Source organism: Ammospiza caudacuta, chromosome 7 (genome assembly GCF_027887145.1).
Source record: "Ammospiza caudacuta isolate bAmmCau1 chromosome 7, bAmmCau1.pri, whole genome shotgun sequence".
NCBI classification, from domain to species: domain Eukaryota; kingdom Metazoa; phylum Chordata; class Aves; order Passeriformes; family Passerellidae; genus Ammospiza; species Ammospiza caudacuta.
In genome coordinates, this window is record NC_080599.1 from 29,849,657 (window position 1) to 30,137,233 (window position 287,577).

Genomic DNA, 287,577 nt, shown 5'->3' on the forward strand with positions numbered 1-287,577 from the left:
TTTCTTGAAGTTGTTAGTTGCTCAGAATAAATCAACAATTATTTATTACAATAAAGTTAATTTCTTGGAAATACCAGGAGTGCATTAGAAATATACAGCCCTCTAATGGGGTGTTGTATAGGCTCTTCATTGACATGGCATTTTACAGTGTACTAATTTGAAGAGAAGATCAGAAGTTCAGATGATTATTATGAATATGTTTATACTGCAATAGTCGCTTGAAAATCACTCTTCTGCCATAAAAATTAGTTTCTGGTAAAATAGTGTGTTTAACATCCTTGGAAGGTCCCAAATGAATCATGTTTATTTCAATCATCTGTAAATATATGCTGCTGTATTCCATTGCAAATCACAGGAGAAATTCCCAGTGCTGGCTCAGTGTTCAGAGACACCCAGAGTCAGCTGCCCTGATTCAGGTACACAGTGTCTCCCAGGCTGTCTGCTGAGGAAGGCAGCTGGAGCACAGAGTAAGAGCTGAGCCTGAAAGACCATTTTTCTCCTTGCCTCAGTTTGGGATTAAGACCCAAACCTGTGACTGCATTTGCAGAGTCAGCCTGTGGAAAGACACGCATCCTCCTTCTCATCTCCTGTTGCAGCTGTTGATATTGCTGTGATAGTTTATGTGGGGTGGCCCTGTCTGCCTGCCCGCCCAGGGACTGAATGCAGCTTCCCCAAAGTTCCTCACCCACGAGCTGCAGCCTTCCTTCTGGAACCCAGGGGTGGGGGGAAGGACAGAGATTCCCACTTGCCCCTCACCCTTTTTTTGCTTTTTTTCTCTCTGCTTTCTCTCTGAGTAGTACTGAAGTTCTAAGCTGCAGTGTTTTTGTTATCAGCAGTAATGTCTAAAAGCCACTTGCTCCAGTATAGTAGATATTTTTGCTCCCAACAAAGGAGAGGAATGAAGAGGAGGACTCCATCTTATCAGAAGGCTAATTAATTACTTTATTATACTATATTATTCTATACTATATTACACTATATTACATTACATTTAAACTGAATCTGCCAAGCACTCAACTGCACTGAGTTGCACAGAATCTTGTGACTGTCAGCCAATAGTCCCAACAGACACACACAGGCCAAGGAAACAAAACACCACCACTTTGGGTAAACAATCTCCATATTGCATTCTGCTTTGGCACAACACAGGCACAGCAATGAGATAAGAATTGTTTTTCCTTTCTCTGAGGTTCAGAGAATGTCATCTCAGAAATATTCCTGGGAAGTTGTGCCTTGCTTTTCTCTGTGAAGAGAAATGTGGCCACACTGCAGCACAGGAGAGGACAAAGAAGAAGAAGATGAGAACGTTCATAACCGGTGTAACAAGCCAGAGGAAAGAGCCTCGCCTCTCTGTGCCTGCTCTGGATGCAGCATTTGCTTGAAGCAGGAGTTAGTTTGACCACATACATTCCTTTCCTTTTTCCTTCAGTTCTAGTTAAGTCTTGCGAAATACAAGAGTTATTCCAGCATAAGTTAAAGAAAGAAAGGACTAATATCTATCAGAGATTAAGTTTTTGCTGAGAAAGAATAGTTATAAGCAGGAAATTCTGGTACCATAAGGGCCCCTACAGATCCTCCCAAGATATCCAGAATGCAAGATTTTTACATATTCATAAGCATTGAACTCCATCCATGACTATGATAATAATTTTATATAAAATATTTTGAAGTAATAATGGATGTGAAGGGGATTTCCATTCCCTCCTTTTTATAAGGGTATTTCCACAGATTTCAAATCCTCATGAAACAGTGTTTGCTCTAGTACATATGAACAAAACATGTTCAGATGTGATTGCTGAACAGATGTGATTGCTGTAGTAAAAGTTTGTTAGAGATTTTTTACACAAAACCTGTGAGCCTCTGGGTTCATTGCTGAATGATCTGCCAACTGCAAGGATGGTTTCTTGCATTTTTTATACCTTCATTCTTATTTAATGACAGTAAGGATTCTTTTAGCAAAACGTTTAAGCATATATGAGGCTTCTTTTACATAGTTAACTGGGACTAATACCCTCTACTGATGGTATGTATATATTTCAGTATTTTGCACAACTAATAATCAGAAATACATACCTATGAAATAACATCTTTTTTTTTCAGTTTTGATATTGTGAGATGTTCTGAGAGCCTGCACTGAACTTAGTATTAAGAGTATTAAATCCTATCTTGTTTTATTTCGTTTCACAAATACTACGTTTTGTCCATTTCTTTTTTTTTTTTTCCTTTATTCCCCTGGAATAGGTTTCAGTTTCGATAGTTCAGAAAATTTTTTCCAAGTACTAAGTAGGTGGGGGCATTCCAACAGATAACTGAAAGAAAGAATAGTAGGAAATCTTAATTAATTGTACTGATTTTGTACAAATGAAGTAATTGAGTGACGCAGCAGGAACTAGGTGGGAAAAGAACAATAGTATGAGCACACAATACAAAGTATTTGGAAGCAAGGAGTTTGAGAATTTAGCTACTATTGGAAGCCATAGGACATGCCTGCAAATATGCCTGCTATAAAATATCTTACAGTTCTGCTAGTTTTAATTATCAGGGCAACTGCAGACTACACTCAGTAGTGCCTGGAAGCATTAATGGCTTGTGAAAATGTAGTCACTGCGTGATCTGCTAACTTTTTCCAGATGCTGGTGAGGAAATATTTGCAAAGGCATAAGAGAGGCGTTCAGCATACTGAATGGGAGATTGGCTGTAATTCAAAGTGTAAGAAACTGACTTTTGGAAAGGCATATTGCAAAGGAAATGAGAATATTTATCATGTGATTTTGAGAGGACTGGAAAAAGTCCCAAGAGCAATTATGGTGATAGGAAATGTGAGACCTGTCAGTGTAGAAGAAAGTCTTTATAGAAAATAAAAGCAGTTTTAAAGTTACCCTCTGACTGACAGGGAAGACAAAATAAATATGCAAAGGAAAAATGAGTGTGCTGAAACTAGTATATACAGGTGCAGGTGATTTCATAATTAAGAAGAAAGATAGTCAAACCGAACTACTGAAAATAAGATGAAAAACCAATTACCAGAAAGAAGAATTTCTAAATAACTCCTAATTTGCTGATAGCTGAAAGGAAGTTGAAAGAGGAGAGCGCAGGTACTTAAGAGATGATACTGCAAGAAACGTTCAGAAGTTTTACATACCTGCTGTGACTTTAAATGCTAGCACTTGTAATTGTTCTATCATGGGAGAGTAATCAGTGTTTTATATTTTACATATTTGTAAAGACAGAATGTCAGAACGAGTTACCTTATTCAGCACACTGTCTTCATCGTTCTAGGTTATTGTTGTTTGCATGGACAAAAGTACCCAACAGTTGCAGAGAACCAGAGAATGCTGGGCCCTTAATAGACAAGAAGGAAGTATAGACATGTGATAGTCAGGGAGGAAATATTTTAAGTTCCTTTGAGTCTGAGAAAAATTTTGCCCATCCATCTGGAGACCTAGAGCGTTGTGCAGATTCTTTTCAAACAGTAGCATGTAAATTGTTTCAGTGTTTGCACAGCTGGGCTTCTCCAGTTTTGACCTCACCAAAGTAATTTGGGGCATTTGCAGTACTGCAAAACTTCTTGGCAGTGAGGGAGCTTGCCAAGGGTGCTTTTCTCTTTGTAGCTGTCTTCTCATAAGGTACAGGGTTTTTACATGTTTGTGCTCATTAGATATTTATACTGTGACTTCCTGTTCTCCACTGCATCAGCGGAGACCACTGCCATACTTGGAAGGCATTTGCACAACATCAGATTATCCAAAAAGGAGAAGAACAAAATGAAATTATTGTACATAAAATTATGTATGTTGTAAACATACAAAAAAGGCAAGCTCTTATCTTTGCCTTTGTATAACATAACCTATTCTTTATGGGATGCCTAGCTGGCAATGACTTGTACCACAACTAGTTGCAGACAGTCTAATGTAAGTTGCAGAATGGTCTAATGTGAGTAAAGTTATGCCTCATAGCATAGGTTCATCTGGGGTTGAACATGGAGATAATAGTAGCCACAGAATCATTAAGGTTGGAAAATATCTCCAAGATGAAATCTAACCTTTGAATATTCTGAAGTTTTTGAAACCTCCAGAGCATATACTTTTGTGTATTTATTGTAATCCTTTTATTGTAAAAAATATAAAGTTATCTGATATTAAACAGGCCAAATTTCAGTACTTTTTCCCTGTTGTAACTCCATACTACAAGTGTTACATCACACCAAATCCTCCACAGCTAGGAATCACTGTTACATCTAAATTCTACACGAGGTTTTTCTCTCCATAGTCCAACTGATGGAGCCCAGAGGAGCCTGTGCTGTGGAGTGGCTCACAGCAGGCACTGCTGGGTTCTCCACAGGTGCTGGCTGTTATCTGTGAGTCCCTCCTCATCCAATCTTCATTCATCTCAGATTTATTGGTTTATAAGATGGTCTGTAACAGAAGAGTTCTTTATCAGGCCCATTTCTAAAAAATAAGTGCTTTCTTTGTGTAGCCAAAGGACTCCCCAGGTGCTGTTCCAGTCACAGTCTCTGCTCAGGGGTGTCATTTCCCTTGAGCTGTCTGGAATTTAGGTTCACTTAATATAGCAAAACATGGGAACTACTGTCAAGGGAAATTGCTGTGAGGATCTAGGTCTGCCTTGTAGAAGTGGTTATGGATGTAGGAAATGGGACAAAATGAGTGTTATTTCTCATGTAAAAAAGGTTAGGAGCTGGATATGGCCTAAAGCTGTTTTTTTTTCTGTAGCCCTGTTATTATGTCTTCTTTTTTTAGTCTGTAATCTCAAAGCATTTCCTCATAATCATGAGGATATTACAGCAATTCCTATTAGTAACAGGATTTAAAAACCTTCTCCTCCCTTGCAGCTTATTCAGAATATAATAGATGTACTGAAATCAATGTGTGTGTTTATATTGTACCTAGGCCAACATGCTTGATCACCAAAACATGAAAGACAACTGCCACTGATTATTTATTGATATTTTCTACCCACTTCTCTGGAGCACTTCAACTCTATTAACTTAGACTGCCTAAGTTAAGCACCTGAATTTTCAGAGTAATGAACATTCCTTACTAGTTTAATTAGGCAAATGACAGTGTTCAGTAACTTTAATTGTGGCTAAATGAGAAAAAGTGCAGGAACAAAGAGTCTGCTTTATAGTCTAACCCCTCACTTGTTACCACAATCCATTAATCTCTTCTAATATAGAAACAGAAGGTTTCCTGGGGGGAAAAAACATATGTGGGAACATACAAACTTCAATTATCTTCTTTCCCATTTTGTAGAATGTGGATTTGCAACCTTAATAGCAATTTTAAATAAAATATCTCATTGCAAAAATTCCTTCATAGCATGTCATACTGCCAGAGACCATGGGAGTGCAGCTCCAGCAGCCCAGCTGTGCTAATGCAGGTGCATTTAGGACTATCCTGGGCATGTGCAAGCAGGAGCTGAGACTGAGGTTTATTTGCTCTAAAGGATTCATGGGGGGTGTGTATGGTATATGCACCATACTTGGATAATAATTCCATTTGGAAATAACTGAAGTTTTTGGTAAAAAAAAAGAATTAAAAGTAAAAATTCACAGAGTTGTGTTTTAAGGAACTTCTTAAAATAAGGCCTGTCAACTATACGTTTTTGGATGCAAGATATTAAAAATTATTTTATAGGGGTAGCATTTATACCATGACACCTGCTGGGGACTTTGCTGTGACTAGTCTGTTTTCCATGAGATTTGCTAAAATACCGGTGAAATAGTTTTAAACTCCATTATGGTTAAATGAACAAGAACTGTAAAACACATTTTCTGCTGCATTTGTAAAATATGGATGTACACAGGCATTAATGTGTGTAGTAAATGATCATGATTCAAAGCTTAACAGATTGAAAAAAAATTAAAAATATCAAAAGGGACATCAAGTATTTGCAATTTTATCTAGGACATGATTCTGTAGTGATTTTTAGGGATGTTGGTAGTATAGAAAATTTACACAATCAAGTGGAGTTAAGAGTGTAGACAATTTCAAAATAATCTAAATTTCCAGAAGTTATCTCAAAGCCAAAAAGCATTTATAGGAAAAATACAGTAATTCCCATCAATGTGCTTTATCTCCTGAACTGTAAGGATAATGAGTGAAGACTGGTGAGGCTTTGTATTTTCTGATCAATTTTTTTTTTTTTTTTTTTTTTAAAGAATGTGGAGGTTTCATTAAAGTCTGAAAATCAGATCAGTGCAGTAATGCAGGAGTGCAGGTCTAAGTGGATTTCATGCTGTTGCAGCCTGGACTTTGAAAACTATTGCTTGAGATGTCAAGGAAAAACAATATGCTAAGCAAATTAGGAGATTCTTGAGAAATTCTTATTTTACATCTTTATTTAGAGAATTAATATTTTACAAGATAAAAAAATCTGAGGTAATTTGAAAGTCTTTTAAGATTTTTGGCATGACCTGGAAGGGCAGCACTTCCTAAACACCCGTTCTCCAGCTTTCTTAGAATTAAGTCTGAATGACTTAAGAAATGAATTTCTTAATTCAGTCTCTTTTTATCCAAGAGAGAAAATGGGCTAGAACAGAGATATGCCTTGGAAGGGACCCTGAGAAGGATTTTGTTTAATCAAATGATGTCAATACAGATTTGACTATGTAATTTTTTTTTTGTTTCTACATATAGCTATTGATGTGGGAGTTTCTAAGAAAGTATTTTGATCAATAGTCATCTTCACTAGAACAAGTTTGGAAGTACAAAGCACTTCCATTTTATTAACAGTATTTGATCTGTGACTAATTGCTTTTATCCTGTGAAGCTGTGTTTCTGTAAATGTATCTTTATGGTTTTAATGAGTGTTTCTAAAGTCTATAACTAACCCTATAGCTGTATGAAGAAATTCTTCAAAAACTAGAAGATGAGTTTAGTTCAGTGGTTCACTTTTCCTTTTTTTGTGTGTGCTTTTAAGGCTTTTAATTATTCCCGTAGGATCTCAGACACATGAGGTGTCCCACAGTGAAAATGAGAAGACAGGCTCTTATCTCAAGAAAGTTGACACCAGGTTCTAGTTTGGCATGTAGCAGTGGTCAGTTTGGACAGACTTCACAGCTGGATGACAGCTTAATTTCAGTGACAGATTTACAAACAGGATGTAGGGGCAGTAATGAGATGAGCTGCATTAAAGCAAGTCTTTTAGCATTTAGCATCAGTAGCTAGGTTTTAAAAAACAGGAAACCATTTCAGGGTGGATACTGCTTAACTTAAAAGCACCTAATGTTCTTTAACATAATTGTGTGAATGCCTGTGTTTCTGTAACCAGGTTTCTGTAACATAGTTGGGGCTTATTATTTCAGATGGAAGGCCCTCCCTCCCTTTGCTCCCTAAAAGGCTGCAGGTAAAAAAATTCAGCAGGGAACTTCCACTGACCAATTGCATTGTATTGTTTCTTCCTAGCAAAGGCTGCTTTTCTCGGCAGTCATTCATAATTTTGAAGTCCTTCCAAAGGAAGACAAGGCTCACTGAATTGGTCCAAAAGAATCAAAATTCAATGGCTAGTGCTAATCCTTGCCAACAATTTTCTGAAGTGATTGCAAATTATGAACTTTCAATACCTCATTGGTGGTACAATTTACAGGGCCCTCATTAGGAAAGACTCATGGATGTTTATGTCACCATATCATTCTGGTCACTTATTTCTCCATAGAGAAACATAAAAATCTTCCTGCCTCTCAACTGTCTTGATTTCCCCCTCATATTATTACTACTACTACTACTACTACTACTACTACTACTACTACTACTACTACTATTATTATTATTATTATTATTATTATTATTATCTCTGATGCTTTACTATGTGACAGCGGTGATAGACATTTATAAAAATATGACTAGAATATAAACTAAAAAACCCCAACTATAATAATATGATAAGAAATAGAATGTTTTACACAAGGAGAAGTCAGCCAGGGTACTGGAAGCAATTGAGTACCTGCCTCAGGGAGATGAATTCTGTGTTCTGTTGGAGAGCACACATGACAGTTACATCAAAATCAAAAGAAGAGATGGGTGAATATTTATTGGTTTTCAATTTAAAATGTCTTTCAGCCATTTTTTAAAGAGACTGAAATTGAGAATGACTTTCCTAATTGCTTGTATATGGATTTTATGTGCCCTGTGGGGAATACAGTACTTTTGAAGATTGATGTAATTCAGGATATAGATACATTGGTTCAACATTTGAGTTGCCTAGAAGGAGTCCAATAGAACTTGGAATACAGAGGCATTTTGCTAATGCAGTTAAGTCTTCTCTCCTTTTGCTACTACAGATAAGTCTTAAACTTTCCTGTGTGGTCCATTCACAGTGTTTTCCATTTCCTTTGAGCTTATTAAACAAGTCAAATGAAAGTTTCCATCAGAAAGAGTAATCCTTGGCCTCTGCTTTTATGCATGCAGACAACTTGGTGATATTGGTATTCACCCGCAAATTGAGAAAAACATTTTTAAATTAACTGAGATTTACATATATCTAACATGATTTAAGCTATAAATTCCCTGTTGTGTAGAGACTAGGACTAATAAATTCATTGTTAAAATGAGTCTTAATCCTGACAAAATAGATGCAGATACAGCATTTTTGTGGCACCAGAAAACAAATTCGTGTTTACGTACCTTTAATAAAGGTAGCATACAGAAGACATTTTCATGACTAATCTGCAGTATATATATAAATCACTAAATAAACCTTAAACTTTTTTTTAAAAAGTCTTTTTATCTGCCTTTCTATAACTTCTTTCAATTAAAGGTCAAATGTAAAGGTCACAGACTAAATATAGGCTGTTTGAATGTTATAAATATCACAGCATGGATGAAATGAGGAAGATTACTTTCTTAATCCAAAGATTAGCATCAACTGTGATTTAATAAGAGAGAATTCTTCTCATTTCCAGTTAATGTTTTGTGTTTCCTTGATTTAAGTATGTTGTGATTCCTGAAACTGATCTGATTACATGATAATTTGTAGGTGGGAAACTTTTGGGAAGTTTCTTCCTGTCTTCAGAGATAAAATGCTCAAATTAGACAAATTTATATGCACCAGTATTTACCAGTGTTTGTATGCATTGTTCATTCTGAATGGGATTTGACTTTTAAAACAATTTTGTGGTTTTTTGCTGTTGAAGGAATAATTGCAGTAAAGTGAGTCAAGCTAAAGAAGGAAGTCATACCTCAAATAAGGAGACATAATCTCAGCAAATAAGGACATTATTTAAAGAACTGTGCAGTGAACTTTGCCAGTTATGAGCAGCCTTCATCTTCTGCTGAAGCCACTGGTGTTGACTATTGCTGTAAGTTAGACATTGGACTTACAGTAAAGGCAAATGTGGGAAATGATCTGTTCCTCAGACAGATTTTGCCAGAGCACATTCTAGCATTCTTGCATTTCTGTTCTGAGAATGATGGGTGTCTGTCCAGGTGGCCAACTTTGGCAGGATAATAAATTGATGTTCTTTCTTCTGTGTACCAGAGGAAGCGTGGAGGAGGGAAAATGTCTTCCTTCCAGAGGATATTTGCCTTTGCCATAGTGATAGAAAAAGCTGATGAATAAATCAGCCAGAAAAAAAAAACAAAAACAAAACAAAAAACCAGAAGGGTCAGAAAACTTATGGCAAAGGAAAAAACAGTGAGAATACTGTATATGTCAGGACTCTGGTTGCCATTTCATAAACAACCTTCTTCCTATTTTTGTGTAATTTACTTTAACATCCTGTTTCTTTCTTTATCCCATGTGCAACTTTGGGATTTTGAAAAGGGCTGAAGCCTTAGACAGGTTTTGTTTATTGTGTATTGGGAGAAGGTGGAGTCTTCTCTGCTAAAATTGGGAAATGTTTAAAGAGAGATAATAGATGCTGTTGCAATGAAAAATGCCAACTTCCTCCCAAGAGGAGAGACACCACAGAAAGAAAAGTGATTTTTATTATATTTATTAGAGATTTACTATTTGATATATTTCATTTGAAACAACTTTGCACTTTGAGATCAGTTTTGACATGATTTTCAAGCTGTTGTATAAAGCCAACTTCCACTCTTCAAGTAAAATATGTATTCTTGTGATCAAATTTGCAAATTTTTGTGCTGTGGCAAAGACAGCCTTCTGAACTACATCCATGTTTTGCCCTTGAGCCCTTGCCTGAGCAGCCCAGCATAGCAGGAGCTCTATAAATTATCATGTTCCTTGTGACTTCAGTTATACCAATCTGGGCTTGCAAAGAAGCAGAGCAGCTCCCTAGCCTTTCAGTCATTCCAGTTTGCAGTGTTAGTAAATGTGGGTTTAAAAAATCATTTGGTAAGTCATTACACAGCTGAAGAGGACAATGCAAAGTCTGAAAGTGTATCTTGAAGAATCTCTGTTTGAGTCCCTTGGGCTTTAGACTAAGCCAGAATGCAAACCTAAGTAAGAGGTGATGTGGTTAATTTGGGAGAACCTTATGTTCACAGGTGGGTGCCCACAGGCAGCTCTGTGACACTTGTAGTGCAAAGTCAGCAGATGGTGACACAGGCAAACTGTGCTAGCAGGGCTGAGACAGCCTCAGAGCAGTGCACTGGCAGGCAGCAACAGCTGTGGGACAGCTCAAAACTTTGACAGAGGCTCTGTGCAATGCTGGGATGCTAAGAAGAGCTCAGTTGATAAAGTTCAGTGGCATTCTAGATTCGAAAAAGGCAGAGGTTATTTTAAAGTTGCAGGAGAAAAAGGTTTTGCAGTAGTGCAAGAGGAGAGTAAAGCAGCAGAGCTGGTTTAAGAGTGGCAGAACAGAGCAGGTTCTAATTGCAATAGTGTTAGTTAATACTATTAATTTCTATTTTTCTATTCTGTTTAGGATAAGTTTTAAAAGGCTGCAAGCATTAGAAATACATCTGTAAACTTGTATTTCCAAATCTCTTAGATATTTCTCAAATTTCGTTTGCTCATAGGATTTTTCTTGTATTGAATTATGTTCCCAAAACCACGGACTCAATGCAGACCATTTTTCTCTGAGTCAATGTGTAAGCAACTGTATCACTTGTGCTTCTATCATTCTCAAAATTTTATATTTTAATCTGCTTTTGGCCTGTGTTAGGGGTAAGATTCTGTCTTGAAAAATTCTGACTCATCCACTGTAGGTACATTCTGTCCATCTCCATCTCCTTGTAACAACTACACTCATGAGCATATCCAAACAGGATTTCAGTCCCAAAATACTGAAAATGGGGGAATAGGAGTTAGATCTCAGGTACTAGGCAGCTTCTGGACTACTTTCCATTATTCTTACCAAGTTTTAGAGGAATATTGAATTAAATAGAAAAACAGTCTTTCCCCTGCAAAAGCAGACCTGTCAAATGCTTTGGTGTACAGTTGTGTTTCTTTTAATATATGCTGGAAAAGATAATAAACAAATAGTTCTAAATGTGAGGGAGAAACAGCAGCAGCACTTAATTATGAAAAAGTTTCCTTTTGGCAAAAGAAGTCAGAAAGTATAGCCTCCAATGCAAAACATGCAGTGAGTTTTGTAATATGTTGAAATAATAATAAGGGAATAGGAATATTGTTTATAATATTTTTTATCTTAACTCTATGTGCTAGCACCATTTTTCCTTTCATTTGAGCTACTTCACAAGAAAAAAATTTTCCTGAAATATATGAGATACTGAAGCAAGACTATTCAATAATATTTTCAGAATTTTCCTCTATACCTACTTCCCATTTACCATTTTTCCAGTTTTTGTTCTTTTATCTATTTACATTATTTATTGTGTTTTGTGGAGCAATTGTAAGTGATTCCTGGTTTTTCGAGAAAGATTTTAAGTTTTAGCATAGAAAGAACTCATGATATTTAAAAGAAATTGTTTTAACACTCTTTCAAATAGCCTCCTATTATGTGGGCCCTGGAAATTTTACAAATGTATTTGTGACAGAGTCTGGCATTCATTCATACCTTGACTAGCAATTTTCTCAGAGAAGAACCTGTGAAATTTATCTCTGTGTAAAGCAGTGTTAGACTGGCAGGAATGGCAGATTTCATTTCTCTTTAACAGCAAGATTTGAAAGCTGCCTTGGGCTCCTGGGTAGTTCCTGCATGTTCCCATGGGAAGCACCAAGCTGCTCTCACTGTTACTGAACACTTGTGTGTGTTGTAAACCCAGTTGTGACAATCCAGACCACACTCACTTTCCCTGCAGGCTCTTGACATTCCATGAGCTCCAGAGAGCTCTCTGAATCATGATTCAGAGGCCTTGCTTTGAGACACAGCCAGCAATTACAGCCAAGGTGAACCTGAAGTTCCAAGCCCATTTCAAGTTAGGCTTGCACTGTGTTTAACCCTCAGTGACTTTAAGGAGTTACTATGAAATTGTTGCAAGTGATGTCACTCCATAATCATGAGATTACCAAGAAGTCACAGACAACTTCTCACTTGTTTTTTTGCCCTATTTCTTCTAATTAGATCCTGACAGGATTTCCAGTTATTCACAATGGTTTGCTTTACAGCTATGTGCCAGAAAAGTGCTATTAGTACTCAAGTCCCATAGGTAATTGTGTTTGCCAGTCAAAACATTAATGTGGTTGTCTGAGTTTTTGCTTTAATTTTCTGTCTAAAACAGCCTTGGAAGGATAAACTGAATCTTAAATGGCACATTATAGAAATCCTTATAAAAATGGCTTAGTGCCATGATATGAAATGCATTATTTGAAACATTAGATTTTGTCAGAAAGAGTAAGAAAATAAAAGGTCAAGGTAAGTTTACAGGTGATTCACAGACCCAAAACTAACTTCACAAGGAATGTTGTGCAGGATTGTCATCTTCTCATTTATTTATCTTTATAACCATCTGCAGCTTTAGACTAAATTAGTAGCATTTATCAACTGTATAATCCCTTAAAAATTAGAAAACAGTTGTTTCTTTTATTAAAAAAGGAATATGGTGAGCTAGTAGGAACTAGTAAAGAGTGCAGATTAATTTAGTAATTGCTTTATTCCTGGGTAGATATGGAGTTTTGAACATATACACTGCTTACTTTTCAATCTTGTGATAAATTTCTCTTCATTCTTGTAATCATTCTGTACTATAGACTTGACCTGAAAATTTGTCCTCCTTTAAGTTAAGTGTGCAAATCTTGTAGTAACCTTTAAATATAATTTTTATTTATTAATTTTGCAATTAATGAATTAGAAAAATAAATTTAAAATAAATATTCCCATTAATAAATACAACATGTGGGATAAAGTGAAACAATTTTTCTTAAATTGTCTAAGATCCTAAATTGCTGATAGACTGTATTTGCTATGTAACAGCACATTTTGTGAAATGTACACTAGGATCCATATGCTGACCTTAGAGGTAGAATGAAAATCTCTTCATGCCACAAAAATTCAATAGTCATGGCAGAAGACACCCGAGAGTGCAAGAAAAGCAAAAGTCAGCAGCTGTATCTTAGTGCCATAGCAGGTGAATCAGTATCATAGAATGTAATAATAAATCACTTATAGGCTGATGGGTTTATATCAAACACTTTAAATCAATAATAGAGAATTCCTAGAATGCATTTCTTTTTAGTGTGAGATGTTTGTATTACATTCATTCAAACAATCTTGGAGACTCGGTGTTAGATGATTTGCTCAACATCTTAATGAATTCACCCTCATACATCTCGGGAAGTTCCTGTGCCTGGAGCCTGATGGTGTTGCAGATCCAAGTCACCATGCTGCTGATATCCTGGGTACTGAAAGGCACTCCTGAGGTAAGATTCATCTCAGGCTTATGAGCCTATGAGAACTTAACTGGTTGATCCTTGATCCACAAAAGGATTCAACGCTGCTTATGAAACATTTATGTCTTCTTTATCTGTTGCAAACCGTGGGTTGCACAGAATTGTTCCCTTTCCCATTAGGATGTCCCAGTATCTAAGTGAAAGCCCTGGCAGTAGGTGCATGGTCATCTTACTTAGTCAATGGTTATTTCATTCAGCTGCAAGTGAACCTTCTAGATTTGCCTGGAGCTGAGCTGTTGAAAGAGGGCTGCCAATATCCATTCCTCATGGTGTGGAGCTAACTATAGTAAGAAATTAAGTCAAACAATGCAAAATTTTTTAAACCAAGAGGGTCATTAAACCATCTGTTACTTATTATTTGATATTCACATGCAGTTCTTGGGAAATTTCAGGAGAGATCCTTGGCTAAGAGGTATCAGAATGTTCTAAGTCAGGTTTTTCTCATACTAATTCAATACAGAGTTTCATCCTGCCTGAGAGCAATTTCAAACATGTGACACATTTCTCAAGTTGCCTCTCTTATCACTAGAGTGTAACATGGTCTGTGATAAAAGGTGACACAACTATGAAAGTCATTCTTGCTCAGTTGTCTATATCAGACTACAAGGGCTGGGGCTTTGATGCCTAGCCAAGTAATTGTCTGGGAAGGGGAAATAAATTCCATTAACTCTCATCTTTCTTACCCTTGTCTGTCGAGAAAAATTCAGCTGCTTATGGTTTTTATCACTTAGCCACTCCTACTTTGCTATATTCCTTTTGTGGAAGTGTTAACAAACAAAGCAGTTAAGATGATACCTAACTGTCTGGGGGAAAGAAAGGAGATAGAGAAATAGTCCAAGTGACAAAACAGCATGTTTTTTATTTAGGGTAGAGCACATTCCAGAGACAAAAGCAGGGTGCCAGTCCTTTAATAGAGTTGCAGCTGGTTTCAAGCATTATTTGATTTATCAGTATGTGTACAGACACACAAACATACATATTTTGCTACTGCAAAATCCTTTCTCTTGCATACTTGTCATTTTGGCTTGATGGAAGTAAAAATTGATTCATTCCCAGTTGCTTCTATTTGGAAGGTCAGTTTCTTCAGGACTTTCAGTCCATTTCCAGAGAGGGGAGGGTAACAAAATCTAGGTAAAAAAGAGATTTAATTTCTGTGTATCTTTACAAAAAAATCAATAAAATAAACTGAGAAATCTCTGTAATTCTTACTAATATGGAAGATTTAAAAATTATGAATCTTGAATTCTGCAAAGTTAAGTAATTTAATTACTTTCTGACATCTGTGTAGTATTTCTACCTGTTAGTGAGCCAGTCCACTGTGGGACAACAAAGATAACATTTCTATAACACAAGGCAGCAAAAATACCCAGCCAAGCACAGTACTTCAGAATATGAACCATTGTAAAAGAATAAAAAAGAATATATTCTGGAAGATAAGTTGAAGGATAATCCATTAGTAGCAGTGCACTTTTCAGTAGCCTGTGTAGGAGAATCCAAGTTCTGCATTTCTTGCAGGTGGAATGGTCTGTTATAGATCTTGCTGTCATTATTCCCCCTTTTCTTTCTTGGTCCATAGGGACATGCATGTACCTCATGACTGAAGAGCAGGAAGGATGTGGCAAACAGGGAAGTGACTCATGAACAAGGGTACTACAGAGCTGCTGCTGGTGAGTAATAAGAAATCTTGGTCAAAAAGTTCTGCATCACTGTCTTGAAAAAATTCTTCTGACCTTATGAAACACTGGCCTTAATAAAGTACACAACAAGATTTAATGGTATTTGAATTTCCTATGGAATGTTGGGGGAATTAAGAAACTTGCTCATATTCCTTCTTAAATGTTTTCATCTGACTTTACCTTGCCATATCCTAAGTTCTGGCTGTCATCTGCATGTTGACCCAAAGCCCACTCTATTTTTTCACTCTGTCCATTTTGAACGAGTTTTGTCGGGGGTTTTTTTTTTGTAGTTTTCTCCAGTGAGAACAAATTATTTTTATATGCCTTGCTATATTCAGATCAAAATAAAAGTGAATCTGAAGTCTTACTTCAGAATTCCCAAAGAGATTTTGAATACTCCAAGGGTCATAGTTGAATTTAATTCTTGTTATAGCCTAGGTAATATTTCAGGAGGGAAACTTATTTTTAACTATGCCACTGTGAAGACAACAGGAGCACAGCTATCCAAACTAATGAAGTTTGGCTTGGATTACAGCATTTGGCACTTAAAGTATGTGGATTTCAACACTATCCAACAGTTTCATTTTTAGATCCAGCACCACTAAAATCATACTTTCAGTTTTTTAGAAATAAAGTTTGGAATTTCCAAAGCATGTATTTTTTTCCAGTAACAGAAGACTAGGATAAAAAATAGGGACTTTTTCCTCTAGTGGCTTTTTTGTTCTTTCTGTGAAGTGGACAATGCCTCTGAATAGAAGAAAATAAGAAATTAGCTAATCTGTAGTCTATGCATCTTATCACTCTTCTGTATTATTTTATTTGGCACCTTTGTGGATTCTGGTTGCCTTCAGACTAACCAGACAGGAAGTGTCCTAACTGAGAAGCTGGTGCCTGAGAAAGATAATGGAGGAAGTAGATGCATTTATTTTTACATATGGTACTTAAGAAATTCCAGAAAAGGGAAAGAAGCAGATAATAAAACTTTCTTAAGATTTTCTTTTTCTTTTTCTTCTTGCAATAGATGACAAGTTAGATGTAGAGTACAATTGTGAGGTGTGATGTGGGTTACAGGGTAATGCGTTGGTGTTCTTTTTGTAGTTAGGTACAAAGTTACAATTCCTGAAACAGACACAACCCTTTAAATAGATATGCATGTAGATCTCATCCTTCCCATCCGGAGATGAAAATTATAGGGAGTCAGTGATGCTCTCCTCCCCCTCTTGGGGCTATACAGAGATTGTATTATTGTCAGGTGTTGAGAAAGCAGGTGGAGAGAGTCAGGAGAAGCAAAGAGAGTCAGGGGCAGCTTTGGGAACCAAAAGTCCGGGTGCTGAGGAAGGAGACAGTGTATAACCCATAGAGCAGGCTATTGAAGTTACTGAGAACTGAAAATGTTGAGACTGGCAGATCATTTCCTGCTCTATTAGCCATGTAATCAGCAGTCTTCATACATGTCCTCCAGCTTCATGTTTTTTCAGTTACTTTATCAAGATATGACCATATTAAAGGTACTGCCTTGCATGTGGTGCCTGAAGGGCATTCCTTCTTTGCTGATGTGAGTTTTGTCTCTGAGGTTAGTTCTCATTTGAGTTACAGCACAGTCCTTTGGCTCTTTTTCTTCAGGCACAATCATCCTGCAGAGGTATCAGACACTCTGTGCGTGGGGTGGAAGCTTTTCATCCCAGCTGCTTCTGTAAAGCATCTGAAGCTCTGAGGCTTTCTTTACTCAGACCCCCAGTGCACATCCCAAGAATATTTCCTGAGATGTGTGAGGGCTGCAGTTTGAACAGGGGACCTAGCTATGGAGTTGCTGTAACACCTTTTTGATATGGGGCTAAAGAACTGTTGAGTCAGACTTTTCTGCATCCTTTCACCAGAATGTCAGGTCAGATGAGTTTCCTTCTACCTTCTTTTTTCTTAAATTTCCTCTGTCAAAAGGACAGAGGAAATTTCTCTCTCTCTTCACCATAGGTCCTTGTCCATTAATCACAAAAGCACTGGTGAAGGTTTTAAGAGTCCAGATTCTGCAAAAGGTTGGCTTTTCAGTTTTCCCCTAATAGCCTCCATAAGGCAGGAGGAAAAAATGCTGGAAAAGGTGTATAAACATTGGATAACTAACACGTTGGATAATGTGCATTTTGTTCAAATAATTCATTAAGATTTCAAGAACTTGTTATCTCTTTTGCTTAGAGGAAGCTAATAAATGCATCATATAGGTATTTAATAGAATTGCAGAAGTAGGAGTTAAAGGAAATGATTAGCACAGTTCTGAAATGGTTTCTTTTCTTAAATTTCAGATAAATCTGATGTGAATTTTAGTTTCCTGAAGGACACTTGTGTTTTCTTATGCCGGGCCAAAAATTGTGTTCAGTGTTTTCCAAACTCTGTTTTGCAACACATAATTGTTTATCTTAGTTTGTCCCTCAAAGCCTTAGAAGTCTGTTTTGATTACTAGATGTATTGAAAAACATGTAGTTGCATCCCAGTGCTTAATTCTTTTAATCTTTTTTTGCCTTTAGTAATATTCTTGTAATTCTTGTTTCATTCCAGTCCTCATTACACTCCGCATGTGTCGAGAGTTCTTCCAATTGGTACTATAATACTTATCTCACTGTGGATATAGATGCATCCTCTATTTTACTACCCCCAGCATCCTCCTCTGTGCTGTTTGAATAAAAAACTAGATTATTTGAACTTTCAAGGTCAAGTGCTAAAACTTGTCAGCTAATCTCTGTTTGTTTACAGCCAGAACAGAGAATTCTGAAAATTCTTGGTGCCCATCTTCCTATTTTGAGGTTGATGCTGAGGGTAGTAGGAGCAACAGTAATGTGCATATTTTAAATACATAGAAGGTTTACATTTGAAGTTGTGTAAAGAGAAAGTTTTTAAAAACTTTTTAAAATTTTGGCAGATTTGTAGTTCCTCTAGTAATATTTGTTGGCTAACTGTGCTCTTACCCAAACTGTCTGAGTTGAATTTGTCTGAATACTCAGGAGAGTAATCCCTCTGGTAAGGATCCAGCTCCAGTAAAGTTAATGGCGCTGTACAGTTTAATTTACTGAGACCAGGATCAGAGTTATTTCCTATTTCATGTCATCTGATGAAGGACTTGATTAAGACCTTTCCAGTATGCAGCTATGTCCTCCTATGTTTAATTTTTTTTTTTTCCCGTCTAGAAACTGATTTCCCAGAAACAAGGAAATATTGCCCTTTCTCTTTCAGCTTAGCTTCTGATGATTATTTAAGCAGTCCAAGCAGAACAGTTTCATTTCTTGCTTTTCTCTAACTATGATTTTAAAGTAATTATTTGCAACTTAACTGAGAGAGTGCACTCTCCTTCAACAAGACCCCTTTCTCTGCAGTAAAATCACACTGTGTAGAAGTGTTATTTCCTGTCCTGGATAGCTCTTGGATTTTTGGATTTGATAGTAGTACTTCTAGAACAGTACACTGCTTGCATTTTGTGACACTTAGGAGTGTTTTATTCTTCCTCCTCCTTCTCCACCTCCTTCTCTGCCTTCTCCTCATCCTCCTCCTCGTCCTCCTCCTCCTCCTCCTCTAACAAAAAAAAAAAAAAAGATGGTGATAATAAAAATAAAATATTATGGTAGAATCCACTGTAGCAATTTCATTGAATTTTAGTTTTAGTGACTTTTGGTTAGGCATTTCCAGATGCTTCAGATTTCCCTGTTTTATTGCCTTCTGGGTAATTCTTGGATTGTCTTGGAGTGGATTTTTCATTTGTTGTTATTATTATTATTGCCAGCTCCCTCAGCTGCTCCTCCTCAGCCCTGTGCTCCAGCCCCTTTCCCAGCCCTGCTGCCCCTCTCCAGGCTGGCCCCAGCCCCTGAGTGTCTCCCCCGAGGTGATGGGCCCACAGCTGGGCACGGCTCTCCAGCTGTGCCCTCACCAGTGCCCAGTACAGGGGCACAATCCCTGCTCCTGCTGCCACACTGCTCCTGATAGAGGCCAGGATGCCCCTGGGCACACCTAGCTCATGTTCAGCTGCTGTCAGTCAGCATCCCCAGGTCCTTCTGCCCTGGGCAGCTTTCCAGCCTCTCTTCCCCAAGCCTGTAGTGCTGTATGGGTTTTGTGAGCTAAGAGCAGGACCTGGCTCTTCACTGTATTGAACCTCATCCAATTGGCCTCAGCCAATTTATCCAGCCTGTCCAGATCCCTCTGTAATACCTCAATTACTTAAGCAGTTGAATAAATAAACAACTGAGATTTAGTAACCTTTATCCATTCTTTGCATTCACAGCATTTCCAACTGAAAATTAAACACCGAAAGTATTATTTTACTTTTTTTCCTAACATTGCTGCCATATTAGCCAGTAAGTGTTGTCCTCAGAAATATTCCAAACTGGATTTGTATATCCACTGCAAAGTGGCATTGGGTATATTAATTAATTCCATTAGTTTGAAGAGTATAAGCCTGATTCAAGCTGATTAAGTCAGATCTCCAGACTTCTGCTATCTGATGTATTTCTTTATTTTTAGAGATCAAAAATACTTAGGAACATAAGTAACAACACCTTTGAAACTGGTAGCACAGTTTTCAAGGGAAATACTGAGTCATGTAATGTTGTTTACAGAGCTGAGCATTGTTAGAACTGTTCTGAAAACTCAATCCCACAAAAATATTTTCATTAAAAACAAATTTGAATAGCTTTTTATCTGAGATATAGTTGCATTCAATTACTTTGACTTACGCACATTCTTTCATTTTCTCTGTCGTTTGCAAGATCAGATCTGAAACAGATTTTTCCAAATGTAGTAGGCACTGTATTTACAAGCTTTACTGTTTATTTTCCTGGGCTGCCACAAAAGCAGCAGAGGGCGCTGAGCCAATGGACACCGCCCGACTGGTTCTCTGCCTCCCTGCTCTGGATTTTCCCGTCCAGGGATTTCCCACTCTGCCCCAAGGAGGGAGAGCCTTTATAAAGAGCCAGCTGGAACTCTTGTAACAAACCGTTGCACAGCAGCAAGATCTCACTGTGCTTCTTCACAGAAAACAGAAAGCAAACTTTTGAATTTACTTTCTTTATCCAGCAACAGCAATTACAAATGTTTAAGGAGATGGGAAGAGCAAACCAGGCTGTGCTATTAATTTTGTGCGTGTTAAGGACTGGTAAGTTGGGGAAGGTGAGGGTTGGTGGTGCTGGTTTCATTTTTTTAAACTTTGTTAAGTCTAAAGTGACCTAAAATTTGCTGTTTGATCTTTATTTCTCTTTTCTCCAGTTACCTTTTCATTTCAGTGAATACAACTGTCAATTAAGTAGTCCTGTCAAAATGTCAGGAAGCTTTTTTGACATTTACTTTGAGCTTTTCTGTGCTCTGCAATTACTCAGTCGTTTTCCTATTGAGTTTGCTAAAAGATAGTCTAGGAGACAACTGCAGTACATCACTGGATGCTTGACTTTTTATTGTCATTCCTGACAGTAGCAAGCAACTTTGGTACTAAATGTCCTGTTGAAAGTGTTTCTGCTGTTGTCTTTGCTATCTACCTGCTACCTCTCTCCTCAATTGTTACAAAGTTTTAGAATCAGATCCACCTGACAAAAAAGATAAGTTGTGCCAATGCATTTATTTAAATTTGGTTGATGCCATTTTATACATGAGAACTGTCAGTCATCTGAGTCTGTTTTGTCTTTGACAAAAATAGCAATGTTTATGGGATGTTTTGAATATGTAAACCACTGTATGAGCTTTATTAGTTTAACTTCCACACAACCATAAAGTAAAGAAATGAAGCATAAAGACCTCATGTAACAGTAGAACATGAGAAGAAACAGGGAAATAAAAGCTGAGAAATCTGCTGAATTGATGTATGTTTTCCCTTTTGTAGTTAAAGCTTTTGAAATGGAAATTATACCTGCTGAGAGAATTGTGGCACAGATTGGAGGCACACTCATATTCACATGCAATACTACTGGCTGTGCATCACCAAGTTTTTCCTGGAGAACCCAGATGGACAGCCCCCTTGGAGGAAAAGTCAGAAACCACAGGACATATTCTACATTGACTATGAATCCAGTTGGTGTTGTGAATTCTCATTCTTATCTTTGTACTGTCATATGTGGTGAGAGAGGGAAAAAGGAGAAGAGTGTCAAAGTTGAACTTTACTGTAAGTAAAAATGTAAAATTCTCTTTAAATAGTACATGTTGATAGAAAACTCTATAATTGTTTTAGATATTGTGGTTACCAGTTAACTTTTAATTCTAGGATAATGAGTGTTATAGCTCAACATATACTTCCTTCTGAGATTCCTTTATATGTCTGTTCAGGACACTTTCTTAGCCCTTTTCTGCTTTCGCATTGAAGATTGTATGTACTAATATTATTTAGTCTTGTTTCTGGTAATTCTTAAAATCCAAAATGTGCATTGCTTGAATGCATTCCTAGAGCTGGGAAAATAAAAATCAATGCCTTTGTAGTTTGCAGGAGAATAATTCAGATGTCCAAACCTACCAGCACAGAAAACAGGATCGCACTAGTGCATGGATTGCTCTCAATGCCTATAGTTAAGCAGCTGTATCACTGCCTAGGTGCCATGCTAATCTTACTAATCTTTTGTGATCATGTTTCAACAGTTGTACAAATAAACTTCCTGTTAGTATATGTACTGCTGATAAAGGACCTGTAGGTCTTCAGATCAAGTTATGTCTCGTAATAATGTTGATAGAATGTCATGTTCTGAGCACCTATAAAATCAAGGTATTTGGTGTCTGGATCTTGCTCTTATGTTGACCCTACTATTCTTCTCTGCTAGTCTAAAAAAATTGATTTTGTTCTTTTAGCTTTCCCCAGTGATCCTATCATTGACATCAGCCCATCCTTAGTTGCTGGAGAACCAGCCCCTGTCATCTGTAAAATTCCGGATGTATATCCTTCTCATCACCTGGAAGTTCTCCTAAAGAAAGATGGACAGGTTCTTCATGAGGAATATTTTTTGGACGATGACAGCACCAATACAGAGACCAAAACTGTGACATATACATTTCATCCCATGGCTGAAGATGCTGGGAAAGAGATTACCTGTGTGGCCAGGTTACCAATTGTTGATATGGATTTTGAACCCAAAGAAAGAACATCTTCTCAGAAACTTAATGTAAATTGTAAGTATTTTTGTACAAGGGCTTTGGCTAGTTCAGCTTTCAAAGCTGCAAGTAAAACATCTTACTAATTCTGGAAAAATGATCCCACTGTGCTACTGGGATACATATTTTTTTTTTCTTGGTATTCTGTGACATGTACCTCTAGAAAAGCTAGTGTTAGAGATGTGCATATCATTCTTCATTTACCACTGATCTTGTCTTCCTTTTGTTTTATTACAGTTGGTCCACAAAATACTGTCATTACTGCATCTCCAAGCAACTCACCAATGGAAGGAGACTCTCTGAACCTCACTTGTGTGACTCAGAGTGACCCACCAGCACAAATAGTTTGGAGTAAATATTTGGCTGAAGAAAGCATTCAGCATCTGATAAAAAACAATGTTCTTTTTATTCCCCGTGTCCATTTCAATGATTCAGGACGGTACATCTGTGAAGTAATTAATCTGGTAACTAATAAAACAGAGGAAGCAACTGTGAACATTGTTATACAAGGTACAAGTCTGTTTGAGTTTCACTTGTATTATCCAGTACCTAACTGGCTGATCTCTGTTAGCTTGGAGGATGCTGAAACACTGAAAATTAGGGAAATACGGGGCTTTCCTTTTTACGTATTCAGGACTCAGCTTCAATTTAAGGCTGGTTCTCATGTGCTGTAGTTTTTCTTTCTATATTTAATTTTCAGCTAATTCTCTCAGTACTGCTGTTGTGCATGCACAGTTCAGTACATTTCCCACAATGCAACACTATAAGTCACAAAAGAGTCTGAGAAAGTGGTGGGGACACACACACTTATTTCTGTGAAATGTAATGTGCATACCAGTTTCACAGGGACATCACAGTCTCCTTCTTCGAACTAGTAGTTTTAGTCATTAGCATTAAATTTAATAGGCATTTAATGGTAAAACTGTTTTGGACTTAATAATATTGTTGTGATATTTTGTGATTGATTGATTGATTGATTGATTGGCTGCTACTGTTTTGACAGAGCTAAAAGTCTTAGATTGAGTCTGGGGTCAAAACCAAAATAAACAGATTCTTGAGCAAGCAATTCATGCTTTCTTAAAACCTTCTCCATCTTTAGAACATTTGCATTACTCTAACAGCTTTTTCTTTTGTCATGCAGGTGCTCCAGTCATCACAGAACTCTCCATTGAACCTTCTACAACAGTTCAGGAAGGACAAAATGTCTCCATACAATGTTCTGCTGAAAGCAACCCTCCTCCCAAGATAATTCTAAGGAGAAAATCTGACAATGCAGACATAGGGACTTCTAGTGCCAGAAGTATTTTTCTTCCATCTGTGATGTTCCAAAATGGAGGAGACTATGAATGTGTAGCAGAAAATAAGTATGGGAACAGTAAAAGTGAAATCACACTTAATGTGAAATGTAAGTATGTGTAAAGTTTTCCCAGTCATTTAAAAATAGTTAGTTCTTCAGTGATAAATATAATCATCAAATTAAATGAAGAGAGAGCAAAGAATCATCACATTCCTCTGCTTTTCCCTGAGAAAGGAGCAGTGCTGATGAACAAAACAAAGTCATGAAATCATTAATGTGATGACAGTCTTTAGTAGAGATCTGAATGAGTGAGAAACTGATCTACATGGTTAGAGGTATTTGGTTGGAATGTCTGGGCTATGGAGGGTTTGTACAGAAACTCTGATACCATGTCCTTTACTTTTGTTTTGGGAATGAAAAAGAAATTAGCTTTGGGAGGGTGACAGTCTAGTGTCCAATAGGACATGTTGGATCCATCTCTAAATAATCCAGTGATGATTAACTGTAGGCCTCTTCCTTTCAGATGGACCAAAGAATACAATGATCACTGTTTTCCCTGCTGCTCTTAAAGAAGGGGAAACTGTGACAATGAAATGTACTAGTTCTGGTAATCCAGCTCCTGTGATCTCCTGGAAGAAAAAGAAGGCCACCGGGGAGTCTGAGGAAATTTCTAAAAATGCAACTATAACTATACACAACTTGAAAAGTCAAGATCTGGGGCTTTATGAATGTGAAGCTTATAATCAATTTGGCAAGGAAGAAAAAGCTGTGGAATTATATGTTCAAGGTTTGTAGAACAAGATGGAAAACAAGTTTTTTTGGTTTATGTATTTTAGGTCCAGATCTTCTTGAAGAATGAAGTAATTGTGTCTTTGATGTCAGTGGAGTTAAAAGGTGGTCCTAATATCACTAAGTGATTTAGGAAGCTTTAAACAATGAAGTATGAAGTCTGCCTTAATACAGATAGATTATGAAAAGTTCTTAAGTCGGTGGGGCATCCATCAGTCATCCCAACTGCCAAGTGTAAGCATGAAGTAAAGAGGACATGCAGTGCCTGCAAGGAAATATCCTTCCATGCAGGCCTTTCAGTGGATTTTTGCATAACAAAGACTCAAGGAGACTACATGCTGAAGCTGCTCTATGGAAGCGCTGTATTCCAGCTCTTTGCTTCTTCCCTAAGCTGCTACAAGAAATGCTGATTCCTCAACTTAGTTGGAATGATAGCGAAGTTTCATTTTCAATAATAATCAGACTTCTCTGCTTTAGCTCTGCTGCTTCTGCCTATTGCATAGCAACAGTGTCTTGCTTAGGGATCACTTCTGCCACCAATTCAGCTCTCTTCCCTGTTCTTTACTATTTTTATAGCTGCACGAAAAAATACACTTTTGATTTCTCCTTCAAGCAAAGTGAAACAAGGACAAAGTGTTACTATTCCTTGCACATCTGCAGATGTTACATCTCTTAGGACTAGTCTGTAAAAGAAAGTTGGTGATGGGTTCACAACCCTTGAAACAGTAGATAGCAAATATAGCACAGACAAGGCTCAGCTAAGGGATGCAGGAAAATACACATGCATACAGTTAATGAACTGGGGGAGCAGTCTCAGCACATAGTACTTGTGTCAAAGGTTAGTTAATATAACTGCTGTGCAGAGTTCATACTAGGATTTGTTTTACACAGAGTGACATCTTAAGTTTCATTAAGAATGAATTGTCTTTAAAAAATCTGACATGAGTTGCACAGGTTCTTGTCATAAGTGATGGGGTCTTAATGCTAATGAAAACTTGTGCCAAAATAGCAGATGCATAAAATAATTGCTGCTTCAAATTTTTTTGTATTTCCACTTCATCTTTTGAAAACAGGATATAAAATTGCAGAGCCTTGTGAAAAAAAAATAGAAATACAGTTCTAGGACTCCTTCCTTTGCCTTTTCTATTTCTCTTCTGTTGAAAGAGGGCATTAGCCTCTGGGTTTGTTGGTCTGTGCCCTTTCATGAACTCAAACAAACAAACATTGATTTTGAAATAAGAGAACAAGAGGCTCCATATAATGTAAAAGTTATGCAACATACTCTGTCTGTTGATAAAATGTTCTTTTTGCCAGCTGCTGTTGGCTTCAGTGGGGAAGGATAGCTGGTGTCAGAGCAGAGTCTAAAGCTATGGACTCAACTACTACAGTGGCTCCATTAACTGGATTCGTATTTTGCATGTAAAAGTTGCTGATGCCTCATCAGTTCTGCTTCTGTTTGTTGCTAAATCCTGCCTTGAATTTCTTTTCAGTTCCTCTCCAAAATATTAATGTGTTAGTATATCCATCAGAAAATGTTAAAAAAGTAGAAAATATCTCTGTTACATGTAGCACATATAGCCTCAGAGACAGTCCTGAAAAAAAGCCCATCAGGAGAAATTATTCTGCCACCAGTGAATGGAAACTTTATACTCTGCAGTGTCATCAAAAATTATACAAGCATATACTCCTCCATATTTTCAGTAAGGTTGGAACAACATTACAGAGATTGAGATAGCTGTTGTGGGTAGCTGGGTCTATTGCCTTAAACCTATTTTTTTTGTATGTTTTGGTGAAATTTGTATCAAGGTGGGCACAACTAGTTCATAGCTGATCCTTGCATGGCAGTTCTGTGGTTAACCTGAAAAAAAACCCTCACCCAAAATCACACCAAACAGCCTAGTCAGAGCAAGCTGTATTTTAACCTCCTTTCAGTGGGGCTGTCATTGTCTTGCTTAGTTGAGTTGGTGTGGTAGCTTTAAGGATAGGGCCAAAAAAAGGTGATTCCTGGCTGCATTTCTGTTCACATGCTTGGACAATGAGGCTAATCCAGAGAAGATTGTGTTTCACAAAAAATCTAAATATTGAGCTTTTAAAACATGGTCTTCCCCTTAAAGAATGAATTTCAGGAGGTTGAAATGTACCCAAATGTTTCCTGGGTAAAATATGTGGTATTCCTCTTGTGTTCTTTGTGAATTTCATGGTACTCTTCATTATAGATGATATCAGAGATAGGTTTGAACTTGCATAGCAAATTCAAGACCAAGATAGTGGCTAGGAATTAAAGTATGTAATATGAAGAAAGAAAAAAATAATTAAGGAAAACTCAAAAAGTATGCTTTGTGCATGAAAACAGAAATATGTTCCAAATGAAAGTCATTAATAAGACTGCTTTTACACTGATACACATGTATCTGTTTCAACCAATATTTACACTTTTTTTTCTCCTTTTGTCTCCATTTTCAGCAAGATTGGAAGAACCAGATCAGATGATCCCATTCATTATTGCATTCTCATCTGTAGCAGCAGTAGCAGTTCCTGCAGCTGCCATTTTGATCTACGTGTCAAGACAAGCAAAGATCAATGGATCCTACAGTCTTGTAAAAGCACTCAGGTTGAAAGTTTGATCATGTGAATATAAGTGTTTAGTTGATAATAAGCACTTTTATTTATTGCTGTGACTGGTTCTACCCTTCAGTAGCAAATGAGTGACTTAAGAACAGCGCCATGTGATAGCAAATGGGCTTATTTTCATGTTCTCATAAGTGTTTTGGTATTTAAATTAAAGGAAGAGCTAGAATCCTGACCTAGAAATTGGTAAATCATTTCTGTGTTGAAGCATTCTGAACAAAGAGTTCTGTGAAGAACTAGGTTTGTACATAGTGTATAATTTGTGTTATAAATATGTTCAACTAAATATCAGTTTGTAAAACTTTTCTTATTGCAACTGTACAGAGAAATTTTGTTAATTCAAAGACATAAATCAATATTGCTTGAGCTGATCAGGTGATTTTTATTTTGTATTACTCTGCAGCATGAATGTTTTTTAATATAATTTGTCTGGTTGTGGTAATGTTTGGAAAATATTCTCTTTTCACTGATATTGCCATAAACTATACCTTCAATGACATTACACAATGGGCTATGCATTTCTAACAAATTTAAACTAATTTTAGCCTTTGAGTCTTTGGGTCATTTGCAAAACATTTTATTTTAAATATTATTCAAAATCTGCGGTTATAATCCTGGAAGTTCTAGCAATGCTAAGGTATTCTTGCTGGCTTCAATCATTCTCAGATCAATGTCAGAATTCCGTTATTTTGTGATGAGCCATATCAGACCTTTCTTGTAAAATATAAGGGCACTGTAAATATGCTTTACAGATTTCCACTGCAAAATAAAACTACCAGCAGATTTCTTTGTCTAAATCCCCCTAGTGATGCTTGTTTAAGATTATGCCAGAACACACATTTCTGTGGAAGGAAATTGTCCCTGGCAGCAGCAGTTGTGGATGTCATGGGAAAGACACAAACAAGGCCGGAAGTCTCGAGGCATAGGCAGGGGCACAGGCAAAATCTGTGCACCTCAGCAATGGTGGGTGAGTTGTTGCCTGAAGAAATGCCCTTCCCAAGCTCCTCACTGTGAAAATCTAAACCACATGCTTGACAATTTCCCTTTTAACAGAGAACTGTCTGCATGCTTCCCTCGGGTTGGCGCTTCTTTCACCACACACTTTCCAGAGCTGGCAAAATGGCTGTGAAAATGGTGAACTTCCAGTGCAGAGGCAAAGATGGAGGGAAGGGGAGGTGGAATTTGATAGTATTCCTCCTTTCCTCCCTTCTCCTGACTAGCAGTGGTGCTTTGACTGATCTGGGTGCTGATGTTCAGCACCAAAGGCAAAGCTGTGGGAGGTGCAGGCGCTGTGGCTGAGAGGTTGAAATGCGTCCTGATGCACTGTGGCCTGATCCACTGTGCTAGGCAAGGAAGGTTTGGGGGCCTGGCACCTCCAAACTTGCACACAAGAAGCTCAAGCAGAGATATGTGAAAAGAATATGTCTACATTATACACATGGTGACAACTGCTGCCAACAGCAATGCAAATGTGAGTGCTGGCTCTGGCATGTGGCAGTGGTGCACATCTCCCATGTTTTTTCATAGTGTGTTCAGCAGTGTTTTGTGCACAGAAAATTAGTTCATGCAGGATGTCTATCTAGATTGGAAAGGGAGGCTTGGAAAGTGGGGGTGTACCAGAAAAATGGGAGAGCAGTGTGGACTTGGCTTGGAGGAATGTGAGCATGCAGTAGGAGGGTGAAGAAAAGATTGAAGACAGAGGAGGAGGAGAGCTTTGACAGGCCCATGACATAAATTTCTTGGAGGTGGTGCCAGGCATATTTATTCAGAATAATGTCAGGCCTGTCTCAGTGCTGTCTTGTGAATAAACCAGAAAGCATGATTTTTTGCTCTGTGCAAAACTTTGGTGCACACACATTTGCCTAATCAGTGAGGTTCTGGTGTCTGTATTGCAGGAAGGATAGCTAGGAAAGAGACAGAGAAGGAGGACTGGAAAACAGGGCAAATAAAAATGCCTGGGACTTTCCAGTTTGGAGAGAGAATGCTGAAGGAGGAGGCGTTCTGATTGATGTTTTCCAAATTGTGAAAGCAGTTGATAGCAAACAACAGATGCAAAACTATTTGCTAAATCATGCAGTTCTGGAACTACAGGATGTGCACACTAAGGAGGAAGTGTTTTAACAAAAATAATAGAACAGTATTTTTTCCCAGGGTGAATGTCAATCTACTGGAAGCTGCTGCAGAAGGGTCAGGGGGATAACAGTATCAATTGGTTCAAAAGCAGAATGGAAAAAATAATGGGCTAAAGGTCCATAAAAAACCCAAAAGGGAGTAGACAGAAATGCACTGTACAACGTCCCTTATTCAGTGGCCGTTGATGCTGAGCAATCCTCAGGATACATACCAGAGAAAGGGGCCAGTGTATGACATCCTGAAATAGTGTCTTTCACTGCTGTAGAGATCCTGGGGTTCGGGGGTTACTGGTGAGACCCACCAAGGTATGCCTTGCCTTCTTACTCCTCCTCTGAGCAGCCTTGGGCCAGATCTTGCAGAAGGGGCATAAAAGTTCCTGTGCTGTTTTTCCCCCTCCTGTGGACTGAAAAGATGAAAGATGGGTGGGAGAGAAATAGGAGCCATCTTACAACAGTGCTTTAGTGCTTGAGTAGTCTTTACTGGAAATTCCTCCACTAGTTTCCAGAATTTTTTCAGCTGTTGGTTTTGTCAGTATTTCTGATACAGATATGTCCTTGTGGCTTGTCTGCCCTCTCAGGACCTCAATTGAGGTGATAAGTGATTTAAGTCAATAGAAGTTGCCCCTGGACTTCAACAGGGCCAGCTTTCCTCCCAGAAACGTTAAGTGAATAGAAAGAATTTCTAGTGTCCATTTTAGGAGAGGTTGCTCTTGTGTTGGCAGTGAGTTCCTAGCAGTGAAATCACAAAGAAGGGTCTTGCCAGGGGATTTCCTGTCCTGCTGTCTCGGTGTTTTCCAGGGAACTTAATGCTATCAGTACAAGCTTGTCTTATGAAGGTTTAAAGTTCACAGTCAAATAACTTCTCTTTTTTATTTAAAACTACAGAAGGAATATTGCTTCTCCTTACACAGTTTCTCATCAAGCAACTTGCAGAGCCTCTGCCCTGGCAAAAAGCCATGAACAGCAGCTCCAGCCCAGCAAGTCTAAGGCTGGAGGTCTAGGTAAGAATCCCTGTCACAGGGCCTGCCTTTATGATCAAGAAAGTGGTCTGTAAAGTAAAGAGCTGACAGATCCTATCAGGTTTTCTCTATAAAGTCACCTCACAAGTTATAGATTTGCATTTTCCCCTGTCTGATCTTTGCTCAAGCATAGCTTTGTCTTTTCCTCTTCAGGAGTTTAGCCCAAAAATACCACTGGGCAATATTTGTATGAGTCTGGATTTTAAAGAGTGATTGCAAATTCTCACTCCCTGAAGTCAGTTTAGGATATATTCTTTCATGAAAGGCTCAAACTGGAAAAGATACATATTTTAAATGTCTCCAAGAATGCTTTCAAATAATTTTTAAAGTATACTGAGGGGGACAGTTAATATCCCATGAGAGAGGTGCTGTTATAGGCTGGAGATAACACTGGTGGCTTGTATTTGAAGGGGCAGGCTGCTGCTGTTTTCAGGGACTAGCAGGCTGATCAGGATATTTATTTAAGGCCAAGTGATGATCTGGTATCTATGAACAGGGCAGGCCATTCAGCTCCATGGACTTGCTGCTGTGCTGGACCACATAACTTCTTTAAGGAGATATGTTCCCCTATAAGGGATCTGATCTGGAAATTCCTCACAGAGAGTTTGCAAATGTCCTTGGTTATCAGTGGTGCCCTGCCTGTGATATATACATGGCCTACTTCCTTATCCAATTTTTCTGTCCTTTTGCACAGTTCTATCCAAATGATCATTGCATGCTGTAATCAATCTCTTGTTTCTTTGATAAAATAAACACAGAGGACTGTTGGAAGCCTACATTTATCAGGTCTTTTCTACAGCAGTAAATAATCCTTGTAGTTTTTTCTAAATCCCTTCCAGCACTACACATATCTTTTAACATGAGACAAAAAACTTTGTCAAACCAACCAGTCTGAATTTTACCTAGACCATGCAGTTTAGCAATCAAAACCTGACAGAATTTTTGACATTATACTCAGTTTGAAGGCCACTTCACATTTAAGAAAGAAGTGAGAGGAGTGGTTATATCAGGGGAACTCACTTTCATGTTCCATTGTCTGTTGTGAAGCTCAACAGTTTTTAAGCCTCGCAATCTTTTGGGATCCACATGCTACGTATCCTGCCACCAAAGTAGTGCAAGTTATGTTACCAGAAATATGGAAATTCTTGTGAAAAGAGTAATGTGCTTTGCTGTTAGCTGCCAGGCATCTCAGCATAGCAGTGTTTTGTTCCAAGTACCTGGGTACCTGCCAGGTACAAAAGCAGGGGATCTCCTGCCTTCCCTCTGCCCTTCTCACCTGAAGGGTCCTTCTGGTGCTGCTGAAGTGCACAGAATGGCCAAACATGTGACTATGAGATGCAGGGCTGAGAAGTTCCCCTTGTTTATGAGGTCCTTGGTTCCTCTCAGTGGTTCTGCTATGTTTAAGGTTCATTGCAAATTGAACAAGAGAAACATTTTTTTGACAGGTTGAAAATTTACCCTTTGAAGGCACCTATTACTTTTTGCAATGGAAAGAAATTGGGACATTTAAATCTGAAGATTTATTTTTTCAAAACAAAAAATTATATTTTATAAATAGATGTGATAGGGGGTCTGGGACTTGGTGCTTATGTGACTCGAAGGAGGACAATAATTACTTATTTTTTAATTGCAGTAATAAATGCTATATCCATGTGTTAAAAGAGACAGGAGCATATGAAGAAAGTCAAAGTAATATCATTTTACTGTAATCCTCTTTGCTGTGTGTGATTGCAAAAACTAAAATGTTCTGTCCTAATGCTGCTGGTTTTTTCTCTTAAATATTTTTCCTTTCCTTTTGAATGAGAGGCAGATATGGGACATCTGCTCTCAGAAGCTGAAAGAAATGGTGGCATATGATGTTCCAACACAGATGTCATGTCTTGAACACTCCCACATACTTCCAACTGTTATACTTCATGTTGTTCTTTCATATTTATTGGAGATTTCCAGTGATGGAGACTATCAGTTTTACAGTGATGTAACTTTGAGACACTGTTACCAGTTGAGCCACAGAACCTCTTTGCTAGTCAGAGCTGGTGGATTAAACTAGATTTTTACATTTCCAGGCACTTGGTGTACAGGGCAGCAAACAGCACTTGACCCTTTGGCACCACTGCTAACATGCAGCTGAATATAGAACTTCAGAGCATGGGGCTGTGATATTTACTTGGCTTTCAACTAATGTGCTCAAACAACAAAATATTACCACAAATGGTGCATTCATTTGCTTGTTTCAATATCAGGAACACATATAAAATAGAATTAAAACACAATTGCATTCAGTTTTTAAAATGACATTGAAAATATATCTGCCATTTTTCTGTTGATTTCCTGTTCAACTAAAATTGGATAGTCTGTCCCTTCATTTATATCCAAGCATCTAAACAGTTGAGTGAGATAAGAAAGCATGACTCTTCACTGTTGAATAATCATTTAGGCACTCATATCTCAAAACCATGCAGAAATAAATATTTTAGTGAGCTAATTTAGGTTTTGTAGATAAGCTCTGGGAAAAAGGAAAGAAAATTTCCTCCTTACAAAGAAAATGAAGTTCCAGCACCACACTATTGTTGAGGCTTTTGTTCTAGTTCATAATCACAATTGTCTGGGTGCTGATAACAGAGCAGGGATGGAGCAAATAGCAAGATTTTGTTTGTATTGATTAAAAATCACCTCTTTTGGGAAATCGTGACAATGTTGGCATAAGTCACTTTTCCCAAGTTGCCTGAAGGGAAGTAAAGAGCAGGAACATGGCAGAATCAGGCTCTGCTTGCTTTGTCTGACAGCTGAAAGAATGGTATATCTGTAGAAGCAGATAAAGAAATTAAAAGAATGCAGGAGAATGTATTTCCACATCTAAAGGTAATATCCTAGGCTAAAATTCCGTGTTCAAAACTCAAATGTACTGAAATATCCCATTTATTTTTTTGTATGTATAAACTTTTCATCAGAACTTAATTCTTCCCTCTGTTTTCCTTTTAGTAGTGTCTGTATGTCAAGCTGAGGCTTTTAACTAGCAGCAGGTAAAATGGAATGCCTAAAAATGCTGTAAAATCAACAAGCATGGTAATATGCTCTCTAAATGCACTCCCAGCCTCCAGCTCCTTTGAAGCTCAGGAGTTTCCTGAGTCAGAGGTTTCTTCACTGCACTTAGCAACTTGCAAGGGGGTTGGTTTTTGTCACTTGAAATTATGTAAATCCACAGCATGCACAACATCTTTGTTTTCAAGAGAAGAAGCACTGCTTTGCTGAGTTTGAGATCTTATGGTGGTATGTTTGGGAGCTTTTGAAATTCCTGCGTTACACTGTTTTAGTTTGTGTTCTTTCCAAAATGGAAGAAAGTGAGAGAAGGCTTGAGCCATCTTTCAACACTGAGCTATCTAGATTTCTAGATAATGTCTGGGACACCAGAGAATGTAGTGTGAAGAACTCTGCACAGCATTGCCACAAGCTGTCAACAGCAGGAGAGAAGGATTTGGCAGGGATCCCACAACCTAGCTGGAGAGCTGAATGTTCAAGACCTATTAAGAGGTAATTCTGCATACAATTTATATTGCCAATTACTGCATTTAACATGGTACAGGTGAGTAATCAATTAATTTCATATTTGAAGAACTGTCACTTAGATATTCAATATTCAAATACAATGGAGCAGGGGATGTCTGTGACAGTTATGTTCAAGACTAGCAGGAGCAAGACCAGCCTGCTCTTGTTCTTTGCAAACAAAATGAAAGCCTTTCCAATCCTTTCCACAAAAACTCTGGGAAAAAATTTGTGGTGAGTTACTGAGATTAGAGGAGAGACTAATGTTTTTGGTATGTAGAAATCTGGAGACCAGAGAGTATTAATGAATAGCTGATGCATTGTTAATTGTCCTACTCTTATTTAAATAAGAGTAATAATAAAACATGGTAAAGACTAAAACAGGTAAGAGAGAAATATGTGCAATCTTACTGAATTGGTAGAACATTTTAAAAAACTTCTAGAATTTTGTAAAAGATTGTTTACATAGGTATTGTTTCCACTGTTAATGACAAAAATTTAATTTCAAGGTAGCATTTTGTACGATTTATCAAAATGAATATGCGAAACAATAGGCCAATAGCATGAAACACAGATGAAACAAGAGATTCTTTTGTTGGAGCCTCTGAAGAGTGTGTAATCAGAGCTCAAGTCTATGACACTTGAAAAGAAAAACTGTCAGTTCTGAACCACCAGATTAACATCCTTGCCTGTACTTAAAAGATGAATACCTCTTTTCATTTATCTTTCCTGCAGTTGAACTGTCAAGAACAGACATCTTGAAAGCCTGTTTTTTGAGTGTCTTAAAAGAGCCATCCTGGGGCTGGAAAGAGACAGAAGTCTGCAGTCTAAAGGAATGTAGTGCAGTGCACCTTCTAGGTCACCCTGAGATTATGGCCCAAACAAATTGTACAAAGAAGTATCTTAAATTTTATTTTATCTGCTTGGCCAACCTAATTCTTGATAATTTGATTTCCAAACATTCAAGAGGTCACAATTAGACTGAGTTAAAGCAAGACTTTTTCAAAAAATACACTCATGACAGGTTTAAAAGACAAAGTATGAGAAATTTTGGGGCAAATGCAGTCCTACTTTTCTGTGCCATTTAATCTGTTTTGCAGTTTGAAGTTTTTAAGATGCAGATATATCTAAGTACTGATGCTAGGTAAAAAAAATGCATCTTAGAAGCGAGAAGTGTGTTTCTGGACTGATAGAAGCCTTTCAATATTCCTGCAGTCATCAGAGATTAGGGAGAACACAGAGCCAGTTCCTTCTCAGAGGTGAACAGTAAAAAGACAAGGGGATATGGCCAAAACATGTGACAAGGGAAGTTCCAGTTGTGTGTGAGCAACAAATGCATGCTGAGGGTGGTTCAGCAGCCAGAGCAGGACCTCTGCAGCTGTAGGACCTCTGCCCTTGGGGGTTTTTACAATTCAGGTGAAAAAGACTATGATCAGTGTAATCTAACTGTAAAGTTTGCCCTGCTTTCAGTGAAACACTGGACTTGATTGTCTCCTGTGATCATCCCTGCCTAAATTTTTCTGTAACTATGCATGACAGAGACTTCCATGAGATACCATTGTGTTTTTGATAAGGAGCAGTCTAATTCCCATACAAGGTCAGATGAAAGCTATTCAAGCAGACACTGATAATAAGCAATAAGCAGCAACCAAAGTTTCACAGGAGGATGTAAGAAAAATCCCTGAAGACAGATTTAGGACCAGCTGCTTCTATAGTATTAAGGTGGGGTTTTTTTCACCTGATACATATTGCCTAAATGCAGGCATAGGACTCAGTCTGTCCTCCAAATAATGGCATAGTTATAAGTCTAAAAGTCCAGTCATTTCATGACTCCTTTTTAAGTGCTCTCCCAATTACTTCCTGTGGAAAAGAGTTGCACAGTTTAATAAGACGCTTTGTGAAGGGTATTTCCTTTGATAGGTTTAAAATGTTTCTCCTTTTTGTCCTCTTGTTTCTGAATAATCTGTCATGCTTTCTAAAACCTCTAGTGCAGTGTCACCTTTCATAAACACGTCAGTGTGATACTTTCTATTCCAAAGGAAGCTTCATCATTTACTTACCTTAAAGGAGCTATAATATTTCTTGGATTATTCTGCATCTCATTCCTCACATTGCAATATTTTTGGGATACTGTTGTCTTAAGCTGACATGGTCTGGCTGATATCCATAGTTTCCACTCCCAATCACCCATAGTAAGCCAAAAAAGGGGTCTACTCCTTACAGAAAACTAATTTCTCATCCAGCCCTCCCTTTTTTCTTTTTTTCGGGTCAGTTTTGATTGGATCAGATCCTGAATTAATCCAATTGCTATATCACCCTGTGTTTAGTTAGGTTGGTGCAGCCAAGGGAGAGGTGGTGACTATCATGATGAAGACAGAGCCATCTCTTCTGCTCTTGCATCAGTTGAAAGTGTCTGTGACTCCTGCTAGCTGATTTTTTTTAACCTGCTAGCTGATTTTTTTTAACCTTCTCTGCTGAGAAGCACACTCAGCAGAGACTTTTACTGCACCTAGAACAGTGATTTTTAATTGCCTATTTATTAATAACTTCATCTAAATGGTCATTGTTCAACATGTCAGCAAAAATTTCCTGTGGAAAGGAAGTGGAAAGCAGTTGGCTGGTCTCTGGAAGTCTTTGGTATTTACAAAGCCTGACCTGGATTTTCCAAGTAAGTTGACTGAAAAATATTTTCCATTTCCCAGAGGAGTTTCAGTGTATTTGATAACCACATTTAGGACTTCCCGTAGAGTATCCTTGATTGAAAAGCATATGCAAGTAAATCTGTATCCCCAGAAAGAGTTTAAGATTGCCTTAACATTCTTTTAAGTGCAAAGACCTGTACTAAAGGTTAATGAGACCATCAGATCACACAGGATACAGAATTCAGCCTCTACAAAGGAAGATGTGATGATGGACTATATCTCTGCTACAACTGCCCTGCAGTGCTTTGCAGCCATATCCTTTTCCACCTTGTTGCAAATGGCAATTTAGGATCAGCCATGCATAAATCACCAATATCAGCAAAAGCCCATGAAAACATAGATTTGCTCATCATGGAAAGTTCTAAGAAGCTTTGCTGTAAGGCAAAGTAAAATATTCTGGTTTTAATAAATAAGCATTGAGTAAAAGAGAAATTTTCACTTCTTGTTCAGTATTAGTTACAGAAAGTACCTCTTCTGCTCCTTTCCTGTTTGAAAATTCTCACTTGTGCATCTGCTCTAGATTGAAGGTGTGTGACTGTTTCAGTCACATCCCATGAACTCCAGTGCTTCCCTGTGTTATTGGTGTAACACCTCTTCAGTGGCTTCCACCTCATCAACTCTCTTAACCAAGAGTCCAGCTGGGTGAAACAAGAGGACAGCAGCACAAACCCAGGGCTTGTGCACCATCCATCATGGTGTCCTCTGCCCCTGGAGAAAGCTGCAGTCTGGAACTAGGACCTCTTGCTAAGGAACCCAGGGAGCACATACAGTGCTGTAGGTGAATGGGTGCTCTGAGTTGCTCTCAGCAGTTTTGCTGTACAAATGATACATATTGGTATGTCAGCATCTTCCCAGCATTGTTTTGAAACAGCAAGTTGGTTAAGAACACATTTTGTTCCTGTTGTCTTGTATTATCACTCTCTTGCTCCTGTTGTCTTGTATTATCACTCTCTTGCTCAACAATAAAAAATGCGAAAACCCCCAAAACTTTATGTCAAAATCCATGAGTTGAGCACATAAATCTGCAAATAGTTGCTGTTTGTATTCCTACTCTCTTGTCATAAAGAAATTGCTTAGGAAATAAATTTCCATGATAACCTAGAGTCAGCTGCTTTACACACATATATGTGTAACATATATATATATATATGTATGTGTGTAACATTCATGGCAACCAGCAGCAGTTCCTTTTTAGAGGAGCATAACTCCAGTGTGATCTACCAGCCATCCTTGCAGCTATTTCATCCCCTGACCTAAATTTGGGAGTTTGTCATCACCACAAACACTACTACTCTTTGCTTCTAAGATTAAAGGGGGAAATAATGTCTCTATCTGCATGCAGTTGTAAAGCTGTGCCAGAGTAAGTTTTTCTCTGTTTATTACTTCTGCTGAGGAAGAAGAGTGCTCTTCCTCACATGGTGGTAATTTTAGTGCAGGCTAGATAAAGCATACATAGAAGTAAAATGCTGTGAAAGAGACTATTCTGAAATTTGAACACATTTTCTTTAATCTCTTTTTTTTTGGGCTTTTTGTGACTATTGCGTATCTTGGTTTAACTGAAGGTCAGTCTTACATTTATGTGAGAAAAATCAGTCTTGTTCTTTTCCTGGATGAAGTTGGGAAACCTCAGGAATCTCATGCAAGTAATTTTGTGAAATTTCCATCCCAGCTTCCCAGCAGTTTAGATGCAGTCTTAGTCATACTCTGAAGAATATTCTGCCACTTAAACAAGGAGTACTAAAAGATAAACACACTTCTTTCAAAAATGTCTGTTGTCTATGGGCAGTAACTTCTTTTGCTAAGGACTGAAAGGTAATTGCAAGCCCTCAAAAATGTCCGTGTATACAATGGGGATCCATTTTTGCTAGAATGGTATTTGACTGACTTTACTTCATAGCTTCCTTGAGCCAGAACTCCCAGATAATTCATGCTGCCTACACATTAAATCTCACTTTGTCCAAGATTTGAGCCAAGAACTTGCCAGGAGGAGTGACTCAGCCATGGGGATAGCCTGGTTCCCATGAAAGTCTATCCCTCTAGGCTCTGTGGGTGCAGCTGGCTCCAGGAACCTGACCATAAACATAGGCTCAGCTACAGCACTACATGCACGAGCTTAATTTCCTCAGTTTCATGTGGTTTAAATAACAAATTGTCTGATGCAGAAAACCCCAACCCAGCTCTGTAGGAGGATGTGTCTCTCTTCTATTTATGCAGAAAAAACATGAATCCCATAATCCAGCATTCCTTCCATTTGATAAGATGTCATGAACTGCCATTTCTGCAGCTGTCTCTGCAGGCAGAGGCTGGTGCTTCATTTACGGGAACTGAGCCTCTGCTCATTTACACTTTAGGAGGGGCTTCCACAGACATGTCCTTGGATGTTTTCTGCACCTCCAATTGTGGTTCTCAGGAAGTAAAGTGGTTTCACAAGGACCAAGGTTAGCTGGAGCCAGACTGTGATTCTAATTCTGTAGTTTAACAATATTTTAATATTGTAATGCTTCTCTAAGTAGATGTGAATGTGAGAGGAAGGGGGAGAAGGGAAATGAGGGAAATGGAAAGCTGGAGAGAAGGTGAGAAATGTGCATAAAACAGGAAAGAAGTGAACTTGAAAGCAGAACATGGAAAATAAAAATAGAAGCAGAAAGGGAAATTAAAAAAAAAAAGAAGTAAAAAAGACAATTTAAAAAAAAAGTGATTCTATTTGTCATAAGCACTTGGCTCAGCTGCAACAGAGTCTGCAAGATGGAGACACTGATAGCCTGCAGTGCAGGAAATGGGCATTGCTCACTTCTTCACAGGCTCACATGCTACAGCGGATAACGGATGAATGAAAGAAAGAAAGAGAAGCTTAGATAAATGTAAAGGGTAATTTAAACCTGCTAGGTGTCAGAAATGTTGTAATATGTCATGAGATCCTATGGAAACTTGTGCACTTTTTGCTGAGGTTTTCTTGTTTTCTTCTACTGAATTTTGTCCTTATTTCTCTTACCCGTATTACATATCTAGGGAAGTAGTGGATCTTGGAAATAGCTTGCCTATGATTTACTGGAAACTTGAATTTCATGCTCTCACATGTGGGAGAAGAAGCTTTAAGTAAAAAATGTTAGATTGTGGTGGCTGGCTCTGACACAATTTCCTGGGCAGTGGGAGCCTTGGTTTGTGCTCCCAGGCTTACTGTGCAGCCCATGAGTAGTGGAGCAGGGAACCATCCAAACCCTTGGTTGCTACTGAGCCCAAATGGTATGTGGGCAAGTTCAAACCTCAGTTCACCCTTCAGGAATACAATTCCTTTCATTTGTGGTCTTGTATTGTGGGGGACCAGCAGCCTTTTGAGCAGAACACCACAGTCGTCAATAACAGTCAGAACAAGAGGTGGTAGGGTTTCCTTCTTCCACAATATGTGCGTTAAAGCATCTCCCAGGAAGTAAAATACCTTCATGTTAAATTCTTCCTCTGCCAGAACAGATTTAACTACCTTTCCCTCCTAAGTGCAACAATCACTGCTGTCCAATTTGCTGTGGGACAGAGCCTCTCCTTTTCTCCTGCAGGATAACCAGGATGACTGCAGTGTTCATATGAAAGTTTCATTGGTTCTGTTTCAGGATCATTAAATAATCATTGGATAAAACACCTACTTTCTGTCTAAATATGGGTTTGAGCTTGACTCTTGACTGAATGGCAAAGCATTTGAATTGTGCTTATTTTACAGAGCACATATTAAATAATAAACAGGATACAGGAATCTGGCCTGCAGTCAGAGGACATAAATCTTGTCCTGGAGGTCACCATCCTATGAGACGGAAGCAAACAAATCTATCTAAAAGCACAGTTTAAAAACTCTTTTTTGCTGACTGACCAAACTGTGTTAAAAGGAAGTTAGTTCACCATCACACTGACCTTTTCCTCTGTGAAGGTGGCTATCACTAATTCTATTACATTCATTTCTCACTGCAAGCACTAAGGGTTAATATAGAAAGTATTTTAGTTTAGTATATTATATATTATCTTAACCCACTCTAAATAGTCTATTTCATTTTTACTAATTAAAGCTGTCTTTATCTACATAGGTTTTAAAACTGATGAAAAAAAAAAAGACAAGAAAATTTAAATGTATCCTCAATTTCAGAGGAGCTGAGCACATTGCAACAATTGTAAACTTCAGTGGGAACACAAAGAGCCACTTCTGGAATCAGGACTTCATACAGGTATGTAAATATTCTCAACTTTACCTGGCAGCAGGCTCTGTCTTATTGAAAGAGATAAATTTCTAAACCAGTTAACTGTTTTTCTCCAGAAGTCCATCAAGTTCGAAAATATTTTTCCAGTTGTAACTAATAAGGTGAAAGAAATCAGTACATTTAAATGTTTCTATGACATGGCTGCATAGGTATTTTTCTTTCCCTTCAACAAAATGAGCAGCTTAGATGGATTTTTGGTAGTTGTTTTATGAAATAATTCCATTTTAGAACTGAAAAATAGATAAAGAAAAAAAAACAGAATTAAGAAGTATTTTAAATGCTTTTGAGAGTAGAGACTTCTATATTATGCAATGGAAAGAGGAAAAAAACCCCAGCAAAGGTAATATTGTTCCAGCTGAGAACTCAACAGTGTGTAGCAAGATCACTGGTAAAACTGAGGAGCTGAAGTTCAAAGCCCAGAGCTATGACGTGGGGAATATGTGGGGATAAAAAGATGAAAGCTTTCAATAGATAGAATGCCCAAGATTTGCCAGTCTTTACGAAATGTAATTAATTTTTAAGTCCTATTTTGAGTTCATACAGTTCAGCTTAGTTTAAAGAATCTTTCTTTATAGTTTTACATCTGATAATTTGATTATGAAAATGAACTCTCCCACATAGCAGAGAATGCTAGCAATCCTGTTCTGATAAGAGATATTTATACAGCACCACCAAATCACTTTAACATAAGGGGGCCATGTGCTTATCCTCATTTCTGATGACGAGTCCTCTGTAGCTATCTAAGATTTGTCAGCACTTGTTGATATTCCCTGTTCAGTCAGGGTCAGTGCTTTCCAGTGCTACTTCAGAGCAACTGCTTTGACTTACTTGGATATTCTGTGAATTGAGACTCTTTCTTTGTGCTTGCAGCTTAGAATAGAGAGGTGCTGGTAGAGAACCTAACTTTTAACTTACCTTTGATCAGGGAGAAAAGAAAAACCTAAGGAATCTTGAGAAACAGAGCAGGGGAAGAAAGGACTAATTTTTGTAAAAAGCAATATAATTGGTAAATTTTCATAGCTGAAAGGGATATTGAGTGAGCATAAAACATTTGCTGTAAAGTATTTCTTAGCAAGCCATTTCAGCAAAGCAGAATTCAAAATCATAGTTGTCTATGGAGAATTTGGGGGAGATGATGGTAGAACAAAAGTTATGGAAATCATGTTTAGACTCACTGCTTACTCTTCCTTCCTTTCTTTCCAAATGATATAATCTAATAACCATTTTAATTTGTGTCAATAGCCCAAGTTCCATCTTCATTTTAAAAAATGTAAATTCCCAGTCATGGTTTCATCATATTAAAAGCAAATATTTGCTATTATATTACAAAGAAGCTATGACTGCTGTTTCTAAAACACAGTATATTGGAACTTGTCTTAGTCTGCGCAGGCATTTTCTGTAAGACCCATTCTGTTCAAAAGTGAATGCTTTATTCATCAGTTTTTTTAATGGAATGCAGTATTAATATAAGAAAGAAGTAACAGAAGCCTGAGTTTGTTCTGATGCTACAAAGATTAATAGCTGAGAAAGCATATGATCTACTAGAGCATTTCTGGATTACAGGAATTGGATAAACTTCAAGTCAGTTGGCGTTGTATAAACTAGAAAAGTGCAATGCATGTAAAATTCTGTTTATGCAGTGGTTTCCATATGAAAAAAAAATCATTAAACCCTGTAACAAATTGTCTTTTTATATAGGAATCATTTATTTGGTAATGAAAGTCAAAATAGATAGAAAAATATCTCTGGAAGGAGAAAAAGAAAAATAACATTAGATGTTTTCTGAGCTGATATTTTTTCTTGCAATGGATCTTTGAAAACTTGTATGCTGTGACATAAAAAGTCTAAAATTTAATCCTAAAAAGTTTTATGGGAAGAAAAAGATTCAGTTATTATTTGAAAGTGTGATTTTCCAATAAGTGTTCCTTGTTCTAGCAGATGTCCTATCATTATGGGATCCCAGATACTTTGGATTTGGAAAGCATTGCACAGAAAGCCTCCTGGGCAGAGGAAAGACAGTTGGGTGGGACAAAAATTCAAAATCACTCAGCTCGCACTGGGACGTTCCCCATATGCACACTCCACAAGAGCTTTTTGCTTTTAAGTGCACTTATCAGTAGGTTTCCTAAGCCTTGAACTTTGGCCTTCAAGGCAATAGAAAATCTGGGATTAAAAGAAAAAATCTGGTTCTGCCCAAGTTTACACAGGACTATGTTCTCACTTGTTTTACCTGCCTTTACTGACCTTTCTGCAGTCAAATATTAGGGAAGCACTTTTCAGCTGACCTATTTTACTTGATTATTAGATATTGATATTATTTCCTATTCTCTCTGATCACCAACGGATTTGATATCTGTGTTTGTAGTCACTTCTTTTGAATTAAAGATGTAGCTCTAATTCTAAAATTTCTTAATTGTTTCCATTCTAAAGAATTTGTGTTGACAATTTTTTTCCTATATGCACCTTTGTTTAGTGAAGTGTTTTATTTAACCTATGGTTGATTTCAGCATCATCACTTCTAGATAATGTGTGCTGGAATATCTTAGAGAATTCTTCCACACTATGTTGGGATAACCATTACTTGCTGGATAGGGATTTCAGGCTCATAGGATGAGGTGGGAAAGGATCACAGGTGGGCTCTGGTCAAAACTGCTGCACAATGCAGGGTGAGCCCTGAGCTCAAGCTGGGTCAGTCAGGGCTCTGGTCAGCCTGAGCATCTCTCATTTCTGTTTCTCACCCTCTGCCATGCTCCATGGGCCTGACTCCATCTCCTCCCTCACCCTGTGCAGGCACTGGCCATTTGCTGGTAGCTCTGAGCCCATTCCCTCCCCTTCCCCCAGTCCCTCCTCACAGAGCTCCAGCCCCAGACCAGCTTCACCCCTGGTGTTTTCCTTGGATGGAGGGGCCCAAAACTGGATGCAGCGGTCCCAAAATGGGCTAGAAAATAGTGAACGTGTCACTAACATGTCAGTGACCAGAATGAAACACCCAGGCTCAGAAGAGGAACAGTCACCAGACAATCTAGGGGCATGAAAGGAGAAAAGGTTCAAAAATATCCTTTTTGAGAGGAACAGAGTTCAGACAGAACCAGAGTGCAGTATTTCCTGGAGAAAGTTTTCTAACTGGCTGCAAATAATGCCCGTTTTATTTGTCTTGCAGCTCCAGTCCCCACATACCTGAGTGCAGTGCCTCTGATCACTGCATTCATCCAAACACAATTCTTTCATGCAAGTGCACCAGAGACACACAGTTGGAGAGGATTTATCCCATTTCCTTGGTACATAGAACTTCTGAGTCATTGCCACTACTTGTTTGAGCAGCACTAAATGTAAGCATCTTAGTTGTATCTGTACACCCACACTGAAGTTTTTATATAAGATTCAAATGTGCCTGATTAACATAAGAAAACCCAGTGCATATTTGTGGAGCAGGTGCAAGCAATGTCTCATCTCTTCCTGAACAAAAGGTTAATACATTCTCACCAGTGACTTAATCCAACCTTATAGTTAAAAGATTTGTGATTGCAAATGGATAAAAATGAAAGTTAAAAAGCTTCCAGTAATGCCCTGTAAATATCAGTTAATATTCAAAGAGGACAGGGTGTTTAAAAAAAAAAAAGTTACACCACTAACTACCAACAACTAATTTGCACACACTGCATTAATTTAAAGAATTATTTATGCTCTAAAATTTAAGCCCAAATGCATACAACATGTGCAATGTAGGAGTGTGAAGTAACAAGGTCTGCAGCTCGTGTTTTGACTCATAGATTTAAAATCAAGTGAATTGAAAGTAAATGTAAGCCCAGAGGATTTAAGTTTTATGGTGAAGAACTCCATTGAAAAGAGAAGCTAGCAACCTGACAGAACATGAATGACAGCAGTAATCCCAAATCCATTTAATGGTTTTTATAATTTCAGTTAAAATTTGTTTAAGTATACATGTAATGAAGAGTAATTATGATACGTAGAAAAAGAAGAGGAATTACAATAAACATTTCCTGGTAAGAGGTTACCATGAAGTGACAGGATGTGAATTGGGCCTGGGTAACAGGATTCTGTATGTGTGTATATGTGTGCTATATATGTGTGTGTGTGTGTGTGTGTGTGTGTGTGTGTGTGTAGCAGGGGGTAACAATTATTTGGAGAATTTAATCCCATTGAGGAGTAAAACCTGTTGTGGATGACTCCCATCTAAAGCTTTTCCAATCCCAAGGAGAAAAAGGTTGCATGTAAATCCTTGTCAAACCAGCTCCAGCTTCCTCCAGTGCAGGAAGCCCAGCAGGGATGGCACTAGGGGACAGCCCTCACAATGACAAGGCAAGCAAAGAAGGGGCAGCTCTGCAGCCTCTCCCCTGCCCACTGCTGGCCTCAAGGTCGGGGCACAAGGAGCAAGGGCTGGGTGCTTGACCAGGCAAGCAAGGACTGCTAGTTAGGAATGACAGTGCTCTGTGGAACACACTTTCATATTTAGCTTTCATATTCTCCAGATTCTGTACTGCATTAGTATATGACTCTGAACTTCATATAAAGTATCAGCAAGTTCTCATCACAGTTCAATTAGACAAAACAATCCTGTTGCAGCTTCAGGCCCAAAAAGTGCAAACCACAGTGAGTTGAGGAGTGCCGTCTGGGAGGATGGGACTTCATAACCTGGAGCTGTAAGTGGACAATTAACCCCAATAAGTTTATAAGTTTTGTAAATGGACCAAAACTTAGAAAAGTTTGAAAACTCATGACCCAGAGTCCATCTTGGGTGGGGCCACAGCCAGGCTCTTGTACTGCCCAAGATGTATCTTTTGAAGAGTTTTTTTAAAAAACACCTACTTTATTCCTTTATTTCTGTCTAGCCTTTATTCTAGGTATCCTCTCAAGGCATCACTGGTAACCTGGGTTTGTTAATCTTTCTTAAATGTGCTGGCTGAGCATTTACATGTTTTTCTATGTCTGGAAGACAAAAATTGCACTTCAATTTTTCAATGGGATTTTTTTGTTCAACTGAATTTTGTTTTATTTAGTGATTTTAAAAAAATATTTTTTAAAACTTTCATTGATAACAAAATCTGTACATTCAAAAACCAAGTCAAGTATATTAATCTTTTGAATAATGAAAATGGGTAAAGATCCAATCAAATTTGGTTTTAAGAGCTTGTTTTCTTAAGCACAGACAGCAACTTCTTTGGTATTTTCTTTCAAGTTATTTTTTTAATACATTCAGAATTCTTCAAAAAAGGGAACACAGATAATCATTAACAGCATGGCTGAGTAACTCAAGTGTTCTTCAAAGGATGTCGAGTCTGTGTCCCAAAACTACTTCAGCAGGTGACTATTGCCCCCTTCAGACTACTCCCAGTACTAGAGAAAAATAATTAGTTGGAAATTAATAGCATTCCTTTGCAATACAGGGAAAACCCTAAGACGAACGATACTGTTAAGTAGATAGTTGGTGAACTTTTTTGGATATTAGCAAGGGATTTTCCTGGTATTAGAAATGTACAGTAATGCATTAAGTAAGTAATTATGTCAATTAGTACAGCAAACAATACCTCCAAGTTGCATCTTCAGCAGTTAGATTCAATAGTCCCAACTGAGGAAAAAAAACTTAGAACAACGGCTGCAGGATGGGCTGGGGAACTTGAAAATCAGTTCAAGCTTCCAGAGTGCATTTATACAGTTTTGGTTAAGTGATTCCAACTCCTTGATTGGGGTCTTCATATGCAAAACCAGTTGTGCCCTATTTCTCATTTCACCTTCCTTCTACTTCAGAGAAAGTTTTTGTAGCATGATCAACACCTCAACACCAGCCTGGTAGAAGCTCTTCTTTACTTAATGCCCAGATAGGGGATAACACACCTGGATTTTATATGCCTACACAATTTGTATGCATTTACAGTACTCCATGTCCACACACATGGGTACTGTGTGTGTATGTGTGTTCAACAGCACCCTAATCTCAGCTGAAATTAAGTACTCCCTTCAAAAAGAGCACCACCTCAGTGAAAATGTAGCCTCAGTTAGTATGCTAAGTGACAAGGGCAACTGCAGCTAGAAAATAAAATCATATCATGGAGTCAATTCTTGGTGTCTGGGCTGTAATGTGGTATATTGATTTAGCTTGCCTGAGCATCTATCATAAAATAGATTAAAAAAAAGATTTAAAAGAGTATCTTATGCATTGACTCTTCTTTCCACAGGGAGAAAAAGAAACTATGCTTCTGAAAATTTATTTTATATCCACCTTTCCCAAGCACAACCTGCTGAGATACCAGCAAATATAAGTATCAGCCTGTTATAGGGTGCTACTGCTTTATTATTTAGCAAATGGCTAAGGAAGAACAGCAATACAGATTTGATGGTGCATTTAATTCCATGTACCTCATAACATAAAGGTTTCCAGAGAACAGAACTTGCAGTTTTTAAAAGTGAAAGAAATACTGAACTAAAATAGCTATTTTCTATAGTTATTTTCTACTCAGGTAAAGTTCAAAGCCTCCAGCTGAAGCTCTTGCATACATACAGTATATGCTATTTGCTGTCCTGTTGCTACTCATTTTGCTGCTAATAGTAAAAAAAAACAAAGTAAAGTTTTCATTTTCACATGACAGATTTTCATCATACCAAGGAAAAACTTGATGTCAACCTTCAAGTTAAATGACTCAGATGTGACAGAAGGCTCCTCCTCTTCAGGCAGATCATACATCCAATGAAGTGTAGTGCAATACATCACTGAGGTATGTTGAATGTTGCTTTTGGCAGCTTGCTGCCTTTCTTTTTTTCTTTTTTTTTTTAGCATTTTAAGTTTGAATTTATCATCCCCATTCCTTGGCACTCAATGATATAGGTATCATTACCAGGGTCTTCCTCTTCTGACTTTGTCACAGTAAATTTGGCCTAGAAGAGGATTAGAAATGCATCACTGATTAAGTTATCACATACACAATATTGAGTATCTGATGTCAAATAATTGTATTGCCACATGTTTATGTATATTATAGCTTTGACAGATTTAATTCAAAAAAACATTTAAATAAATATGGTAAAAGTATCTAACCATTCTAAAAGCCTTTAAATCTAGAGTAGGCTCACTTTGTACAGGAAAACTCCCAGGTAAATACTACAGCAATTGTTTCATCAATGCTTCTCCTCCATGATCAAGTTCAGCTCACACTGCCTGATGAACTGTACACTGCCAAGCTACTGGAAGAAAATGAAAGGTAAAACTTCCTGAATGTTTGGACTCACCTTTGTTAGCTGCTCTGCAAAGTGTATAGCTGTTTGAGTATGCAGTGTAATTGGTCCACTTTTCACTTTAGACACTCCTTTTGCTAATGCCATAAAAATGATCAGCTGAAATTGAGGGAAAGGTAATTATTAAGCCATTCTTCAGATTCAAGGAATTTACTGATTAAAAAACCCCAACTAAAACATGCAAAATTTGTGTAAATATAAAAATTTTCTCTTCTAAGTTTGATAAAAGTTCATGAAGCTGAGTTTGAAGAGTGATCCACGGCTCCAGAAGTTTGGAGATTGCTACTGTAATACCTATTACAGAAGGGGTATTTTTCCACAGTAGCCCCTGAATTCCTATTACTGAATTCCTGGCCCTGAATCCCTGTTATTACAATTAACTTTGCTCTCCCCCACTGTATTGCCCCAAAATTTCCCCAAGCCACATCAAACTCCAGATTAGTAGTTTACTTCTATGGAGAGAATCTCAGGAAGAGGTACTTTCAATTCCAACACTTCCTGATCACATATTCACCAGAGAGACACCCCAAACACTTTGATTTGACTTAAAACCATCACCATGACAAGAATACTGCCAGGTGTGATTAACTCTGTGCAGTTCCCATACACAGTGACTCTGGCTGTGGCTTGTTCCCATCAACAGTACTTGCATGCTTTGAAAAAAGTAGGCTGAGTCCAAGACCCAAATATTTATTATACTACATAATATTCATGTGTGCCCAGGTGTTTACAGCTAAGAGCTAGCATCATCCTAGCTAAACCAGACCAAGATTCTTATCAGGCTAAGATAAGGCAGTGGAGGGCCTTCATTCTCAAATGAAATTAGGGGAGTAAGATAATTGGGAGCATGTTCTAGATATTCCCTAGTACCTTCCCTGAGTATCATTCTATATATGTAAGGAGGGAGCTATTATCACTGCACCACATGGAATGCCAAATAGAAGCAAGTTCCTGCCTCTGTCTTCCATACTTACGGAGGGTTACAGAAAGGCAAAATTTGAGGGTGTTGGTACAATGCTAAAAGCATTTGTGGTTCCTAAAAACTGTATGTAATTTGCTAATCCTAGTGATCTTGTGACTACACATCTCTGAGAGTACTAACATCTTGTCCCTTCCCTATTCAGATCTATATTGTTTTCAAATAGTGCATGCATGTTCTTGCTACTTCAACTTCATGTGAACACATGTAGGAACCTTACTTGGTCTTGCAGAGAATCATCCACAGTTCCACCATGTTTAAGATTCTGAAGCAGCATCTCTGCTGCTTCAATGCCAACTTTGTCAGCATTCTTTCCTAAGAGAGGAATCAGAAAGCTGAAAATTACTATTTAAAGTTTTAAAAGTACAAAAGAAAAAAACACCCAGAAAACAACCCAAGAAATTGTCAACTTTTTAGATCTTATCTTCTTTAAAACTAATGCTCTTGCCTCAAGTGTCTGCTTTAAAAAAAAAAATCCCATCTTCCCATCTTATGCTTATATATAGTTTATATTTCCTAAGCAGCGGAAAAAAAGCAGCTTCATTTAGTCAGAAAAACATATGTTAAAACAAAGTCTATGCTCCTGAAGTTCAGAAATATTTCCAGTGATTCTCCATTCTGATACAAGGTAAACTTAACAGTTCTGTAATTTTTGTAAATTTCCATTTACTGTGTTTTAAATCTGCTGATTTCTGTTGTCCTTTATTTCTAAAAGCATATATTTCACAGAATCACAGAAATTCTAGGTTGGAAGAGACCTTTAAGATTATCGAGTCAACCCATGTTCTAACACCTCAACTAGATCATGGCACCAAGTGCCACATCCAGTCTTTTTTTAAACTCTTCGAGGGATGGTGACTCTACCACCTCCCTTGGTAGATGATTCCAGTATTTGACCACTCTTTCTGTAAAATACTTCCTCCTTAATTCTAGCCTGTATCTCCCTTGGCGCAGCTTGAGACTGTGTCCTCTTGTTCTGTCTGTTGTTGCCCGGAGAAAGAGACTGACCCCCAGCTCACCACAGCCACCCTTCAGGAAGCTGAAGAGAGTGATAAGGTCACCCCTGAGTCTCCTTTTCTCCAGGCTGAACAACCCCAGCTCCCTCAGTCGTTCTTCATATGGCTTGTGCTCCAAGCCCCTCACCAGTCTCATTGCTCTCCTCTGGACACGCTCAAGCATCTCAACGTCCCTCCTAAAGTGAGGGGCCCAGAACTGGACGCAATACTCCAGGTGAGGCCTCACCAGTGCTGAGTACAGGGGAAGAATGACCTCCCTGCTCCTGCTGGCCACACTGTTCCTGATACTGGCCAGGATGCCATTGGCCTTCTTGGCCACCTGGATACACTGCTGGCTCATGTTCAGCCGACTGTCAACCAGCACCCCCAGGTCCCTTTCCACCTGAGCACTGTCCAGCCACACTGTCCCCAGCTTATATCGGTGCAGGGGGTTATTGTGGCCAAAGTGCAGGACTCGGCACTTGGACTTATTGAACCTCATCCCATTAGATTCTGCCCATCCATCCAACCGTTCCAAGTCCCTCTGCAAAGCCCTCTGTCCCTCTAACAGATCAACACACGTTCCCAGCTTAGTGTCATCTGCAAATTTGCTAATAAAGGACTCTAAACCCTCATCCATGTCATCAATAAAAATATTAAACAGAACTGGCCCCAGCACAGACCCCTGAGGGACACCACTGAAACATTCAGAGCATCAGATTTTTAAACGGGTGATACTTCAGATTCCTATTTGTTATTGGTATATTGAGTCTCAAAGAATTCACAGAAGTCTTACCTCTCTTGCCAAGTGATGACCCAGCTAACAAACAACCCGTTGAGGTCTCTGCAACAATACTAAGCAGAAAATCAAAAATAATTAAAATCAAAATCACTCATATTACAGTTTATTTATCAGATATGTAATCAGGTCCTAGCTAATTAACCAACAAGATCAGAGATAACAATAGAAAGCTTGGACTCACATTATTCCACTTCCAGTCCCAACAGCTTGATCATCAGGTTCTCTGACAGGCTGAATGTTAATGTAGAGGTCTCTGATTTCTTTTCTGATGCACCTCACTGCTGCTGCTGACATGTCTTTTGCCAGCTAACAAGACAAGATATAAATCCAGTAGTTAAATTATGTAATATAGCAATGCTTTTTCCTCATAAATTCAACTATTACAGTCAATCCCTGAATAAAGGGGCTACTTTATTAACTAGAAAAACAAAGGATTGTTATACACCCCTATAAGCAGGATCTGAACATGATCTTTTTCCTGAAAGTTTTTCTACCATATTAGAATATTAGATCCTATAAAAATGACAGTTATAGAAATGTATGTAGAAATCAGTATCAATAGAAATTAATGAACTTTTCTTCATTCATAGAGAAAAAAAAAATTATTTTAGTCTTCTCACAAAACTTTCAATTCTAAAAATAACTCATCCCAAAACCAAGTGCAAAAACTCCACCCCACAATTGTACAGAATATACTCTGTATGACAGAATACACAAAACAACAATTTTACATTGCAAGCAAATGGGGACATAGGGAGCTTATCCCATTCCTGTGATCTAATCACAGCTATATTCACAGGTTTGGAGATTTTAAGACCAAAACCAGCAGTCCATAGCTTTTCAAAAAGTAACTCAGCTTCTCTTCCTTCCTCTATTAATTCCTAGCCTTTATGTGAGAAGGAACCTCAAGGAGATCCCAGCACTCAAGACAGAAGAATAGAAAAGAGGAGATATAAAGGAGCAAATTTATCTCCTTTTATTTTTGGTTAAACCTACCCTTAACCTGTTCTAATACCCTTAGCAATGGTTGTTGTAGACTGGCCTCCACCTATTACAGTGCTCATAAATTTATGCACAAGGGCCCTAATTTCAGATTTAAAATAATGCACATGAATATGAAGAATACATAAATCATAAGACATCCCTCAATACATGCCAAAGACTTGTGAATAGTCCTATGAAGGATGAGGATACTGCTCTCATTTCCCATTTTAGCTTTACACTGCCGTACAATTAATAAATTTTAGGTATGTCCAATATAATATTCTGCAGCCTGAATAATTGAAACCATTTAATAAGGTTGCTTAGCTTGTGGCAGGAAACCAGAGGAATGTTGAGCAGATTGCATACAATTTTATATAGCTATATAAAGTTGGATGCCACCAGAGCCATGATAAGCACTTACTTTGATAGGCAGTGCTCCAGCAACAAATGCCCTTCCATAAATCTTTGTCACTGTGCCACGTTCTGTTAAGTTTATTGGGCTCAGCTCTTTGACTGGAGACATCTGGACTACAACTTCACCACCTCCTTGAGGATAGTAGCCCCTATTTAGAAACAGTAATTGGACATAATTAAATGCAATGATCACAAGGAAACCAAGAAAAAGGCCAGGAGGCTCTTCATACATTTTACTATACATTTTTATGTTCCCTGTTACTGTACATACCAATTTTCTTGATGTGTGCCTTAGAAACCCTTATAATGGAATTAGGCTCTCTAACAGTAATCCTCTGTAATGAACATCTTATTAACTTCCTAACACCAACCCAACTGCTCCTTGGAAAAAGCTCAGTAATGCACTGCCTGGTCAGCATGTGCTCCCCTCAGGGGAGCCAACAGGCAACATTACACAGCAGCTGTAGACTCAGCAATGAAAAGAAAAGACAGCCAAGAACCCTGTCCATTCATCATGTGGTGACAGTACACACAGGGGCAGCTAATGCAGATTAGTTCATGTATTATAAATTCACCCCTCAGCTTGACTGAGAGCCCCTTGTGTGCCTCTGCTCACACATGGGTTCAGTAAGGCCCAGCTCTGCTGCACTGCTCCGCAACTCACCTCCTCTTTATGTCACAATTAAATGTGAAATTGAACTTTTCAACTATTGGCTTGAAAACCTGAAAAAGAAACATATAAGAGTGAATTTATTTTGCATTGATAATTTCCCACTATGTTATACAATCTTAGAAGAAAAAAAAAAGAGCTCAACACAAAAATTTCAGTTGCATTATCAAAAAAAAAGTTAGTCTCATCCATATAGCTTATTTGACATTCCTCATACTTCATTTTCAATGTCACTTTGTGTAAAAGGATTTCCTTATGGAAAAAAGAAGAGTAATTCACAGCACTTCTAGAAAAAAGAATAAATTTTAAGTGAAATTTTCTGTAATAATTGAAACCAAAGAGACTATTTGCCATTTCAGGAAATTCTATGAAACACTGATTGCTCTCTACAGCCAGTACACTAACGGTGTTATGTTCCATGCCTAATTCCATAACCACAAATAGATTTGCAGTAAGAGTAACAGAGGAACAGCAGTGACATTGCACACATACTCAGGGAAGATGCACCAAGGCAAAGGAATTTCTCCCTACCATGACTGTGTAGTCTATCTGGGGAGCCATCTCCGCATTAGTCCCACCTTTTAAATGAAGCTCTGATGGGGAAGCAGCAAACAGCACACAGGGCATTGCTACCTGCATCAGTAGGCACACACTCCTGAAAGCAATAATAACACACTCAAATGTCATACACTCATAATCCATACAGTTCCATAGAATCATTATACATCAAGGAACATTTTACTAGAACATTTACTTTTGCATTTTATTTTTAAAATTATCTATAAACTTATCAGTCTTAAAATATACTACTTTAAAACTTCATGTCCTTACCAAGCCTAAATATGAAAGTTTTCATTTCACATTAATTGCATCTTTAATAGTTCTGTTTGAAATAAAGTTATGTATCTTCCTTAGTATAGTGATGGGACTATGAAAACTGTGGGTTTAGGTAGTAGAAAAGGCTTAGGCAGCACTAACAATGTAATACATGGATGGAATATGTCCCATTTCCAAAAGAGCAATATGACATACTGTGCTACTTATGAGCATAAGTAAAATGTCAAAATTTACTTTATTATATGGTGATTATTTCAGACTTCATGGATGTGAGATACTCATTTAATTTAATGCACTTGGTCTGGTATGTAGCACACTAACATGAGGAAATTACACCTGAAGTTTTAAAGCTGCTTTTTCCATGACATGAACCAAGAATTCAGCTTTTATATCAATCATACTTTTAAACTTCACATGTACTTCCTGCATATCCTACCTATACTACAGGTTCTTTGCTCACATAAATCTGGCTCAGGCAGCACATATCCTGGGGTCATTACCAAAGCATAAATGTTCTTTTTTCCCCCACCCCATCTATTGTGACAATTTTAAAGTTATCAGAAGCTAGTGTACAAAGACATACCCTGCTGTTTTTGTATCTGCTATGTGGGTTCCACCTTTGATCTTCCCAGGAGTGAAGGTTATTTCTGTTGAGCCAATTTCTCCACCATTCAGCTTCCCATCACACAAATCTCGAATCATCTCCAATCCAGACAGATGCTGAGGTCTTAGAGTGACAATACACAGTTAAAGACACATACAAGTAGACCACGTGCTTCTGTTACATTAAAATAACCACTAAACACACTAAAAAACTACAACTGCAAATTTTGAATCAGACAAGGATCAGAAATTCACTCTGGTTGCTGCAGTACTTCTGAGTCCTCAGGAGCAAAAGAGTGGCATTCAGGCCATACTGGGATATGCAGGATTCTGGATCTTTTCCACTAGCATGGGCCCAAGACACATAGATGAGATGCAAGAGCAGCCACTTGTCCTAATGTGATAAATGCTTGGACAGAAATGCAGTGGGATAATGATGGCAATACTGGCTGAGCCAGAACCAGCTGCAGGGCTACAAGACAGTTAACAGGCTTGCTATGTACTTGTCTTGTGCTTGTTTCCATTTGTTAGGATAATCTAAATAGGAAATACACCAACTGTTTTTAACACTGGAAATACGCTAACTGTATCAGCATTAGGATATGCCCTATCTGTTCTTAGCACTGTAGGCTCGGTAAGCTGTGTTTTGCTCAGCATTACATCAGTGTGTTCCCCGTTTCAAAGCGTGTTCCGCTCAGCACCTGTGGAACCATTCCCCGGGCCGCGCCCTCACCTGCCCCGCCTGCGGCCCGGGCGGGACCGAGCTGAGGGCACCGGCAAGAGAACCGAGCGCGCTTCATGCCGCAGCGTTCCCCCTCACTCCTTGAGAGCCACAGACAGGATATTTTAGTAAAAAGGCTCTTTTAAAGCAATGGAAACGCAAACGTTTCAGACGAGAGCAGCCGAGGCCTTGCGTGGCCGTGCCCCAGCCCGGGAGGGCCCCACACGCCGTAAGTGACCGGCTGAGCGCCCCGGGACCGCCCGGGGAGGGTCTCACCTGAGGCCGGGCTGGCTGCGCCCGGCGCGGATCCGGCGCACCCGCAGCGGCAGCCCCAGCAGGCAGCTCAGCGCCGTGGACACCCGCAGGATCTGCCCGCCCTGCACGGAGAAATGGGCTCGTCAGGCGCTACGGCGCATCCCGCACACCCGGCCGGCCCGTACCGCTGCCCGGGGCCAGGTAAGCCGCGGCCCGCTGGCGCTCACCCCCTCCATGATCCCGCCGTCTATCTCCACCCTGTCCCCGTCCATGGCTGGCGATGAGCGGTGTATCTCGCAGAGGCCGCGCCGATGGGATCCCGGCGGGGCCCTAAACACGGCGAGCCCTCGGCGAAACAGCCCCGGGCTAAGAGTGTTTGACGGCGGCGGCGGGCCCGGGATGCTGCAGTACCGGGGCGGGCGGCGGTGCCGGGCAGGCGCAGAGCGGAGGTGCCTCCCTGCCCGCCCGCCCTCCGCGGGTTGGTCGGGGCGGCTCCGCCGCGGGGAGGAGCAGCCGGCGGGCCCGGCTATCCGGCGGGGGCTGGGACTAGCTCCATTGTCCTCGCGGTACTGACCGAGTCCCGCAGGAGGCAGTGCCTCTCCCTTGTCCTGAGGGCCGGAGCGGTGACAACCGCGGCTCCTGGGAGATCAGAGCCGTGGGTACAGCGCTGCCGCCGGAGGAGAGCAGCCGGACTGTTGCTCTCCTCGTTTCACGCTACTTTTCCTCAGAATCACAGAATGAATTAGGTTGTAAAAGACCTCTGAGATTATCAAGTCCAGCCTATAAATGAATACCACCATGTCAATCAGATCGTGGCACTAAGTTCCACGTCCAGTCTTTTCCTTAAACTCTTCTGGGGTTCTATCTCCACCTCCTTCCTGGGCAGCCCGTTCCAATGTCTAATCACCCTTTCTGTGAAGAGATTTTTCCTAATGTTCAACGTAAACCTCCCCTGGCGCATCTTAAGACTATGCCCTGTCGCTCGTCACCTGTGCGAAGAGGTCGATCCCCACCTGGTTACAATCACCCTGCACGCAGAACCACAGACACGGGCGTGTTGTTCTGGCAGGCTCACTCGGGACTTTATTACACGTGTACAGGGAATGGCCAGGCTTTTCGCGCTGCCGTTTCCGCTACCGCGGCCCGGAGAAGCTGCACGCCGTGCACGGCCACCCGCGGCTCTGGCCCGCACGCGAACCCTCTCGCGGTCCCTCCCGTGGGCGTGTGCGGGCCGGGCCCCACCGCTGCTGGTTGGCTGTCGAGGCGCGGCCGCCGCCGGTTGGCTGTGCCGGGGGTGTGTGCGGGGCCGTTCCGCCCGGGGTAAGATGGCGGCCGTGACCGCGCTGAGGAGCAGCTGCCGAGCCGCGGGGCGCCTGGTAAGGGGAACGGGGACCCCGCGGGCTGCGGCGCTCCCGGCCGGCCGGGGGGGAGAGATAACTCGCGGCATCCCCGAGCCCCGTTCCTGCCGTCCGGCGGGCGCACGGCGCGCTCCGCGCCTCTGCAAACACGGCGCGCTCGCGGAGCTGCTGCCTCGGCGGCGTCCGGGGCCGGGCAGCGCCTCTGCTCCCTCCCGGCTGTGCGCTCCCGCTGCTCCGCGCAGGTGACGGGACCCCGGCAGTGCCTGAGACCGCCCCCCGCGCTGCACGGGGACCCCCAGAGCTGGCACCCTCTCCCCCCGCGCTGCCCTTGCCCATGCTCCCTGGGAAAGAAACGTGTGCCTTTCTGTAATAAGACAGTGACATCCTCCTCTTCTGTTACTTCTAAGTCATCCCATTATTGCTTTGCCTATGCCTTGCTCTGCCATCACCGCTTCTCCGCCCGCGCATCAGCTCCCTTTGCATACCGCATCTGCCCGGAGACGGTGTGGATACACCTACAAAAAAGGGAAACGTGTTTCTTTGAATCCCAGGAGCCTTGATAGTTGAAAAGTAGTTGAGATACCTTACCACAAGAAGTGAATCTACTTGGTTGCCTTTTTGACGTACTTAAAATTTCGTGAACATAGACTTAGTTCATGCTTTCTTCTGTCTTCTTGTATCACAGTCTTCTTGCTATTGTGAAGAGCGTTGTTTTCTGATTATGTCATCCCTATTTTGTGGGATGTCCGAGAAATTTTTGAAATTTAGAAACAAAATTAGGATCCATTCCAGCTTCTAGTATGTTTTTTCTCTAATAATTCATTTTGTAATTTTAAAGCATAATGATGAGGAATTTTTAAATGACACTTTTGTATTCCAGTTTTCAGCCAGTAACTTATAAGTATTTATAAACAATTTTACTAATTAAGAGCATTAAAAATAGCACTTTCTTTTAAGTGGTATTTCTAACCTTCTACTCTTAATCTTATCTTTCTTCTGATAAGATGAAAACACTCATCTTATCTGTGTGCATGCTGAACTATAGAACTAGCTCGTTTATAGTGTGTGTTTCCTGCAAGAACATTTTGAATCTGAGCCAGGGAGCCGTTGTGTGAAGTGGTAGGGAAATGGCAATTACCTGGACACTGGGACATGTGCCAGGTATTTGGATGAGGGATGATATCTGATTAAAACACATTACCAGGGATGTTGCTTTAGTATATAGGAAGCTATAGACTTGGAAATATAGAATATGTATGCAAAACCCATCCAGTGTGAGGAAATGTTCTAAAATGACTCAGTGGGACAGAAGTCAAGAAAGTTCAGCAGGGCAATATCCTTTAATGCAAAGTCATTGCCTGTGAGCATGAACTGTTCAATTTGACTTGGAAATTTAGTGTTACTCCATCGGGTAATCAGTCCTCTGCAGCTGCTTAAAACTATTTTGGTCTGAGGCCAGCATACATTTTCAGGATCAGTGGTAACTTAGACAGCTGGAGTGGGCTTGTTTTTAAGGAAACAAGCAAAGCTGAACCTGAGAGGCAAAGCAGCTCCCGTGAGTGCCCTCAGCTGCCCCCTTGGCTGCCTCAGTCCCAGTGAGGACTCAGTGGCCTTCAGCTCCTTTTTGCCAGAGTCACTGCACATCCCAGGCTTGCACAGGGAAGGTGTTACCGTGCTGTGGCAGTGTTGCTTTAAGTTGCTGTTTAGTGTAATAGGAGCCACGTTAACAAGCTTAGTACTAGCAGTTATCTTTGGGGTTAACTGATAGATTTTTCCAGACATCAAACTGTATAGGTGGTATGCTATGGATATTAGAGCTAATTTTGTCTTTTATGTGCCGTTTTTATTTCCTTGCTTGGCATTACACCAATATTATGGTGATTAAATGCTGAAATTTTAAGCACAGTCTCATTGTTTTATGGATTTTCATTTTTTCTTTATTTGTAAGGAACACTGCTCTATGAAGAGATTGTGTCCTGTGTTATTACTTTAACATACTAGCACAGCAATTTTTTGGTAGAGAATGCGCAAAACTGAAAAGCAGAAAGATTTCAGTTTTAAAAATGCAGTAGTTTTGAATTTTTCCTACAGATATAATATGAAACAGCATGGTGACTCATCAATAACAACACCAGTCTCTTTTTTGGGAGTGACATTACTAATTCTCTACCTGCATTGGTAACCAAAGGTTAAAAATCACATGGAAATCATTGTGAAACTTCACATTTAGAAATAGTTCAGAGATTTGATGTGCTCCTTGTGATCATCTTCGCAGGTAAATACTGAATGTTTTTCATTTAAGATCATGTAAAGGGAAAAGAGAGTTTTTGCAAGTTTGTGACAAAAAGATCTAGTTGAACAACTTTTTTGGTAACATTTTTATGTAAACATGTAATTTTCAAGTGGGAAGAAACCCAGAATTAAAGAGAGCAGAAAAAATAGGATTGTGAAGATGTACATTGTATACCAGTTTTGCAATTTAATGTGAACTTAAATGTATTCCTAGAGTATGATTTTTCATAGCTTGAAATTGCCGTGTTACCTGATTATTGAATATGGAAAGTTGTTTGGAGGACTAATGAAATTTGCTTGTTATCGGAATTAGAAAAATACTCATTCTAAATCAGTAGGTACCATCTTAGTGTCAGGCAACTGAAAGGTAACACAAATGATAGAACTTTGTTGTGTCCATCATGATAGACTGTGTTGTATAAATGTTTTTTCTTTAAAGAAAGAGAATATTAAATATAACTCGCAGTGCTGGGTTAAATAATACAGAAAATGAGTACATTGTCAGTTCAGAATTGTATGGCCTGCTGAATAATGTACTTTTTAAACACTGAAAACTGATAGCAAATAGTTAAACAGTTTGGGGTGTGGGGAGGGAAACAAGAAGTTTCATATGCTATGTCATTACTGAAAGGATTTTTTAAACAAGAAGTTAAAATGAACTTTCCCATGCAGATATGCTGTTTTCTGGCTTCTCTAAGAAGATAATTTTAAATTTTACAGTTTTGAGCTACTTGAGGTACATTGTAGCACCTGAATTTTTTTCATATCTCTAAATTAGTTAGAGATAGAATCTACAGAGAAATTGTTATTTTTATAAATTATACAGCACTCTTAAGACAACATAACACCAAAATTACATGAAATTTAATAAATTTTACTGGATAAGATTGTGTCTGAACTAACTTGTGTTGAGCTTAATAAAATACCTGTTTATGTCGATGCAAGCACTACCAACTTTGCTTGATCGCAATCATGACTGATTAGAAGAGGCTTTAAAACATAAAGTTTTGTCTGAAAAATCTTCCAGAAAATTCTTTAGAGTTGATTTCTGGTTATAATTATAACCATAAAAGAAAACCATCTCATAGCTAGTTATTACAAAATATCATTGAAGCTGATTTAAGGTGATGTTTACTTGAAGATGATTGCTTCCTATATAGGAACAAAAATGAAAGGGCAACTCTCTGGGCCCTGTGGTGTGAATTTCCTTTCTGATTAGTACTTCTGATTAACCTCTGATGGGACAAATATGCTGGTTTTCTGTGTAGTCTAGGGAAACCTTCCAGCATTCATCCTGGATAGGAGTATTTCAGCTGTCTGCTGTGGTTGATAGTGTGTGTGCTTTTTGTGTGCCTGTCCTGATTAAGCTAATTCCTGAGAGAAACAATGGCAATGAATCACTCACCAAATGCTGTCATGATTTTTGTTAATTGGTTATGTCACTGTGATTTGATCTCCCCATGTGTTGTGTTAGTGAAAGCAGCTAAAACCTGGTGAAGCTTTTGCTAATGTAAAGCTTACTGTATGTTCAGGAATGTATTCAGTGTAATTGTGTTCCATAAGAACTTCTCTTCCATAGACTAGAATGAAACTATTTTAGTCTGACTGTTAGATGGGGAATATTAAATGGGCTCTACCTCCACTGTATTAACCCTTGAGATTTTCTCCCCAGGTTTGCATTCATCGCGTTAGATCGTGCAGCAGCATTCGCTTTATAAAATCAAAATATGTGTGCGTGTTTGACAAATCTGCCTTCAAGTTTAGTCATCAACAGCGATTATTCAGAACATCTGCTGGTAATCTTTTTCATAATAAAATAATTTCTTTTATTTTGCTATTTTATGAGTGTTATGTTAGAGGTTTGCATATGGCTGGTATGTGGATTATTTCTGATGCATTCAGATTTTTCTGTCTGGTAGCTTGTATTTAATATTAAACATGCTATATTTTCTTCTTCTCTGTTTCAAGTTTCATGTGGCCAAATTGTCCAGTTTAAGCTTTCTGACATTGGAGAAGGAATTACAGAGGTGACTGTAAAAGAATGGTAAGCTCTGCTTTCCTGAAAATACACTAAGAAATCGGCAGATAGTTTAGCAGCTTTAGCTGTGTGATCAATGACTTATGTGAGAATATTTTTTTGGTTATTAGTGAAGTTTTTCAGTTTTCATTTTGCACATTTTAGAACCTTGTACATACTGAGCTTTTTATTTTGTTTGTTTTCAGTCTCATATATTTGTGAGCGGAAAAATTGGAAGGAAAGGGATGCATCTGTATGTAGGCTTTTCCTTCAGTGGTTGATGTTTTTTGTGTTCAGGTAGCCTGTCTTTTGTTGTGTTTACTTAGCTTTAGAAACAAATGGTTAGTCTAAAGAATTAACATAACTTTATCCTGTACCCCTCCTCTATTGCTTTTAGTAAAAGACTTGAACTTCTAAATTGTTTGCAAAAAGCCAGTGATAAATGGATTAAACAAAATCAAAGTGTACAGTGAAGGAAGGCAGTGTTGAAAGGCCTTGTTCTTTGTACAAATGCCTCTCTTTGCATGAAGACAGTGCTCCCTACTATCCATTTCCTTTCTAAAATTGATTGTATATTGACAAGTTGGAACCAACAACTTCCTTGCATTCAGATTAAACTGGGCTCATTCTTGTTTTTAGATGCCTTATAATCTGACAGGAAAACTCTGCTTTACTAAAGTAAATGTACTATGTGTGTAATATGTATGTATTCATAATCATTTTGTCATTTCACCCAACAAAGAGTTCTGTGACAGTCAGACAAAATGCATGTAGCAAACATATCCAGTATGTAGAATTTGTTTTCTCATCTGGAATGCACTTCCATGTTGTAGGATGTATGTTATTGAACTTACCAAAGGAATGCACAGAACAGGTTTTTACACTGCCTGTGTTTCCCAGTAGCCTGTCTTTCCTCCCAGGTACGTAAAGGAAGGTGACAGTGTGTCTCAGTTTGACAGCATCTGTGAGGTGCAGAGTGACAAAGCCTCTGTTACTATCACCAGTCGTTACGATGGCATCATCAGAAAACTCCATTACAGCATAGATGATACTGCTTTTGTTGGAAAACCACTGGTGGACATTGAAATTGATGCTTCAAAAGGTATTGTAAGCCATTCTTTTTCTCATGCATATTTTATGTTTACTGTCATAAAACAGTGGCAGAGAAGCTTACTTTTACCTCCTGAAAATCTTCAAAGATTTTTTTCCCTTTATAAAGTCAAGAAATTTGCATAATTTGTGATATTTATTAAAGTTTAAAATCTCCTAGCCATTTCCTCTTGAATATTTAGCTTAAGCAGCAGCCTTTAGCAAGCTGTGTTCCCATCCACATTAACTCAAAGTAAATCGTAAAAACCTCAGCTGTCACAGAATGGTTGAGTTTGGAATTTAACAAATGCTTACAATGTAGTAAAGTTAATTTTTTCTTTTTGTTTGCAGGTGTTGCCTCAGAAGAAGATGTTGTTGAAACACCTCCTATGTCTCATGAAGAGCACACTCACCAAGAGATAAAAGGTCACAAAACATTAGCAACCCCTGCAGTTCGTCGCCTGGCCATGGAGAACAATGTAGGTTTGCTGAATAAGGTCCTGCTGCATTTTACTGCTTTTACATGGCAGTTTGACTGACTAGAAGAGTACTGATCTAGAGGAAACACTTGTTTTCAAATACATTTTACAGTGTGAAAATTATTGTAGAAATGAAGAGGATTGTGCTTGAAGTATGCAGTCAAATACCTACTGCGACTTTTGGATGATTTGAACTATGTTGAATACCTAATAAACCACAGAAAGGAACAGAAGACTGCAAATATGTTGGATCAGAAATGGGAATAATTTTTAACCATAACTCATAATATAAGATATTTTTATGTTGCTGTAAAACTAAACTGTCACTGCTTGTTATGTACTTTTCAGATTAAATTGAGTGAAGTTGTTGGGACAGGAAAGGATAACAGAATCCTTAAAGAAGATATACTCAACTACTTGGCCAAACAAACAGGAGCTATTTTGCCTCCATCGCCAAAGGCTGAAATTGTCCCACCTCAGCGGAGAGCAGAGGCTGTGCCAGCTGCTCCAAAGGACAAAGCACGCAAAATCCCCGTACCTGTTTCCAGACCCATTGCATTTGCAGGAAAAGATAAAACTGAACCTGTAACAGGTAAATCATGGAATACAGTCTTGGGGCCATGGTCATGGTAGACCTGTTGCTCTGTGAGTAGCTGATTCCTTTTGATGGGAGTGTGTTTCATGTGGTTGTTATGCAAGTGAGCATTCAGGAGAACATTCTCTGTAAGAAGCATCTCTGCTGAAATTATTTTATTAAATATTTGTTCATGTTTTGTTTGGATGGAGTTGGGCTGCAAGTTGTACTTGCTCATTCTTCAAGTATGTTGAAACAGGTAGGAATTCTAAACATGGATTTGTCATGCTAGGAATCATTACGCAATTAGTGGCAAAGTGCAGTAAACTTAAGTGATTATCAGTGTTTAGTAAAAGCATACTGCAGTATTATGTGAGTTGCATTCACACCTGTTCTGGAGAGCAGTGCCATAAAAGACACTAAGGTAACAAAAAATCACATTGAAAGGGGAAGATTAAAAATTTTTGCTTGCCTTTCAAGCATTGTTTATTTGGAGAGGCTGGAAAGCATAATCCAGAATATCATATTATGATTTCAAATTTATACATACATAGGAGAGAGATGCAGTAATATAATCTGAAATATTACAGTCATCAAAATTGAGTTCTATGAACTCAATAACTCAGTAAGTGCTCTTTATGCTGTTCTTCTTTGGTTATGCTTTGGCTTTGGATTGGTTTTTGTAAGTTGTGTAATTTGGTTAATAGAAACAGATGAAATTTCACCATAACTTCACAGAAGCTCATTTTTTTTGTTTAAGAAGACAATGAATATTTTCCAGGTTTTCAGAAGGCCATGGTAAAGACTATGAGTGCAGCCCTGAAGATCCCCCACTTTGGTTATTCTGATGAGATTGATTTGACTCAGCTTGTTCAGCTGAGAGAAGAGCTGAAGCCTGTAGCTGAAATGCGTGGAGTTAAGCTTTCCTTTATGCCTTTCTTCATAAAGGTGAGGCCTGCAGCAGAGCCCTCTGGAGTACTTATACACGGGTTTTGCCAAAATCTGTTCAATGATTGTTGTAGATGTATCTATCATCTGAGTTATGGCAGATCACAGGAAAACTGTTTTTTTGTATAGTGAGCCACTTATCAATTTACAGTTGGAATTGCAGCTAGAGTTATGTGGTGTCATTGAAGTTTTTTGAAATAGTAATGGCAAAGGATAGAGAGCCTTCAGCATAATTTAATATAGAGATAAGCATCACCAGGTGTTTGAATAACACAAAACAATTTTTTGAAATTGTCAGTATTTTTTGACCTCATGTGAAAGGCATCATCGTTCTTTGCTACCAAAACACTTATTCCATATTGTTATTAATCTACATTTTCTCCTACCATTACTTCTTTTCCATGGAGCTCTCTGCTTATAAACTATAAAAATCAGTTTTGTTTTCTTTTGTTATATTTAATAGGCAGCCTCTCTGGGATTGCTGCAGTATCCCATTCTTAATGCTTCTTTGGATGAGAACTGTCAAAATGTCACATATAAGGTTTGTAAACTATGGATAAATATTGTAAGCAAAAAGTGAAAAGTAATGTCTAACAGGGGCCTTTAAGAATGTCTGAGCTAATTACAAGAACCAAAATTATGGTGTTGTGCAGGAAAATAATTTGTGTGTTCAGATTCTGAGATCTAAATTTGATTTATTGTTGGCCTTATTTCAGTAGTTTGTTAGGTAAGAGTCATTTTGTTATTCAGACTTGCCTCAAAAATGCATATTAATATATTAATTTCCTATTTTTCACCTGAATATGGGCCAAGCTTTTAAAATAAGAAATATAATACAACAATTTGGGGGTTTTTTTTTGTGCATGGTAGTTCAACTGTTCCAACACTCAACCCTTACATATTAAAGTACAGTCTTGATAAAAGTTGTATATTTTTATACAAGCTGCTGGATTGAGACTTCTGGGAAGCAAGTATCTATTTTCTTAAGTGATGTGTACTTGCACCTTGCAGTACAAACTTTTTTGGGGCTGTTTTATAAATATCTCTAAGCATCCTTATGTTCCTTCCAAAACATGAGAAGAGAGTTAGCTAAGGTCATCTGTAATGGAAATGGAACATGGAGTCTCCCTTTGTTGCAGAGAAACTACATAGCTCATGATTGAAAAGTTTATGAAAAGTTTTTAGATGACTATGAACACACCAAATTTCTTTTTTTCTTCTTTTCAATTTTAGTGTTCTCTTTAAAATATGCTATTTAAGTTTTGTTGCACATATGACCATCCTAAAGTGCAATGTTTTCAGTGTGAAGTTGATTCAAGCACTATGTATTCTCTGAAGTTGGAATTGTCAACATCAATTTACAGTTTGCAGATGTGAGGCTAATTAAAAAAAATTATATCCTTTTCTCCCCTCAAAGTTGTATGCAGGAGTTGCTTCCTAACTACAACGCTTTCCAGGTTCAAAGGATCGATAAGGAAAACGTGATTGAAGTGGTTTTTTTACTTAAAATACATTTTATGTTGACAGCTTATATTAATGTCTGGTTAATGGCACTTGCTGCAGGCTTCACACAACATTGGAGTTGCAATGGACACAGAGCAAGGTTTAATTGTCCCAAACGTGAAAAATGTTCAGGTCTGCAGTGTGTTTGACATTGCTGTGGAATTAAATCGCCTCCAGTCCTTGGGCTCTGCAGGCCAGCTGGGAACAAGTGACCTCACTGGGGGAACATTCACCCTTTCAAATATTGGCACAGTAAGTATGGGGAAAATGAGAGCTTCTTCTGAAATGCAGCTTTACTGAAGTTAAATATGCTAAGAACAAAATCTGTAGCAATTAATTCAAGGGGCAATCTGCTTTAAAAAAGCTGTTAAATAATACCCCCATCTTTTTCTTTTCTAGATTGGTGGCACTTATGCCAAACCAGTGATACTGCCTCCTGAAGTAGCTATTGGAGCATTTGGAAAGATACAGGTATATTCACTTTGTCTCAGTGGTGAGAGTGTTAGCTAAAGTCATCTTAATGAAAATGGAACATGGAGCCTGTCTTTGTTGCAGAGAAAACACATAGCTCATGACTGAAAAGTTTGTGGTGTTTTTAAATGACTATGCATACACCAAATGTTTAATTAGAAGTCTCTTACACCAAAGATTCATATTTATTTTCCAAAATCCTCTCGTATTTCTCTTACATCTTTGTTTAGCCTTCGGATTAGCAAGAAACAATATAAATACAGTTTTGCAAGTTTTGCAACATGGCAATAGCAGTTTTGCTATCAGCCCAGGGAAAATTTGAGAAGTATTCTGAAAATGAAGTTCAATTTCATAAGCCAGGTAGCTGAATCCATACAGAATTTTGGATGTGAAGCCAGTTTTATATTTTCTGAATCTCAGGCTTTAATTCCTTAATACAGACATTGGAGTTTAGTGCTGGAAATGAAATTAGTATTAACTGAAATTACTTCTATGTTCTTCCTTTGAGCATTTTTTTAGAGGTGCTTTAAGGAAACTGCCACTTTGAGAACTAACAGTGCAATAAACTATTCAGGAAGAAACTTTGGAGTCAGGAAAAGCTTTTACTACCTCAGTATTTCCATGATGGTGGAAAAAGGCTGTGACTGTTTATTATGCAGGCTTGCAATTTATTCTAATGCACAGCACAAAGAGTGATGGAAAGGTCTTGGTTTTTAGCATGGTGCTACTGCTGTCTGTCTAATTCAGCAAAATGTTGTAATTTAGGTCAACAAATTAGCGAAACCAAGGAAAAGCAGATTTGCTAATGAAAGTATTTAATTTAATAATTCTGGTTTTGTCCTTCCTCTGATTTTTAGGTTCTTCCTCGGTTTAATAGCAAAGGTGAAGTAGTTAAAGCACAAATAATGAATGTGAGTTGGTCAGCTGATCACCGCATCATTGATGGAGCTACCATGGCCCGGTTTTCTAACTTGTGGAAATCTTACTTGGAGAACCCTACTTCAATGCTGCTGGACCTTAAATAAAGGAAACCATGGCTAAAATATGCCTTTAGACTCTGTGGATTAGACTGAATAGTTACACAAGCTGTCTCTGCTAACATGTGCCCTTTGCTACGTGCATTATATAATGTTATGTGGTTGAAAGTTCTCAACAGCTGATATCAGTCTCAATTAGTTGTTGCTTCTTTCATTTTGTATTGCTGTAATTTCATCTACAGCAGACTGTAAAACTGAGTAGGTCACAATTTCTGAATATGGTGGTGGAATATCTTTATTTTGCCTTTTATAATAATGATTGTCAGGCTGGTGTGACTGAGTGCCACTGCTCTACACCTGCAGTATTTAGAATCTGAAGGGAAATTTTGGAGGGGAGTACTCATAGTTCTTCTATTTTGGACACATAAATTTATTATAACAAATAATATCTGAATTCCTAAAAGGGATTATGCAAAAATCATATACAAATAAAATGCCTTTAATGCTTCTGCGTAAGATGTCCAGAGAGCTTTTTGTTGTTTAACTGAGTTAACCTCTTAAATCTTTTGCTAGTCCACTTTTTCTGGCAATTACTTGCACAGGTACTCTTTATCAAACTGTAAATGAAGAGGCCATATTTATTCAAATGCTTACTGACAACACTGATTTATAACTATCAAGCCTTAATACTCTAAAATATCCTATGTTTTTAAAGGCTGAAAGTAGTTTCAGCCCTTAATGCTTTCCAGTTATTTTTGATTCTTATAGAAAGCATCTGTCTGGTAAAATGAAATGAGAAAGAGAAAACAAAATAAAAAAAGAAGGATCTTGTTTTATTATTCTCTCATTAGGTAAGCCTGACAGTAAGCTGATCATGATCTTGCATTCTGTTATTGATATTCAGATACTAGAATCTGATAGATTAATCAGATTCAACAAAGAATAGATATTAAAAAATACTGTGAGATATAAGGACTTCTTAAACTCAGACACGAGGCACATAATGAATAGGTTCAAGTTAATGACTTCAGAACAGAAAACTTATGTGGCTTTAAGGTAAAATAAACAGGTCATGAAGATTGCACTGCTGATTTAATGGGAGATATGAAGAAAATTGTTGGATATAAATACCTTCTAAACACATAAGTTTCACACAGACACAAGGAAAGATAGTTACATAGCCTTAAAAATGAATTTGTAACGCACAAAACGGACATTTTCTCCTTTTTTTAGATATCAAAAACAGGAGCATTCTTCAAAGTTATAGACCAAAGTTGTCTATTGCATTTAGCTGTGAAGATGTGAGACAGGCTACCAGAGGTAGAGTCCCTGCTATCCATGATGCTGAGACTGAATAAGAGAAAAGCTGGTAATGTATGGAGTGTGGCACGTCCATGTTAGGTGCTATTAATATTTCTATTGTGCTATAAGGGTCTTTTATATAAAGGTCATTTCTTGCAAGGTTTGACTGTTATGTCATGCTTATCACCCATTTCATTTTTATCAGATTTATTTATTCCTAATAAAAAATGTAAAGCCACAAAATATTGTTTTTATTTGTGCATTTTATGCAGGCAATCCTGTATGGGTGACTCAAACTCTTTCTTCTTGCCTTAAAGAACATACTGTACTCAAGGCTACCAGAAGAACACAGCCTAATGTCTACTTTTCTACAAGTATATTGTTGTGGTCAGGGCTTAGTGTGAAGGCTTAGGATATTTTTTAATCTGATGATCACTGAGAAAATAAATTGAGGAAATAGAAGTGTATGAAAGAAAGCAATGAAATTACTTTGAAATACTTAAGACAGAGTAATTTTACTTACACAAGGAGGAGATTGAAAGCTAAAGTACTTAGTGTCTTTTTAAGTAGGTAATGGTATTCATGTATTTAGTTGTTTGTGGGCTGGAGAGGGTTGGGGTTTTTTGTTATAAAGTTCTGTATGATAGAGTTATAGCCAAATTAATGATACTTTTAAAATTTCATCTTCACATTTTATACTCCAGCTTATGGCTTCTGCCTCAAATAGTGACCTCATAGTCATTGTTGTCTCTCTTCCCATTTGATTGAAGTAAAAGATTCTGACAGACTTGTTCTCCTTTTATCTTCTCCAAGGGCTATTTGAAGAAATAGAATGTTAAATATTTTTCATGATTGGAACCATGAAAAGGGATGAGTAATAACCCCTCTGCACATCCTGGTAAAGATTACTTTTCTGTCTGGACTTTGAAAATTTGCAGTAAAATTCTTCAGCAAGAGAATTCTTCCACACTGGGAAAAGTAATGAGTAAAATACTTAGTGATGTAATACCTTTTCTCATGTGTTTAGTCAATGTTGCTGTTTAATAGCACTTCGAAGCTCAGTTACCTTGCAGAGAAATATTACTAAAGAAAGTAGTCATTTTTAATTCAATACTGGCCTTTTTATTTCTAATTGTAATTTTTAATTCAAAACAAACTTATTGTATAGCATAAGAATGTTCCTTTGTTTTCCTTTGTTCACAATTTCTGTTAATGGGAGTCCAGTTTAGGGGAGCCCAGTCACACTCAGCAAACTGGGAAGGCTTCAACAGTGGTAAATGCTTGGGGGGGTTGCAAAATGCCTCATGTGATGCCTTCTATTCTCAGCATAGGTTAAAATTAGAACTAGACTGACATTGCATTGGAGTCTGAGTGAGAGTTTTAAATGGCTTTGGTAATGCAGACAAGATTCATAATTTGTCTCTGCTCTTGTCCAGAAAGAAATGAGTCACAGAAAATCCTTGAAAACACCAAATAATTAAGGTGAGTTGTTGTTAAACTCTTTCTGATGCTTGGAGGTGAAGTTGTTGGGAGATCTGATAATTTGGGAGTGAATTTGCAGTTGTTTTACAGCCACACTTGGGAATTCACTTCTGAATTGTTGACTGTGATGGCAAGATTATTATTTATTTTCTTGATGAATGATAAGGTCTAAGAACAAGACCTTTTTGATGGAATCCTGTTACATGATGAAATCATCCTGAAAATAGTCATATACTTAGGTCCTTTGATATTTCATGGTTCTAATTTAGGCAGTAAGGGAGTATTTGTTGAATGATATGCAAAAGAGAGTTGCCCAGAGTAAGCTTTACTAGAAATAAGTATTGGTTTGACTGTATAGTATGTTACTGGGTTTGGTAGTACAACTATTAATAAATGTCTCTTTTCTGCACAATTATATGAAAAGATTTCTAGTTTTCTATCTAAAAGGTCTTGTAGTTCAAAAAATGTCTTTAAACAACAAGAAATGATATATTAGTTTATCACTTGATCTCAATAGAAATTTAATCTTGAAAAAATCAGGCAATTTGAATTGTTACCACTGACTGGAGCAAAAACTTCATGCATACATAGCATTTCTGTGCATGTTGGGATGGGGACTGGGAAGGGTAGTTACTCTGATTGCTGAAAAAGAAGCTAATCCTTCAAACTAGCAAATGTGATCACATTTATGTGGGGAAGGGAAAAAATAAACAGTCTTCTCTTTACAGGAAAAAATCCAATCCCTCTATAGGAACCCAAAGTGCAGACTGCACTGCCATGCTGGAGTTGCCATTTGCGTCACTTGTCAAATCCTGCCATTTTTCCTTAACAAAAAGAGAACACATAAGAATCATAAATATTAGTGCATTAGACCAGGTTCTTCTGTATTCAAGCTGTATAATTTGATTTTGTGCTGTCTTTATAACAGGAAGCAATCCTGACATTTTACATTTTATTTGCTTACACATTTTAACCTAATTTCAGACTTTACAAGTAAATATGTTAGGAAAGGACATGTAAACTTAAAATAGAATGATTGCCAATTTGAGCACAAAAACATATATAGGACATTTCTCTTACTTGCCACTACAAGTATCAATAAAAAGTTAGAAAGTGAGGGTTCAGATCATCAGTGTTCAGAGTACACTGCTGCTGGCATGAAGTTTAGCCCTGCAAGCTTGTCTGAATATCAGCATCTTGGCTCCAGTAATGGCAATAAGAATGGTTTTTAGAGGGATGCAGTGATTAGGATGAGTGAATATCCAATTTTGCTGCTCTTCAGGACAATATATATTAATTATCTCACTAAAGGATACATCATTTCAGAACTTTAGACTTGGTTTCATTTTAAATGGGAATTCTTACACTCAGTGGGGATACACAAACATTCAAAGAGAAATCAGAAGGATTTAAATGCATTTTCGTAAAGGTAATGCATTACTAACTATAAAATGCACTGTACTGAGTTAAGCTATGAAGAAAATAAATGCAAATAAAGAATACTAATTAATTTCCAGGAACACTTCAGTTTCTGTGAAGTGCAAAACTCCTTTAGTGACAAGTATCTATATCAGGTAGGTGTCAGAATGCAGCTATCACAATTGAACTGCCTTAGATTGCAGGTAACAGTTTAATGTCTTCCTGGCATGCGAATGAATGCTCAAATCTGCATTTAATAATTATGGTCAACACTTATCCTTCCATTGAAGGAATGAGAGAAGCAGTTGTTCACTGACTAGGAATGCAGAGATTCCGAAAATACCATTTCTTATTTTAATAAAATGTAACTAGGTGCAATTATCTATTTTTATACAGAGAAAGCAGTTGATAAAATCCTGTCAGTTCTTTATATTAACTCATTTGATAACATAAAGAAGTGGGTATTGCAGTATTTTAGTTTTCATGTCACTGTCCCCATCTGGTAACCCATACCTGAAGTGGTGCATTGAGCCTGAAATTCAGTCAGATTCCTGCAAGCAAATCTGAACATGTAGAGGATCATGGCTGAAACTGCAGTTTGCCTGGGAACATTCTCTGCTGTGAAGACACTCTGGGAAGTGAGAATACACAAGATAAATGAAGAATTACAGAGAGAAAAGGAGTTCAGGCAGAGGTCTGCAGGAAGGTAGGTAAATTGTAACTCTAAGTATATGAAAAGCTAGAACATATGTTACATTTCAGGAGACTGTAATTGGTTTCTTCAAACTCATGCAGACTCTAATTCCTTAGTTGTTACTCCAACAGGATTCCCAGTGATTAGAATTTATCTAGTGTCTGTGATAAAAATATTAGTTTATAGATTAAATTCCCTGGACTCAGATACTAAAATCCTCTGCTCTGTAATTATTCTAACCAGTGAAGATGCGTTATGTTTTCTTCTCCATTGAGGTATTAGAAGAGTTGCTTGGTCTTCTGTTTGGCCAGCAATTTTATGAGATTTAGGATACTATTTCTGGTACTCCTCATTTACCAGATATGTTTGAAGTGGAACAACAAATTCAAAAGTTACTCATGGAGAATACAAGCAGAAAGACAGAGAATGACCTTGTCATAACTCTTGTGAAGATACCCTTGGAAATCAAGCTGAAAGAAGCTGATTGACCAATTTTCTTGCACTTATATGTGGTGGACAGGAAGGCTTTCATTTTAGGAGTCTGCTTCAAAATGTGCTTCAGAACATAATTCCACATGACTTTATATTCTGTGGTCCTTCTGCAACATGTTGAAAGTGAATTAGAAGTCCTCCTTATGAATGTAGATTTAAAGAACTGTAAAATAGAATCCCTATAAATTGCCTCAGCCAAACATTAAGGGCTTTTCTTCTCTCCAACTGATAGTATATTAACATTCAGATAAAATTAATGCTATTTGACAATAAGGTGCTTGTGTATTTTTCCAGAAAATAGATAGGATATAGTATATAATTATTGTCTGTATTCATTGTGGCACCACTGGCAGATCTTTTTTCCCTTGTAGGCTACTGCTTGTCTGGGAGGAGAGAGCTGCTTTAGCAAAGCTCAAAGAAAAAGTTATTAATGAAGGTGGAAGAGCAATTTTAAGGATAGAGGAGGAAGAATGGAAGGTAGGGTTGATAGGAATGAATGCTGCTTGTGTTGAATGACTCATGCGTTAGAAAACTACTATTTACAACTTTACACTTACAGTGGTACTGTTTGTGTTCTATTGACTGCTCACTGTGCTTTGCTAACAGTGAATTGGGACACACTGTTGTGAGTGTAAAAGCAAGCTGGGTGGTTTTTAGTCCTGAATGTTAAGCATTACTCTGCAAAAACAAAGCCCAAAAGACTTTCTGCATTAGAAATTATTTTCACTGCAGAGTATGATTTTCATTATGTAAATTCTTATCTAACATTCACACACCAGAACTACTGAAAGGTATCAAGATGAAAACTCCCTGTGTTTGGGTGCATTACAATATTTCTTATTGTTTGTTTTCTCTTTCTAAGAGTAAAAATGGGCCAGTAGATTCCCAGAACACTATTACTGTTATTTCTCATGTGCAGAGCTAATCTGCTGTTAATGTTGCCAGAGTGAAAGCTGTCAGTGCTCTGAGCCATGCAGAAATGCACTGACCAGCTCCTAGAAAGTCATGAGAATTAGTTTGTGTGGAGGCCAGTGAACACATGACAGACAGACCCAGCCTTCTGTGCAAAAATCTATTTAGAGCAGTTTCATCTTCAGTTATATTGATTTAAAAAAAAATAAACAAACAAACAAATACAAGCCTGAAGCCTGAAACTTGTCAATGACAGTAGTGCAGGTATGTAAATCCTGGGAGCCAAAAGAGGGCAGGTTCCATCTATGATCAGAATAACAACCCACACTGGTGTTCACTTTGGGATCATGGAATCAAGGAACATGCTGAGTTCATTGAGTTGAACACCTGGCTTTGCACAGCACCATCTCCAAGAGTCACACCCAGTGCCTGAGAGCATTGTCCAAACCCTTCTTGAACTCTGTCAGGTTTGGTGCTATGACCACTGCCCTGGAGAGCCTGCTCCAGTGCCCAACCATCCCCTGGGGGAAGAAGCCTTTCCCAATATATTGATGTAAACCTTTATAAAATGTAAACCTTTTCCTAATATGTATGATAGTAAAATCATATCAGTTATGCTTGCTATTTCTATCTTATTTTAGTTATCAGGATTCATTTTGTAACCTCAATGTTACAGTATAGCTTAAAAAACAGGAAAGGCTGTTAGTGCCTTTCCTGTTAAAATAAAACTTCTGCCTCAGCCTGTATTCTAAGCTGATTTTCTCCTGGTTTGTATTTCTTGTTGTAGACATTACCTTCGTGCTTATTGAAACTAATCCATCTCCAGGAATGGCAGCTTCACAGAACTAGTTTGCAGAAAATTCCTCAGTTTATTGGAAGATTTCACAGCCTTGTTGTTCTGGATCTATCCCGGAACTCAATTGAAAGTGTACCTAAAGAAATTGGTGAGCTGTGCTTTCTTTTATTTTAAGCTGCTTTTCTAAGAAAATTGGTCTCACACAAATGTACCATTTTTGTGCCCTTTGCTTGTTGAATAATCCTATTGGGTAGTAAGAAAACAGATTATTTAAATCTGACAGTGAGATAGAGATCTCCAAACCATAAATTCCCTATAAGCTAAAGATGGGCCCAGATGGAAGAGACATATCACCATGAAAGCTCCCCATGGCAAAAAAAGGACCTGTTTGCAGAGCAGGGACTACACATGAGAATGCAGCAAAGTGATACTGAAAAACAGACTGCATGCTCTGAGTCCATGGCAGGAGTAGCCTAGTTACAATTTTTTGGTTTTGGGTTTTTTCTTGACGCACTCTACTACATTGCAGTCCTGTACTAAAGAGTCCTGAGGTGATATTTGCAGTTTGGTGATTTTTTTTTTTGTTTGCTTTGTTTCGTGAGAAAACAGAGCATTTTTATAACAGTAAAAGGATAAAGCAAAACAAATAATAGTGCTTCAAATAGAATAAAGATTAACATTTCTCATTTGTGCTCTCTGCAGGCCAGCTGACCAGCCTCCAAGAGTTGCTTCTCAGTTACAACAGAATAAAATCTGTTCCTAAGGAAATAAGTAACTGCATCAGTCTGGAAAGATTGGAACTGGCTGTCAACAGAAGTATCTGTGATCTTCCTCCTCAGGTTTTGAAAGACTTTTTAGTTTTGCTTGATGCATATTTTGAATTTATCCAAAGCCAATTATCAGTATATGCTGCATTTCTGTTTTCAGATTTCACAGCTGTGAAGCTGTGATTTCACAGTACTCCACACTGATGTGAACAACCTTCCCATGACTGGTCAAACTGAAGCCACATGAGGAGCACATACACACACCTGAGTAGCTGAAGGAGCCAGTCTTTATTTTGGCCGGATAAATGACTTGGCAGTGCACAGAGGGTAGTGACACACTCCATATCAATTTGTTTAGGCTGGATGTCATCACTGATTTACCCCACTAAGAATTTGATGCCTTAGCACAGAGAAGTTCTCTTTTATGGTTGAGAGTACAAATTCATAGCACATGCCAGGAGACAGCTGTAAGCATCTTTACCAGAACAGATCTGAAAAGGGGTTGTGTGATTTATACAACTGCATATGCAGAGGTGAACAATTGTTGTTCTCAAATGTTGAAAACGATTATGAGAGAATGAAAACAACTACTCACCTACTATTAAACTTTAATTTGAACAGACCAAAATGTGAGAGACCTGCATCTGTAACTATCAGTCTCTTAGACAGGGATGACAAGTATGTAACCATATTTACTTGTTTTAATTTATTTTAAAAAACCAGTCATGGCAATAGTTGACACCAATCAGTGCCTTGCAAAATTGAATGAGTCGAAATAGCAATAGCACAGAATCTTTTAATAGAAATATCCACTATTAACGAAAATCCAGAATTTACAAAATCTATGTGGATACAGATTGCAGGGTATAATGTAGAAAATCCATAGTTCTGTCTGATAGAGACTGCAGTGATGTGAACACTGGGAAGCTTTGATTATGAATACTTGAGTGGCATTCAGTGTTCAGGAAACTGCACCAGATCTGCTAGAAAACATCTTTGTACCACTTGAACACTGCAAAAGCACCTGAAGGCATCATTCACCAAAGGACTTGGGTGCTGTGATACTAGATTGCATTTTTAGAATGTAGTAGACTTCACAGCATGGAAGGTGTCATGGTTCATTCTAAAACACAGTCCATGCAATTCGATACATAAAAATCTAAATATTTGACTAACAAAAAATGGCATATTGCATTGAGTATGAAATTCTAAGGACAAGGCTGTCTTTAACATTCTTTTTCTTGAGGCTTGGGGCATATCTGCATTGTAGTCAGCAGTTATGGCACTCACTACTGGGTGGGAGATAAAGTTCTGCTGCCTTATCAGTTCCCAACCTATCTACCTTCCAGGCAAAACTGTTATTGTCAGGTACTATCAGCTATTGGAACTCAAAACCATTCTGGTGTTTACAAGCTCCAAAATGTGTTGTAATGTTTCTTAACACTACTAGATTACTGCTGTACTGCTGCAGCAGCTACACAAAATTGCATTAAATCTCCCCTTCTTTTCAGCTCAGTGATTTAAAGAAGCTGTCACACGTTGATTTGTGCATGAATCAGTTTACTGCCATCCCTTCAGCTCTCCTCAACATGCCAAATCTAGAATGGTTAGATATGGGGGGAAACAAACTCCAGGAGCTTCCTGATGCAATTGACAGGTAAATACAGCTCAAAGCTCATCTTAGTCTCAATTCCACTGCATTGAAATTCTAATTAATAAACACTACTTCTAAAGATAATTTTTATGTTAACCTCACTCCAAAGTCAACATTTTATCAGCCCTAATGTGCTGTTTGGATAAGCTGGAATAATTAATTCAATTAACAATAAATTCAGTATCAACTATAAGGTTAAATATGTATTGTCAATCACATTGTTGAACAGAGGTGATTATCTTGCATATGGGGTTTCCTTTGAGACTTGTTGCACTATGAGTCCTTTATGTGGCTGAAAAATTAATTTTATGGTAATGACTGAGAGGAATAATTCTATGAATCTTGATTTATTGCACCAATGCCTATTTTTCAGAATGGAAAACCTCCACACCTTATGGCTCCAAAGGAATGAAATAAACTCTTTGCCAGAAACCATTGCTAATATGAAAAATCTTAGTACTCTTGTTCTTAGCAACAACAAACTTAAGGATATTCCAGCTTGTATGAAGGACATGACAAATCTGAGGTAAGAAAAAGCACCAGTAATATACATGAAAATAACTAGAAAATACTTTTTAAAGTCCCCCTTGAGTTGTAGATCACAGAGTGATACTAAGGGAGAGGAAAAGGCATTTCACAGTTGTACAGATGAATGCAATAAATCAGCATAATTACACAGATTCACAATTAAGGATCTGGTGAAGTAAGCTCTGTGTAGTGAAACTTAAAGATGTAAATTATGATAGTTACAGTCTCACATGGAAGGTAGACTATACTACATTTTCTCATTTCGTAGCTCTCCCACTATAATTGCCCTTTGATATCACTCTCTAAAAGCAAGAGCTTGTGGAAAAATGTGGCAGGCATTAAAATGACAAAAAGTAGAACTTGCCATTGAGAATTCAAGCATTCAGAATTAAACAAAATTTATTAGGTTTAAGGACATAGATGAAACTATCATGTACTTGACATGAAAAATAAAAAATAATGTAAATTCTTAATTGGTAGAATTTGAACTACTCCTTAGTGTACTGTGACAGAAACTTTCCTGTTGTTAGCATTCTCATTTGGATTACTGGATGCTGACTGTTTTAGAGAAAGAATGCTGGTCTGCATAAACCATACCTAACTCAGGAAGACAATTCCTGTCCTCAGCTCTTTTGGAAGAACATCCTTAACTAAATATATACAAGCATAGGCCCAAGGATGGAACAGGAGTAGAGACAGGACTGGATTCTGCCTTGCAAAGCTGGGAGGAGCACTTGCACAGTTCTCATTCACTCACCTGTTTGTGAAAGCTCAATACACCTGACAGTGGGGTCAGAAACTGAAGACAAAATGATGAAGACCACAATGTTTTTTTTTCCCACCACAATCAGTTACTGTTATAAAGCATCTTCTTAGCTTACCTAATACTAGTGATAGAGTGGTGATTTTAGTAGAACAAGAACTTAATTTCCTTTTGCTTAAAATAGTGTTTGAGAAATCTTAATTCAGTTTCAAAAGAATTATTTTCTCTGGAAAAAACTTACTGCAAGATTAACCTTTTCTGGTGATTCCTAGATTTGTCAACTTCAGAGACAACCCACTGGAGCTGGAGGTAACACTCCCTCCATGTGAGAACACAGACGAGGAGCAGCAACAGGAAATGTTTGGCATTGACTTCATGCACATGTATATCCAGGAATCACTCAAAAAACCAGGTATGGCTTTTTATTAATTCTGATCTCTCCACAGCACAGTGAGGAAGAGAGGGAGAAACTGGATAAATAAAATCTAGGATGCATATAAAAATTAAACATGAATAACCTTCTTAATAAATGAGTAATGTTTTCCAAAAAAAATCTGTAAACAGGCTTTTACTGAGGACAGGGGCACTTTTAACAGGAGTTGGGACTGCAGGTCTCCAACAAACAGCAGAGATTCTGGTAGGAACATACTGGAACCATGGAGCACTGTAATAAATGTGTCTGAGTTACCTACACCATGGATAAAGAGAAGCTGATGACTTTGTTTCATATCTGCAGTTTAATCAGTTTACATAGTGAAGGTCTTCTAACATCCTTTAATTCATGAAGTTCAACTTTTCCTATTTTTGGATGTTGTCCAGATGATACTTCCAGAGGAAGATAAGAAGTGTCTATGTTCCCAAGGTACATCTTTTAGCAATGAACTATCAACACCTGATAAACAGATGTTTCTCACAACTTGCTTTCCCTGACACAAAATACAGTCACTTAAACACCCCCAGTTTCATCCCATTTCAAAAACATGACAGAAATTTTCTGTTCATTGTCTCTGGGGTAACAGCTTTATGCTGCAGTAAGAGACCCAAATAAGCACTTTGGAACAGATATTCAGTTGGTAGCTGTTACTTGCAGCAAGCACTTCACTGCAGATACAAAATGATCTCTGATCTTCATTTTGTGTTTTGTGAAGGCTTAAAAAAGTGAATGTAATCTCTTGTTTTAGAACACTAAGCCAGCTTTTTTCTTATCAATATTTCATGAATGAATTATCAAATTAGCAAAAATATCCCAAGATGACACTTCAGACATAAGTTTTCTTTCTGAACAGATTCTCTAGCAGCACAGGCTGATCAAAGTACTTAGGCCTACTTAAATATTTTAAGAGGAAATACAAAGCTATTCTGAACTTCAAAGTGAGAATAAAGTATGTCAACTTATTTTAATCTATTGTCTTTCAGGAAATGTGGAAAGTTGTACTTCTGGTTCTCCTCCTGTCATGAATGCTAATGAATAAAGAATGTAACTGTGAATGGAAAATATCAAGCACACTTCTTCACAGCAAAGAGGCTACAACAGGTTTCAAATATTCTTAGGGATTTTATTTTTCCATTGATGAAAATTGGTTTGCATATTTGTAATTCCCAGTGAAACTGGAAAATATAAGACCTTTTCTTGGGTACAGGAAAAATTATAAAGGTTTCTTTCTGTAAGAAATGAAATAGTTTTTATAAAATCCCAGATGAGTTTTATAGGGTTTGTTTTTTTTCCCTACCAATTCCAAATGTATCTTCTGTCATATAGTTGGCTCTGGTATCACAGAAGGATTTGGGACAGCTGTCAACAGGACATTCTCCAAGGACACAGCAGCCTCTGTGTAATACTGCAGTGCAGCCTTGTACCCTTGCTGTTGTAGATACTCAATCCGCCCGTGATCAATCAGCCGTTTGCAGAGGCAGCCCAGCTCCTTCCTCTCCTCAACACTCAGTGTCCTGTTCCACATAAAGGAAGGAAGGAAATAGTTTTGGTAATTAACATTCATAGTTAAGCTTAGAAAAACTACTGAAATCATTGTAAGTTCATTTCAGTCAGGTAAGCATGACAGTTGAAATATTTTGAAATGTACATCCATGAAAATATTTTTACAGTAAAATATGTCTATTTAGTTTAGTAATGAAATGTTTCTGCAAAATTAGTCCTTTTGAGGACACAAAACAATTTAATGTGCCACTATACATAGCTTTTCTGCTGGAGTCCATTTGCTAGGAAAAAAATGCACATACCCTTGTAAAGTATCAGAACCACTTGCTGTACTGCTGAGTGTGTGCTCGTGTTCTTCTGTGTCATTAGTATGATCTTCACTGTCTTCACTTGTAGAAGCTTTGCCTGTGGTTTCTTGCATGCCACAAGTGGCCCAACTGCTCATTCTCTGAAAATAATGGAATTCTACTGGTCCCAGTCCTACTGATTTAAAGAACTCTCTGCCTACATAATGTGTCCAGTCACACTTGTGATGGCAACACAGAGCAATAACAATTCCAGCTACAGGCTTATGGTCTTCTGTGGTGCTTTCATTACCAGCTGATTTGTGAGGAGCCACCTCTGTCTGAGCAGCCCTGCAGCGTTTTGGTGCAGGCTCTTCATCTTTTCCATCACAGCAAGTGGTGTAACTTTCTACCAAGCATCTCAAAGCAAGATCTGGGAATGAACAAATATATCCCCCCCAACAAAAAATATCCATAAGTACCATGCCATTATTTATACAGGCTGTATCATGGTTGGGAATGTGCTTCTCACAAAGAAAAATGAAATTACACATCACAAACTAAGCCAAAAAGCAAGTCCAATAATAACTAAAAAACATGAAAACCCTAAATGTTGTTTCTCTGGAGCTTCTAAGAGCTTACCCTCTGGAATATTTGTTCTGCAAAAGCGAATATAAAACAGTTTGGTTAAAAAATTGGCATATTGTAGGAGAATCTCCTCCCTGTAAAACACACGAGTATTTGCTCTAAAAGTTTGATATCTAGGACACAGTATATTAAATATGCACATGTACTTCTCAAATGTTTAACTGTGTCACCTTTGTCACACTACCTATAAAGGTGTTATATTTGAGATGTCTTTCTCTACGTAGTAGCCATATAACATTAGAAAAACTGTATTAGGTTAAAGTTATCAGGAGAGAAACACAATCTTATTTGTGTTTTAGCATTCAGACTGGCAATAATATTTTAGAAAGAAAATTGTTTTAAAGAAGAGGCAACTGTGCTAAAAAAGTAATCTCAAATACATGACCCATGCCACCACACACTGTTCTCTGTTCTAATCTATTAAAGCCAAGAAGGACTTCACTTCTCCCTGAAGTATCCTTTTACTATTCCACTGGAGTCAAGAAATATTTAGAATATAATTACTGTGTTCACCAAAAAAGGTTTAGAGGGCAAGAACAGCTTGAAAGGACAGTTTGGAAGATCAGTGTATTCAGAGTGTAAGGTTTATTATTCTGACTTTCTGCAGTTCACACAACTGTAATTCATACCTGTTGCAGCACCACACAAATGCTTCCCAATTCCTACCACTGGTAGTTTTTTCTTCTCCAAAATAGGGACCTTATCTGGAGGGAAAACAAAAACAACCAACAAACCCCCATCCAATCCATAACTACCCCAGCACCTCTGGTTTTTCTGAATAATATCATTTCAGCACACTTAGAAATCAATGTTTGCCACTACAAAAAATACATTATTTGGCACATTTTGTTAAGACAAATTAAAAGAGTAGGATGCAGTGGCTGGGAAGCACATTTAACCATTTCAGCCTTTCTCTACTGCCTATGAAAGGTTAATTTGACATTAATGCATCTCCTTTTTTTTTTTGAAGGTGCTCCCACAAATTCTGTAGCATTGATGGTGCATCACTTGCTTCATTCTACACATAAACAACGCAAACATGTTTAATTCTGCAAGTGCTAAAAAACCTTTGAAATGTATTTGTTTTGGTACTTTCTCACATATAACGATGTCCTATGGATGTATAAAAAGTAGAAAACTTTAAAACTCCATTTAAAATATATGTATATGTCTATCTATGTATATTCACACATGCCTGTGTGTACATAGGTGTATACATACATACAGCATCAACATGTCCAAGCAACCACTGAGAATAATCTTCAGAACCAACACTTAAGCATGTTACACACAAACTGACTGGAACCCCAATTCAAAATTTAAAAATAAGCCTCTACTTCAGAATGACCCAGGCCAAGAAGGAACTTACTTAAACATAAGTGCTGAATGTCTACTTGAAGCCTCTCAAATATAGAATCTCTCCTTTTGTGTTTTCCATCCACCTGTTTAAAGAGAACAAGAGATTGCATAGGGCTGGCCACTAATAACTATAATTTTGCTCCAGGTATTAATGAATTTTTAAAAAGTCAGACTTTTTTCTTGTCAAGTCAACATTTGAATTTCCAACATTAAACATCAGGATTTTTTTCTAATAAATTTGCTATTGGTGAAGTATGGAATGTATAACTTGTAAAATTTAAATGTACTGAGGATAAAAAATGAATACTAACAGCTTCAATGGCAATGGTTTAAAAATTATACTTGACTAATGGAACAATATCCTCTTACCTTGAATCTTGTGGTTGCCCTTTCCACAAGCAAAAACTGAACACTTTCAACGTTCTCTAAGGCAATATCAACCCAATGAGACAGCTTTCCTCTCCCAGCTCCAAACTCAACAAAACACCTTCCTGGACCAAGTAAATGCAATCTTTCCATGTTACCTAAAATAGAAGCCTACAAACGTCAAAACATTATTTGTCAACCAAGAAAATATAAACCCTGTGTTTTGTAATGCCTTATAGAAAAATTATTCTTCACCAAACAGCAGAAGACTTTTTTAAGCCTTACTTTCAGTACGGGATTAGAGAAAAGATGATGTGTGTACAGAGGAAAGGGATTATATCTTCTGTTTTACAGTATCAGATTTCCTCTGTGGGAAGCAACTGGATTTATGCACCCAGTCTCTCAAATTTACAGCAGCACAATTCCATGTCCAAACTTCTCTATAGTTATTAGTAAATCAGAACAAACCTGTTGTTTCAGGTGTTTGAAAGCAGATTCCCCATTTTTTGGGTCACTTAAGGCTTCTTGTAAAGCCTGGTGGGACAGTATTTGTTCCTTAAGATGGAGTTCCAGGCCTGGAGGCAAATGCAAAACTTTTAGGTACAGCTTTTCCAGAGTTTCCAAGGGTTCCCAGTTTGTTTCCCACATTATTACAATTGTGACAAGAGCTCAGTTTGTAGCACTAATAAAACAGTCTGCTGGGAGTGTAAAGCTATCATCATATGTTTAAACAGAGCTGTATTGTTATCTGTAGTGACATCTGAGTGAGAAAAAAAAAAAAAAACCAAAAGGAACACAGATTGGAGTTTTATCATTCTTTTAATCTAGTTTACTTTTTGGAGTAAAATTTAGCTATTGGAGGTCTGCCTGATAATTATTTCAGATGTGTTTTATGACAGCTATCTCATATTTTTACAGGTATCTAACAACAAAAATAACAATGAAATATTTAATCAATTCAATTTAAAACAACTTATATTTAGTATTAAGCTCACCATTACTTGCTTTTTTCAACCTGGTAATTAAATTCTGCAGCTCTTCAATAGATAGAGAAGATAGAGGAACCTTTTTAGGGAAAGAAAGTGACACCAATAAGACCTTTGAAATTTTCTGTATCTTTGTAAAATTTATGACTTGTAAAAGTCATAAATTGCAACATGCAATGTAAGGACTGAACCAAAAACCAAATAATGTACTCACTTGTTTTTCTGGAATTTCTGAGACATCTTTTAAACCAGCATTAATATCTTGAACAAAGTAGACCTTAAAAAAAAATTGATTCAGTTAATTACCAGGAAGCAAACAGCTAAATTCTTCAGTGTTCTTATGGTAAGGTATGTAGCAATAGGAATCTAATGCAAAGATTTTCCAAGTAATTTTCCTTCCTATAGTCTGATCCTGAATCCCAGCCAGAAATTACTCTTCTGACACAGTTTTACAAGACTGAACATGCTCATAAGAGTTAAGCAGTCAGGGCTTACTAGACAGATTCCAGAGACCATTTTCAGGTTTCCCAGGAAATACTAATGGTGTAATTCTAATCAGGCAGCAAGGCAGGCAATAAAGAAGTCATCCTCTGCTTCCTTGAAAGAGCATTTAAAACACATGTTTAAAATGTGTTGTAAATGTCCTGTTGCTTCCCTCAGCAGGTGTCAGCCAAGCTCTCCATGGCTCCGTGCCAGCCTGGCTGGAGTGGGCAGCTGGCTGGGATACCCAGAGCTTCTCTGCAGGTTCTGCTTTCCCAGGACAGCCTCTCCCCCAGCCTCTGAAATGAATGGCATTGGAAGAGCCTCCTCCCTGCATGTGTTTCTGAGAAAAATGAATTCAACATTTTTATTTGTAACCAGGAACTGAAAAAGTGTACCAAATTACAGTGAGAAGGGCAGAGAATATGAGGGGACTGGAATGTGAGATGCATTCCAGCAAGTGCTTATAGAGCTTCCATCCTGCCTCACATCAGCGCTTTGCTAGACCTGCTGCCCTGCAGCTCACAGCTGCGGTCAGCACAGAAATTTCTCTGCAGGACTGTAATGTTTAAGGTCTTAAATCCGAGAGGAAGTGCTGAAATCACACTGCACTTACAGGCTTTGGCTTGTCTCTTGAGTTACATTTTTTTAAATGCTTTTGTAGTTGGTCTTCATATACAGTGCTAAAAGCAAAATGGAGAGAAAAGTAAGTATCATGTGAATACTGACAAAGAACGGGAAAAGCATTTACATATACTCACTGTTTTGGATCAAGAGGGCACGGAATTCTTTTTCTGTCATTTTGTTCCTAGTTAGAAAAGTTTTAGAAAACACTTCAGCATGCATTCAGTGTTGCGTTTTAAAGAAGCTGTTGAGGGGCATCAGCTTCATAAAACATTTATTTAGAAAAAACGAGTTAACCGGTACGGAGAAACGGAGACGAGAACTAAATATTTTACTGGATCCTAAACGAATAAACCCCTAATGCAAGGTGAGGACTAGCGCTGGGCTGGGGCGAGCGCCCGGCACACCGAGGCTCAAGGGAAACACAGGCGCTGCCTCTCCAGCCGTGCCACGACAGCGGGGCCACCCCGAGCCCGCCCGCCCGCCCGGCCCGAGAGGGGTCCCTGCACCTCCTCGTGCCCGTGCTCCCCGCAGAAGCGCCTGCCGGGCGCGGGGATCATCCGGCAGAAGCGCTTCTTCCTCAGCACGAAGTGAGCGCAGCGCCCCGGCTGCGGCTCCGGCGCCGCCATCGCCATCGCCGCTCCCGGCGGCCCCTGCGCCGCCATCTTGAGGCCCCTCCCCGCGGGCGGGAGCAAGATGGCGGCGGAGCGGATCTTCGACCGGGCGGTGTCGGTGCGAGTGCGGGGCTGCGGCTGCGAGGAGCGGTGAGTGCGGGCCGGCTGTGCGGGAGCTTCTTTGTGCTCCTCAGAGGGGCTGTGAGCAACAGGCGCTTTCATCCTGCCTGCTCTCAGAGCCGCTGGGCAGGTGCTGCACTCTGCGGGCACCCGCGGGGTGAGGGAGGGAGCGGTCGGGCGACGCCGGGGGCAGCCGGCGAGGGCCGGGCGGTCGCCGTGGGCGCCTCGCCAAGGGAGTGAAGCCGGCGGGGCGCCGGCAGCGGAGCGAGCTCGCAGTGGCTCGGTGGAAGCGCCGCTGTGCCCGGGGCTGAGGCGACCCGAGGCCCGGGGCCGTTGGCGTTTCCCGCGGGCTCCCCCGCCGCTCCCCCGCCGCTCCCCCGCCGCTCCCCCGCGCTCCGCGGCCTCCTGAGGCGCGGCTCCTCCTCAGCGCCCCGCGGCCCAGCGAGCCGCGGGTTGGGCCACCTGTGTGAGGCGGTGGCGCCTGGGAAAGCCCCGATATTCCGTATGTGAAGCGTCCTTTCAAAATAGGATGAATTTCGGTACTGTGGGTCCTGCTGGGGCTGGGCAGTGTGAGAAGGCACGGAAAGGCTGATGTGTGTGGTGTGCGTGGTGATATAGGTGACTTAGTACTCGATAAGAAGTCATTGAAGACAATATAGCACTGTATAAATGATTAATTTGAGCAATCGTTAATAAATTTCAACAGGCTTTTACAAAAGTTCTAGTTTCTGGACAAAGTTTCAAAACTTCTGCCTTGCTATTTAAAGTCTGTTGCAAGCAGCAAAAAACCCAGCTCTGACTGAGGAGCTGCAGTGAGTGAAACTCTTGTATTTTAAGTGTAGTCATCAGTGGAAACTTAATGTTTCTGCCTAAATTTTTATTTTTGAGATGCCATTGATTTCTTTAATGCAGCTATGGACACATCTTATTTGGAGAATGTTTTCTTGATTTATTACTGAGTTTCATCTTTTTGTACACAGGAGATTAAATGTTCGAGTGAATATTGAACTACTGTCAATTTCTAATCCTGTTCAGAAAAAGGTTTGTAAATTAATAATTTCTGTCATTCATTAGGTATTATCTGAATTTCATTTTATGGAAGTAGAAAAAGGAAAATCAAAGTGGGATTTTAGTGTTTGCTGTTTGACCTTACTTTATTTTGTATACAATTTTTTGAGTAACTTAGTTGGTTTGGTATTGTGTTTTTCCACCCTTTCCCCCCATCCCCCCAGCCTTTTTTAGCCCTCTGTTTTACTTTGGCCGTTGATGGGTCTTAGCAAGCTTGCATATTGAAAGTGTTTGGAGATGCTCAGGGGAATATGAATTAGAGCCTAGGAGTACCTTTGGTTCAAGGTTCTAAATTGGGATTAAAAAAATAATCTTTCTCAGGGAAAATCACAATGAGACCACTAGTGGAGACTTTGTTATCTCTTCTCTTGTATGTCTGGTTTGTCCCTAAAGTGTTCACCCCCCAGCATGATGTTAAGGTTGTTTATGGTGTTGTTGGGTAGAGGTTTGTTTGTATAGGAGCGCAGCAGGTTTTGGTCAGATTGTGCAGTGATGGTGGTGCTTCCCTCTGAGCAGAAGCAGCTCAGTTAGAGGGATGTGCTGAGCTGCAGCCTGGGCCAGGAGGAGCCTGGGAACTGGAAGTGCAGTGGAGTCCATCAGGGAGTGTTCAGTCTAAAGGGGAACTTCAGTGCCTAATCAGCTAATGGGGCATCAGCCCGAGCAGGCATTTTATCCCACCCATCAATCCCCCCCAGCTGGCTTGGGTGGCACTGATTTTAGCTGTGTGTGTGTGTAAATCCCTCAGTTTGTTTATGCATCCCCAGCTGAGAGTTTTGTTGGTTTTCCTGGCACCTGAATTACTGAATAAAGTTTCGGTTCTGTGTGTGTACAGTGCTGTGTCACATTTCATTATGCTGGAGCAGCTGACAGGTTTCTGCTTTACTTCTGTACCTCTGCTGGGGAATATCCCTGCCACAGGGGCGAGCCTTGTTCCAGGGGGCAGCTGCCTGAGCTAAGAACTGAATAACCCCATCCCTGGAATTCCAGCCTTAAGGCTTCTGGAGAGGGCAGCTTTTCCAAAACACTGTGGAGGCCTCCAGAGAACAAATGAGTGTCTGTTTCAAAGCTAAGCAGCATAATCCTGCAGTTTGCCATATGGGATCCCTGGGTTCAGCTGTATCCAATCTCAGAGCTCTGTATTCCAGTGTATAAAAGCAGCTGGTGGTTCCATAAACTTCAGGAGCAGAGTGCTCTGAAAGGCTTCCAGTTATGGGAGGGATGTATTAGTAAAGCATGACAGTGGACTGCTAGTGCTGCACTTATTTCATGAGGGGGAAAAAAGGAGGAAATAGCTTTTTCTCTGAAAAATTAAGGATACATAATGAATTTCAAAACCTTTGCTGCTCAAAGTTTAAGGTTTTGACTTGGTTTGTTTTTATGAAAGTTTTCCTTGTTTTCCTGCTGTAACATTTGAAGTTGTGTTAAATGGTAATGTTTTACAGGTTCTGAATCAGTTGCCACAATTCTCTTGTATCTTTTACTAAACAATGAAAACATTCAATACTGTTTGCAATGCTGGTTTAAAATATTTATAGTATTTTAATCTTATTTAAATGTACATCTTTCCAGGACTTAGCTGTTCGATTGACTGATGATACTGATCCTTTTTTCCTTTATAACCTTGTCATATCAGAGGAAGATTTTCAAAGGTAAGTGGAATGACAGTACTTTCTCTGTGAAACATTTCTAAATGGCATAAAAGAAAAAGGGAATATTTTTAGCTTGGAGTGGTCTGTGTTAGAGTTCAGGTTTTGGCAGTTTTCACTTGTGGAGTTTTGTCAGTGTTTTGCCAGTATTGTTCTCTGACCAGTGAGTGAAACAGCCAGGTTCAGGGGGGTGACTAGCTCAGGTTACACAGAGGAGTACTGCTGGTATCTTCTGTTTATCCTGACTGCTTCTTACAGACTATTGTGTGTGAACTAGTTCGGGAAATGATTACAAGAAGAAAGTCTGTTTGCATGGACATGGTTTTACAGACCTGTGCCTCTATCTTAGGAGTTTCTTGCAGAATTGTACTGTTGGGTCTCATTTACTTGCTCAGAATTTGAGCAAATCGTCAAATTTGGATTCCAGGCACAAACAGATGAACAGTTCAGTTTTCTGAACTGTTTCTTTGGGTATTTATTTATTTTATTTCTGCTTTGTTTTGTTGTGTTTTTTTTTGGTGTGGTTCTTTTTGTTTGTTAGGGGTTTTGGTGGGGGAGTGGCTTTGGTGTTGTTTTGAAAAAGGGAGGTGTGGTCAGCGTGTGGATCCAAAGGCAAAAGCAAGGCAGTGTGTGCAGGAGGGATGTGCAGGAGTGTTTTGTTGCAGGGGGCACAGCTTTGTGTGTGCACTGGGGGTGTTTGTCTGGGTTTGCTGTGGCTGTGCAGGAGGGGGCACCGAGGGAATGCCTGAGGCTCCCTCCTTGTCCTGTGCTTGTTTCCTGTGCCTGTCCCATCCCTGCTCCACACTGTGCTGTGGGGGTGATGCCTACTCAAAGGAACGTTTGTTCACCACAGCAACTTCTGGTTTTTAATTAGTGCAGCCCCTTTGCAAGAACTCTTGTGGTCAGAAGTGTCCTCTGGGGATTGTTATCCAAGATGTGCTCCAGGATGCCCCTGCTCAAGCAGGAAGGTTGGACCAGCTGTCCCACTCTGGTCCCTTCCAGCCTGAGCACTTCTGTGATTTTGTGATATGTGCACACACTTCTGGTTGAAAAAGACATGCCTGTAAACTTTAATGATCAGAACTGGTTCTTTATAATGTTGTAAACAAAATACTTTATAGGAAATAAATTACAGTTCTCTATATCATTAACATTTTTTTCCTGTCTGTTCTGTAGTTTGAAATCCCAGCAAGGTCTCTTGGTGGACTTCTCTGCTTTCCCACAGAAATTTATAGATCTGCTTCAGCAATGCATTCAGGAGCAGAACAAAGATATCCCAAGGTGGGTCACAAGTGTGTGCCACGTTACTCTGTGTGCACCTGTTGAGTTCTTAAAGCACCTCTCAGTCACTCAGACTGAGTCAGTAGAAAAGGATAATCTGACCTGCCCTGACCTGAATGTCTTGGTGGATGTGGCAAAACCTGAGTCTTTCTCTGAGAATTCTTTCTTGAGCAAAAACTGGACAGCCTTTTACTGCACAAATAAAATGTATTTTATTGGGAAATAGATTAGGATCTACAGGTAGTTCCAGGGGAAAAAAATGCTAAACATTTGATTATCTTGGTTTTTCCCTAGGTTTTTGCTGCAGTTAGTTTCTTCAGCACCTGCTCTAGATCACACACCTGTCTCTCTAAATGTAGTGGAGACCAACCCTTTCAAACACCTTACCCATCTCTCTCTAAAATTCCTGCCAGGAACTGATGCAGAAATAAAGAAGTTTTTAGCCAACTGTTTGAAATGCCTTAAGGTAAAATGAAAGTTTATCGTAACTGCACTAAGCCTCAGTGCTGTGTGTACTTAAGCATTTTTTCATTCTGAGTCATTCAGAGGTATGTACCAAGTTGTGTGCTCTGGTTTCTTTTTCCTTTTAGCCCAAATATGTAATTGAATGCAGCTGCTTGGGTGCATGCTGTAAAATCTGAATTGCTGCCATCCCCCTGCAGTGAAAATGCATTTCCAGGCAGGCAGTGCCATTTGAAGCACAGGAGGGAGGTGCTTCACACACAGTGCAGGTGCTGTGCAGCTGCTGAGTGGCCTGGCTGCTGCACTGCCCTGCTCACTGCCTGTGAGCAGCTGCAGCACCCACTGCAACCTTCAGTCTCTGTTCTGCTCTTGGCTGTGGAGAGCACAGGCTGCTGGTAATTGGGAGCCTTGGTGGGCTGCAAAGGACTAACAGCTATAAAAAGCTAATTAAATTGGAATGTTGATGCAGTTTGGTAGCATGCTAGGTTTGAGTTGGTGTAAAACTAAAGGTCTCATCGTTTGACTGTTGTCTGTTTCAGTTTCATAGCCTGGGATTTGTCTCTCCTGTTGTGCTGTCATGTTTCCAGGCACTTAATAAGCCAATTTAATAACATAGATTTACAGCATTTCAGCTGATCTCTTGTTTGGGTAACTCCTTTGTAAACATATCTTGTAAATAAGATACTATTTCGTGGTTGAAATTTGGTAAGAATTTAATTTGGGTTTTTACATTGTGGGCTAATACCTTTTCTTTTGAATTTACTAATTATATCTTATTCAGTATGACAGTATGACACTTAATTAACAAGGTGCTCTTTTCACAAATACAGTGAGTATCTGGTGCTTAGGCAGGCTGTGCTGATTGAGTGGGAGCTAAATGCTACCTCTGCTTTGGGAGCTAAGGATTTGACTTGATGTCAATTTGTTCATAGGAGGATAAAATGATGTTGGAAGAAAAGCTTAAGAGAACTGAAGAGGATCTTACCAGACAACTGAGCTACACTCAACAGGTAACATAAATGTTTAACTTTTGTGTGTTGCAGCTTTTTTGATTTATGGAAAATGTCCCTTTTTGTTGGCTGGTTGGTTAGCCACTACCTAGCCAAGATAATTGACTTGAGACTGAGTGAAGAGAATTGTCTACTGGAGCTTTTCTAGAGAGTGAAAAGCCAGCAGCTGAATTAACAATTAAATTGAGCTCTTGCACTACTCAAGCAGAATTTTATTTTGTGCAGAGGTCTGTGTGTGCACACACAAATTGAATACTAAATATATGGTCATGTGAAGATAAATGATAAATATATTTCATATATTCCATGAATCATGGAAATTGTTCTATTTGGAAAGTTATGAAACTGCAGTAAATAAGTTGGAAGTCGTGGACTTTAATTACTCCATTTTGGTTTTTGCAGTCAGCATAGTAATTCTGTATTTCAAGAGAATGATTTGGGTCAGATTCTGCAATTATCAAGGTGACTTTTGTGACCATAATGAAACAGAACAATTCCATTAAAACTGTTAAGAATTATTTTTTGAATGGAATATTTCTTTGCCTCATGTCTGCAGCTTCAGTTTGAGTTTCTGGAATGTATTTGCTGAATTGGGATGCAGATTTACAAATAAAAAAAGAAAAAGATGCCACTGAAGAACTTAGGTTTTTCTCCCCGTTTTAACCCCTGACTGCTCTGTGTTACAAGGATAGAGAGCATCAGCAGGCTGATTTTTCACTCTTGAATAGTGGTTGGAAAAAATGCAATTGGAAATTAAGATTATTTTATCCACAGCATTAGAGCAGTGCTCTTCAGCTTCTCAGTGCCTCACTTTTCCTGGTTACAAAATTAACATATTTCAGCATCTGGTGCTGAAATTCAGACTTTTTAAAAAATAATTCCATGTCTTTTTAGTAAGTAACAGTAAAGAGTCAGTATTGGCTGAAATGCTTACATTTTTAAACTTTATGTGCTTTGTCAAACTGAAACAGAGCTTGTCAGAGAAGAGCCGGGAACTTGAGAAACTGAAAAATGAATGGACATCCTACACCACAGCTCTGAGCAACAAACACTCCCAGGAGCTGACAAGTGAGAAGGAAAGAGCTCTCCAGGTACAACAGCTGAAAGGAATGAACAAGATTCTTGTGTGGGAATAGTCAGAGCCATCCAGTAACTGCTTTTCTTTGCCTCTCACAGGCACAAACTCAGTACCAACAGCAGCATGAACAACAGAAAAAGGAATTGGAAAATTTGCATCAGAAAAGTATTCAGCAGTTGCAGAACAGGCTCTCAGAACTCGAGGTCATCAATAAAGACCTAACAGAGAGGAGATACAAAGGAGACTCCACAGTCAGAGAACTGAAAGCAAAGCTTTCTGGATTAGAAGATGTACGGCTTCCCAATATCCAAAATTAAATTTACTACTGCTAGAGCATTAGCAGTGCCTGCCTGGGCACGTCATAGGAAATACAGCATATTAAGTCCATTTATTTCCTCTTTATTCCATATTATGCTTACTATTTAAATATGTCTCTTTAAATTACTGTTACAGGTTTTCTTGAAGAATAAAATTCACTTCCTTTCCAACATTTAGGAATGTCAAAGAGCAAAGCAGGAGGTGCTGTCCCTGCGCCGGGAGAACACAACTCTGGATGCTGAATGTCATGAAAAAGAGAAACTCATTAATCAGCTGCAGACACGAGTTGCTGTCTTGGAACAAGAGATCAAAGACAAAGATCAGCTTGTCACCAGAACAAAAGAAGTCCTAGATGTGACACAGGAGCAAAAGGTTTCTTCATTAATTTTTTTTAACCTTCCTAACTGTGCTTTCCATAGAATAGCTGCTGACCAGTTCTTATGAATACAGCCAGTCAGCTTTCAAATGTAGTTCAGCTTCTAAATTATGGCATCAAAAGTATACTGGGTTCAAATTTAATCCTGTGCTACTAGAGTAATAGTTTATGGGATTTTGGGTAATCCAGATCCTGTAAGATTTGACTGAAAAGCACTGGCTGGTTCCTTGTAAGGACAGTACTCAAAGAATTATGAACAATTAAATCTATATGAAATCATAAACAATGTGGATCACAGCCTTACTACATTTTGTAACATTCTTTTCAAGGTGATCCTGGAAGAGAGTACAGAAGAAAAACTCAGGCATATTGAAAAACTCGAGACAACAATTAAATCACTGTCAGCTGAGCTCCTTAAGGTTTGCTTGAACATGGCACTTCCCTTGTGCAACATCTCCCTTATTCTTAGGTGTTTATTTTTGTAATACATGGCTTGGGTTTTTTTAATAGGCTAATGAAATTATCAAGAAATTACAAGGAGATTTGAAAACTCTAATGAGTAAATTAAAATTGAAAAATACAGTAACAATTCAGCAAGAAAAACTATTAGCAGAAAAAGAAGAGAAGCTTCAGAAGGAGCAGAAGGAATCGCAGGAGATGGGCCAATCCCTTCGCATGAAAGAGCAGGAGGTACTGATGGGTTACCCTTGTGCTGGAAATGCTATTGTATGGACTCTGGGGTTTGACTTGGTTACAGAAATAAGGTCTGAAATCTTTCCATGCAATACAATATACTCTTTTGCTTATTAACATATTTATTTAAATGTGTTAGCAACTTTCAGAATTTTTAATGTTAACCTGATTTGTAAAAGCCATCCATTTATATGGAAGGCAACCAAAAGTGTGTGAAGAGAACAAAGCAATGTAATGGATGAATCAGCACCCTTTAGGAGGCACATTGATGTGTAAGTTGGTGAAGGGAATAAGAACAAGGACAGAGTGAACCTTTTTCTTCCAGTAAACAGGACATTCCCCTGTTTAGACTCCTTGCACTATTTACTCACAGAAAAATAAAGGTCAGAAAGGATTCTGGCTGTCACCTTGTCAAAATCCTAGCTGAAAGTAGGGCTTCCTTTAAAAGAACTACCATGTTGCTTTTGTGACAAACTGAGTTCAAAGTTCTTTCATTTCAGAATAACTTCATAAATGCTTTTTTTGTTGTTGTTTGTAGCTAGTAGTATAACACTAGTACTATAACACTCCTGATAGTGTTACAATTATTATGGCAATTACAGGTTTGCAAGCTACAAGAGCAGCTAGAAAATACAATACAAAAACTCGAAGAAAGTAAGCAGTTGCTGAAAACCAATGAAAATGGTAGGTTTGTACAGCTTGATTTCTCCCTCTGTAAAAATGACCCAGTGTTCTCACTGGTACTGAAATTGATAGGAGCAGTTTTTGGGGTTTTTGTGAAGAGCTGCCATGATTGTCATGTGTGGAAAACAAGCCTCTGGCTGTGCAATAGCCAAGGGCTGCTCGTAGGGATTCCCTTGGGGCTGGTGCCTGGGGCTGTGGGGCACGTGCTCTGAGGCCTGGAGGGGAGAGGGACCTTCAACAAATGGCTTTGCTTGGTACTAGGGAGGAAAAACACCCAGTGAGCTGTCACTGTTTGTGAGGAAGGCCTAGTGGCCATTTCAGCTTGTAAATGGAACAAATGGACTTGAACTTTTTCTTCCTCTTTGCAGTTATCACGTGGCTGAACAGACAGCTGAGTGAAGTTCAGATGGCAAAGAAGCTGGACAGCCCTGCCAGTGCCCATGCTGGTGGGAGGGCAGCTGTTTCACCTCTCAGCATGGTAAGGCAGAGCTGTAAATAACAGGCTGGTGAGGTGGGCATCAGTTCCTAAAATGCAGGGCCTTCAAAGAGGAAAAATAAAGTGCTTTCATCTTTTTCTGGCCTTACGGTTTTGGGTGGGTGAGGTTTGGCTTTGTGAGTTTGTTTTTTGATAATATAAAACTCTGTTGTGTGCTTCTTGATGCCCTGGGCCTTGTAGGTGAGACTCTTCTAAGCTCTTGTTTACACAAAATACACAAGGCAATAACAGAATTAGTTTGGAAAAGATGAAGTGCAGAGTGAAGGCAAAAAAAAGGCTTTTCTGTGTTGAGAGGTTAACTTACTAATTCTCTTTGTAAAGGTTAAAACCCAGAGTGTACTGTTTCAATACTCTAATGATTTTTAGAAAAAGCACAGTCAGGGGCTAAGGAATGCAGCCTGCAGTCATTGTTGAACAGTGTGACTTGCTGCTTCTCACCCTGTGTTGTACAGAGCTCTGCTGTCACACTGACAACAGGAATTGATGAGCTGCTTGTTCATACAGAGAGGACTGGATTTGTAGCTGGATACATTAATTGCTTTCATCAATGACAGGGTGTGTAGCTTATTACTAGCTGAGAATGCTTATCACATCTAGCTTTTTTAAAGTTAGGTTTTCCTTAAGTGTGTGAAGCTTGGAAAAATGATGTTTTCTTCCCATTGGAAGACTCACATAAGTGTTGGCTTTGTAATGGCAGTTAGTTGTTAATTTTGGAATTTTTAATCTCTACAGTTACTTGTAAAATTGTTTCTCATTTATGGATGAGCTTCTATTTGTTTTACAGCCTGACCGACCATCCTTTCATAGCTCAGGACTCAGTCATCCCATTTCGCCTCTCTATGCCTTCCAGAACTTTCTGGAACCGATACACAGCAAAAATGGAAATTCCCAATGTCCAGTATCAAAGGTAGGCACTTCAGCTTTTTTGTTTGCTTAAGAATGTATTAAATTGTATTTATTTATTATTTATTTAATATAAAATTTTATTTAAATTGTATGAGATGTCAAAGCACAACATCTTGACTATTTCTCAAAGTGCTATTTACTGTATTTACTCTTAGACTCTGCCTTGAGCATTATGCCTGTTATTCATAGCTGATGCTTGTCTTTAGGCTGTTTCTCACAGGCTTTGCTGCACAGCAGGGCCAGTGAGGTGTAGAAACAGGAATCTCTGGGAATTTGGCTCTGTGAATGCCCTTGGGGGAGGGAACTCAGATCTGGAGTAACTCTTAACCTGCAGCTCTTTGTCTCTGCAGGTGCAGTTGAACTCACAGCTTTTGAAAGCCACTCGGTGTTCGGATGCTCGCACAGAGCCTGCAGCTGGCCATGCAGCAAACAAGGAGAAGTGAGTGTCTAAACTGCAATTTAGTATTTTTGTTATTTCAGTTTATCACTTGGTGTGTTTGGAGCTGACTAAAGGTTCTAGTGTTAGCCTGGTTCTGTGATCTACCATTCTTCATTACCATGCTCACCAATTTTGTGTTGGTTTGTTGAAGAGCTGTGCTTGCAGGAGTGGGGCCCAAGGAACAGCAGTTCAGTGTTGCTCCTGCTGACAGATCTAAGCCAAAGTTGCTGGGTCACTGAAAAAAGTTAGTTCTAGGCTGTTCTTAACCTGCTCAGTGATGGTTTAACTTTACATGGTAAAGGTCATGAAGTGCAGTAGTTGCACTTCTAGTGCAGGTTTTCCTGACCAAGTCTGTAGCTGCCCTTGTTATAATGCACTGATGACAAACTGCATTTGCTTTAAATTTTAATTTGCCTTTCTGTTTCTAGTGGTGAGCAGCTGGGCCTGGAATCAAAGTATTTGAAGAAAAAAGATGACAGCATTCCTTTACGAGGGCTCAGTCAAAACACACTTAACTCGGGTAAGTAGGAAACAGAAGGTGGTGTTTGAGATGTACCTGGAGGGCAGTGACAGCCATGGTTCAGTGCAGTGTCCTGTGCTGTTCTGCAGAGTACCTGAGGCCCTACTTGCCAGCCAAAGCACAGCCATCGCCCAGAGCTGCTGGGACACCTGCCTCAGCCTATTTTCCTGGATCATAGATGGGGTTCTTACTGTAAGAGTTCTCTTTTAACCATTGGGGGATTTTGAAATGTCCTGCAATAGTGTGTTAGTAAAGTATCAGTGTGAACTGACATAATGTTATGAGCCAGTTTTCTTTGAGGAAGGGATCTTGACTGACTTGGATGATGCTTCAGGGTGCTTGAGCCTGAGGAGAGGAAGATGAAGCCTTAAGGAGCCTTAGTGGGAACAACACTGACCTCACCAGGGCTGTGCAGAATTTTTGTCGTATATTGTTGACCCTGTAAATCCTCCTAAAAACTCACCAAAGTGCTCTTTTTTATAAAAAACAGGTGCAATGTACAATCCCTGAGCGAGAACAATGACCTGAATTTCTATTTCTTGACTCCTTTCAGAGAATGGAGCACAGAACTGTGCTATGCTGTCCACTTTAGTAATGGTCAAGCTCATATGGGGGCATGACTGCCTCACTAATCTTCCCTGAAAGTTTAGTTTTAAAAACTTGCTTAATTTTGGAACCAGCTTATTTGAATTGCATACAGACTTACAAAAAATCTCATACTAAAAAAGCTAAATTATTTCACTGAAGATAGAAAATTAAAACTTAAAATTCTCAGTCTTGGTTCCCCTAACTTTTCTGTTAATCTCTCAGTATTACATTCCGCAGGCCACCATGCATAAAACATTAAAAGGTGAAGTAGCCAAATAGTTAACTGTTGACAAGTGTTAACATCTTAAAGTTATTTAATTTTTATAAATCAGACTTTTAACAACTTGTAAGACTATACAGAAATTTTAGATACTCTTACATCTCTGTGGCTTGTTCTACTGTCTGGGTTCAAATGCTGGGATAGCCCTTGGGACTTGGTGTCCCCTGCAGAAGGAGCATGCGTGGACTTATGCCAGGCAGAGTGCCCTTACAATGACAATTCCTTTTGGTAAAGATACATCATTCCTTTTACCTTAGTTACTCAGGTGCACCCAGAGGATTGTACATTTCAGTGGTTTGTTTTGCTGTGTGAAATGTGTACATTTGTTTATAAATTAGCACCATGTTCATGTATAGTGTTTGGTTTTGTCATGTGTACATTTTAATGGAAATATTAAATGGTTTTTATCAAAAGCTCTGATTAGTAACTGTTTCAGGAGTAGTACTAACCAACATCTCCACGGTACTGGGATTCCCAGCTGAGGTAAGCACCAGAACAGCTCTATTTTATTTACCTTTTCCTGCAGTTTTCCATGTGCTCATTGCTCCCCAGGCCCAGCCCGCAGAGCTGCTCTCCTGCAGTCCTCGGGTGCCTGAGCCTGTGTCCATCCTGCCGTGCAGAGGAGCTGCTGGCACAGGAGAGTGGCAGCCCCTCCCAGGCCACTGCAATCCTAAGGGAGCCCTGGCCAGGCTGGCTCTGAGTCTGACTGCTTCCTTGGATCTGTGCTGGTCCTGGTCCACTGGGTCCCCAGGACACAAGGAGCAGCTGCAGGCACTGTGCTGTTATTCAGCAGGGACCCTTCCACTGTGCTCAGGGCTGCTTTAGCTAATACATACAGCTCCAGGCTGGATCACTACTCCAGATGACTTTTTCCACCTGCTGAAGTACAACACACGTGCAACTACTGAACTTCACTTAAGGTTTGAAGAGACATTCACATTATTTAAAAATTCATTAAAATATTCAACTTTATTAACAGTATATTTACATTATTTTTCCTGCTCTTGGTCAACCATGGTGAATGTTCAAAGGTAAAAAAGCATTAAGCAATAACCACAAGATGAAAACATTTTAAACCTATACAATACTTTATACACAAATTTATACAAAGGAACACTTAAATAATACAACTGGACACAAAAATATACACTTTTAGAGAAATTCACATCAGTAATTGTATAAAGCTCTCTTCTGTACTAAGGGTCCTGAAAATTTAGGACTAAAACTTTAGCTCTGTAATGCAAAAGGGTTCTTGTGACAGTCCTCAAAGGCCACTATATAGCACACGACAGATTCAAGGCTATCAGCTTATAGAGTTCAGTCTGTGTATTCAAGTTTTGAGGTCCTTGATGATTACGCAAACATCAGAAATAGAGTGGTTCAATAAACGGTACAGAGGAAAGCAGAGCTTTGGAGCCAGTAATAAAATCTGTAGGCCCAAAACACCCACTTTGTATTTCAACAAGTGTTTGATACGACCGTTTCTTCAAAAATAGAAAGAGTAAATGCACTTACATAAAAATAACTTTTACTGTTCAGCAAGCGTGCTCATGTGATTTTTATATTAGTACAAACTTAAAAAAAACCTGCCATGTGACTTTTAAAAGAAATGATACCAATTCACCTCCCTACTTAAGTACATTTACATTAAGGCTTTGAATCAGCTGACCCAAGATTTTACAACATTAAAACGAATGGGTCCACATGGATGCCAGTCTGTCTCATTGAGACGTAGCATGACTAGAATTAAAGCTCACCACCGTAAGAAAACAGAAGGACACATGCTCATGCCTTGACTATTGTTTGTCTCTGAACTAAGAATGGAAAGTTTAGCAGTAACAGTATTTCCTGGCAAGAGACAAGTATGTAACAGTTTGTTTATAAAAGCAAGTAAGATTTTAGTTCATGGCAACATCTTTGGAGAAAGCTCCTGTTTCAGTTCCTACAGATTTCATGCAGAGAGATGCTTCTTAAGATTACCTTAAGAAATTACATTTTGATGGAGTCGGAATGTGTATCCCAGACTGCTGATGAAAGAAGAGTCCAAACGGTCTTCCTGGATTTCTGTCATACATTTGTATCTTGCAGTAATGGTTCTTTAGCTTCACCAGGAGCTTGTGGGCTGTGGGGATGGCCGTGGCTGCCACAGTGTTTCTTCCAGTTGCTGGATCTTACATTTAGGTTGGTATGTTCAGGAATAAACAAGGCAACAAGTAGTGCCAACAGCACAGAGCACGCTCCAAATAAGAATGGGGGTCCAGGAATTATGGAGTTCTGAAACCAACAACGAAGTGTTAACAAGCCTTTCCACGCACCTTAACAGCCTACAATTGCTAATTACCCACTTTCAAGCCCTGTTGCCTGACACAGCAGTGAATACAGTGCAGGCTTTGAGAAGGAATGTGACAGAACATTACATCCTAAGATTTAGGACAAGGGAGCACATGATTCTTACTAATGCTTGCTAACTTCCTTGTCTAGTGCAAGGTCTTCCTGCTGAGTTTCCCCAAAAACTCAATTAAAAAAAAAAACCTCAGCAGAAGGACAACAAAAACCAGAAACATTCAGCACTGCTATCTGTCCATCCTTCCCTCAAGGTATTTTCCTCACAAGGGTCACAGTTGTCTATGACTGTCAGCTGTAGCTATTACACTAAACTGGTGCATGCAATTAGATCAGCGAAGCAGCCCTCCCCTAGAGGGACTTAGGAACCTCTTTCTACACCCTCCATTGAAGAAAATGTACCACAGCATCAAACTGGAGAACTGATGAGCACAGGAGCCCTTCCTAACTTCTTTTGGAAGCAGTAAGTACAAAAGAAACATACCTGTTGTAAATGGTATTGTGTAACCATGCTACCCCCTGACGATGATTCGGGCATGGGCAGTTCATTCAATTCAACGTGAAATATATAGAATATAAATCCATAAAGCGCTGGTCCCAAACCATTACACAGACCTCGGATTCCTGTAATCATCCCTTGAACAACACCTGGGAAAAGTAAAATACATGTTCTCCTCTATCTGTAGTTATACATATATAATTATTTCTAATGCTTTAATTGACTTGAAACTAATGCAAGCAGGAAAGCTCTAAATGGTGTTGCACTATGGGTAGCAGTAAACAAGGGGCACAAAGAGCCTGTCATTATCATATATTTGAGTGGCAGTGCCTGCCATGCCAAGCTGGTTCAGAGGCCAGGATATGCACACTGTCTCACACAGGAGAGAGAGCACTGCATGCAACAGTGAAGAACAGTGCACTGAGTTTGCTGAATGTTTTGCAGCTGTAAGGCTTTGTTGAGTTTTCCCTCCGCAGCAGAAGTAGGTGGTACACACACAGTGCACCTTCCAAGCAGCTTGGATTTAATGTGGTGCCCTAAGCTCAGGTATCTGGGCTGCCCTGCCAAGACTCAGCCTGGCTGATGAGCACTAAGGCCAGCCCCCATTATGTCTGTCTAAACAGTATTCCTCAGCTAGAATTCCAAGAAGCAGGAGCAAACCTACCCTGCTGGTCGGCATCAGCAGTTCGTGAGACCAGGGCGCTGACCGCTGGGAAAGTGATGCTGGACATGGCAGCCACAGCGCCCGCTGCCCACATCATCCTGCAAAACACAGCCTGCAGTCACTGCTCTGGCTGAGCTCTGCCCTGGCAGTGCAGGCATGCTGGGCTGGCTCTGCTGCACTCGCACCCTTGGAGAAGGGATGCAGTGCACACCAGCCCTGCATCGGTCCAAGCAAAGGGAAATGTGCATACCATGGCTCTGACCCGAAGCCGTACCAGGCCAGCTGCAGTATTTGGAACCCCAGGCCCAGCAGGATGGTGTTCTTATTTCCAATGGACCGCATCAGCAAACTCAACACTATTGTCTAACAGAGAGGGCAAAAGTAAAATGTCAGAAATACAACATTCTTAAAGGTTAAACACAAGTAAGCTGATGAGTTAATGAATTAAAAAAACAACACTTGGAAACATTTTATTCTCAAAGTCAAATACATGCAGAAATATTATTTTAAAGTAGTGTTCTTCAAAAGCAGTATTTGCATTTAGCAAGTTACATGATTAAACCATCATCCCTCTTTGATGCACAAAGGATTTAGTTTTCCCTTAATGAACCAAACACTTGTTGTCAAGTGTTTTCATCTAAGTTAGAGTCTTAACCAATTTCTAGAGATCTAGAAAAAAACAAACACAGAAAAGCTGAGTTACATTTATGGAAGGAACCACAGTGTTCTCCATTCTCCACAGTGCTTCCTTCTTTTCAGCTTGCCAAGTCAGTGACACACAGAGCAATAACTCACCTGTGCAATAATGGAAAGAATCCCAAGAACTGCTATAAATGCTGCAACACTTTCAGATGAAAATCCCATTATCTATATTAAAAAAAAGGCAATTTGATTATTAACCATAAACCATGTATCATGATGTCACAAGCCCCAGTGAGGGAACACACAATGCAGAAGACCAGTATTATTCAGTTCCTTGTCTTTTCCATTACATCAAACAAATAAATAAAAATAAAGGGGCATAAATAGAAAACAATTAAATTGTTCCTTCAAAAAATAACACCAGTTTAACATTTTGAACCTCATAGTCCAAGAATAATGCAAATAATTGCAAAATACAGGAAATTGCTTTATAACTCATTCATCACTTTCCTCTCTTTTTGCATGTCTAAAAGAAACAGAACAACAACTTACATCAGTTGCTGGGAGCTTCTAAATTACATGAGTTATCTTTATTTTCCATATTAGTTCAGTAATACTGAAAACTTTCTTAAGTCTTGTAAATTTACTTTGGTTCGAATTCATACCAAAATGTTACATTACCTGTCTGAGGTATAGGAAGAAGCTGGAATATTGTCCTGCCTCTGGGAGGTAGGAAAGAAAGACTGTTATGCAGATTAGCAGCACAATGGAGTCCTGGCCGACTTTCTTCAGGGACTACGGCAAGAAAAAAGAATTACTAAACATTCCACCTTTATTTCCAGAAAGCATCCCTAGCTGGGCTCTGAAAAGCCTGACAATTAATGAAGTTGTTATGCAGCATCACCAGAGATCTTTCTGTATGTTTAGCAAGATTGTCAGCAAAAGGGTCAGCAGTGAAGCAAGGTCAAGCTTGAAGGAATTGAAGGCTTTCTGTTGCAAGCCTGAACTATTGTAAATTCCATCTCTTGCCTGGGTCCAAAGCTCAGTATCTACAAATAAAATCTTCCCAATTTAAGTAGCTTACTGCAAAGGGGTCAGCCTGTTCCCATGAAATGGGTGCTCCCCAGGACGCTGGCCTCATCTTCTCTGGCAGCGATTCCGGCACAGCCACCAGGATGAAGCAAATGTCCAGCAAGGCGATTGCTGTAGCCAGCACCACCACCAGGCTGTCACCATACGCTCGGCCAAGGTAGGCACCGATAGCAGGGCTGGTGACCAGACTTGCTGCAAAAGTTGCTGAAACCTGAAATAAATAACAGCTGGTAAGATTTGCAGTGAGACAAGTCAGTAGTGTTATTACCCACATTTCCTCCTTATCAGAAGCGTAACCATTAGTATCACACAGTGATTAAAAGTAACCTTTTCCCTATGCCTATGTGGGAGCAGCTGTGCATTTCAGACAATCACAATTTTTTAAGAAAGATTTTCTGATAACTGGACAGCAATGTGAAGCTCACAGCACTCTTGCATGTACTGACATCATTAGGTTTAATTAACTGTAGATTCTGCTGATACCTCTGGGAAGCAATGAGCTGTATTTAATGTTCATATTAGTGAAATAGGCAATGCCTGTTAAACAAAAAAAAAAGCACGTGTATAAAGGGTATATTAAATGCAATATGCTGGTTAATCCAACTCAGTAGTTGTCAGTTAATTGGCTGGCCTTGTGAAAGATATTAACTTAGAAACTGAAAGAACTTTCTCAACATCTCAATCCCTGATGTGTACAGGCACCAATAAACTATTTCATTCTATATCCATTGCTTTCAGCTTTTCCTGCTGAATGGTAATGGATTCTGTAACTTAAACACAACAAATGATTTTGTTAATCCATAATAACATGAGGCTGTCAAGGCTCCTAGGACTCGGCAGGTTGTCAGGAGATAAGAGACAAACAGAGATAACAGAGTTGTAAGAACTTCAACCAGACAAGTAACTCAGCTATGTTTGTTCTGAACTGCAGCTCAGAAGGGGAGACACAGGCAGGGGCAGTCCAGTATCACACAATGGCAGTTCCAGAACAAAAGGTGAGACTTCTGAAACAATGACAGAGTAGTAGCAGAGTGGGCAACAATACAAAAAGAACTAAAGCTCCTCAAATTACACTGTTAAGGCTGATAGCAGCCCTTAAAACAGGCATGACAGTTTTTGACAAGGCCACATTTTGTTTCATTTAGAAGCAGAATATTCAAGAGATAGAGACTGGATGACAGGAACAATTAAACAGGAAAAACTGACTCCAAATTAAAATCAACTTGCCACAGAAGAAACAAAGCCACAGCTTTGAAAAGCATTACAAACTGAAGGGCTTACTACTGAATATCATAGGAAAAGAGCCCAAACAATACATACCAAACCATAGGCCATGCTCCTCTCATGTTCTTGGGTTATGTCTGCTACATATGCAAAAACTACAGAAAATGTCACTGCAAAAACTCCAGACACAGAGATTACAGCGAAGTACCACCTAAGAACATGATAAAAAAAAATTAGAACAACTAAACAGAAACAAACAGTCTATTCAATCCAAGTGCAGTTAAACAGTAAATCACCTTGTCCAACCTATCTTGACAATTTATTGAGATAATCTTGGATAAAGCCAATGTCACTGTGTCTTGATAGAATTGTGTAACACGTGCACCAAGTACAAGCAGCACGATTTTGTAACATCTACAAAAAGTTGCTGTGATTAAGTGCTACTGAGAAACAAGGGGCTCAGCTAATAAACTTAACTGGTCTAGGACGCAAAGCAAATTAAAAACCTCAGTGTTTTGAGAACTTGGTCATTGAAAGGCCTCCACATTAGCCATATCTGTATGCTGTAGACACTAGCACTGGGCATTGGAAACCTTAGTGAACACTTAGAAAACAAGCTCCTTCTGAAGAGGGATGAGCAGCCTGTGTGACAGAGAGCAAACGGGAAAGGCTGATGGAGGTGCCTGGTGCCCGTGTCAGTGCAGGCTCCACCCTCAGGAAAGCATGGCTCAGGAGCAAGCCCAGGGCTCTGACTCCTGCCCTACCTGGGCAGTGTTCCAGCCAGTTACCAGGTCAGCAGGGTGCACACAGCATGAAGCTGGTCGATTTTAGAACTTGAGAAACGAAAGTGTAAAAGTGCTGCAACACTGTACCTTACAAATGGTTACCCCATGCACCCACATTGGGTAAGGTTTTGATTTCAGTGTCGCTGGCTGGCAGCTGAGTGAGAACTATGGCCACCATCCAGACCCACACAGTTCACTGGACAGTGCTCTCCAGCTCTGGCAGCTGTGCTGGGTGTAGGGCTTACAGCACACAGATCCAAATCAGCAGCTACTGAAATTCTGACCAAGGCCTTTGGCCTTATGGCAGCTGCTTCAGGTTGACTGTACTCCCAAGCTTTGCACAGACATAATACAAAAGCCTCAACCTTCCTTGATGCACAAAAGAACATTTTATCACAATGCTACACACACAAGCACTGATAGCAACCTTGAAAAACAACAGCCAATCTGGCATGAAACAATTTACTAACCACGGGCTGATCTTCATGAGTGGTATTGGTGCACAGGTGAAAAACACTGTTAGCAGCAAGAAGGACTTCCGTCCCCACACATCAGACAGGGCACCTATGAGTGGGGCACTGAGGAACGACAGCAAGCCCTGATGGAACAAAACATGTGAAGTCAACTGAGAGCTCAGACTTGGGGTAGCTGACCACAGCACAGCCTGAGAGCAGCCTGGGCTCTGGTTCCATTCAAGCCAATGGCTACAGTGCAATGCACCAGAGGCAATGTGGCCTCACTGATCTTCTATCCCACGTCTGACCACATAAAACTCAAGATCTGTCATCTCAGAGCTACACAAAATTCAAAATGCAGATGATCCAGTCATACAAGCAGTTTCATGAGCTGTGCTTTATAGTCTACTGGAGCAAACTCCAAGTGAAAAATTACCCACTTTCAGCACCACATGCATCATTTGGGATTAAGGAACCACCTTTTTATTTGCTGAACCCAAACAGTAGATACAGACCAGGCAATACCCTACTAAAAGTAAAAAGAGGCACATTTGCACTTTCAGCAGTTATTTATTCCCATTTTATTCATGCTGTGAAAGCCATATTGAAAAACCTCTTGACTGTTTCTCTCAGTTGGCATTTATTTCTACATTCCTCCCACCATTCACTTTAAATTGTACTTGTGATTAACTTCTGTCAACTTACCTTTACTCCTTGAATTAGACCATTCATTAGAAATGTATGTTTTGGGAAGGTTTCATGCAAAACCTGGAGAGGAAACATGAATACAGTCATTTACACAATATGAACTACAAATATTGCTCATGATACATCCAACTTTATGATGCACAGCAGTTTTTTTTTTATTTTTCATAGAATACAGAGGAAAAATAGAAGAAAAAAGGGCAAACCACAAATAATGTGACTAGTTTTTAATTTGCATGGAAGCCATTTTGATATTTCAGCGCCTGAAATATAAATAAACACAGAGAACCTAGAAAATGATCTCTGACCAGATTCTCCAAATGCTACTGTGTCATCTGTTGAGCACGGAGGAAAAACAGAGGAGAGATGTCCTCATCCTGAAGTGGCTCTCAGTTTGGTAAGCAGAATCCAGAAATGCAGCTGTCTCAGTCTGATTTGTGTTTAGATGAGAGGGATTCTATTCAGTGATGATGTGCAGTTCATACCCCAGACACTGCTGATGGGTAACATCAGCTCTCAGAGCAGCACCAAGACTGCTTTTAAAGTGGAGCTGGCTTGGGAGATTTTTAAGCCTTCACTCCTTTCAATCTGTCATCGTTTATCACTCATAAATTAAATCCAAATTAAAAGCAACCAACTAGATGAGAAAGTACCTTGATACAAACACATTGGTATGGCTGTTTCACTCATCATGGGGATGCTTTGACTGATGTAACAGACTGGTGTAACTGGTTACCACATTTCAAGTATATTTTTGTCCTTACATTTGTAATATGCCAATATTTTATGGTATCTTGAAAGGAAAGATAATTTCATTACCACCTTACTGGTTTCAATCAGAAACTATTTACATGTAAGCTTGAGTGTTAGCAGACTTGCATGTAAATAGCTGTGCTACACCATTACTCTGCTATAATGAAATAAATGAAATTTCTGATACCATCTAAAAATACAGAACTTTTAACTTGCACTACAGAGCAGCTCAGTGATATGTAATTTTCATTTCACGCAATTTAGAAGATGCTCAGTGCCTTTGCAGTAATTGTCCCACCTCCCAAACAGTGAGAAAAAGCTCCTAAGGATCACCTACCACTAAAGTGGGAGCTGTCAGGAGTCCCCAGGCAAAAAACTCCAAGAAGATCACGATAACAGCATGGTAGACACTGGGTGAACCTATTCCTTGAGGCTGAAATAAGAGAAAAGACAGGTGATTAAAACATCTGATCATCTATTAAGAGTCATGAGAAATGCATTTGAACACTATAAACAGAACAATTAACAATGAAACAGGATTCAAAACTTGGGAATAGTTACCCAACTAACTGGTATGGAATAAGCCTCCTTTTTTTAACCCTTTGAGGCGAATGGCCTGAAGTGTCCTACTCTTACTGTGCAGAATCCTTCAGTGCCATCTCAAAAATATAAACCACTTACACTGCCAGTTCAGGAAACAAGGATGTTACAGGGAAGAGACTCTTCTTCAGACAACTAGTTAGTTTTCCTTAGAAGTGCTTAAGTGTACACATGGACACAAAGCCACATGGAATCCAGTTTCAGTGCTCACACTCAGCTATCCCAAGTCTCACCACCCAGCCTATCAAACAGCTCTTCTGTTACTGAAAGGCACCACTGCTCCATACAAAACATAGCTCTAAACCAGGAGAGAAACTAAAATCATCAACACCAGAAGCAAATCTGAGGAACAGCACTGATCACTTCCCAAATACTGAGTGCAGGCCTATCAGTTACAGTGTGCTTCAAATGCAGGAAGAGATGCAGATAAAAGATTTGACAAAAGAAACTTGAAATTCTCAGTGATTAGGTAGAATCAGAAGCAGCTTTTGAAGAGAACAAAAAGAGAATGGGTGGGAAAACCTGCTCATCTTGTAGACTCTGTAAATGCTGTCAAACAACATGCCACAGTTCAACATTTGCAAATTAAGGATAGGGTTCACTAATTATTCTCATATGAAAGCAGCATGAATAACTCCTCAGAAATTTCATACATGTTCTTTCACTTGGAAGCGCTGCCTTAACATCTGCTTTGCTGCTTTTGTGCAAAGGTGAGTTACTAACAGCGTGGCCCTGATGTGATCAGACCTGGCATTTACACTGAGCACACACACAGGCTAAGGACCTCAGCTGCCTCCCAAGAAGGCTCACTGGGATTTTACCAATCCCAGTGTGTAAGTAGCTCATGGAGAAGTAAATACAAGAGCCAGACTCTTCTCAGAAGTGTCAGTGACAGGACTGCAGGCATATACTGAAATACAAGGAATTATACTTGAACCTCAGAAAAGCAACCCTTCCTGAAAAAGGCTAATCAGTGAAGTGTGGAGCTGCCAACCTCCAAACCCCACCAGACACAGCCCTGAGCAAACTGCTCCAGCTGACCCTATCTGGGGTAAGAGACTGGGGCAGTTGGATTAGTGATGTTGGAGGTGCCTTCCAGCCTCAAATACTACACAATTTTAAGTTGCAGTTAGGTAATACTTCCAATATTTCCAACATAGAAAAATGTAGGAAATAAATACAGAGAACCTCACTGCCTACTCACTCCTATTGCTAAATAAGATCATAAGATAATTTTTAATTAATCAATATGATAATTTTCAAAAGTAACCATAACAGTCTGTAAAAGGTGAAATACAAAAGCAGCTCAGCACTGTGCTATTTTTCTTTCCCAAGGCCTCTTCAGTAAATAGAGATACACCATACCGATATTTCTGCTGTTTTTTCTGCCCACTCTCCCAAGGATGTAAATTAACAGTCTTTGTAGGTATAGAGAGTGGCTATAATTATCCTCTCTTCCCACAATTCCTCTCCCTTTCCACCCACAATCCTTATTTTAGCTTTGGGTTAAAAATTCATCCAGCTCTGCACAAACTGCAGTATCAATGTTAGCTGTTTGACTCAGTCTCATGAAATCAGGTTCACTCTGATAGATCCCTGTCATGTTGCTGGCTGGTGACCCCCCAGGCCTGGCAGACAGTGAGGGAGGTGTCCCAAACCGTCCCAGCCCTCCCAGCGTGGGGGTCAGGGCACCCCATTCCCAGCAAACACCAGTGACTCCATCTGTGCCCAGCTCCGGGCAGCTCCAAGAGCACCGGCACCAAGGCAAACAGCAGCACAAAGGCAGTGGCTGCTGCTGCCCTGAGAGCCTCAGCTGGCTCACTGCTGCCCCTGCCATGGCACCCAGCTGGGAGCAATCCCACAGAGCTTCCCAACACGCTGACAGTAACAAGCACAAGTGACACTTAGATCACTATGGTGCAACTTCCCCGCTTTCCTGTTGCTAGTGCTCACTTATCTCAGGTACTGTTATTTGTTCTTATCTATTAAAAAAGATAAGAAGTCATTCAGTCCCATTGAGATCCCCACCTCTACATTCATTTTTAAAGGTGGTGGCAACTATCAGCAGCAGGGGTGCTTCTGAGGCGAGAGGGCACAGGGAGGATAAGCAGTTACAGTGCAGTGTATCAAGATCCATTGCAAGCACTCAGTCCCCAAGGTCTCAGTGGCAGCCTGAGGCTCTCAGAGCCCACGGTGCAGTGCAGCTGCTGGGTGCCCAGCCCTGCTGTACCCCTCAAACCTCCCCTGTACTCTCCTAACGGGCCAGCACAGTGCAGTGCAATGGCACAAGTGCAACCGAAGCAGAAGGCCCCAGACTGGAAAGAAAAGATGCAGAGTCCTTGTGAGAACAAGCTGGAACTGAGATGTTCCCATCACAGTAACAGCAACCCTCCTGTGTCACCTGCAGCCAGAGCAGAGCACATCTGTGCCTGGCTAACCCTGCTGCACAAACAGGGCTCCAAGAACGCCTCTTCCTCTGGTTAGAGAGGAGATGCCTTTAATCAAACACTTTGTACTGTCACTCATGCCACTGATAAAAAGTGTACATGCCAGGCAAGCCCCAGAACACACATCTGACAACAACAGAATAACCATAAAAGCAACAGAGGTATTGTGCGTAAGACCACAGCTGCTGCTCCTCTGCTGGAAAGGAAAAAAGTACCAAATGAAGTCCTAATCTCTAGTTCATTTCATGCCTGCTTCAAAAATGCATCATTGTACACAAGATGAATACATAAAGGAAGGAAAAATTTAAATTGTTGGGGAAAAAGAAGTGTTGAAACAGAAGTTGTGGCTGCCCCACCCCTGGAAGTGCTCAGTGGCAGGCCAGGTGGGATTTTGAGCAGCCTGGTCTATGGGAGGTGTCCTTGCCCATGGCAGGGGGTTGGAAATAGATGATCCTTAAAAGTCTCTTCCAACCCAAACCATTTGTGATTCCATGAAACCACATCACTGGTGTTACTGCCTCTCCTTTGGTGAAATCTGACAACACACACTTGAGTACAACACACCATTACACATTCTTTCTGTGACACAGCTACTAAAGCTGCAAACAGAAAAACACAAAAATATCACCAAGCAGCAACCCAAGCTCCTGCACCACCCACTCTTTTGTCACGGAGACCCAGCAGAAACTGCAGTGGGAAGAGAGGCTTTGCAGAAACAATGGGTGGGTTTTCCTTTCTGCTTGTTTGGGGGTTTTTTTGGTTTCCAATCAGAAACTCTTTCTGCCTGTGCCACTGCCTCATTAACCATCTGTACATTACCCATTCTGGCTCACACAATTTGGTCTGATGTCAAACAGCTCCAAAACAAACCAATCAGGCTGGAAAGTTTGCACCACGATGCTTGATTAATGACTGGTTTGCCAGTGGCAAACACTGAAGACATGGGGGCCATTTCCAGGAACCTGTTTCCCACAATGTCACACACCACACTGGGTAACAAATGAAGCAGCTGAGGACACTGAAGTCCAGCTTAACATTCCAGCAAATATTAAAAAATTCCACACACTAAGTTTCTGCTGTCGCTATAAAGAACACTCTTATATCAAACATCATAACTTAAAAATATGTATTTAAGACAAATATTTTCCCAAACATTTATTTGAAGGCAGAAAGTATCACAAGTGGAAGATTTTGTTGCCTAACAACAATCTACATACCTTCATGTAATGTTTATGGCTCATTTTTACGTGATTTCCAAAAATTAGATTAGTACAGAACTCATGGGAGTTGGCACTCAGCTTTTGAAACTGGAGGCACTGAATGATGTACTGAAAGTATCACGGAATGCAGTTATTGTAACATACTTTCTCCTCTCTGGGCAAAAGGAAATTAAAGTTGAGCGGTTAGGGACGCTTGGAACCACACTGTATCTTAATCAATGATACTCCCAGAGAAATTATGGAGCACCATGTGCACTGAGTGACATTTACTCTGCTTGTACTACTCAACATAAAAAATACTTGCATTTAACCTCTGTACAAGGTAATCTCATACATTTCTATCTTTAAAAACAGCAGAAACACATCCAGGAAAACACCAACAACCAATACCAGAATTAATTTTGACTTCAGTAATCCAGCCAGTTGGCCACTTCGATGAACAAGTACAGTGACTCTCACACCTATCTCTTCTCCATTATTGTTCCAAAAAGACAAACTGAAGTCTGTGAAGACGTCTCTTGATTTGAAATAAAGCCAATGTATTTAGAACAGGCACATCGAAGCTACATAGTGTTACAAAGTGGAAAAAATCCAGGGGCAATGATACATTGGAAGTAATGGCACCCATCAATGCAAAAAAAAACAAACCTACAAAAAACCTACAAAAAAACCAAAAAACACACCCAAACCAGCTCCAAGCTCCAGCAGCCAAAACACTTAACAACTTCCTTTCTTCTTCGAATTTATGTATTTACGAGGAAGCAAAACAGTGGTAAGAACCACAAAGCCTCTCTCCCAGGCGCCCTTTGCGGAACCGCTCAGGCGCTGGTGTCAGTCCCGCTCTCGGTTCTGTCTGCCAGGGGCACCGCGGGCACAGCGCTCCGTGCCCCGCAGCCGCCGCTCAGGGGAGCCGCGCTCGGCGCGGGTGGGCTCGGCCATGCCCCGCTCACCTCGGCCGGCCCTAACGACCCGCCGTGCCCCGGGCCCGGCGCCTGAGGCCGCAGTCGCTCCCAGACCCCAAACCCGGCCCACACGAGGCACGAACTGCGCTTACGGGCGGAGCAAAGCGGCCCGACGCGCTCACAGGTGTTCTGGGGCAGCCGCCCCGCGAACACCGGCCCGAGCTGCCGTGCGCGGCCATCGGGGCTGCGGCGGCCGTGAGGGCACCGCCGTCGACACAGGCGCGGCCGCCCGAGGCCCGCGGGCCCACCGACCCCCGCCGGACCGGGCCCTGCCCGTCCGGGGCCGGCCCCGCACCGCCACGGAGCCCGGGGCCCGCCGCCGCCGCCAGCCGTCCCCCGGGCCGTCCCGCGCCCCCGGCCTCACCGTCCCGCCGTCTTTAATGATGATCTTCTTGGCCAGCATGATGCTGCGGTTCACGGCGCGCTTCTTCTTCTTCCCCGCCTGGGTCATTTTACCATCGCACCCCGGGGGCGGCACCAGCGGCCCCTCCCGGCTCCCTTCGGGCCTCGGCTCCCTCCGTCCCTCCGGCGCGGCCGCCGCCACCCCTCACGCGCCCGCCGCCATCTTGCGCAGCCCCACCGCGCGCGCAGCTGGCGCTGCGCATCACGCGATCGCGCCATTGGCCGCGCGCCGGTCACGTGTGCGGGGCGCTCCCCCCGCCCTGGGAAGTGCGGGCGGAGCCGGGACAGCGGGGCCACCGCCGGGAAGTGCGGGCCGAGCCGGGAGAGCAGCGCCAGGAAGTGTGGGCCGAGCCGGGACAGCGGGGCCACCGCCGGGAAGTGCGGGGCTGAGCCGGGACAGCGGGGCCACCGCCGGGAAGTGCGGGCCGAGCCGGGAGAGCAGCGCCGGGAAGTGCGGGCCGAGCCGGGAGAGCGGGGCCACCGCCGGGAAGTGCGGGCTGAGCCGGGAGAGCAGCGCCAGGAAGTGCGGGCCGAGCCGGGCAGCGGCGCCGCTGGGCGGCCCCCACAGCCTCCGCCACTCGGCACCCCCAGCCTGACAACGCCACGGGCTAAAGCACCGAGCGCGGCCCCGCGGGAACCTCAGGTTCTCATCCGGTCCCCCCAAGCATCACCCGTCCCTCCCGAATCGAAACACCCGGCCCCGCTTCCTCCCTCCTGGAGCTGCTGAGGCGCCCGGGAAAAAGGACCAAAGGAAGGCAGTTAGTACGGGATATACCTGACAGTTCTAGAGCCAGAGTACACAAACAGAGATCATCCACAATAATGATCCAGCTTGGAGACAGATACTCTTCTTTCTTACTATCAAGCTTTAAACTTAGCTTATGAAAGCTCTAACACCTTCAAAAGGGCAGGTCATCCCAGTTCTGCTTCACCACAGCGCCTGCAAGTAACAAGATAACAGGATCAGCTTCCCCATAGCAGCGTGCCCATTAGTGGAGAGAATCTTTTAGAAACATGTTGCTGGCATTATTGGGTTTTCTGTGGCTTATAAATTCATCCGCTGTTGATGACTGGCATCACTAAGGAGCTACAACTGTCCATTACATACCATTACATTCATGATACAGACACAAGTTTCCATGGCTGTATCCATGTATCAGTCTGTTCTCTGTGCTCTTACTCCTCCATCTTTCAGTCCTCTTGCTGCTTATCTCCATCTCCCCAGCTCCTGTGACATCCCTCTTTCCCCCAAAACCTCAGCTGCGCAGGAACAGCTTTTTGTCCCTACCAACAGTGGAACTTATCCCTGAGGTAGAGCGGCACCGCAGCTCCCACCACGTTAGCAAACGGGTGTCAATCACTCACCACTTAGGATCGTGGGGACTTGGGTTAAACCCTTAGCCTTAAGCACCCCTTATCTCATCATAATGCACCTTTTAAGGAATTTAGAACTCACCGATGCACAGCCCGACTCAGACCAATGGATCTAGACAAAGACAAGCCAACTCCAGCTCACGAAACCTAGTGTGTCCAGAGGGTCTGGGATGTTTGCTATTATCAGTCATTTGTTACAAGTATCAGGGTGTCACATGAAGTATTTGACAATTCTGTCCCACTTCTACTTGAAAAGGAGAGGGGTCCGAAGATGCTGGCATAGTTTCAAGTCCATTCCTCAGAGGGCTGTTTGATTTTGGTGGGAAAGTCACACACAGACATGGAGGTGACATGTAAGGGATTCACCTCAAAAGTCAACACAACTACAACATCAGCAAAGTAATTTGGTAACTAGGCTGACAAGATGGTTTTCTATCCACACCTTCATATTAGACCAACACCTGTTATTGATGTCAAAATGCATTTAAGTATCAAGTTTGCTCATGTAGACAGAGCAGATGATTCAAATAATGAGAATGTAAATAAACTCAAATAATGAGAATGTAGAATACATTTACTGTTGCTGCCATGAAATTCAGCCAGCTACATGTCTTCAAATATTAAACTCCACTCACCTACAAAAGTCCCAACATAATCTGCTCTAACATTATTTAATTTATATATTAACATAACATTAACCTTCATATTTAACATTATTAACACAGACTCCTGAGTAAGAGAAACAAGAACTGTCTGTAATGTCTAAACACCCACAGTGTTCAACCCTCTCTACTAAGTAAATACTACTACCTGCTAGCTGTAGAAGTCATTACCATCATTTTGGAAGAGGGATGAAAAAGGACAGAGTACTTATCTCCCTAAGGGTATTCCAAGGCACAGGCAGATGATGGTTTCACTAATTTCAGGTAAGATTCCTCAGGGAGTGCCTTTACACCAAGCTTGAAGAACAATGTCCCTAGATAAGGAATCATTAATTTGTTACCTAATAGCATAAAACTTTCAATTTAAATCGTGTTGCATGTTAACATTCAGAGCAGGGCAAAATTGGCAAAAGAAACTGATAGAAATGAGGTGTCCTGAAAACTGCTTGTGAAATGACCCAGTTTTATTATATGAATCTGCAGAACAGGCAGAGAAACGTTATCCATCATCTACAGAAACTGCTTGTGAACTCTGTTCAGGTCTTTGACATATTGTAAATTACAGCTATTCATGGCTCTTACAGTGTTACAGTGTTTTACAGCCACACCCCACACTATAACTTGGTACTGATACTCAGGTGCTCCCTACCACCCCTGGTTCAGGGCACATCTGGGGTTTCAGACCAGAAGAGCATCACAAGAACACTGCAAGAAATCATGACACAATGGTCAAAAAGAAGCACGTGCATAAGGCAAGTCTCTCCTTTTAACAAAGCTCTCAAACAGTTTTTAATCATATTCCTAATAAAGCCAATGCTTAATTTCAACCACTTTATTACTATAGTGGCATTATCTACTCATATAGAAGAAAAAAAATACAGTATTTTATCTTAATATGGATTAAAAGAAGGACTGTGTTAGGTCCTGTAAGATGCATTCCAGTGCTCAGCAGTGTTAGACCAAAAAAAAATAACCTTTTCCAAATTGCCTGGAAACACCATACATTAGAACTGTATTCAGTGTAATCACACACGAATATCAACGTGTAAAAAACTAAGACTACCTTAAAATTTTTGCTACAATGTTTGAATACTATATTTGGGCTCATATATTGACAACAAGGACAAAGTTTTAAAAAAATCTAAAAAAATCATGGCAGCAAATACAAACATATGCTTAGCATATAAGCAATTCTTACTGAGCTATAAATCACTAATGAAATTAATATTTCTAATTACAGTCAGAATGATGACGGGAGGTTGCAGACAAGTTAATGTGCCATGTCTACTCTTGGATGCAAATGTGCAGCAGACATTCAAGAGCAAGAACAAGCACTGAATGGCAAGTCAGGACACTATTTCTTGTTCTAGAAAGAGTTAGAAATTCAGCTGAGAAATACTTATAAAAAGCTAAGAATTCAACTGAACAGAACTTTGGACAGTAACTGAAGCAGAAGATATGATCTAATCAATTTCACATATTTTGTTGCATTTTGCCCCAAATTTTTCTTTATAGAATGTCTTAATTCTAGATACCTAAAAACATACAATGAGCTTACCTGGAAAGAACAGGACTCTCTTCCTCTGGAAATTAATCAGCATTAAAAATGAAAAGAACAATTAAAACAAAGGCAAGGAAACAATATTTGGACTTTCTTACAGTAATGCACCATCTTAGGTAATGACAAATTACACATATATGCTATAATACCATCTTATACATAACTGTTACCTTTCTAATACACAAAAAACCCCTTTTACTGGTTTTTAATAACTCATTCTCACAAATATAGAGAACATAGATTTCAGATATGAAAGGAATGCATAATCCTCCTCAACATAATATCCAGCAAGAAACATTGTCACCAGGAGGAAACAAGCAACAAATTCAAATTTGGAAAATGCCAATTGCTTAAATACAACAGAACATGCAGGGCTGATCAGGAAATACATTCAAATATGAAAGTTACTGACAACAAAAAACAGAAGAAATGCAATGTTTCATTTATCAATTAAAAAAAATAAACAAAGTCTATTACAGTATTTTGAATTACAGCCACAAAAATAAGTTAAAAACACATACAAAAGAATTATGTACTACTAAGAGCCTGTGAGAGGCCTGTATGCACATGAAACACAAGCAAAATGAGATTGTTTTGGCTTTTTGAGGAAAAATAACATAATAGTTACTAAAACATTGTAGTAAATAACCAAAGGTGTTACACTATAGAAGTTTAATCTAGAACAATTATCTACCCTTTACTGAAACAAATAGAAAGGGAGGTTTTCTTAAAGTTTATCTAAAACAATGAAGTTGAATAAAACTATACAATTACCTGAACTCTTTGAGAATTATCTGAATTCTTTGAGAATACATTTTTGGGCACTTGTGGATTGCTTAGAAATACAATATTGAAAGAAAAGTTTATCTTACTTTATTACACTCAATTTTTTTTCACCATTGAATTGATATCTTTTGCTTTGAAGATAGTCCTAAGTTTATTGTTATTTGACCATTTACCATGTATCCCAGAGATTCTCAAATAAAACTACCAAATATCCAAGCATTCAATAAATACTAGTACACCCAACATATAAGTCCAGAAAGAAAAATCACATAATTCAAGTTATTGCAAATAAATAGCTAGCTATAACTTCTATAACTTTATAAATATTTAAACAAAATTCTGCTATGTATAGGTTAGCCTCCTAAATATACAACTAAACTAACAAAACCATTGTCTAAAAGTCAGAAAATAGTTCAGAAAGACAAGTTTATTTTTGGGAAGTTAGACTCCTACACCATTTGCTTTTAGGGCAAACTCAAAGTACATTATCCACTACCTCCCAAAACTCTGTGCTAGCTATTACTCTTTGGTTAGTTAATGAGTTATAGACTTAAAGCTACTTAAAAAAAATAAAAATCCAAATACAGAAGTATCTCAGTGAGAAAATGTGCACATGCTCCCCAATGCAAAGGTCACAGAAATCAGTAAGCCCTCCTGAAATCCTTTCTGTTCTCACAAAGCAAGTGCTGCCTCCCCTTGCCCAGAGTCACACCTCAGAGAAGAGCCTTTCCTCTCTGTGAGGAAACACAGCTAAAAATGCAAAATCACTTTTCAGCAACAAGTCTGTGAGGATATCTATCCTTCTGCTGGAAAACAGAATTGGGCTGTCAAGTGAAAGCATGGAAGTCATGGATTTACAGGCAGGAGCGACTGTTCCTTTACAGAAAGGAGCTACTGTTCCTTAGTACAGCAGGCAGTTTTCCAAAGCTGCATGGCATTCTATTCCAAAGCAAAGAGGGAAAAGGAAAGACCAGGACATATGCCTGGTCCTTCCTTTAAACATCCTGGCAAATATTGACAGGTGTACCAGAAATATTAAAACCAGGCTACATGTCACAGAGCTCCAGCCACGTGGTAATTATTTGGCTTTTTTGGTCCCTTCCAGTACAACCGGCTTTAAAGTGTTCTCAACCTGCTTTTTATGTTTTTTGGAGACTTTTTTAAAGAAAGTTACCAATTATATCACTTGAACACTCCCACTACTGTGATTCACGAAATCAAAAGTATTCCTGTGTAGGACCAAACTCCAGTTGAGAGATTGGCACCAACACCTCCCACCTCATTTCAGAGCTGTGCAGGTCCCATTCTGTGCTTGGCACTGCCGTGAGCAGGGTGCACTGCAGGGGGGCATGGCTAAATGTGACTTTTCAAAGATTGTGCCACATTGAATGTTACGTGTAAAAGATTTAATATTAACCCAGAATGCCCATTTAGATAGCTTTGATTGCCAAGTAGCAAAGCTACTGCAATTACAACATGCTGGGACAGATTCAAAGTTCACAAAGCTTAACAAGCTCTAGGCAGAGCTCTGATATTTCTTTAATGTCTTGCTCTGATAAGACAAACAAACAAAATGTTGATAAAACATGTAATTGCCAACAGAAGAAAGAAACCATTTTTACTTGATTGACATCAGTGGAATTCTTCCTTTCCCATTTACAATACTTCACTAAGACATCTCAGAGCACTCCTACAGAATCTCCTGGTCAATCAGATGAGGTACTTCGGTAAACATTTTAAAACACCTTTCTATTACACATTTCCTTTAGTACAAGACAGATGTGAGAAAGAGAATGGAGGGAGTGGTGGCAGGGAAGAAAGGAATAAAGACATTTTTACCACTTGCCATTCTACTGGTAAGGGACTCCCAAAATGCTTTTATATAAATGCACCATCACAGGTGTCACATGAGTCACTTGACATTAACATCCATTGTGAACCTGAAAACCAATGATTTTTAAGACAGTTTTTTTTTTGTTTATTAGTTGCAGATTTTTTTAGTGTTTCTGACTATATGCAAGTGTTCATAACAGTCTAATTAATCTAATTGCAGCAAGGGTTCTTTGTGAAGTGTTTTTTTTTGTTTTTTTGGTTTTTTTTGCTTTAAACAGAATAACAGCATGCTTTTATATTTACCTATTGCACAATTAATTGCTTTTTAATTATACTTCCTATTACAGTAATTCTACTATTAGAACAAATAGGTCCAGAGAACCCATTTTAATCTGTTGGCTCAAGGACTCTCAGAACAAAATAATAATAATTTAAAAAACCCCACCAAAACTCCAATTAAACCATTACATAGAAATATACAGAAAAAGCCTGGAAGAGTTCATGAGTAAACAACACTTGTTTAAAAAACACCTCTGTAATAAAGTACAGTACAGTATACAGATGCCATACCATAATATCTCCAGATGGAGCTGTTACAGACAATGATAATGCCTTTAAAATGCTTATTATGAGCTCTTTGTCTTTTGAAATCATGGTTTAAAAAAAATCTTCAGAGGCGATTTAAAGCACAAAAACTACTTTTAAGATTCTACCAAAAAGTTGATTTATAATCAGTAAAAAAAAAAAAGAATGAACATCACATCTGAGCAAGCAGCCATCACATCCCTACTGCTGCTCCCAGGTTAGCACAGTAACCTCCAGCCTGTGTTCCCAGAGTTATTCCATCTGCTCCAACACTACAGGCTGATGAAGGCTGGAGTATTCCTCCCTTTGTATTTCAGTGAGAATGTTAACATTCCTACAACAGTTTTATAGAAGCAACAGAATTAAAATACTATCATTTAATAACAGATTTCTGTTATTAAATCAGCCTTCTAAAAATATAAAAATATTTGATATTGTGAAAGTGTCTTTCAATCATACTTCAATTTTCAGTTTTAATAAGGAGTACCTAATTAGAACCATCACTTTAGAACTATGACTTTCTGCTCATTTCACGTAAATAGACAAACAGTTAAAAACATATTTACTAAGATTAAATAGAATTGAATAGCAAAAACATACAATCTGACAATGTTGTCATGTGCTCTTTTAAAGAGTGCATAGGACATATTTCTGCAGCAGTCAATACAGTAATTCTTGTGATGCAATCTCAGTCAAAGGTGTAAACATTCCTAATTGTAGTTTCTTGGAAACTTTTGGTTCTTTCAAGTTTTTATTAGCAAGTTGCACTGGGCATTCCCCTGACATTTCCCCCCCCATCAGTTGCAGACAGCATCACCCTCCACCTGTAACCCCTCTGGCTGTTCAGAACTACTCTTCAGCATTTCTTCAATAGATGCAGGGCAGTCATCCTTCCCTGGCAGTGCACAGTGACACTTCCCACATGCCAGTGCTAGCAAGGCCCCCAGTGCATGATCTCGAGAAGCAGGTTGATGAGGAAGTCTGCTATGCCTTAATGGGATTTCCTGCAGGTTTGGGATCATAACCATATAGAAAAGTAGCTGCTATTACAAGGATGGCTCCGAGGAAAAAGACACTGAATAGAACAGGGATGAAAAAAAAAGTTTGTTTTAGTTGATGCAAATTTATTTATGCAATACAATCAAAAGAAAGAACATTTTTCCACGAGGAAAACAGAAAGATAAATTATATTTGTCCAATTGATAAAGACCAAAATAATTTGTATGCATTTCTTTTAGGGGGATGCACAAAGCTTTTGAGGTAAGAAACTTGTAACTGCAAATTCGTGTATCATTATACTAACATATTCTGAAAATTAAAACTACACTTTCATGGAATTTCCAAAAGCAATCAGATCAATCCTTTTCCCCTTAAACTTTTACCTAAAGATTTATGCAAAATGGAATCAGGGGCTGAAGAAAAGCAGTTTCTGTGGTTACCCACCCATTCTTATACTACATACATCATGTTGTTGGAGCTGTGTTTGCTTTGAAGTCCAAAGCTTATGTCAAAATAAATTACTGCTGCCCAAGAACCAGTTTGCAAGTCAGTATAATCTAATTTTTGTCAGATACAGAAAGATCTGTCTTATGACAACACAATAAAGGCATCTTTTCTATTGTGACATTTTGGTCTTTCAAGTTTTTTTGATAGTTAAAGTCTGATACCAAATAACCAAAGCTAGGAGACAATCAGTACATATTTTAGAAAAGAATCTCCTCACAGACATGACATCATCAACAATTTCATCTTCTGAAGCAAATGCTAAAAAAACTGTGGCATATGATATGATAATCCTTCAGAGAATACATTCAACCTGTTTTGAGACATGGCCCCTTGCAATACATTCAAGCATTTAAGTACTTTACATCGATTACCCCATCAAAACTGTTGATGTGACAGAAAAAATTGCAGTTTCAGTTCAAATGCATTGTTAGCATAAGCAAGGTACTAAAGATTAAGTTTGATTAACTCAAGTTAGTCAAGTTTTATTAAATAGGATCGCCTCAAGTTCTACCTACTGCTACTTGGCTGTATTTAATTTTCAACATGTTTGCAGAAGCTGTTAAGTTACTTATTAATTTTCCATTTGAGTACACAGAAATTCTTAAAGCACTTTCTACATTTGTTTTAATTGGAAAATATAATCTACTTATAATTTAAGTTCAATGTCCTCCACTTTTTAAGACTAAACAGCTATTCAATTTCCTTTTTTGAATGCTTAAGTCCTGATAATACAGAATCACAGAATGGGTAAGGATAAAAGGGACCGCAGTATTGCAAATATATATTTTTAGATAAAAAGATGTTTCTTTGTACCAGATACAAAAGTCATAAATATTATTCAAAATATTCTTGTGTTATGAGTACATGTAACATATGCAAGGAGTGTTGGTCAGTCATAAGTAAAATCCTATTCCTACACCTGGAAGTGGGATTATTAATTCTACACTCCATATAGGAACATGCACTGCCAAGACAAGCGGTGTTCTCAACCTACCCATGTACAAAGCCTGTGGCACACAGAGCCACCAGTGTCCGATCCCCAAAGCATCAGGACAGTGTACAGGGCCTAGAAAAATGGAGCAAGGATTTCTTTTTCTTTCTTGGCTGTTCTAACTACAAGATATTGCATTGCCTTTAGAAAAGGCTTTGCCTTTGGGCTTCTGCTTGCCCTTGGGCAACTCAGTGCTGCAGCGTCACTTCCATGGGTGCGTGACTGCAGTCACCTGTGTTAGAGCCTGTGCTGCGGGCGATGAAAGGCAGCACAGAGGCGATGCCCCTGTGCCGGCCCCGCAGCGCGGGACACGGAGCAGCCGCAGCCCCTGGTCCCGGGCCCGCAGCGCGGGACACGGAGCAGCCGCAGCCCGGGCCAGGGGCGCGGTGCCCGCAGGGGGCGCGCCCGGCCCGAAGAGCGGCCCCGGGCAGCGGCAGCAGCCGCAGGGAGCGCGGCCCCCGAGCCGCGGGGCCCCGGGCCAGCGGCTGCTCACCCGCCTGAGAAGCTCACTGTTAGCTACGGGATGAGGCTAAACCTTGATGTGCAAGACATTCCGAAGTGCGGCTTGGATGGGATTTCTCTTTTATTTATTTTCGCAGTTATATCTGGTAAGCAGTAAATTTTCAACTGTTTTTTTTTTTTTTTTTTTTTTTTTTAGTAAACATGGAAAATAATTCTTACCTTGTAGGGACAAAATCTTGCAGCCAGAAATAGGAGATCAATGTTGACAGTATAATGGAGAGAGAAGTTGCAAATCCCTTTAAAATGTTGTCGGCGTATTTTATAACAGCAGCAATCACCAACCCTCCAAGTGCCTGGAAAAACAGCAAGGTTTGGATTCACAAACTGATAATTTGACTGAGAGCATCTGTTTTGACACCATGCACCTACTTTAGGAAAAGCTTTTGTCTGTGTTGAGGAGCAATACATTTATTTTATATTAGGAATATATACAGTTGACAATAAATATTGGAGGAGTAGTTCTTTCCCCATTAAAGAAATTGTTGATCACATTACCACAATTAAATGAGTGGAAATGCTTGTACTGTACATTTTTAGTCACATGGGGAAGGGCATATAGAGAGATAAATTTAAACATCACAAAATAAATAATGCTTACATGCTTTTAATTTGCACAATACTTAATCACATACTTGCTACATACTTCCAGATTTTCATTCAGAGTATGATAATAATGATAAATCAGACTTTCAACTGTAGAATTCTCAGCACCTTCAAGGACACCCATTAGTTTCCACAGTTATTTATAAAAGAGTAAATCCCTGAGTGCCTTCACAGAAACATGGAACACGAGGTCTCACCTGTAGAACAACCACCACCCAAGTAAGTTTATTGTATCCTTGAAAAAATCCATTCTTTGACAGTTGTTCTCCATCATAAATGTAAACACCCATCAGTCCAAATATGCTACCAAAAAACCCTGAAAGTACAAGATTGGTTTAAAAGCTTCAGGTGAAAAACATGCAAACAGGTTCCTTGTCCTTAAAGGCTGCTCATGCATTTCAGATTTTAAAATTGGACCGTCACTTGCAATACCATCACATCCAAATGCAATCAGCTTGCTGTTCTCTTTTAAAAGCTATTCTCCACATCTGAAAAAAGTTTTGATTGTTTCCATAAAGATATCCTTATATACTTATCTTCCATTGCTTTCTACTGGAATGGAGAGATTTTTGTTTATGGCATATAGCAAAATTCACTTAAATGCAATTTCAGTTTTCCTGAAACTAGTAATGACTGAAGGCTGAAGTCACCCTGTATGACCTGGAGAGAAAAACAGGGAAAACTCTCAGTGGAATAGAAGGTCTCTGGCACAGCAGGAGCAGCAATTAGCAGTTTGCCAATTCAGACAAGGATCTTTGAAATGGGATTCTCCTGAGCCAGTCTCAAACACAATGAATTTTTACTAGTAAAGACATAATGTCAAAAGCTGAATCTGAGGTGAGACTGTGGAGTTTTTAATTTGGTGAGTCCATTGTTCTTCTATCAAATGGGAAGCTTTTCCTAATTCCTCGAGCATGACAGCAGCTACTCTGTGATTATGTCTGCTATAGTCCTGAGCATGAAAGGGGCAACACTTTTTTCTATTCCTTCTCTGAGAAAAGGTTATTTTCATCATATTTCTCAGCATCTGAAAAAGCCAGAATTGTTTTGAACAAAATAACAACTTCTGTTTGACAAGAAATAATTCTTTTTGTAGGCAAAACTAAAAACATAGTTATCATTCAGATTAAACCATTTACTTGTCATTTCCAATTAATCTGTTAAGATAAAGAAGTATAATAAACTATTCATACATCCTTATTATAGTATTGGTGTGCATTAAAAACTGATTTTTAAAACAATCCTAATTTATTTTCCCATTATTTTCTACACTTTTATAATTCTCTATGGATAGGAAAATGAAAACCTGGTTGGACATGCAGGTTTTTTGCTTGTGTTTTAAGAAAAGCTCTACTTCAGAGCTCTTGCTTATGAATGTCTGGCTAACACTTATGATCATATAAAAATGTTTGAATGTATTCAAAATTAACTTCTGCTTTTTTAACTGAAACCATTTATAATTAAAATACAGTAGTAAGAAAGTAAAGGAAAAAAAAGATGGCTTATTGACCAACTAACTAATTACAAAAGAAGCCACACCATCTCCTGTTCTTACAGTACTGTGCTACATTCTACCACTCTCCACACAGCTCTGATCCACCAAATCATCTCATGACTTAACTTTACACTGTGGATTTGATCCCTAGTCCATCCTAAGGCACTGGGAAGGTCAAATTCTGCTCAGTGCACTCATTCAAATGTGCCATAAATAGATTTTGCCTACAAAAGGTAGGTGAAGACTAGAGTGGTTAATGTATGTTAATATAGGTGATGTGAATATAATGTGATGCATGCTGATAGGTGCACTGTAGGTACAGCTGTACAAATAGTTAAGATGAACTGGTATTTTCCATATGCCTCTCCTCAATGATTATGCACACAAAAGAAAATTACCTTTGCTACTGAAATAACAGTAAATAATTACCTCCACTTTGTTCACAAACAAAGCAGATTTTATAGCTTGCACTTTTAATACAAAAAGCTGCCTACCCAGACATGAGAGGAAAAAATACATTAATCTTAAAACATCTCAAAACACTAACTTGGAAATGTATTTCGTTTTAATATTCCTACATTCTCTAAAAAATAGTAAAAAAAAATTCAATTAACAGTTTCTGCACAAATGTACAGTTATTATATTAACAAAGTAAATCAAGAACTAGACTGAAATCAGAAAGAAATGCCTATAATTCCCTCTAGCAGAGTTTGAATTTTGATTTTAAAATAACTTATATGTAGCATACTAAAATGTTGGTGGTATTTTTTATTTATACATTTATTTTGCACAATTGTCTTAATGCTTCAGAATGCAGTATCTCTAACAGATGATTAAAATTAAACTTACCAAGCTGAATGTTTCTGATCCACACAGACTGCTTAGTTTCTTTTAAAATTTTCTCAAAATAAACTCCAGCAAATCCACTAGAAAAGCATGCTATGAGAACTGCAATCAGGCCTACAAACTGTGATCCTGCTGAGTGCTCCTTAGCAGGTGTTGCTTGAGAGTCTGAAGGCCACTGGATTTAAAAATAAATACATAAAACTCACTGATGAAATCAAGTCATGAGTATCTACAAAATGCAAATTTGTTTTCCACAGACAGTAACAGTTACTAAATACAGACAATCACATACTTGAAAAATTTTGTATTTTGCACTACAAATACCTTTAAAAGACTGCAAAGCTGTAATTATTTTCCTATGTATTTGTAAGGAGTAAAATTGTGCCTGAACTGGGAGAATATTCATCAATTTAAACAGCTGCAGGATTTATATTTTATAAGCAAGAACTGTTTGTGAATCCCAGTATGACTTATCATGGTCATTCTCTGCCACCAACTTGTGCCACCCAACAGTTGTTCACCTTACAAATATAAGCACAGTTAGGAAATGACTTACATCAATTGTCTTTAAGATAGGATGAATTGTGTTTTTCATGTGCCCCTCTTTGGTGATTGTGCAGACCAGTTAAATCTTGCAATGTGTCTAACTAATAAAATGCAATGCCATGGACAAAAACTTTCTGAGGAGTCTGTTAAATACTGTCAGAGTATTTTGTTATCATTTTTCATTACTGCATTTAATCACTGTATCTTTTTCCAAATTCTTAAATTTTAGAATAAAGTATTTCCAGGTATACTAAAATCTGCTAAAAATTCTTAGAATTTTTATCCTCTTATCCTACGAACCTGCCCTCTGAAAACTATCAACTCTGATACCTGCACTATTGAGAACTGGGGCCAATTTAGCTTTTTAAAATAAGTCTAAAGTAAATTTGCCATGCTGAATCCATATGACAAAGTGAACACAGCCTGCACTGGTAGACACGATCTCTGAATTCCTAATGCCTGAAGAAACGTGCTAATAAAATTGCTATCATTATTACTTGCAGGTTGCTCCAGAGGCCCTGTCACATTCTATAGTAGAGCACTGGGTTGCAAAAGAGGTGTTATCTTCTGCCTTTGAACCACTTCTGGTGTCCTCCAGACCTGGCCAGCTGTGATTCGTAGCTCCTGACTATACTCTGGGGCTCGTGTGCAGCTGGTAGAATCAGAAAGCTGGATAATCAGTATAGAAATTCATGCTTCTTGAATAAACACATTAAAACTCCACAAATCACCTGCAAATATTTACCTGCACAAATGCCACTCCTGTCATCAATATTACTAGTGACAGCCACTGGTATACACCCAGTTTCTTGCTCAACATGGACACAGAAAACAATGCTGTGGTGAGAATTTTCAGTTGATATGTAACCTAGAAGAACCAGAACAGTTACTGCTACTATGCCACAATTCATGGGTTTTCTTGTTTCTTCTTTTTTTTTTAAACTTACAGAGAAATCCAAATATGCAATACCTGGTATGTGGCTGCATCTAGGTTTGACAATGCTACATATAGCAAGTTGTTCTGAAGAGTGTAAATTCCTGAAGGAATAGCAAGTTTAAGGGTTTCCATGGGTTTGTTAAGGATTTCATCATGTAGCACTCTGTTCAGAGTCCGTAAATTGCATTCTACCCAAAGAAACAGTAAAAGAAATAGACATTCACTAAAAGGAAAGGAGTGGAAAAAAGACAAACAGCAATGTTCTGTTCTTAAATTGTTGCCTCTTTTTATAGCTATCACTACACCAAGACCTGAAAATACCATCTATGTTTGTTTCACTTTCATAGGCCTTGTATATTTCCTTATGGAAATATGGCTGCAAGTGTCTTCCTGCAGCCTGGAATATCAGAATGAAAACAATTATTCAAAATACTTTGAGTTAAACTTATTCAAATTCTATCAAACACTTAAGATAATACATCAAAGAGTACCACCTAAAAAGTGCACATTTAGAATCCTACAGAGTCATCAATATTTATGAACAGGCAATGACATTTTTAAGCTGTTGAAAATCAAACAGAAACCAGATACATTCAGTTTTAAATATACAAAATAAAAACTAGAGTAAATGTGAATATAGTTTTCTTTTTTTAGGCTTAAACTATGATTCTTCCTGTAACAATGAAATTGCTTCTTCCCTTCTGCATCTGCTGTTTATCACTGGTTTCTAAATTATCATTCATCCTTTGGACACACTTAAAGCTTTTCATTTTTTCCTACTTTTACATACAGATTTCTTAAAATGCCTGAGAAAACACAAACTTTGAGATGTTAACATAAAATTCATTCCTGCCCTCCTCAGTATCCATTCTCTCAAGCAAATATGCAGTATGATTATTGTCTTTCCAAGACTATTTCTTACACAAGAAGGGAAATGCTTTGTTGTATGCCTGTACTCACATGGCTGCTTTGCAGTTGCCACTACAATACAGCACATTGATTAGGAAAATTACTTGGTGCAAAATTTGACACATACTGCTGTCTTTGTAGACTAATAGAACACAGGCCAAAATCTTCAGAAGTTCAGCAATAACTACTGCAGTAGAGGACAAGTAACGCGGTCCTTCTTCTTTCAGCGTCCGAGAATAGCGCATGGTCAGCACTAAACTTGTGGTCTGAAAAACCAGGATGCCCAAGGAAAGGTACTTCAAATTGGCAGACATTTCTTGACCTTTTCCTTTCTGAAACAGAAAAAAAGAAACAAACCCAAAGGTAATATTGCAGATATTGGGAATCACTGGTTTGTTTATGTAGGTGAAGGCTCAGAAGGTATTTTCAGGGTGATGGTGTTTTCTGCTGGGGTACAGCAGAATGCCCTGTGCTCCTGCTGCAGTGAGCTGTTCCCACACTGAAGAGATTTTCCCACTCTTCCAGCTCTCCCAAGGCTGTCAGGTTGCAGCCTCTGCCTTGCCAGGTGGCACCGGGCCTGCAAAAGAAGGGTGAGGTTGGGCTGCTTTAAATGAGAATGAGAGGTATGCCTGACTGAAGGGAGAGTTGTGGGAAAGCAGAGTTGGAGAGGAAGACATGGGATGGAGAAGCTTTAGGGGAGGCAGCACTAAACCTGTCCTGCTGATCATCCTGCCCAGAAAAAAATTCATTGAATATAGATGACTAGGTCACTGTAACTGCTTTCTCAGGCTGCGCTGACTACCACAAACTTCATGTTGGTACAGCTGTACCATCCTCATCTCTACCAGGAACTTTCACCACGTTGATGCAGTTTTCTTTGCAATGTGTCACCAGTTTAAAGGATTAACTTATTGCAGAAGACTAATAGAGACAGTATTTTTCATTTTGCAACCACAATATATGACAAGGTGATTTAAAAAAAGCTTGCTGCTACTCAGACTATGACATGATTTTTGCTATGCTTCATATAAAGAAATTTCATACACAGAAACTAATGCTTTCTATAAAAGATTATCTTCTACTCCCTTCATTGCCCATTTACTCAAAAACAGAGCCATTTTTAATAATGTCAAATTAAATCAAATCAATAACTAGAAGTTTACAACTATGTTTACAAGCAAAAGAAGAGTAACAAGCCAAGATAATGTATGTGGTTCTCAATTTCAGAAGTCAAGACGCAGCCCAGCTGCTGGGTGCATATGGCAGAGCTGTCCTCGTGTTTTACACCTGCAGGCACACAACTTCTGACTCATTAACTACACAGCTTTGTCCACACTGCTCAAGGATGTGCTGGTACCTCTAAGTATTTATGGCTAGAACTGAAGCAGTTTCTTGCTAACTGCATTTCTCTAGCTCAAGATGCATTTCATTGCTGGTTTTGTAGACATTTGGAGAGCTAAACTCTTCAAATATTTCTGATTATTTTATATTTATAAATATAAATATAAATAAATATAAATATATATTTATATTTATAATATTTTGTCCTTACCTTGTCTCTAAGCATTTATAGATTTTCTCCAGTCAAATATTCAAAGTTAAATTATTACCTGTACAACGCTGACACTTAAAAGACATTGCAGTAACCTGCACACAGGAGTGAATTATCAACAGCCACAAAGATATGAAGTACACATTTGTATCCTATGCAATAAAATTATTTGTCTTAAAAAATCATGCCTTTGTAAAAATATTTGTAAAAGCATACTGGCAAATAACGAGGAAAAAGATGCCAGGATGCTGAAACAAAGGAAGAAACACACAAGGTTTCATTAAGGAATCTTAATAAGAGATACTTTTACATGAACTATAATCTCATTTAACAAATACTAAAGATGCAACTGCACTGGAGCAGTATGAATCAAACAGAAATATAAACTATGAAGGAGAAGAAAGCTGCAGACAATACTCAAGATTTGCTGTTTTCCACTGGTTCTGGTGAAATAATCCATTACATGAGGGTGTTAACTGTGGAATTATGCATCCTAAACAACAAAACTGAGATGATCTGATAGTTGAAGAACAACAACCCTGATGCGTAAATTTGCTACAGCTGAGAACAAGTAGGAGAAAAAGAGCAGTTCCTGCAAAGTGATGAAGGAGTGACATGCACATTCAGAGACCATGCTTTCTGGAGAAGTACCAGCAACACAGACACAGGAAAAAGAAGGTAAAGAAAAAAAAAAACAACTGAGAGAAAATACAGAACTGAATGTCACTAAAAGGCTTGCCTATGATACGAGAGAAAACTGACATTTATGTGAGCCAACTTGAACAAACAATTTCTTTCACTGTTCCCATCTACCTCATTTTTTAGTATTCAGACTTGAAAAACTGGAAATAGAGCAATATATTGTTAAGACAAAAATTTCATGAAAGCACACATACAGATAAGTCCTTAGAACTTTAAACTGTAGGTTTTTAAACTTGTTTTTGGTTGGTTTTGTTTGTTTGTTTTTAGTTTTCAAAATGCTTCTAAACACACATATCCCTCCTGACTCAAACCCAAATTTCTGCATTCTGTCAGCCTGTGAAATGACAAAGGGGTTTACAAATGTTAAAAATCATCAGATATCAATTCTGGAACCTTCAAAACAGGCAGTAATATTAAAAATGATGTTCACATTAATTTCTTTGTAAAATACAACCACCTATTTATGAAGCAGCTTAAAATGTAATTTTAAAAGTAAATCACAAGTATGCTAATGAGCAAGTAGCAGAGCATTCAGCATGAAAATACACCAAGAAGCACAAGCACAACACTTTGATAAGCCCATAAACAAAGCCATAAGAATCCATACCACATCATTATATTTAACTTCTGTCTTCTCTTCCTTGGAAGTCATGATAGAAAAAGGGAACTTTCCCCAGTGAATCTCAAAAAGGCACCAGCAGCAGGAAATACTTCCTGCTAATGCAAGGAAATCACTAATGCATCTCAGAGTTCCAAAAGTGCACATGGAAGGGAACCTAAGTGTCCAGCATGAGATAGCTGAAATAAGGGTACTTTTAAAAAGTTGTCCTGTCAGTGGTGAACAAGACAGGCTTGTAGACAGCAAGTGTGTGAAGTTTCATGCTGTACTTACAAGCTGGTTCACCGAGCAGGAACTAGAGTTCTGAAATGTACACATGCCAATAATATAATCACTCCTAAGCACACAGAACACCTCACCAGCTCTCCTGGTCCCTTCTCTTTAAAAAGAGAAGCTTATTAGCTCACAGACCTCTCCTGCAAACTGAATAATCCACAAAAGGAGCAAGATATTGAACTTTAAAGAGTTGGGCTGTCTTCAACTGCAGTCTCATAGCACCTTTAGATTTACAGGTGACTATCAGAGGTGTAAGAGCTCATTTGTAGCCATGAGCTCCTGCTACCCTCACAGCAGCAGCCCTCACAGAACAAATGAACTTTTGCCTTCAGTAACAGCCCACACCTGGATTATCTTAAACCAACAATCATATCAAAGTTCCCACTGCATTTCCTGTACAGAGTTACAGCTCAGGTTCCTCACTGGGCTCTGGATGCGCTGCTCAGTACTCTGCAGGATAAATCTGTGTAAAAACTCAGATTTAGGTTTGCTCATTCAAAGACTGGAAGTTGAGTGGTGACATGAACTCTGCCTTCTGAACTGTACCTTACACTGGGGTGTGCCAAGGACCTGCACTTCCCTGACTATAATACTAAACAACTCCTCTCAGGGACTGGGCTCGGTACCTTCTCCTCTGTTATGGTAAAAACATCAGTTCCCTCTGCGTCATCCCTCAGGTGTGCCAGGGACACACCCTGCAGCCACAAGGAAGGCAGCCCACACAGGAGCCAATACACAGGGAGCCAAGGTGGCATTTACAGCCATGCAACATTTGGATTCAATACCCACAGCTGCATAAAATTTGGATACTATGTGAAGAGTTGTTCTCCTTGAAAGGAAAAAGGAGAAGGATGTTGGAAAGGTTCTCAGAACACAAACCAAAGCAAAGCAATCTATACAGGAAGTAATACTGTCAGCTCAAAGTACCATACTGCCCAAAGTCTGAAGAATAACTCTTCAAAAGAAGCAGATTTTTTGAAGAGGAAAATCACATATTTCCAGCTCATAATAATAATTCAAAACTGAATACATTTCTGACTTACAGATTTTCATCTCTCTTTGTAATACCTCCAACTCAGGCTAAAACTTAATATTTTACGTTTTATTTTTAGTTCATCCCTACACTTTCCCTACTCAAATACTGGTAAATTCTAATATTTGCAGATGAAATTAGGCCCTAATCAATTTGACTTAATGAACAGCACACCAAAACTCCTTGATACTAATCAGTGCTTACTACAGAGCAGTAAGATTATGGGACTTTTCTTAACCTTAAGATTTTGTCTTTTAAAGATCTGATGGTATAAACTCCTGAAGTTTTCAGCTGTACAAGTATCTACTGTGGCAAAATCCTGTGCAAAATTAAGGATTAGTCTATGAACCGATTCTATTCTTAACTTTGTAGAAGGACTCAGAATTACAGGGAGTATCAGAGAAACTTATAGGAAAAACTCCAAGCACCCAACATTATCTGAAAAGTAGATGAAAGTCAAGAAAAAAATTAACAGTAAATTCCAGCAAGTCTCACAACAAAAAAGTAAGTTAAATTCACCAAAATATTTGACAAAAATAACCTCTATTGGCAACTATTTCTTTACTCCTCCATACTCCATCACAAGTAACGTTTAATTTAAAAAAAGAAAAATAAACTAACTAGTATCATGCTACAAAACTTCACAGTGATGTCATTACATGAATTAAATTCCTTCCAGCCTAGCTGTGAAATGTTTTTACTGCAGACAGTTTTTTAGAGTAAAAAAGCCAAGTTACAGGAGTTATTTTTCTTAGGTCTTATTCCATTTTATGACTAATCAGTTTAACATTGCACAACCAACAAAAGACATTTGTGTATCAGTTAATACGCAAAGCCCAACACAGAACTAGACAACCAGCCTCTCAAAACTGCCAAAGGCAAAGTTTAAATTTTCTGTGCTACTACACCAAATTCTCCATATGGGTTCTGCTGGAAAACAAACACTGATTGAATCTGCCTCTGTGTCATTCCAGTGGTACATGTATGGACACACTTCCTGAGCGTTTGCTTTGAAGTTAGGATAGGAGAGTAAAGAAGCAGGATGGTGTTCTCATATTTCTCCAATGAAATATGAACCTAGTGCTGACGCCACACCTATACAAATACAATAAGCTGTCAACAAAGGAGAAGCCCAACTGGAAGAGAGAACTCACAGAACCTGAAAAAACTATCTTTATAAAACTTCTTTCTATGCTTTACTTACTTTCTACATGCATTGCCCTCTTCCCTGTGCTGGATAACACAGAACTGACATGTCATTTTCTGCAACACAACTACATTCCTCAGAGAAACTTCTATTCCAAAAATATTCTTTTCTTTTTTTTTTTTTAGTAAATATAGCTTTGTATTTATCAAAAGTGGTGTAAAATACAACATATACTTTAAGTATAGAAATAAATGGAAGAAAGGAACCTCATGAAATGCAGTAAGGCCAAGAACAATGGCCTGGGTGTGGGCTGGGCTAATTCAGGAACAGGCTGCCCAGAGAACTGGAGAAACTCCATTACTCCATAAGTGTTCAAGGCCAGGTTGGATGGGCTTTGAGCCACATGGTCCATGGAAGGTGTCCCTGCTCAGGGCAGGGAGTCAAAAACAGATGACCTTAAAGTTCTCTTCCAACCCAAACCACTCTGTGATTTTATGACAAATATTCCACATGGTACAGAGGCTGCATAGACCTCTCCAAATCTAGTTAAGTGCTGCTGAACTGCATTCTGAAGTAGATTTACAGACACACAAATAATTTAACTGCCATATTTGGACTGCTAAAATTTGACAATACATTTCTTTCTCCCCTCACCACCACAAGATGAAATCTGTCATGTCACTGTAATTATAGTAATGCATGTCCTAAATATTTTGTATACCTCACTTTAAAATGTCACTACTACGTTTTCCATTTTCCTCATACTGTGAACAAGTTTCTTATTTGTTCCCTCCCATAAGCTATCTAAAATTGTCAGCTGTTCCTCCCCAAAAACCTGGCACTTTGCACTAAATCACTGCAAATAACTTCATCATTTTAAAACTTACCTTACTCTTTCTTTTGTTTTCCAGTTTGTTATTCATTTTTCTTGCTGGAGACATAAAGTGCACTAAGTACACTATGAAAAAAAACAAAACTGTGCTTCTCTTGGAGTTTGTACAATTTTTCAGAAGTGTGGCAAAAAGCAAATCCTCTAGCAAAGTCTGTTCCTCACTCTTCAAGCAGAAACTGAGGAACAAAGTTTTTTTTTTATATGAAAGTTTCCTTCAGGCAGTATTTCCAATTTCTCAATTTACATTAAAAAAAAAATCTTTACTGAAAAGAAGTGAAAACAGAACTGCATTCAAATGGTATTTTTGATCACAAGGTGATCAAGTAGAGCACAGTAGATCACTGCAGGACCTTGTTCCTGCAACATCACCTTGCTCCCTAGGCACAAGCGTATCTTGTGTGCTGGTGTTGGCTGGGGTAGAGTTCACTTTCTCCACAGTAGCTGGCAGGGAGATGTGTTTGGGATTTGTGCTGAAAAGTGCTGACAACACAGGGATGTTTTCACTGTTGTTGAGCAGGAATTACACTTTTCTGCCTCCCAGCCCACCAGTGAGGAGGCTGGGAATGCACAAGAAGTTGGGAGGAGCACAGCCAGGAAAGCTGACCTCAAGAGACCACGGGGACATATCCCAGACCATATGGAGTCATGCTCAGTACATAAAGCTGGGAGAAGAAAGGAGGGACGAGGTTCAAAATATGCTGTTTGTCTTCCCATGTCACTGCTCCACATGCTGGAGCCCTGCTTCCCTGGAGATGGCTGAACACCTGCTTTCCCATGGAATGTGGTAAAAGAATTCTTTGGTTTGCTTTGCTTGCATGTGCAGCTTTTGCTTTACCTACTAAACTGCCTATGTCTCAACTCACAGGTTTTCTCGCTTTTACCTTCCTGATTGTCTGCCCCATCCCACCAGGGGCAGTGAGCAAGTGTCTGTGTGGTGCTTAGCTGCCAGCCGGGGTCAAACCACAATGCTTGGCCATTTTAAAACCATGCAGATTGTTTTCAAAACTGGCAAGTGCACCTAGGTTCAGAGCAGTTACACATTAAATGGTAACTGTTAAAGATCAACCAATGATTTCTTCTCAACTTTGCTCCAAAACCTTGGCTTCTGCCAAAGATAGTGGAGAATGTATCAGTAATTCACTGGCCATATATATCACTCAACCAGGAAATTCCACCACTGCCAAGTTGAACAAAGGGAATGCAATTCCATATTAACTATTAACTAAAGTCTCAATTCAGAGAAAGCTATAAACTCCTTGGGACTCAGGCAAGGTTTTCTTACATGACAGAAAACCGTGCAGAAAGGGAACCTGGGTGAGTTGTTTTATGAGCTCCCAAAGGTTTTCCATTTGTTTGTTTCTTTTGTGGGGGAAAAAAATAGCATTCTAATCTATGTATCAGGCAGGAGGATTAAAGCATTGTGAATCTTAAAATGTGGGATCTGTGGCTAAGTGCTCTTTAAGCCCACCACCCTTATCCTTAACGCCAGACCTAAGAATCTAGAGATTATATTTTTTTGGCTGATGAAAATTTGGTTTGATGAATATTATACAAATCACATATTGAGTATAAATATTCTGCATTCTGGAAATTCAGGCCCTCATTAAGCTAAATGTTAACACCAGCATTTTTTTATAAGATGAAGACTTCAACTCTGCCCAGTAGTGTAATAGTTTTATATTGACATAACAGTCATTAAGCCACACTCTGCCTGCCAGCACAGAAATTTGATACAAGCTGCCTGAACTGCATCTCGTTTTCACACAGTACATACACTGTGCTCATTATATAGATCACAGCACAGATAGATCCCAGCAGCCACATCAGCCTCTGCAAGCAAGGAGCCATTCAGGTCTCAGTTTCAGTTCAGACGCCCACCCCTCCTCAAGCTCACGGAGTGCCATGCCATGAACCAAGGGACTGCTGGAATGCAGCTCCTGCAGATGTATCAAGCCAGTGAAGGAGCTTGATTAAAGGTGCTGAAAGACTGAACATTGAATCTAGCAGGGGTTCAGCTGCAGCTTACACTTCTGCTATTTGTGAATTACAAATCAAGTCTGGGTGCTCAAGGCAACACAGTGTGTCAAACACCTCAGTCAAGGTGACCTACTTGGAGTAGAATAACACAAACTAGATCCTCCAGGGAAAATCAATCTGTAGGCATTGCAGCATGCTAGTGATTACAAATAAAATGAGACAACTGAACTGCACTGAACAGATATAAATGTAAGACAAGATTCAGAAATCCAGTGGCAAAATCCTGAACTCCTAACCATCTGACATTATCATGCCAGATCCTGAGAAGCAGAGATGTTAAGGATCTCTCCTCCCCTCCTGAGACACCCTCCATTGATGTGATCCAGCTGTGCAGCCTCCTGAGCTCCAGCAAAGGCACACAGCCTGCACAGGAGCTTCAATACGGTGGGAACTGAAGTAACCAGTGAAGAAGAAGCCCAGGTAGCAAGCGGTTCAAGAACAGTCTGGGAGGAACTGTTTCTAGCAAGCCTGTCCCAAAGATAAGTATGTGTTGTGCTCCCTGAACACTGCCAAAACCAGAACTGGTTTAAGGGGACAAGTGACTTGAATTCCACAGGCAATTGGCACAGATGATCCCTGCTTTTTACTCCTTGTTGCAAACAATAGCATCACCTGAATAAGTAATTAGGCTGTGTAGGCAGCCTGGGGATTGTTGGAGGCAGAGTTACTCCTAATAATACATTGCTCTAAAGAAAGCAAATTTATACTTACTAGAAACAGTCTTGCCCCAAACCAGTATTTTTGCTACACATACTACTTCTACCAACCAGAACATCACGCATCCCGAACCAATGGATACTTATTGCTCAGAACTGTGATTTTCAACCACAAGTTCTTCTCACAATGCCTAACAATGTACAAGGGAATAATGAAGTACAGCTTCCAAAGGGAGAGATTATTGTAAATCTCTTTCTCCACAACTGTTACCTCCCTCAAACTCACCCTGCAGCCTGTAGCTCAACTCAGTGAACACACTGGTAAGTCAAGTGCAGTGCCTATGGAAAGAAGTAACCCCACAGATTTCAAGAAAAGCAGTCCATCACCTAATGTTAATTCCAAGGCCCACTTTGTCATTCTGCACATGAGGTCTTTAAAAAGCAAAGGTTGTCTTAGATACCAATTCTCCTGTGTAGAGACCCAATGAAAAATAAAACTTCCCACTGTGGTGCTCACTCAGATTTAGAAGTGTTTGTTGCATACCTTCTTTATGTCCCAAATAACACACTCCTCTTTGCTCAAAGCTATGTCAGTCTTCTTCACCCAATCATTACCTTAAAATATTTTATCTGGAATCCAAGCCTTCCTTCCTCTGGTTTAAAACACAGTTTATAGTATTTAATAAAACGAAACAACTTTGGGTACCTTCTGATATTTATCTTTTATCTTTCAGTTTATTCCATAATATGCATTATTACATTTGTTATCTCTCTATCCTCTGAATTTCGCTTAATCCATAAGTGTTGAACCTTTAGAGCGTTTCTCATTTCAAAAACTTGGTATAAAATTATGATAACCATGCAAGTACTTGTAAAATGTGCGTTTCTGTGAACTTTACATGCAGCACCACATCACGCATAGTGAGCATCTCCTCAGCACAGCACCAGCAAGGCAGTCACAACCTCAGCAGCACTGACACAGCTCTGGGCAGACCCTGCCCCTTCCCAACTTCACACACGGCCGCTTCCCCACAGCAACTTCAACATCACCCTCTTCTCCCTCTTGCCCAAACCGCTCCATTTCCAGCCATTTCTCTCGGTGTCCCTTAATCCCACGCTTTCTCTCCCCAGCCCTGCTCCCCGCCCCATCCACTAGCCCCAAAGGTTCCCCCCCCGGCCTCCCTCAGGCTCCCCCTCACGGCCAGCCCCGCACCGCTCCGCGGGGGCGGCCCGGCCGGGCTCCGCTCCCACCTGCGCGCCTGCCAGGCGGCCCCGCTCGCCGCTCACCGCCGGCCCAGCTCGGCCCGCTCCGGCTCCCGGTGCTTCCGGGAGCGGCGGTCCCGTCCCGCAAAGGCTCCGGCTGCAGCCGAGCCCCGCCCGCTCGGTTCCCAGGGCCGCGGCTGCAGCGAGAGCCGGGAGCGGCCGGGCGGGCGCGGGGCCGGGGCCCGGCCGTGTGAGGGCAGCGGAGCGGGGCACGGGCGGCTCCCGGACCCCGCGGTCCCCAGAGGGCAGCGGCACGGGCCGGGATGCGCCCAACCGTGAGCGGGGCGCTTCGGCAGCCACTGACACCAGCGTTTTGTATGAAACCCATCACAAATTTATTAGAGAATGGTAGGGCTGGTTCGAATTAAGGTACGGGCCTCTCAAACAGAACATTTCTGTGTTGTCCAAGAAACAAATTGTCCACCGAATTTTCAAGATTGTAAACAGGCATAACTTTGTGCGTCAATTGCAGGTTGATTTACCGATGGCTGGCAAAGGGTAGTGCTGCACATCAAACAGGGTGAAATCCTGGCCCCGCGGAAGCTGGTAGGAGAACTTGGATCGAAACCTCTTTCCACCAATTACAATTGTAAACCGTGACAGAAGAGCACACTACTAACAATGGACATTTTAATAGCAGGCACATGTTCAATAGATAACACATTCGTTAGAAGTATGCTTTAGGTGAATGCGCTTCGTTAACACCAAACAGAAGGTGGCTCTGAGAGCTCCAGAAGAGTTTGCTGCAAGGTGAGGAACTGCTGCTGAACTCAAAAACGGGCCCTGGTGTTTCAGCAAGCACACTGATGGACCTGTTTGTAGATGCACTCACGAAATTAACCTTTCAGATACATAAGGTATCACAGGTTAAACTAAATACTTGAGAAAGGGAGCCAAGATGGTATTAGTTTTATGAATTTAATTATTTCTCTACTCCTTCAAGGAAAAAGGCTTTATTTTTCCGCAGATTTTAGTTCATCAGCCTGATCTGGAGTACATATGCCTCATATGCTTCTTTATAGAACTCTAGGTATTTGCAGTTGGTTTGAATGGAGTACATGATGTCTTTGACTGTTTCATTTTTCTAATGGATAAACTTTTATTAACCAAAAAAAAATCAGTCCTGTGAAGTTTTTTTTTTTTGATTTGCAATCTCCATATTGAATTTGCATTTGATTACAAAATACTAAAACAAATACTCTGATACTACTTCAGTATCTTTTCTTCTGTCCCATGGAGAACTGCTTAAGAAGTATACATTAGCCTTACCTTATGCCATGATTAACAGGCACAGTGCTCAGTTTGCATATACAACAATTTATTTCACCTTGTCCACTTTGGCTAATAACCAAATATTTCCCTAAGTATTCATTTGTCACACCAATCATTTCATGTAGGTGTTCATAGCATTCCCTATTGGAAATAAAAACATATCCTATAGGTAGGGTACCATATGCTCTCTTAAAATGATGCCTAAAACACTGACACAACTAATGAGAACTACTAATGACTAAAACCAGAGGCAAACTAATGAGGGACATGACATACCAGCTAGACATGCAACATAACAGCCAAGTAGCATCTGCCAATTTGACTTAATGGTATTTTTTTATACATTAAGTAATTAATAATACAGATTATAATCAGTGTTTAGGATGTCAAGTAACGCCATAGAAGTTCATATAGACCATTTTGATGCAGCAGCAGAGAGAGCAAAGGCACTCAAAACACTGAATAACATCAGGAGTTGGGGAGTTGAGTGTTTCCCAGCAGAGCTCTATAAAAACAAAAAAAAGAGAGAAATTTGATAAACCCATTATTAAATAGTTCTCTTTATTGTTATTATAAAAGCATGGACATTTTTAGAGAAATCTTTTTCTATTAGCCCTGTCTATTACATGGACACTTCTGATGTCAAAAGATCAAGTGCCACATTTCTATCAACACCTATTTTTCAGTGATAGGGTCAAAAGTATAAAGCACCTATGTGGTCCCACTTTTCTTCATTTTTGTTAAGACTATTTAATTTATTATGTTGCACATATGGTCTCCAACATTTATTCAGATGTAGGAAATTTGACAGCTTTCAGTTTTCTGTGACATTTATAGGAAGAGACCAGTAGAAACTACAGAGGAAAAGCTCTTACCACTTGACTGCCGCCTGAGTAAGGTGATTGCTGAAAACAAACAAACAAACAAATTTATAGGAATGTTCCCAGCCAATGGTTTCTAACACAGTTTTTTCCTGTGATCAACAAGATTTTAATAGCTTAACCCACAGCGTGGTTTTAAGTTGTTCTAGAGGAAGCTTGAACTAATATTAACAGAGAATGTTCTCTTCAGACCAAATCATCCCAAAATTTCTCTGCACACCACCCAGGTTCTTTGTTTACTGAGAAAAGATGAAAGTATTCTTACCGGTTTCCCAGAGTAAGTGCTTCCTGAGCCAGAGCCACCCTGTAAAATAATTATGAACCTTTTAATTTTGTCCTACAAGGCTGCAGTGGACTTTGTCCAAAGAGCACACAGCAGTCTTGAAAATGCCCTGGACATAAGAGGGTCTTTACTATTTTCACTGCACTTTTCCCCCCTATTTGAATTTAATGGTCTCAAATAAGCACAGCTATGTCCTTTTTATTGCAGGAAGAGTTTCAGAGGAATGGGTCAAAGCAATGTGTCTTGTCCAAACTACAGAGTTGGAAACTGAAACAATTACCCTGATATTTAAATGTATCATTCTTATCAGAATGACCCAACCATGTTCCTATGAATAAAAAACTTTGCTGTGGGAGGAATAAATGCTGCCTCATCCTAAGGTTCAAGCTTGAGCAAAATATTCCAATTTTCATTGATCATTTTTCTCATACATTTACTATTGAAACATAATTTAAAATTTTACTCTCGTTGTTACCTATCTTAAAACCCAATATCCCCATTTCTAATTTGGTTGCAGAATACTGAAAGAAGAATATCCTTACTGGCTTTCCTTGCTGACTGTATCCTGAGGAAGAGGAACCCTGAAAAAAGATAACTGTTTTTGCCTCTAAGTCTATTTGTGCTTAAATACTCTTGCTATCTGTAATTAAAGACCAGAGAAGAATGAACACTGTTTTGTATCCAGTCATCCAAAAATCCCAGGCAAAATCTAATCTGAAATAGATATATTTAACATTTTCTGTGATGTGTGTTCTTTCAAATGTTGTATTGGAAAATTTTATGCAAAATTCTCAAGAAAAAAGAACTGGTTTATAGTTGTGTTTAATATATGGAATAGAAAAAATAATAAGGTCCAATTAAACCATAATTCTCCTGGTACCAGTCTATGGTTACATTTGGGTAAAAAAAAGACAGCACCAACAAAAAAAAGTAAAATTATAGGAGGCCTTTACTATATAGCCCCTACTTAAAGGAAACTCTAATAAGAAAGGTAGTTGAAAATAAAAGTAGGTACAGAAAAATTAGATGTTCTGAAAGCATCTTATTCAGTTTTTTCATGAAGTGGCTCTGCTTATTTGAATGGCATTGCCAACAGGAAATTTTACAATCATTAAGTCTTTAAGAAATGCCATCAAATACATACATACGAAAATGTCTCCCCTTTAGGATTCATGTATTAGAAAATGTAACATTTACGATCACTTTTTAATAACAAATACATCTTTTCTATAAGAGATAAGCTAAAACATTTGTATGAACTGCCATTGAATGGCAGGAGTGAGGTCCAAATTACACAGTAAAAAGAGTAGTCTGAAATGGTAGAAGTTGAAAATATGCATAGTTAAATGGCAACTATTATTTCCTTTGACAAGAGAAAGTGTTTTCTTCAAAGCACAACAGAAATACTTAAGATAAATGCATACAAAATCAATGGAAAACTGAGCTCTGAGCACAAAGTGTATTATTATTATGAATTTAAACAGAAATAGCTGTTCAGAAGTTCCTTACACACACACACACAAAAATCCAGTGGTTTCCTTCTGTGATTACTAGTTCAGCTACACAGTAAAGTGCTGCCTCAAAATTGTGTGAAAATAAATATTGTGTTAGCATTTGTTGAGAGTATCCCAGATAAGTAAATCATGTACCACTCTTTGCATATTAAAGTAATTCTCTGTCTAGTCCATAACTAACTTGATACCTTTTTTTTTCAGCAGGTGTATAAGAAAAGTGAAAGGTAAATTTGAATGCTTTGTACTTACTGGTTTACCATGTTGTTTGCCTCCAGAAGGATATGAGCCCTGTAACAAGTAAATCAAACTTATATTAATTAATGGAAAATAATTTTCACTGTCTTGAGACAATTTCTGTAGTACTTAGGACAAGCTTATTTGGGTGTTCTTTGAACAAAAAAATGTTAATGGGATGCTTAAAATTTGCACTCTGTACTACATACCACAAGAATCAAGAAAGCAGTGTTATAAAATAGAGCCTGGCAACTATAGTATGTTCAAGGAATATTTTACACAGAACAGTAACTCATTGTAACCAAATCTTTTATTCACCTTACTGAAACAGTTTCAATCCATATTACCTCCACTGTTTAAATTTAATAAAATGGCCAAATTAAAGTATCAGTTAGCATCAAGTAACTGACCCAATCTATAAAGTGTGTTAGGAAAGAGATGAAGTGATGGGATGGAAAGGGAATACTCACCTGCCCACCATACTGGCTGCCTCTTGAGGGGTAAGATCCCTATTTAAATAAAAAGGTGAAGAAAATTAACAGCGGTTACTTTTCATTATTCTGCGCAAAGTGAAACATCACAGGACTTCTAACAGGAGATCTCAGTCATAATCTGGAAAGTATATTAATCTAAAAAGATACAGTAAAAGACTTCTGATCTAATGCCTCGAAGTTTTTCAACAACTGAAAGTAATAAATTGGGCAAACAGTCACAAAACACCTGCTGAGACTGTTCTGTTCCACAAATAAATGGATCAAAAGTGTCTTACATATGGCTCTATTGAAGAGAAAAAAAAATAGACTTTATTTGTGATTTTCTATTATGTCAGGCATGTTTAGAGAGCACCATGTGTATTATTGTAGAAACATTGTTGATATTACCAATTAGGTAGTTTGGGGGGAAAAATATTTGCAGTGTTAAGAATCCTCTCCATTCTACGTGAGATTATCTTTTAAATAGAGTGATACTGAACACCAATGCTTGCCAGTGGAATAAAAAGCAATTAATTTTTTTACCATGGTAGAGTGAGACATTGCAAACACAGTAATACTAATGAAAATAGGCTCCATCTTTTGAGTTAGTCATGCATTTAACTTGTCAGCTATTTGCACTAGTAACATTTCTGAATCAGTGGCAAACAGTCTGCATAAGGTACATGCTTAATGGCAAGAGTCTTGAAGTGATCTGAAGAGGAAAGTAGTGTTATTGTGTGCAACACACCTGAATTTATATTTTTTAAGCAGTATCTATTGGCTTATTCTGTACCAAATTTTCCAAGTATTTAGTGTAAATATTAAAATAATCACTTAAGATAAGAGGCATTCTGAGGTAAAACAACTAAAATTATGATCTATGGAATTTCTTTGCATGGAAATTTGTTTGTCCTACTCTATTTTGAGTATTCTCCAGCTACTGACAGTCCCTGTTTTCAAATATTTATTAGGAGTAAAATAACCCTAAAAAACTGGCAGTAAATGTACTGCATATTTTTTCAGCTGATAAATTGCAAATAGAAGTAAGATCTTGAAAACAAAGAAAATTTGCTTGCCTGTCCACCATACTGATTACTTCCAGGATATGAACCCTATAAAAAGAATGCAATTTTTTTATAAACAATTCTTTTAATAGCAACAAATTTTTAAATGGCAAAAAAAGATCCTGGACCTAATATAATATAAACAATACTCATCACACTGATTAACTGGCAGAATTTTACACAGTTACTAATGCAATGGCAAATGACTAATTATGCACACATCATATTGTTGATTTATGCAGTGAGATGAACCCTGTGAATGATTCTTCAGTAATTTTTTAAGGTAAGAAAGCTTCTATAACTACAAAGTAACTACAAACCTTGGCTCTTGTATATAGAAGGACATAATTGAAATGTCAACTGTGATTGAATAAAAGCCCCTGCACTCTCTGGAATTATTTTACCTATCTCTGTGACTAAACTGAGCTCAGTATTTAATGGCTGCTGGCACAGATGAAAACTGAGCCATGTTTATTCCTGAGGAACTTGTCTGTGTAAATGCTAGAGACAAACTGCCTACCTGTCCACCATGGTAGTTGGTTCCTGAGAAAGAGCCCTGCATTCAATAGAAACAGCAATGTTTACTCTGTGATAACTTCAGTGTCACACAGAGGAAATCCAAGAGAACAAACTGACCTATTGCAGTGATCAAGTCATTTACACTGCTTACTATTATTCTGATTTGTCTTGATTTATATGCCAAGAAATATATGTACATATATATATATATATATATATATATATATATATATATATATATATATAATGTGTATATAAGTGAGTATTATTATTATTATATAACTTCTACTTATATAAACTCTAATTTATATGTTGTTTTCAACACTTTTGATTCTCAGAACTGGCATATATACCATGGGTTATATACTTGGGCATGTCATTTTGCTTCATTACACAGACCAGTAAAGAGAAGTTGTGATCCAAGCAATTTTTGACTACACTGGAAGAAAAGCAGGTAACTGAGCCTCCTTCAGAAGTAAATTAACTTGATCTCAGCAAAATGGGGGGGGTGGGGGATGGGGGATGTTTTTTATATTTTTGGGGTTTTTTGGCTTTTTTTCCAGGAATTTACAAAGAAATAGGAAACATACTAGTTAGACAGAAAAATGGAAATAGCTTTAATTTTCCCAAATGTGTTTCTCTACCCCATTCTGAAAGCATTTGAAGCCAAGATTTTAATCTAAGTTTCACTAGTTCAATCATATTGTTAATAACTATCATAAGAGCAAAGTCCAAAACCCAACAGGTACACTATGAGATATTTGTGAAACAGATTCTTAGAAAAGTCCCAGGCCTCTCTTACAAACTGAGTAGCTCATTTTGAATACAATGCTGTGGTTCCAAGTCAATTATTATTTTTGCCTTTAGCAGGTTCAAAATTAATTGCTCATTTTAGCATAATGTGGAAAAAGATTTCATCATACATAGAACTTGACAGACAGAATTATTTCAAGAAGTGTAGCTCCTTGGGAATTTTCCAATACTATGAATAATATATAAAGACAAAAAATACTTACTGAACCTCCACCGGGGCACACACACCCACCCTGTACAAAACACAACCAAACTTACTTTCCTGGGTCTATGATTGGAATAGGCCTCTGAATTAGTAAATCAAACTCATATTCTGCTACTCTAAAAAAATGAATTATGAAACACTACTCATCAACTTATCAAGCTCTATTTAAAAAGGAAGGTTTTTTATCTCTTCCCTGCCCTTTTAGGCTAGATGTGCACTTACTAATTGAATTTTAAAATAGAATCTTCTAACTTCTCATTTAAAATTTACAGTAAAAACCTACTCACAAAAGGATAAGTAAAACATTCTGAATAGTAATACTGCTTATGTTTTATTTTTCCTTGAGGATACCAGAGCAATTAGAATTTCCCCAGGGAAGTGATCACAGCACCAGGCCTGTCAGAATTCAAGAAGTATTTGGACAGTGCTCTCAGGGACATGGTGTCATTCTTGGGGTGTCCTGCACAGGGCCAGGAGTTGGACTGGCTGATCCTGATGGATCCTTCCAATTCTGTATACTCTATGATCTTATGGATACATGCAGTGCTCTTTGGATGACTTCCAGTGGAGGCCTATTAGGTAACTTCTACATTGGTAAAACTCAGAGGTGGCCAGGTGTTCACTATTCAGTGTCTCACTTTCCACATTCAGTCTGGATTAAATGTGTGACTGGAAACAGTTTTTGTGAAGGGAAGTTACACAAAGCAATTTGGGAATATATGACACTAGCAGAACCATACAGTGCAGAGAAAGAAAACATACCTGTCCACCAGACTGCCTGACCCCTGAAGAAAAGCCCTGGAAGAAATAAGTAACTTAATTACTTGTGTGTTACTGAGTAACATTTTCATTTCTCTGTGGTTCTCAGAATTTCAAATTGCTTCCATTTAAACATAACACAAAAAATTATCTTAAACCATGATATGTTGAAGAAACATTTCCATGCTGTGACATTTCCCGTGTCACAGGCCCCTGTGTCATTTGGTCTTAATGTGATCTGATATTCCAAACTCATACTTAGCAATCCAGCTTCAGTCTGGCTTAAAGCTATTCTATTTCAGAATGTTCCTTTTCTGCAAAAAATACCAGTCTGTTTTCCTGATGAGCTGTGTACCCAAACTGCAAGTACCATGAAAGTAGATGTTTTACCTGTCCACTATACTGGCTGCTTCCTGAAGAAGCTATACCCTAAAGAAATGAAGAAGCATTTGTATTTGTTGCACATTCTTTAGCTCATGACCTGTCACAGAAAACCACATTTTTGTCTTCCTTGGATTTAAGTGCCACAGAGACATGAACATGTACTTTATAACCGTACTGAAATCCACTGACAGCCTTTACAGTGGCTGCTGTTTAAACAGAACAATGAAGTTTGAATCAAAGTCAGCTTCAGGCAGGTGTGGGTAGTGCTGCTGCCCTGGACTGTGTGCTCACAGTAGCCTTCCATACCTTGCTTATGTGGTCTGACACAGCAGAGCCAGATATTCAGCTATTCTGCCTAAACACTGTTTTGCTGTAAGACACTCCTTTAAAAAATATTCTGATTTTCACAAAAAAAAAAAAAAAAAAAAAAAAAAGAAAAAGAAAAAGAAAAAGAAAAAAAAAAGAAAAGGCAAACAATGGAGAAAACAGCCCATAAACAGAAAAATAATTCTCACCTGTCCTCCATAAGGTCTGCCACCTGAGAAAGATGGACCCTGTAGCAAAGGTGCCAATTATTTCTCAAATCAAAAAGCTTTTTAAAGAGCTTTTTAAAGAAGCACTATTTTTTTTCTCTGTTGCACAATGAAAAATGTCAGGAAGATAAACACTCAGCCTATTGCTTTATGTGTCACTGCATATTAGAGGCTATACCTCCAGGCAGCACCAGGAACTCTATCTGTCATCTTTCATTTCACAGGGGCATGAGGAGTCTTACTAAGTCCTCACCTTCTCCCCTCTTCCTATTTTTAACCATACTGCTTTTCAGATATCAACTCTGATACTGCATTTTTCTGAAGGAAATGGTGTGGAGGAGGGAGGAATCTTCTTCCTTACTGTTAGAGATAAGAAACCTTGACAGCAACAGGGCAGGTTGGAGGGTAGAACAAGGCCAGAACTGCATTTAAGACAACAGAGGCAGCAGATCCCCACAGTTTTGGTATTGCTTCAAAGCATATATCTTTAGATACCTATCTTTTATTAGATAAACAGATTTTTTCACAAAGTAATTTTCAGTCAATATAAAAGTACTAGGTTTTGGTGTAGAATGAGAAGAGATTCTCACCTGTCCTCCATACTGGCTGCCTCCTGAAGAAGGTGAACCCTGAACAAAAAAGAATTGAATAATCTCTATATCCATATCACTGAACTCCTTTAAACCATGCTCCATGTGAAGGAGTACCCAGTTTCCTTCCCTCCAGAACTGTCAGTGGACTGAACCAGACTTGCCAAAATGGCTGAGGCTCATCTGCATTTACCATGGTGCATCAGAAATTCCATCTTAAAAACTCTGCTGTGGCTCGGGACCCCATACATTTATAGCCATTATATACTTAGCAACAAATTAGAGAAAAATGGACAGAACCCCCCAAACCAAACCCCAATCGCCTTAAAATATTCTTGTACTCAGAGGACTGCCAAATCTCTTTGATAAAGTAGTAAATGCTACAAAGGAAGAATATTTACCTGTCCACCATATTGGCTGCCTCCTGGGGAACGTGAACCCTGAAAATAAACAAAAAATGGAAACTGAAACCTTTTTACACCTGCTTCATAAATGCATAGAATCATCTCAGGAGGCTTTAAAAATTATGGTTAGCTTCATAAAGTACTGATTTATTTCAGAGAGACATGATATCTAGTCCTGCAAATTTCAAGAGTCAGTTGAGTCAGCCAAGTATCTCACATCCTATTTTTTCTTAGTCTTAGATAATGATCTTCATCTGAACTTGTTTTGTTTAATTACAGTAGCATCAGAAGACTACAGAGAAAGATTTATTGAAGAGATTTTAGATTAAATTAAAGCTAAGACAGAGTCAGTCAGGTGGACAGTAAATAAACTACAAAAATGGGGACTATTAATGCTTACTTGTCCACCATACTGGCTGCCTCCATAAGAAGATGACTCCTGGAAAAAAATTGATAATTAGTTATTTCTGAATATCTAATTCATGGAAAGAAGTGGCAAAGGCACCTATATTTTGGTAGAGTGTTTGTGTGTAATTATCCCAAAATAAACTCTGTTTTTTTGTCTTCCTTGAATTCACAATATCACCACAGAGTATAGACCACTGCCAACTTTCTTGATATATTAAATTGAGGTCCTTAATATGAGTCAACTATTTATTTAAAAATATAATATAAAATATTAAAAGTAAGAACTTACATGTCCTCCATACTGGCTAGCTCCAGAGGAATATGAATCCTGTAAAGAATATCAGCTGAGTGAATTACCTGCAGTAGGATTTCCTTAAATAAAAACATGACTCTGCCAGGATGACAGGAGCAAGAGAGCAAGGTAAGAGGGAAGACAGGTGAGCAGGGCTTTCAGAATGTTTTAATAACTAGGATTTCAGTTGAGCAAGCTAATTTGGGAAAATAATTGAGATCCTTAGCAAGGGTGGAAGGCGAAGACGTAGTGCTTTGTTTGTGTGAGATGTTGGAATGGTTAAAGTGAAATTCTGTCCTGTTCTTTCTCTGCTCACTCTGGAGAATGAAGTTTTTAATTTGGAAAGCTGAATGCTGGGGCAGAGCTAGCAGTAAAATATTACCTACCAACAGGACTCTGAAAACCAAACTAAGAAAATTTGCTGAAACCTCATACAACAAAAGGTCTCTTTAAAGAGGGGAGATAGGATTTTTTTTCATTTGTAATGGAATTAGATCAAATAGGAATTCAAAATGATGCACTTTGATTCATTCTTTCCCCACACTTGTTTGGTTGGTTTTTGTTTTGGTTTTTTGTGGGTTTTTTTGTTGTTGTTGTTTTTTTGTTTTGTTTTGTATTTTGTTTTTTTTTTTTAAAGCTTCATTTTGCAAGTTTCACAAAGGACACTTCTGGCTAAAAAATCCATTGTTATAATTTTTAGGACATATCTAACTCAATGATGAATTTCACTTGGTGGGCTTCTGTTCTTTTTACCCAGTTCCTATATAAAAATTGAATTTAACTGAATGAATTAACAATCATTTTCAGCAGTGGTAAATAATTCTTTTTGGAATGAATGCTTACCTGGCTGTTGTAGTGGCTGCCTCCAGAAGAAGATGTGCCCTGGGGAAAAAAGAGCAGTAAAATCACATAAATCCATATCCTTGGGGGATTTTTTAATATAATTCCAAGGAAGCCAATAGAATTGACTCCCAAAGTAAATATTTGCACAGTTATCTACCTGTGTTTGTAACAACATTTTTCATTGTAAGACTTCTCTTTGAGTGAAAACTATTTCAAATGGAAAGGAAAACTGGGAGTGCTGCATGAAAGTTCTGTGTGCATTTTTTGTTACAATTAAAAAGAATGTACTGTGTGTATTTTTAATTGTAACCAAAGTAGGTTATTTTCACAAGTGTATGACTCCTATTAGGCACTGACTCTTTTTATCCTCTCTAGCCATTACATTGATAAAGCAAACAGAGAACACTCTTAAAAGCTGATGAACATTTCTTACATTTGCAGAGGAATCACTTCTGACTAAAGTAGGGGATCCACCCTATAAAGGAAAACAAGAAAAGAAAAATTAGTCTTTGTCTTTGGTCATAAACTATAAATGAAACAAAACCTTAGAATGTCTGTTTCATGGCATTTCAAAGGAAGAATATCACAGCCTGAAATCAGTTATACTTCACTTACTTTATCAATTTGCCAATAGATAAAATAGCCCTTTTTTGGTCCAGAAGACCATAAATCATGAAGTATCATATTGTATCTACCTATAATTTATTGCTTAGGAAATAAGAGTATTTCCAAGGTGCAGGAATGTCCTTTACATGCTACATGTTGATTGTCCACATATGAATTGCTTTGAAAACAGGGATTACCCTATTGCATAGTCCTTAAATAATTTCATATGGACTTAAAAGCACAAGTGAGAAGTCGCTCCATTTTTTGTTTTGTTTACATATTAAATTTTATAAGGTTGATTTTTGATACAAATTTTTATGATTGGCAATTTTATAGACTGGATATTATTTTAAGTTTCATGATAGGTCTTTTGTCAATTAATTCTGCTATTTAATGCAATCTTTTTTGGGCTTTTTGAGAAGAAATACACATCTTTGTAAATACTGTATAGCAACTGACATCACTGCTCAGAGATGCAGCTCACTGCCAGCTTTGGAGCTTCCTGGCTTTTATTAGAAATAATGTGGCCATCAAGCAGCCCTAGGGAAGGGATTGTCCCCCTACACTGATTGGGCACTGATGAAGCTGCCACTTTGAATCCTTGCTCACTTTTGGGCCTCTCAAAGAAGGGCCTTGAGGTGTGGGATTGTGTCCAAAAATGGGAAAGGGGCTGGGGAAGGGTCTGGAGCACAAGCTTTAAGAGGGGCAGATGAAGGTGCTGGGGTTGTTTAGCCTGGACAAAAGGAGGCTCAGGTGGGTCCTTATTGCTCTCTATGACTCCCTGAAAGGAGGTTGTAGCCACATGGGGACTGGGCCCTTCTTTCAAGCTACAAGAACCAGAGGAAATGGCCTCTGGCTGCTCCAGGAGAGGCTCACATTGGATTTTAGGAAACAATTTCTTCACTGAAAGGATTATCAAGTACTGGAGAGGTTGCTGGGGAAGGGGCTGAGTCACCAGCCCCAGAGGTATTGAAAAGACCTGTACAAGGGGCACCTAGGGATAAGGCTATGTGGTGATCTTGGCAGTGCTGTGTTACTGGTTGGACCTGAGGCATTCTCCAACCTAAATGATTCAATGATTCTGTAACGCTGAATCTTGGCATGATAAGAAATAACTTCTACCATATCAGAACCATCTAACTCACCAAAGGAACAATTAATGTAAATTTTAGAGTACATTAAAATAATTAAGTTGGAAATAAATAGGATCTCACATATTTTTTCAGTTAAATAGTTTAGTAAAAGAAAATGTATAATGAACAAGTAGCACTTACAGAATTTGTCCCAGAACAATCACATCCACCCTGTAAAGAATGCAGAAAGTGTTTAAGATGTCAAGAGCACAGGACTGAAATGGGTCCTAGCTACAACTCAAATTACTTCTACCATCCCAGGCACGCAAACCATAAAGCCACATTTTAACTGCCCAGCTTCTAGCACTGAGTCTGTTTCATCCCATGCAACTGTTCCTGCACTTATTGCTCTGATGGGGAAACAAAATGCTCATTTTTATCTTCAAATTTTCTTACCTACAATTTTTACCATAAAAATAATATAATACTTTTTACCATAAAAATAATACTCAGCAAAAGGATGAATACAAAATTCTGAGTAATACCATAGAAAGCATTTTTTTTTTCTAAACAGGCCAGAGCACCTGGAGTACATGCAGTAGTTTCATGTTACAGATGATACAAAAAACAGGTGATTTCTCCTCAGATAAAACTAACTGAGAAGTGGCCAGGAGTTCACCATTCAGTGTCTCACTCTACACTTTCAATATGCATGAACTTTAGTACCAAAGCAGGTAGAGAAGCTGACATGCATATGCCAAACAATTACTGCTGGATGCTCTGGCTTGCTGGATGTCCAAATAACAAATGGCAAAAGAAAACTATGTGTTGCTGAGGCTTTGGGCAAGAAGGACAGTTCTGTTTTCCTGGTGAAGGAAAACAGTTCTTGTAAAGGAAAGATAAGAGAAATAAATTAGAGTCCCTGACACAAGCCTAGCTGAAGACTGTGGAGAAAGAAGTTCGTACCTGTCCACCAGACTGGCTGCCTCCTGAGGAGGATGAACCCTGAAAACATTACATTCTTGTTTAAGAATGTTTCTGTGACCCATGCATTTAAATACAAAGTAATGTCTTTTACACTTTTAACTGTTTAAAAAGTTGATATTAGTTGAGAACATAATTTTATCTATAGAAAGATCAATGAGGATAAAATAAACCACAGAGTAGTCCAGAAACTTAGGTATTGCTAATCTGGTAATATTTTCTTGAAATATGAACATTGGGGGAAAACCCCTCACAATAACAGCAAAGAAGAAAAATTTCCCACCTGCCCACCATACTGGCTGCTTCCAGATGAGTATGAGTCCTGAAAAAATAAAAATCACTTGCTTTATATTTAAAATATATGAAGTAATGCCAAATATTTATTACTTTCATTTTTCCTGATGTTAAAACATCAGTTAATACAGTAATTGTATTTTGATTACTCTATTTGCATTTGGAATTTTACATAGAGCTATGTAAGGAAGAATGAATAAGTCTTTTTCATTCACAGATTAAAAATTGCTGTAATACAACATGAGGCCTCAAACTTTTGTTTGATTAATACTTCAGGTCAAAAATACAAAGATTTAGTATTTACCTGTCCACTGGAGTAGCTGCCACTTTGAGAAGATGACCCCTGCAAAAAGAAGACACAATTTATTTTTGTTTGAAATGGCTTATGGAGAACAAGACTGTTCTACGCACACAATTTTTAATTTTTTTATTCAAACAGTTTTCAATTTGATTTCACAAGACATGATTCCAGTTGTCATGAGAATTTCTAGGAAATTAATGGATTGGTGTCATTTACTCATTGGGATAATTTTTAAATGGTACAGCCATTTTGAAAGAGAACTGCAAATAATAAATAAAATAGATGCTTACATGTCCACCTGACTGGTTGCCTCCTGGGGAATAAAAATCCTGGAAAAATGTATTTAAAATGAAATTACATCGAAAAACCAAACCCCAAAAACTGGAAAGATCAGAGTGGAAGAAAAACACTCCTCCTTTCTTCTCCACATGCCTTAATTTTCTGTCATGGATTATTCAAGAAAAATTTTAAAAATATACTGTCTTTATATATAAAAGAGCACATGCCTTTCATTATTATTGATAATTGCTCTTTTGGTGGAAGATATCTTTAGGATACAACAGTTGAAAGAGTTAAATCTCCAACAAAATAATTTCTCAGTCTGTGTCATTAGAATAAATACATTATGTGCCATATAAAAATGATAGGAAAATGGAAGCCTTCAAAGTAAGTCATACAGCACAACAAGCAAAGGGTTGCATTTAGAATAAGTGCCGGAAAAATCATGGTATTGAAGCTCTTTGCAGTCAATCAATTATTTAAAAAGTACAAGGACCTGAACAAGTGAATTGTGCTATCACATTTGTGATGTGAGCTTGAGATTCAGGAGCAGACCTCAGCATCAGCTGGGATTTCTAGCAGTACTTAAACTCTTTAACCATATCCTCATTCCTGATGGGCTTGAGGGCTTTCTGTCCCACGCTGGAACTGCCTCAGGCTTTCCACAGGAAATGTAGTTCAGGTTTGGCACTGGGCTGGCACCTGGCACTACATAAAGGAGGGATTTCTTACCCGTTCACTCTGGCGGCCACCAGACGCTGAGGAGGAATCCTAAAAAAGACCAGAATCTGGTTATTGCCATGGAAAATATTACTGCTTCTTTCTAAGCAAGGGGGGGAAGCAAAGGGAGGTACTGCTTGTGGGAAGGTTGAAGATGTAGGCTGTAGGATAAGCAGTCTGCAAATTCTTTCTCAGCTCATTTCTGGAGAATGGCATTTCTTTCTTTTGAAAGCTGAATCCTGATATAGTGAAATAAAGGAATGAGGTCACATCTCAATCTGTTTTATGTCCTCCAGAATGTTTCAGGGGAAAACATCAGCATTTGCAAAGCTGTCTTGATTTTTCAAAGACCAAAATGTGGTACACATCTATTTTTACACTTTAGGTTTTTTTTCAGAGGGCTTCTTGGACCCTCTGTAGTATCATATTTTAGCTTTCTTGAATATCCATAAGAAGATTTGGTTCAGAAACTGCATTGAAGCTATTGACACAGTATACTTGTGACTAAAGTGCACAGCTGAATTTGTAATTATTTGCAGAGAGCAATTTCCTACTAACCAGGACCCTGGAAAAGACTTAAAAATTGTGAAGTCTTATAACAGACTTTAGCAGAGTTAATAGAGTATATACTTTAGTCAGTAGAAAAGGCATCTTTTAAAGAAAAGCAGGCAGTTTTCACCACACTACATGAAAACAGACCATTCCTATGCAATATGTAGTTGAAGGAACTTGAATCATGTGTCTGGAATTGGAAAAACAAACAAAATGTAGTGCTAATTTGGGATGGAAAGAGAAGTAGTCATATAAAAATATTGAGTTTTGATAGAAATCGTGAAATAAAAAGAGCTTTCTTTGTAATTGCTACTTTTAACAGCAAATTAAAAAAATGTTTGATTGTTAGAAGTTGGAACTGTTGTAACTGCAATTTTAATTTGTGAAGTTCTTATCATGTATAGCACAATCACGTGACATCAGATAAGGTAAAGGTCCATGTAAGCACCTAGATACTTTAGAAGGTAGTGAATGAAGATACTGATATTTTTGAGAAGAAATGCTTACACTATCTTCAGTTTCACTGGCTCCCATGGCAGGTGAATCCTGTAAAATAATGGAAAAGCATTTATTTTCATGTAAAAAATTCTCTTACATGTTCTTAATTGTGGGGTATATAAAATAGAAGAATAAAACTAGCTAAGTGCTTAGAATCTCAAATTTTACCTAAACTAGGGAATGTGCAAGAAAAGAAAAAATATTTAACTTTACCAGAAAAGAGGCTTAAGCAGAAGAGGCTGGGAAAAACCCCTCCTTGCAAACATGCATTTTTATAGGGGAGAAACTTTTCAATGAAGTTAAATTGCAAAGTTATCATTCTTAATATTAAAAAATCCCATTATTTAAACTTTCAACAGCTTCTGCATAAGTAAGGTATGTAAAGTAAATGCATGAAGTATTTTCCTTTTGAATGAGCTAACATATGAGCAATAAAGTTGTTAAAGCACTGAACAGTCACAGGGCTAGTCACAGCGAAAAACAGCATGCATAGTGCATCATGTTCTCTGCATTATGGAAACATTTTGAGTTGTTGCAAAGGTAAAGAGAAAAAAAGTTAAAATGGCATTTTCATGGTCATGGTCACTTAAAAATAACTGAAGCATAGAACCCAGTACACATAAAAACCAACACAGCAGGTTTAAGCTTTTGATGTAGGAGACAAATAACATTTACCTGGCCGTAAGCCTCAGAACCACTATATACAGAAGATCCACCCTGTTCAGAAAACATAAATAATTTTCATATTGCAAACAGGTGCTGCCTTTTTTTTTTTCTCTCTCCTTGCTGTAGGGATCTTCTCGCAGATTAAAAAAATATTATTATTTACTTGCTTATCAGAACTGTTAAGCAACTGAGTTATGTGCCTGTACAATACTAATGTTACATGTTTTTAAACGCAAATTCTAATTCCACTTTTAAAGAGACCTCCATCTTGCAGGTAACTCAAAGCTAGCATTTTTGAGAAGAATAACCCATAAAGGTTGGAGGCACCCCACCTTTTATTGCCCTATAAACTTTCCTAGGCTACCTAGGTAAAAGTACATACAATTCACTCATTCCTCAAATAAAAGATCACTTTCATTAGTATAGTGAGAGCTGAAGTACAGATATAGCTGTATATTTACTTCACCCAGGGTATTGGCCCTCAGCAACATTTACACAAAGTGGAAAAAAAGAGTATTTACCTGACCATAGGATTCACTGTTGCCATCATAAGAAGACCCTCCCTGCAAAGAAAATTTTTAAAAGCTGATTAATTCGGTTCTTCCAAGAAAGTGTTTTCCATCTTTCAAGTACAGAACAGGCGGAAAATAAAAGTCTGTTATCTCTACAAAGAAGACAGAGCACCTACCTGTCCGTAAGATCCACCAGGTCCATAGTAGGAAGGCCCTCCCTGCAGAGAAAACAGAAATTTACTGCTTTGTAGTAAATGTTTTCTCAAAGAATACTTTTAGGCTGCTCCTGAGCAGGCACAGTGACCAGAATATTTACCTGGTTACCAGAGTAAAAACCGTGGGAAGAACCTGGGCCACCCTGAAAGGAAAACACAGACCAGCTATTTTCTTGCAGATGACAGTTTAAACACCTGCACATCTAGTTCTCACTTTACCCTTTTTCCCAATTTTAAGCTAAGTTTTATGTGCCTAAGTAAAACTCAAGACCATTGTTTTTAAAGTGGAAGAAATCTTCAGGCAGTAAAACTTGCTGAAATTTGAATTCTGCAAAGAAACTGCGGAGACCATTCTATACTGTTCTGTGTCAAGTTTCACACCACCAGGATACATCAGGGTTGATTTAATTTTTCTGCTCTAAGGGATAACAGTCAGGTCTGAAATTTAATATGTCATGGCACCCACAATACTGGCAGTGAAGGAACCAGGAGGATGGGAGTCTGTATTCTCTGGTGAGGGAGGAAGAGCTACTACCTGTCCATAGGATCCTCCAGGGTAGTAGTAAGGCCCTCCCTGTGCAGAAGACAGAATGGGTTACTGGTTTATATCTAGCTATTCCTTCAGGGAAGGTTTTAGGTGGAGTTTCTGAATAGGGCATTTTATCTGAATGTTTACCTGGTTACCAGAATATGTGTTGTATGAAGAACCTGGGGCTCCCTGAAATGAAAACACAGACTAGCTATTTGCTTGCAAACAGGATGGTGTAAATACCAATGGATCTAAATCTCAATCCAGGGCAGTACTCTTAAACAAGAAGGAGCTTCATATCACTAATTTTTTAGTTAGATGGAAGATCATTCCATGGAAGCTGGAAGCACAATTTAGTCTTTTTCTCTGACAGATTGCATGTTGTAAGGTACAGACAGCTGATAGAATTATTAGGTGTTGTGATAGAGTCAACTCTTGGGTGTCATATTTCACAGCAGCTACTATATTGAAAATATAGGAATGAAGATAAAAGTCTGTTATTTCTACAATGAAGAAAGAGCACCTACCTCTCCATAAGATCCACCAGGTCCATAGTAAGAAGGCTCTCCCTGCAGAGAAAACAGAAATTTACTATTTTGTAGTTAAATGCTCTCTCAAAGAATACTTTTAGGCTGCTCCTGAGCAGGCACAGTGACCAGAATATTTACCTGGTTACCAGAGTAAGAACCGTGGGAAGAACCTGGGCCACCCTGAAAGGAAAACACAGATCAGTTATTTTCTTGCAGATGACAGTTTAAATACCTGTGCATCTGGTTCTCACTTTACCCTTTCTCTCAATTTTAAGCTAAGTTTTATGTGCCTAAGTAAAACTCAAGACCATTGTTTTTAAAGTGGAAGAAATTTTCAGGGACCAATTTTCTTGGCCTGCTGAAATTTGAATTCTGCAAAGAAACTGCGGAGACCATTCTATACTGTTCTGTGTCAAGTTTCACACCACCAGGATACATCAGGGTTGATTTAATTTTTCTGCTCTAAGGGATAACAGTCAGGTCTGAAATTTAATATGTCATGGCACCCACAATACTGGCAGTGAAGGAACCAGGAGGATGGGAGTCTGTATTCTCTGGTGAGGGAGGAAGAGCTACTACCTGTCCATAGGATCCTCCAGGGTAGTAGTAAGGCCCTCCCTGTGCAGAAGACAGAATGGGTTACTGGTTTATATCTAGCTATTCCTTCAGGGAAGGTTTTAGGTGGAGTTTCTGAATAGGGCATTTTATCTGAATGTTTACCTGGTTACCAGAATATGTGTTGTATGAAGAACCTGGGGCTCCCTGAAATGAAAACACAGACTAGCTATTTGCTTGCAAACAGACATTTACATAAGTGACTCTACTGTGAATTTCTATTCTTTCAAATAAAACTTTACAGCAACGACTGTAAATAGAATGCTGGTTTGTACTTTTTTTATAGATAAGGAAATCTGTAGCAGGTTCTGTAATTTTCTGTTCAGGTTAAAACATTTGAAAGTACTACTAACATTTATTTTTCCTTTTCTAATCTCAGGATCCTATGCCATACCTTGCAGACTCCACGTTTTTATAGATGATCATTACCTTGATGGCCTTTTTAAAAACTGCCAGAATACTGGACTTTCAAAGTGTAAAGAGTATTTAGGAGAGCATGTTTTTCAGCTCATCACTTAAAGGGGAAGACTATTTACCAGTTCCTGACATTCACTCTAACTGCCATTTCCCCCTTCTATAAAAACAGGGGAAGAATTATTCTATGGTTAGACTGCTTCCTCTGAGACTATTTGTAGACTAAGATCTTGTTTTAAATAAAGCTTGGAGAAAAAGCAGAATAATTGGAGTGTGAGGTATTTGGGGATCCACATACATTTTCCTTTGAAACAAGATGGTTTAAATATGTGTAGCTCTGACTCTTAATTTATAATATTCTCCAGGTTTAAAGAGACTGTTTTGTAACTCGCAGCTTTTAAATCTAGAAGAAGGATTTTGCAAGAATTTCTCAAGGAATTAGAATAAACTGAGTTGGAAGGGACCCAAGAGGATTTTGAGGTTAAACTGCTGGTCCTGCACAGGACCAGCCCCAAGAGTCACACCATGTGCCAGATGCTTTCTGAACTCTGTCAGGCTTGGTGCTGTGAGCACTGCCCTAGGAAGGAGATCACTCTCTCTTTTCTGTAAGATTTAGGAGTGGTAGTTTATGTGTGCATATACATCTACCCAGAGCTTGCTTTTTAACTATTATTAGAATGTACCCTGTCCTGGCTGATCTGTTTACATGCTACTGTGAGAACTGTAGCTGCCATGTGTAGAGGGCCCTGGACAGAAAATGAAGATAAGGCCATGAAAGCAAAGATCAAATCTACTGCTACATAATGTATCATAAATTAATTTGATCAGCTGATACGATTGCAAATTGGAAAATAAGTCTCTTGTGCATCAAAGTTGACACAACTGCATTGAGAACTGGTTTTCTAATCTGTCCTATTTTGATGTCTTATTTTCTTCAGGTTGAAAATTTCCTTTAGTTGATAGCAACTAAATGCACTCTCCTCAACCAAGCTGTGCTGGATTTCTGTTAAAAACTTTTTTTTTTGCAATAATTAAAGCATGCAAAGAAAAATGTTTATTAGAATGAAAAAAACTTGCATAAAGGTCTCCACCTTCCTTATAAATGGATTTTTGTACAATCATGCAACAAATAAAAAGATTTTTTCCTCAATGAAGTTTCATTATTATTTATTTTAATGGACTAGTTTATATTTTAAAGCATGTAAACCATGATTACTGCTTAGTCTCAATTAGATGAAAGAGGTGGTATTGCATCTGACCAAAATTGCTGTTGCTGTATTTTAAGTTAATAAGTTCAGAAAGCAGTAATTTCTTTATACAATTAGTTTGTTTAAATAGTGTGGGTTTTTTTTACAGAAAGAATAATTAACAAAATGTTTCTTGTTGAAATTAAAAACTCTACACCATTCAAATTGGTTTATGTAAATACAGCTTGAATTAAAGATTCAGGGATACATATCCTGATAGAAGACGGGTTACTTTAAAATCCAAGGTGACTTTAAAAGCCAGGAGCCTGGTAGAGCTAGTCTATAATGTCCACATAAACACATTCCTTGGCCTTTTTCCTGGACCAGAGGCATTGCCTAAGAGAAAAGTTTATCCAGTGCAACTGACATTGAAATTTCAATTATTCTCTTCATAGGAAGGAACAGTTTAAATGTTGATTTAAGAGATTATTTCTTGAAATATGTATCAAATTTTGATATTTTTATTCCCAGTATTTTATTGCACCAGTGATAAAGACAAGGAAACTAAGCTGGATGCAACTAAGTACTGTGGTTACTGCAAAGTATATTGACTGGTTTTTGAACACAATGAATAATTGGCACATAATAGTTAAGTGACAGAGCATGTGGATCACCAAGAACAGTTACAGAAAATTAGTGGTCAAATGGTAATTATGAAGTTAAGTGGAACTTATTTTTTCATTTAATTGTATACAGTTCTACCCATATTAAGGAAATCACCATTAATATTTAGTGTTAACCAACTGGCCATATTTACAGGTGATTGATTCAAAGCACTCCATTATGTAGAAGGAAGTATAAACTCAGAAATATAGTTACCGGTCTATGACCACTGCTTCCATCCGGACAAATGCAACCACCCTACAAATTAAAAAAAAAAAAACAACAACAAAAAAACCCCAATTATTGCTTTGTGAAAATTTAAAATAAAATCTTATTTCAGTTGCAAAACTGTTTAGGGAAGAAAGTCTGTGAGACTATAAAGGTATGACTTCTGTACCTAGAACAAATGAGAGGACAGCACAGATGTGTACTGTTAACATTTGCTTTGGAAGTCAGGCTGATAATGCATCTCCCAGTGGGATGTCCCAATGACAGATGCCTCAGCAAGAGAGAAGTATAAGGTAGTGAGGAGAATCCCATTATGCTATCACCAGTAAAACACGTTATGTTGAAACAGTGCTAAAAAGTCATCTCAGAGAGCCATTTCTGATAAATTTAATATGAATAGGGCCACTTAATTTACAAATTAATGCATATCATCACCAATCTTCCATGTAAAACTACTTAAACTCTGATTTCTGAATTTAATTAGTTAATTAATAGGAATCTATCTGAAGAAGACCAGTTAAAAATAAGAAAAATCCTGACCTGATTACTTGATCCACTGGTTGCAATAAATGATCCGCCCTGTGAAAAAAACAATTATATTTTATTAAAGCATTCTATTAGAATCTAAAGTACAAAACTATTACAAACTCTATTACTTCCTGCACCAATTAACATAACCTGTTGGATTTTTGTAAAAATATAAATTAGGATGAAACCTAATTAAGCAACTTGATAAAATTCACAGGAAATGGGCATTAGGGAAACTAATTCAGAAAACTCTTACCTTCCAGAACTCAGAGATTGTCTGCAATGCTGATTTAAACTCCAAACTCTCTGAGACAGAGGACTATGCTACTGTTAAATCTACATAATGCTGGTGTAGCAGGATTTCAAACCCCTAGGATGGGTAGCAATCCAAGATATTAAGAAAAACAGAACAAGGTGCCACTCTGGATCAGTTAAATTTCACACAATTCTCTAATATAAGCACTGCTACAGCATATATTCTGTATATCCTACAGAACATGAAAGTTGGACCTAATTTTGTAACAGAAGTATGCAATCCCTAAAATGTACCTTCTTACCAAATGCAAAACGGAACAATTATATGTATGACCATTGCAATGAAGAATGCAAGGATGTTTCTAAAATAAGAATCTGAAAATAAGTAGTTTGTGCTTTTCAGACTAATTTTACAAAATGTTATCTAAAGAAACACCTGCAATTCTTACCTGGTTAGTGGGGTGAAGGAACAGAAGAAACTGTATTTTCTGAGCCTAATATCATTATTTACAACTGTGCAAAATTACAACATTATAGGGAAATGCTGTCAAATCAAAATAGCATCCTTCAGCACAAAAAAAATTACTGGAACCTAACTTGCAAAATGATCTATAGTTTATCAAAAGTCCCCTTGATATTATGCAGTTGACAGTACATTATTACCTGCATGTCAGAGTGGCTGCTGTTTGAAGGAGAAGAGGCATTCTGTGAAGAAAAAAAAAGACTGATATCTGTAAGGGTAATAAAATAAAATACATAGTTCTATTTGGGAAGAAAGGCCTAACCCTAAAGAGAATTAGTTGTTTTTTGTGGACATTAGATCCTTCTCTTTTTTTGTAGGTAATACACAAGGAGCTAGAAGCTTACTACTACCAGCAGTTGTTCAAAAAAATGGACAGGAATGGTTTACCTGTACATCATAGGCTCTTCTGCTTAGAACATGTGATGTGTCCTGTAAAAGAATAATAACATTTACAATGAGGAGATGAAAATTCTGTGATCACCGATAGGTATTTTTTTCTTTCCATATTATTTATTTATAAGAGCACTAGACCCGTTATTGTGTGCATTGAGTAGGTATGCATTATTATAAAATAAAAGACTATTTGCTTACAATTTTTATAAGGCTACTACTGAGTCTGGCTTGCAACTATACAGTAGAGATATCTGTATCTCCTATTATGAGCACAATAAAATAGGAAATTTTATTGTTCCTTACTTATTATTCTATCTTTCTTCAGCTAAAATGTTAGCTGTCCTTTGTTTGTATGATACTCATTTAGTTTTAACTTTAGCTTGGACCAAATCTGTATGTGCTTAATGAAGAACAGGAATTTGAGCTAGACTATACTTCAAAGCATGATTTTCATGTCTTTTTCTTTTTTTTTTTTCTCATATATATACTTTCTTTAAAGAGATTCATCCAAAGAACAAATACCCAAGTAATTTTATTTTCCTTTTCCCTCATGCAGGAAGATATTGACTACTATAAACATGATTAGGGAAAAATTAGGTATATTTAAGACAGGTTAGGTATAGTTAGGTCTAAAATCCTACAAGCAGGCAAAAAGTAAAAGAAGAAAAGTGTTACTTACTCGGGCAACAACAACTTTCTTCTTTGCACAACCAGAACGCTGTAAAGGAACCACAAGACTGTTAGTACCTTATAGCTGTAGTTGTCTACACTAAATACTTAAACTAAAATCTACTACTTCTTAGGGTGATATTTGGAAAAGGAAGATGTCCAGAGATTTTGTTTTATTAGCAGTAAGATTCTTTAAAAGCATATTTTTTGTCTGTTTTCAGTTTATCTCTTTCAACAGAAGTTCCTGCTTGGGGGAGTCTCCCTCATCCCTCAGCTGAACCACTCTAGTTTAGTACACAATTTCTATAAGGATCCTTTCTCTCTCTCTCTCTTTTTTTTTACTTTTTAGCATTCCCCATCCTTCTTTGTGAAAGGCTTTAGATGCCAACTCTTTTACAAAGCAGTCCAGCCATACAGACTGGATAGAGATAACCAAGGGAATACTAACATATTTCATGTACTAAGGAGGAAGTGAGGAGGCTGCTAAACAGGGCTTGCTGATGAAGGATTTTTTTTTTTCAGAACATTTTTAATTGAACCTAATGCAATGAATTCAAGAGGAAAAACAGGGAAAACAATGAAGCAGAATAGTGAATGGCTGAGAACTAAAGAGGCAAGTAGCTGATGACAGAAGGTTACTCTAGATGGCAGTAAAATAAAAGAGGCTGTGATGGATGGAAACAGCTTTTCTGGGAACAGAAACGAGTAGAGAAAATGTAATTTATTTACACATAAATTATTTACACAACACAGCCTTTGCTTGGTCACAATCTATTCATGGTAATCACTGTTTCTGCTTGTAGGACAGAGGGAAAGTCTTGACAGAGAGAGTAATACTGGGTAATACCAGGCACAAATGTTACTTTACAACAGCAGCATGTAAGTGACATTAAATCTGAGTAAGTGAGAAAAGCTTGACATGGCTACATGCCTCATGTACACAGGTGATTAATGCCCAAATTATCCAGCCAAAGTGGACATATTATGAAGAAAATATGTTAGTATATATTCTTAGAAGTATTGTGTCATTTCAAATAATTGTGCAGCAGCCTTGAGTACAGAGAAATAATTAACTTTTTGAAGGGGAGTATAAAGTAATCATATACTAAAGGTGCACAGGTCTAATGTAGAAGTGTTTAGTTACTAACATTGTCATTAATCATTAGGATTTGAACACTACAGAACAAACAAAGTACTTACCTGACTATTGGCACTGTAGGTAGTGTCATTCTGGAAAAGAATTCATTATTTCCTTTTTTAAAGAATTATTTTAATAAAGCAAGCTTAAAGAAGACAAATTGTTTCTGATATTGCATACAGACATAACAAAAATCACTTTTGCTCCCATTCTCCATAGCTTTGTCTAAATTAGTTTCAAATTCTACCATTGCAGTCTGAAAAACATTGTCAAACAACCTTAGTACAGTACAAATGTAACATGAAAAGCAGTGGGATATCTGTCCCTTCTTCTTGTATTCATTGTATGTACTTAAAGATTTTCTTGCAGGTGTTTTTTTAACTAATGTAAAATGTACCTTTAGATTTTTAGAAAAATGTCTGTTTCTGCAAAGCCATTAAATTGTTTTTTTCATATTTCATTTCATCCAGTTAAATGCATTTAAAAGCATTAACTGTATCTGTAAACATATAGTGACAATTTTCAGCCAGAGAAAAGACAGTTGCTAAAACAGCTGTTAGTGTGGGAGCTCAGCATTCTTTCTGGATCATTCTGCTCCAAAGACTGCATCTAGCAGACCAATATTTTCTCATCTACATGAAAAATGTAGTGATGAAAATATGTTAGAGAAAGCATACTCACATCATCACAGGCGTTGGGATTACTATCATATGAGGAATCTTGTGACTCCTAGAAGAACATTGGATACCAGTTATTTCCTCAATGAAATGAATTGCTACAAATAAAAATAAATTGCTACAAATAAAAATGAATTGCTACAAATACACTTTCATGTTTACTCTACACAACAGAAGAGATGCTCATGCAAGGAAGAAGCTGAGCTAAATTAAATTAGGATCTTTATCCAAAAAAAAGGAGTCAAATCCATAGCTGCAATAGCGGCTGACAGAAAATGTTCCAATCCTCAAAAAAGAAAAAAACCCAATAAAACAAACCCAAATCACAGAAAGCACTGAAACAATTATGTTTTATTAGATCTTTTAGTTGATGTAGGCACTAAAATATAACTAGGAGAAAGAACTACTTACTTGATTATCATAATAGGTGTCTGACGATGATCCACCCTTTAAAACAAACAAAAAACTCAATCAAAATTGGAGAAAGCTACAATATAGAAAACCTGATTTTGACCAGAGGCTAAAGTTTATATGAAGTGATGTATAAGTAGTGAAATAGAGTATTACTTACTTGGCCACCACCATAGTTTTGTGAGTAGGATCCATCCTATAAAACAAACAAATATAAACTCTACTTCAGAAGAAACTGTGATTTGGTTCAGAGGCAGTAAAGCTGGAATAAACAATTGCCTAGAAGTCCTTTGAACAAATACAATTTTCAAGATATTTGGATAAATTATCAAATATTATAAAAATTCTTACCAGGAGAAAATCAAGGTCTGCCTACCTGGTTGTCACCATAATTTTGGGAGGATGATGATCCACTCTGCTAAAAAAAACCAACAATAAAATAATTAGGATTTATATCATTTACATCACCATATTGCCCATAAGATATTGATCAGTCATTACAGAAGTTAAAACCATCATAACACCTTGTTGGGAGGCAATACTTACTTGGCTACCACCATAGTACGAATCACCCTGTGAAAACAAAAGAGCAGCAGTCATAATGCTGGAGAGCTGAATACAGCTGTCCTATGTTGCTGAGTTCTATGGAAATTCTATGTAACTTCCAATTTTATGTAAGTGGAATTTCAGGGCTGATAAGAAGTATGTTTGCGGAGAATGAGTTCAGACTGGACATGGAGAGACTCTGCAAGAGTCTATATCCCCATGTGTAAGAAAACTGTACTGTGGATTAGAATTGCTTTAAATGTTTTTACCAATGGAAAATAAAAATCTACCTACCTGACCACCCTGTGATCCACTTTGTGATCCACCCTGTAAAGCAGACAAAATGGCTTTAGACACTCACTGTTTGACCATGGAATATTTTTGATGAAAGCTATGATACTTGCTTAGAAAGAGTAAGAAGCAGAGGAGATATGCAATATGGATATAATTTCTAATGTAACAACATAGATTGCCAGTAATGCAATGGTAAATACTAGATGAGACATAAATCAAGGAACCTCAAACATGTAGCTTTAAGTAATGTCTAGTGCACAGATGAGCTCCATTCTGAACACTTTCTACAGAATATATCTTTTTTTTTCTCCTACAGAAAACCTAATTTATACAAATGGAATTAATTTATACAAATTCTCCCAGTAGCATTATTATACAGGAAGCTGTGACCTGTGAGATACAGTGGCCTTGAGGAAAAGGTTTTCAATAAAACACTCAGTATGTTTCAATGTGCCCTCTTTAGAAGAGGACTGTAACTCCTTCCAGTGAAATCAGGAGAGACATTTGTAGAAGTATTAGCGTCAAAAATGCATAATAAGAACAGTGAAATACTGAATTATTTAAGTGACTGGGATATTTGCTATTCACTAAAATGAGACCGAGGCTTCATTCAGAACAGTCAGAGAAAAATGAAATTAAAAGTATCATCTTTCAATATTCTAGAAGATTTCAGAACAAAATTTAACCATTTTCTTAAGTCTTAAAAAGAAATAGGTCCTCTTAAAAAAAGCTATTATAAAATATATACCTATTAAATATATAATTCTATCAAGTTATACTAATTTATTACACACAATGCATTGTATATACTGTACCACATAATAATAATACATTGTATCAACATCTATGTTGTTTGCATATTTATAAGAATAGTATATATTTATATATATATTGCTAAAACACAGATAGATTGTTGAAGCAATCTATCCAATTTTTCTATTTCTTGTGACAACTCAGTAAGAATCAAAAGAAATATTGTGAATAAAAAGGAAATAATCTGTGCCATTTTCTGCCTAATTTTTAGCATCACAGGGATGAGTTCTTTAAACATAGGTGACATCTCTTAGGCTAGTGTTTTGTAGAGCTCCAACACTTGAACTTGCAACATATACACATTTATAGCTCACTGCACAATCTTTTTTTCAGGGACTTCAGGTGAAGTCCTAAAATATTTTCTGGCTTTTGATAGGAAAAGAGAGGCTGGTGAGCTCCAGCCCTGATTTAAGTCATGCCAATTAAGTAACTGTAGCAGACTTCTTAATTCCAGAATCTGGCCTTAATGTCCTATTTAATTAGACATTTCAAAATATAATGCTAGGAAAAAGGGGCATAAAAGGCTCCAAAGTCCTTGTGATATTCCTGTGTATAGGAAGACAGTGAGTTCTAATCTCAAAATTTGTAAGATAACATGGATTTGTGCAATATGAATCTGAATTTGGTACTAATTGGTTTAGTGGCAAAACTAATTTCGGAGGCATCTTAAAATAAGAGAAGAAAGCCCATTTACCTGGTGGCAGGGATTGCTATCATAGGAGGAACCCTGTCAAAAACCAACCAGACAAAAAAGTAAATGCCATTTTTCTTTCAAAGTAATTAATTTCCTTAAAATTTCCTATGTGAGAATTAGTGTAACAAAATTCAACATATAACTTTACAGAGGGTGAGTTTAGTTTTACTTAACCTTTTAAGTGTGTGGCTTTATCTTCTGTCACTCTCATACCCCCATATAAGCATCAAGACACTTTCAAACAGATGATCAAAGGAAAACTTTTGAGCTACATGGAAAGCAGTAGGGTGGTAATTGATGTCTCTCTGTATCATTCCTTGATTGGGATGATCCTTTGATCTCCTCTTGATTGGTAAAGAAGAACTGGGTGGGGATTTTTTGGAAGTAACTGTTACTGTTGGGTGACCATCTATCTAAATGTGGCCATCAATCTCTTGCTAGATTCACCACCATGGATTTTAGGCAAGGTTTCTGCTCAGAGCCATCCTTTGACTGTTTTGAGTATATTTTGTGATAAGAGTATGAGGAAAAGTACACAGAAAAGGTTCTACTCTGGTTGTCACCCTCCCATTATTACAGTACAGGTCTTTTCTTGATAAGTCAACCTGTGACACAGCTTAGTGGAAATAACATATTCTGCAGTGTTTATCACTTCCATTGCTGGTAACAGTGTCCTTGTTGTACTGCTCCTTATGATGCTTTCAGAGGCGTTTCCATTCATGCCTAACTTACATTAATCCTAGTATTTCTGCTAAATACTGCTTAAAATGTCTGTATCTATGATTATCTCTCATTCTGGTTGCTTTGCTCAATATATTTATTTAAATGTAGATTTACTATGGGCCTCATCTATGATCCTTTCCCGTGGGATCTCACTGAATACATTATTTTTACACCATTGTAGACATAGACAAGTTAAAATGGAACCAGGATGAAAACTACTAATGTAGTTATTGCTCCATTTGAGCCACTCTCTATTCCTGTTCTTTTTTTTATAGAAAATAAATGGAGCAACATCCAAAAATTCCCAAGCAAAGAATTTATATATTCAATGAGTAGACAGATTAATCACTTGTTTGTTTTCCCTGTGTAACTCTGAATGGAAGCAGCCACTTCATATTGGTTACAATGCCCATCAATATCAGACTTTCTTGACTTCTGTGATAGACAAGTTCATGCAACAACGAAAACAATAGATTTCAAACTACAAAAATTATAAAAAATATAAAAAACATGTCAGTATTGCAAAGAAAGCTGGGTCTCGTTTTCAAATAGTTTGGAGAAAAAGTCTTACTTGTCCACAACCACTGCTGCCAAAATAAGCTGCAGATCCACCCTGCTGGGAAAAAGAAAAAGAGCAGCTCATGATCCAAATATTCTCATTCTCTCTTCTCATTTCAAACACAGATAGAAATTTTCAAGGGCTTTAGCTGCCAGGCTGCTTCAAAGGTAGAAGACTAGCTATATCCAACTCTAAATTATTTGGTAAAATACTAAGAATGTTGAATAACAAAGTGCATCAGAAAGCTGAGAGCTGAACGCACTCCTTTCTACAGGGAAAAGTGCAGCTTCAGTGAGCCAGTTGTTGCCAAAGCAATGTGAAAAACAGTTCACAGGACTTAATTCTATAGAGATACTTACTACATTGTTTCAAGTTAGAAACCACTGGATTCTCAATACATATATGGGAGCATCACATAGATGCTGAATAGTGACTAATGACTGAGTGATGCTTACCTGCCCATAGGAGCTGCCACCTTGAGACTGAGAACCCTGTAAAAAAGACACAGAGTCAGTTGTAAAAAGAGCTGTGTAAGTGTAGTCCCAGCACAGCAGAAGCAGAATCACAGAATACCAGAGGGAAAAGCCCATTTCCATTAAAGGCTCCTCTCACCTATGTTACTTTTCCCCTCATGGTATTTCAGTGGCACAAACCAAAGTCAAGAACCACTCAGAAACACCCTGAAGGAAAAACCACCCATGTCCCAAAGCCCATGGCTGCAGGAAGGCTCCTACAGAAAAGCTCAACACATTTCAGCAATAAAGTTTCACCTGGCCATAGGACTGGCTGCCTTGGGAGCCCTTTATTTAAAGAGAAGATAATTACCACCTTGGCAAGGAGGCTTCTTTCTACAGCACGATATCTGTGGCAATAGCAGCTGCATGTGGGATTCCCTAAAAGGTTCTTCCTGTGCCAGAGGACACAGAGCAGTGTGCTAACAGCTGTGCATCTGTGCAGCACATTGTCTTATTCTCTGCAGAAGCTGTGGCCCAAATTGGCCCACAGACTGCCAAGGGAAACATCACTCTCAAAAGTCTTCCAGTCATGCCAGTCACAGAGAGATCAGTGAAGAACTTTCTACAGAGCAGCCAGTTTGCTTACCTGGCCATAGGAGCTGCTGCTGCTGCCTGAGAAACTTGGTCCACCCTAAGACAAGGAAACCATTTGGTTACTTCCCTTTCAGTAAGGGGTCCAGCCTGCATTAGCAACAGCAAGCAACTACATCCTAAGGCCATGCAGGGCAGAGTGCAGAGCCAGGCATCTCCTGGCCCTCCTGAGGATGCTGAGTGATGATTTCACACACTGGGATTCCAGATCAATGAGTAGCACTTGCATAGATGTTGAGTGAGAATTGACACTTTCAGAGTAAGTGTCCTTTAAAGTTCAAATTCTGAGGGTTTGCTAAGTGCCTTTATAGTGCCATTTCTGAAGTGCTGTATTCTGACTGGTGACTGACTGATGCTTACCTGGCCATAGGAACTGCCATCTTGAGGCTGGTACCCCTGTGTGAAATGAATGATTGATTCACAGTTACTCTATTTGTGAAGCTGTTGCCTCTCTAATGTCTATTTTTAGGGTAAGAACACAGAATAGGAGAATGTACAGACTCTACTGATTAACTAGACTTATTTTGATATTTCTTATTCTGGAGAAATAAGTGATCACACTGTTTATTGAATGACAATCATAGAGTAGTTTTACATATGTCTCAGATAGTACTCTGATCTTACGAGAGTTTTTCAGGAAGGAACAAAACATTTTCTTATTATGTTTACTTTTCCTTCTTTTTTTCAGACACTGGGCTTGGATGGCTAATGCTGAATAATAAGTGAATATTAGTTTAATGTATTTGTATTTTCCATTGGCCCCAATTGCATAATTCCCTTCATCTGAGAGAAAATTAAGGTGAAAAGTAATTTAAAAAAATTAAGACAATGTTAGAAAAAATATAGCTTCATAAAATGGAAACAAAACAATGCAATTCAAAGTAGCAGGTGAAATGAATTAACCAGGGATGACTGTATTTTTTAAAAAAATTCTCATTAATATAAAATTACTGTTGTTATAATTTGCTGCTGTAATCTGCCTTTAATATAATCTCGAAAAAGTGCAGTTGTTTCATGTACTTGCAGACCTGTGCCACAGCTGCCTGGCAGGTTTATGAAGACAGGAATTACCAAAAAGTATCTGAAGTATGCTGTTTATTTTTGCTATCTGACATAGAGATCCTGACAAAACTCATAGCTATCTTAGGGCTGCTTTATTGCACATAAAAACTGTGAAGGGAGGTCAACATTAATTAGTTGCAGGCTTCAAGATAAATTCTTAATTCAGCTGAGAATCTGACACAAGGTTCTTTAATTTCTCAACGCTACTTCTCTACTGACAGCAAAGCAGACAGCAAAGAACTGACAATAAATTTGTATTACACCATCAATTGCAATGAGAACAGCATCAAATAGACTATTTCTACCATAAATTTATAAAGTTCCACACCTGTGGAAAAGATAAGATAGCAGCAGAAATCTAGGATTTATGCATATATCTATGAAAAACACAATGGTCATTTTCAAAAAAACCCATTGAAATGGTTTCAGAAATACGTTGGTTAAGAATTCCATGTGAATTGAAGAAAGAATATTTTAAAATTTGTTAACTTTTCAGGGCAATGGCACTTCACTTTCTCAAATGTTCTATTCCAACTAACATTTACCTGTCCATAGGAGCTGCCACCTTGAGGCTGAAAACCCTGTAAGAAAGACACAGAGTCAGTTGTAAAAAGAGCTGTGTAAGTGTAGTCCCAGCACAGCAGAAGCAGAATCACAGAATACCAGAGGGAAAAGCCCATTTCCATTAAAGGCTCCTCTCACCTATGTTACTTTTCCCCTCATGGTATTTCAGTGGCACAAACCAAAGTCAAGAACCACTCAGAAACACCCTGAAGGAAAAACCACCCATGTCCCAAAGCCCATGGCTGCAGGAAGGCTCCTACAGAAAAGCTCAACACATTTCAGCAATAAAGTTTCACCTGGCCATAGGACTGGCTGCCTTGGGAGCCCTTTATTTAAAGAGAAGATAATTACCACCTTGGCAAGGAGGCTTCTTTCTACAGCACGATATCTGTGGCAATAGCAGCTGCATGTGGGATTCCCTAAAAGGTTCTTCCTGTGCCAGAGGACACAGAGCAGTGTGCTAACAGCTGTGCATCTGTGCAGCACATTGTCTTATTCTCTGCAGAAGCTGTGGCCCAAATTGGCCCACAGACTGCCAAGGGAAACATCACTCTCAAAAGTCTTCCAGTCATGCCAGTCACAGAGAGATCAGTGAAGAACTTTCTACAGAGCAGCCAGTTTGCTTACCTGGCCATAGGAGCTGCTGCTGCTGCCTGAGAAACTTGGTCCACCCTAAGACAAGGAAACCATTTGGTTACTTCCCTTTCAGTAAGGGGTCCAGCCTGCATTAGCAACAGCAAGCAACTACATCCTAAGGCCATGCAGGGCAGAGTGCAGAGCCAGGCATCTCCTGGCCCTCCTGAGGATGCTGAGTGATGATTTCACACACTGGGATTCCAGATCAATGAGTAGCACTTGCATAGATGTTGAGTGAGAATTGACACTTTCAGAGTAAGTGTCCTTTAAAGTTCAAATTCTGAGGGTTTGCTAAGTGCCTTTATAGTGCCAATTCTGACATGCTGTATTCTGACTGATGCTTACCAGGCCATAGGAGCTGCCACCTTGGGGTCTGTAGCCCTGTAAGGAAGGTAAGAAGTCATTTATTAACAAAGTTATTTTGTTTTACTTCGGCAGCAACAGAAATATCCATTTCCTCTTAAAGCTCCTCTGTATTATGTTATTTTTTCATTCATGGTATTTCAGTGGTACAAACTAAACTCATGGACCACTCAAAAACATTAGTAGGGTAAAAAAACAAGAGCGGCTCCTACAGAAAAGCTCAACACATTTCAGCAACAAAGTCTCACCTGGCCATAGGACTGGCTGCCTTGAGAGCCCTTTAAATAAAGAGAAGATAATTACCACTTGGACAAGGAGCCTTTTTTAAAGAGCATGATGTTTATAGAAATGAGGCTCTGTGAGGATTTCTCAAAAAGCACAAAGGACACAGAGCAGTATGCTAACAGCCCTAAAATAGATTGTCCTATTCTCATCAGAATCCATGACTGCCAACTTTGTGCATATTGAATACTCTTGATATTGACTAGTAGCCTTCCTGTGGCCCTAATCCCTAAATCCCATAGCTACCCTTTTGAAACAGTTTTCTGGTTCCATGTAGTGCTACAGAGAATATTGATGGACTTTTGCATCCCTCCTACCCCCAGCCCACAAGAGGAGTAAGACCTAAAGAGCCTTTATACTTGAGTTCATACGATGAATATTCTCAAGTTTTAGTTTGCAATAATTTATGATGCCATTGTGTGAGTATTTTCTAGAATTCCCTCACTTTTCTTTTTTTTTTCCCACACAAGTAGCTTTACCTTCATGGCTTTAAACAATGCTGGAAGGCATTGCACATAGTTCCACGATTATGATTTTTCATAATTTTTGATATGGCTCAGCAACTACCCTTTACAACTTTTGGAATTTGAGGTCTAATATGCATGGGCTCTGAATCTATCAGTATGGAGCTGGTGGTAATGAGCCTGGAATCGCTTCCCCTTAGGGCCTTGACCCTTATGCTCTGAGTGGAATACACTGATTTCATGCCAACCCATCACACATGGAAATGCATTTGTGAGCATCAAAACCAAAATCATTTGAATACCAATATCAAATGGCATTTTCATGAACAAAAGCCTGGGAAATAGAAATACCTGCACCTGTGAAATCCATTTTTAAATGCAGAAAATAATTTATTCGTAAGTTGTGCTGCCCCTGTTTTAGTGAAGTCTATAGGAATGTTTATAATACTTTTTAAGTTTACTTACATGAATATAAGTACTGCTGCTGGTTTGCTGTTTTTGTCCACTCTACATAGGAACACAAAAAAAGGTTATTTATTTTTAAGAGGAATTGCTTATGCATGAAGCCATTTCAAGAAGCAACTCTGTCCTTCTACCTACTAGACAGTTTGAAGGCTACAAATAGTTCATTACACTTTTTCTTACTTTATGTCATCTCCATGTGCTAGAAAAGGTATATAAAAATCCTACACAAATAAAATGTTATAAGTATTTATACATCTTAATATGATTTTCTTAATGCAAATTAATTTTATAATACATCTTTGTGTCACATTGTGGTATTTGAAGTGAGTTTTAATAATTCTGCCTTTCAAATGTACCTCACAAATTGCCTTAAACCCATATCTATTTGTATTCACATAATGACTGATTTCTTTTCATTAATAAGCACAACAAATTTTTGACAAAGGCTCTGCCTAAACAAAAATTGAAAAATCCACAGTTACAATTTAACATAAGGAAAAACCACTGCACAAAATATTTTAATTCCCAGAAAATATGTAGATTATGAGAGGAATATTGTTTATATGTTGTATTGTTGTATTGTTTATATTTACACTTTGAAAAACAGTTAGCCTGTGTAATCAAAACACTGTACATTTAAAGTCAGAAATAAAATAACAAGGAAATCATATTCCTTTCTTTGCCAGCATTCACCACAAGTCATGGAAGAAAATAATGTTGTACATTTTGAAAGCAATGGTTTTGGAAAGACAAATTTCAGCTGGGGTATCCTGCTACTGATCTTTCAATGAAAGGGAGAATTAGTTGTTATAGTCGTATGGACTGGCATCTAATGGACTGACTAGGCATTAACAAAGGGATGGATGCTAAAATGACAAAGAACACAGAAAAATATGACTGAATGATATTCATAACACTTTATAATCATGCTTGTAGTGAGATTAAACTTCAATTTTCCAAATGCCTGGTTATCAAGAAACAACATTACAAATGCAACAGTTCACCTGGGCATTAACAGCAGGATTTTAAAAATGGAATTCTAAGCTGAGTGTTTCCATTAAAAAATGTTTAAATAAAATGGAACTGTGCAGGTTGCAATTTATATTTGATTTTATACCAAGTAACATTCAAGCTTTAGTTCTGGGATTCCACCCTCCTTCGAGACGGTCAAATTTTGCCAATTTTGAGAGCACAATGGAATTTACATACAGACGTTTTAAAATTTTTATGTGTGGAAAACAGCTGCAATAGTCTTTATTCAGCAACCAACTAAGATATCCCCTTTGCTATAGTCACAGAAATGCCCTACTCCACCGCTGTAGTTTGTGGACATCTAAGATTTCTCTAAGTTATCCATCTAAGTTAGCTTATTCCCTAAGCTATCCTTAGGGAACTTATGTGTTCCCTAAGAGAGGAATTATTACTTAGTTTACTAAGGCAAATCTTCATTAAAAATTCCAGTGTAATTGAGAAAAAAAGTCTACCTGTACTATGATCCTTGTAGCAGAGCTTCCCAAACTCTGAAAAAAAATCCAGAAACAAAGAAATATAATATAGCACATTTAATTGACTTGTTTAATGCAATACACTTAAACAGATAATACTTATTTGAAGTATTTAGTTTGTGAGAATAAAGGGAAAGGTTGTATGTGTGATGTACTGTGTACCAGTTCTAAACACCCAGCATTAAGCTAGTTTATTCTCAGTTCTGAAGTTTTGGGGAGGCAGACTGACCCTACTAAGTAATTTTCTACTCTTACATCTTCTGTGGAGAGCAGCAGAGCACAGGTTATGTGCACCATCTTTCTGCACTAGCAGTCAGCTTGGGGTTTCCAAACGTGGGGAGGGAAGCTGAGACATCATCACCCCTCCAATCTGTCTCACTGTCACTGCACATACATCAACACATACAGATCTTCTTCTTCAGCCGGGCATTTTTTGCTGAATTCTGAGGCATGAGGGACAAACTTGAGAGAGTAGCACACACCATCCTGAGACAACTGGTTTGATCCCATAAGAACTATAATCATCCTATAGGAATCAAAAGAACAAGTATTCTTACCTGAGGGAAGGTGTGACGCTGCAAAGAAACAGAAAAATCTTTCATTATTTTGCACAGGGTTTGCCCAAACAGAATGTTGCAGCAGAGAAAGGGAAAAGGGGCCCTTATATATTTCAGATGCAATACATAGCAGAATGTGAAAGAATTATATAAAAAGGATGGCATGAATAAATGCATCTTAACCTTTATTCAAGTTAGAACAACATGTTCTATTAGAAATTCAACATGTATAAAATATTACATTATAAAAGTTCACTTCAAGCACCTGAAGGCTAAACTTACTTGTAGTTCCAAGTAAGCAGAGTGGAAATGTAATAATTTAAAAGTGAGAATGGAAGTAAACTTACAGAAGAGAATTGCAATAGAAACAGAAAATCAAAACTATGTGGGAACACAGAGACTGCATAGATGGAGAGACCTGGTGTCTGCAGCTATTCCATTGTCCCTGCAAGTATTAACAGCAATCACAGAACCACAAGGTTTGTACCTATCTTGTAACACATCTTCCCTGAAGATAGCTATACACATAGGGTAAATCCTGCCTGCCAAAAAATTGTCTCCAGGAATATTTCTTAAAATTAAAAATATTGATATTTGAAAGCTTTTTGGGTCAAAGTTATTTGTAGGGAAAATGTGTAGAGAAAAACAGCTTACCACAGGTGGGAAAGGGTTGCTGTTGGCAACGACCACTACCTATGGAGAAACCAGAGGAAGCTATTTACTTACCATAAAGATTATTTATATATTGCTAAATATGTCAGAAAAATGAAGAATACTAAAATGTGTAAATTTACAAACTCTGATAATAATGCCATGGAAGGTCCCTTTCATAAAATGACATTTTAAAACAATAGATTTTTTTTTAAAAAAAGAATGACTATTCAAACTATTTATACATAGTTTACACAATAGTATAAGCAGATAAACAATTTGCCCCAAACCACATAATGACACAGGTGTAGAGGCAGAAGCAGGATTTCCTGTCCTGTACCATATCTACTTGCCTGTACTATGTGCCCTTTTTTGATCCTCAACTTTCCACCCCAAACTAGAATATTAATTTATTTTGTCTTTATTCAGTATAATGATAAAAAATAAGACTTGATAATGAGTTCATTTAAAATAAATCCAACATAAGCCAAATTCAATAATTGTATCTTCTGCTGTGTTAATGTTCTCTCATTAGAAGCTCTTTCAGCCTCTAAGAACCAAACCAAATCATATGAATCAATCTGGATTAAAGCCTTGAAAACTCTTGACTGAAATAACAGAAGCCATGCCAAGTTATAACTACGAATTTTTCCCTTTGAACAGGAGTGCTTACCTTCTTACTGGAATCTGAACTGCTTGAAGGGACAGACTGTAAAAAATACAGAATTCATTTGTTACTTAAATGTATGGCAAATTAACTACAGCACTATTTTCCACAAGAATATCATACTAATATGATACTCGTGAAGTACCAAAAAAAGTAAAATCAGAAGAAAATTAATGTATTGGCAGTTAATAAATTAACAGCTGCAATAAATCAACTACTTGAAATTGTTTTGAAAAAGTCCAATTATTTTGCTAATTTTACAGAGTAAGTACTGTATAAAAGCTGCAAATGTTTCATCAAATTGGAAGTTTGTTTGTAGGGAAAAAAATCTATCAGTAGGAAAAAAAATTAAGCTCTTGTACTTTCGTCCAAAACACTAACCCAAAACAAAAAAAAAAAAAAACCCAAACCTTTTAATTCTTAGTAACCATCAAACAAAGCACTGACTTGGAAAAGCATAGTAAAAGTAACTGGTGTCCATTTATAGAATAAATATAATTGATTTTGGTGGAAAATAGAAGTAAGGATACAGCAACAAACACCAACTATGTCATTCATCTGATGAAGTTATTTCCAGGTATGACCATTACTAAATCATTTGAAGAGAGTTTTCCTTTATCCCCTTCCACAAGTCTAATTATTGCTTGGTAAATTTGGGCATAACTGCTTAGCTTTTGAATACCTTAGGAAGCTAAAAACATGTTGGAAAATACAATTACCTGGCCATAAGTAATACCACTGCTGGATAAGGATGCACTCTGAAATAAAAATATAAATCAGGTATTTATTTATACAATAATTTGCTAATTATTAATTAGTTTTCATGTGAAAAAGAAGTAAATGAGATGGACAATAGAAATTAGTTAAAGAATTAATATGCAAAGATTGTAAAGAATCCCTAATAATATTCCAAAATATCCAAAGAAAATAATTTTACCTGATAAAAAGCATTACACAGTAAGAATTCTGACATTTCAGTAGGGAAACAAATTAAGAGTTTCTACTAGGTGATATTGTGTATCAACTATTTGTACATATACACCTTAAGACATAAATTATTAGGCTTTGAACTGGCAGTGTAACACCTTTTAATTTTGGGATTTAATTTCAGAATAATACCTCAAGTTAACAGTATTATCCTGAACATATTTAGGAAGAATTCAGTAGCTCTAGAGAACAGAATCAAATGCAATTTTCAATAAGGAGATGAGTTAAGAAGCACAGTAGGAAACAGTCAGTAAAACATATGTAATCAGCTTACATCTCTGCAGGCATGTGTACCATAGGCACCAGCAGCACCTCCCTAAGACAAAAAATAAACCAGTTATTTTTCATCAGTATTTTCTATTTGTAGCAGAGACTCCCAATGAACATTATTTAAATAATGTCATTGAAAGCTAGGAGTTACTATGAATATAGTTGTGCTGGGGACAAAAAGAAAATGTAAAAATAGTGCTTACAGGGCCACATCCACTCTTGCTTATTGTGTAGACTACTCCACCCTGAAATAAAAACAGAAGTCAATTATTTCCATATAAAAAACTCAAAGGGGCAAGAGAGAAAAAGCCCAATGCCATGCTATTTATGGTGTGAAAAGCTGTGCAGCTGACAATGAGTATATGCAAGCAAGGGAAAAGCAAGTAATGAGGTTACCAGTTCACTGGCACTGCCTATATAATGATTTTAATATAGTGTGAGACATCATCTGTATTTCATATAAGTTTCATCAGCTTTGTCACTGGTCATTCAAAATATTACTGAAAAAAAATAACTTCAAGTAGTTATATGACAAGATGAGAAACTCAACTCTTACAAAAGAATATGTATTAGATATTAAAATAATAAAAGGAAGAAAACCAGGTTTTAGCATATGTGTCAAAATAATTTGTATTTCTCTGTATCTGGTAATTCATTACAAGCAGTAAATATTGAAGAAATGGAATATTACCAGATAATTCACTAATTTATATAACCACTAGTAAACAGTAAGAAATATGTCCTTGATAGTCTCAATTCAAGAAACTGGAGACTCACCAGAAAGTATCTAAGAGTTAAAGAGAAAATAGGCATATTAATAGGTAGTGGAGATAATCAACTAAAAACCAAGTATACATTGCTGTGATGAATGAAGTGAAAGTGGTGACAATGCAGACATGCATACCCCAGAAGTTTTAAAAGGCTAACTAGACAGTGATAGCCCCAAATGTTCAACTGCAAATATAGTCCAGCACTAAAAGCAATACAGACATTAAACTGGAGCAACCTATTGAGTAAAAGAGAGTGGAGGCAGTGAACTTAGCCCAGGTACAAACACACTGTTTGCTGGATAAACACCTCTGCCACTCTGGGCTAACTAGCAAAGAAGATATTTCAGCACAGTAAATGTTATAGAATTTTAGTCATTCAAGGTTACTGAAGGAAAACACACAAATGCTGGAATTTGGGACTCATACCTGACTGCCTGAATAGCTGCTCTGAGAGGAACCGGAAGGTCCAACCTGAAAAGAAGCCAGACTGGTATTTATTATCTTGCTGAAAAATTATTTTAAATAAGTGATTTTCAGAAAATAAAATTCTACTTGGTGGGAAAAGGAAGAACCCAAAAAGTAGTTTTCTATTCCTTCATTCCACCGGTATTAATCAAATCATTTCATTGATCTTTCAAGACAAATAATCAACACTGTGCCAATCCAGCTGTTATAAATAACATAATTCTGCTGCTTGCATCCTTTTTATTTGACCTCACACACTTGATGTCCATCGTTGAGAAGGAGATCTACACAACCACAATCATTAAAAAGCAGATGAAAGCTTTTTACTAATATGACAATGTAATCATTAACATATTTGCTTTTAAAAATCAAAGGAAAAGAGGCTTCTTCACTGAGCTGCCAGTGAAAATTTTCAAAGGAAAAACATCAAATAGCTATATTTTATATCTAGATCATGATTTGCAGAAGGCAAGTAAATAATGATCTTGAAGAGCAAGAAAACACTAAGAATAAAGAGTGAAAAGAGAAAAAAAGAAAACTTCTATTATAGAGCTACTGCAGATTAGCAGAGAGAATCTGCAGAAGGAAATGGTAACAAGGCTGACAGGTCTTTGTACAGTTTTGGATTTTTAATCAAAAAAGATAAACTAACAAACAGATAATTAAATTGATTTACAAGGGGGATAAAGACATGTCTAGAAGTAACTTTTGACTAGGCCTTGAGATCTTGGGCAGTTAGCAGTCTGCCAATGTCTTTGGAGAAGTAATATTTACCATGATGCATCGGCCTGTTGAGTAAGTCCCTCCACGCTGCAAGAGAATACAGGTTCCAGTTACTGTTTATTGACTGGTGTAAAAATATCAAATTACTTTAAACAGGAAATCAACTGAATTCACATTGATGGTCTGAGTGAAGAAATCAAGTTTTTAATTGCTGACAGTATATTACACATTTTAACAATCTCATTTGCAAACTGATGTTAACTAATTCAAAATAAAAATACATTCAAAACTGAATAAAAAAATCAAAGCATAAATGACATCTTGCTAGGAAAGTAATTTGAATGGTACAATAGAATCTTCATGCTACAAGCATGAAACAACTGGACTAGAAGAAGAACTCTAAAACTGAGGTAATTGGAAGTTGGGAAATTGAAGAAAAGTTGCTCTTACCTTGTTACATTCTAATTCTATCATAAGCTGTGGGGAAAAAAACAAAAGAGGAAGCATTACCAAATTATTCACTGTGGAAAAAAAAAGCAGTTTATTGTAGGGAACAGATAATACATTTGGTGAACTGAGAGATTTAAGACAGGTGTTCACTCTTGGTTACATCACAAGTTCACATAAATCACTGCTGCTGCAGTACAATGCAGTAGATTTGAGACTTTACTTGAGCTGCCAATGTTTAATATGTTTCAAAGAAGCATAATTCTTGGCAAAAAAAATGTTATCAACTCCTTTCAAGAAGATGCTACAGTTACAGCTCCCAGGGGCTGAGGCAGCAGTTAAGAACAGCACTGTACATCAGCAGTACAGTACAGTTCTATAACCAATTCTATTTTCTTTTTTTTTTTTTCTTTAAGACATGGATTGTTTTGATAGATAATTACTTTCCTCATTTCTGTAGAGAAAAAGAGTATTAACTGTATTTTTTCATCATTTTTATAAGAGGATTATGCAGTTAAAAGGAAATTTTTGAAAACATCTAACGGTTTTGCCTTAGTTAAGGACTAAATGACAAGTGTATATCTTGTATCAAGACAAAGACACTTTAATTACTGTATTAATTTCTATCATTCAGATACACTAAAACATACCTTCCTTTTGCTTTTTCCTGTTGCATTAACTGACTCAGAAAGCATAGGTGTGAGAGTTTTGCTTTGAATTCCAACCCAGAAGTTCTCTAGATTTTGAACAACCGTTGCACTAGAGAAAACAAAATAATTTATTTTATATCAGTGTATTTAATTATAAAATAGTAATAAACTCTTGTCCCCCTTTGCCCCCAGCCAAGAATATCCACTGTGTCCTGGTTTAAAGTTTATACAGTACAAGTTTCACAGAATACTTTTCCTTCTAGTGGCTTATATTATCATCCAGCATAACTCTGAAGATAATTCAAACAGATACTGAGAACAAGCAGAAGAGGGATAGACACTGTTTGAAGAAGCTCTGGCACCAGTGAGGAGCATTGGCTCAAATGTCCCTAAGAATTGTCCCACATACTCTGACAATCTGCATCTATGATGGTGAACTGATTCTCATGGCAATAATGAGTGGAAGCAATTGTGGTTTTGTATTCTTTTGCCTGCTCTTGGTATTCCTCAAATTTTAATGAAGCAAGGCAAAGGTGGCCCTATCATAAATCTGCACTTCAAACAACACAAGCTATTGAATGTTTAGGTATTTTCCAATATACTTCAAGCATGCATTTGTTAGAGTAGGTGATGTTTTTACAAGGTTCGCATCTGCAAGAAATGTAGCATTAAAAGTAGGCTAAATATGTCTTCTCATGTTTTCAGAAGTTAGTTCATAGGTCATACATTTATTTTAAAATTTATACTAGAAGAATTTACATCAAATTACTATTCTACCACTGTTCAAAATGAAGAAAGATATAACTGAATAGGTCTGAATTTCATTTTTTCAGGGAAGGAGTTACATTCATATTTTGTTGCTGTTGTAATTAAAGAATTCAAAATGTAAAAAATGGCTACTTGAAGATCCATTAATTACATTATGCTTAATGGAATTATTTACAGTTATTAAGATCTTTAGGACATTAACTTTTACAACTATATCTTGAAATGGAAATAATTTAATGAACATAGTGTGAAGTTATGGCAAACTATAAAAAAACTAAGTTGGACAAGAATATCTCAAACAGCAGCACGGGTATATCTCAATACAGAAGGAAAATTTCAAGGCAAAGAAAGAAAAAGAAAAACAACTATTTACATAAATTGAAGCTCTCCTCTAATATCATGTGGAGCAATCCATGTTGTTGTAACCTTCTGTTTCACATCTGAATTGGCATTACTTACTGCTGAATTCTGCAATTAAAAAGAAATACATATAATTATATAAGATGTAAGAGTGATTTTTAGCTATATTATTACAGACAGTCTCTGCTACAATAGGTAACACTGATGTCCTGCTACAGAGAGCCAGTGAATTTCTATATTAGGTTCATATCACATATAAAGGATAGATGAAGTTCTTGAGAAAACCTAACCTTTTAAACTCTACTGAAGAAATAGCTTTGCTGTATAAAAATGATCCTTACTTCTATTATTTTAAAGAAACCCAAGCTCCAGTAAGTACTCCAAAGACCACACACATACCGTCATGTTATGGCACTCCAAGCCTTTGGTGTTTGGATCTGTAATTTTAAAAGTACCAACAGGAACATCTCCATCTATTTCTCGAGCTTGTAGATTAAATCCTTTAAAACCAGCATCTCCAAGTGCTTCTAGAGTTACTGTGAAAAGAGGCATTTTGAGAAATGTAAATTTCATATACCACCAAAACTGCCCAAATGTTTACCATGCAATTTGCTTCACTCCAAGGCACAAGATTGCATTGTGCAGAATTCTGCACAGTGCAGAAATTACTTTAAGCCCTGTACAATTTAAAACACCTTTCTTAATTGTAAGGGGAATGACAATAAAGGTAAAGGAAAAAATTTGGAAAGGTTCTTATCTGTAAAGTAACATGGAATGAATGATTTACTGACAATTTCAAAAGGAATTCTGCTCTACCAAAAGGGCAGTGGCCCTGCTGTGAAGGTGCTCCATCCAGAGAGCAATTTGGGATTAGGAAAATAAAAAGAGGGTTTAAGCCACAATAGCTCCACCTCCTGCAATGTGATAAAATCTGGGAAGCAGCTCTTAGAAGGGTGACTCAAAATGTATCACTCTTAAGTAGCCCCATACTGCGTCCTGAATGTCTATTTTCCTGAAGGATGACAGCGTGTGAAGAACTAATGAGTAGGATCCCTTTGTATTGCAGAGGGCTGATTCAACAGCAAATAATCAAATACAAAGTTAACAAGCAACTAATTATTAGTCCAGTTTGGCTAGCTGTCCCACTCAATTTTAATGTTGTCATAAAAAAATACAGCATAAAGTTAAGATATATTTATTAGATAAAGAAAAAAGAAAGAAGGAATGCATATTCAGTTATACAAATATGTCCATACAGATATAAAACATAAAATATTGTATCTCAGGTGTATATGAACAAGATTGAAGTTAAAAAATAAATTATCTACACTGAGAGGGAAATTAGGGGATTTTTATGAAGATTGGTAATTCTGGAAGTCATGGACAAAGATTTTATGTCATTCAGATTGTTTACCTTGGACTTCATTTCCTGGCTCGAAGTTATCAAAAGATACAGCAATAATATATGGTGGTGCAGATGTCTGTGGTTCAACTTCATAATTTGGTAACAGAGAATCACAATCAATTGAAGTATTTGTCTGTGGAAAACCAAGGATTCCAGGCAAAAATATCCCACAGAGCAAAAAACCAAAGCAGGAGTGTCTCCTCATCTGTGGAACAAAAAGACAATTCAGATCATAGTTACTTCTTTAAGTAGTTGCCTAATTGGCAAATATCAGCTTTTCTCCAGGACAAGAAACAAAACAAGCCTAGAAAGCTGCTCTTTCTTTGCATTCATGTACTTTGAAGAAAAAAAATTTACCATAAAATACTTTTATACACTGGCAGAAAAGTGCAATAAGAGACACAAATAATATAATTTAAAAATACAGAATTATTAAAGGGAGTTTAAATTTGCAGGTCAGCAATCCAGTAACAGCCATGTCTGCTGCATTACACCTTTGAACTAGAAAAGTCCATAAAGCAAAGTTCCTCCTTGTTGCACTGGCAGATTTAGCTCAGCTCCATGGCTATGCAAGAGCTCAGAGGGAATCCTTGCTCTCTCAAACTGTAGATATAACCATGATTAGCATGCTCTTCTTTGACTGCTTTCCCTACTCTCACTTTCAAGTGACAGTCAAGAAATCTAGTTAAATGCCCTGGAGTACCCTTAAAGATTTTCAAATATTTGTTTCCTGAAGGGCTTAACAAAAGATTTCTGCAAAGTCCTCTGGAACTTCTAAACATTTTAAAAATACTAAATAACTACTGCATGCTTCCTATTAGTAAAGAATTACTATAATCAGTAAAGAAACTATAACCAGTACAGAAATTCACAAAAAATAACTAAGAGACAAGACTGAAGTTCAATTTTCCAGGACTGTCCAGGAAGAAAAAAATGTATTTTCTTTATTGTTCACTTGCAATTATGGTAAACTATTTCCAAGAAAGAAAGGAAACATTTCCCAAAAGTATTCTCAGGTGTTTAATATCAGATTTTTCAGCCCATGTTCAAAATCTAAATATTCAACTGGCACTGAATAATAAGCACTACATACTTAAAAGGCCATTACACCCTATGAACAATTCACTCTTCCAGCTATAAAGTTGCTGATACAGCTGTTCAATCTCCAGAAGTCTTTAATAATGCTATTTTACACACTGTCTGCTGCAGGATTGACTCATGTGACACAACAGACAGCAGCAGAAAGAACTGAGATATTTGCTTGAGATTTTTTAAAGCATTTCAAACACAATGTAAGAGATATGTTCAATTTGTACCATCTACCTTTGTATCTTAATTCATGCAGAACTGTGTAAGATCATTTGGTTTTCTATGTGTAATGAAATAAGTAACAAGCATCTGGAAGCAGGGGAAAAATACACAACTCAACATTCATGTACTTAACTCTGAACTTCAACACCTTTTTTAAAAGCCACTGAGTCAACAAATAATAAAACAGGTGACTGTGAAATGCTGAAAGCTTTCCAAGTAGGATGATGAAGGTCTGCAAGGTGTCACAACTACTCAGAGCACCAACAGGAAAGTGATAGATGCAAGTTATCACGTCTTTAAAGCAGGTGAAGGCTGCATCTCTCCAAAGCCTCATCAAAGTGTCACTCTAATGGGATCCTGTGAGCATCATGTTTTGGTATCAGCACGCTGGGCGCGGTAATCCAATCTCTTGTGACGATTTTGACGTGGCCCACCTCTAATTAAATTTTAAATACAGCATGTGGGTGCTATTATATCAACAGATGTGGTAAACAGTGATTTAATATGAACCAGCCTATGTGTTGTTGAAATCTCTGTCTGACTCATGGAGAGATGGAAAAAAAAGTCCGTTTCTAATTAGATGTTCCATTTCAAAGCGCTAAATCCTAGTTTAGCTAGGATTGGAAAATTGTCTGGAACTGCACCCAGCCATGAAAGAAAGCCAGTTTGAAATATTTCCTCTTTTTCTTGCTAGAAAAGAGCCAGAAATACAAGTACAACAAGTTGAAACATGGCTGAGATGCCTTCTCTTTGCATCAGCTCTCTGATTTAATAGTTCAAGAGGTATTCTAAGAGTCTCATCATGTCATCTTTTGGAACTAGCTTTTAGATGAGAAAGAGAGATATTAGCATCTTAAAAAATTCCAAGTCTAGACTTGAGGCAGAAAACTTCTATGAGCTCTGAGTTCCAATATATAATCCATGCAATCATGTTATCTTGCATTACATATTTTACATTTTGTCTGTGCAACATGTAAAAAAACAAAAATTAAATATTTATAAAATAGAAGCGTAGAGAATTCTGGCAAATAAATGTTATTTGCAAACTTCTAATTGGATATAATGATGAAAAATTAACTATATCCTCAGCTCTTTCATCTGATGGAAAAATTATAATTATTTTTTCATCACAGATTCAAACCTTTCTCCCTATGAGTCTATGTGGCCCTCACCTTTCCAACACCTGAGCTGCTACCTTAAGAATCCTATTCCATATTTATTCTAATATGTCTTCAGGCCAACAATTAAATCCCTGCTAGTTAGCTACTGCATTCAAAGTCTACTGGACTTGGGAAGAGTCACTTTGGTGGTTTGCTCCTCCAAAGCCTTGGGCAAACTTCTAAATAGAGACAAAAGCTGTTTAAAAAGCTTTTAAATATAGAGCATTTAATGAATATGATAAATACCTCTCCATAATTTGTAAAACACAGTCCTTGCAAGTCCATCCTGCCAACAGTTTAAGACTAGCTCCTGTATAGCCCTTTCTATTCCCATTTTTTATGAGTATCTTTCTCCTTCTCCTAGATGCTCCTGATGAGCCACAGACACAATTCTCTAGCCCTTGAGAATAAGCATCACCAGTTAGTGTGCACCCTGTCCACCACATCCCCAGCAACACACCTTATCGACCAAGTGCTGATGCGTGGGCATCCTCCGGTGGCTCTGTGGTCAGTGCGGAGGAGCTGCAGCCGGGCAGTGCCGGTGCCCAGGAAGATGAGACAGAGGAGGAGCAGGGCTCGGCCAATCCGTGCCGAGGTGGGAGCCAGCGTGGCCAATCAGGGCTGGCTGTGCATCCTACCTGGAAATTGGGACACCACAGGTGGGACTGTCCTGCCCAGAGCTGGCGGTGACAACACCCTCCTCGCAGGTGAGTCACGCCCCTCTGACCTTTATCGAGGCATCTGGCACCAGCAGGGCTTCTGAAGGCTGGTAGCCTAAACCAGTATGTCAACTAAAATCAAAAGAATTATGCTATACAAAACCCCCTTACTAATATTTCATAACAATTCCAGTAAAAGATTCTATATTAGTCTTATTAATCTGTTACCACAGAGTATTCTGCTGCTGCTTTTTTATTTTCTACTTCCTTTTTACAGTTGGAAAAGTCTTGGAAAGTCCTAATGATTGCCATACCTCCAAGCATTTTCTCAGAGCAAAGAGTTAATTAGGTTGTTTCTCCTCATGAACCTTGTGGGAAGAACCTGAAGTTATTGCAACTGACCTGCACTCAAAACTAACATTTTTCTTACTCTTCAGAAGATTTTCACAAGGTCTCTACCAGAGACTGGGAGAAGTCCAAAAGGTGAATGACATAAAATAGAATAGAATATTTCCAGTTGGATGGGATCTAATTTGTCTAATTCATGCCTGTCCAAATGCCTCTGAAATACTGATGGGCCTGGGGCTTTGTCCACCTCCCTAGGAAACCTGTTACAGTGCATGACCAACCTCTCAGTAAAGAAATGCTTCCTGATGTCCACTCTGAACCTCCCCCAGAGCAGCTTTGAACCATTCCCACACGTCCTATACTGGACACCAGGGAGAAGACATCAGCACCTCCCTCTCCACTTCCCCTTCTCAGGAAATTGTGGAGGTCAGTGAGGTCACCCCTCAGCCTCCCTTTCTCCAAATTAGACAAGCCCAAAATTCTTTGGTGCTCCTAGCAGGACATTACTTTCAGCCCTTTGTTGGCCTCCTCTGGACATTTTCAAGGACCTTAGCAACACAACAGACATTCCTATTTAGCCATAGAATTCTGTGAATCTATGAGTCTTTGCTTAATGGAAATCCTTTAACCCAAAGACTGTTTATAAGAGCCTTCTTCAATTCCTTAATATTTGTTCATTTAAAATGTATTTGAAATCAAAATGCTCACAGCGTCTTAAGAAAATTAGCTATTTTTAAGATTCAGTGCATTTAACTAACTGTATTCTCTTTCAGTTAATTGCCTTTAATGAGTAGCATTTTATTTATATTGTTCCATTATGAAATGCCTTATTTCCTATCTGCTGGTATCCATTGGGAAGATCATAATCTTTCTTCTCTTACTATAGCACCAAACTTACCATTAATACCAATGTTATAAATAGCAATACAAAATCATGCTGCACACCACAAATGCAATAGCATACCAGTAACACCATCAAATAAATTACACAGTAAAGGAATGACAAGTGCTCACACCAGAAACACATAACCAAAGAGATGGGATCTTACAAATGCATAATGCAAGACCTCCTTCACAACCAGCTAGAAGACACTGAGAGGTAACCAGAGGGATTAGAACTGTTTCTCCAGGCTACTTTGAGCAGCAGTGAGCACTCCATGAATATTTGATTTGACAGTCAGATAGATAAATGTCAGGCAATGAATTGCTGTAATCTTGGTAATATGGTTATAAAGAAGCATAGATAACACAAGCAATATGCTTTTGTTGGCTGTAGCACTAATAAAATACCACTATGAATAAGCTGGTAAAGACTCAGACCATTAGTTTACAATGTGAGAGTTGTAAACGTGCGTCCCTCTTACACAACACTCTGCTGGAAGTTTATTTCAAAGGGACAGTATTCCCACTGAATCAAACAGAGGAGACTGATTCTGTATTAATTTACCTGTACTCTAAAATGCCAGTTTAAAAAATAAAGTCTTTTTCAGGTCTACACATGTGAAAGGAAAATTTTGAGATCATAATTTAAATACTAGTTGAACAAGTGGTAAACTCCCAACTCTAGTGAAACCATGATTACAAAGTTTGCTATGTACTGAAACTCCTGTGCAGAGCAACACTACACTGTGTGCCCATGGAATTCCCTGGTGCTTGGAATGCCTGCAATGCAAATTCCCGTGGGAATATTAGCCTCTTTTTTTAGATCTCTGATTTTATGCAGCCCTTATGGAGCTAACTGGTCTTTCTTTCAATTAATCATGTTAGATTTGTCCCACCAACAGTGGGCCAATTCATTTTAGGAGGAAGCCAGGGAGCATGGCAGAGAGGCCAGAGCCCAGAACACTGGAAGGAGGGGGATATCTCCTAGGCAGTGGGTGAAAATTTTAAAGGGTACATGGTGGACACAGGTGAAGCCAGCTACTCACATAAGCAAAAGACTGTCTTCTTGAATAAAGGACTGCAAACCCTGGCAGTGTTTCCAGTACTACCTTGTTTCTACTAAAAACTGTTTAAAACAAATCAGAGTAACCTGCCCACTTCCTTCTTCTTCACTGACATCAGGATCTCCAACCACTTTCATGACCCTCAACAGCTTTCTGCTTGCTCTCTGCAACAACTGAGCCAAAGATTATTTTTAATCCGGTCATTTATGTTGCAACAGGAAATCTTAGAAAGCCTAAAAAACCTTCAGCTAAAGCCAACATACATAAATAACATGGTAAAATAGGTGATGTTATTTTCATCAAGGTCTGGTATCCTTCTCAAACCGCTTTGATGTTTCCATAGGCAATAGATCCACTCCTGGGTCTTGGCCTGGGCAGGAGAACTTGCAAACTCTTTGCTCAGATGCCTCACGTGTGCTGGACACAATGAATGTTGCAACAGTAGCTGCTCCAAAATGATTTCAGAGAAAATGTACATAACAAGTGCTCTTACAGATATGAAGAGCTGAGTTTATAACAATCTATGTCTTTTGTTAAGTACTCCAAACTGACTCTATGGAAAAGTGAATGGAAAGGGAGGGAAAGGAACTTCATTTCTTCTAAGCACTATTTTTCATAGTTCTGAAAAAAAAATCACAACTATTTCTGAACATCCTTGACTCCTCTTAAGTGCCAGGTGTCTTCCCAAGATCTCCCTGTCCTTTTCTTTGTTTCATCCTTGCTTAAACAGGGAAGGTCAAGAATAATCCCTACAAATGACAGAAATGAAATGTGTTCTCCTGACATCTATTTTGACCATTTGAGAAATTTCTGTAATATTCCACATTTCATCCCCCAATTAAAGCAGCTTTCTCAGTTTACAGTATTAGTTTGATAAGAGGATGTTATAATTGTACACTTTTTGTGTATAACTCCAGAGTACTCAACAGGAGTTATTTTCAAAAATATTCTAAATTTAATGGTAAGGATTCTTAACAGCTATGTAAATAATGATTAAATGAAAAGACACATTTATTCAGTCTTCCTTCAGAACCAGCATGTCTCCTGCCTTATACTAGCATGTCAATATTTACATCCTGTTTCCAAGGACTTAAAGTATTGCCACATTTTTTATTTATAAAGGAACATTTTGCTTCCCATGCTCAATAAATAGATCCCCATCTTGAAAAGACATCAACATATCATACAGTAATATTACATATTGCTCAAAATAACTCTAGATATAAATATGGTGTTTTTCTTCTGAAAAAAGAAAAAGTTAAAAAACTGTAAAACCAAATAAAATTTACATAATATATTTTGCTCTCCCAAGGAAATATGTTAAATGTCTTCTTGATAAAATTCAACTCTCTGATAATTCAGACAAACACATTTTTCTAGTGAAAAAAAGATACGAGAATTATCCTTTCCTACATATTAAAAAATGTTGTCTTTAATTTCTTGTCTTCAATCATGTTAGCACTTTTCCTGTCTGATTTAAACCCTACCAACATGCGTGTAAAAAAGAAGTAATTCTATAAATAACAAAGTGGTTCACACCCTCAAAGTCCTAGATAGATGAAGTCACTGGGAGCCTTGCATGAGAATTAGTGAGCAAAAAACAGTTTTGCCTTGACTTGACATAAGAGTAGAAAGGGAGTGATCAAATGGATTACTTCTACCAAACCTTTTGTGCCCCGGTAGAGGTGAGGGTGAACAAGACTGTGCAGGGCTGATGGGGTGCCATGCCCTTACGTGCTGCTCAGGATAAACACCTGACATGAACAGCACATACAAGAGCAATGACATTATGAACATTGCATCACGTTATCTCATGCATTGTGCAACATAACAAGTGCTATTGTCCCTATGTGCTTTTAAGGTGAGTGCCTGGGTGTGGCTGCAAACATATGCAATACTTCATATAAGCCACAGTGACTACCATTTGTTAGTGATTTACCAGACTCTACATTCAGATTTAAGTAAACCTAAACATGTGAACGGAATGGCAGAAATTATACTAGAGGGATCCTGCTACCAAGATATGCAGTCCATGAGAAAACTGGAGCCATAATACTAAAAATGAAAATTCACTGTTTTCCCAGTCATGGAGAAGATAAATGGTCTCCCTTACACGCGTTGCCTACTGGTATTACTAAAAAATTTTTTGACTGTAATTTGTATTTATAGATCCAGAACACTTCAAGTACCACTGAAATATGTTTACAGGATATTTCTAAGTCCCTGTGGCCTAGAGAATTCTGCACAGTGCAGTTAAGGCAGTGCACATCTATGCCTGTATGGTCCACTCATGAGTGAGCAGCTGGGATTCAGACACGTAAGTTCAGCTCTAGAGCTTCTGCCAGTCCAACAGTACTGGGTCAAAAGCAGCATAGATATAGGATACAAAACTGGATTGTATAAACTCCCTTTGCTGGTGTACACCCAGTCATTGAAAAATGTTGGCTGCTTAGGCTAACTGAATTTTGACTAATTTGGGAGATCATTGCATGTCTGTAACAGATACCCATGAGACCTGCATCACGGTGTGATCAAAAAGGCCATGGATCTGTTATTTATATGCATAGAGCTGCAGCTTCTAAGAGTTTCTTTCAATCTCTCAGGCCAAGAGGGAGATGTCCTTACTAGTGAACATTCCTTTGGAATTCAAAAGCAACTTTAAAAAATTGCTATTAATTCCTTCAAAAGTGTGACCAAAGGTTAAGTAGACTACTTATCTTTGTGTCAATCTATACAGGTTGTTCTTAGGTACGAGAATGTGACTGTAGATTTGGGAAGTCCCAGTTTCATCATTTACAGAAGCCAAAAACCTGTCATCCTAGAAAGAAGCATACTTTTTATGGGAAGAGTTGTGCATTACTTGTGCACGACTACTGGAGAGCAGAAAGGATGGGATGCAGGGTGGAGAGGGAAGGTATGATGGGCTCATGTGGTTTCCAATAATATCCAATTCCCAAGAAAAAGCCAGTTAATAATATATTTTCCAGGATATGACCAACAAGGCATTTGATATTGTACGGGTTTCCAGTAACAAATAGTAACACTTCCACTACTTCCACTGCATTCTTCCTGTTTGTCTCTGAACACACCTCACAAACAGCTCCCTGTGAGGCAGGGAAGTATTGCTGTTGACACCCCATTCTGCAGATGAGGAAACCAAGGCACAGAGGGATTAAGTGACTCGGCCAAGGTCATATAGAAAGTCTGCTGCCACTCAGGGTATGCGTCAGTCCTTGTCAGCACTCAGTGACACTCCCTAAAAAGTTCACTCAACCCCTTTCTCTGCATAGGCCAGCATCTTTAAGGTTTCATAAGTATCATCTTCCACCCTAACTTTGACTGGAAGAAGAAAATTCATCAGCCCAGGTCAGAGTCAGGCTGAGCATGATCCGCGGCTTTCTTACTTTTTCATTAGGGCTGTTGATTATCTACAAGATTGTACTTTATTTTCACGTCTGCCAGAAATTCCTCCTAAGGGACTCCTCTAATTTAAACCTAAGTAGGTGGGCGGTATTATCCATACAATAAGTACATGCAGTAATTATTTTCAAAGATTCATACATATTTATCTCAGGACAAACTTTCCCATTTCTACTACTGCATTTAAAACCCTCCACCATCCTTTCCTATACAATATAAATCAGCTCAAAGTTTCATAAATTCATGCCATGCAACGTGGATATATCTATATATGTATATACACATGCATACAGATAGCATAATACCTCCTGTACAGACAGTATTACACTATAGATGGGAATATGTAAGTATCTAGGAAAAAATTAGCAAGAATAACCTAAAAAATTAAACACACATCCTAAAGTGTTTCACTTTTACAGTAGCTTTCCAAACAAAATCTCTGATGTATTTTATGTGTAAGCAATAATGTGAGGAATTTCACATCTTATTTCCTTTTGTTTGTGTATTAGAACAGTTAATGGACTTAATGGGGATTTCTTTAGGTGTGACAAACTTAAATGAACCTCACATGTGACCCATACAGTAAACAGTGCTTTTGGTCTGTTTAAATAGAAATGCTGAGATTCAGCCTCAGGCGAATCAAGAAGCCCAGGGATGAATCCGCACATTTGAGGCATGATAGCAGATCAAACAGAACCATTTCTTCTGTGCTGTTCATACCAGGTTTCTAGTGCTATATCAAACCACTGAGGTCCTCCTTCCCCTCTCTCACCTTTTTAAAATTGAGATCTAGGATTCTTGCATTCTAGTGTGTTTCTAATTGAAAGCAATCCTATGCCAATATTTGTTCCATTGCATTGCTAGAAAAACAGCAGAGCTGCTCTTGGTACTTTTCTTTTACTTATTCAATAACTGAGCCTTTCAGTTCATTCATTTATAATGCTATTCCAAAACCAGGAGTGCCTTTTATTTGAGGAATAAAGGAATAATTTTGAAAATGAAAAAAAAGGCATGAGAGCTGGAGGAGTTGCCATCTCTTTCTTGCTCTGTCACAAATTTCCTGTATGAGTCTAACAAGTCATTAACTTCTATATGCCTCATCTAGAAAATGAGATAATGACATTTAACTATTTCATTGGGAGGCTTAATGGTTGTGAAATTTGCTGAGCTTCTTGGATGGAAAGAAGCTGCTGTCAGAGTAAACAGTAATAGCGTGATGATGTTTGCTGGGAAGGTTATAGGAGAGTCCCTTTGTAACAATATCACAATTCGGCATTACACAGACAAGATTAGCCAAGTAAGTGAGTCACTTAGTGAGAAATTTGTGTTTTCCTTCATTTGTGGTATCTGTGCATACTGTCTGGACCCCAAAACCAAGACAAATTTTTAATGATCTGTAAGTCTATGGAAAGAGACACTGTCTTTAGAAAATAAAACATCCTTTCTCTACTGTTAGAATCTAATTGCAAACATCAGACTACAAAAGATTTATAAAAATGCCTATGGGCTTTAAAATTTGCTATGGATTAGTACAACCCACCATTTGACAGATCAGTCATAGACAGTAGCACATAAATTGATTCTTTGTTGATTTTCCCTCTGATATTCTAGAAAACAAGGGGACTTGAACTAATGTGTCTGTCCTTCACACACTCTTAGATGGGAATACTCTGTGGAGGATCTCTAAAAAGCCCCACATAACCTTTTTGGAGCACCCCTGTGGATGTAGGTATCTAATGTTACACACACTCAGCAGTTTTAATTTCCCAAGGCCTCACTTCTCCCTGGTGTCCCTTCATCTCTCTTCTTCTTGTCTATATTTGCTGGGATTTGGATTTTTTAGGTTTATATTCCTTTTACTGAGAAGATGATGGAATATCAAATATGCTTCTAAATTGTTTTTGGCCATGAAAAATGTCAGACTATCTCCTACAACCTCAAACAATTCATGCTGACAAAATTATTGGTAACTATTTTTGGGCACCAGCTTGAAACTAATGCTTCTGCTTCCACCACAGCAATCCTCATTTCATTTGTGATAAGGGTTTATGCTGGTCACCTAAATTCAATGTGGCATTTTAATGTTGGTAAAACGTCAGTGACCATGTGTTGTTTCCCCCTTCAAATTAAAACATTGCCTGAAGGAAATATATCTGTTTATATACTCTGTTTGTAAGTAGCCAATATCCACAGCAAGATCCTTGAGTACAGGAAATAACAAGCCACCTTTTTACTTGAAAAAGAAACTTAAGCATTCCCTTTCACCAAATAAGTGTTTCTAAATACCAAGGAAGAGTGGAAGCATTCTAAAATTGAGAACCTAGTATGTGAGGACAGAGAAAGCTATTCTTGTATCATTGTGTACAGAAGATATTATCAAAGGTAGAGGATGGCATTCACAGGGTTACAGGTGTGTATTACAATCATAGCAGAAATAAAGTCCAATCATAGTGGCACTACAAACTGTAGCACTAGTCCATTCAAATCAAACTGAATTTTCTCTAGGAAACATTATCTGTGTGTAGGAGCGCCACAGCTCAGAAAAAAATATGAGATCTTGGAACAATTGTGATGTTCACATGTTTGGTCAAACACAAGGCAACTAGTATTTAGGATTTCAGCACATTTATTTTGCAATGGTCTACTGAAATCTGTCCACAGCAACAGAGCTGAACAAGTATCCTCTCATACCTGTCACATTTCATGGTGTCATATCTTAAAGATCAGGACATTCCACAACACCACACTGGGGCCTACTGAACTACTGTATCATTGGAAAGCGAATAATTCTGAGTAGGGCCAAAAGGTGTAATTTAAATAGATTTGTAGCCAGTTGCACTTTTCAGTTCTATCACCAAGTGAGTTGATTCACATCAATACAAGCAAAACAGAAGGCTAATTAATGATATATATGTGTCCAGAGCTCTTACATTGAGTGAGCAGCTTAAAACATTCATTCTGCACCTAGTATATTAGGAAACACACATGATCTAATTAGTCAATATCCCAAAAGGAAGAAAAAAATTATCATCTACTACAGCAAATTTCAAAAACACAATCATAAATGAGTTGGCATAGGAACATGTAACCCATATTGAAAGTGAATGTTTCTGCTTGATAGTGTCTGAATAATGCTAACGCTGTTAGTATCAGTACTTTGAATCAATGACAAATTACAAACTCTTAAGATTAGAAATTAGATGCAGGAATACCCAAACAGACTGCTTCACTTCTCTTACTCTTTTCCACCTGGTTTTGTTGGGTGGAAGGGGTTGTGTTCAGTAAACCCTTTGCTACAAGAAAAACCTCAATACTGATTTCTACTAAGGTGCCCAATGCAGACTCTTGCAAGTCAAATTATAGAAGATATGCTACAGGAGACAGCATTAAACGTCTGAAAACTTTCAGTTTAATTTATTCTAAATTTTAAAACAATAAGATTCACCTGTTTTGCAGATAGCCAAAAACCAGATGAACTGGGGCAAGACCAATCCTATACCTAAAACTGATCATCTACTAAAGCTGAGACTTCTCTAGCATGTGTTTATACTCTAGTATCTCTAGTTTAAAAATTACATCAGGGCATCTAAGTTCCAAACATTTGCTTTCAGCAAAAGGAATGCAGTAACTACGCTGTCTAAGATGATCTCGCTGACAAGTCTGGACAGGTCTACACTTGCTTAGAACAACACAGAGATTTATAGCTGAGAATGAGCCCTACTTTTAACTGAGAAGAAGTGTCTGCCAGCAGGACCTAACACTCAGTGGAGAAAAATGTGAGCTTGGCATGACTAAGGTAGGCATTAGAAGATGTACAGCTGGGAGTGGATGAACTGGAATGGGCAAGGCCGAGAGTATTAAAATTTGGCCTATTTCTTCTAATGAAATGCTCACAGAAGGATTGTACAGGGACAAGCTACCATACAGCTGATATGTAAAAAACAGCAGAAATAAACCACTCTTCAAAAGAAGTGTTAGGAAGAAGGTGTATGTAAATTTCATGCCAATTAGGAATTTAAAAAAATACAAGAAAATGGGGGTAGGCATTTAAAACATTGAAGGAAGAATTTACAGTTTACTTATTTTTCCCCTGAATCTTGCTCTTGAAATCTGTTTGGCTAGATGAGTGGAGAAAGATATAATACTGTGTATTGAGCCCAGCCAGCTCATTCTCAAACTCCCCAGGTGATTATCTTTCAATCTAATTCAAACTGTGTGAAATTATAAAGGACATATCACACCACACAGCTACAGAAACTACCATACCAAGATTGCAGAGCTCTTAAATTAGACAAACTCTCATGCCTTGCTAAGAAGGCAGAAACATATAAACATTGAAATGAGAAAAGAAAAAGGGGAGAAAAGGAGCCAGCAAAGTCAAATATTTGACTGGACTGGACTGAGCTCCCGAAGTAAGAGTTGCAAGCAATATGCATTTTCCACCTTAACATTGGCAAAGCTTCAGGTTTGAGTGACCTAAGGTATCTCTAAAGGACTGAGAACACTACCAGAAATTACCTTCATATGCAGCTCTTTCCCCTTCAACTTTTTGTAAGAGCAATTAGAGGTCTTTGAAAGTCAAAAGTTTTCAATTTTCTCCCCACATAAATCCCCATGCAGAGTTACAACAGCAAGGCAGAGATGACCAAAAGAATGATCAGTTGCCCTAGCTAGCCTCTGAAACAAATCTGACCTTTTTTCCTATCTCAGTATTAAATGTTTAATGGGCAACAACAGGAAGTTAATAATTTCAGAGCATAAAAATTAACTTCCATTATAATTCATGTTTTTAATATATGGTGTTAGTAAGTACAGAGTAGAGAAATTCACCCTTCATTATTCATGTATATAATAAACCTCAAATTGTAATGTCTAGGTGCTTAGCTGCAAGGTACCTGAAATTTTATACATTTATAATTTATATTCTGGAAAATTTTAAGTGATGTTTAATTGCAGAGGGACACTTTGTTGGAAGGGTTCAACACAAAGTTCAAAGGCTGACACTGACCAGGAGTCCTAGAGAAATGGGATGGGCCTTAATTTATTATGAATTAATATTGTCACTAGTGGGGACACATCACAATTTTTTCTGGCTTCTTGGTTAATGGTAACCTTGATTCCAATTCCCTCATTGTGGAAACACAATCTCCTTGGACACACATGTCTCAGTATGCTGTGGCAGCTGAATGCAAATGATGTGGAGAGGAGAAAAAATTAACATAAATTCTGGGCAAATTCATTTTGGGACATGCAATGGATAGGCTTTGGCCCCCCTCAAAAAGGAAAATATTCTCAGCATTTTAAGTACTGAGAACAAGGGTTATTATTTTTCCACTCCCCTAGGTTTGTATGGTTGAATTTGCAATCCTGCATTCTCAGTGCTTTTGCTTTTCTAGCTAAAGGGGAGATTGCTGCTGTAGAACTCCCTCACACCAACACTGGGGTAGGACCAAAATCCAATTATTCCCATGGCTTTGGCTTAGGATGTCAGCCAAGCTGCTGCTGTTGATCTGCAATGCCCTTGTGGAAATGAAAAACTGAAATTCCTGTAAGCAGTCAAGAGAGACATTTCACATCATTAAATAACAACTTATTAGAACTGCTCATGTATTCTAAAAATGTGAATAATAACAAATTAGAGCAGTGTTTAGACTTATTGCTGGAACAGGAAATGTGTGTTCAAATGCCTTCAAGACACAAACATCTAGGTGTGTTCATTTTAGTCAGTCCCTTTTGACCAACCTCTTGTATATCAGAAACCTTGTGAAATTTTTTCTTTAATTTTTGCCATACAAGACTGAGAAACAAAGGCTGCAGCATTACCAAACCAGACTCTTTTGGTGAAGTTTGGAACAGTGCAACCATGAGTTTTTTACTGTAATATGGGAGAAGGCTTAATCCACACTGTCCTACAGAAATAGGGGTCCAGTAAGGCCCTGAATTTCTGTCTAAACAAACATACATGGTGGATAACTGTGATAAGCTCCAAAATCAGGATAAAAGGTAAAAAAAAAAATGGGAGATTACTGAAAATTGCTTCTATTTATGGCTCAGTCTCCAGTATTTAACAACCACAGAAACTCAGAAAATAAAACGGAAATCGTAACATTAGTGGCATTCTGATTTCAACTCAGCCACAGCTATTTATTTTGAGAGAGAATATAGAAAGAGGAGGGAGGGTTTTGTGAGGGAGCCAAAGGAGTGCTTCATATTTCATCACATCCTGTTTTCAACAGTTTCATTAGACTTACCCTACAATTAATTTTTGGAGCAGATCTTGCAGCACCCTAAGGATATCTGCTCTTTCCTGGCTTTGTGCTGCAGAATCTCACACTAAACTGATGATAATTCTAAGCCATAAACTATTTTCAAGTTCATCAACAGTCTGTAAAGCAAATTATTTGCTGCATTCCAAAGTTCTAGATGACACAAAAGTCTTGACTCGGAGGTTCATAACACACCTTAGTAATCTGATATTCTTTCTACTTGATCAAGTATGACTTATTGATATCATTTTGTAGTTTATAATGACAAATTTTTGAATTTTTGAAAAATTTTTTACTTGTCAGGCAGAAATCCAGTGGATCATACAAAACTGAAGTGCTAATGAAGAATGAAAATTAAAAGCATAGCATATACTATATGCATGTATATGCTGATATACACTCATGTAATGTAATTTTCATTTACAAGGCTAAAACTGTCTGTAGAGCATGTTCAGTGTATTGGAAAGACTAGAGGCAAATTAATAAGCACAGAATCAGCTATTTCTTACACTATTCTTCCTAAAAAATGTGTTTATTAATAAAAGTATTTAATAATGAAAGGTTGAATTTAATGTTAGAGAAAATGTATCATTATACCAGCTGAAGTTTAAAGTGGCTTTTTTTTTGGTGATATTGAATGAAAACAGGTTCCTAAAAATGAAGCTTGGGAATCAGTAACAGTAATGTCACTTATAGTACCTGAGGATAATGATAATTATACTCTCCATTTGCAAGCATATCAAAATTATACTTAGTGTTATGCAAACAGGAGGGTGTCTGCTTCAATCTATTTGCTAATCTAGATGAAGGACCCTTCTTTGCTCAGAAATGGTGTGACAGGAGAGGTGTGGATATCCAAGGAAAACTATTTATTTACATGGCTTGGGAAACACCAAGTTAGGTGTGCCAGGCTTGAGCAACACCTATTATCATTTCTGCAGATAGCTTACTGCACTGAAATCAGTCCTGTGATAATTATTTCAAGACTTGATTAGGTGGCATTGCATCAGAACTCCATCTTCTACTTTATATCCAAGCCAGTTTTGCAGTTCCAAAAGAAGATTAAAATTCTTGATAGATTAAACACTTGATAGTAGTAGAATAATAAAAAATGATAAGGAAGAACATGAATGGGTCAGGAAGAGGCAGGTGGCACTGATCAGTGACACTGCTCATAGTAGGCTTATTCTTTAATGATAACATATGAGAAGTCTGATGCATACCAATATCTGAAAATGGTCAAGTTGGTAACTGAAAATAACAATAACTGTTTATTCTCCATTTATTCATCTCTTTTTTCAAGCATCAGAAGAAAAAAACTTGCTTAGGTGGCTCAATTAGCTAATTTATATAAACAAAGATTTCCCAATGTCTTGGAACAAGAGCCCTTTATTGGATGTGAACTACTTGCACATATTAGGCATGAGCACTGTGTAGCACAGCTCAATTTACTATAGCTGATGGTCAATAATTTCCTTCTATCTTCATCTTGTGAGCTACCTCCAGACTATCCAATCGATTATTATGCAACAAATCATATACTAACAGTAACTTGACAGGTTTTCAAAACTGATGTATAAAATGGTTATTCAGGAATTAAAATTTCCATCTGTATCTTCAACAAGCAAGTTATGTTCGGCTTATGAAAATAACTATGTTTAAGACTAAAAACTCTGACTTAACATCTTTCAAAGATGACCATTTCAGTGATCTTTTCTAAAAATGCAAATCTTGTCATAAAGATGCAGCAATTGGAACCACAGAGAAAAGAATAACTGAAGAAAATGCCTTTATTATGGCCTCCTTTCTCAGAGAACCATTTGATTCTCAACACAATAATAATGAATTTTTAGAAAAAAATATAGAAACATATAACAATTACAACAGATTAGTTCTTGAGAGACAGAAAAAGTCTGCTCCCACATTACAGATTTTGAAAAAAATACTGTCATTGTTACCTGGTTACTTCTGATAAACTACTTATGCTAGCTTTGTTGTTGGTTAAAAAATATAAAAATCAACCAGTAGAATATTTAGCCTTATAAATTGAGGAGATTGGTAAAGATGTACCTACTCTACTCCTAAATGCATCAGTATCTTAACTTTAACTCAATTAAATAAGAATTTAGTAAAAACCTATTGATAATTGAAGTAGAAAAACATGAATGTTATCACATAAAAGGACACTCCTTTTCCCTCCTACCTGAGAACTTCCTAAAGTTGAAGGAACTACCTAAAATTGAAAAAGTCTCCCTTATGGCCTAGTCTCCCTACCTTTGACTGGGTGTAGGAAATGTGTTTTGTAAATTTGACTGTAGATTAAAAGTCTGAATACCAAAGACTGAGCAGAAGTATTTTGAAAACTTTGTCCAACAAAGCAAAGAATTGTGTCACTGTCAACTACTACTTCTAAAAAAAATTCAGTGAGGAGATTTTAATGATCCAGGATGGAATCTGAGAATGCAAACTGTAGTCCAGAGTAGATGACTGATTAGGGCAGCTCCATCTCAGGCAGCCCTCCTGATTCTAAGCAAGGTCACTTTGCACCTATGTATATGCTATAACTCAGATGAGGAGTTCATTTCACATCCCTCCTGAGGCACTTGTATTCATGAATTTCACAAAATCTATCTTATTCCCTCTTTTTTTAAGGTACGTTGCAGAGGTCATTCTAGTGCATCTAGCCTTGGCAATAACTATACTGTGCCAAGTTCTGCCTGATCCACCAGGTCCTTAATTAAGCCAAGTCAGCATCTCTCACTAGCTGTTCACACTCTTCTATTGAGAGATAGTTTTCATATGGTATCAAGAAGGATCTTCTATGTGTAGGTTAAATAAATGCCTGGTGGCAATCTATTTTCACATTTTGTCTAAGTGCAAATGACTGTTAAAATATTTTAGAGTCCCGAAGTTGCTTCACTCATTCATCTAAAATACCTTACTTTCGTGACTTGAACATAAATATTCAGTGAAAGGCACTTAGTGAAAGACTTCTCTTGTGTTTCTTTACAGCAGCTACTGATGAGCCAGAGTGGGTGAGTAACTCTGGAATTTAATTTATTGGATTAAATTCCTACTAGACTGACTAATTAATTTCATTTGATAATGAATTATCATTTCCATCATTTTGACTCTTTAAATTTGTAAAAATAAAAAGACATTTATTAGATAAATAAAAAATGTTAGCAAGAAGATTTATTAAGCTTAGTGATACAAGGCTTATGTTTGCTTATGGCATCATAATCCACACCAGAACACCTTCTTGGGGCTTCCAGAGAAAGCCTTAACACAAATATATTAATTTTCTGATTGACACTTGGAAGGCCCAAGAGAAGCCCAGTAAGGAACTGTTTTACTGTGGCCTTTCTCTGTTGAAGGAGTTGATTGTTATTAAGTATTTACAGGTCTCCTCTAGGTGTACCAGAACTAGGACATGCATCTTGGCACTGAGGACTTGTCAGTCAGTCAGAGTCTAGATAGTTCCAGAGGTATTCCCTATTTCCCAAGCCCTTCCTTTCACTCTTCATAGCAGTGAGAAGGCACCACAGGATGTATTCTCATGTCACCTGTGTTGCACAGAGTTTTCCCTTTCAAACGGAATACTCAGAGCAACTAATGTAATACATGCTTTAGTAGTACAAGTAGCTCTAGCCCACAAACACTGCTCACTATGGTTAGCAGAATAAGAGACAATGGATCTAGAGGCTGAAGACCAAGCATGTCTACAGAGGATTTCTGAGCTATAGAATTATTCATTCCTAAAGCATTTCCTACAACATCAATGACTCTTCCATCCGACGGAACATGGTCTTCCTGTGTGAGCTGTGGCTTGTACCAAATTCCTATTGGCAAAGTCAATTTGTAAACCTTCATACTCTTCTGGCAAGACTTTCAGTCCTATGGCTTGATTTACCAGGCCAAAATTTTCACTCCTATAGACCAAGCCAAAAAAATCTCATTCCTATAGGCCATAATTTTAACTAGACTATGAAATCCTTTTTTTTTTCCTTGAGTGGTCAAGAATCAGGTTCTTTAGTCTCCCTTTTTCAAGATAAGGCAAAATGTTAACAAAGTTAACAATGGCATGTGACTTCCTAGACAAAGTAATAACATGAGAATACACACAAGTCCTAGTATTTTGAAGAGGAGATTTTGTTTTGGAGGACAACGGGAATGCAACTTAAGAAGTCCTGTCATTGTTTCAGTGTCACATAACCCTGGATATAAAGTGCACACAAAGACAAGAATATAGAAGAAAATGCAGAAATTAACTGAATTAACCACAAAGTGCTGCAAACAGGTGAGGGATGGGCATCTAAAAATGCCTATTTACAGTGAACGTGACTCATTGGGTACCTTTTTGTGCAATGGAAAAAGGGAGTCCCTGGTGTGCAAACAAGCCAAGCAATTTAAAAGACCAGTAAAGTGCACGTGTGCTATACAGAAAAATACTGCTGCCCTCAAGAGAGCATATTTTTCTGCAATAAATAAATAAGCTTCACACTAGTACTATTCCCTTCCATATACTAGTCAAGAAAATGCTTTGAACTTACACTTACTAAATTACAGATAACTAGCTCATTAACTAAGGAAAAGATAATGTGTTTTTGAAGTGGTCGCTCTTGTCCTTGCATTTGATTTTTCCCCTTGTCTCTTGTGTTACTCATGATGTTAAGCCTAAATGTAAGATTATCACCTTTTAGAGGCAAAGACCAAGTATTAAATCTTTGAAGCACAATGAATCTTAATTAGGTATAATCAATAATAATTATAATTGTGTAATGGAAAATAGGAAGGTGAGGAAAAGGAAATGGCTGAGATCATAATAATTACTTTCTATTAGTACTGGTAGGGAAAACTAATGTGAGAAGCTGGTCACATGAGAAAACAGATAGCTATTTATATGTGTTTTCCTTGGAGTTGAAATAGCTAAGTTAAAGTATACCAAGTATACACTAAGCATGATTTATAACGTTAACAAACTCTGCAAGCAGAGTGCCCTACGTGTATCTCTGAGGGGGTTGCTGTGGTAACCTCTTTGGAACGCAGAAATTACCGCCTACCTGGCAAATTGGAAGTGTTACATTCCTCTGTTAGCAATCCACTCCTCCATTTAGCCAGAGGTCAGGGAGGAGAAGGAGGTGACTCTCATGGAGGGAACAGTCAGAGCCACTGAGCTTTCTACCAGTAGGGCAAGATGCACTAGACGTTAAGCTCACAATATAAAACAAGGAATATATGAAATGTGAAAGTCTGGTATACTCATGAGATACAAAATAACTTGGGCAAAACCAGAAACTGAGCTCCATGACATTTCTGATCTAATGTTTTATGCTCCTATGGAGTGTAGGTCTAGGCCACTCCTGGTCTTCAGTGGGATTTTTTTGTTAAAATGGTTCCACAGAGAAGCTGCTGACCATCAAGGCTGTGGTGGGTACAGAATCCCACCCTGCTGGGCTAGACCTGTAGTGACTGGGCATACAGAGGGCCAGGCTAATCAAGTACTGTGTAACGTGTCCCACTGATTAAACTGTTAGTCCTCTAATTTTTGCTCTGCACTAAGAATCTACTGCCCTGACTTCCTGGGGTCATCAGATCACTACAATCAGGAGACTTCTGCTCATGAGGACTGACAAGTAAGTTTTCTTGGGTTCATGCAATCTGATGTTCCATCTACTAAATAAATTCCTTATAGGATGCATTATTCTTTTGTGATACATTTGAATACAATTATGATACATAATCTTCCTTTTGGAGAAGTATTAATTTACTATAATCCATTATTATAAAGACCTTCAAGTTTAGTATGATGCTGTCCTCAGTATGAAAGACAGGCTATTTATTAACATCTTATCACCCTTTCACAAAAGAATAGCATCCTTACAGCAACTGTAATTATAGAGACACAGCAATATAAATATCCTTAATGCATCTTTTAATTAGATTTAGTAAGTGAAAATATTTGGGAGAGCCAACTCAAGGTCAGTTGTCTAAGGACCACTTTGCAGTGATTCACCACTCTGTAGTGATTCACGAAGCACTGAGGGAGAATTTCCACAGCCATTCAAGAAAATACATTATCCCAGGTGCTACAGCCACAGTCACAGTGCCATGTGCACTGCTGAGGCACAAATGTGCCTTTGCAGCTCTGCTGTGAAAGGGTTAAACACCCACACCACAAAGGTGCTTGAACTAGTTCCCAACATTTCTTCAAGCAAAGTAGGACAACTGAGAATGAAGAAAGGGCTGCAAAACAGCATAGGAAAAGGGTAAAAAGAAAATGGAAACACATCTCAAGTCAGAAGTACCTGAGGAAGAACATACATCTCATAGATAGTTAGTCCACATTATTTAGCAGTGGAACTAGATACTTTCAACTTCAAATATAAGCTTCACAGAAACAAGAGGGGTTTTTTTAGGTAATTTTTTTTAATATTTCCCATGCTTTCTCTATTGATGTGGAAGTAAAACAAAGGAGTGTGTGGCTTCCAGCAACTGTAATAGAAATGTGTTTTTTTAGAGTAGTAGATAAACCTGTGGTCTACACATCCAAAGACATAAATTATGGAATTGCTTTTAAATCAACCTGCTTAGAAGTAATACATAGACACAACTTTCATGAATTAGTTCCTATATGCCATGTAATTTTCTGCAGAACGTGGCATGGTGAATAACATCTCTAAAGGTATTGAATATTTAGCTGTTCCATTGTATGAAATCATGTGATGATGTTCTGGAAACTTTTGTGACACATTTCAGCACTCAATCTGCAGAGCATGCTTGAAGCAGAGCCCAGAAGCTGTTGTATACAGCTAGGTCAGACATCAGCATAGGCTGTGAGGCTTCTTGGAGGCTAAACATGTGATATGACAGATGTGAGAACAAAGGAACTGTAAATTGTAGGAGATTAGTATTTATTTTTAAATTGCACAGGTAGTGCAATTTAAAGGCACGGCAGACCTGCAGCTCTGCCTAACAGCATGGTGAGATTTGGCATGGTGTGAAGTGCTGTAAAATTCCTGGCAAATGTACAGTGGGATTACAGATCAAGCACATACAGGTGGATCCTGACAACAGGGCAGACAGAAGCAGCTCCTGAGAAGAGCTGTGCTCAGACAAAACATCAATGTTACTGGGGCACTGTGGGCATGACCTAAGCAGGCAGAACTAACATTGTACAGGTGCAAAACTAATTTTGGACTTCCTGTGTTTAAATGTCTGTGCTCTGCTGGACTTGCTGCTGTCTAAAATTATGACCATTATCAGTCACTCCTCATCCATGTGTTAGCAACAGGAGGATTTTTTTTAATAGTACCCTCAGCAATGGAAGCAGCATTTAGAAATCACATGCAACAGTGGCAGCAAAATCAATGGTTCTTAGCTTAGAAGACAGGTTCAGCTAAGTAGGCTTTGGGTTACCAGCATTCTTATTTTCAGCAGAAAGTAGTTATTAATTGTGAGGGGCAGTGAAAATGACCAAGCAAGAAACAAAGATAAAAGCTTTCCAAAAAGAAGTGTGTCCACCAAAAGTTCTCAGAGTGCAGCAATCACAATTTTCCAAGAAGGCAGGATAAGGGCACAGAGACACTTACATACTACTCCAGTTAATTCAGAGCAATCCTTAAATTTATAGGACTGGAAACATACAAGTGTGAGTGCTGTGTACTAATCTCTGTCACAACTACTTACCATCCTATTTCAAAGCATCCTCGTGTCAGTTTCCTGAAAAGAAATATAACATGGTATTTAACAAAGCATTCATAGTGAAAAATGCTAAAGATGTAGTGCCTACCCCATGTTTGAAAATATAAATACATCAAACAGATACATGTTGAAAGAGTGTATTTATTAGCAGCACACTGAGTATATAATTATAGCAAATTAAATAGAGTACACTGAGAATTAAATTTATGAGACAAAATATACTATTATAGCAATTATTATTCTGAGTTACCTTCTGTATATGACATCAAAAGACTTTAAAATGTTACATTCAAGCACATAAAAACTTTGAGTCTGATGTAGTACTTACATTTCCAGGGATTTTGATGACTTCTGGGTGAAATTCACAGTAGCATTTTAGCTATGCTGAAGAAGGGTGAAAGATAGATAAAAGGAGACTGCTTTAAGACACCATAGTGAACTGGCTGAAGAGGTGGAAATAGGGCTGACAAAATAATGCCAATTTTTCACTTCAGCCAAGTGAAAAACATTTCTTCAGCCTCTACAGGAGTTCTCCTTACCAAGAAATTTCAATATTTCAAAAGTTTCTAGTGCTCAGAAGTGAAAACCAGGTGATAATTGAAATAAGTTTGGAAATTCATCTGTGGTTACAACGAGTTCCTCAAGATGCTCTTCCCTTCAGTGTCAGAGCCCCTGGTCAGGGCAGTGTTGCATTTTGGTGTAACAGCAGTAGAGCCCTGTGGCTGTGCTGTCTGCTCCACTGAAACACAGGGTTATACAGATGAGCCAGGAGGCCCAGACTGAGGTAAACTGCAGCTTCCCCCTCTCCATTGTTTTTGCTGTACTAGAGCATGCAGACACACCAGAAATCAGAACTTCCTCTCTCTCCTGCTTCCTCCTTTTGAAACACTCCCCAGGTGAGGAAACATCCTCCTTGTCTCTCTTGGCTCTTCACTTTGAAGTCCCTCTCCCTTCCTGTCACAACCCACCCTCAACCATCACCCAGCTCTGACCTTCCTGAAGGATTCACTGACCACCAAGCAGTAAGGTTGCTCTTCAGACAGTCAAACATTAAGTTAAAATTCAAACACTGGGGTTCTGCCCTCCAAGAGATTCTTTTTGAAAGAGCTATACTGCAGCTCTCTCTCTAAAGAAGTGTTGAGGTGCTTTATAATTTGGATGGCAGTAGACACAGAAACACCCACTCCCCACAATTACATGGAGCCTTTTATGTTAAATGAAACCAGGGAGACAGATGGGAAGCAAGATGACATTTAACATCAATAACCAGTTTAGAACAATGACTTCATAACCAACAAAAAGTATCTGCTGAAATTTGGAAGAAATGCTTAATTACCTTACTGAAGAGTTCTTATCTCTGTTACTAAACTAATAAACATTGACTTTTAAAATATTATAACTTTCAGACTTCTCTGCTCAATCCTCCAGCACAGACAAAACAAGACTTTCTAATAACACAGGTACAAATTTCCAAATCCTAGTGTTTCTAGGAAGGAATTTTTATAAGGTCTTATTTGAAAACACGATGGAAATAACCAGAGGTACACCTGTCTACTGCTACCACTATCACTTCCTGCCCCCTGATCCTCAATGAGGTTTTATTTGCTTTTAACATTCCTGAAGAGAATGTGTTCAGCAATTTAATAAATCCAAAGTACGAAATTTTACCAGATTTTTGGGACTACAGCCGAATTTAGAATATGTTCTGTTAGACTCCAGCAAAGGTATCTACCTGCATGAGGGGGAAACTGCTGTAAGGAACCTGTTGTGACAATGAACCCCAGCACAGTACAGACTCCCTACCCAGGAATAAACAACTGTATTGCATTGCTACACCTGATTTATGCTTTTAACTGCTGTTTGCAAAGGTGTATAAACTGTCCAAAGACAAAATTATGCAAAAACAAACCTGCAATTATTCGAGGCATAGAAATTAAATTCCTCTAAATTTACTCTGAACCAGGTGAAAGCAGCATCTGGTGCTTAAATTTAACCAAATGGTGCCTGGAGGCCTTGGAAAAGCTCTGCAGTAACCTAACTGCTCCAAACACATGAATATGGCCCTGCAGAGGCCTGCAGGGAGACCTCCAGCAGTGCTGGCCAGACAGCCATTACAAGAAAACAAAACCAGCTCTTGAACAGCTGTCCCAGTAGGTCTGATTACAGGCTTTACAAATTACAAAATTATCTTGAACATGTGGGCGTTCCCATCTGGCTTCAAGTGGAATAGCTGCTAGAAAATGCAGCCCGTTAAACACACAATGACTGCCACTAAAAAATATCCATGTAACAACATACTTAAGATACCCACAGTTATAGTGACAGATTGTCCAGGCAGAATTATTTTCAGTTTTCACATTAAATTTTTTTGTGCATAAACAAAGCATTTAATGAAACAGAAAAAAAAAATGCCAGCAATTACAGAAGCATTAAGTGAACTATGATGCAAATAATAAATAAATGCTTAACATACACCTTGTTTCATATCCTAGCATTTCCCATTTTTAGGAGATAAATAGATTCTTGAACTTTGCAATAACAGAGAAATAGATTACTGGATCTTTCACTACTGAAATATTAATTAGTTGCAGCTATCCCTTTAAAAAGTCAAGCTGTCACTGAACCATCAAAGATGCATTACTTTCCCACTTTTCCCACATGAAGATATATTAATGAAACATTTTCTAAACATTTAAAAATGTTTATATTTTATTATGATTTTGAAGGAAAGGAGATTGAGCCGTTAAGGGCCAGCACAGCGAGTGTGTCTGAGCAGGAGTGCAGAGCCCTGAATGGAGCAGGGGCTGGATGGCCCGGCCCAGCAGGGCCACAGGGGCCAGCTGGCGCCACCCTCTGCTGCCAGGCTGGAAATGTTCATTTCTGTCTGTAATAGAGATGCACTATTCTTACCCCATCATCCCCAGCTTTCTACCGAGGTGTTCACCTCCAGCCCACCCTGCTAGTCCCTGGATTACCAGACATTCAAGTAAGATCCCTTCTAACATGTCATCCCTGACACTTTATTCAGTCATTCATATCCACAAAATTCACACACTAGCTAACCTCAAAATCCTACCCCAAGTTCTCTTAGGCATAATACTGCAACACATCTTGGCAACACTTAACCCACTATTGCCCTCCAATGACTGCTCTAAGACACTATGGCCTCATTATTTGGCGCTTTTCAGGGTGTTACACAAGCAGCTGGGAGCCTTACTCCTGCATTTGGAACCCATTTCTCATGTTAAAACAGGTACCCCCCTCCAGGTCTAGGCTGCACCTAGGACCCTTACAGACAATGCCCATAAGACAAATTACAAAGAAATTTTAAAAACAGCCCCTGAATGTATCCCACAAAAGAAGAGTGTTCATTTTGTAGAGACCTTCGCCTTGAGATGTCACTTGCAAGAATTAATCTTTCAACTTTCCAAATTATGTGGTTTTGACTCTAAAAATCATCTTAAAAAGACTCCCACTATTATAATTTAATCCTACTCTAGAGCATCATGTTTTAAAATAATTGTACTTATAAGTCTGTAAATCATGCGACTGCAAGTATCTTCCTTTAGAACTGATTAGAAGATGTCATATTTCTCACCACTACACAAAATTAAGCTCCAGTTTACTTGCCAATCCGAACTCAGAAATACAGAACTCCAGAAAAACTTACCTCCTTTAGTATCTGGAGTCCACAGCTTAAGACCCTTGCTAGGCTGCAGCATTATTCTCTTCTTTCATGGCCATTTCTTATCCTCATTGCAAAAGGCACTATATGAAGCATAGTCTCTCTGTCTGAAGTTGTACTGAGATATCGCTGTGGCACACAAAGGGAAGGGAAGTGCTCATGGATCTCACAGATTGCATAAGCTTATGTGAATTGAACAAGTTTGTTAATTATTTGTCAAATATAGTCAGTGATACTGAACTTTGTGTAATATGCTGACATTATTATTCATGGGGTGAACAGCTGCCGGTGGCTGAAATGTTGCAAACAGAATAGACACATGGCAGAGATTATGATTTCTGAAAGAAGCAGGTTCAAGGAGGTAGTACACAATGAGACAAACGTGTCACAGGCCAGTGGGTCTGTGCTTACAGATTTCTGCACAAGAGCCCGGAACAGCACAGATGGCTCAGACTGCCACCCAACTAGCCACAGTCTGCTTCCAATATTATTCTCAGGTGTTGCACCACCACACATTAATTCTGCTTCAGAATCCGACCCTGCAGAAAACAGCTATGACTAAAATAATTAACAGTCAACTTAGTGCCTTGTTCAGCCACTCTGAGATCAACACTCCTCATTAAAAATGGCCATTGGTCCACTTGGTCACCTGCACTTTGATGCAAAATTCAGAACTGGGAAGCCTCTGTTTTAATTTAGTCAGTAACTTCTGAGAAATACCAAATACACAGGAAAATCCAGCAGAATGTGAATACAGCTGATCCCTCCCTTGTACCGCTACACTAAACAACAGGTGTACAAGCTCCCAAGTTTGCACAAACCCCATGATGCTCACGGGCAAGTACACTTTCCTTGGAACTGTTTCCAGGTACACTCAAAAAGCAAAACAAGCTGTCAGCTGTTGCAGGTTTCGCCAGTTTTCCCCAGGAGAGCGCGGCTGAGCCGCCGCAGCCCGCGGTGCACGGAGCCCTCCTGAGGCCCCGTCCCGCCTGTCCCGCCGCTGAGGGCCTGGCGGCCCCGGCCGGGCTGGGGCCGTGTGCCCGCGGGCCCGGCAGGGAGAAGCCTCTCTCGGTGGCGAGATCAGCGGGCTCTTGAGGGGCCCTGCCTCACCTCCCACAGCAACGCGGGCAGAGCTCCAGTGTCCTCTTCCCCAGTTGCCATCTGCAAGCTCCAGAGTAGCTTTCAAGAGAAAACTTTCAGCCACCAGAAACATTTCATCCCTCTGTTCCCCGACTGAGCTGCCATGAAGGCTGAGGCGGCAGCTCTGACCTTACCAACGCCCCCCAACACTTCAGCGACTTGCCATTTTTACATTTCTTTACCCTTTTTTCAAAAGAAGACTTATTAAAAGTTTATACAATAGAATAATAAAGTAATTCCTAAAGAAAATGCTTGAGTAGAGAATTAGAAAAAATCCTATTTTATAAAGCATGGAATGAAATAGGGACACTGCAAAACATATTCAGTATACCAGGCACCTGTGCTGTGAGACTTTGATTTTACAAAGCAGAGCTGAGAAGTGAAAATGCCTTCTCCATAGTGACAGGAGTTTTACTCCAAAAGTTAATCACTGTGTCACTTGGGTATTTGTAAATCAGTTAATCAAGACTGTTGTCTTAGTGAAATTGCAATACTGTAACTGAAATTATATAAACATTCATAGCAGAAGGTCTGCTAACCAAACCCCTCCAACTCAGATGGGGCAGCTGATACTGACACCAACATAAGAATCTCAGGTTTATGCTTTTTTCCTAATAAGTTGATATTTTTGTAATAAGTGTTGTTAGCACATTTTAACATTCACCTTGAGTTAACAATCTCTCCATTGTGGGTAAACTGCAAGAAGTGAACAAGCAACATCAACTGCAAAGTTTGACCTTTTTTAAAAAAAAAAAAATCACAAGAAAAGGTTAATTCTGAATTAAAGAATTTTATTTTGTGCATTTCAGAAATGAATAATGACATTTTCTAAAATCAGTGGTTGCTGTGATAGACAGACATGTAAAGCTCATGTTTCCATTTTACATTACAACATGCAGTGTGAGAATGATACATTAGTTTACTTGAATTCTCAAGTTAATCATTGAATAAATCAAGAGCTATTAACTGTGTGAGCATTGGTAACAGTTACATTATTTCAATTGGGAGGAAAACCAATTTTTAAAATAACATAGATCAAGAAGCACCAACTGGAACACAATGGATGCACAGTTCTTACTGAGTTATTTAGTTTAATTCTATTTTACCAATTATAAGCTTGCATTATGGCAAGTCCTTGAGTGTAAACAATAAATGATAATGATACAGCTCAGGATCAGTCAATATAAGTCAGCTATTTTTAGGGGATAATGACTTGATCTATATGGATATCAGCTCATTTTATGTTAAGAGTTAACATTGTTTTCTTCCATCTTAATTTTTAAACTGTCTGGCTTGACAAAGTGTTGAGTAGCTTTTTGAGGAAAAAAAAAAGAAAAACCCCAAAACCAATAAACCACCCCCCCCCAAGAAAGTTAATAACCTTAAATCTTACTTTTTTTGCTACTTAACAGCAAAGTCAACCAATACATATTTTTTCCCTATTTAAAATATTTGTCACTAAAACTATGCTCAACTAATCAGTGCAGAAGCAACATTATAAATGGGCATGTTTAGAAGTTTCATAACATACGTATTTTTGCGTACACAGTGGTGATTTATCTTTAAAATTTTACTATTAAATTAGGAAAAAACCCTAGCAGTGACAAATATGCAGTCTCTATCAGCAGTGCAGGTTGCAAAACTGGAAAGCAATCTGTACATAGCAATAGGAAGGTTTTGATGAAAAATTACTCATGTTTTTTTCCCAACACTTAAAGAGTGTTATTGCCAATGAATATAATTTTGACATCTGGTGGAAATCTTCAACAGTTATAGCTCTTAAGCTGTACTTCCAATTTTAAAATGTTTTCATGAAGTAAGAACAAATTCTTTTCTGCCATTTTGTTCCTGCTTTCCAAGCCACAGGAGCCATAAAATATACCTTGATATAACACACAAGAAATAAGTATCCAGGAAAACAGTAAAGCTAGTGAAACAGTAGGACAGAAACCTCCATATAATTATCAAGAATTTTGGAAAGTTCAGTGCAGTATGAAAAATACTTTCTATGCCTCTTGCACATTAAAAAAATAATCTGTAGCTGACATTTCAGTAACATTTTTGATCAAATGACATTTCTTATGCATTATGTTGAGAAAATAAAAAATTCCCAACCGATGTACTGCAGCTCAAAAGTTCAGGTATAATACAGACGTTAACCATTCCTAACTTCTAAGGACTGAACACTTGAGCAAGGGAGTTAAAATCCTTATTAACCTTTCAAACAAACAGTATATGAGTATAGCCACTTGCTGCAATTCATCTCTTGAAACGGTTAACTTGCCCTTACAGTATCTACCTGAAATACATCTCCCTGAACAAGACAGCATGAGCACGGTACTTTAGACAGAATACAGAAACTTTAAAGTACAGACATGGTAAAACCTTGATCTGTGTTTTAGTGCATTATAATTACATCCTGTATTTATTTTTTCAGCATATGTTGTCTAACATTCAGAAACAGTGCTTTTGCTTTTCTGCCTTGTGGTGTGGGAGGTGTTGTCAACCTCACTCCGCCTATTTATTGCACTAAGATGAAAAAATTTTATGAAAAGTTGGAGAATTACCAACTGCTCTCCTCTCAGTCTGTGAACCCTGAACTTAATAAGGACATGCAGGTATCCAAATATGAAGAAACATGTTTAGCATCATGTTGACTGGATTGCCCCCAAAGGACACCACACAGTATGCTTATTGTTATTGGTGCAATTTCAGAAGGCCCAGAAGCCTCATATTCTCCTCTCTGATAGTAGGCTACTATGTCTTTCCATTATGTTAAGCATTTCTACCTGATTAACAGAGCTAGGATTTTCCCAAGAAAGAAGGGCTCAGGTGACCCTATCTCTTCAATAAATTAATTTAATAAGCAGTCAAGCACTTTGGCCTTCCCTAACATATAGGCTGTGCATTGTATGCATACTTCTTTTGAATTAGCCATGGTGAAAACCAGATATAAATGAAAAAACAGGTTTGCTATATGGCTCATGGTATTTAAATAAATCTAAAGACAGATTAACATTGGATGTTACCTCGTTATTGCTTGACTTAACTCTCAACGTAAAGTTTTCAAAATTTTATACGTAACTTCAAAAGTTGATTTATTACAGTATTCATACACTTGATTTCTGTGGTTGTTTAGTGGAGTGTTCAATTGAACACATACAGAAACATCCCCATTATACAATTCAATGGAGAGATAACATATTATGCCTTCATTCATGCATGGTGCTAGAGCAAAAAGCATACCAAACTTAGAAAGCTAGAGGTTAATCTACTCCTCCTTAAGCATGCATTTGCAAAAACATCCATTTACTCTTTAAGAGGCAAAGAAAAAAAACATAAGAGCTGTGCAACTTATTTTTAGCTCAGGAAGGAGAAAATTTACTTTCTTACATTAAGATTTTGTTTTGAAAAGGCTAAAAAACCAAAGCTACTTAAAATTGAGTTTGTGCATATTCTTAAAATTGCTCCTTACTAAAAGTTGCTGCATCGAGTGTGCACTGCAGTTTTATTTTATTGTCATGCCCTGATTTTCAAAACATCTAAGCCCCACACAGTTATAGGGCACAGAAGCTGCTGGCATTCAGCATCTCTGAAAGTCAGGACACAACTTAAGTGATTGTGCAAAACAGTTAATTTCCCTTGCAGTGTAAGCCAAGTGTTCATCTATGCCCAATAATAAGACCACAGAAGTTTCACCAAATCAATCAAAATAAACTTTTACAAGTCATAAAGGATTTCAAGGATAACACCAATTGACCAGGCCTGAGTTTCACAGCTAAAAGGACAATACTGCCCATTCTCATTGGTTAGTTCTGGAAGTCCTTTCCAGGATGATCTGATAAAAGAAAACAGAAATGAGTACTGTTGTTAGATTATAGATTGAAAAAAAAAAAAAAAAAAAAGAACATTTCATTTTAAAGTCTTTTGGAAGATAAGCTCAGTAGGAAACTGAAAAGCTTGACTAAAGGTCTGCTCTTCCACAAGCATAGTATAGCCTTTAATAATTGAGACCTAATACTTTTTTCACCTGCAGTTGTTAATTGTAGTGGAAGTGTCTCTTCTTCAAAGCAGACTCTCTGCTACTAATAATAGCTGAACTTACACAACTGGTGTGCTGCTCCTGTTTCTCATTCTGGTAGTTTTGCATTTGGAAGATGAAATAACAATGGCATTCAAACTATACTTTAAATTGACTATCCTGCTAAAAAGTGACAAGGGCTGGAAGACAGCATGATTACATTAACCTTCTTTTCCTCCTTAGGAAAAAAAAACCCTCCAACAAACTAGCACGCTTACAAAAATAAATCCTGTTGCTATATTAATTATTCTGTACAGAAACAAAGTATCAACACAGAGTATTAAAAAAAAAAAGGACGCTATTTTAATAAGACAGAAAAAGCAAAGAGTGTTACTAAATTGCAAGTTATTTCTGATACTACCAAACAAGAGGCTTGGTCAAGACACTACAGAAGGGAAAATATTGCTTCACAAATCCTTTTTTTTTCCTTGTGTGGTCAGACAAACTCTTTCGTCATGAATCCTGAAGTACTCTTTTGGGCACAAATAAATAGATATTTCATGTGCTGCAGGACAGATTATATGGAAGATATATCAAGGGCAAGGTGTTTTGTTTAGTTTAGTTTGTCTCAAATCCTTATTAATTAAAATAGACAGCAAAAGAGGAAAAACAGTGTGTGCATTTGGTTTGAGGGAAAACACAAAATGCAAGTTCCTCTGTCTCTTTAGAAAACCAAGGTTATTAGTATGACAGCTTCAGAATCTTAATTTTCTCACTTAGAACACAAAAAATCTAACAATATTTTACATCATTTTATCTGCTGCAATTTTAATCTGCCCTTCAACTATTATGTTCTACAAAGTTTATTTTTAAATACTTTGATTTTTTTCAAAAATAACTCACTGACATTTTTTCTGAAACTGACTTCTTGTATGAAATAAGATGCTAATTTTTGTGTCTGATTTATTTCACCCAGTCTTCACATGGGTAAGTACTAGGAATTCTGCAACCTGTGAAAGGCACTAGATCTCACTTGTATCTGAAATCTGACTTGAGACCTGCAATTGCACATATAGCAGTCAATTTCCTATCTAGGAAAGAGATGCTCTTTATATAGTAGATCTGTACTGTTAAATGCATTTGGATGGTGGATACCACTAGCTTGGTATTTTGAATATTTTGTATCTGTGTTTGTTGTTACCTTACCTTTCAAGATGAACATAGTGGCGAGAAAGAACATTCTTAATCATGACTACAGTTTTTGCATATATCTCTGGACCAATCAACCTAGAGAAATACAGTTTGGCACGAAGAAAATATCCAATTGGCCACAGCCATTCCTAAACAAAGAAAGAGATGATTATCAAAGCAGTTGGTTTGAAAAAATGACTACACTTTCTCTAAAATTGAAGGAGATAGTTCTTACAGGTCCTTGGTGATAATTAAACCCTCTGGCTACATTGTAGTTGTCATTGTCAAGAGCATTATCATAGACTCCACAGTACACCATATCACTGCAAAAAAAGAAAAGTATTATGCAAACAAAGTCTTAATTAAAAATGATACACAGAAAATGAGAACAGAAATTAACCAAAACACTTGTCATTTACATTTATTGATGGTTAAGTTAGGGAGGTCTCCAATAAGTTATGTACTTTACATGACAGTGAAATTGCAAATAAAGTTTAAATTTGTAGGAAAATGGTCAACATCTTGAAAGGGCTTAAGAGTCATAATTCTACCCTTTTACTTTTACTCAAACTGCAGTGCTGTACACTGTATCAAACACTCTATGTCCCAAGATGCAAATTCAACATTTTTGGTATGATACCAAATTTGACTTGCTTACTGTGAGCCATCCAAAACCACCCAGCCACTGCCTACATAAAGAAATCAATTACATGGACTTCAAAATAATTGTTCTGGAAGTACTTCCTGCAGCCTTATTTCATTGGTATAAATGAAGATTTCACACCATCACCACCACCCTTGCCCTACATCAAATAATTCCTACTGTTCTGTTTATTGTCTTTAGGAATTACCACTTGACCTTATCTCTACTGTACTTACTCTGGGTCTAAGGTTTTCATGCCTAATGGACCAAGAAGCTTTTCCTCTGCTATCTGCAGAGCTTTCCAAGCTCTCTCAGGTGTAAACAACTCAGGGGCCTAATAAAATAATAAAGATTTAATGAATAATATCTGTGCATATACATACATAAGGCTGTGTATACAAATGCAGAAGACAACAAAAAGCCTGACTTTTGCATTACTGAATCAACTTCTGGAACCTGAAAGTCAGAGTAAGCAAGAACACAGAAGGTATCCAGTTATTTTTTCAATTTTGATTTTATTTTATAAACCCTTGACAAATATCATTACTGAAGCTCTTTACAAATCCAATGAAGATAAAGACTCCTTCCTTTTTAGCCAATTTGATGGGAAAAGCAGCCTCCCAGACCTAGCCATGAAAGATATTCTGAATACAGTGAACACAGCAAATTGGCAAGTCCAGTCTTGATATATTTTTAGGATATAGTCCAAGATGAACGAATATTAAAAGCATGGAAAAAAAAGCTGCTTTCAAAAAGTTATTCCAAGCAATGTATGTTCCTGATAGAATGCCATGCAGTCAGACCTTAAAATTGTCTTTATAACTGAACTAAGCTTGCATTTAAGTGCAAAGCTCTCCTCCCACTCCCCCACACTTACCACAACCATTGCTATTGGAAAATTTGGCCTGAGTTGGTAATCACACCATGGACTCGAAGCTCCATAGCTGTCCTTATAAATTCCACGTTTGTGTACAAGATCTGGGTGTTTTTCATTAGGATCTGATGGATTCTCAGAGACAAAGAACAGCTTTTCAAAGTGTCCTTGAATTTTCCTGTCCCACTCATCATATGTGATAATCTCTTCTTTTCCTGCAAGATATTATAGATGGTTTTAATTTTCTGCAATCAGCCACAGTGACAACAGCAGAAGTATGCTTCTTGAATTCCTGACACTTAATATAACAGGAGCAGACCAAGAGCACCTCTCTCAGTTTGTGATTCCCTACATTTAGGCCAATTGTACAGATCACAGGAGCTACAGCTCACTGAAATTTCTAGTGAGACTAATGCAACATCAGAGTCTCCACAGAGCACATATTCACTTGGGCTGGCTAAGCTTGAAGTAACTTTGTGATTAGAAAAGTACTCCCTCCAAAAGATAAGGGACTTGCTATGATATTTACATAAATATTCCCAGCAAGGGGCTTTCTATGTTATGAGTACTTGGGGAGGGACAGAGAGCTAAAATAACGTGTCCTGCATCATTTTAATTTGCATTCTTGTACTGAATGATGCAATCATCACAATACACAATAACCTTACCACTCACACCCATTTTGAGAAAAGGTATTCAGACTCTGAAATTCCTTTGTAATCCACAGAACAAACTGTGTGAAATATTGAGAAGACAATATAAACTTCTAATAAATTTTTATACTAACAAAATTATTTTGATCATACAAGATACTTTCTCAAGTTTTTGCCCTTTTACCCCTAAACCTTCTTCTGAGGTTATATGGTCACTATTTCATTGTTTTAGTTATTTTTATACCCCATTAATAAAATTATGAGATGTGCCTGTTTTTACCATGTCTTTTTACAGTGACTCCACGAAATGGAAATATGTTTTTCCCAGATAAATCCATCAACCAGCGAACAGCCGACTTGCACAGGCCAACCATTTCCACAGCAGAGCCATCTCTAAAACAATAATGATAAATACCCCTCATTATTTACTTTAAGAAGGCTATTAAAGTTCAATGAGTAACTGGAACAATTAAATTCTTAAGTCTCTTATTTAGACAATATCTTTTTTCTTATTTTTTCTTATTTTCCTACTATTCCTCTATTTCTCAGTCAGGGAATGAACTTGATTGTAATCTGTGTAGCAAATCATCTTTTTGCGTCCAACAGCCTTATTTAAAGTGGTATTATCATACCCAGCTAATTAGCACAAATGGAAGATAATTTTATACCAGTGATTAAGAACATAAAAAAAGAATCAACCCCAAATGTGGTCCTCTGATGTTAAAACTGTGTTCAATACAAAGCTAGTCAACAGCACACACACTTCTGTAACTTAGGTAATAGTTCTGCCATAAGAGACTACTCCTGTCAAGAGTGCGGGATTAAAATTAGGACTAAATGCACTTCTTGGACTTGCTTCTTTTTTCAGGTAATATTCATGTAATCAGTATATGCAAATATTTCATATTGTATCACAATCAGCTTTACTGTGTACTTGACAGAATTTTCTCTCTCATATCACCAACTCAGCCTCTTTTGGAAAGTACCTCAACCACTCTTGGTTACCAATTAAAATGCTTGACTTGGCAAGCAAGATAACGTTTTCCTTAATTCTTACCCATGGATGGCAATTTATTTGAAAATGATACTGTACTAAATTCAAGCAAGGATGCCTGCAGCATTTTGCTAGCACGTAATAAACAGCCTATGTCAAAATGCTTAATCTCAACTCTTAAAATGTAGATGCTGTAAATATTTTTGAATTCAAACATAGAAGTATTCAAACAACACAATTATCAATATATAACTCAGATGGGAAGTTTGAATAACAAAGTCCTGCTAGTACAGCAAGTATACACTATTTCCTAAATTACATTTTACTACCAGAATTCAGAAGTCAACTCTTGGCATGGAGCTAAGACTGTGACAGAAGCCATGGGTGTCACCTGCCCAAGAACACAGCTTCTGACTTCAAATCAGCATAAAGAAAAAAATTCCTTAATGATTTTAGTAGGTGGAAACATTTAGAACATTTGAGAGATAACCTCTCAGATGTGTCAATAGAACTCATAGGTTCTGCAGAAGAATTTAAGGTAAAAAAAGAATTTAAAAAAGCCCTCCTCAAGGGCTTTCATACCTCGGAGTAGCGGGAATTCCTGTGTTGCGAGCCTTGTCGCTCTCTCCCATTTTATCCATCCAAGTGCCACAATTGAAGCGGTTCCCTCCAAAGACAAAGCCAGTTTCATGGTCAATGCCTGCAGTTACATTAAAACCTGGCAAGAAAGAATATCAGGTGTTAAGTTCATTTTTTTAGGGAAAACAAAACCCCAAATACCAACACCCCTAACCCAACTTCCCAATAAACATGAAGACCTTCCAACAAGAGATCTGAGGTAGGTTTCTGAAGGCAACTGTACTTTAACTGAAATTTTAAAGGTAACTTGCACCATAACATATGACCAGTTGCTAACAATAAGCTATTATTTAGGCACTTCAAGAATATTACATATACATATAAAGTAATACAGTTTTAGTTACAATAAATGTATATTTTAAAAATGCTCAATAGAAAGAGAAAATAAGAGGAAAAGGAAATACAAAATATACTCATCAACTTCTGTTTTGCACAGCAAGTGTTCTGTGTATGTTACCTTCATCTCTCATTTTTTGGTCAATCTGAGGACCAGCATTCCTTTCTCGGAAATTTATGCCTTCCATGTGTCGTTGCATTGCCTCCTGTATTACTTCATAAAGTGGCTGATCCTAGATCCATTACATGTTTGGATGACATGTGAAAAGCAAGATGAAAAATGAGCAGAAAGCATTCCTTAAACCTCTAGTTTATATAATATTCCAAAACAACTCCCACACCATCAAACATTTTCAAGTAGCATTCTTGGCAATGCCAATAACATTGCATACAACTTTTCATATAAACATTTTTTCAAGACAAAAAACAACAAAAAGATTTAGAAGCTGATGGAATTGTTTTTCCTCCTTGCACTTGGTCTAATCAGGTGATACAAGAAGTGCCTAAAATGTGGAATTCTTGTGCTACAATCAAATTTTACCATAAACAACAGATAGCAACAGGTTCCTGTAGCTAGAAAAATTGACATCCTTTCATTAAAACACTATAGTTTTGTTAAATAGTTCAATTAGAAGAATTTTTTACCACAGTGCCTGCAGGCTGAGGAGAAGAGTCATCTCTTGGGTACATCCTAGAAACAGGACACCTGAGAATGTCTAATCCATTGGGAACAATTTTACAGTACTCCTGGATGCACTGAAGCCACCACCACACAGCATCACGACAGTTGTATCTGGCATGTGTCCCCCCACCGAGCAGATTAGGAATGAGACCATGTCTTAAAGTCCCAGCAAATGCTAAAATGATGTTTCTAGAACAAAAGAAAATCACAGTCTTGACTAAGTTGCCTTCAAGGCCATTGTTAGACCAAGCATCAAGTACAAAGCATACAGGGTTACAATAATAGCAAGAAGACAAATAGCATTTTCAAGACAGATTCCAAAAGTTTGCTGTTGAAAGCTACAAATTACTCAATTTAGCATGCTTCTTTTACAATAAAAAAACACCCATTCCCTAACAAATTCCTCAACATGAATACATTTAAGTCAGTTTGTACAAAATATACATCATCTATTCATATGGAAAAGATAATTTGCTTTTTAATAGGTAGTGATACAGATCCTAAATCCAAATCCCACTGAGGTCACTGGGAAGGTTTTTATTGACCTTGTATATGATTACCCTGGTATCCATTCTGATGGGTGGGGTGGAATGGGGACGGAGGGCAGGAGTAGATGGGAAATTCCTATTAAAATACAGAGAGGTGACAGCAACTGAGGTTATGAGAAGTTTCATTGAGAACCGTTGCGCATACTTTGCAGAAAACATGGATTCCAACTAGCTTTAAAAGGCAAAATCAACATCCTAGTTGACTGCAGATCTCTCTGCATGAGAAAGCTAACAGTTGGCCAAATGTACAGCAGCATAAATACATGCTGATTTACACCAACTAATTTTTATGTTTCTATTATGCGCCAAACTCCACTCAAATTAATATTAACCAAAATACCAAATTCATCTGGCTTGTGTATGGCTCATTTGTCAGGTTAAATATTTATAGCTACCAGATTGCAACAACACACAATTAGTTGATATCTAGTATCAAGAGACCAATACTAGCAGTTACAAAAAAATCAAGACAGACCTACATTCACACTTTTCTGTTTAGAACAGTATTCTCTTTTGCTACTGTAAGTTTTTACGTAAAGAATTCTGAAATTATTGCTCAGCAACAATGATGCAAGTACTAGTGAAACAATCACTTTGTTCAAGGACAAACAGTAGCACTGCTGGAGTTAAAACTACAGAACATCAGCTTTGTATCAGTGCTAAGAAGGTAAAAGTCTATTTGAGTAGTATTTTTAATCCCACTTAGAGGGAGCTCCCAAATATGTCTAGTGCCATTAAAGTTTTATACTGCCCATCAACTGTTTCAAACACCTTGTGCATCAGCTCAGGTTTTGAGAGCATTGCTTTTTTTCTAAGTGCCTACAAAGCCAACAAGAACCAAGGCTAGGCCAGTCTTACCTTGCTTCTAGATAGCGGCCAGTAACTAACAGTAGCCCTCTTAGTGCAATAAAAGTATCCCTTCCCCAGGAACGAAAAATTCCAGAAGAAAAGTGAGGTAAACCTGAAAAGAAACATCATTATTCTTCTAATGAAGTGATATAGCAGAATTCTCCAAGCACACATGTATAAAATAACCAGAAGTAAAAAAACTAATCCTCATATATCTTTCTCCTAGATAAGATGTTTCAAATAAACAATCTCCTAAGACTGAGTTCTTGATAAATACATCCTATTCTAGAATAATGTCTTCTAGAATTTCAAGATCACACAAAAGCATTTCTCATACCACTACCAGTGACATTTTAATTTTTATTAAATCACCTGGCAACTTAACTAAAATTTAATTAAAAGAAACAGAAAGAAAACCAACAAAAAATCAGAATTATGTTTGGAACATTTTGTTGGAAAGAATTTATGCATGAGAGTTGTGGCATCTCAGCAGCATAAAGGGATGAGACTGTTCTCAGACACTGTGAAAGACATCTTGCTTCTCTCTTCCAGCAGCTTAAAGATCTACATTCTACTGCAGACATTATAACATGCAGCTTTAGGAATGATCCTAACTGATAAGGCATAATAATTCCAACTGTGACATGCATACTTGTCTTTTCTGCCATTTGTTTCCTTTTATGATCTATTAAACAGAAACTCCAATGGCAAAGTTGCAAACCAGAAGTCTCTTGTGCATGCTTGGTCACTTTAACAAAGTATTTGCTAATTCTCAAATATGGCCTCCACATCTCTGCAAATTTATAGTACATGGCAGCAGCACTTGAGAATCACAATCTGTGTACAATTTAAAAATCTCAGGCACATCTACCAGTGAGTATGTGAAAGGAATATTTAAAACCAAACCCTTCAGTATAATTAATCTTTATGACCAGTTTAAGGGAACACTGTGCCTCTGTGCTTCTAGGTAACACTGAAGCAGGCAGATGGAATGTTATTAAAATCCAGAAACTAAAAGCAATAAAGCTACAAAAGAGTGATGGCAAAAGGAAGAAAATCACTCCACTGAGAGAGATGCCACTGCATCTGTGGATGCTTAAAAGTTTCCATGGCTTCAGAAAAGGAATGAGCCAACTCAGAACCAAAATAAACTCATTCTAAGCCAGAGAAGATAATACTTTGGACATAGGCAAATGCCCATAGGAAGACTGCCAGAAGCTGGCAGAATATTTGGAGGTATAAATACTACTTGCTGACTGCTTTTATGCTCTTTGCTTTTGGAGAGAGTTTTAGATCAGGAGTTCTTCTGGTCTGCTAATGGTTCTTTCTGAGAATGTGTAACCATAAATTCACTCTTGTTTCTCCATTACAATCCATGTTTTAAATTCACATTTATAAAAGACAGACTAAAACCCCTTATGATAAGTATAGTCATCTCATACTATACTTCCAGAAGCAAGTCTTCTGGAAAGGAAAACAGTATTTTTTTAGATCTCTGTATATGGTAACAACAAATACAGCAAGAAAAGTCTCTAAACAAAGCATTGATATATAAAGCTCTCCTTCCCAACCCCCAAGAGTACTACTAGAGAAAACTTCCATACCTTTAACGTGAGCAAATATTTACCTTAAACACAAGGTAAAGTGAGTGAAATTGCTACATTTTATACACAGTTTCTGACATATGGCTCTCAAATATGATGCAGAAGATTTTAATATAGTTACTAAAAGCAATTTAACTGTTTTGGAAGACTTCTTTTTTTTTAAAGGTTGTTCTCACTTACCAGCTGCCAAGGAAACACAACATTGTTCTTTCTGATTTGTAATCTCATTCAGCCTGTAGGGAACATCATGTAAGGAAGGAGACAGATCTGGCAGACAAGGGTATTTTCCTATCCCACATAACTGAATGGAACCCAAGGAAAGGTGTTTAACAAATGTTGATCCATTCTGCACAAAGCTGTAATTCAACAGAATTAAATTAAAATAACTTCGCATTCAACAACAGCAGTCTATAAAATGTACCCTTTTTCATTTACAGAAGGCTATGACAAGCATTACACGTAAGAAATTTTAAAAACTAGCAATTAACTAATACTAGCATTTTGAATTAACTGATCATTTTATCTAAGATTTAATTTGTAAATCACATTTTCCTAAAATGAGTGCCCAATGTCAAGAATCAAATCTTAATTGATTACTGCCATGGAAGTGTTTATAACATGTACTTCTACAAAACAGTTAAAAACAAGAAGTTGTTTTGGTTTAATTAATGCCTATACACAGCCCTAAGATTTCAAAAATATTTTACTATGAACAAAAGTTTGTCAAAACTAGTCAGTATTTTTAAAGTTCATATTTTTACATATATCTACACAAAGTGCAAATAAAAGAAACTGTTAAGGCATTCCCTGAAATAGCTGATCTCCATTCCTGACTAGCTGATCTCCAAGCATTTTTTCAGAAAATGCATTACGTTCCATGATTGCACAGCCATACCAGATTCTACAAAATGTTTTTTACAAAACATATCAAACAGTATTTACTTGTTCAGTACAGTCATAGCTACAATGAAGCCTCCATGAAATGAGTCTCCGTTCCCTTTGCAAGAAAAAAAGAAGCAGACTATCAAGTTATTTCAAAAAGTAAGCAGAGTGCTCAGATAATGGGGAGTAATAATGAAGAAGTGTTGAAGAAGGCATCAAATACAATCTGGTATTTTCTTAGTTACCTGAACTTTAAGGAATCATTGCATTGGTACTAAAATTATAGCCAAAAAATACAGCTTCCAAAGCCTGGCAAAAAAGATGCCAGCTTAGGGTTTCCTCCTCCTAAAGTGCAATCTCAACAGTAGTTATAAATTAAAACACTGGATAGATGTCTGAACACTCAAGTCTGCCAAACCACCACTGTTAGAAGATGGATTTGATAATTCTCTACCAATTTTTCCCTCCTACATTAGAGGACTATGAAAATATTCAAATTGCATTCTCCAGCAGATAAAATTTAAAAGGTTATGATGTATCCAGATGCTTTTATAGCTCTGATAAACAGGCCAAGCATACCTTGACATCTGATGCCATGCCACATCCAGAAGCGTTGTGTATGCTCCCACTAATATGGCATCAAAGTAACATGGGATGAGGTAACGTGGAATTCTCTTTAGGTACACAAACATGGCCTTCAGCCATTTACCAACCTAGTGAAACACAACAGATTTAGAATTTGATCCATCAAAGTTCAAAAGCCAGTGCCTTCAGGATCCATATTGTTACAGTATTATACCCCAGCTGTGCTGTACCCTACTGCTCCAAACTCTCTCAGAGCTAGGAAATATGTTATAGACAGTCTGAATTAAAAAAAAAAAATTATCAGTAATTGGAAATGAAACTAACTAGCAATCTGAAACCCTGAAGTTACCAAATAAGTATTTTTACTCACTTCTGCACAGGCTCCAGCACGTGAAATCAGACGATTACTGACATAATCAATCATCCAGTCTCCAGATCTTAAATTATCGCAAAATGGATGACCCAAATCATTCTTTGGTCTAATGTCTGCCATCACTGACATTAACCCTGAAGACACAAACCCAACTCTGTATTAAAAGACATTATCACAAACAGCAGTTACAATGCAGGAGCAAAAGGTACATAGCAACAAATGCTTTAACTGGATTGCTTCTCTCCATCTGCATACCAAGCTACAATCCAATTCTAGTTTCCTCAGCATAAATCCTAGAAACTTATGGACATCATTGCAAATAACTAGCATGAGGGAATTTGTATGCTTGATAAATGACAGACACTCCTCAGTAATCTAGTAACACCTCAGGTTAGATTAATGCAACTTTTCACTGGAAGTATATTTTTCTTTTACTTTAAAAGTCAAGGCACTGGTGTTAAAACACGTCCCAGGCTGCAGTGTTCAGTTTCAAAGCATTGAGAGAGAGGGGTTTTGTTCTAGTATGAGATTTCCTGGGTACAACACCAATTAGTAGCAAGGTCAAGCAGAAAAAACCTACTTTTTATACCAAACAATGGCAGCAGCAACACAACAGCATTATTGTGCGATGTGATCGAAATTGAGCAGTTCTCCTTTACTTTTTTTACTTGACAGAAAAAATAATGCTGAAACTGAAACTATTACCTTGGAGGCCTGCATACTTTAGGGGTGACCAGTTTGGTATATTGTAACAGCCTCCACCATCTTCCTGTTCTTCTGCCTCACATCTATACAGCACTTGATTTAGTTCAGCCAAAGTTAGTTTAGAAGCAATTCTGAAAATACAGGGGAGAAGAGAATAAAACCCAAAATAACATCAGTAAGGAAAGATGGAAAGGATTTGACAATCAATTCTCATTTCAGACTTAAATTAAAATACCAAAATAAATACAGTTCTCTCAATACTTTCATCTTGGAAATTAGGAGCCTAATTTTTCAGGTTTTCAAGATGTTCTCAGATGTTTCATTGTTTATCTAGAAATACAGTATTATGTTCAAAATCACACCCAAACAATCACACCCTAACACTGAGAAGCAGACCATGTTTAAGTCTACTTTAGGCAGCAATTACACAAACTGGGAAGTTTTTCAGTATTAGCTCCACTTAGTATTATACATATAAGAAGAACTCTCATAGTTTTCATTGCACTCTGACAATTCAAACTCCATCTGTATCACCACCACCAAAACTCAACAACCCTCAGCAGATGTACATAATACTCTCAGCTCCTCTAGTAGCTCTCTCAGTCCTAAGTCAGAAGCTTAAAGAATACTTACGAAGAAAATGGTGTTTTTAATATTGGTGCTGAGTGATCATCAGGAAGACTTCCAGATTTAAAATGAGAGCTGAACTGGATCAAATGATTGCGGAGTATCCCCACAGCCTCTTGTGCCTTTGGGTCCAGACTAACTCTGCAAATAAAAATTAGTATCTTGTAGAAGAACAGCACATAGAAGAACTATTCTCCAGTCTTCTATCACACTTTTCAAACCCACACAGCCATATGGCAACGATAATAACATACCTGAATACTATTACACTTCCTGGGGTCAATCTTTCAAATTCTATTTCTTGAACAAATTCATTTGGCCCTTTTATAGCAGTTCCAGCTTGCTTTATGATTTTACTGTCTTTTATCTTAAAAAAGAAAATAAATTTGCAACTGAAATCCACTGTCTTTTTTTCCAATATAAAATATGACAAATTAAAAAATATTGTATCAGAACATGGGTGAAGGAGGCTAATTACCTGGATATGCTCTCTGAGTTCCATTGTGAAATTAGGCAATCCATTTATAAAATGTAGATCTTTTTTGTAAGGACTAGCACTTCTCTCAATGGTCCTTGCCTCAAGTACTACTTCATCTATTTTTCCTAGAAAAAGTTAAACCATGTTGCAGCTCTTAGGATATTTGAAATTAAAAAAGTGATTCTTTTGAAATTATGAAACAAAAACTAAAATGAAAAAACCGAATATTCAATAGACAAGTCTCTGATGCACAGCAGAAGAACAGAAACATATTGCAAGTATTTTAAATACCTATAAATATTCTTTACATACTCATATGCTGTACTGTATTTAAAATGGCAATTTTTGTCATTTTATAATAAATGAATCATAAAATCAGATGTCTTTTACTGGTCATCAGCTTTCTTAATTTTCCTATTGTCTTTTAGGAGACTATGCAAGGCTGCTTTCCAAACTGCAGCTATAAATGGTTTATCTTTAAGCGGTAACAATTTATTAATACAGAAATTCTAATTTTCTGTATCTTTTAAGTAATTCACAGACATAAGGTATTTAAGTCTTGTAAATAACTTAAAAGATAATGTGACTGATTTTAAAACAAGCACACAGATGCACTCAAAGAACTAAGTATATTTGAGAAGCCAGTTTGGAAAGCTTCTCTTCAGAAACATTTCCAGGTAATGCATAGAAGTCATTATACTTTGCTACTTTTATGTACAGTAAATACTCTGCATAATTAATTATGTACTGCATACATATACTATGTATTAATGTATGTAATGCAAACATTTTGTCTTCACATGAACTTATTCAATACAGAGATTTATCAAGATGTATTTTCAAGCTACAAAACCGCTATATATATTTGAAAGCTGAACAACAATAGAATCAATGAATAGGATAAAATTTTAACCTTTTTTTCCCTGTACAACAGAATAAACAATAATTCCCCCAACTCTGTACAATTACTATGAACTATTACTAGTTCACAAACAAGACCATAACCCCCCTCCCACCACAGGGAACTTGCAGCAGGATTATACTCAATATGAATGTTTCTGAAAACCCTAAGCATTGCAAGTCTATTATTGGTTCTTAAACCACTTTTGGGACATATATGTTAGTACATCGAAAAGGAGTGTTATATACTGAAAGTTCTCATATGGATTTCATGAGCATGTGCTTGAAGTTAAAAAGCATAAATAACTTGAAACTTCTGTACATGACAACAGCTTTTGGAAAGAAGTTTGTTTACCTGGGATACACATTTCAGGTACTTCTTTACTGTAGAAACAAGTTTTAGGATCTCTGAAGGCAGTTCGACACACAGCCACAACAGACTGGTGTGTGTTAGGGCAGTGTCTTGTCACTGCAACTATATCTTCATCAACTTGATCTACATACACCTAGAAAAGACATAACATTGCAACTGTGCTCACTCAGAGCACACATATGAAGAAATCACAGTGTTACCCTCACTTCTTGCCTGATTAAAGCCTTTAGCCCCCAGCTCCTGATGCAGCCTGTTTATGGCCAGCCTTCCTGCTAGAATTCCTGTTTGGAAATTAACTTCACCAGAGGTCAGATGTGCTGCTGAACTCCACTTTGAATAAAACCTCTCTTCGGATACTACAGAGATCTGTAAAAAAAAATCAAACAAACAAATTTAAGCAAATATGAAGTACTCTGGGAAATAATTACACCTTGAGGTCTGACCAGTAGAAAAAAAATCAAATTTCATAAGAAGCTGGACAATCTGAAATAATACAAGTCAGCAAACTACTTGGAATTCCAAACAACATTAAAATATGAGTTCTATGATGAGAATAAAAGGTATTTTTAAAGGTAGCTTAGGAGTTGAACTGGAGACACGTACCTGGTGTGGTACCAGCTCATCATAGCCTTTGGTACTTCCTGTAGCACAGCATGCCATGGAAACAATCATTGCACTAGGAAGAGCATCATAAGCAGATCGGTGCTACATCAAAAAATATATAGGTAATGAATAGTGAAACCAAGAAAATTCAAACCTCCCAATTCAACATACAGAAGATGCACTCAATCTAACAAAGGAAATGCTAATCCCATGGTCATAATTTCCTCAATTATGATAAAAATTATTGGAGAAAATTTCTACAAATTAACTAAGAAAAGCAACTTAGAAAAATCCTCAAACTAAGCACTCCCTGCCTGCCACCTTCTCTCATTCCTGCCTGTAAACAAGCTGAGGAGAACAGGTCAATAAGCTGCTTACAGCAGCTGGATGAAAGACTCAAACCAGTTTATTTAGGAACTTTATATACTCCTCCCTTGAAAGACAAAGTCTTGAATGTCAGAAGGTATTGCTACAAAATTTTTTTCTCTGCATGAAAGCTTGAGCTGAACTGCATCTGTTCAAAATATTGTTCAGGATATCAGGATCAGATCAAGCCCTCCCACAGTTCGGAAATATCACTCACGAGAATATTATAGGTAATTTTTGTTGTTCTTGTTGTTTATGTGCTCACCTGAATTGGACATTCATTATCATGTGTAATATCCATAAACAGTGCATGAGCAATAGCTGGCATCAAAGGCCTCAAACGTGGCTGAACGAAAGATCCGACAGGCTCACCTCCAAAGCGATAGACCAACCTCCCCTCTTCGTGGCTATTGTAGGCAGTCATGGCCTCTACAGAACAGAACACCTAAGTGTTTGCATAACAATAACTACCACACACACAGCACTCACAAAGATGTTAATGTGGCATTTAGAAGTTGTTATTTTGGTGTGTTCAATCATTAGAAAAAATAAAATCAAACACATATAGCTATATTCTCAGTGTGGAAACACAGCCTTGGGATATTCAGTTTACTATAACAGATTAAGGAAGAAAAAGCTAATCGGAAAAAAAGGATAAAAAAGCAGAGATCAAAACAAACTATTTCTCACAGGCTTTAAAAAACTCATGCAACAAAAATCAGACATGATGCAGGACTTACATAGCAGAACTGTGCTACAACTCCTTTTTCCTTCACTAGATCAAGAATGAAATATTTAACCTTCTGTAAACTAACAAAGGAGGTCCTCTCTTATTTTATGGCTAGTACTTTATTTTCTGCCAATTATCAAAAGTCACAATACGGAAATTTAAAGCACATAATCCAGTAGAAAATTTTTTCTCGAAAAAGCATGTCATCTATAATCTCTTGTTGGAAAGAGACCACACACGCAGCAAGCCTACCTCTTATTAAGGAGGTAATGCCCAGCCTATTCACAAAGATATTGTCCAGCTCCTCACTTCCTGTGAACAGTTCAGCCACTACATACAAATCGGCTCGCAATTTTCTAGCTGTGTCCAGCATGTACTGCAAAAAGCACAGCCAAAAAAGCCACAGAAAGAGGAAAGGTAGATACAAAAAAGGACAAGTTTCAAAGCTAGGCAGGGATTGGACAATAGGAAAATGCCATGCAGCAAAGATAAACAGAAAGCCAAAATTAAGGAACAAAACAAGTTGTTACACAGAAGAGGACACACAAACATAAGCAAAACCAAGAATTAGCATACAACACAGGAGAAGTTAAACAGAACATGAAGAAAAGGTAATTGCATAAGCAAAGAACATGAATATGTAAGAAAAATAAAAAAGCATACCAATGTTAGTTTCACATTTAAAACTCCAAACCATACATGACAATCCTACATAATTTTCAACTGCTTATTGTACCTCTAATCAGGCTGGTAATTCCCAGGCGGTTGACAAAAACATTGTCAATGTACTCACTGCCCGTGAAGAGTTCAGCTATCACATAAAGATTAGGTCTGACTGATCTGGCTGTTGCTAGCATCTCCTATAGATCACAACACATTTTTAATGCAAGACATCCATTGTCAGCTATGTACACACAAGCATTAACATGAATGTTAACAGAACATAAATGATCATTCAATATATGCAGCACATTAAAAATGTTGGTAACATGAAAGTTTCAGAAAACCCTGGTTATATTTTACAGATATTACTTATAGATTGAGTAATTCTAGGAAATTTTCAGTAGACTTCAAGCTAACTACTACTTTTAAAACAAAATCTTAGCTCAAAATACAAGAGCAAAGGTTAGATAAAAGAGACACCTACTGAACAAAGAAATCTGAGCAGCACTTCAGTTTAAGCCTTTGTAGCTACCCTTACAAAAATAATAACACTAAACAAAAGAATGGCAGAAGTTTTGAAAAGGCTGCATTTAGGAGCTACTTACAAGTTGTATGGACAAATCAACTTAAAAACAATTTTAGAGAGCTCTTCATAGGTTTAGGTAAGCTCTGTTACAAAGTTCTAAGCACTAACAAGATGCACTACTCAAAACCTATTTAAAGCTGATTTACTAGGCAAGTACAACTTTGGGATGTAGTCAGCTGCCTGGGAACAAGAAGCACTAGTCTCAGCAATACACCTGCCAGATGAAACTTGTTGCAGGAGTTCATTACCAGCTTTTAAATTCTGTGAAGTGAACCACTTCTTGTTTAATTTAGCAATAGCAAAATATATATGGAAAAAAAAGAAAAAAAAACCCCAAAAAACCAGCCAGACTTTCAATCAAGTCTTGGCAATGCCTCCAGCTCAAACTAACATACTGGGTACTGGCAGTCATTGCACTACATCCACAGCTCAATGAGGGAAAACCTAGCCAGGCCCATCCACATCCACAGTATTTCAGCTAAACTAGAGAGGATACAAACTACATAAACTACACCACTCTACTGTTTAAGGTAGCTGAAACCATTTCTGAACATCAGCAGACAAGAAACCTTGATTTCATGCAATGAGGAAGATTCATTCCCAGTTAAACTGTGCCAAGTAAGTCCTGTACTGTTGCTGTGAGATCTGCAGGATCTTTGTCACTGACAGGAGCTACTTTCTAACAAACATGTTTCATTTTGCGTACCTCAGCTACATGAATAGGTGTTGAGTGACAGTTGTCCAGACGAACACCATGGAAATACTTGGCAGTGATTTCAGTGTATTTTTTCATATGTGCCCAGAGGTATGGGCAGTCTTCAGGTTTATTACCATAACGCAGTTTCACACTGTCTCCCCAGCAAATGAGCTCTCTTCTCAAGTACACATTTGAACCTGTAAAGGAGATAAATTCACTTTAGTGTGTCTGTGTGTATATATATATATACACACAGAGAGAGAGAGAGAGAGAGAGAGAGAGAGAGAGAGAGAAAGAGTATAAGAGTACAGAATGTGCACCAAAATGAAAATGTGGCATTTTCTACTGCTGAAGAACAGAAAAACACTAATGAACAGTAAAAATTCTAACAAAAATCGTATCAATTCAAAAATCTATATACACTACACTTATGTAAAATTTCACACTCTTCCATGGGAACATTTAGCTTCTATAGTGATACTGCAACAATTCTTCATATTGAAATAAAGTTCCTTTTAATTCTTCAAAATAGTATAAAAACCTGCACTTCATAAAAAGAAAAAAACATCGAACAAACAAGCAAAATGAGTAAATGAGTAGTTTTGTTTTTCACACTGGTAAAATTCCAAAAAGAATCTAATTATGTTATCATAATCTGTCACAGTAACAATTTACAATTTTATCTTCTATTAACAGCAGACTCTGATGAACTTCCAAAGCCAGTAAGCAAAAAAAAAAAAAAAAAGGAACTGTAAATTACCACAAATTCCCAAAACATTCACGTAAGCACAGCCAACCCTTTTCTTCACTAACAGCAGCACAGCCAGACAGAGAGAAAAACGGTGTTTCTTTGGATGTACACTGTGATTTTTTCAAAGGATCATTTAGAGAGCTGGCTGCATTTGTTTTGCAATTCCTTTATGGCGCCTTTGTGTACCACATTTTCACATTGTGTTCTAAGTTGAATTTATGTGTGGCATAAAACAAAGGCATAACACAAATATAAAGCACTGACAACCCTGTAGCTGAGTTACAAGAGAAACCTCAGTAATGGAAATTAAGAATGCTAACTAAAGCCAGCGACTGAGAGGAAAAAACCACAAAAATCTCTCTACAAGAAAGGGCAATAATCTGAAGGCAACTAAACAAAACCACTTTGAAACACATACTATCTCAATCCTCGAGAAGAATAAAAGTAAATAAAATTTAGTGAAAGGGGTGTAGATTACTTTGCAGGAATTAGATGTTTGCTAACTGCAGATCACTCTGGAGATCATCAGATTAGGTTGTAAAGCAAACTCAAACTTTCAGATGTTTTTTAATTACAATTAAACTGGCCTTTGTTTCATTTAGTTTACCAACTGAATGGCTTCTTTAAACACAATTTTTTTTTTGCATTTATTGGATATCAACACTGTCCCCAGAGGAGTTAGAACGCAATATTTCAGTGCATGGTGATTTCATGCCCTATTTTACCTTCACAAGTAATCTGCATACTTAATTTGGATTTACTGGGTCATCTCTTGACTGCCTGACTGCCACTCAGTGGACTTTTCAAGGATCCAGTTTTTGCTCACTAATGCAGTAAAACACTATTCACCTTTTCATTGCATTAGTTTTTCTGCCACACTGTCATTGTCTCATAGAAATGCCAACAAGCACTGGTGTTGGAACAAAGTACAAAGTAAGCAACAAAGACAATGACAAAAGTGGGGAGGCAGGACATCCCCATTTCAGTGGCAGAAAGCTGGTAATTTCCCTCTCAAATCTTGTAAAACTGTACCTCAAATTCCAGTTCTTATAGCTCATCTGTATGCTGAATGGGAAATTAAAGTTCTATAAGCTTAGTATCTGCTATTCTGCAGCTTCATAGGAATACATCTAGAAAACAGACAAATTAAATAAAATCCTTATTGCTTTGGCTAGAGTATCAAATGGTTTGTAAGAATTCAGATTTCTTTTACAAACCTGGTTCTGCAAAGTTTCTAAGAGGATCATCTCCCATAACCCAGCCATTATGAGCCATGAAATAACAAGCTTTATCTGGCTGATGGATCATAGCTTCTTCTTCCTCCACAGTCAGCTCTTTGAATGGATATGTAAAATACCTATGGAAGAGACAGGCAATTAAAAGAGAAATCAAAAACAAATTAGGTACGGTAACCTAAGCTGCAATTCATTGTCTTTGAAATTAAAGTATCTGCTATGAAGTGGCTTGTTCATAATACAGAGAAAAAAGAGAGCAACTTGCATAAATGATGGAGAATTTTCTATTTTGAAGGAAGCTTTGAAGGAGCAAGAACAGATGTTGCCACTATCTTGGTGTCAGCTGGTAATGTAAGAGTAAAGCTGTAGCTCTTCAGATATGAATGGCATCAAGCACATAAAACATGAAAGGTGTAAACTTTCCTAGCTCCACTCCTCTTCCACCTACAACAGCAATTTGCACTATGTAAGGTTTTGATGTCCTCTGAGTATTGTCACATGCTTTCTGATCACGTTTCTGAAATAGCTATTGCTGTTGTTTAAAAAACCCCTGTCAATTTTGATAAGTGGCATTTGTCCATGTCAAAGCAAACCTATATTTCTCCATATAAATATATGTATACTTTTATTGAACTTGGAACTTGCTTTCCCTGTATAGATTCTAATAGTTTCCAAACAAACAAGAAAACATGTATATACCTGGTAACCAAGGGATTTTTTCTACTGATAGGTCCCAGCTTAGGACCATTACAAGCGATTCGTTCATAAACCACAGTCCCCACAAGGCAATTGACAGCCTGGAAGTAATCAAATGATGCATTATTGAAATGCCTTCATTTATTTGCAATTTTAAACAATTCCGCATTAAAACAATAATTTCAACACCTGTTCTTGATGGTGACAAGTTTGTCTGTATTGCTCAGCATTTAGTTCCTCAATCCTCTTGCGAAACCAGTTACAACATTCTTCTATTGCAGCTGGTCCATTGCTTATCAGGAATACATAAAAAGCCGAGAACAATTAGAAAAATATTTTAAAAACATACAGCATAGATTACTAAAAGGAATCAAAAACTAATTTTTCCTCATGTCTGAAAAGAATGTCTTTTTTTGGCTTTGTAAGTTTAGCTTCACTTAGATTTTAACTTGTCATCAGTAATACGGTACCTATGTGGTACAAATGTTGCCAGTGCTATGTTCATATCTACAGTACAGCCAAGCCGTCTATATTCAGGGTCCTGAAGTATTTGAAGATGCTGATTTGGATCAGGTTTAGTGCCCATTTTGCCTGAGAACAAAACAGAAATGAGTACTCAAAGTAAAAACAGGAATTACATTTAACAGATGCACAATTTTTATCATTCTAGCATAACCAAGATGCAGGTGGATGAAGGTATTGAAGGTCTTTAAAGATTTTCCTAGCCCTCAAAGCATTTTTGTATGCCTAAATCAGCGCAGGGGATGTCTCACATAGCAAAAAATAGCATTATCTGGGTTTTTTTGGTTTTCTGTCTAACTGTTAAGCTTACCTAAGTCTCTTGAACTATAAATACATAATTCACATGATTCAGCAACATGATCTTCCCTTACCTTGAGTAAGAAGGGTTTTAAATTGCTGCACAGCTTTGTTAACGTCCACTTGGAAAAATTCCCATAGTTTCAATTTTGGATATATATCTTCATAAATTATTTTACGTAAACACTGTAAAAATAAAAAAATGCATTAGTTACTAAGGTTGTTTGTTAATAGAATTAAGAAAAGTTAAAAGAAAGGGGAAATAAGGGCCTATTTCAGTAAATCTATCTGCAAAGCATACACCATTTTTTGTGCATTTACAAAACTCTAGAAATATTAAAGGTTTATTCAGCTATTTATGCAGTTCATCAGCTTATACTTAGTTCTCAGTCACTTACATTCAAGTGCTGATCATTTTCAATCAAGGGAGGGACTCCTTTGGCAATACACTTCCCATCAGCCACCATACCAGTCAAATGCCACAGAGCTCTGTCCAGGACCCAAGCTGGCTTCAGGTGAGGAGAATTTACAAGGTTATAGCCACATTCTGGATGCATCCTGAGCCATTCACTGTTAGTAGCTTAGTGAAGAAAGGGAGGGGGGAAAAAACCAAACAGAAACATAAATACATAAGCTGAACCCTTTGTTGTATTTTGTAAAAATCCTAACATCGAGAAGCTGAGGTACTATAGCACATACAGTTCATTCATTCACATTTAAACGGAAGTTTCCCATGTCAATAGAAAATCCTATCTTGTGCAGAAATCTTATTACTGATTGACCATTATTACTGATTTTTTTGGTCAAACATAACTGCAGAGACTCTAGAAAAACTTTTTGTTAGTTATATAAAGATATGCAATAGTATCACCAATTCTAAAACACAAAAAAAAAACCCAATTAAATTTTGGTGCAAGAAATACATCAAACACTGAATGTAAGATACTGATATTCTTGTGCATTGAAAGCCAAACATACATCCCAAACTTATATTATAAAGTTGCTTCTTTTTCAATATTCTTCATCCTGTCAAGATGGCACATACAGCTAGAGAGGAAGAGTGCCCACGTCCCAAAAATAATTAATGCAAAATATATTTAAATGGGCATTTAAGAAAGGATTAGCTGTGATACTGGTGTCCAGAGAAAGAAGCTGAGTTGTAGGAAGCAACATCACTGAGTCCTACCCAGCAAGATGAGTGCACTGTCCGGTGCATGCAAATGGAACACTCATTCAGGCCAAACACTACACCCTGTGTCTCTCTGCCAAGCTACCCCGGCAGCATCAACAAGCACCAGAAGATTGCTGGACATTAAAAATTAACTTAGAGAAGGTAAGGAGCCTTCACTGGAACACAGGTGTAGTATGTAGTATTCTAATACAGATAGCATGCATGCAGCAGTACAGGTAAATATATACATAGCACAGAATTATCATTTTGGAAGCATAATAATGAAGAAAAATCCCAGAGTTAATTTCTTTCTATTTTTGCATCTCTTTTGCTATGCTGTTTAAATGAAAATAAATTTCATATATTCTTTTGAATGAATATTTCAAACTGAAAATAAAAAGAAAACATCACAGAATGCCTAAGAACAAAAATGAGGTTTTCGGAAAAGCTGAGAAAAACAGAAGTAGTACTTCACACATGGGAAAATATATAACAAATTTTTATATTGAAAACATGAAGAGTCACTGATGTGTCCAGAATTACAGCAGAACAAATAACACTTAAAATCCCAAGTTTACTTAGTTCAAAGAAGTTAAAACAAAAATGTCAAAGCAAAAAAGAGAAATTCTACCTCAGCCTATAGTGTGAACAGCTCTTCTGAGCACCCATCTTGTATCTCAAGATATGGCAAAATTTCATTATTATAACGTAAAACCTTTTGTGGAAATTAAAATTCTTGTGGTTCAAATACAATCTGCTACCAAATCCACCATGTTTTAAAGTTATGTAAAGCAATATCAAGTTTTGGCTGTTCCAGGCCAAACAGATTATTCCCTCCTACTCTTTTTTTCTTTGTCCTTTACCACTTCTGAAAAAAACTTGCTTCTCCAAAAAGCAAAGCCAGCTTGTTCTATTTCTTCTAACAAGAACTATAATTTACTATAAAGGAATTTCATAAGTAAATACAAATAATTCTAAAAAGACAACACATAATTTAAACCTAAAGAGTTAGCATTAAAAAAAAGTCAACAGGCCTTCCATTAATTCTGGTACAGAACAGAAGGATGTTGCCTGATCAGAAATTAAGTTCCAGTGATTTGCAATGTAACATAAGAGAAATCTAACTGCAGAAGAAAAATTATCCAAAACATCACTGGTGATGATATTTACTACAGCTAAGGAAAAAATACCATTGTAAAGAGTATGTGTATAGAATAAAGTAAGTATAGGAATATGGAAATCCCAAGATGAGGAATTACAGAAAACTTTCTAAAATTCATTACATTCTTCTTATAAAAATCCAAAATTATTTTCTTAACTAACTCATTTTTTACATATTAAACACAAACTTTACTTGAAGGTAAGATTTACTCAAGTGTTATATTTCAATTGTGTAACATTTGCCTCTTGTGAAAGATAAGTAATACAGAATTTACTTCACTTTATTTTTACTACTTTATACGATTTATTACAGCCATGGAAAGTTCAGAAAAGAAAAAAAACTCCAACTGTCTTTTTTCTGTCTCCTGGTGAAAAGTAAATGTAAATATATTTCTTATTTGAATATACACAGTTACCAGAGAGGGTTTGCAAGTTTATCCGTGACACTCCTGCAAAGATGCCAAAGGCTCAGGGACATTTTACACCAGCACAACTTCACTTTTCAAGTTGAGCCACAGGTGCTGCCTTTTGTTAGAGCCTCACAGAGACATCCAGAGCTGATTCCCACTGTTCCCTGCCCACAGTGTGGGCTTCACACCAAACACCTCAGCTTAATGCCTGATCCTGCAGGTGATGCTGCTTGGCTCCCACAGGGGCACAGGGGAAGCAATGCCATTTTTATACAATGGTTTCCACTAGAAAGCAGAAACTACCAACAGATAGAACCAGTGTAAGCTGAAGGGTCATGACAAGCAACAAAGTCATCAAGGATACCTTGCTTAATCTAAGAACCACAATCATCTGAATATTTCTATCCTCTTAGAAGACACTTCTTTTCCACCATAGTACAAATGTTGAGTCATCCATCTCAATGAAGATTACTTTAACTCTGAATGTAACCTGAAAAAGTCCTTCTACAAATGTAGCCAAATAACATGACATTTTCCTTCTCAAATATATTCCGGTGTGTAATTACTGTAGCTAAGATCTTTCTGTCCATCAAAATAAATTCCCCCTAGTAGCATGCAAATATACACCGCTCAAAAAAGAGAGGATCTCAAGCATCACTAAGAGAAACTGAACATCTAGTTGAAAAGCGTAAGAAATATTTTATCCAGAAGTGGGAGGAGTTCAAAAGCCTTATTCCCTCAGACAGAGCCAACAACTATAATTAGTAACTTTTCAGCCAACAGACAGGGAAGGCACTGTGTTCCAGACTGATTGGACAGGAATGTTTGGCAAAAGTCAACACCAAAGAACTAAAGCAAATAAAGCTTGAAATTCACAAATGATTTCTTTTTAGGCATTTTTGAGCCTCAAAAGACATCAATCTACATAAACCCTTTCTGTAGTCTCTGGTATGAGAATGGTAATTATGATCTTTAGGATTATAGTATGCAGTAGCAACTGCATTATAAAAAAAGAAAACTCATTATCCAAATAATCAACAAAATCACAAATTATTAAGCACTACACTTTAAATTTCATCAGATCACACAGAAGAAAATCCACTGTCCCTCAAGCAATTAAGAAAAATAACAGCTTTGATGTATTGACATATCTATGCTTAAAAAAAAAGCCTGCCCCAAACACAAAGCTGTCTTCTTTCTTCCCCCACAGACTGAGCTGTAACATTTTCCCCATTACTTAATCCTACCTTCTTGTCCCAACTCTGTTTCTAATCTGCATGTTAGATCCAAATTAGAGCAGTCACTTAAGCAGCTACAAGCAAAATAGCCTGTTTAACAAGAAAGCACTCTGTTTATGCTCAAACAATTCATAACACAGACTCTGTTCAAATATATGGGAACAGCACACCACACATAATGAAGGTAGGCATACTATATAACTACAGATACACAATTTATTAATTCTTTTTAAGAAGGGCTCTCCTCACTCTTTCAGTAGCAATATTAAGTTCTTTTATACCTGTTACAGAGACGTATCAGTTATAATGCCAAAGAGTTGTCCTGGATTTGAGAGACTCAAAAGACAGACAACTACATTGTTTAAAACAGCTACTAAAAATGGGTTAAAGAGAGAGAAGTTAAGGGAAATAGCAAAATATAAGACCAATCTGGTTACTAACCCATGAAAACCATACCTGTATGATTGTAGACTACATCTGTGATGCAAAGCATATTCCATTCATTTTTCAGTTTCTCCACAAGTGCTCCTATATCACTCCAAGTGCACTTTTTATTATGGTTTGAAAATTCAGGGTTTACTTCTAACTGGTCAGCCAATGAATAACATGATCTAGATAGTCCAAGCATCTGCAGTGGCGTAAAATGAATCATGTTGTAACCTGTGAAATAAAAGCCCATTTATTTAATGAGAAAAAAACCCCCACTCAAAGCTAATTGAAAGAAGCATAAGCTGCACTTTTGTACTCAGAGCTGCTGTTTGGAATAACCAATGTAAATTAATCTGAATCTTACCCTTGAAATTCTACGTAACACAAGCTTTAAAAACCACCATGTTCAGTTCTACAAACTTCCAAGTCTATCTGAAATTAAAACAGTAAAATAAGTGGTTTCTGATATTAGGGAACCCCTGAATTTCAGCACCTCGGCCAATATTTTAATAAATTCACTGACTTAATCTGTTAATGAAATTGAATATAGTAGAAAAAATAATTGACAAAGAATCTATTAATTGTTTACACTGAGGCTCTTCCGTGTAACTTTGGGTTTTGATCATAAAACAAAAACTTTTATCCTTGAATATGTCTATTAGCATTACCTGTTTCTTTTGCCACTTTCAGCCTATCTTCCCATTCATGAAACGGTCCCAGACACTTAGCGAGGTATGTCTGGAGTGTAATACAATCCAAAGGCAGCACATGATTATCAGCTCCAACATGCAAAATGGGATCCACAACTATGTAACCACCACCACTTTTCTCATTTCTAGGAAAAAATAATTTTCATTGGTATAATTAACACCCATTGTACCATTCTGTTTCAGAGAGAGAATTCAAATAGCATAGGTTTTCAGTAGCCCTTTACAGTGGCTGGAGGGAGAGGGGGAACAGGACTGCATGACATAAAAAGGAAATAGTAAACTCTGAAATGTTCATCTCTTATGCATCATCTCTCTATTGGACTTAATGAATACAAATGGGATACAGAGTTAAAACTCTGGAAAAGTGAGATACCTTTGCTATTTCCTGAGATGGAGTACTGGTTCCTCCATTTGGCATATGGAAACATAGAAAGCACAAATGCCCATCTACTACATGTAGATCTACATTTTGAGCCCCATTCTCAGGAAGGTACCTGAGCTAAACGTCTTAAGCCTGGAAGAATTTAACCACCCATCTTCCAGAAACACAAAATAACAGACTACAATTATTACAGACAGTGGCATTCTCTTCTGCACTTGTCCCACTAAAACAAAAGACAAAGTAAAGGATCCAAGTAAAGAATGCCAGAACCTCTGTGCTGGAGAGAAAACAATCCTCAAAGTGAATGAAGAAAGTACAAAATAATCATTGAGATACTCAGAATGCTGATGAATTTGACAACTTGTAAAAACAGATTGCTTCTCCAACATTCACAGAAAGCTGATCAGCTTGATTCTGTATATTCTCCAGAATATTTCTGCATCAGGAAGTACTATATAACCAGTTACTGTCTTTCATTGGTGGATTCTAATTGGTCCCTTGGCTGCAATTTCAAAAATGCATGGGAAAAAAGGGGGTTTTTCAGGTGAAGACGTAGACCAAGGGAGCAAACTGCATTTGGCTGCAGGTATACAAATTTCACTTACCCAAGACTAAAATAGTACTGGTATGACCCAGAAATTTGGAGATCCAACTTGCAGTATTTGTCAGAGTCATCTTCTTTTCCTGTGGGATTGTGCCACGACAGTGTCCTGAACTTGTGGCGATCAAACACTTCTCCAGAAGCTGGATAATTTGTATACACAGTAACAGGCTTGCCCTGAAGAGTTGGGCCCAATCGGAATTGTAGCTCAAAACCTCAAGAAAAAAAGAAAAATACAAAGGGTAAAATCACTTGATCAGGTGAACTAGATATTTCTAGTCTCTTATTACAATTCCTAATTTACTACTATTTTAATAACACCATCATATTTGCTAAGAATCTCAGCACAATTATAAATTTCTATAGCACAGAATCATAGAACATCCTGAGCTGGAAGGCAACTCACAAAGACCACTCAAGTCCAACTTCAGGCACGGCCCAGAATTCCCCAGGAATCACACCATGTGCCTGAGAATGTTGTCCAAATGCTTCTTGAACTCTGAGAGGTTTGGTGCTGTCACAACTTCCCTAGAGGGCCAGTCCCAGTGCCCAGCCACCTTAGGGGTGAAGAACCTTTTCCTAACATCCAACAGAAACCTCCCCTGGCACAGCTCCATGCCATTCCCTTGGCTCCTGTCACTGGTACATAGCAGAGACCAGCATCAGCCCTTCACAATGGAAGCTGCAGACTGCAATGAGGTCTCCCCTCAGTCTCCTCTCCTCCAGGCTGAACAGGCCCAGTGACCTCGGCCACACCTCAGACAGTTTCCCCTCAAGGCCCTTCACCATCTTCACTGCTCGTCTTTGGACATTCTTTAATAGGTTCAAACCTTATATTGCAGCACTCAAAACTGCATCATCTCTATCTTCTTCCTAAGATTGTTCTTGGCATGCTTTACAGATATCCTTTTTCCTTTACACACATGGCACCATTCATCTTCTTTCCAATTTGTTTGTCTTTGCTACATAAAGTTTTAAAAATAAAATACAGCAAAACACCATGATCATCAAACTACGCACAATTTTATGTAGATTTTGGATTACCTAGTCTTTAAGTACTTAGGTTTACCAAGTCTATATTGTAGGCTGACCCATGAAAACATCTGAAAAAAATTAGGAACACATTTAAAACCAGAAAATAATTCAAATACCTTCATTATTCACTAAGGATTCACTAAAGAGGTAAATTTCTTATGCTTTAACTGAAGAATTATGTATACTTGTGTGTGAGCTACAATATACAAATTATTAAACTTTGAGAGAGCTCAATAAACTAAAGGGAATCTTGTATGTGTGCTCCAGGTCTCTCACACACATAGAAAAAGGCTTAAGTTTAAGCTTAAGATCCTTGTGAGAGTGAGAAAAAATTAAGTTAAAAATTAGAACATAAAAGCATATGTACTCTACTGAGTAAGACATAAAAAATTCTGCTTAGTCAGGAGGGTTTAGAAAGGTTTCCATCAGTAGGTATGAGGCTCACCATCACAAGTGGCTAAGTACAGGGCTCATTCAAGTAAACGAAACAGATGTAAGCTCTTACACAGAACATGGCAGTCACGTAGTTAAGTGCAGTAAATCACCTACTAGCCCTAGCAGCCTACAAAACTGGGAGTAAAAGAAACCTGAGTCCTTGCAAGAAAGGGGAAAATTATTAGTACACAGATAATGAATCAGAAAGTGTAAAAAATTCTGGACACCAAGTTACAATACCTTAAGCTGAAAAACACTACTTGTTTGTTAAATAGAATCATGGGGACTCTAACACCAGAGTTCAATGTCTGAATACATTTAAACATAAGTGTTATCCAGCTTTATGTTTCTCTCATTAACAAAATCATCACTGCACCAAAACCCACCAGGTAAAGGAGCTGTTTTCAGATCTGAATGTCTGTCAGGTAAAATGAAGCTCATTCGAATGTAATAGATATAGGTATAAAACCACTTTTGGAAGGTTAAGTACACTCTCTTCAGTACCGGCCTGACATTTTGTTAGAGGTATTACTAAAATTAGAGCACAGGGATATATACCACTGGTATCTTGTTTCCTCTGAGAGTTACACTGACATCAGAAATGCTGTGCTCAAAATTAGCTACGCCCTCTCAGAGACTGCTACCAGCAGGGGCACTTAAAATGTTTGACAGCCATGCATTTCTGCTTCCCTCTTTTCAAGAAAATTTACACAACTTGAGGGATAAATTAAAAATGGAAGTTAGGATTAACTCTGCACTTCTTCATTATTGACATTTCCTCACATTAGGCCAGTTAGACGATTTTGGAATCAATATAGTCAAAGAGAATTTTTATTCTCAAGAACCAAAATCTTGCTCCTTTATGCTCCTAGATTAGTAACACACCATAAAAAAATCCACAAAAACTCTTACTAAAAATTGTTGCACTGTTAAAAATATTTTTAAAGACAAGGGCTTTAGCTTTATAGTCTCAATTTGCTAAGCAGCACAATAGAAGACCAGCTAGTGGATGGTTTTTGGTTTTGGACTTGTTTTAGAAATAGGCTTAAAAACATTCTCAGGAAGAAATAACATCAAGTTCTTTTAAGTATGCAGCATGATACATAGCTCCGATAATGTAACAAATCTGATAATAAGATTTAGGAGTTGTTAAAGAGCTTATATTCTGAAACATTACCTCAAACCTGCAGACTTTGCAAAATGCAAGTATTACTGATAGATTTCAAAACTGCAATATTAAAACATGGGGTGCTGCATAAGAAGATAAACATTGGCTTATGAGGACTTTCTCAGGTCACTGAAGTACAGGCTATAAAAGGAGAAGGAAAAGCCCTGTCTAAAAAATGCTTTGCACTTCAGTCCCATGAAGACTGACGGCTCTTGGCCAATCTGCTCTTCATTTCTCAAGAGTTTAACAAGTCAGATTAAACTGTGTGCGGAGCCCATAGAGCTCTGCAGTGGAAACAAATCAAAACAAACCACCCCCCAAATCTAAACCAACAACACCCCCCACACACCCCCAAAACCCCTCCACTTCAGGATGAGCTCTTCTTTCCACTACCATCCAAAGACGATGACGAGGTCCCGGCCATGTCCTTCTCACCCGGTCCCGGCACCCCGACCTACCCTGCTCCAGCCTGAAGAGGGTCTTGTCCAGCTTCTCCATCTCGCCGAGGTGCAGCAGCCGCGTCTCCTTACCGCCCGCCATGGCTGCGCCCGCCCGTCCGGCGCTCCCGGACTCTCAGTGCAGGGAGGGAGAGGCGAGCCCTGCCGTGGGGGAACAGACAAAACCCCGCGGGTCAGCGGAGACCCCCGGCAGCACACGGCCGCTCAGGAGCGCCTCACGCCGCCGGCCGCGCTTACATGTTCCCCGGTGCCGGGGGAGCGCGGACACTCGGCACTGCAGGGCAGGGCGGAGGGGAGGCGGTACGGGACGAGCTGTCAGGTAGAGCCCAGCCCTGCCCCGGCCGGGGACCGCCGCCGGCAGCACCCCGGAGCAGCTCCCGTCCCACAGCGCGGCCCGGCCCGCAGCCAGAGCTACAGGGGTGCCCCCGGGAAGGGGAAGCCTGACACCTGTCACTCTTCGCGCCCGCCCCGGCGCTGCCGGAGCGCCCCGCCAGGCCCCTCACGGCTGCCCCGCCGCCCTCCGCGGGGAGCGCTGCCCACCGCAGTCGTTCCACCATACTCACGAGCGGGCCCGCAGAGCGGCGGAGGCGCCGCTCCCCGCGGAGGGCGACGGCTACCGAGGCCGAGCGGAGCCGGGGCTGGAGCTGCCCGCAGCGGCCACCCCGGGTCGGTTCGGCGGTCAGTGACGCACTTGCCCGTGGCCGGGGCGGCAGCGCTCCTTTCCTGCCCTTTTCTTGCCTTTTTTTTTTTTTAAACAAAGTTTATTGGATCCGCGGCGGCCGCGCTCGTAGACGGGCGGCGCCGGCGCAGCTCCCGCGAGAGCCCAGGGCCCGCCCCAACGGCGCTGCGGGGCGGCCGGGCCGGGGCTACCCCGCCCCTCCGCTCTCGCTCTGCCCCGGGCAGGCCCCGCCCCTCCGGCCTTGGCCCCGCCCTGTCGATCCCGCCCCTCCGTGCCCGGCCCCGCCCCGCCCGGCCCTCTTCCGCTCTCGGCCCCGCCCCACCGAGCCGACTCCGCCCCTTAGCTCCCGGTCCCGCCCCTCCGCTGGCGGCCCCGCGAAGCGCGCCCTGAAGGGAGAGGATACCTCAGGAACACCTTTGGGGTACCCCAGGGTTCCCTCAGGGTTACCCCGGGGCTCTCCCAGAGATACCTCAGGGCTACCTCAGGGGCTCCCCCCGTGCCCCCCGCTGTTGCGGCAGCGAGCGGGCTGATCTCTGCGCGAGCCTGGGCCCTGCAGCCCGGCAGGGCTGTTGGACGGCGCGGTGGGGTTCTCCTGTCTGCTGTCAGCCGCTACAGCCGCAGCCCCAGCAGCGCCTTTGCGCTCGGCTGGTGCGCACAGGCACGAGAGGCGTCCCTGCGGGGCCCGGCCACCTGAGTCCGGAGCTCTGTGCGGTTTACCGGGCGCTCTGCTGAGGGCCAGGTGGCTGTAAAGGTTGTCCGGAGTATCCCGGCTGATGCCTCTGGGCCCAGCCGCTCCTTGCGGTGACTGCAACGCCGCTCCGCCGAGTTCTCTCAGCGTTCCCGCCCCGCTGCCTCAGGGCCGGCGCCCGGCGCCGGGCGGCCGGCTCCATCCTGATAGGCTGCGCTGCTGAACAAACATGATGTCAGCCAGAGTTTAAGTGCTATATATAGTGTGTGGACAAGACTACAAACTCCGTGGATCTGTCTTTGACTAAGAGGTAGTATGGTTTTTAAAAAATCCCACACACCAGAACAACACATCCCCGCCGCCTTGTTTTGCAGCATACTGTCATCCGAAGTGCAGACACCATTCAGCCCCTACCACTGCTTTGTATTGCAGAACACCTGGAACAATTGCTCCAGGCCTCTCACGACCGAAGTTATTAACTGCACCCCAGTGTAAAGGTCAGCCTTGCAGCTTTGGAAGGTCAGTCTATTTTTATTACTTAGAAATACGTTTTTAAAAAAGTGCTTCTCAATTTACAGTCACTGTGTTATACCGAGTTTGTTTTTTCTTTTTTAGTTCTTGAAGGTGGCATATGTATTTTGTGAAATTGGAAGGAGTCTACAAAACAATTTAGGCTTAACCATTTACTTCCAGCCATGCCATGCATACCCTTATAAGTGTATTTTACTGAAGGGTGTTTAGCCACTTACAGTGCATTTAGGGAAAGTCCAAAGGTCTTGATATTCATGGAAACACCTCCACCCATTTCAAACTGAAGGTTTTTTTAACATTTGGTAGCTTTTCTCCTTTATTTTCTCTTTCACTTGCTCCTCCCTCTGAAAATTTCAAGAAATCTATTTGTTCCTCATTTCAGTTAATGTTTTCTGGTATTGTTGAGAAAGGTTTTCATGTTGGTGTAGGTGAATATGTCAACTTGTATGCCCTTGACATATATTAGGTTTCCTAAACAGAATGGGGCAAAAAGGAAAAGCACCCCTGTGAGTGCAGTTCCCTTAAGAGTCACCTCATCAAGGGTCATTCAGATATGATTCAGATGTGATACTTACAATCTGAGTTATTTGACATGTCTATTTCCTGCCCAGTAGGAAGTAGACATGTGAAATCATGTCTATTTCCATCCCTATTGTCCTTGTGAAATAATGTCTATCTCCCTCCCTATTGTCCTTGTCTTTTCCAGCCCTCTTATTCTGTCTTTTCCAGCCCTCTTATTCTTTAGTCAGCTTGCTGGCCTGTGTTCATACACAGGACAGACTTGCACTTAGCAGAACTCTGGCTCTCCTGGCATGCTGACTGTTTCCTCTGAATTGGATGTGTCCCAGAAAAAAAGATGATACAACATAGGAATGGGAAATACAGGAAGCTTCAACAGTTATGGAAGTCATAGTAACAAAACCAACTGAGGTAACTGAAAGAGATGTGGACCATCTCTTTTCTAGGGTCCTCTGCAAGCTTCAGTAACTTGAAGTGGCTGCAGTTGGTCTGCCACAGAGCCTTGCACAAGTGTCTTTTCTAGGCTTGCTGTTGTCCTGTCACATACTGAAAATGGGCTGGGATTTAAAATTTCATGAGCTGCTTCCATAGAGAGCTGCTCTAAGAGAGAGAGAGCAAATAATGCCTATGTAGCCAAGTCCTTTGTATAAATAGTTACCCTAAAGTGCATGTTGAATACTTTGTGAAAAGCAAGATAGGAACTAAAAGGGCATTATTGAAGGCAATTTCTCTCCTGTTACTAAGTTTTAAAATGTGGTTCTTTTGATTTCCTTACTCCATACAGAAACTCACCCTACCCTTACTAAGTTTGCATTGGCACCTTTCCTCTATACTATGCATTGAGACAGATTTTGAAATAGAACCAGGTTTATGAAAAAGAATTTGTTTTAGTGTCTTGGACAAAAATCATTATGAAACCAAGCCTGAGACCGTTAATCATTTGTGACTGTAGCTAAGCCAGATGTCAGAAGTGTAAATAAAGGACTTGATTCACTACACAGCAAAAAAGTTTCCTAGGTAATGTGAAGTAACTTAATAATTGGTATAATTTATATATTTATAATCACTTAGTATAATTTCATTGGCTTTCAATTCAATATTAAAAAAAATGCTGTTTCAAAGATAATGAATGTTGCAGGTCTCTTGATGAAGTGTAATCAGGAACAGAGCAGACTTCTCTAATCCTTTCTCCAACGCCATCATCTCTTCTGCTGGCCCATCCCTTACAGACTTGGGGTCTGTGTTCATTCAGCACATGTCAATTGAGCAGTTTTTCTCTGTATGGAAGCCAGCAAAACACGACTGCACAAGTGCTACCTTTGAGCATTGCACTTTTGTCAGAACACAGCCAACACCAACTGAGCATTTACTACACTGGCATCCAAGGGCTGATTTCACAGTGCCATTTTATCTTGTTTGCAGTTTCTCTGTGTGTCATTGTGATACACCACAGCAGGAAATGATCAATAGTTGCTTCAAAATAAGAGTGTATACCATATCAATATTAATCATCAGGAAATAATTTTGCAGCAGTTTCAAATCTACTCATACGGGAGTTCTTCAGTCCTTTTACATACACCTTCCTAGTGATCCTCTTTTCTTTCCTCCTGTTTTGCAACACAGTGTTGTTACAGAGCACTTATCCTAGTAGTGGTGTCAATACACTTTGGGGAGCTTATCACTAGGTGTCACATCTCACTAATGTCATAGTGCTTATGCCTGTTTTAAAGGGTAAAAAGTACTCTAAGTACTTTTAAAGGGTAAAAACACAGTGTGGGAGCTTGGAGTATTTACATGGTGGCAGTATTTTTCTATTTTTAGTACAGAAAAACAGTTACCAATAACAACAATAAAAGCCAACTAGCACAGAGAGAACTTAGCTGAACATCTAACTAAAATTAAAAGCAGATGCCTTTGGCCTGCACACAGGAAATATGAGACTTCATAAAATTTAAAGTGAGCACATTTCTTCTCAATGCTCTACACTCATGCTCTGTAAATTCATGAATTAGCACTGTATTATTGTTCCAACAATAAGAAGGTTAAGAGGTGTTGAGTCTTCTGTCTAGCTTTGTTTTCTAATGGGGATTTCTCAACCAGAAACGCAAACTTGAAAGAAAGTTCATTTTCTTTGAAAGTGTATCTCTGCAGTTTGGTTAAACTTCAGTCCTTTCTGAGTTAGATCTTTGCTATACAGTAACTGAAAACAGCTGCTTTCTTAGCCATTTAAATGCTCAGCAGAAATTTGGATATGTTCTCAAACATAATTAGATATTAGAATCTAGTATTGAGTGAAAACATTCATGAGAACATTGATGTAATCATCTATAGCTTTTTAAAAAATGTCCCTTCTAAATGGCTAAACAGATTGCAATAGCCTGGTGGGCAGTGAATAAATGATGGGCCGGAATAAAAATGTCTATTTAAGTCAGAAATCATATGAGATGGAGAGGCTAGGACATGAACCTATTTAGTTTGTCCTTACTGGCCTTTCATATAGGGAAGTGTTTGACCTTTCAAAGATTAACATTTTGGGTTTGTTTTCAGTTCCAGTTTGGCCATGCTTTTACTGTGTGGACTCAAACAATCTATGCTCTAACATCCATGGAAAGTTAATTTTTAATCAGGTTTAATTTTTAATAGAAAATTCAATAGCATCACATTATTTTGATATTAATAATCTGCAAACGTGGGACTTGGCAAATAAAAGTATCTGAATTATATTCTTGTACCATTTAACTTAGTTAAGTGTAAAATTGATTCACATATACCTGGCCCATTTTTGTTGTAGAAGGAGAACTTATCATACCAGTGTGCTGAACCACTTCTGTCTTCCTGTCAATTGTTCCATATAATACTAGTGAGATATGCTGAGATTTAAGACTTCAGTGGATCAATTCCCAAATGAACTGTAGCTTGTCTTATCAAGCAGATCTATTTTCTCCTCAAAAATAAATATTCAGAGTGTCTCTTGCACACTCCATCTCCTTTATGATGTTCTTTCCTAATATATCACACTATACTAAGAATACAATGAATTTTCCTGGTCCATTACAATAATAATCCTTAAATCTTACCTAGATAGGTCTTTGAGTTCAAATGGTAACCAACTGATTTTTCTTTTCTGTTCTATATATTTGATATCTGACTTTAAAGTAAAGAAATAATTACATTAAGTTATCTGAAAGCTAATACTGGGAACTGTAGTCCTGCTCTGTAATCTTTCAGCACAGACAGAATTCAAGCCAGGGTAATTTGAACAGGTTAACATGGGGCGATATATTGCAGAAGGAAAATATTTCACCAAATGAATGACTACCACAAGCATTTGTTTTAAAAGATATTAAACATGAGCTTCATGAAGGATGAAGTCCTCCCCCTTCCCATGGGGAGTACTCAAACATCATGGTTCCCCCACAGGGGCACTGGACATGTACTGACTGGAATGTTGCTACAACTGACAGTGCTGAGCACCATCCCTCCAGCAGGACTGCTTGTACTTGAACCCAAAGCAACTGCAAACCCACAGACATGCTGGGTCTGAACAGAGAATGCCTTTAAAGCCATGAAGGAGTCAAATTAGGAGTTGCTGAGAAAAGCTGAAGAAATGGAAATGGGTTTTCTGAGAAAGGATTTCTGAGATGAGATGAAAAAGGGTAGGAAAATTAGTTCCTAATCCAAGTGCAAGAGCAGAGGAAAAAAGCTGGGGAGGGCAAAGGAGGAATTGAGATTGGCTGGCAAAGAAATTGATTATGTGAGAGAACGTTGTACAAGATTTCAATTAATCTTAGCTTGACATTATGAATTCTGTAATCAGGTCTAAAGTTCCTTACACTGAAGCATTTACAGGTCAATGCTTTGCCAACAAGCTCTTTGCTCCCTGTAAAGCAGAACAATAAAAACATATCACATCTTGCTGATATAATGAAATTAATAATTTTAAAAAGCATCACAGCAATGGTCAGAAAATACATAAAACTCAAGTTAATAATGCAGTACTTTCATCAGATAAAACTTGATAGTGTGCATTAGACTGACCCACATCACTTGAATAGGGTGAAATGATTTTACTGAAGTCCTTGATCAATTTATGTGTGTTGGGCACTGCATCAGTGGAGGCTCTTACAAAGGTGACAGTTTGTGTGTAATTTTCTCATAACACCCATACAGACCTGTCTCAAATTGATATCAGGGAACCAATGAAAATATTTAGTGTCAGATAAGCGAGGAAGTACTTTTTAAAAAATCTATATTAGTCATAGTCGATACATATTTTGGTAGAAAGCTATGAGGCAGGGACTTCAGCTACTGAGTCAGAATAAAGATGCAAAACCATAGCAGGTTTCTGTGCAGTCAACTGGCAAATCTTATTTGACTGATTGGCTACTGCCACCAGGTGGCTTGTTACAGTCATTGACTGAAAACTGTAAAATGCCTTTTACCTCTAGGTTAACAAATATTTTCGTTTAAATACGGTTCCAAGTCTAAATTTTATGTGTGACACAGAAAAATTCTAAAATTAATATGATTAGTAAAGAATAAAAAATGCATACAGTAGAAGGACATCTCTGAACATAAGGGGAATACTTTAATCTTATTTGTAAATTAATGGTAAATTGGCAAACCAGGTAAGTATGAAACAGTGCCAAAGCTCACGGGAAATTAAATTATTAATTATGGAGAAAGAAAATTTCATCCTACATTATGACTTTATCACAATTTATTTCCTTTTAGATGGTCAGGATTGTTTCAATGACTCAACATTCTCTCTTTGGGAGGAAAAAACCCCACCATACACAAACTGATTTGTAGGAAGAATTCTTCATATCTAAGATAACAATATTGTCATTGATTCCCTAATAAATCTTTAACTAAGACAATAATGCTGATAAGCTTGAAAAATCCTGAAAGCTTGAAAAATCTTGAAATGCATTGTTTTGTATGTGTAGTTTACAGAAGAGAGAGGTGGGTAAATATTGGTGCCAGGACTGTTCTCTTCAGAGAAAGCCTCATATCCAGCATGTATTTAGCCAACTCCAATGCACTTTTTCAAACATATTTCAATATTTCAAAATAGGAAATGCTAGTAACAAAAAATTCTTTGATCCAGTTATCCATAATCAAAACAATCTGGTAGGGATGCAGCCTCTTTGCATATCACTTGATTTGAACTCCAGTGATGTTTTATGATGATAACTTGTCAGTAACATTAAGCTCAATGCACATATATGAAACTTGAGCAAGGTCTGACCTAAAACGCCACAGTTTTGCTGAATAGTTAGCTTAATACCTAAGAGGAAAGTTGATTAGAAGGACTCACATGGTAATATGGGTTCTTTTCAATGGCTTATTGTTTTCCATATAGCTTTGGGCTTAAAAAATAGGATAGCTATCAGTATAACCCCTGGACTGCACAATAGTTAATTTCCAAAATTATATATATTTACTTAATTGCTTTCTTGGTTCTTAAGCAAGAGAAATTCCTCTTTATATACTTGGAATGAAGTCTCCTCTACAAGATTCCTGTTGCTTTCAAAATTATAAGCTTTCACTTATTTCCTTAAGTGCCTATAATAAACCATGCAAAAAGCCTCATCAGCTTCTTTTCATGTTAGATGTTGTTCCATTCGTTTGCCATTGACGTCTCATCCTCTGGCACAGGTCAATAGTAGGTTACACAGCTTTATCTCCTCAGGCTTGCAGGAAGGCTCAAACCCACCGCCAGCCCTCTATGTCTCTATCTCATTTGGTTAAGGTAGAACATCTGCTCTGAAATAAATACAGAATTGTTATGAACACTAACACTAACAGCAGTTGCAGTACACTTTACAAAAAAGATGCAGCTGTGGAATTTTTGTAGTTCATATAACCTAATGCATTCTGTTTACTTTATATATAAACAGAATGACACTTAACAAATTAGCAAGCAGTACCCTTTCATAGAAACATTTTCATTAAGGCTGCAGAACTATTGATTTTACTATTTTTAAAGGAGACTGGTGTGTTTGAAAAGAGCCCTTCCAGACAGATTGATGAATGCCATGCAGTAGTGTGGGGACTTGTACCCAGTAGTTACAGAGTCGGTTTTTCTTCTCCCTGGTTCTCTTGGTGTTATCTTGGTTTTCTTGCTTTGCAGCTCTTTAGCAATAACTAAAGAGTAGCTATGCAATGATAAGCAAAACAGTATTCCCTCCCTTACCCTCTTTACTATTCATATAAAAATGATTTTTTCTTCTTAAACTCTGATTACCATTTCCAACAGAATTGTAGCTTGCATTTTTATCCCTTCTCCTGAGTCTTAGTGAGGAAATTAATTCCATATATACTTATATATACTATAATGTTTCAGACATATATACCCCATTCTGTCAATGAGCCAAGACCCTAAAATAATATCTTAAAATATTTGTATATTAATTCCAGTATACTCTGTGAAAGTTATGAACCTAAATATTGTCAAGAATACAGGTCCCTCTGGTCACCAGTTTCCTTACTCTAAATATATTTATGTTATTATTTGTCTTACTAATAATATACCTGTATTAGTTAAAAACACACAGGCACATAATAAAGCATGTATGTACTTAGGCCTGTAATTCTATCAAACTCTTTCATATATGGGAACTTTATCAATGTAGTTGGAAACAGAATTATTTTTTCCCCCAGCTAGGGGGAAATAGACATATTTCACTTTCACTTCAAGCTATTGCTTATGCATTATGTTTCTTCAGTTACTGAACACTGAGTGAGATCTCAGCTTCACAGTAACTCCCATGAGCAAGATAATACAAGTTACAGTCAAAAAATTTTTCTGATTAGGCAAAGTAATCCCTTACTGGTTTTCATGTTAAATATAATTTTTAATATGTTACCACAGGATATGTTACCACAGGGTACCTCTAAAGCTTAACGCTGCTTTTATAGAAACTGAGAAAAGAGTGAACACTAACAGAGCATTTCCTAGCCTGTCATATTTTAATAGATAGTTATTATTTTTTTAGAAAATATTACCAAATTAATAGTACTAGGATCTCTAAAACTGCTCTGAACTACTAGTAAGCAACTGAATCACTATAGCTCTCCAGTAAAGGTGTTTTTTAACACAAACAATATTTCTATGATGTGGGAGGGAAAAATTACTGTTGGATTTCTAAGTAATTGTCTTTTTGGGTCACTTTGTGAGCATTTGAGAACTTTGGTTAAAACACTAAGTCAGAGAAGTCAGAGAAGCCTATGTAAGCAATTGCAGTTACAGCCAGCAAAGCCCCAGTTACAGCCAGAATTTGCTTACTTGATAAGAAAGGCCTGACTTAGGAAGCCTGTAGATGTGACCACCTTTCGTTCCACGGATAGCACATCTAACGAGCTCTGTAAGCTTTGACAAGGGCGATCTCTCAGTAAAACTCTAGCTGTTAACCCAGGACGGCCATCCAGACCGCCGGCGTTGGGAAGCTGGAAAGAAATGAGACGATGCCCGAACACCTTCCCGGCTGTGGGGGCGGCACCGGGGGCCCTCAGCACCTGGGGCGGGCTCACGGAGCGTTGGCGGCCCCGCCCCGAGCCCCGCCCGGGCCAGGCCGAGCCCTCCGGGCCCTCCGGGCCCCGCGTGCGGCCGCCCCCGCCGGCAGAAAAGCGCCGCGGCCGCGGGGGAGGCTGGAGCTGAGGGAGCGGCTGCCGGGCTCGGCTGCGCTTCCCCCTCGCCCTTTTCCGCTGCAGCGGTGCCGGGGGGAGAGCGCGGCTCCCTGGGGCAAGGGCGTGCGGGGCTGAGGAGCTGCCGTAGCCTTTGTAGTCGTGCTTTGGTTAGTTACACTGATGCCAGTGAGTGCTCGAAGTGGGTACTGCAAGCTTTTTGGAAAGGGTATTTGCTTAATAGAACATCTGCAGCAGGTATGACGCAAAGTAAAATCTGGTGGCGTTTTTAGGGTACTGCGTAGATGCTGCCTTTGTGCAAGATTTCTGAATTGCTTTAGAGAACGCCTAAACTTGTGTGCCTTAATGAGTCAAGGTAAGCTATGGCTTGTTTTATCTGAAAGCCATGCCACCCACGTTCCTGTGTTATCCTTTTTGCTTCTTGTTGTGAGAATATTAGTTTTGTATTTTGTTTCTTTTTAACGTGCATAAGATCCGGCTCTGTGGTAACTGTGACAGTAAATGTGCTCGTGCTATAGTTGAAGTTACTTGTTGAGATAACAAACTACATCTTTTTAGATGAGTCTCTCTTTGAGCTCTTCATATAGATAATAGTTTGCAAGGTTGGGGCCATGAAGATTCTACGCGGAAGATAACAAACTACATCTTTTTAGATGAGTGTCTCTTTGAGCTCTTCATATAGATAAAAGTTTGCAAGGTTGGGGCCATGAAGATTCTACGCAGAGCAGCTGCCCAAGTAAAAGCAAACAAATGAACAGGGCAAAATCTTTGACTCCTGTTCATTCTTGGTGAGATATATGGAAAAAAGAGAAGGTTACAATTTTTTAAAAATTGTTTATTCTTGTTCTAAAAAAAAAGTGCCTCTTTGATAGGGAGTAAATATGTCATGAGCTTTAAAATCATTCTGCAAATTTATGTCAGCTAATACTTGGAGGGAGAAGGTATCAAAAGTTGGTTGTAGGTTCCCCCTGCCTGCCTGCCCTTAACTGCGCCAGAAGATATTTAAGTAATTACTTAGTATGAAACTCTTTGAGGTCTGGGGGAGTGTCTGAGAAGGCAAAGGGAGCTGCAGGGTCGGTGTCTCATTATGGCTTCATGCATTTCAGCTCAGCTGGGGGGAAACTGTATAAAATATGCACCTGAAGTAAAGATTCTCTTACAAACCTTACTTTTTTTTGTGTGTGTACTGTTTCTTTTTTCAGACAAGTTTCCTGGATATGGTAAATGTTAATACAGTTAGATGCAAACCAAATAGAAGATATTAGAAAGTCATATAAGTTGTTTTACTACAAGTAGAGAGCCAATGGCAGTTTTACTCAGGCTTTGTCACTGCAACAGAAGGTCTAGCTGTACGGTAAGTACCTACACTCAAACTGTTACAAAAAATGATATTGAAACATCTATGCCCTTGAAATTCTCTTTCCTAGAAAGAACACAATGCTGAGGTGTGTATTTTTTGTGTGCCTGGGGGGGTTTGTGTGTTTATATTTTAAAAGTAGTGAATTATTATTAATATGTTTTCTGTCCTTGCTCAATCCAGCTGTCTTGATATGACCACCTTTAACTAAGCAGAAGAGGACATCTCAAGCTCTTTTTATGAGCTGAGAGGAAGGGTGACTCTTGGACAGCAACACTGTCTTCTTTCCCTTTGTAGGGGTCTATTTTTAAAGGAATGTGTCATAAACCCCTTATATTAACATAGCTTATTCCCCTGCAGGTGCTTCTTTCCTTTTTTTGTTTGCTCTCTTGTCTGATGGTGCTCAGGAGAAGTTTCTGTCAATGGTAGTTTTGTACCTTTGAGTTGACAGTATGTTTGCCTTGTCTGTTGTCTCATCTTTTCCTCCTCTCTGAAGTTAGTTTTAGATTTCACACTAGGCAGCTAATGAAGTTAAACAGCTGAAAGAAGATAAGTTCTATGAAGAGATCCTGAGTTGGAGTGTGAGCATTGTGCTTATGAACTATTAGGCTACCAGGGCTACCTGCAGGTACTGTGGAGTTGTTTTCAGCACAGGAAGAAGTAACTTACTGCTCTCCCTTTATCCAAATCTTTTTCAGATTTTGGGTTTTTTTTTTGAATTCTATTAATCTCTACTTAATCTTTTTCTTCTGCCAGCTATTGAGTCAGTTGAATCTGACAAGGATGTGTCTTGTTTCCTTTACATTCCTACCACATCCTCTGCTACTTAAAGCAGAATATTACCCTACTCTTTTTGTGTCTCTGTGATATGCAGCCTTATCTCTTCTTGTTTTGAAATTTTCTCTGGTGCATGTAATTGTACTAATTTAGCTTTCTATGGTCATCTTTAACTTATGTATAAAAAATCAATTAGAAGGAAATACTTGAACTAGAAGTTAAAGATATGGTCATAATGTTTCTTGTTTTGAAATTTTCTCTGGTGCATGTAATTGTACTAATTTAGCTTTCTATGGGCATCTTTAACTTATGTATAAAAAATCAATTAGAAGGAAATACTTGAACTAGAAGTTAAAGATATGGTCATAATGTTATCTTGAATATTTGGGAGGAGTGGAGTGTTGAGAGAGACTAGGGTTTTCTAGTTCTTGAAACCTAACTGTTCAACACACTGTCACCTTTGATTTTCTTCTCTTTAGTGGTGTAAAGTTGCTGAGGAGTACAAATATATCATTGCCTTGAAAATTGTGGATTTCCATGTATGAGAACTTTGGAAGAGTTCATGTTGATGACTCCTGTTGTGTAAGATAATTATGTGCCTTGTCTTCATTTGGCTGCTTTTTAGGTGTCGAGAGTTCAGTCTGAAATGGCTCTGTGTGTTTCTTATCTTCATGTCCATCTGTGCTGTCAGGGAACTTCATAACCTGATACATCATATCACTTGTTGCAAAAGGGGCATGGCCCTTCTAGAAGGCAGGCCTACTTGCCTGGTCTGTGTTCCACTAGAGCTGATAACTCACTTCCTCTGCCTAAGGACTGAAAGAAAGTTTCTCTCTGTTCTCCTGGCCTTTTGGATGTGGAAATGCTTTCTTTTGTTGGCTGAGGTGTTCTGTAAACCACAGTACAGCTGTAAGCCCTGTATGCTACTGGAGCAGCAAAACAATTCCCACAGCTTTTATGAAAAGAGTATTGTGGTGGGGCAAAACATTGCATGATGAAAGCTGAGGTTAAGGGTTCATATAACTGCTTTAGGATCTGGAGTCCTTCTATCCCTTGTCTTTCATGGATGCTGTTCCCTTGGCAAGAGCATGACAAGCCAAATCCATTGTTTGACTAATTGTCCAGAGGTCCAATATCCAAAAGGAAGAGTTCAAAGAAGAAATCTTGGGCTTGTCTGCAGCAAACATACATATTTCTTTATCTAAATCTTCATACCAAATTCTAACTCTTGCATGTATAAATTTTATTTCTGGCATTTGGCAACTTTAGTTTCCCTGCAGAAAGAAGAACTTGTTACTGGGGAATTATTTGTCATCTGTGAGGAAATAGACATGGGTTGTGGAAACAAAGGCAGTCTGTAATGATGCAAAATTTGAAGTTATGATTAATAAAAATGAGTTTGATACTAGCTGTGTAGTTGCTCAATACTGTTGACCTTTATATATCTGTGAAGCATGTTGTAAGATCCATCTGTCCTGTGCAGATGTTTAAGGAACTTGAATTTTTTTTTTGATAGAGAGAGAGAGCAGGAGAGGGATTGGCAAAAGACTTTTTTTAAAAGTGCTGTCAAAATGCATGGAGGGAAATAATCCCTCCAGTAGATGGAGGGATCCATCAACAGCCTGTAGATGGCCTGAAATATGGTATCTGAACATTCTAACAATGTCTGGCAGTTATCAGAAGCAGAAGTTATTCAGAAGCTGGGAGTGGTGTCTTCTCATGAATGCTTTTTTTGAATATGGTTTTGTATTCTACTATTCAATTGATTCCTAAAGAGGACTGGTGACCTGTAATGTCAATATTTATTGTGTTTAATTGCCTGTAAATTTTATTTTATACAGATGGAGCTGCCTGGTTTTGCTGTTGCTGTTTGGATGTTTGGTTGCCTCTATGGATCTGTGGTTGGCTATCCAAATGGAAAAGTAAGAGAAGCCTGTACTAGCATGGTGCCCTGTCATCATGGCTCTCCTCAGCTGTCACCCGAGCACACCATTACAGTGAATGGGACTGAATTTAAACCAGGGGACAACATAGAAGGTACTGTGTCAGTTACAGCTGAAGAGTTTAATTTATTGTTTCTTTCTATTATAGTATGTCTTTTCTCAGTTTTCTGTACTGGATTTATCTAAGCAGTTGAGTCTTGTTTAGGTAATCCATTGACCATCATTCAGTACTTGTAAAATTAGTGTCTGGTAGTCATTGTTGAAATACTTCCTTCTTCCTCTGGAAGTAAACTTCCTTATTCTTCTTCTTGCTTTAGTTCATCTGTCTGGACCAGATTTTGAAGGATTTTTCCTACAAGCCCGGGATGCAGAGCACCTGGATAGGCCTGCAGTTGGATCTTTTGTGCTAGCTGACCGGAGACGTTCTCAGCTGCTGACATGTGGTCGTACCAAGGTAGAGTCCAGTGCTTCACAATTATTTAGTGGGCACTGAGGGGCTTGTTCTGTCTCTTCATCCTCTTCTTCAAACGTGGAGCATTTCCTTACTAAGAAAATCTCACTATTTCTGTATGAAATGCTGTAGGGACCTCTAGCTCATTGCTGGAATCTTGTGGATTGAAAGTCCTTTCTTTTAGTCTTGAAGTTTGTTAGCATAAGTTGCTGTTCTACACCTCACCTGAGCTGATCATGACTGGGGTAGTGCAGTGTAACTGCAGTGTCTGTGTAGGATTTAACTGCAGCCTCTGCTGACTGTGTTAAGTAACAAAATGTTTATGCCCTGTGTAATTCTTGATATATGTGTGTTTTCAGAATTCAGCTGTCAGTCACACAAGTAAAGCAAAAAAGAAAGACATAAAAGCTTATTGGATTGCTCCTGAAGATGCTCCAAAGCACATACAGTTTCTGTAAGTAAAAAAAGTATGGGTTTATATTAATTAAATATATTAAAATGCAGACAAGGTAAACCTGTACCATTGTCTGACAAATATTGTCCAGCAACTGAAAAGTCCTTGGGTCAAATGACCTGAAAAGTCAACACCCCTTACTTGCTGCAGAGTCTGTGTTAATGCAGATACTTTTTTAGGAGGAGTTGAAGGTGATTTTTTTCCTTTTTTTTTTTTCCTTTCCCTTTTTTTCTCCTAGGGAGAGTATAAGGGGATTTGAAGATTGGTTTCTTTAGTCTTTAGCTACCTTCTCACTTCTCATGCCTGCAATATACACTTAAGAATCCTTCTCTTTGCTGTACCTAACTAAATGATATGTATACCCTTCTGTTACGCTACTAGGTTTTTCTGAACTACAGGATAGAAGCAATGCAACTCTTCTCTGAAGTTCTAATCTATGCCATAGGCATGAAAGTTTCTTATATTCCAAGATTGGTATTATGTTTTAAAATTCTTTTTCTAAGATTTAAGGTACTTTCCTACTTCAATCCCTAAAATGGTAGAGATCTCCATAGAGATGAGGTTTTTACAAATAATTTCTGAGAACTATAAATTATTTTCCTTTCTTTTTTAAAGTAACAGCCGACTATAAATATATACTGTAATTACTCTCTGTGTGTTGTGTTTAAGAGCCACAGTTGTGAAGAAATACAGGATTTTCTGGGTGAAAATTCCAGGTCCCATTGTTTCTCAGCCTGATGTGCTGTCCCCAACACCACCTTTGCATGCAACATCAGAGGCTATGTCAACTTCACAGCCAGTTTCCTACATATCAAAGCCAGTAAGTAATGCTAAAGCTAAATCAGGCAATCTTTAATGCTTGTGATGAATGGAATTTAATGAGATGACATTGATACAGCCTAGTAACAGAAAAGGAGAGATGGTGGATGAGTAACTTTGATATCTAAGGCTAAGAACATGACAGCTACCTTTAGCTGAGTTGCCTGAACTTTGCAGGGTTAAATGTTCTCATGCTGCACACAGGTGAGAAGATTGACAGAAAGTTTAGAAATCAATGATCAGAAAGTATTATGCATGCTTCTCATGAGAGATGGGAAAAGACTTAATCTGCTCTTAACTAATAACTTCCTATTTAGCAACTGCAGGCTCAGAAGCTTTCCTTTCTGAGTTCATCTGTGTTACTGACTTTTGTTGCTGAGTCTTGAATGGATTGAGCAAGCATTGATATTTGATCCAGGATAACTGTGGCTTACAATCAGTGTATTTTCTCAATGTGTATTTTGTGGAGTTTCTACTTTAAAAAGCAAGCATATTTTCTTTCTCATCTTACAGCTGATACTACCTCTCTAAATATTAGACCAGAGGAAGTTATTTTTTTTCCTGAAGTTCTTGACGGCTTTTCAAAGTTATTATATTGTAATGTCTTTAAAGCGAAAATTCAACTCAAATTTATCTTGGAATTCACCATCGTTTTACTTAGTAGTCCTAGGGTAATTGCAGACATGGGTTAAGACATTGGTGTGTAGACACAGATGATGTTGTTCCTTGTATGCTTCTTTCTACCATGGGTAAAAAGGGGGAAGAGAATGGAAACTCATTGCTCACAAGTTGTTTTTTTGCTTAATTGTTTAGTTTAGTGCCTCAGTTTGTGGAATTACGAAGTTCTGCATTAGGAACCCTACAAACTGTGATCCTGGGAGTGCTTCATGTTTTTTTCTATCCTTCCAACAAGAGGGGACTTCAGTTTTTATTGAAATGAGTGGTCCAAGTGAAGGGTATTTAGCATTTGCGCTTTCCCAGGACCAGTGGATGGTGAGTGTTTTATTTTCCATAGTTGCTTTTGTGATGTTTGTCAAGTTTGAATGGAAATGCATATGGAAAACGGAAATACTGTCAGATGTCACACAAAGTGTGACTCTCCCAGAGTGCTAAAACACAGGTTGTTTCTTATATGTGACTATTCACTTTTAGCTCAGGACTGAATAACTGTCTGAAATTCCTGGTTAAATCAATCTCTACCTATCCAAAGATCTTACCTCTCTGAAACAGAGTTGTTCAGAAAACCATTTCCATTTGATCCTTGAATTTTACTCCTATACAAAATCTTAAAAATGTTGAAAGATACTTTTTTCTGACTTATGTTAAATTGAAGGGATGATAATGTTGACAAATGCATAATACATAAGCTGCTTGTTGCACAAAGGAGATGCTGTTTACATTTATCTCCCTAGTGCAGGAACACTTGGTTCTTAACAATCCTTTTTTTCCTGCTCAGCTGTAAAAAAAAAAAAAATCTTGTAACTGAAGTGGATTTTTAAATAGCTCCAACATCCATCTCTGTCTTGTCTAGTCAATTTGATAAATTTTAAATAAAGAAACTTCTGATAATATGGTTGTTATTCTGGGAGGGGAGTGTGAATCATAATGCGTGTTTCTATGTGTCATCTCTTTGACTTAGTGTGGATCCTCAGTAAGAATACTGATGTGCTTAGAAAATGGGGAATAACAGCTTGATAACTACAGAAATCTGTCAGGTCTTGCTGCCTATATTAAATCAAAGACCTTTTGAGGACTGCCAGCGGTGTTTTTTTATTGGGCTATGGATATTTTTCTTTTTGACTCTGCAGGGTGGTGATGATGCCTATCTGTGTCTTAATGTGGATCACCACGTTCACGTGAGCACTGCCCATCTGAAGGAGCGAAGTCATCCTCTCTTGGATTCAGAGGTGTGTTTTAAAACAGCTCAGACACTTTCACAGGTGTGGCTTTGGAGTAAGGTATGCTGCTGCTTTGTGCTTTTGTTTTGCACAGCAGGTGTAAATACTGAGGTGGATCCATAATTCTCTAAGATGATATTGGTTGGGCTCTTACTTCCTAGTAAGTGTTAACTTTTGAAGTCTAAATTTAATTTGTAAAGCTAGTCATATGGTGGGAGCTTAGTCTTTGTAGAAACTTTGTCCCTATTAAAGTCTGTCCCTTTGCTAGAACTGCAGCTGCAACTGTTATGTCCTGAGTTAAGCACTGTTGTAGGCTGTAAAAATTAGTGATAAGTTCAAACCCTAAGTTGCTGTGTTGACTTACTGACATACCTCTTGTGTGCCAATTCAGAAAGGATCCCCTTTCCCTATATAATTTATATTTTTTCTTATATATCAGTGACACACTTGTCTTTTGCATGGTTACTTTTAAGCCAATTGCTCAGCCAATCTGAAAACACTGGGTATTTAAGGATCTCCTGTTTTACAGAATGCCCTTGAAGATGTGTCCTGGAGGCTTGCAGATGGTCTTCTTCAATGTTCTTTCAGAAGGGGGATTCGTCTCCCTGCTTATAAAGGGAGATTTAATCTGGATACCAGTTACTACATCTTTCTGGCAGATGGGGAAGCTAGTGAAGGTAAGCTTGACTTATATATGGTTGCTTTTCTTTTAACAGCTCCAAATGAGTTAGTAACTCTTCTGTAAGATGTGGCTTAAATGAGAATTGGTGTCTGAACTAAGGTTTCCAAGCTTGAAGCCTTTAATTCAATCACCTTTCCTGCTTCTCTGGATCATGGGTTTCCTTGTGGAAGTTATTGCAAATTTACTCATATATGTTGCATTTTCTGTAGCTGGGTGAGTTGTGTTTTGCACATTAAGTGTGCAGGATGGCTTAGATGGTGTTAGATTCTTACCATATTGTGTGTTAGCTTGTATGATTATGTGCAGTTGTCACAACAGGGCTTGAATTCATGGATGAGGAATGGGCACACCAGTGCAGTGGCTTCATTAGCAAGAAATAAATCACTTTGTCACTGCCCAGGTGGACTCATACACAAACATCGCCGTCAGCCCCTGGTCACCAATGGACTGTACAATGTCACAGGCCTGCCTCAGGATATCGGAGGTTCCCGCGCCCCGCGGCTCATCAAGGCTCACGGTAAGCTGCAGTTTCTAGTTTTGTCTCCCAGTTCTAGAGCTGCTGAGACTGGAGGGTTATTTTGCAGGGTTAGTCCCTCATGTGTTTCTGGCATTTGCATTGTATATTCTGTTGGCTAGCAAGATCTCATACTCTGGTGGCAGAGCGCGGTTCCTGATTTTTTTGTTTCAAGAACAGTGTCGGAAGATCCTTTTTGCCCAGGAAAATGAACTCACCATTGCCTTTTCCCTTAAATTTAAAACTGAGATTTTATATCTTTATTTCAAGTAGTTGCATTTTTGGTTTAGTTCCATTTGAAATGAGAAACCACTCAACTGGCAGTCTGGAGCCACTGAAGTTAATGGGAGTTTTCTCCCACACTACTGGACTTCAGTATAGGTCCATGATTGAACTACCACTCATTCTTTGTCACACAGATTGTAGCATTGTCATCTTTCATCCTCTGGTGTCTGAGTTGGTAATAGAATGGTTTCTCTCATCAGTGTGTACAAAGTGTATTAGCATGTGGGAAATGTGCCGTAGCCAGAGCTGCTCTGTTGTGTAGGAAAAGTATGATTTTCTTTTGCATAGATGTTTCTGTTCTCTAGCAAGCTAAAGGCTATAAAGCTGTAGTCTGAACCAAGTGATAGGTTTTTAATTATTGATGAATTCTGACCATGTGCATATGGACTAAACAATTACATAGACTTGGAAGTTGTATTTGTGTGCACTGAACTTACCTGTCATTTACCTTGTTGGGTTGGTTGTTTGTTTTTTCTATTTTCAGGAGCGCTAATGTTTGTTGCTTGGATTACCACAGTTAGTATCGGTGTTATTGTTGCACGATTCTTCAAACCTGTCTGGTCTCACTCATTCCTATTTGGAAAGGAGTTGTGGTTTCAGGTGGGCAAAATCTCCACCTATCTCCAGCTGTATTTTCTAGCACTATTGCAAGCAGAACTATAAACCTACTAGATCCAAGAAACAGACTAAACCTGGTATAATCTTGTGAAGTAGAACAATTAAAAATCAGAAGTTCACCTACTTTACTAGTAAATGTTAAGTCTAACGTGGGGACTAAGGATATCTTTTAACTGTAGGTCTCCTTAATGTCTTTTAATCATGTATAAATTGTGGATTTTCTAAAAACTTAACTTTTCTAGGTGCATCGTATGCTTATGTTGACCACAGTCATGCTTACAAGCATTTCTTTTGTGTTGCCTTTTGTATACCGAGGAGGCTGGAGCCAAGTAAGTGTTTACATTTTGTCTTGTTTATTAACTGAAAGGTAAAGGTGGGACTAAAAGAATGAGGAAGTCCACTGCCAGTATTAGGACTATTTCTAACCAATTTTCTGTAAAAGCCATTCTTAAGTAGGCTGATTACAAATTCTGGCAGCCCAGAAGAGGAATTTTGTCTCCTTTAAACTACAGCTGAAAAATTTTGGTGTTTTCCTTCCTCCCTCTTTCTCCTAAATAACTTTGCTCATAGTTTCTTTACATACTATTTTGGTCTTCCTAAAAGAATATGATCTTGGGAGGGCAGTAAGGATGTGATGGCTGACATTAGCATGGTAAACCTGCTGGGAATGAGGGTTTTTGTGAACTTAGACATAACAGTGAATTATAAGCTTAGTCTGGAGCAGTAGCTAGATAGAGATTTTATACCTATTGCTGTCACCTGTATTTTGTTTGATGCAAGGTTACATCAGAAGTTGGAAAGTCTAGAGAGTATCTGAATTCAAGGTGGAAGAATAAGGTGATAGGTGTGAGCTGGGGTAAATGAATAAAACATTTTTGGGTGAAAGAGAAGACCCATGCTGGGATGAGTTATGAAATAGGTCTATGAGTTATAAAATAGGACACAGGATTGAGGCTGGAGAGCATGGACTGTGGTTTCTATAGTCATGTTAGTCTGCTCTTCAGCTGGTAGAATTTCTCAATGTAGCAGAAATGTGAGACAAGCCCTGAGTGGACATACCAGTGTGTCTGCTGCCAAGGCAAACAATCTCCACCTGGATGTAGGGCAGCTTATTGTGTCCTGCTGCATCTGCCAGGGCTGGTCCATTGTAACTTACTAATACAAGAACAAATGCAATTTGCAACTTTCTGGTGTCTTTTCTCTCTGTTTATATAGATCTGATATTTAATAAAAATGTCCTCTCTTTAGCAAGCAGGTTTTCATCCTTATCTTGGCTGTGCAGTGATGGCTTTGACAATCTTTCAACCACTTATGGCAGGTTTCAGACCATCTCGTCATGCACCAAGGTACAGCTGACTCATTAAATTACAGCCACAGGAATTAAATGTGACTGTTTCTTTAAATGGAAGGCTTTTACAGTTTGGATGTAAAAGATGTTATTTGATTTCTGACCCCTTCCCCCAATGGTGTAATCAATAAAATGTGTTTCTTTGTTTTGTAGGAGGCAGCTGTTTAACTGGTTTCACTGGAGTACTGGTATAACAGCTAGAATATTAGCTGGTGAGTAGAACTAACTCCCATTAAACTGATTTAAAGAAGCTTTGCCCTTTGCTGGGCAGTTCATTTGAAACATCTATGTATATCCAGTCCAGACATGTCTGAAGGTCCTTTTTCTTGGCCATCTTTTTGGTGAGTTTTAAGGGGTCATTAGATACAACTAAGAGAAAAAGTGACTTTAAACCCAAAGGAATTACTGACAAATCTGAAATTCCTCTGTAATGAGGACCTGTCCTTCTCTTCATAATTTATTTTTGTCTTGGAAGATGTGAGAATAGTGTTCTTACAGTAGCATAGTTCAATGTTATTGAATGTGAGACAGGAATTTACAGATCCAGAAGCTGGGTTTAATTCTAGTAATAGAGGCAAGCTTCCACAGCAACCTTAAGCACTTAAGCTTTTTTGGTGACTACCAAAAAAGCCCAAAACAGCCCCCTATCCCCTCACAAAAAGCCCACAACAACCTTCAGCTGTTTGAACTCCTTTAACATTGTTCCCCAAGCAGTTTTAGGTAATTCATGGGTAATCTATTGAAAAAGCATTGACAGAATTTTTAAAGCACACTGGCACAACATTGTTATTGTGTTTTCTATCTTGTTTTTACTGACTAGTTGTGACCATGTTCTTGGGAATGGATCTGCCAGCGCTTGACCTGCCGGACCCATGGGACACCTATGCCATGATTGGCTTTGTAGCTTGGCATGTTGGTACTGATGTTCTTCTGGAAATACACAGCTACTGTCTCGTTCGTAAAGGTACACACCAGCAAACTCCTGCTGTCTCCTTGCTTGCTGAGAATGAAACCAGTGTGGATGGAATTTCAGGAGGTGTTCTTTGGCCTCTAACTTAGAAGCTGAAAGGGAGTAGCTCTTTAGTAGTGTCGTATCTTCTGTAGACAAATGAATATGGAAGAAAACCAGTTTTTTAAGACAAGTGTTCTAGAAGAGTGGGTTTCATGCCATTTTAAATAATAGCTTCTCATTTCTCAAACCACAGTTCATAGGGGGCTAAAGTGTGCAGACTGAAATATGTAAATATTTTGAGACTCTTATTACTTTTTGCCCTAATTTTGATCCCAGGTGGGTATATTAAGTCCAGATTAATTGATGCAGATTTAATCTTCATTTAAATGTTGAAAAATAGCTGTTATTGCAGGAGCAAGTTGAATACTTGCCATATTCATTGACTGGGGAAGGAATATGAAATCCTGACTCTAATATGTCTAGGGAAGAGATGGGTAGTAATTAATTAGAAATTGTTATATTCACTGGCTGGTGTCACAGAGAGGAGGTGACTGCTCATGTGAATGACCTGGGTCTCTGAGGCTGAGATGAGACAGCTGCAGAACTGAAGAAGTTTGATTAATTAAGAGTCTGTTTAAGGTGTCATGTGGGGACAGAGTGATTAGAAAATATGTGAATTTAAATTTAACTGCAGTAATTACTTCCTAGAAGTAGGGAAATTAACCTGTAATGTTTGGTCAATGAGCATTCTCATGTTGGCTAATGAAAATATTTCTTATGAAATCCAGTTACCTTAAAATACAAAAGGAAGAGATGTTAGCTTAAAACTCAGTGTTTTGATTATCCAGTCTAGCAAAAGACAAAATGTTTTTTTAACTTCATTGTTCAGAATTTGTTTTGTATGTCAGCACCAGTATAATTTTTCATTTGTACTGTGAGTGTGATAGTAACAGGCCCTGAAATGTCAAATGAAACTCCCAAGTCCTTTTCAGATTTGATGCTGTGTAAGACTTAGTCACAGGATCTATGCTTCTGCAGTATAAAAATGAAACCCCCCTTCCTCTTAAGGGCAGACTTGACTTCTGTTTTTCTTCCCATGAACAGTTGAAGTGATAGAGGATGACAGAGTACAGATACTGCAGTCACTCACATCTGCAGAAGCAGAGGTGAGTCACAATTTGCTAGCTAACTACTGTGAAATGGGATGGTTCTTTGTTTAAACCAATAAAAAGACTGACTGTCCTATGACTTTTCTTCCCCTTTTCTTGCAGGGTCGTCTGTTTAAACAGATTGTGTTAACCATCTATGTCTGTGGAAATATAGTATTCCTTGTTGCCTTCCTGATAGCAATCAACCAAGTATGAAATAAGTATTTGAGAATTTTGTGACAAAATACTGTGCAATTGAAAAATCTGCAACTTTTTACTACAACTTTTTTCTCAACATGGTCCTGAAGATCTAATTGAAGAACAGCATGTGTATGTCATTCTCAGTGTTAGGAAGATCTGGAATTCAAATCTAGAGAGAAATCCTGCAGTCTTACAAAAGCTGTCTTCTGATGGGACTTTTAATGGGAACCTTTGCCTGAGTAAGGAATGAAATCTCTATTTTTTTAAACACACTAGTTAACTTGACTGAAGCTTGTAGGTGAAAAGAAGACTGAAGATGTGCCAAAAATGTTATTTGGGTAGTCATTTCCCTAAACTTTTTGTGAATATTCTTGGGGGGACTGGTAAGGTATGCCTTGTGGTCTGGATTAAACTGTCCCCTTTACTGTGTTCTAATATGGGATATGGCAGCTTCTTGCTCTTGACAGTTTTGTGCATAAAGAAACTCCCAACCAAACCTCAAAACTTAGTGAAAGATTGTCACAAATGCAGGTTGATGAATGAACTAAATAGATAAAAGTAAAATGCAAAAAGCACTGTCTACTCTAAAAGAACTTCAGTACTTAGTAAACCACCATTTGCCTTGCTCAAAATACTGCTCTGTATTCTAAATCATAAAGAGAAAACATGTTTGCAATATAAATGCATTAAAACCTATAGTGATTTATCTAAAACTCAAACCAGGAAGAACCTAGCTCTGTTTATGGATTTCTGTTTTACTGTCTTTGGTTGCTTGAGGCTTCTGTATTACCTAACTGTGTGAATGAGATGGATTTATGCCAACTGATGCTTTAATGGAAGTGCAAATACTTTCTCTGGAATGTTGCAGTTGTGTTTGTGCTATTGAGAAAAACATAAATTGGGAGCTAGGTTGACTTCAGGAAAAGCAGCTTCTGTTAATGTTAAGTGAGTCCTTTGAGCTGGCATATCTAGAAGACAGAGCTATAATAATTCTACAGCAACTCTATCCTGAAAGAATATTGGAGGGCAATTTTTTAGTCAACGAAAGGTTTCTCCAAATATATGAACTACGTACTGAGACTAAAAAGGTTCTATCTTGTTTCACATTTTTGGTTCATGGTTTGCCTAAGTATGGAAGGATGCTCTTGAAATGACATTTTGGAAATGAAACCTTAACATGCTTTGCAATTGTATTTTGTGGCTCTGAATAGCTTGCTCCCACACATCTTCATTTTTCTTATTGAAAAATATAGATTTTTAGTTGTAGCAATTCAAGATATGTTTCTCATCTAGGCATACTAAGCTAGCTGGGAGTTAAGATGTTGGGAGGATTGGATAAAAGAGTGAGTAGTGAGGCCTGACTTGGTATAGACTTTCACAGCAACATCTCTGCAAGTGTAGAGATGAGCCAGCTCTAAAATACTTGTAGGTGTGAGTCAGGTGACCAAAGCTGTCTGGTTCTGTCTCTTCCTCCATCTTCCCAAGTCCATAGTGCAGCCTGTGGCATGGACAGGTAATACTCAGGAAGCTGCATGTTTGTTTGTAGTCAGTGGTCTTTTTGGCTGCTCAGATATCTGATTTAGCCATAAGGGCATTTATGGAGCTGGGATTAATCCCTTTGTCAGCAGCAGCTGACTGTCAGTGAGTCCAAGTTGAATCATCTCCCTTAGGAAAGTCATGTGCAGCCTGGGAAAGGGGGACTACAAAGAAATGAGTCACAACCCAAGCTGAAGGACAAGGACCATGGAGCCAACTGGGTGAGTGTGAGGATTTTTTAGAGAGCCCTAATCTCAAAAAGCCTGGGAATCTCAGGCTCATCTACTGCTAAAGTTTTGTGGGACTCTTTCATCTACTGTGAATTTATAGAAGAAAAATCACTCAACCTAGGCATGATTGTCAGCTTTTTAAGTTAAGGTTAATGCCAGATTTTTTCTATAATAGCTGTACTGAGGGTTGTTTCATTTACATGTGACAATGAACATGGGTTTTAAAACATGAATGTAAATATCTCAATAAAAGTTCTTGTCCCTTTTAGTAAAGTGAAAATGCTGTCAAAAGGAAACTAGAAGAGTCTTGCCTAGGAGCAACATGGATTGTTGGTTTTTTGTAGATGTTGTTTTATAAATTGCAGCAATGTAAATCCTTCCTGGAGAAACTATTATTGAAATTGAATGTTAAAATATTTTCACTTTTTAAAGCAGTTTCTTTTCCTCAAGAAGAAAAAGTTTCCTTGTTCCACATCTAATACAACTTTTAAATTGACAAAATTGTCAGCTGTTCTGGATAAACTTTTTCTTTCTCACTGCTTGTGGTATTGTCTACTTTCTTATGGGAACCCTTATGCACAATATTGTAACTTAATTGATTGAAAGACTTGCTTATTTTACACACTGCCACTGCTGCCCTTTTCCTGCATAACTAGTAAGAAGTCATATGTCATTGTATTCCAATATCTTCCAAATATTTTTTTGGTACTCCTTTGAAAAAGATCTGCAGAAGGGTTTGGTATTGGCAGGAAAATAGATGACAGGTTGAAATTTGTGAATAGTCTCGCAAGTAGTTTACTCTCTTGACTATTAGGTGCAGCCTCCAAATACTCATCATCTGCTCTTGGCTTAGCTACAAATCATGTCCTTTGCCTGTGCTGTGAACAAAAATTACTTGCTGCAAATGTAATGGAGTTCACAGCTACTTTGTGTTGCTTCAATTACTTTTTAGTTAGTTGACATTTCAGGCTGCAGCACGAAGCAGGGAAGGTGTCTTTAATTTCTCCTTCTTACACTGAGTGCTACACTGCGTTCGGTTTTGTCAGAAATCCCAAGATGGGGAGACGTCCAGTTCCATGTAATAATGGCCGTGTGTTTCCTTTACCCAGGGAAGGCAGAGGAGAGCTTGCCTGCTTTGTGTTCCATCCGTGCCTAACACTGTGTGGCGCCCTTGTTCAAATAACAGCGCTTCTGCTTTGCTTCCTTGCTGTAAACTGTCCGTGAGAGGTTGACGTGGAAAGGTTTTCTAAAATAGGAAGTATTCCTAGATGAACTAATTGGAAAAATTTTCAAAAACCCAGTCTTTAAATTCAAACTATCTCATACAGATAGACATTCTGGAATGGGTGTTGGGTGGCTATCTATTATTAAGCTTTTGTATGAGCAAATATGGATGGTTTTCTTTTGTCATGTGGGTATATTCTTGTCCAACCAACAGAAGATGAACAGCAGTTGTCAAGGAAAAACTGCAGTATTCTGCATTTCTATGCAGAAGTTAATACCTCAGTGGTTTTGGTACAGGCTGAAGTAGGAAGAGTCCAAGTGAATGGAAGGGTGATTAACAGGGATGATGTCCTAGTAGGTCTGAGAAATTCTTTGCTCACGTAAATCTGGTTCTGACTTCTTTAGGGGGGTTTGTGTGAAGCAGGAAACTGTTGCACATACCTGAGTAAGTGGTACAGCAGAACTGGCAGAGGACAAATTCTCAGAACATGCTTGGATCCACCTGGTTTAGTTCCTACCTGGCCTAGTTCAACCACTGTCTAGCTTCTGCTGGTCTTCCTTGTGCTGTGCAAAAGTGACTTCACATAATATAAACCACAAAGCTGCATCACTCTGAACCAGCTGTTTATGACAATCATCCCACACAAAGGGTACTTCACATAAGAAGGACTGCAGCTTCAGCTTTGCTTCTGAGAGACTTTTGTCTCATGGGGCCTTAGAAATCACTTGGATTTAATGATGAATTAGAGTTTTGCATGGCATCTCTACTGACATTTGAAAAGATAACTTGCCACTTTGTATTTCTGTTCTTTTTGATACAGGATGCAGGAGAGCTCTGGGGCTGTAGCAATCAGGTGATAAACATTCCTACTTTCCAGAAACACAAACCTTTCTAGTCTTTCCTTTGAGGTACTTTGACCAGTATTGTGATGATAGCTGCTCCCTTTTCCATATTATTTAAGTTTAATAGTACAGGTTGTTGGGGGAGCAGAGGATGTGTATCCATAGCTATCTGCTTGTTACAAAAATTGTGACTACTTCCTATCACTCACCTGCTCTCATTTTTTTTTGGTGTATCCTTAGGAGTTGAGGCTGAAGCCTTCACTTGCACAACCAGCAAATGACAGAAGTGTAAGGAAAAAAACCACTATAAAACAGCAAAAAACAAGAGGATAGACATAGCGGAAGTGTACTATAATAAAATTTATTTATTCTTATTTACTATTCCACTCTCCAGGTAACCATTTCTGACAAGTCTTAAAATTTGAGATTATTACCCACATTAGACTTAGACTGGGAGCCACTGAATGTTTAGAGGCTACAAATCAGTCAATTACTACCATCGTGCCTCAGTATGAGGTAGTAACCTTAGTTTCCTGCTTTGAAAAGAATACCAGCAAAAAATTTGTGGTTTTGGTTTTTTTAACTGGTGCATAATTAGAGTCAGCTATACCAGAATAAGACAAAATGAGCTTTATCTGTTTAGTGTGACAAATTGAGGCTAAGACCTAGTGAATTAAAGCTGTTGTACTGATTTGAGTATAGTGGTGTAGTGTGCTATGAGGCACTTCTCCCCAAGAACTATGTACTGGAAAATCTGACTTAGATGTGATTTCTCCTTAGGTGTGATTGAACCTGTTTTTAGGGCCCTTGCATCCTCTACCATGTGAAAAGAATTAACCTGTTATTTGGTGGGAGCCTTGAAACTTGCTGGACAACTGTGCCCAGCAGTGGCTGCACCTGTAACAGATCTTTGTATTCAGCTGCAGAACAAGCTACTGGCAACTCAGCATTTCTGGTGGGAGGCTTGCCTGGTTTTAGCTCCCCAGCCCACTGAAACCGAAACAGTGTGGCCTTTGGAGTCTTTTTCTGTTGATGGGAGTTTGTTTGTTTGTTTGGGTTGTTTTTTGTTTGGTTGGGTTTTTTTGATGGACAGCACTGCCTGTCTGGCAAGCAGTTTCTTGGAAAAGCAAGGAGCTTTCTCAGCAGGCTGGGAGGTGAAACCATGCTCAGGAGGTCAGGCTGTTCATATTATGCACAGGACTGGTCTGTGAGGTCGTGGGTGGGCAGCATGTTTGTGGGATGGTGAAGAGAGCAGCCTGTGGGGAAGGCTACAACTGTTGTATGTAACATTGACGGGTGAATGGACTGTGGACATCTAGAAGGATATTAAATATTTCAGTATGCTGGCTTAATTATTTTTTGTTTGTTCTGCTATCACTTAAAAAGGAATGCTTTATATTTCATCCAAGGTAGTATAATAGGAAAGCATGTTTTATATTTACATGTCTTCCTGTTCCTCTCTCACATTTTGCTTTTTATTAACCAATGCTTTTACAAAAAGAATGCTGGAGCAGCATTTTCAGTCAAAATCAGATAGATTGGCACACTTTAATGTGAAACAATGTCCCATGAAGTTCCATGGAGATAGGTGTTTATCTGCTCTGTGTATACAGCAACAGCATATTTCTGATTGTCAGAACAGGTATGCACATGTCTTCATACTTGTATATACACTGCATTTATGGCCTTAGGTAACTTCCCACTACTTTTAACAAAATCCAGGATGTGATATGTGTGTGCATGTGGCAGTTGGTCAAATCTGAAAGTCTGTTAAAGTCCATTGCATTATGCGGAGGGCAAAATAGCCCATGAAACAGAGTAGCAAAACAAGCATTATGATCCAGAAAAAGTGTGTGGAAGAAAGTCTTCTTAGCTTTATCTGCTTTGAGTGGTAATTTCTACTTCCATTTCATTACAGCTGTTAAAGGACTTTTTTCCCCAGCTTTGCCATTCTCATCCTCAGAGCTGCAAAAATAAACAAAGCCATTGCATTTTAAGTCTTTCTTTCTGATTCTGAAGCAAAATCTCCTTGTTTAGAAAAATGAAGAATACACATACCTCCAGTGGTTAATCCAGCAGAATAAGCATTGTTTTAGTGTTACAGAAAAAAATCAGTAGAAGGTGTTAGTTCTGGTAATTTTGCAATAAAGTGAGTATATTTAGAAATCACTCTATAATTGCTATTTAAAAATTAGCACAGTTACCTTCTGTTTTGTCTCTGTTACCTTCACTAACACAGAGTTAGTTTTGCCCTTGACTGGATGCTGACAGATTAAAAGGACACATGAATAATTAAATTCTTTGTTTAAACTAAACTCCTCAGTGGGAGCTGTAACTATTTGGAAACCTTTTCCTTTTTGATGATGCTTAGAGAAAACTTTCCTTTCTTCCCGGTGTTGTGAGTCAGAGTGGGAGTTAGTCATGTTCCTGATTTCATCTGATGCAGTAACAGCACCTGTATAAACATCAGTATGGCTATTGTCTGTTACTGGGTATAATGGGGGTAAGTTTGAAAGGGACAGCAAAAGGCCAATGATTTAATGTTAAGGTTATTTTTGGAACAGCAATATAATGCTGTTGTTTGATATGTAAAAACCTCCCCCCAGCACATTGTTGAATAATCTCCATTACTCTGACCTGCTAGTTTGAAGAGTTACCAAAAATAGTGTCTCATTCCTGCACCCTGCTGAGACACGAGGGGTCAAAGCAGCTGTTTACTTGATTTACACGTGTCAGCAAGTGTCCAGCTCATGTTATGTTTTGAATGCTGAAGTTGATGCAAATCATAGAAGCATCTGAGTGTAACTTTATATCATAGAGCCACTGATGTTAACCTTAGATCTTACAAAAGACACTGTGTACTTTTTACAGGCTGAGGAATTCTGAAGGATTCAGGCTCTGGTCATGGTTTGAGAACAGTCAGTTTGATGCCTCACTTCTAGCTCATAGTCTGTTTTTGTCTTGTTCTATACATTACAGGAACAGATGGTGTGCACGAATCTTCATTAAAAAGGATTTTCATATTTCACTTTCTTCCACACAAATGGAGCTGTCTCCATTGTGTTTTTTAAAGGTTGCAAAGCTTCCAGTGGTAGGAAAAAAAAAAAGCTCATCTAGATTAGCTAGCTGTCAAAAGCCTTGGACCTTCGTGTCCCATGAGAGCCTGTTCCACACTGTCAGTGTGTTTTGCTGCTTATTCAGCTTTAGTTTTGCATTTCCTTATTCATTTCACTATGTCTAGCCTTTGTTCCCTCCCAAGGACTTTTCATTTCCCTAATGAGTATTGCATCTTCAAAACATTTGCACTTGAATTGATTTCCCTGAAATTTGAAGAAGAAAATAAGCCCTAATAATGCAAATACGGGTGTACCAATTATAGAGTTGTCATCCTTTTCTCTGTATCTCTGCCCTCTGGTTTTCTGAGGGCACATACTTTGAGATATTAGTCAAGAAGGGAGCTTGTGGGAGAAGGAAAATTGTTGCTATGTGGAAAGGTATGTCCTACATCTTTGTAAAATTGTGGGCATGAAAGGCTCCTAATTTAATCTGATCTGTCTCTATATAGATTGGCACATGGAACAATGCCTCTGACTCTTTGTCCTTGGCCATTGCTAACTGATTCAGGAACTTGTTCTGAAGGTTCATCTCTTTCCTAAAGAAAAATTGTTACATAAGAGGCCATCATGCTGGTCTGTCCTATGCTTCTTTGTTTTCCATTGTCTTTCAGAGTCCCCAGTGCTTGTTTAATGTTTAAATGCTGCAAGTGCTTCTCAAAACTTTAGTTTCCAAGAGGATTTGTTTTTTGTTTTACTATTTGTTGTTTTAGTTTAATTAATGATGAGCTACCAAAAATAATTGACTCCACTCTTTTCTCTAGTGGTGTTTAGGGTGAACCTGCTAGGGTGGGCATGAATGACTGCTTTGAAAACAATATATTTCTCTAAGAAACAGCTCTGTATAATTACATTGTTCTAGATTGAGAGGCTTTCCTGGTTTTGTTTCTCTTTTAGAAGTCTCAGTAGGATTACAGGGCTGCTTGGGAAAGATTGAGTCACTTCCTGGCTTTTTCCAGTGATCAAAAATGTCCCAGGGAGTGGCAATAAATAAGTGGAGGGCTAAAGAAGAGTATGGCTTAGCTCCAAATTCTACTAGGCATGAAGATACTCACTTGGAGGCAGTGCTGACTGGGGGAATTTTTGAGGCAATTGCCAAACTGCTTTTAATTTAGCTGGGATCCATTTTTCCCAATTGGCCACTTTCTTATTGGTGGGATAGTTATAAGTGACCCTTCTCTGTTATCCTATACTTATGTGATGTGGGAATTAAGGGACCTTACCCAAAACATAATGGGCTGGAGCAGATTCTGGAGTGGTTTATTTTACCTGTACTAACTACTTCTGCTTCCGGTTGCTGATATAAAAACTTGTGGCAGCAGCTCTTGGTGCTGGAGAACACAGGGAAGTACAGAGATGGCAGGATGGGGGTTTGAGGAAAGCAAAGGTAATGGAAAAGTGTAGTGGCCTTATTGATCAGGAAGGATGGGCAGCATTGCTGGAATGTTTCTGGCTTTTGTGTACATGACTCCACGATGTTGATATTCTTAAAAGCTGAGAGCCTTGCTTGCTGAACAGTTCTTCCCAATCACTGCCTACTGATGCAAAAATACTTGAAAGGTCTTACATGATCCAAAGATCATCCTCTTTCCTGGCTTTACATGTAGTGTAAAAAATTCCTGGGCTGTCAATTCAGCTTTAGCCAGAGTCAAATTTACATTTTTGCTGCACATTCTCTGGAGGAGAGAATGTGGCATCAGGACCCCTGATCTTCCTGTAATTCAACCAGAGTGTTCTTTGCTTCAAGTAGAATGTGACTAGTCTGCAATCTGCTGCTCTGTAAGTATACCTAAATGGAGTCTAATTGTATGTGTTAAAGTGCAACATAATCATAAAGAAGAGTTTTCTATGTTTCTGGAAGATTCTGCTATTGCTTGCAGACTTTTATTATAAAACTTTATAGTAAGAAATAGATATATTTATGTATTTATAGAATATAAAAGTCACTAAAAAATAACTCTGTGGACTACTGAACTAACAGTGTGTAGTGATGAAAACTGTTTCATTATCTTTCAGAAGCTATAAAAATGTCTAACTTGGGTTAATGGAAAAATGTTAGAACTTGCATAAACATTATCAAGACAATGTTGGCAATGTTGATTCCTTAAAAATACAAAGTAAAGCTGATTATTAAGCAGTCTTTCTTATTTAAGGAGTAAGTTAGATGGTCTAGGAAGTAGTTGGAATGCAAACAGGCAGAGAAAACATGCCAGTGAGGGAAGAGGAATTGTTAAGTAGCAATGCTATTAGTTACCTGCAAGAAATGAAAACTAATTCTGCTAATTTTGGTAGCATTAATGGAACTTGAAAGAGAACCACTTTTAATCTTTCAAGGTTATAGGAATGGCATTTCTGTAATAGTTTGTTTTCCAATTTTGATATGGTAACTAGTGCATTGCTGAAGACAAAATAATTCAACAGATCCAAAATGTAGATTGGTATTTGTTAACAAGGAAGAGCAAAAAAAATATTATTAATAGCATATTAGTCTGAAACAATCCAAAAATATACGAAGTGATACAGTTGCCAGCAGATAAGAGCAATATCAATTTGCTACATGAGTGAGCAGCAGTGACATGATTTTCCTTTTCTGTTACCTGTCAGTGAGGGATCTTCTGTACCATCTCCAGACACCTGGCTGTGAAGATGAGTGTGGTGTGTTGGTGAGCTTAAGCGTTCCTCTTGTTCTTGCAGGGAGATGGAATTTTTGTGGGGTACCTTGTTCAGGCTTGCACCCAGACTGCTCATAGGGTTTGTCTGTTGGGCTTCTGTGTTTTTCCTGTTTGGTGGCTGATAAATTTGACTGTAATGGCCTATGGGGTGATAGGCTGGTTTCTCAGATTTGCTCTCGTCTTCATCATCGTCATCAATGATAACGAGTTCTGCACGGATGACCCCATCGTACGGGGACAGCTTCTGGTTTGCTTCTGCGTCGTCATCGTCAACGCGCTGGTAACCCATGAACACCATCGTCACCGGCTCCGATTCATCCACGTAACAAGGGACAGCCTGCACAATGTTGTACCGAACATCTTCCTCATCCTGAGGTGCAGGGGATGCTGCGTTAGCATGACAGGGATTTAAAAACCTTGTCTCACTATGTTTTTCCCTTGTATCCTGGTAAGGTTTCAATTCCTCATGTGCAGCATTTCTTTCTTCATTATGAATCATCCTGTTGTCAGGATTAGTGTGCACTTTCTTCTCTGTATGAGAAATTACTGGAGAGGGAGACTTTGGTTGTATTACCTTTGGAAGATCAAGGCCATTCTCTTTATTTTGCTGCATAAAGGGCTCTGTTTTGGAGGAGAACGCTGTCTGATGATTGCTAAATCCATTTGTCTCTCTTTTGTCAGTGCCTTCTAATTTTGGTCCTGGGATTAATTTGTCTTTCTGAGGAGTTACTGGCCTGCAGAATTTGTTTGCAAAGACAGGTTCATGGTACTCTGTGGGAGACTGAGAATTTTTTTCAGTTGCCTGCCGTAGCAGGTCTTCCACTTCAACAGGAGCAAGTTCATCCATCCCATTTTGTGTTGTGGTCCCATTTGATGACACTGCATAGACTGACTTCCTGCCATCATCATAGACTTTAATTCCTGTCTCTTTAAACTCTTTTGAGGGAAGAGGTATTGTTGATAACACTGTGTTTTCTCCAGTCTTCATGTCTTTTTCAACCTTTATTTCCATGGCAAACAATGCTGTTGAAAGAAACAAGTGCTTAAACTGGTAATGCAGTAGCTGCAAGAAATGTAGGACTTCTGACAGTGATAGAGAACAACTGTCAGAATGAATTATTAAATATGTGAAGTTATTACATACACAACCCATATATTAGATTCTCATTTTGGATATCCCCTTTTATCCTGTGGAAAAAAGTATTTTCATTCTGTGAGGAAGAATCAGCTGTTGAGAAAGTTTTAATTACATGATAGACTGAGAAATCCAGATTTAACCTTGGCCCCTGGTGTTATGCTGGGCAATAGCAGCTGAAGAGCTCCACGTGCTGCGATGCCAGAGAGTCTTGGGCACTCTGAAGGGTTAGAAGGCTTTGTAGTAGTTGGGAAATAGCCTGACTACTGCTGGCTACCCAACAGCTGTAAGTGCAGACAGAAAATGAGAAATGAATGATATGAAGGGAGTCTGTACTTACTTAGGCAGAAGAATGAAGTGCTGGAAAGAAGTGTCAGTGGTGAAAAGAGTTATTCTCAGTGGCACTTACTTTACACCACTGTCTCACCTTTCAGTTTTGATGACCTAACTGGCAACACAGTTTAAATAAGAACAGATGTCTCACCTGTAATGTCTATTCTTTGCTTAAAGTGTGTTAAATTCAATATATAGGAAGCTCTTGTACATATTGACACCTTCTGGAGTTACTAATTAGCAGTACCTTTTCTCTTTTCTTCATCATCCATGTCAGCATGTGCTGTGCTTCTCAGTGCAGAAGGTCTGAAATACTTGGGAAGGTCAGGAATGCTGGCATATATGTAGTCTGCTGCCTCTGAGTAAAGATCCATAGATCCACAAAGCATTAATATGTTTTAACTTACTTCTACAAGAACCTTTTAAAATATATTCTTTTGGCTAAACGTACCTTTTTCAAATCCAGCTTTTTCAGTCTTCACAGACTAGGTGGGAAAGAGAACCATTAACAATGAATGTGATAGTTACTTTAAAGATGTTGACTAGACAGTGCTTTGGTTTCCCTGATAGTTTTAACCTTTTGTGTGCATAGCTTCATACAGAGAAGGGGCTGAAAGTGAAATATGCTCAGTTGGAGCATAGAAAGTGAGAGTGAAATTTCTGTGGTCTTTTGCCACTATGATTTCCAAGTCACACAGGGAAGGACAAAAATATTATGAAGTGTTAAACAGTGACCTAGCCTCCCACTGTGGCCCAAACTCGTTGGCGTCAAAGGTTTTTTTACAGGTCCTACTTTGGCTTTCCAGTTTTACTGATCTCCCTGTGTAGCTTCAGAGAATGTGTGAGTGTATGTAAGAACAGCTGGAGAACTGAAGTTTAGTTTCATCACTGTATTTTTGAGATGGTTTAAGATGATTTAAAAATATTAAAATTACCTTTTGACAAAGACTAATGGCTGATAACATTAAGATACATAATGATCTCTGTCAGGGACTTGGTGGAGAGCATGATGCAGTTTAGCTGGGCACATCAGCTGAAGGAGCATGAACAGACCAGCCTCAGTACCTGGTCTGTACGTTTTCTGTCTCTGGCTGAGATGCAAAGCTGCTGGTGTCAGTGGCAGTGCTGTTTTTAGAGATGTGCTGTAGATGAGTAAAGATAGGAATTGCTCCCCCACCCCCACAAATAAGCAGATGGAGACAGGAGCCCTTAAACAATGTAACATCTTGACCCCTCTCATGTTTGAACTGTTGTTACTTCAGGCAAAAGCTCATGATCACTCATGGGATCCAGCTAGTTCCCCTTTCCCTGGATATGATGATGATGATTGAGTAATAATTGCTATTTCTGGAATAATATAGCACTAACCTTTATTATGTCTTCTGTTGTTTTCTCAATAGACTTCAGTTTCTTTAAAATTGCTTCTTCCTTAGCTGAGACTTCCATTTCTTGTCTTTCCAGAGCCTCAATTTCCTTCTCCAGTCTGCAATGACAGTTGAATTTGATTTAATACCAGGCAGAGAGCAACACTGTGGAGTTGATGCATTGGGAATAAGGACATTAGTAGGGATGGTTCTACTTACCTTGACAAACTTTACTCTTATATGAGATCAACTTATGGTTTCACACACGTTGGGAAAAAGGTGTGAAATAGTATTTTCATTTAAAAAGAAAAAAACCCAAACCCAACAACAAACAAACGCTTCCACATTTAAACGTGAAATATTTTGCCAGTTAGGACTTGGCTGATGAGTTAACTGTTTTATTTTAAAAACTTTTATTGTTATGTGAAAGCAATATTGAGCCTCAGAAGTAAAAATTTCTTTTGGGCTATTGACACTTGCTGTATGTTTCTATGTTACAGCTCCTTTCCCTGTCTTTCTACTGTGGTAAGTCTCTGTATGGTTTCTTGCATATTAGAGCTGATCAGCATACTAGATCATGATCAAAGTATCTTTTATCCTGATCAGAGTTTTTATTTTCTTACTGTATGACAAACACTTCTAGACAGAAAAGTCCAAGATAAAAAAATTGAATCTGTCAGAGAGGGAGAAAGCACACTGCTAAAGTAAAGCATCTTGGTCAGTTTTTTCTCTGAGTAAGGCAGTGACTTAAGCAGGTGTCCTGTTTCCTATTTATTCTTTCTAATCAAGACTACTCTTTTCTTCTTAAGTGCATATTTGTTGGGTTTTAAATGGAATTTGCCTTACTAGCTGAGTAGTTGGGAAGTCAATTCTCCATGAAGATCTAGAATCCAACTCCAGATTTAACTCTGAAGTGGGACTTGAACTGAATGTCTTATGCTGTAGGTTAATACTGTATAACTTTAGTCTCATAGTTCTTTTTAAAAGAACGTCTTTTGACTTAAAAAAAAAAAAAGAAATTCCCAAAGCTTCCATATTTGAGTGAAATATGCCTTTTATTTTTTTTTTTTTAATCCATGCTGGAAATCAATGACTACAGACCAAAGGCAGCTGCAACTGATACCACCTTTTGCTGAGAGCAGTCAGAATAGTTACAACTGAGACCAAGTTACAGACAGATAGAAATGTTGGTCTATAACCCAAAGGGAAAGAAGTGTTGAATTTTTGTATTTTGACTTCTTTTCTGTGTGCTAAGATTCACAATATTACACAGAGTCACTCTGAATGATTAAAGTCTGCCATCCCTTTAAAGTAATCATCCTAGAAAAGCTGGATGTAGACTGACAGATTAGCGTTATTGATTTCCTTCTGTGTGGCTGAGGAATCTGAATTACCGTTATGGCTCTTGCCCTATTTAAACTCAGATATGTAGAGCTACACTAACAGGGTGCTACATGGACTTTTATCTGTTGGTGACAACATCTCTTTTTTGCTATACAAAGGTATCTCAGACCTCAGAACAGATACAGGAGAAAACCCCTTCAGGATGAAAGTAAAAGTTAAAAAAATATTTAAAAGCTGCTCACACTTTGGACCTGAGTTCTGCAAGAAGGCCTTAGAACCCTGATCAAAGGTACTGATTACAGTGCTAAAATTTAAAAAAATTTACAAAGGGGATGAATATTTTTGGACAGCTATAGAAGAAAGTAATGACCATGTGCCATATTTTTGCACTTCTTATGGAACAGTCTTTGTTTAATATATTGATGTTTTGTTTTTATTGACATGTTTAATTTTAGATGAGAGTTGATCACAATAGTCTCAATCTGAAAATCATTAAAAACTCACAGAAGCATAATGAGCTGAAAAATCATTCACTTATATTGTGGGTTTATTTTAGTCTTGGCTCTAAATGCTTCTAGACACACAGGTGTAAGAAGAGGAGGAAAAATCTTGGAGATACTTGAAAAAAGGGAGGTGGGGAAAAAGAGAAAACACAACCCCAAATAAGTCAAAGATTAAAAATGCCATGTATTTATCTGGGTGATCAAGAAACAAATTGCAGTTTATATATGCTCTTTCACCCATACCAACACTCACTTTATATGATAATTAAGGGACCTGATTCAATTTTCAGTGGGTTTAGAGAGAAATTCTCATACCATGTAGTGGGAATTGCATCTGGACTCTAAATATCTCTTTTGCATTTATACTTGCAAAAACAGATTTTATGGATTTCAGTGTGTGCTGTGAGTGTGCATTCTGGAATTAGTGGAAAGAAAATTTCTAAGAGATGTGATTTGTGTAGTTCAAAGAAATTGGAGCCCTTATAACATCATGCGGTTGCAAATTAGGCCAAGATCTTACTGGTGTGTTTACAATGTTTACAAGCTAAGTCAATCACATTTTTATGAAGTTATATCCCAATTTGTCTTGAAAGGGTTTAGCAACTATTCTAGCAATTATATGAAACTACCTTTTGTACAGTGCTGCATTTTTTAGGAGAGAAATGGAAGTGTGACACAGCTACTGTATTAAATCTATCCTTTGAACATTTGTCCTCTTTTCAAGTAGCACTGATTATTTGAGAGGGAGAAATAAGTAGTATAGAGGTGTGGATGAGAGATGAAACCTTAGAAATCAAGACACTAATTGAAAGGTTTCTCTACCAAAGTAGCAGCTGAATTCAGATCTATGGAGATTGCCTGGATGCTGCTGGCCATCAGCTGATCTGCTGCAGTTGGCATCCATGCCACCCCGGGAAAGAAATAAATGGCTTGAGAATGAAAAGCAGATAGGAAGATACCACCCTGAAGAATTCTAGACTGAGGGGAAAAGGCAGTTTAGCAAGCTCTCACAGGTTTTGAGGTGAGTCAAATGCTTTAGCAGCTCTCTAGTATAGCCTTGTCATCTGCTTTCATGCAGCACATTACAAGCAATTGAATAGACCTCAGTTGTTTTGTATTTTTAAATATGTTGTTTAGCAACTAATTCTATCAAGAATGAGTGTTATTAGCTGAAGATTAAGTGAGAAAACAGGACTCTTAATTCTTCATTCAGCTCGTACCCTGACCAGGGATGTGCTCCCTTGGTTCACTTGAAGCTTCCAACATGTAGAGGGGAAATGGGACAGATAGTGTAAATGCAATTTTTTTGTCTGTAACCAAAGCATTCAGCAATTTGTCTCCAAGGTGGCTTAGGCTGCTTTGCTATTCACTGTTTTGTCATTGACACAAAGAATGGCACTTCTCCCTTTTATAAAAAACAATGAACTGATTAGCATGAACTGATTAGCAGACATACACCAGCTCAATTTGACACTCAGGTAAGGAATGTTTCAAAACAGAGATCCCATTTAGGAAGGTGATGGCAAGGCCCGTGCCACTACTGTAAATAATCTGTCAACAATTGCAATTGTCCTCTCAGCAGAAAAAGACTTGTCTAAGGGTAATCAAAGAGTTTTTAAAGTGATTCATAATTTTTTTAACTGAAGACCAGACACACGCAGAATAATCAATAGAGTGAACTGGATGTCTCCAAATCAAGTGAGTTTTAATAGTCAGATGCTCAGAAGAAAGATTTCTACTGAGCCTCTCAGTTTGTTATTTCTACTGTATGATGAGTCTACATGATCAGTTTAGCAATGTTTGATTTACAGGGCAGGTCAAAGGTCAGACAGGCTTTTGTTAGCTTTGGTGATAACTGTGGTGTAGCAAAAACACTGTGCAAGAACTGTATAATGGATATTTTATGTTTATTAGTGGACTTTATTCCTAGGTTTCTGTATCACTGCTGGGTAGTTTGAAACTGGCCTGGGTGTGTATAAACAAGATGTAATGTTATTTAGAAGGCAGTGTGGATGTTTTTTCTTGATGCCCTTGCTAAACAGCTATTAGGGAGGGCAGGAAATTTAATTTATAGCAAAAGACCTGTGAATAAACCTTCCTGAGTTCTTAGCTCAGGCTTTGCCCATGGCCAACAGGACTTTGAATCTAATCTTTCCTCTCACTGCTTAGAGAAGGGCTGAACTTCCAGTGGCCTGATGGGGAAATGCTTGCTCAGCACCATTTCCTTGATGCTCCTTAGCCCATTCTAGCCCTAGATGCTGTTCTTTTCTGGCACTCACAGTGTCTTATAGGCCCCTCTTGCATGCCTTTAAAATGACAGCCTCTGGGATGCTTTCAGGGCTTGCTGGCTGCCTCCTAGCACTGCAACAATGAACCCTATAGAGGTGTGTACCAAGATGTTCTGTAGAGAAAAGTGCTTTTGAGCAAGAAGTCAGCGTAATTATAGCACAAACTAGCATGAGGCTGCTACCTGTCAGCCAAGAGAATTATTGTCTGTGTCAGAGATGGAGTGAGGAGAGAAGAGGATTGGAGTTCACCAGAGAAAGTTAATCTTGGTGACAGCTTTGCTAGAAGGGTGTGTGTAGGAGTGCAGTGGAAGCAAAATAGAGAGGAAAATGCTATTGAATTGAAATAGAGGAAGAAGCCTTGAAAAAGGATGAAAAAACCTTCCAGAATCTGAAGGAAGAGGAACATTTCATCTTTTCTGTGGGTGCTAAGGGGTAGTACCAGTCAGTATGGCTGGACCTAGGGAAGGAGCTGACAGTGTACACAGCTCTTTGGTATTTCAGAAGGGCTAACTGGAGCTAATAAGAACCTGGAACCATGTCCATGGTAAATAAGAGTTTTTCATAGGATTCTGTGCAGTTAAAGGCTGGCCCTGTGTGATAGGAAAGCACTAGGTGATGAGATTTGTAGAAACATCTCTACTGAAAGGTAGAAAAAGACCTTTGCTAGAGCAGGTTTCCAGGACTAAATTCAGTACAAAACACATAGAAAACTGAGGATAAGTGTTGCTTATGGAACTAGGGAGCCTGTACTGTTCTAAGTGCTGTTATGGTGAAAGTTAGGTATTAGAGGCTGTGCCAGGACCTAGTGAAACTGGAGAACTTTGAAAATTTATTGTTATTTTGAAGTTCTGATTCAACATTTCCTATCTTAGAGCAATCCCCATATATTGGGGCTTACACCTGCCAAATGCAGCATGGAAAGGGTATCTGGAATTAGAGAACCAAATACTCTGCAATATAGTTATTGTGCGGTTTGTTACAATTTATACTATGGAAAATTGCATTCTGTATTCTCTAACTGACTAGAAAACGTGACAAGAATTGCTTTGCTCTGCATGTGTTCAGCACTTGTTGATACTTTCATTTTATACAAAATAATGTAGGATGTGTAGGATGGGACCATTTTAACCCAGGCACAAGGGCAGGGGTACTTCCCTACCTGAAAATGTCTTGTTCCAGCTCATGAGTCCGTTGTTGGTCCTCCTGATTCTGCTTTTGCATTTCCTCTTCTTCCTTTGGAGTCATAGAACTAAAGCCATCCAAGAGCCATTTTTCTCGCAAGGCCTTTTTCTGATGGGGAAAAATAGACAAGTAAGTGAATGCTAGAGTTAAGCTATTTAACCATTTGCTGTATTTGTCTTGATGCCACAGATGTGATCTGCAGCACTGTGATCTATCCAGCATAAGCCAACCTGACCACAGTGGGTGCCACTGGAAGAGAAAAACTAAATTTCTGTGTTTTGAGATTGACTTAAAAGCAAAGTCTTTAGCTACAATGCCCCATTTTATTAGTTCATCCAACAAAAATGTAGAGTATGTCAGCTGCTATCCATAACAGATTAATATGGGTAGGTGGATCCAGTTGTACAACCATACATACAACAGACTCATGTGAAAGTCTCCAGTCAGAAGCACAACAGTTTTATTTCAATAGCCAGAATTTCTGGGGTCCTTGCATTGCATGGCTTCTGAAAGGAGGTATAAAAGATGAGAAGTTTCTGTAAATAAGATTGTATAGGAGTAAGAGATCTCTAGGGAGTTAGTGATGCAATGATACCCCTGGAAAATAAAAGGATCTTTGTCCTTATGATAGTGAACTCACATTTCAGCAGGTGAAGATGTGTGGGGTAAGAGAGGCAGTGCAAAGGTGGAGCATGGGCAGCTGCTGTGTTTAGTGTTTCAGCAGACCTGTGTATTTAGAGCTGCTGTTGCAGGGGCAATCCAGAGCTTAGGTATTTAGGTCCTGACCTGGTTAGTGCCTGTGGAGTTCTTTCTGTGCAGTGGTGGCTCACAAATGGGTGTATTGTGTGTGCATGGGTTAAGTGTATCACTCTCAGCTGTGTTTTCAAATTCTGAAAAATACCATTGTATGCATTGATTGCTTCCTACAGCTGCTTTGTACTAGGGAAGGTGGTACCTGAAAGTCATCAGAGCTCTCAAAAATACTCCTGATAAAATAAAAAACGTTGTTGGAGATAGGTTCAAATTTGCAGGCTGAAACTTGTAAGCCATGCCAACTTTCTTGCACTCTTTTTACTCCTTTCAGTCTAACTCAGGGATATAAATGCAGTTGCTGCCTTGAGGAAGGAGCTGGGACTCTTTAGAAATACTCTTTCAACAGGCAAAAAAGGAGCTCACATATAAAGTCTTTAATTAACCATGGATGTCCCTGTTATAATTTAGATTCCTTGACCTGATTTCCATATTAAGTTTTTGCTTTTCTCCCCCCATACAGTTTGTTAATTGCAGGATGTGGATGCAGATTACATTGAATTTT

At 38.3% G+C, this 287,577-nt stretch overlaps 12 protein-coding genes across 20 annotated transcripts in view; 5 read left to right on the plus strand and 7 right to left on the minus strand.

Moving 5' to 3' along the window:
- Positions 1-20,375: 20,375 nt before the first annotated feature.
- VCAM1 (vascular cell adhesion molecule 1) lies at positions 20,376-28,061 on the plus strand. The gene is made up of 7 exons (XM_058808397.1): positions 20,376-20,580; positions 21,298-21,576; positions 22,251-22,568; positions 22,788-23,060; positions 23,692-23,955; positions 24,371-24,634; positions 27,100-28,061. The coding sequence occupies exons 1-7, from the start codon at positions 20,517-20,519 to the stop codon at positions 27,258-27,260; spliced, it is 1,623 nt and encodes a 540-aa protein (XP_058664380.1). The 5' UTR covers positions 20,376-20,516; the 3' UTR covers positions 27,261-28,061.
- A 17,963-nt stretch (positions 28,062-46,024) lies between these two features.
- RTCA (RNA 3'-terminal phosphate cyclase) lies at positions 46,025-55,850 on the minus strand. Its single transcript, XM_058808566.1, has 11 exons — positions 55,637-55,850; positions 55,431-55,531; positions 54,414-54,557; positions 53,525-53,648; positions 52,988-53,046; positions 52,331-52,472; positions 51,107-51,231; positions 50,920-50,978; positions 49,349-49,443; positions 48,144-48,248; positions 46,025-47,792 (listed from the first exon to the last, which is right to left on the minus strand). The coding sequence occupies exons 1-11, from the start codon at positions 55,679-55,681 to the stop codon at positions 47,688-47,690; spliced, it is 1,104 nt and encodes a 367-aa protein (XP_058664549.1). The 5' UTR covers positions 55,682-55,850; the 3' UTR covers positions 46,025-47,687.
- An 863-nt stretch (positions 55,851-56,713) lies between these two features.
- DBT (dihydrolipoamide branched chain transacylase E2) lies at positions 56,714-68,651 on the plus strand. Of its 3 annotated transcripts, none has more exons than XM_058808437.1 (11): positions 56,714-56,785; positions 60,732-60,855; positions 61,028-61,103; positions 61,997-62,178; positions 62,517-62,644; positions 62,993-63,236; positions 64,000-64,166; positions 64,630-64,707; positions 65,730-65,921; positions 66,069-66,140; positions 66,998-68,651. In XM_058808437.1, the coding sequence occupies exons 1-11, from the start codon at positions 56,735-56,737 to the stop codon at positions 67,163-67,165; spliced, it is 1,482 nt and encodes a 493-aa protein (XP_058664420.1). In that variant the 5' UTR covers positions 56,714-56,734; the 3' UTR covers positions 67,166-68,651. The 3 variants fall into 3 exon arrangements, with proteins under 3 accessions (XP_058664420.1, XP_058664421.1, XP_058664422.1); XM_058808439.1 differs by lacking the exon at positions 56,714-56,785 and adding an exon at positions 58,868-59,042; XM_058808438.1 differs by lacking the exon at positions 64,630-64,707.
- A 1,128-nt stretch (positions 68,652-69,779) lies between these two features.
- LRRC39 (leucine rich repeat containing 39) lies at positions 69,780-83,157 on the plus strand. Its single transcript, XM_058808109.1, has 9 exons — positions 69,780-69,901; positions 71,840-72,026; positions 72,878-72,983; positions 74,206-74,362; positions 74,917-75,053; positions 76,493-76,638; positions 77,009-77,161; positions 78,199-78,338; positions 79,343-83,157. The coding sequence occupies exons 2-9, from the start codon at positions 71,902-71,904 to the stop codon at positions 79,396-79,398; spliced, it is 1,020 nt and encodes a 339-aa protein (XP_058664092.1). The 5' UTR covers positions 69,780-69,901; positions 71,840-71,901; the 3' UTR covers positions 79,399-83,157.
- Positions 79,462-85,302, minus strand: TRMT13 (tRNA methyltransferase 13 homolog). Of its 2 annotated transcripts, XM_058808107.1 has the most exons (11): positions 85,119-85,302; positions 84,747-84,793; positions 84,602-84,668; positions 83,720-83,782; positions 83,515-83,584; positions 82,988-83,094; positions 82,523-82,690; positions 82,164-82,236; positions 81,424-81,498; positions 80,165-80,579; positions 79,462-79,873 (listed from the first exon to the last, which is right to left on the minus strand). In XM_058808107.1, exons 1-11 carry the CDS (start codon positions 85,272-85,274, stop codon positions 79,678-79,680), a joined length of 1,437 nt encoding a protein of 478 aa, XP_058664090.1. In that variant the 5' UTR covers positions 85,275-85,302; the 3' UTR covers positions 79,462-79,677. The 2 variants fall into 2 exon arrangements, with proteins under 2 accessions (XP_058664090.1, XP_058664089.1); XM_058808106.1 differs by lacking the exon at positions 82,523-82,690 and having other exon boundaries at positions 85,119-85,282.
- On the plus strand, positions 85,279-97,580 carry SASS6 (SAS-6 centriolar assembly protein). Of its 3 annotated transcripts, none has more exons than XM_058808105.1 (17): positions 85,279-85,373; positions 86,324-86,384; positions 87,981-88,060; positions 89,234-89,338; positions 89,633-89,804; positions 90,733-90,810; positions 91,782-91,901; positions 91,987-92,178; positions 92,384-92,578; positions 92,912-93,001; positions 93,093-93,272; positions 93,878-93,959; positions 94,328-94,437; positions 95,240-95,362; positions 95,712-95,800; positions 96,229-96,320; positions 96,410-97,580. In XM_058808105.1, exons 1-17 carry the CDS (start codon positions 85,306-85,308, stop codon positions 96,496-96,498), a joined length of 1,926 nt encoding a protein of 641 aa, XP_058664088.1. In that variant the 5' UTR covers positions 85,279-85,305; the 3' UTR covers positions 96,499-97,580. The 3 variants fall into 3 exon arrangements, with proteins under 3 accessions (XP_058664088.1, XP_058664086.1, XP_058664087.1); XM_058808103.1 differs by having other exon boundaries at positions 85,301-85,373; positions 96,390-97,580; XM_058808104.1 differs by lacking the exons at positions 85,279-85,373; positions 86,324-86,384 and adding an exon at positions 87,693-87,839.
- A 558-nt stretch (positions 97,581-98,138) lies between these two features.
- Positions 98,139-112,112, minus strand: MFSD14A (major facilitator superfamily domain containing 14A). The gene is made up of 12 exons (XM_058808288.1): positions 111,944-112,112; positions 106,688-106,783; positions 105,598-105,660; positions 104,908-105,035; positions 103,749-103,863; positions 102,421-102,639; positions 102,018-102,131; positions 101,490-101,561; positions 100,945-101,057; positions 100,695-100,792; positions 100,016-100,179; positions 98,139-99,462 (listed from the first exon to the last, which is right to left on the minus strand). Exons 1-12 carry the CDS (start codon positions 112,028-112,030, stop codon positions 99,256-99,258), a joined length of 1,476 nt encoding a protein of 491 aa, XP_058664271.1. The 5' UTR covers positions 112,031-112,112; the 3' UTR covers positions 98,139-99,255.
- Positions 112,113-117,434: 5,322 nt separating this feature from the next.
- SLC35A3 (solute carrier family 35 member A3) lies at positions 117,435-137,384 on the minus strand. The gene is made up of 8 exons (XM_058808515.1): positions 137,303-137,384; positions 127,265-127,469; positions 126,262-126,416; positions 126,037-126,159; positions 124,749-124,920; positions 122,602-122,720; positions 121,961-122,094; positions 117,435-119,857 (listed from the first exon to the last, which is right to left on the minus strand). Exons 2-8 carry the CDS (start codon positions 127,449-127,451, stop codon positions 119,767-119,769), a joined length of 981 nt encoding a protein of 326 aa, XP_058664498.1. The 5' UTR covers positions 127,452-127,469; positions 137,303-137,384; the 3' UTR covers positions 117,435-119,766.
- A 255-nt stretch (positions 137,385-137,639) lies between these two features.
- LOC131559662 (hornerin-like) lies at positions 137,640-186,019 on the minus strand. Its single transcript, XM_058808079.1, has 69 exons — positions 185,973-186,019; positions 183,051-183,246; positions 182,036-182,172; positions 181,650-181,744; positions 180,509-180,617; positions 179,862-179,888; positions 179,463-179,498; positions 178,650-178,694; positions 177,657-177,698; positions 177,458-177,499; positions 176,916-176,954; positions 176,203-176,238; positions 175,533-175,571; positions 174,879-174,896; positions 174,301-174,336; positions 172,817-172,858; positions 171,854-171,883; positions 171,588-171,623; positions 171,234-171,278; positions 170,588-170,623; positions 169,341-169,376; positions 168,976-169,020; positions 168,330-168,365; positions 167,887-167,931; positions 166,593-166,625; positions 165,086-165,118; positions 164,792-164,818; positions 164,622-164,663; positions 164,406-164,441; positions 164,246-164,281; positions 163,839-163,886; positions 163,220-163,249; positions 162,030-162,068; positions 161,345-161,386; positions 161,098-161,139; positions 160,192-160,230; positions 159,640-159,681; positions 157,265-157,306; positions 157,124-157,162; positions 156,683-156,724; positions 156,542-156,583; positions 155,587-155,628; positions 155,447-155,488; positions 155,280-155,321; positions 154,768-154,809; positions 154,102-154,140; positions 153,055-153,093; positions 152,334-152,372; positions 152,047-152,085; positions 151,732-151,770; positions 151,431-151,469; positions 150,666-150,695; positions 149,219-149,260; positions 148,786-148,824; positions 147,940-147,978; positions 147,643-147,681; positions 147,240-147,278; positions 146,839-146,877; positions 146,231-146,269; positions 145,335-145,370; positions 144,571-144,600; positions 143,556-143,591; positions 143,048-143,083; positions 141,969-142,007; positions 141,514-141,552; positions 140,293-140,331; positions 139,733-139,771; positions 139,462-139,491; positions 137,640-139,091 (listed from the first exon to the last, which is right to left on the minus strand). The coding sequence occupies exons 1-69, from the start codon at positions 186,000-186,002 to the stop codon at positions 138,993-138,995; spliced, it is 3,063 nt and encodes a 1,020-aa protein (XP_058664062.1). The 5' UTR covers positions 186,003-186,019; the 3' UTR covers positions 137,640-138,992.
- Positions 186,020-211,466: 25,447 nt separating this feature from the next.
- On the minus strand, positions 211,467-245,715 carry AGL (amylo-alpha-1, 6-glucosidase, 4-alpha-glucanotransferase). 2 transcript variants are annotated; one of them, XM_058808617.1, is made up of 34 exons: positions 245,545-245,715; positions 244,982-245,122; positions 241,890-242,100; positions 240,861-241,027; positions 240,220-240,423; positions 236,182-236,363; positions 235,858-235,969; positions 235,435-235,555; positions 235,154-235,256; positions 234,968-235,065; positions 234,251-234,390; positions 232,292-232,479; positions 231,073-231,196; positions 229,872-230,035; positions 229,241-229,342; positions 228,851-229,003; positions 228,620-228,770; positions 227,365-227,489; positions 227,141-227,253; positions 226,893-227,027; positions 226,260-226,390; positions 225,552-225,688; positions 225,176-225,309; positions 223,895-224,070; positions 222,120-222,222; positions 220,677-220,902; positions 220,153-220,264; positions 219,639-219,774; positions 218,343-218,455; positions 217,413-217,624; positions 216,772-216,869; positions 216,128-216,215; positions 215,908-216,041; positions 211,467-214,518 (listed from the first exon to the last, which is right to left on the minus strand). In XM_058808617.1, the coding sequence occupies exons 2-34, from the start codon at positions 245,061-245,063 to the stop codon at positions 214,401-214,403; spliced, it is 4,593 nt and encodes a 1,530-aa protein (XP_058664600.1). In that variant the 5' UTR covers positions 245,064-245,122; positions 245,545-245,715; the 3' UTR covers positions 211,467-214,400. The 2 variants fall into 2 exon arrangements, with proteins under 2 accessions (XP_058664600.1, XP_058664602.1); XM_058808619.1 differs by lacking the exons at positions 231,073-231,196; positions 245,545-245,715 and adding exons at positions 230,589-230,712; positions 245,219-245,310.
- A 9,317-nt stretch (positions 245,716-255,032) lies between these two features.
- Positions 255,033-270,800, plus strand: FRRS1 (ferric chelate reductase 1). 3 transcript variants are annotated; one of them, XM_058808620.1, is made up of 18 exons: positions 255,033-255,216; positions 255,321-255,403; positions 256,251-256,402; positions 259,024-259,219; positions 259,443-259,579; positions 259,936-260,030; positions 260,700-260,850; positions 261,663-261,842; positions 262,658-262,756; positions 263,277-263,424; positions 263,830-263,946; positions 264,713-264,828; positions 265,089-265,175; positions 266,095-266,192; positions 266,348-266,406; positions 267,015-267,158; positions 268,251-268,312; positions 268,418-270,800. In XM_058808620.1, the coding sequence occupies exons 3-18, from the start codon at positions 256,352-256,354 to the stop codon at positions 268,508-268,510; spliced, it is 1,833 nt and encodes a 610-aa protein (XP_058664603.1). In that variant the 5' UTR covers positions 255,033-255,216; positions 255,321-255,403; positions 256,251-256,351; the 3' UTR covers positions 268,511-270,800. The 3 variants fall into 3 exon arrangements, with proteins under 3 accessions (XP_058664603.1, XP_058664605.1, XP_058664604.1); XM_058808622.1 differs by having other exon boundaries at positions 255,099-255,197; XM_058808621.1 differs by having other exon boundaries at positions 255,122-255,229.
- A 1,883-nt stretch (positions 270,801-272,683) lies between these two features.
- Positions 272,684-287,577, minus strand: part of PALMD (palmdelphin) — a 24,112-nt gene continuing 9,218 nt past the window's right edge. The window contains exons 3-8 of the mRNA XM_058808524.1: positions 286,240-286,370; positions 280,950-281,064; positions 280,033-280,066; positions 279,829-279,939; positions 278,039-279,136; positions 272,684-274,293 (exon numbers count right to left, since the gene is read on the minus strand). Coding sequence (XP_058664507.1) covers positions 274,250-274,293; positions 278,039-279,136; positions 279,829-279,939; positions 280,033-280,066; positions 280,950-281,064; positions 286,240-286,370 — 1,533 coding nt within the window. The 3' untranslated portion in view covers positions 272,684-274,249. The remainder of the gene's footprint in view (positions 274,294-278,038; positions 279,137-279,828; positions 279,940-280,032; positions 280,067-280,949; positions 281,065-286,239; positions 286,371-287,577) is intronic.

Excerpts from the sequence above, each read along its gene's own strand:
- LOC131559662 (XM_058808079.1), bottom strand. The coding sequence starts at position 186,002 with ATGCCCACGCATCAGCACTTGGTCGATAAG. Across the intron at positions 164,664-164,791 it reads CGTACTATGGTGGTAGCCAA|CAGAGTGGATCATCATCCTC; the intron begins GTAAGTATTGCC and ends GGTTTTTTTTAG. Across the intron at positions 139,772-140,292 it reads ACAGTCAGCAAGGAAAGCCA|GGTGGCTCTGGCTCAGGAAG; the intron begins GTAAGGATATTC and ends ATTATTTTACAG.
- SASS6 (XM_058808105.1), top strand. The coding sequence starts at position 85,306 with ATGGCGGCGGAGCGGATCTTCGACCGGGCGGTGTCGGTGCGAGTGCGG. Across the intron at positions 88,061-89,233 it reads TCAGAGGAAGATTTTCAAAG|TTTGAAATCCCAGCAAGGTC; the intron begins GTAAGTGGAATG and ends TCTGTTCTGTAG. Across the intron at positions 89,805-90,732 it reads ACTGTTTGAAATGCCTTAAG|GAGGATAAAATGATGTTGGA; the intron begins GTAAAATGAAAG and ends ATTTGTTCATAG.
- FRRS1 (XM_058808620.1), top strand. The coding sequence starts at position 256,352 with ATGGCAGTTTTACTCAGGCTTTGTCACTGCAACAGAAGGTCTAGCTGT. Across the intron at positions 260,031-260,699 it reads CCAAAGCACATACAGTTTCT|AGCCACAGTTGTGAAGAAAT; the intron begins GTAAGTAAAAAA and ends GTTGTGTTTAAG. Across the intron at positions 263,947-264,712 it reads GCGGCTCATCAAGGCTCACG|GAGCGCTAATGTTTGTTGCT; the intron begins GTAAGCTGCAGT and ends TTCTATTTTCAG.
- TRMT13 (XM_058808107.1), bottom strand. The coding sequence starts at position 85,274 with ATGGCGGCGCAGGGGCCGCCGGGAGCGGCGATGGCGATGGCGGCGCCG. Across the intron at positions 83,095-83,514 it reads GTTGAAAAAAGCAAGTAATG|GCCTGGAACTCCATCTTAAG; the intron begins GTGAGCTTAATA and ends ATTTGCCTCCAG. Across the intron at positions 82,237-82,522 it reads GGGCAACCACAAGATTCAAG|GTGGATGGAAAACACAAAAG; the intron begins GTAAGAGGATAT and ends CTCTTTAAACAG.
- MFSD14A (XM_058808288.1), bottom strand. The coding sequence starts at position 112,030 with ATGACCCAGGCGGGGAAGAAGAAGAAGCGCGCCGTGAACCGCAGCATC. Across the intron at positions 105,036-105,597 it reads GTCTAATTCAAGGAGTAAAG|GGCTTGCTGTCGTTCCTCAG; the intron begins GTAAGTTGACAG and ends TTGTTCCATCAG. Across the intron at positions 102,132-102,420 it reads AACAGGCTGACCCCTTTGCA|TCCCTGAAGAAAGTCGGCCA; the intron begins GTAAGCTACTTA and ends TTCTTGCCGTAG.
- AGL (XM_058808617.1), bottom strand. The coding sequence starts at position 245,063 with ATGGCGGGCGGTAAGGAGACGCGGCTGCTGCACCTCGGCGAGATGGAG. Across the intron at positions 235,556-235,857 it reads TAAAACCCTTCTTACTCAAG|GCAAAATGGGCACTAAACCT; the intron begins GTAAGGGAAGAT and ends TTTTGTTCTCAG. Across the intron at positions 234,391-234,967 it reads AAAAATCCCTTGGTTACCAG|GTATTTTACATATCCATTCA; the intron begins GTATATACATGT and ends TCTCTTCCATAG.
- VCAM1 (XM_058808397.1), top strand. The coding sequence starts at position 20,517 with ATGTTTAAGGAGATGGGAAGAGCAAACCAGGCTGTGCTATTAATTTTG. Across the intron at positions 22,569-22,787 it reads TCAGAAACTTAATGTAAATT|TTGGTCCACAAAATACTGTC; the intron begins GTAAGTATTTTT and ends GTTTTATTACAG. Across the intron at positions 23,956-24,370 it reads AATCACACTTAATGTGAAAT|ATGGACCAAAGAATACAATG; the intron begins GTAAGTATGTGT and ends TCTTCCTTTCAG.
- LRRC39 (XM_058808109.1), top strand. The coding sequence starts at position 71,902 with ATGGCTGAAACTGCAGTTTGCCTGGGAACATTCTCTGCTGTGAAGACA. Across the intron at positions 72,027-72,877 it reads AGGCAGAGGTCTGCAGGAAG|GCTACTGCTTGTCTGGGAGG; the intron begins GTAGGTAAATTG and ends TTTCCCTTGTAG. Across the intron at positions 76,639-77,008 it reads CTTCCTGATGCAATTGACAG|AATGGAAAACCTCCACACCT; the intron begins GTAAATACAGCT and ends CCTATTTTTCAG.
- DBT (XM_058808437.1), top strand. The coding sequence starts at position 56,735 with ATGGCGGCCGTGACCGCGCTGAGGAGCAGCTGCCGAGCCGCGGGGCGC. Across the intron at positions 62,645-62,992 it reads GCCTGGCCATGGAGAACAAT|ATTAAATTGAGTGAAGTTGT; the intron begins GTAGGTTTGCTG and ends TGTACTTTTCAG. Across the intron at positions 63,237-63,999 it reads TAAAACTGAACCTGTAACAG|GTTTTCAGAAGGCCATGGTA; the intron begins GTAAATCATGGA and ends AATATTTTCCAG.
- RTCA (XM_058808566.1), bottom strand. The coding sequence starts at position 55,681 with ATGGACGGGGACAGGGTGGAGATAGACGGCGGGATCATGGAGGGG. Across the intron at positions 55,532-55,636 it reads ACGGCGGGATCATGGAGGGG|GGCGGGCAGATCCTGCGGGT; the intron begins GTGAGCGCCAGC and ends TTCTCCGTGCAG. Across the intron at positions 48,249-49,348 it reads ATGATTCTCTGCAAGACCAA|CTGATCATTTTTATGGCATT; the intron begins GTAAGGTTCCTA and ends CCTCAATTTCAG.
- SLC35A3 (XM_058808515.1), bottom strand. The coding sequence starts at position 127,451 with ATGTCTGCCAATTTGAAGTACCTTTCCTTGGGCATCCTGGTTTTTCAG. Across the intron at positions 126,417-127,264 it reads ATTAGTCTACAAAGACAGCA|AATGCAATTTACGGACTCTG; the intron begins GTATGTGTCAAA and ends TTCTTTGGGTAG. Across the intron at positions 119,858-121,960 it reads CAAGATTTTGTCCCTACAAG|TGTCTTTTTCCTCGGAGCCA; the intron begins GTAAGAATTATT and ends TGTTCTATTCAG.